Genomic DNA, 250,477 nt, shown 5'->3' on the forward strand with positions numbered 1-250,477 from the left:
ATTTTAAAATGTATTTAGAATGATTTTAGAGTAAATAAAGACGGTAAACTCTTTCCAAGGTTCCAAGCAACACTCTTACAAAAGAAAGAATAAAAAACATCAATTTGTATTTAAAATATTACATTTCAAACTTGAGATTTTGACGCTTGCATGCAACTATGCCGAAATTTGGCACACTTACCCTAGCAGCTTTTTGGTACAAAATAGACTGGTTTTATAAGTAATGTAATGAAATTTTAAACGGAATAAAAACTTTTGGACAGTAAATTAGCAGATTGATCGATAAAAAAACCAAATTAGTTGGTAAATACTTTAAAAAATTAATTAAAATATTTTATATTTTGAGATGGAAAAAACATTTAAAAAAATAAGTGATTAGAAATCTTTTAAACTCTTTCCGGACCGGAACATATCCAGCAAATATCTAATAACTGAAATATTTCTTAGTTCAGTTTTTAATCGGACTTCTGCAAAAATATCCTAAATTCGGACATTCTTATAGTTTTAATATAAATGAATTTATACCAATTCTAAATAGTCAAAAAATTGTTTTTTACTATCCGTATTTTTCCTTCGGGTGCCCAGAGTCTCAAATGATGCAGAAACAAATCAACCATGCCAAGATGTTTAATAAATTCTTAATTTTGCCTTTCCCAAAAATATTTCAAATTTTCTGAATTTTACAATTTATATTTTCCGTTTTAATTACTCTTTTCAATTTCCTTTTTCAATTTTTACCAAAATAATGTAATTTTGAACTAGGCCACAAGGGGCTGTATTTTACGCTGACTCAGGACAGGCAGGACAGGACTTAGCAAATGTCATTTATCGCAATAAATTTGTCGCAAATTCTGACAATTAGGGTAAGTGTGCCAAATTTCGGCATAGTTGCATGCAAGCGCCAAAGTCTCAAGTTTGAAATGTAATATCTTTAATAGAAATTGATTTTTTTTTATTCCTTTTACTTAAGTAGTGTTGCTTGGAACCTTGTAAAGAGTTTACCGTCTTTATTTACTCTAAAATCATTCTTATAATACATTTTAAAATGAATAAAAATATAGACATAGTTTTGGTGCCCTATTTCGGCCACCTTCACTCTCATAGTTCCTTGCCCTTTAGGAATTTTTCCAATGCCTTTTTCACGTCATCTCGTTTGTCGAAGCTAATTTTTTTTCTTATTCTTTTGCATTGTATAATCTCTAGAGTAAAAAATTAAAAATTCATGGAAATTCGAGGAACAAAAAAGGTGGCCGAAATTGCAAGCTGGCCGGAATTTGGCACACTTACCCTATATAATTTTTATTAATCAATCCTCTTTTTGAATGCTCAATTATTTCTCATTATATAAAATATTCCCAAAGTCCAAAAATCACACCCAAATTATTTTTCTTTTAATAAAGATGGTTCTAAAAATGCGTCATCCTCTCAAAGAAAGGCTAAGAAGTTCATAATTCACAAACCTAGTAGACAAAAAAACAACATTTCATTTTTTGTCCCTTTTAGGGACACAAAGTTACACTGAAGGAGTGTTTCATTGGGGAAAGACTTGAAGGGGCATGAAATGTGGAGGATTTCTTTTCCCCAGTAGTGTGCCCAAAACAAGAAAAGTCATCAGCCTCGAACTCTCAAATTTGGTTATCGACCATGCAAGTCTGGGAAACAGTCCCTCAGTGTTCCAGGGATATTATACGTATATATATATATATATATATATATATATATATATATATATATATATATATATTAAAATTCGACATTTTGATCTTTGTGTGAGCTGAAGGAGTTGTGCACTTTGGGGGAATGGTGTCTGGGGCTACATGGGAATCCTCCATTGTCCGCAGCGTTGTTTACACTCATCATCCAGACTCACGGTGATAACCATCGTAGGTCAGTATCCGCCATTGTGACGGTGTTCGCGTCTGCCATTGGCCACAAGATGTGGATCCCGGAATTCTCCACGATGACTGCTCTTGTGATGATGATGGTGATGACGCTTCTTTTCACCCTTTACACATACATCAGACACCACCATTTCAGAGCCATCGCGCAGACCGAGACTGTCTCGACCAAAGTCACGAGCTCGATCGAGATCTCGTGTCACACGCTCAAGATTATCCCGAGAACGACTGAGATTGTCTCGTGAACGACTTATATGTTGCTGATCGAGTGTCTCCTTCCGCCTCAGCGGACTGTGATTGCCATTCTTGGAGGCAGACTCATGCAGATTCTCCCAGGCTTGTCTGTAGTATCTGCAATAAGACCACCACAAGCCAATCAGGCCAAGATATTCAAAAAAAAACAAAACAGTTTTCTTGGTAAAGTCTTCGTCTTACAAAATTAGTGAAAAAGTGTGGATCATTTAGGGGACTTTACAAGATCCTTATCAAAGGAGTTTTGGGATTAAACAGCGGGGTAAAACCAGAGTAAATTTAAAAAAAAAATGCCCCACATTCGTCCATAGGATTCATTGATGTCCATTAGAAGGGAGGGGGAATCCCAAACAAAATTTATTCACATGTCTTAAGGGTCAAGAAACTATTCACAGTATCTGTGGAAAATATGCATGATATAATTAATTAAGAATTACCTGTTGAGGCCATTTCTCGATTCTGAACTGGAGGAGTCAAAGGAAGCGACTGTATTACAATCAGGTGATGCTCGATGCCTGTAATGCTGAGTGGTCCGATTTCTGTTGCAGAAAAAGGGGGAAATACAGGAAAAAAAGAACATTTTCTAACATCAACCGACAACTCACTCAAAAGGTTAATTAATTATTTACAACACATAAAAAAAAGATCAATTCTGCACTCATACAATTAACATTCTAAGCATAAGAAAATCATAACTATATTTTTCTTATTGAGTGAGAATAAAAACATTAAAGAGTAAGAAATTTCTGTGATTATGATAATAATGAAAAATGAATAAACATGAAGATGCTCTTGATTGGTAAAAATCACGATTTTTCTCTTCCCAGAGATCATTTTGATATTCCAGTGAACGTGGTATGAACACTACCGCCTTCCAACATTTCTCTGCAAATGAGTTGTTCTCTTTAAGGTAATTTCTAAGGTTCATAATTTAATTTAATTAGTTTGTGGTTTAAGTGAAATATTGCTTAACAGCTAGCAGCAACATTAAACAACCAATTAAAAATATTTGAAATTGCAATGCAATATTTTATTATTATTGTTATTTTATTATAAGTTAGTCATTAAATTATTGTTATTGGTCATTAAAATTTACTTAATCTGAGCGTTTGAAGAAGGTATCACTAAATTACATTTCTACAAATATCTCACGCCTTTTAGTAGGGTAAAGAGGTACAAGTTGGACAATCAATGGTACAATTGGACAGGGCTTTTTGTCTTGATAAATTTAGTACTTCATTTTTAGTTGTATATTTTTAACGCTTTAGTTTTATAATTTGGCTCCTTCTCCTTAAAAACAAGTTTTGTACTGTATTTATCAAGAAAAAAGCCATGTCCAACTTGTACCAGCGAATTGTCCAACTTGTAACACTATGTCCAACTTATATCACTTTACCCTATCAGAATAAAATTTTCTAATAAAATGCCAATTGATAGTGACTGGATAATGAATATTTGGATTTTATTGTAGCTATTCGTTCGACTATTTACTGCGGCATATTAATACTTTATAATAGAATTACAAGAAAATAGGTATGAAATTAAAAGGGGTGGCGAAGCGCCGTCCCAAAAAATACTTTTGCAGCATTTCCCATGTTCTTTATTGGTTCAATTCAAAAAGAACAGAGTGAGTTCAAGAATTTCGTAGACTTTCTCATACTGGATAATTCCTTCCCAAGTTAACCGGTTCACAACTGATTTAAATCACTCAAAACATGGCCAAAATGTCTTTGGAGAAAAATTTAATTTCGGATAACAAATAGTGATCGGTTTTGAACCGGTTCATATACGATTGGAATCAGTTCGGACTTGTCAGAAATTCCAAGACCTCTCCTAACGATCCCAAACATGGTACCATTCGATTAAGATATGCGGTTTCTAGAGCCTTTTTAACCCTTGACCTTGAAAAATATGTATTAGGAATAATTCAACGATATTTTCGTATATGGATGAAATGTCCGCCTAGGGCAACCTCTAAATAAAACATATCCAAATATGATGTATGTATGATAAATATATATATATGTTTATCCGCCCGACGTGCTAACGGCCGGACTAACAGCGTGACGAAATTTAAACACGAAACTTCAAATTTTCAAAATTTCACCAAAATACGACCACTTGTATTCACTACTTGTTGTATTGAAAATGTAAAGACAATTGTCAAATTTACCAAACAAGAAGGATTTTTTAAATCATAATGTAGGAAACGGAAAATTTCATTTCCAAAAATTAAGCTTATGATGTTGATTTCACGAATGTTCATGATTGTTTATTTTATATTTACCACATAACTCTAGTAATTATCTTACTTTTATCCACTGAGCCAATCAACCACCAGTAGTGGTTATAGGTTCTCTTAAGATCGTCTTCAGACTAGAGGTTTAGCCCAGTTCCGTGGATCTCAAAACCCTAAACAGTAACCGATTTTATTGATATTTCAAAATGTAATAGGTCATTTTCCCTTAATAAGACAATCCTAGGTCAAAATTTTTTTTAAAAAAATCTTGACTGATAAGATATTAGAGAAGTTAAGCCATATGGCTAAGTCTTAGGTCTGAAGCCCGTATTATACAAACTTAGCCATATGGCTCAACTGCTCTAGTTATTCAACAAACAAGATTTTTTGGAAATATTTACCTTAGGATTGAATTATTAAGGACAAATGACCTATTAAATTCTGAATTGGTTGCTATTAAGGGATAGTAGCGATAATAAATTTGTTAAATTTAACGAATTACGGTACTCTGAATTTGATTGAATTATTTATTGTATCCTTCCAAAAAATATGACTATTGATAAATATTTTTATTAGGTTTTGTAAAAAAAATATAATTATCATTTGAATTTTTCAGAATCGACAGTCAATTACTATCAAAAAAGTTAAAATGTAATGCCTATTAGAATTTATTAATCTTGATATAAAAAAGTCTGTATAACACGATCTTCAGACTAGTTTTTTAATCTCGAACTCGAATATGTCAAATTCCTAAACAACAATTATAGTTTGTAGTAATTTTTTAAAATCTAGTGTAACTATTGTCCTTAAAAACAATCTTATAATCAAAATTTTCGGAAATTATAAAAGAAGTTAAGCCAAATAGATAAACCCTAGGTCTAAAGCCCATTTATCTTTTCTTTGGGCATTAAGGCATTATTACTAAAATTCAGATAAATTATCTTGAAATTTTGTATAACGCTTAGTATACTGACTAGCATAGACTTTGTTATAATAACTATATCAGTGTTTTTTTGACATTTATTTAAATAGTCATAGAATAACCAACTGCATCTCAAATATGCAGGCTCTCCCCTACAGAAGCTGCATTGGCACTAGCCCTGATCAAGCGCCTGGCAAGTTGGCCTATATGGAGCTATTTGAAGCCAATTCCTAAATTGATCTCGGACTCAGCTCACAGTGCTCCAAGGAAAAAATTTATTTAAACAAAAATTTAGTATATTTATCCCTCTATACGGAAAGGTATCTTATAATATGGAAAAACTTCTCACTTTTTAAATATTTAGCATAACGATCACAAGTGCAGAAAAATTCCCATACGCATTTGTATGTGAAAGTAAGAAATTGGCTTCAACTTTGAAGGCCACTCGCCGGGGACTAGGCCCTGATGATTGCCTTAAGGATTAAAATCTTAGGATCTCATATTTAATTTAAATTCCTTATATACTTTATTGCTAAAGCCCACCTCTCCTTATAATAATTTTATATGAAAAATTATCAATATTTTTGTGAGAGTCATCTTGTCATCTACACTTTTATTCAAATAAATAATTAGCTGTACCCGGAAACACTATAAGTGTCTGTTAGACCAATGTCGTTAAATATCACGAGGAATCCGTGGAATACTTAATAAAGTTGACCTCTTGAAGTATTTGTTAAAATGATGAATAACTCATTTTTTGAGAGACGTTAATTTGGAGAAAAAAACTGTCAAAATATTATTGAATTTATTATTTGGAGAAGAAATTAATAAAAAAAAACACAATGAATGATTAAATCTTTACGAATCACAATGTTAAATTTTTCATGCAGACAAAAAGACCAAAAAAGACGTAATTTCATGTAATCAATCACAGACGACTGGAGTGAGTTATCACGTCACAGCTTTGGAATTTCATCAAAACGAAATAACTATTTTCTTCAATTAAAATGTTATTTTTACTAATCAAAGAGCACATCTCCATCTCAAGACAACCTTGCTTTTTCCGCTCTTTATGTGATCTAAACGCCAACTGATTGTGATGATGCAGAAGACAAACCCAATGACAATGATATTGCAATGCAATGATCTCTATTAGTGCACTATAGGGCTGATTGTTGATGATCTTGTGCTGATCTTGTGATTTTTTTTTGCAATAGAAAGAAATAAAAGATGCTTACACTGGAGCGAGGGACTCTGGTGAATTTAGTGATCAAGTGGGAGATCATTGTGCATATTTATGGCACGGTATTTTTTTTTGTACTTGATTAGCAAAACAATATTCACAAACAGAGAGAACATCAAATGGAGGGATTGCTAAAGAATCCAGCTCTCGATGTGTAAATTCCCCGGCCGAAGGTATTAATATCCCGCCTGCCAAGTCTCTGATCCGGAAATGGCAATGCTAACACTGTATACCACCGCGAGGGCATTTGATCACGGTGATGCTTTCCGCCTCGCGTTCGCCCCCAATTAGTGGATGAGGATGGCTGACCACTCAGTGGATCGGTGCTAGGGGGGTGGGATGAAGCTCAATTAATTCGATAGGAGCATTAAAATGCTATAGCGTGTCTTACTAAATTGTGATTCATTTGGCTTGTCTGCAGATGATGTGTTATGTTTGCGAATATCCATCGTGTCTGTATGGCTTTCTTGGACAAATAAATGTGAGGCTTTGATAATAATTTTGCAATGATCAGAGTTGGAAGAATAAAAGATAGAAAATTGGCGGTAACTAAAAATTGTAAAAATATTGAAATCACGCGTGTAAAGATTGGTTTTTGATTTATACAATGTAATTTTGAAAGATTTACATATATAGATAAAATTGTTACAATTATTGAGTTTGCATAAACCGGTATAATTTGTCCATGTTATCTGAATCTTTAATATATGATTCTGGATGATCTCCCTGCTAAATTCTTTAACCCTTTAAAGACGATTGGAACATCGGTGTCCCATAAAGAAAATAATTTTTCCTGACTACCTAAAGTTATTTTTTCTTATGTTTATACGTAATTGCAAAGTAGAAGGTTAAAAGAATCTAAGATATTTTTTGCAAGTCTCCAGCTATTTGTTATATATAGTAAATTTTAAAGCTAAAAAATGACGAATTTTTAAATTCTCATAATGAAAATTAATCTTAATTATTTTTTATACTTCCAATTTTTTTTATGCAAAACCGTTTTGGAAAAAGAAACTACAATACTCAAACATAATATTTTTCATTAAAGTGAAAATTATCATTCGTTGGTATTGTCAGAAAAATTACTTAAATTTTTGGGTTATTTTTGTTCCTATCACTCATAGATATAAAAAAATACACCGAATCAGGCTCTATTAGATTTTCTAAGGCTAGATGTAAGACCTTTAACTGATTTTGTAAATCGGTTTCATTTTTATTGCTGATTTTCGGTTCGCGAAAACTGTCTCGTCGTTAAAGAGTTAAAAACACACGAAAAAAATATTTCAAATGAATTAAAGATTTAAAAAAACTTATGGATCAATTTTATTTTTGTGAATAAACCAAAATAAAAAAATTATTGAGAATGAGACTACATATTCTATTCTATTTTTTGTTCTATTTTAAAATTTTAAAACCTAAACTTCAAGATGTTCAAGTTCGATATTATGCACAATACGTAAATAAAAATAAATAAATATATAAATAAAATAAATGAAAATATAGTATGTCAAATCAAATAATTAGCAAATTAAAATAAAAGGTAGAAAGTAAGTTTGTAAAAAATAACAACAATTTTTTTCTTCAAAAATGAAACCAAGAATAAGAAAAAAATTCAACATTTTCTATCTTAACCACATTACAATTGGTGAAATTAACCAGATCAAATTCTATGAGAACACCACACCTGCAGACTTTCGTTAGCTCCCGGAGAAATAGTTATTGTGAGGTATTAATGAGTATAATGCCCAACGCACAATCACTTTTGTTTTGTAAACATGTTTTTGACATTTCAGAGAGAATGAATGAAATCCAGATCTAGGCATCTCGCTCTCTCTGATAGAAAATTTTGAAAACATGTTTACAAACAAAAGTTATTGTGCGTTGGGCATAAATTAATAATGTCCAACGCACAATAACTTTTGTTTTGTAAATATGTTTTTGACATTTCAGTGAGAGTGAATGAAATCTAGATCTAGTCATCTCTTTCACTCTCATAGAAAATTTTGAAAACATGTTTACAAATAAAAGTTATTGTACGTTGGGCATAACGAACCCAATAAACAACAATAAAAAAATACGATTTGAACAAAATTTTGCTAACATCTCTTGTTTATTCTATCTTCATTAATTTTCCAACTCTGATTTCCACCCACTCTTCACATAGCACAAAATAAACTAAAAGAAATCAAAATGTGCTTCCACAAGCAAGCAAAAATGTTTTCCTGGGATATTTTTGCAAAGGACTTCTTAAAAGATACAAAGGACTTTATTTGGGGGGACTCTTTTGGAGGGAATGGAAAGTTCAAAAATTTTATCCTTTTCAGTGTTAAAAATTATGATAAATTCAACGAAACCTCTGTGCCCTCGCAGGTGATACTAAACCAAGAAAATCATATTGTATTTGTCTCTCAAAATACTTTTGCTGGTAATCTTGTTTTCAAACCAGAGATTTTTTTCTTTTTGGTTCAAGAGCAACTTTTATCCTTTTCGTAGTTGCTCGTTTTCTGTTATCGATAAATGGTAAAGTAGATAAACTTGCGTGCTTATGAAGTTAAGAAAAAAATAAATAAAGAATATTTGGCAGTTCTATTTATATATTGTGTAAGAAATGAAAAAAAAAACTAAAAGGAAATGTTATTACTGTGTTCCATGTTGTTCCTCAATCAATCAATCAAATATTCCACAAATTGTTTCTACGGATCATAAAATAAATATATTTACAGCTATGAAGTAACAATTATCTCTCTACAAAATAATATACAGAAGAATAAATAAATAGGTGAATTATTTCTAAAACACTACCCAAATTTTTCATGCTTGTTCTCGCTACTCTCATCCCATCAATCTTTGTATTTGTTGTTTTTATTATTATTTTTTTAAACAAATTCCTCATGCAGAAAAATCATGCAAATAAAAGGTGGCAATTGAGAAAAATGGTTCTAAAATTGTTGAAGTTTTGCCTGTGATCTATTACTACAGAGTTATTTATGGGAGAGAGTCGAGGATAGTGTATAAGAGTGTCTCAATTTCTCAGTTTAATGCGATGGACAAAGTTATCGTCTCTAATAAGATATGTCTGACGCCACTGAACGTACCTCCGTACAAGAATAACAATTGTCGTGATAACGGCCGCCAAGAAGACAAATCCACCAAAGGCTCCAAGTGCAACAATTGCTCCCAAATTTAACTTTGCACTATGTGTTTCTCTCTGATCATTCTCCACAGGTAGCGGCACATTTACGTTGGGTGATTGATCATTTCTGCAAAAAAAAAAGAAGACAAGCAAGAAGTTAGGGAAAAAAACCAGCCTAGCACAACAAACTAACACTCCCATTGAAGTTGCTCGCGACATTGATTCATCTGCACTCTTCATGATCAAATGGTGTCATTTAATTGTTATTTAATGACACGCGCTATTTAATTATAAGACGCAAGAAAAAGAAAGACTTTTTTCCTAATGGGAATTCCCATTAAATAGAGACACTTTTCAGTGACTCAACAGTTATGGGTAAATTATGTGAATTAATGAAGACACAATAGAGAAAGAAAATGCACTTAAATGTTGCCATCAGAAAAATTTGCAATAAAGAAAATTTACACAAAATGGGTAATCAAACGAAAAACTCATAAACTATCTTATTTGTGGATAAAATTGAACACTTTATTCGCAAATCTAATATTTTACACAAAAATTTGTGCTTGCTAAATTTCAAAGTATCAGTTTATCGTTGTTCTAAAAATTCGGGTTATTGGCATAAAACCAGCTTCTAAATACAAATTAAAGAAATTTTGTGATAGCGGCAAATATGTATGTCACATGAAACTTCGTCCATTAACCCTTAAAAACGTTAATACAAAGACTATAACCGTAGATCGCATCACTTGCTAAACCAAGAATTTTTGTTACTTTAAGATTATTTGATTTGAACTCGAGAATTCTATATGTATTAGCATTGTTTTTGTTACCGCAGAAGTTGGTATTGTAAGGTTAATATAATACAAAATAAATAGGAAAAGATGGAACAAATTTAAGCAATAAATTAAATATAAATGTCATCATCTAAAAATCTATATTTAAAATATGATATGTCACCTGAGTTTTGGCTATCCAAATTTTGAAAATAACAGCAAAATTGATAGATAATAAACAAATGAAGCAAGGTATAGTTATTTTAATATAAAGAATATTTCAAAAAGATTTATTCGCAAATTTGCTTTATTACTTTCTATTTTACTTTTATGATTAAATTCCGACTATACCGCCTAAATTGAACAATTTTCTATAAAGCGCGCAATTTCTGAAGAATTATCTTTTTTTTTTATTAAAGCAGCCAGCACCAATTTGCTGTTAATTCACGTCTTCCGAGTTCACCTCGCGTGTCAAGTGCCTGTGATAATCAGAAGCGGAAGATGGAAATGGAATTTCTTAAAAAATGAAGTATTGCACAAGACTTTCGACCTGTATTCAATGAGGAAAGCTTCCTCATAAACGCTGTAATATTTCTCACAGAAAAGGGCATTGGCTCAAACGGCTCATATGAAAAGAATACCAGAGATAGAAAACAACATTTCATATTTAAGCCACGAAATATGATCATAAAAGGGAAATAAATTTATCACAGAGAATCCAATTGATTTTTAATTTATGTCTTATAAGCCACTAATTTCACTAAATACTTTTAAAATGATTTTAACTGAAAGTCACACTTAATTAGGATTAAATACTGATAGGTTTTCAACTTTGCTTTTCAATCACGTCTAACCGTTGGATTTTGATCTTTTTTTTCTTGGGAAATAAATAATTCAGAAGGGTCATTAAAGATTCAACTGTAGATTGAATTACGTGATCTTTTAGAAAATTTAACTTGCGCTCAAACATTTGCAAGAAGCTATTAATGCGATATTTTTAAATTCCGCAAAGTACACTTGTGTATTTGTGTTATGAGGTTCATGGAAAGTTGCTCAATTTTATGATAAAGTTGAATGTCTCAAAGAATACCTTATGCCTTGCAAAATATTTAAATTCTATAAAGGTTTACAAATTATAGTATCTTCTTTGTAAACGAATTGTAATTATAACGCTTCGCGAAACCCGAGAAAATATTTTTGCAAACTCGAGAAACCCGGTTTTTGGGGTTTTTGCATCGCAAAACCCGAGGAACCCTGTTTTTGTATTGTGAAACCCGAGAACCCCATTTTTTACATCGCGACACATGAGAATCCAGAAACCCTTGTCAGACAAATAGGAATGAGTTGCTCCTTGATAAATTTAAAGAAAAGTAACACTGCAAATGTAAAATTCAAATGACCGATATTTTCGGGTTCCTTGGTGTCTCCTGAGCATATCTTCCAAAGAAACTTATGGTCCATCACGTCTAGTCTCTGAGCTAAGCTGAAGATCTTTAAGAAATGACTAGAAATAATTAATAATCTTTACAGACCATAGCCCTTTTGCCAAGGAGAATATTTTTGTATAGGATACACGTCCTTATGAGCAATCCTTTTCATATGTATGAAGGACGTTTGAGGATTTTAGTAGAAAATCTGGAAAATCGTAGGGAAAGTGAAGAGTTAGGAACATAGTTTGTTCTAAGAAAATTCCCCTTGAGTCCTGCTCTACAAATTGTTATTTTATACAAACATCCTAGGGTAAGTGTACCAAATTCCGACCAGCTTGCAATTCCGGCCACCTTTTTTTATTCCTCGGATTTCCATAAATTTTTAGTTTTTGCATACTCTAGAGATTATTCAATGCAAAAAATAACAAAATCTGTAGCTTCGAGAAACAAAAATATGTAAAAAAGATATTGAAAGAAACAAGAAACTATGAGAATGAAGGTGGCCGAAATAGGGCACTAAAGTTATGTCTATATTTTTATTCATTTTAAAATGCATTAAGAATGATTTTAGAGAAAATGAAGACGATAAACTGTCTACAAGGTTTCAAGCAACACTCCTTAAGAAGAAGGAGTAAAAAAAATTCACAAATTTGAGACTTTGGCGCTTGCATGCAACTATGCCGAAATTTGGCACACTTACCCTACAAGGTATCGTTTATTGAAATAACGTAAATTTTATAAAATACACGTTTTTCTTAACCCTTTAAGGACGATTGGAACACCGGTGTCTCATAAAGAAAATAATTTTTCCTGACTACCTAAAGTTATTTTTTTCTTATGTTACCTTGTGTGTAATTGCAAAGTAGAAGGTTGAAGGAATCTAGGGTATTATACTAGGCTATATAGTAGTAAATTTTTAAGCTAAAAAATGACGAATTTTTAAATTCTCATAATGAAAATTAATTTTAATTATTTTTTATGCTTTTAATTTTTTTATGCAAAACCGTTTTGGAAAAAGAAACTACAATACTCAAACATAATATTTTTCATTAAAGTGAAAATTATCATTCAATGGTATTGTTAGAAAATTTACTTAAATTTTTGGGCTATTCTTTATCCTATCGCTCATAGAGGTAAAAAATACACCGAATCAGACTCTGCTGGATTTTCTAAAGCTAAATGTAAAACCTGTTACTAATTTTGTTTTTCGGTTTCATTTGCTGATTTTCGGTTCGCGAAAACTGTCTCGTTGTTAAAGGGTTAAGGACTTTCATCTTAAACTAACTCAGAAACATAGACATAATGGACAATAAGCTTCTTCGGGAGATATGCTCAGCAGGAGATACCAAGAAACCCGAAAAATCGGTCATTTGAAATCACACAGAAAAAGTTTTAATTTTTTTTGCTTTTTACTAAATACAGCTATAAAATCTGCGAAATTTCGCAAAATCTTTCTATTAATAAATAATATACTATTAGGACTATACCACCAAAATACGTAAAAATCATCAAGCTTTAACCCTCTAACAGGTAAGACCGCCTCAGGGCGGTCATTCTATAAAACGCATTTACAGCGATAATATTACTTATTTGAACTTGAAATATCTACAGTGTCCTCAGTTATAGTCTTACTAACTTATTTTCTGAAGCTGAACTCAATTTGACCTTTCGTTTGCTTACCATCTTCAGTTTTGTGACAGGTCAGAGAAAAAACAACAAAATGTCGTACGCGACATTTTTCGTTTTCAAGTGCAAAAAAGATTGTTTTAATTTAAAGTAATCTAACTGTAGTAAGAGTGTTATTTTCTGAAAGATATGCTATTCTAGTTTGTATATTTCAATTCATAAGTGTGAAAAAACTAAAAGTATGAGTTTTAGAAGAAAAAAAGGAAGACCGCCTGTGGGCGGTCTTATCGGTTCAAGGGTAAAATTTTCAAAAATTACCGATTTTGTTATTTAATTGTTTTGGTTCTTCTAGTAAAATATATTATTATTTTGCAATATATTAATCATGGAAAACGATTGAGATTACACGACGACTGTCCAGAATGAGTAAAATGGTCGATTTCTGCGAATTAAGCGAAATTGATAAAGAAGCAGACTTCACAGTGATGATGAATTCCCTAACTCGTCATTTAATGCCCCAGATCGCGAAATAAAACCAGAAGATGACCAATGTATTTCAAAGGACATTAAAATTATACAAGAAGACGACGTTTTCATACCTAGCCTGCGATATATTAGTTTAAAATCAGTCTAATTGAAACGCCTTGAGCTTCATTAACGTCTATTTATAAAAATTATAAACGTTTTTTCCTAAAAATTATTATTTTTTAGATAATCATACAACATTTATCCATAAAAAACGTTTAAATTCATTTATTTTACTATTTGTTCACTATTTTTCAATAAAAATATTTCAGTCTTTTTATGCCTTAAAAAATTTCAAGCATCATAAAATATCAATAAATGTTTTTCATTTTGTTCGATAATATTATTACACAGCAAATCGAGAAAGGTATCCTCTAGAAATTTTTAGACAAATTTTTATCTTAAAATTTGTCTTGGAAAAAAAAGTTTCTTCTCAAAATTTGCACTTTTCGCTGTATTTTAATACTTAAAGTACTTTTTCCCAATTGCAAATTTTATAGTGACTTCATATTATTATGGATAGCTCTTCATAGTTTGAAAAAATGTACAATTTTGATGATTGTATGTTTTAAATTAAAAAAAAAAAATTATCAAGAAGCTTTTCTCACATTAAAAACTAAATAAACACAAAAAGCATTTATTAATCTTAAGTTTGAAGCTGTCATGACCTAAAATTTTTTTTGGCTTTATTATTTGACATAAAATATGTTGATTCACCATATTTTTGAAAAATTAGGAAACGCAAACACTTGAAAATTATTTGAATATTACAAACTTCACGTTCTCCAATTTCACATCCGTATTGTTTATCTCGAGAAAAGAGTGGTCGAAGGTTAAAATATGCAAAGAGGCAAAGATTCTCACCTGATATTTACACTGCCGGCAATTTGATTATCTTGTGGATGGGCCGCATTGATGATGAGTTGAGGATTCTTTGTCGTTGATATATCCAACGGGATAACTTTCGGTGGAGCTGGTGGGGTAGTTTCGGGAGCTGCATGGCCATTGTTTGGACGAATAGTTCGCCTGGGTATGGTTTCTTCCCTTACAGTTCCAGGCACTGCTATTTCATTGTCCTCTTCTTGTATGCGTTCCGTGATTATGGTGACAGCGGGTGTGGCTGTTGGAGGAGCCACAGTACTCGTAAAGCGTGACGAGGGTCGCGATGGTCGTCTTGAACTTGATGGTTGTCTCGTGCGATAATTTGTAGTTGGTGGCAATGTAGTTATAATTACCTCTTCGCGAACACAAGATGGCAATGGGTGACTCCATTGTCCATTGGACAGGCATGTTAGCTGTTTAACTCCTTCCACACGATATCCTCTTGGACAGACAACATCTGCCTTGGATCCATAGAAGGTACCATTGAGAGCGACGAACTTGGCATTTTGGTGAGTAGCTGGCAGAACATCACATTCAATGCGTTCACATCGCGGTGGAGGTCCATTCCAGCGTTCATCGATATCGCAAGTTAGGACAGATCTACCGACTAGCTCAAAGCCCTCAGCACATTGATACACAACTGTACTGAGGTATCCAACAGTGCCATTGATAAGCTCGTAAGCTCCATGAGCTATGGAAGCGGGCAGTCCACACTCAATATATTTACAAACTGGTGGAAATTCGTTGTAGAAGCCAGTTTCCAGGCATGTACGACTCGCTGGGCCCACGAGTAAATGTCCCTCATCACATGCATACTCAACAGTAGCCCCAACATCATAGCCTCTAACTGCCAGCATTGTAGAGTTGGGAGGCTGTTCTGGTCTACCACAAGCTTTAGGTTGATGCTGACAGATGAAATTAAGTGGTGTATTGCAATTTGTGTCGCTCCAAAGCCATCCCTTAGAGCCGTCGTATCTGGATAAATTATGGGATTATAAAATTGATATTTGTTTCTCAAATATCCTTTGAAAGAGCATCAAAGCTTTTTAATAATCCCATGTGAAATCTTATTGAAATACTTTAAGTGCCTATTTCTATGCGCGCTCTTGGAGTATGTTTTTAGATTATTTAATTTTTTTTTTATTGCAAATGTTTATTACTATATAAAATAATTTAACATCGATACTTTCTCTCCTTCATAATAATTATATAATTTTAGTTCACTTGACTAATTAATATTCACATCACATTTTTAAAATGCTTAAGAATTACCACAAATTAAAAGCCAAGTTAATTTTATTTTAAGTAATATTTTCAAAAAAAATAAAAACATAAAATTGTTATTATTTCTAAAAGATGATCGACAAATTTAAATATACTATTTTTTTGCAAGATACACTAAAAGAAAAAACCTAAAAAGTTAAAACAACTCTATGGCAGAGTTGAATTAACTCTACGAATATCGATGTAATTGTTACTCTTTTTCGTTGTAAATTTTAGTAAATAGAGTTGAAACAACTCTTCGTGCGAGTTGAATTAATTCGTCGGATATCGATGTGACTATTACTCTTTTTCGATGTAAAATTTCACCTCGACTGAAGTATATGCGTAAGCGTTTTCGTTTTAAGAATATACTTCAGTCAAGAAGATTTTCGTGTGACGAAATTCATAAGGAACATCAATTAGAAATATGCCAAAGAGTGAACTTGAGTCAAGAAAATATTAATAAAGAAAATGTTAAAATAAAATTAAAAAAAAAACATAAAATTGCAAAACATATTCATTTTGAGATTTGAAAGAGCTATTTTAATACTAAAAGCTCTTTTTAACTCTTGAAACGAGTTATTTTAACTCTTAAAACGAGTTATTTTCAGTCTTAAAGAGTTATTTACACTCTTTGGTCATGTAAATTTTAGGGAAAAAAAAGTTAAAACAACTCTTTCGAATATTACACCTAAATACAAGTAAAATCAACTCCAAAATATAGTTAATCGAAAATCACAACGAAAAAGAATTAATTCAACATCGATTCTAGTAAGTTTTACTCGATTATTTTTCTGAGTGTACACATATCCTGCCAATATTCGGATGAATATTTTACTTGAAAATTTAAAAATTTAATTTAAACTCAAAAGGCAACAATTTTAAATTTAATATTTTGTATTGAAAAGCCTCAATAGCGCGAATTAAAAGAAAAATGAAGAATCTAGTATTTGAAACTAACCTGGCACAGTCTTCGTCGCCACCTGGGAGATTCCAGAACGACACAGTGACTTCTTCTCCACCCAGCCACTTCCAAGTATTTCTGTCCTTAGCATCTCTAAGAGCACCCATCCAGTACTGTGAAGAAGCGTCACTCCGGTGCCGCCTCCACAATTCCCAACTGATAAAGCCCTGCAAAGCTGGATTGCTCTCATTGATGAGAGTACCTCCACGTGCTCGACAGAATGCCAGAGCTTCGCGGAAATTGAGTGGTTGACGATTGTAGAAGACATAGCATTTGCCATTGTAGGAAGCAGACGCTCCCGGTGGTTGGTCCCGAAATACAGGACACCTTTCAATGGGCAATGCCTGATCTGTGTAGACAAATGCTTCGCAGATGGACAGAGCACTGGGAGCACCAACTTCCAGATGCACTGACACAAAGGCGCCTGGCATTGGGGGATTGCAGGGCAAGAATAGAGGTTGACCCTCCTCCAAGACACCTGTGAAGCGATTGCAAATGGGATTTGTCCCAAGATCTGGGCGATTGTTTCCCACGCGAACCACAATTGTTGCGGGCTTGTTGTTACCTGTTAAGAGACCCAGAGAAAAAAAAAAGAAATGCTCATATGTAAAGTATTTTGGAGGTGCAACACCAATTTGCAAGAAATGCCATAAATTTAAACAATTAAAGTCCATCTTCGTTCATACTCATCTCACTGCACATTTATGCAAATTGGAAATTTATGTCTTGCAAGGAGAGGCTTCGGATGAAACACCCGTTAACTGTTCATGAAAGAAATTGCATCATGTCTGATGGCAAATTACTCAAATCGACGAGGTGCATGCTTGAAAAAGAAATTGCTCTCTTGTCTGTTGTTTTTTTTTGTCATGGTTTCACGTAAAATAACGCAATAAAACATATTCAGCAATTTTTCCTATCTCTTTGGAACTCCCCTTCGGAGACGCAATTTGAAAAAAAAAACGAACCAAATAAAATAAATGAAATTTACTGATTTTCTATGCATTACAAACCATTGCTGATTCTTAATATTTATTCTTTAACATTTCACAAATTTATTTTTGCAACTCTCCCAAATACACCACTAATGTGTCAAAAGTAAACAATAATGGAGCACTTTTTTTTAGTAAAGACTTTTTCGAGACACGAAAAACCAAATGTGGTAAATATATGTACAAAATTACACAACATCTCGGAGTAGAAAGTCATAAAAAAATTTCGTGAGAATTTATTTCTTTGCCTAATTGATATCATTGCGAGAAAGTAAGATAGAAATCACTATTTTAATAGTTATAGCAATGAAGTAATAACTTAAAAGGCTAGCACTTGGTACTGTAAAAATTAGTCATTTTGATCTTAAAAAAGTATTTCGCAAAGTTGAATGAAATATTCATGAGTTAAATAAGAAATTTGTATTAATTAATGTATAGGTATATGGGATATATGGATGTATGTTGATGTTTACTATATAAGATTAACTAGGCACGATAAGAATTGCCTCATTCATCTAGAAGTTCTGTTAAGTTTCAACATTTCAAAAATGTAGTCATGCAGATTGAAACAGTAACAGACATCATATCGCACAGTGGCGTTTTTAGCAACGTTTTGAGGATTTGGGTGGTTTGAAATAGAAGCCCTTAAACTTTAAATTATACCTTTTCATATATTAAGAAATATTTCAAGTCGAATTTTGTATTACTAACATATCGTCGGCTCCATTGCATATTATGCCAAGTCGTTTTAGACCTTCTGATCATATGGTCGTCGAAGAAAAATGTTCTTATCTCATCAAATACAGCACCGTGAGAATAGTTCCAAAAAAAAATTTTCCTTGTTGAAACACCCTACCCCACAGTTCAAAGTAGTCCCACCTCCCCCTACCGCCCGTGCATTTTTTTTTTTGATAATATCTCTCGGAACAATCCGAGAGATATAAATATGTTGAGATTGAGCTCTATATCTGGTGAAAATTTGGTAATCATAAAGACAATGACATCCAGGTGACGAGATATTCAATTTTTCAAAAAAAAAAAAAAAATGCACAGGCGGTAGGGGGAGGTGGGGCTACTTTGAACTGTGGGGTAGGGTGTTTCAACAAGGAAAAATTTTTTTTGGAACTATTCTCACGGTGCTGTATTTGATGAGATAAGAACATTTTTCTTCGACGACCATATGATCAGACACCATTTAGCGGTGGCTGATCGACCCCCTCTGTAGAACATTTTTCTGATTTTACACTACAGAGAGGGTCGTTCAGCCACCTCTAAACGGCGTCTGATAATATGGTCGTCGAAGAAAAACTCTCTTGTCTCATCAAATACAGCACCGTGAGAATAGTGCCAAAAAAGTTTTTCCTTGTTGAAACACCCTACTGTGGGGCTACATTGTTATACGATTTTCTTGCATATTTGTAATGGAAACTCGATTTTAACATGATTTAATTTGGATAAACAAAGTAATTGTGGATCTAAATAAAATTATTGTAAGGACCAGATTTATTTCGAAATCGGCGAAAAAGTCGCATAATAATGTAGCCCCACTGCTCAAAATAGCCCCACCTCCCCCTATAGGAATTCGCCAAATTCAAATGGCTCTTCTGATAAGTTGTCATTCTGAAATAACACATAAGGAAGACTGGGGCAAAACTTGTCAAACCGCATAATTAATTCTTTCACGAGCTCTGAGAAAACTTTAACGTTTTATAATGAGCATATTCTTATAGGAAATTTACTACTCTACAACATTGCAGAAGACTATTTTCTTCTATCTCGAAAGAAATATGATTTTCGAATCATTTTCTGAAAGTCGATTTTGTGGAGATTCCCAAAATTGCTGGGGCAAATTTTGTCAGTCTTCGGATAATTTGTGACGTTTTACGCTCGCAAAAGTTAAAAATATCAAATAGACATATTTTTATAGGAAATTTATTCCTCTACCTCTGCAACTTTGTCGAAGATAATTTTTCTCTATATTAACGAGAAATGTGCTTGAATTGAGCTAATCTGTATTGATATTTCCTGTAAGCTAAATATTCCAAAAATAGGACTCAAAATTTCATTATTTTTTATTTTACATAATCCTTCCTCGAATACCTTGAAACTTTGTAAGTTTAAGAAGGTTCATGAAGGCTATCTATGATAAAAATTTCAAGCCTCAATCTCTTTTATTTTAGAAAATAGTGAATATTTAGGAATATTGAAATTTTCATTTTGACAAATTTTGCTCCAGTCTCCCCTAGTATGGATTGGAACTATCGATATTATATTGGAATGACTTCAAAATGCAAAAAATATAATTTCAAAATTTTCATTAATATGGTTTAATTTTAGGAAAATGTTATTAAGAAAATGCTAATTACCAAACACATTTTCTGACTTTCTCCTCGAAGTTTTCATACAATATATAAATAATGTTCTCTACTACTAAACAAAACTAAAAATTATTTGTAGGGTATTAAGAAAAAAAATGAAAATTTCAATGAAGTACATGTTCTTTTAGCGCAATGCGTCATTATTATTTTTAGAATACACTACACTTAAAATTTCTGGAAATTTGATTCAGGTTTCACAAAAGTGGCATATTCCGTAGGTTAATTTGAAGAATATTTTTAATTTATTTATATTTATCATTATCTAAGTTGTATTCCTCAAGTATGTAAAATTAAAAATTATGGAAAATCCTTAGAAATATGTAACCTCTTGAGGTATAACCAAACTCGAAAAGTGCATAAAATTCTATATCTAATTAAGTAATAATCGAAAAATCGAAAAACTCAAAACAGCACTAATACCGGGGCTGTACGATATATAAAAATTTATATAGTGTTAATAAAACTTAAAATCCTAAACTAAATTGCGCTATACACCTCTGGGCTCTGAACATAATTTTTTTATTTTTGTTAATTCGAACTTATTTTAAACTCTCGTCAATTAATGTTTATTCATTGAATAAAATAAGTTTCGAATTACTACAGTAAATTGAGTACCGATGTTCCTTCTTTAATTATTATATTCCACACTTTCAAATCAAACAAAAATATACATCGATATCAGTACTTTTTGACAGTAGTGTGATCGGAGAATTGTACAAAAAATTATTATAATGAAATATATATGATATTTTAAAAAGGTTTAAAACTTCTCTAAGGATTTAGGAATACTTTTTTTTCATGAAAAATGATCAACTTTGGGAAAAGAATTATTTTTGAATGAATTCAAATTTTTTAAAACACGTAAATAACATCATGTACTACAAACAACTCATCTGGAAAAAGAAAAATTTAAAAAAGTTATTTTTTAAATTTTTCCACCTGGTGAACATATAGATACGACACCTGGGAGTTTTAAACAAATATTAACTTTCTAAGTATGTCTTCTTGTTCATATGTTTCTATTAGTCAATGTTTTATCTACTTGATTCCCTAGACATTACAAGCCTTCTTTCAATCCACAAAGAATCATTAAATTTATTCTTGAGCTCTTGTTTGGCCTCTAACCTTCGCCTTATAATAAATTTCTTAAAAAATCCGCCCTAAATCTGCAATTGATTGAAAATAAAGATGCACTTGGCTTGGTGTTATGTAAAATACAGAAGGGAAAAGGTGAAAATTATTAATTGCACCAGAGCGATACGCATTTCCGTTTCAAACGGCCAGCAATATATACTTACACAATTTTATAATAGAGTTTCAATTTACATACTTGTGGTGCACGATCGTGAAACATTTTTGCCTCTTTTGCAGCAAAGGAGGAAGAAAATTTTTGTTAATTTATGTTATTGCCAAGAAGAGGCTTAAGAGATACCAGGAGAGCTGAGAAGTGAAAAGTAATTTCCCAGGTATAAAATTTAATCTTGAAATTGTATTTAAACTTCCGAGGAATTCTCTATTTTGTTCACACTGGCGAGATTAAATGCTTGTTGTGTAGGAAATGGTCCAGAATTCGGGTGGATTGTTAGTATGTTTGTCTAATGCATTGCACTGGGTAAGATCTTCAAGTGCTCTCCAACTAAATTTCCCACGGTTCACAGACAATTCCGCAGATTCAGAGAGTGAATGAGAATTTTTTTCTTAATACACAAGGAAAAAACCATATAATATGTGTAAACAAAAATAAAATGGGAGTGTAATTAGAAGTTGAAGAGATATAAAGGGAAAGTTTAGAGACCAAAAGAGAATGATACTTTTGAGATTATACCTCAATTGGTGCCTTTATGCACACACAATCCAAAAGTGAAAGCGTCACATGGGTGTCCCAAGATAGGCAAGGATCATTTAACATATTTTGCATCAAATATATCTGTACACTAAATTTCTGCTGAAAGTTATCATTTTCTTCACGCGTAAAAATTCCATAGTTTTTCTTTCCTTCACCTCTCTTCATCACAAATATCACCTCCCAGGAAAGTGTCATGAATAATTAACTATATACGTAGGTAAGAGAGAAGACGAGAAAATTGTCGTAATTTGGAACTCAATTATGACAAGCAGTCACCTGAATAAAAAATAAAATTAGAAAGACAAAAAACTTTAAATTTGTTAAAGCAATTTCTGATCTCACATGCACAATGATATGACTGCCATACGGAATGATTCCCAAAAACTTTCTCATGTCTTATATGCTATCCATATGACATATTTAAATTTCACTTAAATCCAATTGCATTTTCCGTCATTTAATATTCTGCACAAGATATAGTTTAAAACAAGAAAACTCTGTAAATTTTTCCACGATGTGTTTATAACCATTCTTCATAATTACTTCCACTTCCACAAAACCTACCAATGAAAGTGCACAATAAAAATAAAATATCCAGGAAATTTATATTTGTTGCTCAATTTTAGTATATTTTCTGTGAGAAATTAAAATATCAAAACTATGTACTGCAATAACTTTGATTTAAAGCCCTCATCTTTGAGATTAATTATGTGTTACCGCATTTTATTTCCAAGTTATACAAAAATGCTTTTACGTGCTATAAATTTCAATTGGCGCTAAATAAATCAATCTTTCATATTGGAATAAATTTTTCCGGAGAAAAAATAGTTATATGAAATTGTACTCATTAGAATATGATGTTACTCCATCTCTAAAGTGTAAGAGAGAAAGACAGAGAACATCCAACATCTTATAAAATCTCAATACTCGTAGTGTTAAAATTATATCACATATTCCTATGACATGGAGAAATTTAATAATGAAGATTAATAAAAAAATTTCAATCATCTTCATTCATTCATAGATTTTGTACGGAAGGATTAAAACCTATCAAATGATTATAGATATACTTCAAGTTTCTTTTATTTTTATCACTTCGTATTAATTTTTGAAGTTTTTCATACTTCTCAAAAATAGGTCAATTTCTTTTTTATCTTGTGCTTTTATTGTACATATTTTATATTTTCTTCTCAAGTCTATGAGAAACATTAAGAACATTGAATTTATTGCTAATATCTTTGAATTTGACACAAGTATTCTTAATTGTATTTTAAAAGTTATATTGAAAGGGAAAGTTTCACAGTTTCTAATGAAACACCTTTCTTTTTAAAATACACAATATAAGGGAAGGTTTTCACGCTTTGCACACATTCTGGCTTCGGACACTTCATATTTTTCCCATACTTTTTTTTTAATGATTTGGCCTCTTTATGAAAAATATTTTTAATAACTAATCTTAAGTTACATATTTCCTGAAAAACTAGGTCAGATTCATTAAAAGAACATGAGTAATACATATGAGGAATAAAAGTGTTTAAAGCCAGAGTGTGTGCGAAGCTTGAAAGTCCTCCCCTATACATTATTATTTTTGCGTTTATACAATTTTTGTCATATAGTAATTCGAGGTGTGATGGGACAGTGGGACAGATGGACCACTTCTTCTCCTTCCCATATACGCTACGCACTATTGCTACCTTGTTTGGTCAATTTATACCCTTCAACATTCTAATGAAAACTTCTGTTACAATTTTGTACCTTTAAAATTGTGCTAGAAAATAGAAATTAAATTTTTTGGGTGTCCCAATGGCCAAAAATTTTGATTTCTCTATAAGGATACGTGAATTTAAAAGTTGGGGAAAGACGAGACACAATGGTTTTGGCAATACTTTCAGTGTGAATCTTGCTCAACGTTCGTCACAATTTTTTGAAGTTAATCTGCAGATATTATTTTCGTTAAAATTTTAGCTAAGACCGACTTTATACACTCAGCGGAGCTGCCAGCCATATAGATGAAGCACATTTTCCAAAAAATAAATCACTTATAATGAAAAAATAAGTCCAAGAAATTAAAAAAAAAATAGCGGTCTCGTTGTTTATTATACTAACAAAATAAAATAAAAATATTTTGTTAAAATTTGAGATGACCCATTTCTCTCTCACTGTTTTTGACTGTCCCAAAATGCAACATTTTTTTAAAACTAATTCTCTGAGGTGATTTTCTTCTGTAAAATTTTTCTAATGATGCTATTTTACATCTAGAGTGTTTTGATAAACTAGTGAGAACTGTTTCTATTTTCTGTTAAAAACACGCCAAAATTATTGAATATAATTCAGTCCATCTCTCCTCGAATGACTATATGAATTAACTTAGGGTTCTTATGTTTAAGATTTTTCAGCTTTTGATAATTTCTTAAAAGTATTCTATTTCGGAAAAGGGCATTCCTGAACAATCTATACCCATCTTTACCATATTCAAGAGTAGAGTGAAAGGAACACCTATTAACACTTTAAAAACTCGTGTTAGGACCTATTGAAATCCTACTCTATACCACTTGAAATACGAAAAAACGCCATACTACTTACATTTTATTAGGTACATTATATAAATTTTAACATTTTGACAGAAGTGTCAATAGCGGTTCCCTATCGAAGAGGCGTTCATTCGACCCTATAGTGACTTTTTTCTTTTTAATTTTCACCAGTTAGTTTCATCCCAAAAAAAACAGACCACAGCCTCAATAAGACTTGTAAAACTAAAATATTGTAACTTTTAAATAATAATTTCTGAATGTTTTGCATTTTCCAAATTTAGAATTTCAAAACGGAATCCAATCTTGTCGTATAGACTGTATGAAAAAATAGATTCTTTAAATGCGAATTAATTGTAAATATTGATCCTGAGAGCACGTGGTATCTCTTGATCTTTTGCTCTGGAAGACTTCTAAGATTCCTAAAAAATATATATAATAATTTATTTTTCTATCCATAAGATTTTTTGCACTAAGATTAACTGCGGTAAAAGATGTACTATTGCAGAATGATTTCTCAAGATAATTATAGATTTAGTCATACAAGTCAGAATATGCCTTATAAGATCCTTATAAGATTGACTTATAAGATTTAGTCATACAAGTCAGAACCAGTAAATTGATACGCAAAACCAGTCATTGATACGCTTTTCTTAATTCAAATTAAACTCAAAATAATTAATTTGCTGTAATTAGTACTAATAAATCAGTACTTTTTTTCTTTTTAATATTAATAAGTATGTGAAAATTGAAATGAAGTTTAATGTTTCAAAAGTGAGTTTTTCTCTACATTATCATTTACAATTCTCATCCGATAATATTATAAGTTTCAACGAAAAATTTCTAGTTTGAGCTTTCGAAACTGAAAGCAAAATTTATGGATACTTATAATTTGAAGTGTGATCACATATTATTATTATCTAGCTAGCATGAAAATCATCTCTGAAAATCACATTTTGCTAGTCATTGTTGAAAGTTGCATTAGGGATTTTCTTAAGAAATTTTTGAGGTCACATGGTATGTAAAATTGATTGTCAAGCTGATATATACGAAAAAGAGACGCTAATATGTTTCGTACTAATCTTTTTAATTGAAATTATTTTGTGGGCGTAAGTAGATTAAGATTGATGATATTTCAACTAGATCTTTAATAGCTTTTTTTATTACAGCCTGTTTTTCACGTAACAATTTCAAGCATGAAGAGTCCTATTAAGCAAATTGTCTTTTTCTTGCATCCATCCCACAAAAGTTAAATGTTTCGTCAAGGAAATAAGGTAATTGAGGAAAGAGTTATAGTAGTAGCAAAAAAAAGTTTGTGGGAAGCAAACCAAGAACAATCTGTGATTTTGAACTTCAGTACATATTTATAATCAATTTCATTTTCATGGTGTGTTTTGCTTGAAAGCAATTAGCGTATTTAAAGATTGGACTTGTGGTGCACAATTTGAAATGCTAAAAACGTCATAGACGTAAAAAGTTCCATGGAGAGAGAAAGGGAATCCAATTTCACCGCCTTGAGGCGTCTCTTTTATATGGGTATCAATCAGAAAATTTATATGATACATAAAGTTATATTGGACTCACCACAGCATGATTTGCCAAAGTCCAGACGCACCAGCTGAACCATATATGGCTCCAGGAGATTCACGTACCACCAGGGTAATCTTTCAGGCTTCGTGAGGGAACACGTGTCGGCCTGGAAGAATGCCGACGTGGAACCATCGATAGCCTTCTGTGGAATACCCGATCCATCTGTTGAAATTTGCATGGGGGCTTTGCCGGCTGCCACATTTAGAACTGTAAGATAAAATTGAAATAAGAAAAAAAACGAACAAATTATTAGGAAGAAAAATCATTTCACATCGAAATTATATAACTGTTGCCTCAGCATCTTCACACCTCTTTATATGATTTCTTCAGTATTTTCTCTCCTTTATGGAATTTTCATTTCTGTATACTTTTTTAAACGCAGAACGAAATGATCGATAAACCGCTAAGACACGAAAATTGCCTCTCCACATGCGCTCTAAAATGTTAAGCAATTGTCTGAGAGATGGAGAATTTCGCTTGTCAATCTTAGAGAGTGAAGCAGAAAGATCATATAAGAACATTATTTACGCATAATAACATAAACTGTCTCTTTTTATGGTCCAATTCTTATGGGCTCCTTAGTAGAAATGATCAAAAGTCAGTGGCGGAAGAGAAACATACCATACATACGACTTAGACCGTGTCACCGGAGCACAAATAGACTGCATCGGAATAGAATTGCATTATCTTTACAATTGCTAATGATGTGGTTTTTCACCCATAAGAACGTTCTCACATCATGAACAAATTTTCTTAACAATCTTACACATATAATACTTTGGTTCGTGCTATTGATGCAAATTCTCTTACACTTCCAATTGCAACTGTTTTTCTTCTTCTACAATTTTCAACCCAAATTGACTAACTGTTTGAAAACAAAATCAACTACAACTTTAAAGTTCTATATAACAATTTATAAAATATTTTTCTCTGACTCATTGAAACCATTGAAACGATTTATAGTTTGACGATTTTCCTACAAATTGTATTGCTTGTTTTCTGAAATCATTATATAAGAAACATAAAAATTTTGATTTACTATAACATACATTTTGTGCAATGTATGTCAAAGGGAGTTCACAGTCATGTGTTGTTAGGGGGAAACTCCAGGCTTTGTTTTAAATTAAATACATAATGAAGCATTAAACTAGCTTCAAATTGCAAAAAAATTTTAATGCCACTTAATATTTTGATTAGGCTTTAGAATTTTCGACCAAAAGTAAATTTGCCAGAAGGTAGAAAGTCCAAAAATAAGTCTTGTAATGATCACAACTAGGGTCCAAATTTGATCGTCGAGAAATGAAGGGGACTTGTGAAAAGCTTCGGGAAACTTAATTACTCCGTAAATGTGAAAAATTTAAAGGAGTGCTAAAATCGAAAAAAACGATAATCGAAATTTTTATATCAAATATTGTTCTAACGATACGTCATACTCCCGCTTATAAATCTAACCTGTCTCTGCTATGTAAATAGGCGAACGCAATTAAGCAACACACCTATAGTCATATATCGAACTTTGATGAACTTTTTTCTTCCATATTCAAAGTATTTAGACGAATCCATGACCAGACTAAGTTTCAAAGGTTCTAGAGAAAGTGTATTTCCTAACCGTTTTAGGAAAATTTGGGATCTCTGACAAGTCTGAACCCGTTCAACTCAATTAATCTTAAATTAAAATTAATTAATTAACAATTAAATTTAAATGTAATTTTCAATGAAGACTCCACTGAGTGATTGAATATAGTTTCAATCTCCTTAGAAAATTATATGAACCACCTTGTTACATAAATAATACTATTTTTTATCCTAAATTGAGTTGTATTACTTCTAATCTCTTTTCGGAAACTTTAAGGTGATCATTAATTAATGTCAACTGGCAATCGCAAAAAATGGTTCAATGGAAAAAAAATTGCGAAATACTTCTCCATAATTTGGACCTCTGAATGTCTAAAAAAAAATTAATGCGAAACTGCTTTTGCAGTTAAGCATCTAATCACCGATCTAAGTCAAGAATCCATTTTTAATATATTTCACGAGGTTTATAATGTTCCAATAGATTTTAAAAACACTATATAGTCTTTTTCTCTCGGAATTGGTAAATCAAATTTTCATTTCAAGGTAAATTATTATAAATTTAATAAATTTTGATGGACATTTTGGAATGTTTTGTAAATTTCTGAATAAAAAAAGCCAGAAACTTCTGTAACATATTTTTTGAGGGGTTTTCTTTCTATCCTTGGATTGAACTCTTTCTCTCCCCATCACAGATACAATGCGATGAAATGAAAACGGAGGCTTTCAGTCTCAACTTACAATTATGCACTCAAGTGCAACGTTTTGAAACCATCAACGAAAAAAGAGTGAGATGTGGAAGAGAAAGAGAATTAAAGACAATTTCCATTATTAATTCTTAATCAAATCTCTCCAATTTTGAATATTTACTTTTTGTCCGGATCTCCACTAAAAGCATCAAATGACTGTTTTAGAACTCATCGACAGATTCAAGTGTTTTTTCTGAGGTTCATAAAACTATGATGAATTATTGAAGCTGTGAAATATAAAGATCAAGACTTCGGAGTATTACTAGAATGGGGAGTGAAAAATGCTTTTTATTCTTTCTCTACCTTTTTAATATCTTTCTATTTCGTTAGGGAATTTTTCAGACCATGAAGACAGTTATGGAGTTGATGTCTTAGGAATTGAAGAAGGCAATTGAACGCAAATATTCTTAACGAGCATTAAAGATATTACCGAATAATTTCATAAAGGAACATTCGCGATAAGTTATACAAATTTATTTTTCTTTGCTCAGTGATTTTATTAGTCTTCTTTTTTTTTCCTTCACCAGCAAATAGAAGCAAAAGCATATTATTCTCACCGCGTGGCTTCCAAGATGATCATGAATCACGAGAAATTTCATTCCCATCGAGATCTTCAACAATGATTCTTGACTTTGATGCTCTTCTCTTCCCACCTTCTTTGCTGTCTTTCATATTATGTTCTACCCTAGCTTATTCATAATGTGTTTTGGTTTTACCACTCTTCATTGCAAAAGTCGCAAATTACAACAATATTAACATTGTTCTCGCGACTCACAATGATTTGTCGTTGGCAAAGTAGCTCACTGTGTCAAACAGTGGTGTGTGTAATAATTTTCGAGAAAGTACAATGTGCAGTTTTGAGTATGTGATGGAAACAAAATGCTTCTTAAGGAAAAAGTTGAGCAAAAGTTACAACCATCTTGCAACAAAATATTTCTAACTTCTAAACAATAAAGTTACTTGTTATGCACACATGAGACTCCATTAATAAATCTTCTCTTTCTACTAATTAATTTTACTACTTTTAATATAACGCTCTTTTCGCTGTTCAGTCCTCGTTGGAAGCCACATCAGTTTATTTTCATTCTAATGCTTCTCGTAGAAATGCATCCGAGATATAGTCAGAACTTATATATAAAGTATTCTCAAGGGTCCAAACATTCCTTACTGTAACTGAAAATTCCGAAAGAATTAACTAACGAAGTATTAAAGAAAGTGGTATACATTTCATCATAGACGTTGTTACAAAGTTAAAAATTATTATGCTTCACAAATTTTTTGAGAAGGTCATAAAATTTTATAGGTGTAGCATTATTATGAATGATCAACAGTTCTTTACTAATTAAAATTTAATTAAAGTAAGAAAAATTTCTCAAATGTAAGAAATATCAATAGATTTTTCAATACAATCACATCTACTGCGAACTTAGTTCTAATGGAGAGATCCTAATTTTTGAATTTTCAAAATTAAGGAAGATTTTTTATTGGTTTTAAAACTAAACAATTATATGTATATCCTTCTTTGGTTTTACCAAACCTTTTCTAACACGATATTACCTTCTTTTTTTATCAGTTAAATTAAAAAAAAAACTAACTTTTGTGTAGTTTAAGATAAAAGTTATAGACCGATTCAAGGGATAGATAACTGTCTGTAACGCTCACGGTTCATTCGAGTGCCGAACTATCGATCTCGTGCCGATCTTTCTCAAGTAAGTTTACAAAATTAGTGTTTCCAGTACAATACATTTTACAATGCAATTTTACCACAGGAATTGTCTGTAGAAAATTTATAATGTTACACGAGCTTAAACGAACGCTATACTTCGCTAAAATCGTGTCGATCTGCCGATTTTTGTGAATGAACATAGCATGTTCCACATGCCGTGCTGTCGAATTCTGACCACATTGTGTCAATCTTTTGATTTCTTAGGAAAATGATGCCAATTTGTCGGTTTTTACCTCCAGATCGGCAGAATTTTGCTGATTGCCGCTCACGGTTCTCTCTGAGAGCCACTTATTTACCCCTTGGACCGATTAAAATCACATAATAATTCCAAAAAATTCGAGTAGAGCTTTTGTCTCTTTTGTCTACTCGAGCACTCTAAGAATGTGCTTTACTATTCTTTTAATTGCACTCCGGAAGTGGCCAAACTTCTGGCAAAGTTTAGGACCGATCGGAAGACATGAGATTTTCTTAGGATTATAGTAAGTGAGATTGTTAGAATCTCACCTAATACTACAACAAAATTTTTATTACGTTATGGGTATATAGTTATTATTTAGTTTTATTCATTTTAGTTTAAAACTTAAGACTTTGCAGTTTTATCATTAAATTTTAATTAATTTTAATTTTTTATTAAAAAATACATACATATTACCGGTGTATTGTGGAAATTTTTTGAAAACAAATTATTATTGAGGAAGCATTTTTGGGCATTGTCTAGCATAAAGTAGAAAAATTAACGACTGAATCTTTTTGAATCATTGAGCTTTTTTTTACATACAATAATAAACAAAAAAGTGAAAATATGTTGGCACTTTTTAAAACCATGAGAATTTCGTTTTTTTTAAACGATTTTTGACAATTACTGATTAAAATTATTTATTTATCATATTTTCAAAAAAGTGTATATTTTATCTAACTAAAAACTTAATTCACATTTTTTTTGTTTTCTGTCCGATATAAATTACCCACCTAATTTTTTTTTAAATAACTGTATAAGTTAAGATAAAACGGTCTAAATTCAATAAACTATGTGTGATTGCATAGTGGATTCTAAAGTGCTTAATCTTAAAAGTTTGTAAATTTAATTAGTTGAGATTAATATAGGTACTAAACTTTTTTGCCTGCTCAATTTTCTTATTATTTACCTACTTTACATGAGTATTATATCTATATATATTTCTTCCCACATTTGAGACATTTGATAACTATATGTGAAATATCTACATCAAAATAGTATATAATGTTACACTAAATACTATTGAGTAAAAATTTGTAGCAGTTTCATTTGCAGAAGGAGAAAGATGAAGAATGAAAAATTCCATAAATTTTACAAATTCTTTTACTTTCTACCGACACATTATTGGACAACCAATTATTTCTCAACATTTACTTTTCCCTCAATTTATCGCCAAAGTGAAGTAATTGTGAGAGAGTAAAGAATTTGTCTGTCTAAGAAGAGGTGCGAGACTTTGCGAGAAAACATCGCGAGAAAAAGCAAACAAATTTTCAGTGGTATAGAAGAGCATTTTAAATATTAGAAACATACGAGGAAAAGTTTAAATATACCATTGTAAGGTGAAAAGTTTGGAAGAAAAAGAAAGAACACAATGGACGCGTCTGTTATATATGCTCCAGCAAGAAAGTGCAATCTTATGTTGTCCATCATCATCGTCAGAGACTGTGAAGTAAATAGTGAAATTTCTTCACCTACAATTTGACCTCTTTTTCCTGTCCATATATCCCATAAATATTATCAAAAAAACGTGACTTTTCGCATGATTCCACAAATAACGCTTCGCGGAGACTTCATAAAATTGCACATTTAGAAGAGGAAAAATTGTGCAACTATTATTTTTGCAATTCTCTGCACTTCTTTACGTTTTCTATTCCGAAGTGTTAGCTTTAGAGCAGTGACGACAATGAGTTGGAATTTTGTACATTTATATTTTGCAGAAAAGAAAATAAAGGAAGGGAGAAAAGTACTGTAAACGGACATTATGCCACTTCCGTAAAATTCTTTGAGTATGGTATTTTAGTAAAAATACATGCAAAAAAAAAAACTAGCAAACATGAATTTCGCATGACTTTAACTGCAAACTACTTTAGTCAATGAATTGTGGTTTATTTGTGGCACTCCATGTTTTAAGGAGGGGAGTAAAAGAAGGTGAAGAAAATCTGAAAACTGCATGTGGAAGTTGGGTTTTATATAGAGTTTCTTTCTGAGTTCCAAAGAAGCCCACATGAACTACTTGAAAAGTCGGCAGCACCAGTGTCCGTTCTCTTAGCGAGTATAGTTCGATTGCGCACGAGTTTAGCATTCCATCTTTTGCTGAATACCAATTACCGTTACCTTCTTGCAGGTTGGCGATCCTCATCGCTGAACTAACCATACACACACCCAACAATTTTCAATCGAAAACAATTAAATTAATTGCATAGCGCCACGCAATTGGCAATGCTTGAAGAAAAATCATCTTATTTATCCAATCCTTCAGGGTTCTTGGGCATCTTTTCTACGATAAGTGGGCAGAAGGTGTTGAAGAGAGTCTTCAGCAAAACATCAATAAGAAAATGCGATTAAAATCGCACTTATTTAGCTTTTCAAGCATTCAATTCACTTGAATAACTTTAATAGGATTATTGTGCATTGTATAATAAAATTCATTATTATGTTTTCCATATTTGAAGTGAGGACTTTTCTACACGCTTATTCAAATTAATGTTTTTATCACATAATGAACTAAATTATTTTTTATAAGTTGTCAAAATTACTAATAAAAATTCTGGATATTCTAATATTTTAAACGTGTAATAAATTTAATAACTTACATAAGTTAATATATATTTCAATGGATTAAATTGACGGTTTCATCCCATACTTATTTGTATTTTAAGCGACAACAATTTGGAAATTGATTAGGTACTACGTAATCTAATAAATTTTTCAAATGAATACAATTGTGAGGCAGTAATAATTAAGAAATTAGTATTGCTCTATTTGAATTAGTGTACTCAATCCTAATAAGTTGTTATATCTCTAATTTAATTATTATTTTTTAATTTTATTTTATTTCTTTAATTACAATATCCCTAATTCAATTATCGTCCCAGCTTTGCTGATTGTTCGTACTTGTGACTTAAAAAATCGCCCGAAATAGCTTAGGAGTAATAAAACTGATTTTCCGATAAAAATTACATATAGGTTTTGAATAGGTTTAGTACCGGTTCATAACCGTCTAGAACCGGTTCAGTCTGTCAGAAATTTTAGACCTATTTAAAAGCTCAAACATGACCATATTCGGTTGTTAAATGCGCTGACTACAGCCGTTTTTTTAACGTTTAACCTTAAAAAACTGTATATGGACAATTGTCTTTCTAGGTCTCTAATACATATCCAGAAATAAAAAAAATCTCACGACATGTTTTCGAACAATTTAAAAAAAAGGTTTTAGAAAAGAAGGGCAATAGTAGGGGGAAAATGAGAAGCATATTAATGGTCAAAGGGTTAACTTATGAGGGTGTCCTCCGAAGATCCCAAGTCTCTATCTCTAACCGTTTCGTCTCTAGATGTGATAAAGGCACGGACAGACTAACAAACACCGTCATATTATTTCTCAGAAATTGTCAGAATCGTGAAGATATGTTAAAAAAGGGCTTCTTGAAGGGTGGAAGATAGAAAATTTTGGGGGGTGAAGAAATCGAGGAATCATATACTGCCCTCTCTCTTTGTGGAGTAGAGTTTCAGCAGTAAAATACAGGCAAGATTTGATCAAAATTTATGAAGCTATAAAAGCCTAAAGTGACGAAAAGTATTATACTATGCCTTCTCGTTACTCGAATATCTCATGATCACGAATTTCGCTAGTTCAAGCTTTTGGAATAAAACCATACTTAGAATAATCGACTCAGAATAGTATGTAATTAAGTCATTGAAAAATATAATTCTTCTTGGAATTTGAACAACAAAATGACATTACTTTGATGACCACATAAAGCCACAAGATCCAAAATTTCTTGTATGAGTTGCTGTTTTATTAAATAAATTGGAAAATCAAATTTGATCAATTTGATTTGTTTCTATTTTATTCTATCAAATCTAAAAATGCACGAAAAGGTAATTTATAAAATTAAATGAAAATTTCAATCTAATAACAAAACCTTTTTTGCAAATTATCCTCTTATTAATTGATAACTTCTCCACTATCATTCTCCACTATCATATATGTTCCACAAGGTGTTTATGCACTTATCGCCAAATTTTGTAAAAATTACATATGCAACAATTTACTTTTAGGAAAGATCCATCGATTTGTTGCATTACGGTAAATAATGCTAATAGTGCTATAAAAGAAATAACAAAATCAGCATATCACAATTCCGGATTTAAAGCATTTTTGTCTCAAACGCAAACCTGAAAGGATCTTGACCAAAAATGAATAAATTTAAAAAAAAATACCATCGAGTGGAATTTAATCGTTTGTCGATGATCGAGTGCGGAAGTAGGTCACTGACTGTTTCATAAACAAGCACATATAATGAAAGAAGTTGAAAAGAGGTGAGAGAAGAAAAACACATATCTATAGAAAAGATATAAAATTATAGAATATAACGGATTTTGCTTGGGTGACGAGAAGACAATCTTCTTGAACAGGTTTTCTTGACGATGATGTCATGAGAGGAATTCTTGAGAACTAATGAACTGCAGTGGCAGTGTCGATGAGAAGAACTTGAGGAAAAAGGGTCAAGGCTACAATCATCTCCCTTCACATAAATTCTCAATACCCGCACCTTTAAATATTCTATATAATACTCATCCTCTCCTCAGATATAATGTTCACTCTCGACATAATAACAGATTGGAAATTCTTCCATGGAAATCGTAAGCAAGAAGAATTGGAAGCAAAAATAGGTCACGGAACTAGGCACTGTATTTTAAAGCTTGAAGAGGTGAAAACGATTTCGTGATATATTCGAATACAAGAAAAAAGAATCTCCCATAAAGATAAAAAAAAGCATAACAATTAAAGAGGTGTTTTGTGGTGAATGTTTCTCTTTCTCTCAATCTGCACACCTTTCTGCGGGTAAACTTTCATAATTACGACCGATTGGTAAAAACAACTGGAATGTCTGTACAACCAAGAATTGTCGAATAATAAAAGACTTCAACAACTTATGTGTATTTGGTAATGATGACATTGATCTTGATCGGATGCCTTTTGCCTTCACCTCGATTTCATGGCAACACAATAATAATAAAATGCACGAGGTGCTGCTGAGGTGCAACAAAAGACCTGACACATTGACTAATGAAGGAAACTCCAATCTCAATTGATGGATAATTACGAGAAAAAAGAAGTGACTGAAGATTCTCTGGATTTCTTAGATCTAATATAGAAAGAAATTTTCTGTTGTATAAGAAAAGGTGAATACAAGATTTCCCTTTATCTTCAATTGAAAGTAAATTTTCCATCAAACACAATATCGTGATCATCGGTTTCTGCGTGTAGCTACAATTGAGATGACTCCCTGAGTCACATCCCATAATCAATTTCACTCCCTCAAACATCCCACTCTGATTGATTCGTGATCAAGAGTTTCTTTTCTATAATGTTCTCAGATCAAAATGTGCATTGTACTTACCACAGAATGGAATGCCTTCAGGTACCCAATTTCCATTGTCGCAGACACGCCGTGCAGGTCCAAGAAGCTCAAAACCTCGCTCACACGAGTATGAGGCCACACAACCGTTCGACAGACTCTCATCTGAGAATGTGACGTGACTGTGAGCTGGTGATCCTGGAAAACTGCAGGATTGTCCTAAAAAAAATAATGTGTTGCATAAATTTAGTTTCTCGCTTAAAATTAAGAGTAAAGACTTTAAAAACACTTTCTTACATTAGATGCATTAGTGCATAAGATATCGCAAAAAATCTTTTTTACATAAAATTTATAATACATAATTTATAAAATAAAATTTAGCAGAAGGAATTAATTCGTTAAATTTTAGTATCTTTGGCATCAATACATAGAAAAAAAATCGTAAAATTGTTTGTAAATGTTTGTGAATTCCTACTGGGATCTTACAAAATGCTTTTAAATTGTATACCCCACTAAAAAGTTCGTAAAAGCTTGTACTTATTCTTAACCTTTTCACAAATATTGTTCATAACTTGAGCACTAGATGAGCATTTTTTTCTTTAACAAACATTAGTTCCTACATTTTTCTTTGTCTGACAAAACTTTACGAACAAATGGCAGACATTTTCAAAGAGTTTTTGTGTGTTGACGAACTTTTGTTGCAAAAAAACAAAAAAAATGCTCGTTAAGTACAGACAAAAAGTACACACTTTTACAAGCTTTTTTATCAGTTATACGATTTACGAGCATTTCATAAATAGTTCATAAATAGTAATTCACATATTCACAAACATTTACGAACAATTTTACAAAATATTTTTTCTGTGTAGGGCCTAAGTGGACTCACGCTGATCCTCAAGAATATTTAGCTTGTAAAATTTTGTTGTTAAAACTTATTCCATACTATCATACACTGGGGATTTGAGTAGAGCAATAGGCAAGTCCGTTGAGTCTTAGGCGGATGAGATCTCTGACTCGACTCTCACAGTTGTGAGTTCGAGTCCCGCCCGGTGCAAACAACTGAATGTTCGGAAAAAGACATTTTCACACGAAATAAAACGTAATAACAATGCACTGCCTCTTGCACAACAACTCCGGGAGCATGGAAGAAGCATTCAAACTACGGGTAAGGCGCTCCTGGGCGGTCTACAAACGGACTTAGCAGATTCTTCCAACACGGGATCAACAACGATACGATTAATAAATACAATAAAGACTTAAGATAATCGACTTAAGATATAGGAATATAGGACTATATTTTTGGAATAAATTGTTTTCAGAAAGATATTTTTTTTTTCATAAAGAGCTTGTACTTTGAGACATCCGTAAATTTACAACTTTAATATAATATTTGTATTTTCTGCAAAAATATGCTGAAAATTCTACTTTTTTCCGCAAACTAATGCTCCCTAGATATATTCAACTGAAATAAAAAAAAATAAAATATTTTCTTAGCCAATGAGTTTTGAAAAAAAAAAAGATTTTTTGTTTCATTGATCACAACTCAAACTTCAAAGTTCAAAAACTTCATTTTTTTTTATTATATTGAAAAAAAATTGAGAAAATATGCTATTTTTAGTCTTTGTGACCTATATAACCCCCTAAAGAAGATTTGTCTTAAAGATTGAATTACTTTTAGATTTCATGAGAAAAACTCAGACTGAAGTTTTTTGTACGACGGTATTTCAGAACTTTATTAAATGAAATGAAACATTAAATGTTATTAAATGAAAAATATTTATGACAAAAAGAAAATCAAGAAAAGTTACTAATCAACTTATAGTAAATTCATACCACTTTTAGGCTTTTTCTGACTGAAAAATTATAAATATTTATTGACTAATAGAATTATTTAGGATAAAAAGAATTCTATTAATCAAAACACTTAAATCATTAACTAAAAATATTAATTATAAGTAGGGTAAAGTGATACAAGTTGGACATAGTGTTACAAGTTAGACAATTCGCTGGTACAAGTTGGACAGGGATTTTTTCTTGATAAATACAGTACTAAATTTTTTTTTAAGAACAAGGAACCAAATTATAAAACTAAAGCATTAAAAATATATAAATAAAAATGAAGTACTAAATTTATCAAGAAAAAAAGCCCTGTCCAACTTGTACCATGGTCCAACTTCATTTTATTCTATAACATTATATTGAGGATTCATAAAATATTTTTAATGGACCACAATTTTAATTTGCATATAGAAGAAGTTATTTGAGTGTCTACTTACATAAAATCAAAGTTTTTCAAAATATATTCATAGAAGAGTTTTACGTTGCTTTTGTAGATAGAACTATTTCATAAAATTGAGAAACAAAAAAGTTTCTATAGAGAAATCATTACAAAACATTAATATGTAAATTTTCTATTATTTGAAATTAATTCAAATTGAGGAAACCATTTAATATGTGTTACACAAAAAAGTGAAGACATATCTTGCCAAGAGCATAATTGTTGGGAAGTGAATCTTAGAGCAACTACCCACGACAAAAAAAATCCATATGTAATTAAAATGTGCCGGTTTTAGCGCAATAAAAAGTATAATGTTTTTAATATTTCACAAGATTTTTGCCAAGAAAATTGACGAGCCGGTAAGCATAAGTTCTTTTAGTGATTCCACCTGCATAAAAGTAGATTTTGCAATTTATTCATGCACGTCAACTAGCACAGATCGCATATAGAGAATTCTTGAAATACTTTTCAAATTGATGTCAACCAATATAGCATATTCTTATCTAGAGGACATTCATGTTCCAGTCATCAATCATTGCGAGAACAAAAGAAAAGACCATCCATCGAAATCTTGTGGTATATACAATGTGGTGGACAGATAGGAATAAAGCACTATATGCTAAACACCTATGTCAAATGCAAAATTATTGTGAAATCTATAATTGTTGGCAATTTTCCCTCCAAAGCATGCAGCATTAATCAAAAAGCGCCTCTTTTGCAACAAATCTCTATCTCACATGTTATTCTATATCTATATTATTTTATACTTCTTATATGAACTATGTTATTGGTTAAGAGCAATTTATGGATTTTCTCACACGTGGAATCACGACAAATATTTCTATAATTTGACTTTAATTCACACTTCTCGCTTAGAAAGACGGCCTGTATGAATGTGGTTTTTGGAGCCAGATGTTGGATTCTTTTAAATTTATTTTCAATGTGTACCCACAATTGAAATTATCTTATTTATTAAATTAAATTACAAACTTGAAAATTCTCTCATTGCAGTTAATGTGGCATAAGGATCATTGTGTAGCATCTCAAAAGAGACACACACGAAGATAGCTTGAAAATTTCTTAGAGTTTACCTATTACAACGGAAAATGTAACGGAACAGGAACTGTTATAAATGTTTCAAGAGCAAGTTTTAGAATCATCAACAGTTCAGTGGTATTGATTTCCTACTTCAGTTTTGTATCTAGGTGCCACTAAATTGATTCTCATTGAAGATTGTGCTGTTTTATATAGAGAGAGGTCGCTTTGGGTAAAAGGTATCACCGGCAGTTTAACAATAGAGAAAAGATGATGAAACCTCTTCAGGTGAATTTCATTTTCAACGGAAACTCTATGCTTGTGCAACACCTTTTAAAAATCTCAATGGTAGATTTATTTGAAGAACTCGAATGGATTTTCCTCTATCTCTTTGGCATACATTCACTCCAAGATTGTCACTTAATGCACGGAATAGAAATTAGAGTTCGTCTTCTTTTGCCAACAACTTTTTAGAAAAAAAAGATTTCAAAGGTGTTGCCACTCAACTTCCGTGCTTGTGCCTTTCGCATTCATCGCCAAGAGATTGTGTGTAAAAATGATTTGAACATGAATGGCAACTTTCCATGGAAAATATGGTAAAGAGTGGAACTAATGATTCGTGCTTTCCTCACTAGTGCAGTCTGTATATAAGTTTTTTTTTTGCTATTCCCCTACCTTTTCTTTCACCAAACATATCGTCTGTATATTTACATTTCAATTACATGTTATTATTGCAAAAATCACAAATGTACAAGTGCATAAACCCAGAGACACAGAAAGAGAAAGATTGTTGGAAAAAGGAGAAACTGTGGAAGGAGATTCACTTTGTAAGATTGTAAAATTGATCCACAATCAGTTTTTCTCACCATCCAAGATTTTTCATCTTTTCCTCAAGACTCTCGGAAGAAAATATTTCATTTACACACAGTTTTGTGAAATTTCACTTTATGAGCTTCTTCCAGTAAAATGATCATTGAAGTTTTCTTTCTCCATGTAATTGTTCGAAGACAACAACTTTTTTCCTATATTAATATATTTTTTTTAATTGAAGTAGATAAAAATACTCTTTCAGTGAATATGACTTTCTTTTATTCTTCCCCAGACGTTTGAGAAAAATTTATAAGGGAAATATTGTCTTTATACAACGATATTAATTAAATTACTGCAAAAAATAACAACATCTTCAGTTCATTTGATTTTTTTTTTAATTCGCATTGAAATTTTTTTACTCTGCAGCTTTGCCAAAGATCGTTTATTATATCTGCAAAGACAATGTGTTTTTCTAAATATTTTTTGTAAGTTGTGAATGCTTATCCCCTGCGCGCTTGACAAGCCTATGATGATGATGATTTTGTAAAAATTGTTAAAAATTTCTGTTTCAAATTGATTTAAATATTTTAAATCTTGAAAAGACCTTTTGAAGCATTTTGTTTAGTTTATATTAAGGGGTTACGTTTATCAAAAAGACTGGAAAACACCATATTTTCTCTTATTTTTTTCAATATAACAATTTTTTTAATTTATGCATATAATGCATTTATGCATTTAATTTAAGCATATAAAAGTAAAACAATTAAACTATATTTTCTGAAATTCTCATTTAAAAATCATATAAATTTCGCTTTTGTGACCTGATTTTCGAAAACCTTTTTATACTAATTTTCCGTGGACAAGATTTCTCAGAGTATATTCATCTGAAGTCAACAACACTTAATATTTCCTCTTAGGTGATGAGTTAGACTCGTACTTGAACAGTACATACTTATTTTTTAATGAAATTTGGATTTTTGGCAGAATTTTATGCAAAAGAAATACAATTTTCGGCGTATTTTATACTACGTTTTGTCTTGTAATATAAGTTGAGATCAAGATAAAAAAAAATCTACCGTTTAAATATACGCGTTTTACTTGTCAGCTAACAGAAAATATTTATATTGACATCAGACAATTATATTCTGAGAAATCTTGTCCACCGGGAAGTTTTTTTTTAAAGAAACCTTCTCTAAAAAAACAAGTCCCAACGGCTGAAATTTTAAACTCTTGAATTGAAAATTTCGAAAAAATATACTTAAAATGTTATGCTTTCATATGTTTAAGAACTCGAATTAAATAAGTTTTTATTTTGTCGAAAAATAATGTCAAGGAAATATGATGTTATTTCTAATGTTCAAAAACCACGTAACTCCTTTTAAAAAAAACGGGCTTTGTCTTTATATAGTATCATATTATTAAAAGATAGGAATATGATATTTTATCTTATATTTATATCTTAAAATTCTATATTTTAAAATGAGAGTGGCCGAGTCTTCAAATTTTGAATAATGATAGCCTTCATTATAACGAACTGGTGCAAAGATTATTAAAAAAATAAATAAAAATTTTGAGCTCTATATTAAAATATCTCTCTTAAATTATATGCAGGTATTTGATTACAGATTTTGCAAATTTCCTGTAATAATGAGTGCTTCTAGAATAATTTGGATTTGCTAGTAGAGTAAACACGAATCTATTTTTTGTTTTTGAATTTTCTATAAAGTTTTCTATTCCATAATTTTTCTATCAAAAGTAGAGTAAAATATAAAATGTATTCTTCCCAAAAATGGATTTTAGAAAAAAGATCTCAAAAGCACCTATCCCTTGAAGACAGAAGAAATTACTAGTCTAGTTTTGGAAGCTTCCTACGAAAATATATTAATTGGCTTTTACTTAAAGAGTCTATATAAGAACTTGAATCAAAATGCCACATTACCCAGTGTCTTTTAATATTTGAGAATTCATACAAAACCGGTTTTATAGAAAATTACACGAAAAATACATTTCTTTTCGAGATAGAGGAGAATATGAGTTTCGGAAAATTGCAATGTGATATAATTTTTACAAGATAATTTTGATTAAAAATGCTTTGAATCTTCGCGAGACACACGTAAAAATGCCAGTGTTAAACCTAGATCAGCTTGAAGAGGTACAATTTTTTCATTGTAAATTTGGATTGCAACAAATTCAAAAGTTTTTTATAAATATAAAAATAATGCAAATCGGATTTCTTAATTATTAAACAGTAATAATAATGAACAGTTATAACCGTGGTCCGTGAAAATTCGCGACATGTTCCGTGGTCCGTGAAAAATTCAGGATATACCTTAAAACCATTTTTAAACTGGTTTAGAACCGATTGTTCAAGCAACTAATAGGATAGAAATCGTCGTACGCACCAGTAGATATGTTTAAGAAAAATTATGAAGATATCTATTTCCAAGGCAGACGTACAGACCTGAACATGAAGGACAGGTTGATCTGAGTAATTTAAGAAAATCGGTGCATCAAAATAGATGTGATTATGAAAGAATCACACCTAAATAAATTAGGGTGAAAGGAACGTCTATTGACACTTTAAGAACTCGTGTCAGCACCTATTGACACCCTGCTCTGTACCATTTGAAATATGAAATTTGAACATCTCTGTTTATAGTAAAAGGTATATTACAGAAAAAACGTTATATTACTTATATTTTACTAGATACATTAAATAATTTTCAACATTTTGACAAAAGTGTCAATAAGGGTTCCCTGTCGAACAGACGTTCCTCCGACCCTATATCCGTTTTGTCATATTTTGCCTCGGGTTCCTTACTATTTCTATATAATAAAAATTCTTTATTAGCAATCCATTTTGGGCCTTATACTACTATTTCTATACGACATTCTAAACTTTATAATGGTTCTATAAATAAAATTCTATATGAGAAAATTTGTATATTCTTATGGCTTTGAATACATGCTCAATTTTCGTGAACTCTTTCCATCAACCAAAATTCACAAGATATAAAGCCATGCTGATTGATGTAATACACACCAAAGTTTAAATAGCGTGTGTTACAGTTAAGTTATTTTTTAACATTAGTTTTGTGCTCTCCTTTACATTGGTAATTTTTCCCGCTTCTCCGTGAGCTTCACAATCTGGTTTTCTTATATGCTTCTTTCATCTCACCCAGCCACTTTGCTATTATTATTTATGTTTCATCTATGGCAATATCGTGAAATGGTAACTTGTACTTGATAGATACATTCTATGGCTAATTTTGAAGTTATATTTCAAACTTCTTCACTTTGCTTCAATAGGTTATTATTTTTCCATTTGGACTTACTGTAAAATCTGTCCACATTAGGAGATCTCTTATTTATATAAATTTTATATTATATACAAATCGAAATTCTATATCAACCACAGCTTTTTTTTATAATCCTTCTTTCTTTCCCCGAGAAAGGCACAGTTAAGTTTTCTGGTGACAAAAATTGGTAGAAATATGTAAATTTCTTGGACAAGCTGAGAAAAGACTATAGCGGTTCTTAGGCATCAAATCGATGTCCAAGAAGCACACCCATCTGCAATGGAAAAATAGCACGCGATTTGAGCAGTGATGGAAAACCTGCCGTGTGCTCAATTGATCGCAGAGGCACAGAGGATGAGTAAATAAAATTGTGTCATGCTTCTCTTGGCTCGTGTTGTACTCTCAATCCATTTTAATATAAACTTCTCATGCTTCAGTTTCGGTTACCTTGTTCTTTTTTTCGGGAAGACCATAATACTCGCAAGATTCACTCATTGTGACTACCAGTCAATGTTAAAAGACAAGAAAAGACCGGCAGGGAACCCAAATCGCACACCTGTTCACTTCCCTGTCCTCACAAAATAACATATATACATCATTTTTGTTTTAGGAAGTATTTACTCACCGTTGGCTAAATTTGGTAATACAAGGAGGGCAAAAAGTGAATATGTGATGAAGAATTTAAAATTCCTTCCGTTTGTTCCCATTGTCTCCTTCGGCTCTGTCTCACTTAATCTGTCTTGTGAAGCAATTTGTGAGAGTTTAAGCCACTTCTTAGCACTTGAAACACCACACAAATTAACGATTTTATCCAAAGTGGTTCGAGCAGTCCGAAATCTGTGTCACCTGCTAACCATTTTTTCACGTCATTTGCAAACTTCAAGTATTTTTTCTTTAAGAAATCACTTCACACAATCCCACAACTTTTTTTTTTTAATTTCCAGTAGAATATCCTGAGCACTTATTTTAGCAGAGATCACCTATAGTAAGAGAAATAGCACAAAACTGGTATCACTCTTTCGAGGATTACTGCTGGAGGAAATTTTCACGTCCACTCCGACAGAAATGCACCGAGCAACTGACTTTCTTTAACGGCTCGAGCTGGTGCTCAAGCTAAAGTCTTCTCGCACCTTTCTCAACTACTTTGGAGGTGCGCGATCGGCTGAATCGGCACTCAGAGCTCAGAGGCAATTTCATGGAAGAAATTTTCATGAAGCTCTCCCTCCTGACATGCACTTCCAAATGGCCAGGGAAGAATACCAGCAATTGTCTAAGAGGAGGGACAAATAGAGTGATTAATATGGCAAAGTGGTCAGGATGATGTCACTCACTCTTGTGTGGTATTCATATATAATGTCCCAATATTCGCCGTTAACGCAACTTTCTCCTCAGATATTTTATTTCTTCGGGGCTTATGGTGTAGGGCTATATTCTCAAAGCCGGATCCATGTACCCCTGAAAGAATTCCTCTCAATCCTTTCTCTCTCTCCAAATATTTACCTCCCGCGCACACAATTATTGTTTATCTTCTGTTTTTTTTTTTCAACATCTTCAGCTCTGCGTCAACATCCACAAAAATTGGGTTTTTGCCATTATACACAGAGACCTACCCACGGAGAAAAAAAAACTATTACGTGAGAAAAAATAATAGTGAATTACAGATAGAAATATATATTGCAATTTTTTTCCACTCTGCTATATTACTTTTTGCTGCACTGCCAATTAAAATTCACTGTGAGTGTCGGAACGGCCCTTCTTGGTGCGTTATGAAGTGCACAGTGCGTGAATTACAACTTCCGTTTTCACCTCCAACTTATATGCCTAGAGGCTACATAGTCATCTCTCGAGGTGTTCTTTCTCCTCGGAAAATATCATGAGAAGTTACACCAAGTCACTTTCATTGGTGATGACAAAAAAAATCCTAGAGTTGAACCTCAAGAGAGTTTGGCTCGTGTGACTCCGGAACTCAATAACCCACCGCTATATTTGGTGAAATGGTGTCTCTTTCGAAAGATAGTGATGATAATGAATGCGGAAAAAACAATCACAGTCACATTTATGCTAAAAGAATATTAATTAAAATGAAATAGGTATAGGTACTGTAATCAATAATTCAAAGATTTAACCATGATTTGAACTCTTCAAACGATAAGAAATTAATAGTACTTCACTAATTTCATAAATGATTGGTAAATAAGTAGATAGATAACTAGGGCTTATATGAAACTAATTAAATTTGAATAATACAGTGTTGACCAAAAATTTCTTGACAAATCTATGTTCAAGAAACGGTGGAAAATTAGAGAAAAAATAAGTTTTTAAAATTTTTCTTTTTGCAAATGACTTGCTTGTAATCCATAAATGATATTTATGTATTCCAAAAAAGGATTTTAAAAATTATTTCATATCAAAAATAGTTGTTTTCCAAAAGTTAATAATTTTCAATCGGCCAAAAGTTTCTTGACTCACTTGCAAAACTTACTCAAAATGATCAAATACGTGCAACTAAATTCTTTTAACTCAGTTATATTTTGAAGTTATGTTATTTGAGAGAAAAATGGCGAGTTTGCAATGGTTAATTTAATCATATTATAAAAGCGATGAAAAAACTAAAATAATAAATTTTTTGTTACTTTAGGTTAAAATGATGGTAAGTTATAAAAAGCTAAAAGAACGAAAATCGTCCAGATGTACTGCCAGAAGCAATCTGCGTTATCAATTTTTTAATTTTATGGAAAATCATTAGCCACATTGTAATTATTTCTGATAGTACTCAAGAGATCTTTGTTCGACAAATTGAGAGTAAGTTGGTTGCTAAAGAGACAAGTGGACGCTATCATTACAAAAATCAAGCTCAAACTGAGAAAAGTGGTAAGAATTATTGGATAATCTTTATGATTTCATTGGTAAGCAAGTCCAGTCTGGCTAAAATGCTGCATATTAACTTTTAACATGAGATCTTAAAGGTTATCCAAATCCAAATCTTTCTTACCATTTTTCACAATTTGAGCTTAATTTTTGCAAAAATATATAGGCAACCAACTTATGCCGAATTTTTGAAGATCACTATCAGAGATACTTACAGTGAAATTATCAACATTCTGAGTCGAAACCCTGGGTCTCCCAGCAGCGTTTTCCAAATGTACTTGTACCTCATTATCATAAATTTTAACGATTTTATGCATACTGTAGTGATTCTCGATAAAAAAAACTGACGACGCGGATTCATTCCGGCAGGCTCTCTGGACGATTTCAAGTTTTTCAATAATTTGTAACTTGCCATTTTAACCTAAATTATAAATTAACAAAAAATACAATATTTTACAAAACAATATTTTTTTGGCAAGAAACTTTTGGCCGACACTGTATTTAGTTTCATTAAAAAAAACACAATTGATTAAAAATATAAATTATCTAACTCATAAATATGATTTAATCTTTTATACATATTTCACTTTGTAAAAAGGAATTATTTATTTTCAGGACGTTTGTAGCGAAGTTTATTAAAATTCTCCTGTGCACAGTAATTTACACATTAAGCAATTAATACTTCGTTTTAGTAATAATTTAGTTTAACGAATATTTTAAATTTTAATTTATTGTATTTAATGTCATTGTTTTAAGATTATATTGGTATTTGAATTTATAGCAAAATTTTAACGTAAAAATTCATATGAACAGAATTCTCTATTTAGATCTTTTTTTTATAAGTTAAAATGTTTATTCAAAATTTGTTTTTCCTGAAGTTATAAGATAGGTATTCAAATCTTACAATTTTCAGAAACTAGATAATTCATCTCTTGAAAAGCAAAATGCTAAACAAAACTGTGATTTATCTACTTTAAAATTTTGTTTTGAAACTAATAAAAAACAAGATAAGCTAAATATTCTCAAAATATTTTATGATCATTTTAATTTTTATTGAAAATGCGGAGAATTAATTTAAAAATGAGAACTTTCTCTGACGAAATTTACATGAATGCGGACTTTAAATTCTTTGCATTTAGTTAGTGGGAACAGAAATGCCCAAAATCGTGCTATTTATATGCCAAATTATTCATTAGAAACATTGGATGAATTTTAAAGAAAACCTTGGTTCAGTTTCGCATTTCAAAGAATTCCCACACTCAAATATCTATGAAAGAACTTTTTTTTAATACCTTCATCAAGTAACATATTAACACTACCTATAAATATCCATAATAATCACATTATGTATTTCATTATTTACATCTCATCATTACGAACAGATTTATTTCAAAGCGATACATATCTGTTCAGTATAATGTACCATACTGAAATAAAGTTAAACTATTAAACGAAATTTATTACTATTTCAATATTATTAAAAAGAATGGCAAAGCATCTCAGCTTTGCGAAATGCTCGAACTCATTGCAATGTTGTTTAGTGATCCAACTCACGGAAAAAGAATAGTTTCTTTTCCATTTTCGTCAAATTTGGTGCTTGAAACCATTATATGACCTGTATAAGTTTGCAAACAAATAACCGTAACAAATAACAATTGTTTTATTAAATGCCGAGTTATAAAATATACCAAGATATATTTTCTTCATGGGTCTGTGCGGTATTGATTAGTAATTTCAAAAAGCTATGATTTTCATTGTAACTCTTGTTAGAGTTTGAAGTAATAAAATCTACCTGTTGAAGGAAAATTGAAAACAGAAAAATCAGAAGCGTACTTCTCAAAACGAATGCACCGAATGCACGTTATTAGCAATATATCGTCAACATTCCTTCAGTTGAACATCTTAATTGCCGACTGGAGGATTGTTCACATGAAACGGAGATGAAGACAATTGAGCAACCAAATCAACCAAATCCATGCGCCTTTCAAGGTGGTTTTCGAGATGAAGATAAAATCCTTTTGCGAAGAATATTCATGTCACATTGTTGTGCTCATACACGAAGTCAATTATTTCCATTCATGAGTTGTGTGTGAGACAAAGTGTGGGCGTGTGAATAAATTAATAATGAGAAGAAAATTCAAGGAGTAGCACGGTGAGCCAGCACTGCATTTGGGACGGTCAAACGAAAAAATTTGTGTAACTATCACAATTTACAGCTTCATAATCAAAGATGGTTGTATTGGCCAAAAAGAATGAGAGTGACAAAACAAGGAAGAGAAGTATTTAGCATTAAAAAAGGTGCTAATAGGCCAAATACCTATCATTTGCATTTTTCTTCACCATCGGCAGTTCTACATTAAAACACACCTCATGCCGTGATGCTTCAATATAGCGTAAAGGTATGTCTCATATGCGGAAATTTGAATTTGGTGATAGTAAAATACATCCCCAAAAGTGGATCGTCATGTGAATCGGTTTATTGGTATTTTTCATGAAGGAGGAAATTAAATAATTTTTTTTTCTTACTTCCAAGTAAGTTCCATGATGACAAAAAGCGCGAAATGGGCAAAGAGAAAGAAAAAATTCAATGGAAATAATTATGGAGAATGAGTCAGGGAAAAACTTTCACCGAATGAGACAAATTGCTTTTGATAGAAGATAAATCCGTGTTTACCCATCTCACAATGATTTCATTGTAAAATTTTCTTCTTAGCCACAAAATTCCGTCATTGATTCATCTCAATCGTGTGAGATCGACACAATCTTCCACACTTTTAAGCCTAGAGAACAAACCCAAAGTGGCTGTTTTATACAAAAGACTTCAATGATTTTAAGCGACGAACCCAAAGTCTATCGAAATTTCACATCGCACCTCTTCTCTTACCAAAAGTTGATGAGGAGAAGATGAAGGTGTTTCGACATGGATTCACTACACTTATTGTGTTGATTATCACCAAGAATGGTGAGGTCGAGCAATGGTAGAGAAATTTGCAGAAGATAATCCGAAAGTGAGCTTGAGAGATTTGTCACCATTTGTTACACGTCGATGACATTTTTATGGATAACACCTGCCGTACAAGATCGTTAAGCGATAACGTTTATATTTTCATGAAAGATTGTTTCAAATTTTTCCAAAAGAGATTTCCTACCACTTAATTTTACATTTAACGCAATATCTTTTTATTTCTTGAAATAATGTTAATGATTTAAGAATTCCCGTTCTAATAAAGTTTCAGGTCACATTAGTATAAGGCGCTAAGCAGAAAACATTTTGTTAATCGCATATGTTTTGTCCTAATATTTCTAGCGAAAGAGATTTTGTATAACTCATGATAGAATACAAATGATTGTAATTTTTTCATGATTTAGAGCAGTTATATTGACCGTCAAATCATGAAGATTGTTCCCCTAACAAATTTTGAGAATAATTTGTGACAAAAATGTGAGAAATTGAATATATTAAGATATTAGGATAATGCCATAATAAACGGTAAGTGAAATTTATATCTCTGATTGAATAAACTATTTTCTGTCACTATTTCTTTTATTTTCAAATAATTACTTCTATTTTTTATATATTTTTTTTAATATCCAAGAAACACAATGGTGAAGTGGTACATTTTCTATGATGGAAATTTTCTGAGATAGAATTCTTTTTAGGACACCAAAAATTTTTCTGATGTCATTAAAGATATTCGAATTGCATTTGCTGTGAACTTGCATGCAAATATGCAAAAAATAAGAATGCATGTCCAAAAATTCCACTTTGAGAAGGCCTGTGCCTCTATGGAATGTTGATTCAATATTTCTAATATTCCAACAAACTCTTATGTTATAAGTCAACTTATTTAAAATTGTCTGATAATATCAACAAGAATGAAATAATGAAATTATTTTATTGAATCAAATTAGTCCGTGGTGCAATTGGTAAGAGTGTTCGGCTCTTGGGCGGTGTGATCCCCGGCTCGACTGTCACAGTTGTGAGTTCGAGTCCCGCCCGGTGCAAATGATTGAAGCGTTTGAATAAACATTTTTCACGCAACATTGTAAACTGAATAATAAACTTGTAAACTGAACAATGTACAAAATGGCTATAAAAGCCCGGTACATCGAAACAAATAAAATAATAAAATATTTTATTGAGACTATCTGAGTTCTACTGTTCAGCTTAATTGAGTTGGGTTATAACTATGGTATACTGATACTGGACCAGGGTTTCTACTGACCAGAGAATGTCAAACTATCCGTCTGTTCATCCGTCTATCCGTACGTCTGTCCATCCATCCGTCCGTCTATCTCTCCGGCCATTACCATGCCCAGAGCCCAAACAGTTAAAGGTAGAGACTTGGGACCTTCGGGGAACCCCGTACTCCCATGAGTCAATCAAAACTATGTTGTTTTGAAAGTACTCGAAAACGCGTCGTGCGATTTTTTTTCATTTTTTGATATGTTTCAGGAATTACATTTGTCCCTATACGAAAAACCCTTTGAAAAATTCCTAATAACGGGTTTTCAAGGTCAAGGGTTAAAAAGTCTCTAGAGAGAGCGTATGTCTCAACCAATTGGTAGCGTGTTTGGGTTCATTGGAAAGGTCTTGGAATTCTTGATTAGCCTGAACCAATCGCAATCTGTTTTGTCCGAATAATTTTTTATAAATCGATTGCAATCGGTTGTGAACCGTTAATGAAGTGGTTATGAACCGATAAATAATTTTTGTCCGAAAATCAATTTTTTTTTTACTCTTATAACTACATATTTTGGGCAATCTTTTGTGTGATTTATGAATCGGTTCAATGTTCAAATTAGTTGAGTACCAGTAGGGGAGACCGGGGCAAAATTTGTCAAAACGAAAATTTCAATATTCACTATTTTCTAAAATAAAAGAGACTGTGGCTTCAAAGTTTTATTATAGATAGCCTTCATGAACCTTCTTAAACTTACAAAGTTTGAAGGGATTCGAGGAAGGATTATGTAAAATAAAAAATAATGAAATTTTGAGCCCTATTTTTGGAAAATTTGGCCTATAGAAAATATCAATACTGATTAGCTCAATTTAAGCACATTTCTCGTTAAGATAGACAAAAATTATCTTCGACAAATTGTAGAGGAATAAATTTCCTATATAAATATGTCTATTTGATATTTTTAACGTTTGCGAGAGTAAAACGTCACAAATTATCCGAAGGCTGACAAAATTTGCCCCAGCATTTTTGAGAATCTGCATAAAATCGACTTTTAGAAAATGATTCGAAAATCACATTTCTTTCGAGATAGAGGAAAATAGTCTTCTGCAATGTTGTAGAGCAGTAAATTTACTATAAGAATATGCTCATTATAAAACGTTTAAGTTTTCTCAGAGCTCGTGAAAGAATTAAATATGCATTTTGGCAAGCTTTGCCCCAGTCTCCCCTAAAAGGTAAATGATTTAAAAGTACTTTTGAGGTATAGGGGGAGATGGGGTTACTTTTACCTGGGGGACTAGATTGTTATACTACTTTTCCGCCTATTTCTAAATGAAGCTGGTCCTTACAATTGTTACAATTATTTTATTTAGATCCACAATTATTTTGTGTATACAAATTACATAGTTTCCACATTAGATATATGCGAAAAAATTGTATAACAATGTATCCCCACAACTCAAAGTAGCTCCACCTTCCCCTAACATTTAAGCCACAAGTTCAAGCATTTCGCAAAGTCTGCGACGCTTTGCCACCCTTTTATATTTTAGTTACTTTTTTTATATTTCGCAAAAAAATCATTATTTAGGATATTTCCACAATTTCACCATGATTTGGTAGTAAGATCTTTGAAATTTTCGCAAGTGTGTACAAGTTTAATAATCGCATATGAACCAGACTGGTTATTTTAAAAAGATTATGTATTGTAAAAAATATGACGATTTGGACTTTACTAAATGCTTGAATTATTGTTTTTAATCCTAAATATCTTGAGTTCTTTAAACACAATCACACGTACTCACATACAGCAAACTATCAAGACCTTATATCTTATCAGTTACTGCATTCTGTATAGTCATATTCAATTTTCCATTTCTTCACACCTCTGACTCTAAAAGAACTCCAACCAAAATAATAACAGTATTTTGAAAGAGTTCTCGAAAAATTAATTGAAATTTTTAAATCCTTGATTTTCACTAGGGGCTTTATCTTTATGCCGAGCAAATAAAAACTGTACTTAGCTAAACAGTTTTATATATCTTCTTATATTAGTGTAAATTTGGCAAGCCTTATCCCTTTGAATAAAAGTATTATTACCTTCAGAATTACAACCATGTACAACAAAAAGCCACATTAATTGTCAAATAAAACAAACTATTTACATACTTTAGCGTACCATATTTTATTGCACATTCAAGTCGAGGACTCATGTGGACGGCAATTTTTAGGGTCTCTATGTGCTCGTTTTCATGACTTGTTTTTCACTTGACATTTTATTGCAAAATCCATCCTAAAAGCCTAAAAAAAACTATTGTCGACACTCTTGCTTGGGCAAGTAAAAAGAGTCGTGGACAATTAAATTGTAGTGCGATTGATGGTAGAAGATTGAAGGAATTGAGTGAAGAGAATACCCAGAAAATGAAGTGCAAAAATGAAAGCGTTCCAATTTTTTTCGCGCATTCTCATGCACAAAAAGAAAATATGTGTTTTTTGTCTATTTATTCTTCTCACAGGTGCGCGCAAGGTGTCTGAAATACAAATAAAAAAGAGACTCAAAAAAATAATTAATTGCAAAGTGAAAAAAAACGTATTTATTGACATAGGAAGTGCGGGGAGATATATTAAAAGGTGACTGAATGACGATGAAGAATCAATTACTTACTTCGCACAGCATATTAACGAACCAATAACTGTGAATTGTCCCAGATTAGCCTCTATCTGTGGCAGCATATTTCTTCTGGTGCTTACTCACAAGTTCTGGATGTCTGAACCTCACTCAACACAATCCAACGAGAGCTTCTGGAGAAGATCGGTGGTGTAAAACGGACCACAATAAAGCAACTTAGATTCTAGCCACGCAAGACAAATTAAAACCATCGCTGACCAAAAAAAAATATGACTGGCGATTGAGATAAATTGAGATCGCACGTAAAATGTTGGCAAATTTTCGCTTGATGAATGTGAAATATCGTGAAATATTCTTTTGATTTATTTGTATCTTATTTCCATGGGATTTGCAGGTGTAATTTTCATAATTACACAAATTATCGTAACGATAACTGTTAACGACTTATCACGAAAGATATATTTATTTTTAAAAGCAGAATGTAGTTCTTATGATTATTTATATTTTGGATGTATTATACCAATTTATTATTGAAAGAAAATTATGTTGAAGAAAGATGTTCGAACAAGTTGCTTGACAAAAAAAAAATAGGACACGCCCCCTTTAGCTTTTACATTATAATCAATAAGAGTTAAGGTAAGAATATGTAAATAAGTAAATGAATATTGAACGAAACATATTAAAAATTTTAAACGCGGTAAGCAAAAAATAAGCCACACCTCTTAGACAATCTGAAATATAAAGTAATACAGTTCCTAAGCAATGCAATGCGTGTTATACATTAGTCTCTATACATCAGTGTTGACTATGTTGTTGAAAAGCAGTTGAAAGTTAAAACACAACATAAACGTGAGTTTTAGGAAGGTCTTTTAACCCAAAATTAATGATTTTGAACATTAGGGGACACCGGGGCAAATTAATCACGTATAGTATTATATAGTGGTATCTTATAGTTTCCCTGCGAAAGAATATTGAGGAAACCACTCTTTATTCTAAATATATACTTCTTTTTATATTAATTGAAATATTTATCAGCATCATACAAACATTTTTTGTATATAAATTATAATCAATGAAAAATTTCATTAGGTGGCTAATTCTACCCCGGTCTCCCCTACTGGACCAGTCAATGCACCATTCTTAAAAGAATGTGAATATAAATAAGAATTTCTATCACCCATAAAATGTGTAAATATTATTTAAAATTTTCAGAATCGACAGTCGATACTACCGAAAAGAAGTTATGATGTCAGCCTTAGAGATTAAATATTTATGGTAAATAGGGTAAAGTGTTCATATTTTGAACTATTTCCAGAAACCTGAACTTTGACCGACTTTGACTTAAGATTTAACACATCAAATTATAATTTTTCTTTTTGATAACATAATATTAATTTAGGGGAGACTGGGGCAAAACTTGTTAAAACGCATATTTAATTCTTTCACGAGCTCTGAGAAAACTTAAACGTTTTATAATTAGCATATTCTTATAAGAAATTTACTGCTCTATAACATTGCAGAAGACTATTTTCCTCTATCTCGAAAGAAATGTGGTTTTCGAATCATTTTCTAAAAGTCGATTTTGTGGAGATTCCCAAAATTGCTGGGGCAAATTTTGTCAGTCTTCGGATAATTTGTGACGTTTTACTCTCGCAAACGTTAAAAATATCAAATAGACATATTTTTATAGGAAATGTATGCCCCTACAACTTTATCGAAGATAATTTTTCTCTATTTTATCGAGAAATGTGCTTAAATTGGGCTAATCAGTATTGATATTCTTTTTTGTAAGCCAAATATTCCAAAAATAGGGCTCAACATTTTATTATTTTTTATTTTACATAATCCTTCCTCGAATGCCGTGAAACTTTGTAAGTTTAAGAAGGTTTTGCCCCAGTCTCCCCTAATTTCTTGATTCTCTGATATATAAGAGAGACCAGGAGGAGCACGAGAGGATGCTGTATATTCCTAATGAATATTTGTTCATTTAATTTAAATCATTTTAAGACAATATTTTAAGACAAACAGCGCACTATCTAGTTCTGGTTAATCTTCTCCGGGTCCCCCTATTAAGCTAATTATAAAAATAAGAAAATTTTACAACTCTTTAAAAGAAATGAAAGTGATTCAGATTAAGGCAAAACTGTGTGTTATACGAGATAATTGATATCATCTAGTTTTATGGCTAAATTTATAGTTTAAAGTTTAAACTAATAAATCACAATGAAATAAATAAATAAATATACAGTAAACATCAGTAATATTTTTATCTGCTTACACGGGTTGTGGTATATGGTATAGTGCTAATCTAAAGAAAAATTTAAAAAAAAAATGTAAGTCTGTTCTCATGTGCTTCTGCAATATCAACTTTTTTATATATTGGTTCCTATCACGACTTTTTGTTGGTTTTGGAACACGAATAGGACTGGAGAAAATTGGAGAGACTGAAACCAACACAAAGAAGATAAATGTTCAGGAGAAAAGTTTCCCCTTTTCATTTTTTATTAGAATAGCATCATAATGCTCAGAATTTGAGAAATTATCTATAGGCCAGGGCTAAATTAGTCAGGAATGGGATTAAACAGTTGGGTGTTTTAGTTTTCTCTAGAAAGAATATTGAGTAAACTACTATTAATTTAGCAGTCCAATTCAAACATGTTTTCCACAAATTGTTGACAAAAAATCATTTGACGGCTAATTCTACCTCGGTCCCCACTAAACATTCAAAGATTTTGTATTTTGTAAATTAAAAATTTTGCCTCTTTCTTACCTATGGAAGAATGAATTTCAGATATATAACTTTAATCATAGGAAGCAGAATTTAATAGAAGATTAACTAGAATTTCACACCATTAACCCATTCCTTACCATGGTATTATACTATTATATTATTTCCCGAATTGCTGTCGGGAACGAATGTTTAGTAACTTGTTTTCTTGCTTCGCGGAAGGTCATGCAAAATTTTTGCTCAAAATGGCGGACGGGAAATACAACATCCCGTCGAATTTGTTAAAATTGGTCTCTATCCTCTTCCCTGATTTGAATTCTAGTAGCCAATTTGTGTTCTTGGATAGTTATTCTTTCTAAATCAATAGAGTTTGTAATGAATTAAAATGCACAGAATTTAAATTCAGTGACCGTTAAGTCGTGTGTTCGACAGGGGCTCCCCGCGCCCCCATAATAGGTAAAAAAATTTCTTTTCAAAAAAAATCATCTATTAATCTGTAGGAACCTAATCCCAAAATATGAACATTCTGTCTTAAGTATTTCTGGTACATTGGCTGAATGAGTTAATAAAGCATTTTCACCAAAAAATTGCATTTACACACTGTAGTCAAATGATAATCAAATTCACAAGAATAATTGTACTATTCCAATGAAAAATGAACATGTTTTTACTTTTTTACTTCTTACTTTACTATACTCAAGTGCTTCTGCATTATCGACTTTTCTTGGTGTTGGTTTCTATCTCGACTGTTATCCCCAGTCTTCGTCATGTTCTAAAATTTACACCGATATCGGATCAATACTGCAAGGTAAAATTAACATTTCCGGAATGTTATTTTAACTTTTTCGCATTTCTCTCAGTGTAAGCATCGATGTTCCAAGTTTGAAGTGCGATATTTTCAATACTAATTGAGTTTTTTTATTATTCTGTTTTCAGAAGGGTTGTTTAGAAACGTAGCATGCTATTTATCGTCTTATTTTTATTAAAATTAGTTTTAATACGTTTAAAAATGAATTGATATGTAGAGGTGAATTTGGCTCTTATTTTGGACAACTTGGCTATTAATTTGGACAACTTACCTGTAAATTTGGACAGCTAATCCGCCTCAACAGGATGCCCATTGTTCTTCATTTCATGAACCAATCTTACCAAGTCCTCTTCCTGTTCATATAAGGGAAACGTAGAATGTCACAAGAAGCCCGGAAACTTTCCATATCATTCATTAAAGTGAGTTGACTTCGGTACTCCAAGTACTTGCGGATTAGCGAATTCCCTGGCTTTTCCGGGAGCCTTTGAAGGAATTTCTCGCTAAATCTCGTTCGTAGAGATGATGCTCCTTTGTTTCTCCAGGCATTTGTCCATCACAAAAGCTAAAACTTCACGAAATTTCGTGAGAAAAACACCTGTCCAAAATAACTACATAGATTTAAATAGATTTTTCACACGAAAAATCTAATTCACAAGGAAAATCTCACTTTAGATCAAATATACAAATCACCACTAACGTGAATCAACACAATTTTCAATAAATATTTAATAATATCACTCAAGAAAAGCGAAGAAATTGTTAGTATTTCACCACACTAAAAAAAACTGAAGTAAACACGAAGTTTTCTGTCATATTTCTCGTAAGCAAATTGCTCACACTGAATTTTCAACAAAGCAATTTCAACTCAAATCATATTCAAAATTTAACGTATTTAGTGTTAAAATCTTCCAAAAAAGTCCAAAAATAACAAATATTTAGATAGAATTCATTAATTCAACAAATATTAGAATAAAAATCCATCATTTTAATCAATTTATTTTTAGTGTCCAATTTTATCCGCAAAGTTTACAAAATAAGAAACTGGACAAAATTATGAGTCTATCCCCTATTCCAATAAAAAATGAACATACAGTAGAGTCTCGCTATAAGCCATCGCTCTATAGTCCACAATTTATCGACCGTTGATTTCAAAACACTGATTTTATGTTAGGTTATGTTTTTTAGTATGCGATATGCATAATTATTTGAATATTTTTGGCAAACTTTATTAAGTAGTTGTGATAATTCTGATCCATAATGAAGAGAGCGAGGACAAGTACCACAATCGCAAAGAAAGTGGAAGCCGTCGAGCAATTTCAATACTAAAAGTCGTTGATAATTTTAAAAAATTACATGGACAGTGCGACCCAAGTGTCAAATCGGAAACCAAATATGGACTATAACGAGACTCTACTGTATTAGCACTGTTCTCAAGCTCTTCTACATTATTGACTTTTCTTTGTTTGTTGCCTGTCATGACTGGTGATTTTAGAAGACGGCTAGGACTGCGGGAATCGGTCAAGACAGAAACTAATACAAAAAAAAGTCGATAATGCAGAAGCACTTGAGAACAGTAAAATGTTAAAAAAAAAACATGCTAATTTTTCATTGGAATAGCACCATTTAGTGTAAGGGCTTGGACAGACTTGAGGATTAGCCGAGAGACGGCTTAGCGTAATTATATTAGAAATAATTGTTAAACTACATATCCAGCATTTTCCACTAAGTCGCTTCTCGGCTTAAGTCGTAAGTGTGTCTAGGGCATAAGTTATCGTGTATAGACGCAATAAAAATATCTATAAATCTGTGTAATTTAATTTAATTGTAAAAATTAAACATGGAAAATACCTTTGTTTAATTAGATTAGATTCTAAAATCCTTTTTTATCATTCAATAAATATAATAAATAAATGGGTTTACTAAACTATTTTTTTAAAACGTTTTGTAATCTAAAAATTAATGGCAAATATCGGTTTGTTAATGTTAATGTTAAATATAGGTTTGATTAGATGAATATGTCTTCATGATATTTTTTGGCCAATTTTAATCCGATTTTTTTTACTATTGGAATTTTTATTTTTAATGTTACGAACGAATGAACAGAAGTAGAAATTTCAGAGAACCATAACCAAATTCTATTTAGTTCTAGAAGACAGAATATGTAGTGATAGTAGAATTATCAATAAAGTATTAAATAATTGATAACATTATAATTTTTCTTAAACTTTCTCAAAGAGCTTTTTTCCAATTTCCGCCTGCAATTCGAATAAATTTTATAGCATCTCTAGCTGATTATTTAAAATTAAGTAAAGCTGTCATAATCTGAGTTTTGTAAAAACTTCAGTTGAGTCATTGTATTTTCAGCCGCATTTTCACGTGAAATTTCTTTTGATATTTTCACAGAATTCACGACTTTTAGGCAGGATTTTGCATATTATTCAGTGTATTTATAGAGAAAATATTCTATTGCGATGGCTGCAGTGGCTTCCCCAGCAGATCTAGAGCTAAGAAAGGTAGAAATTTTGAAGCAGTCCCAAAATCAATACCAAAAACAATATTTACATCAATTTTAGGCATTTGCGGAGATGCAGATGAACAAAATAGAATCTACGAAGAAACTTAGGGTTTTGGACATTCAAATAGAATCATTAAAAAAGTCCAAACAGCGGCTCATAATCACTGAACACGAAGTAACAAATCTTCCTCCAGAAACAAAGTGAGAATTGAGCTTTCCCCGGAAGTTTGAGAATTGCACTGAAATTTTGATTTATTTTTGCAGAGTTTATGCCTCAATTGGAAGAATGTTTGCATTATCTTCTGTGCCAGAAATGACCTCTGAGCTTCAAGGGAAACAGACAAAGGTGGATTCAATGATCAGTCAGTGTGACAACAATAAGGGCTATCTTCTTAAGAATCTCAAGGAGATGGAAGATAACCTGAGGGAATTGGTTCAGCAGAAGAAACGCGATGCTGATACTGCTGCTAAGTAGTTTTTATTGCTTCCGGATGAAATGATCAAAATTAAAATTGGCAAATGACGCAAATTCATTACCCAAGTTTCTTTTGTGCTTCGGTTGAAAATTGCAAGGTGTCACTTGCAGAAATTTCTCTGCCCATTGACTTACAACCCTTCCAGAGCAAAGGACAATCTTTCCTCCCTGTTTAAGAGCACTTTGCAGGATGTCAGCTGTCTTGGAGATGCATTCTTCTGATAGAAAAGGTGGATCAGCTATTACCAGATCAAAGAAATTCAGGAAATCTTTCAAAGTTTCATTGGCTGTACCCTTTGTGTAATCGTAAAAAATGCAATTTTTGCTCTGACGAAGGAATCTCTCATCGTATTCAAAGAGATAGACTGGAAGTAAATAATAAGAAGCCTTGAGAAAACCTGGAAATATAAATTAAATGGCCGGTTTTCCTAACCATTTGGTAAAGCACGAGATATTTCTCCATATAGCGATGGACAGGAAAATAATCCAATTCTAAAATCTTTCCCTGAAGAAATCTCTTTGCAGGCATTGGCCAAAATAGAAATTGTCTCCTCATCATACCAAAATTGACTCAATTGCTGCAAAAAGAAATGGAGAGATCGGTTATGCTTCCTTCAAAATCTCTTGAAAGATTTCAAAACTCACCCAGTTCTCCTCTTGTGATTGTTCTAGGGAAGATTTCTCAGCTAGAAATTCTTGAAGAATTTTCAAAGTGTCGCTTGGTAGGCATATTTCCTCATCATCACTTGGAATTTCAAGATTTTTATCATCGTTCATTATTTATTTGTTGTGAAGAAAACATAACCAAAAAATGCATATGGGAAAACGGGGAAAACCTACGAAGCGACCTCTGGCAAGTCAACATGACACTTCCCGGCCGGCTATTCGTACTGACTTTACAGATCCTACTTGGTATATACAGCGTATTTATGTGAGGAAAGTACTAATTTCCATACTTTCTATGTATATACTATGTATTTACGTGAAAGGTATACAAATTTAAATATATAGTCAAGTAATACGTTGTATCTCTACGCAAAAAATACTATGTTGAAGAAGTGCCCGGAATATATCGAGTATAAACTTTGTATTTCTGGTTTAAAGTCCTTACAACTACACAACCTTGCTGTGTCGGTGTGCCCGTCGACCATTTTCTCTCTAGTTGACAAAGTTGTGACATGTCTGATGGTGAAAGATGTGCGTCGCTCAGTGAAAAAGGGTAAGTTTTCCTTAATTTATTAATTATATTCGGTTAATTCAATCAAAAGGAACCCCCCTCAAGTCCATTTCACAAAAACAATTTGGAGATAAGTGTGTGCGGTAGTTTTCTTGAACAAATTTGAGGAAAAACAAGGTACGTCATTTTCAGTGAAAAAAAAATGATCAAGCTTCTTGAGGTTCGTTCCGGAAACCACTAGAATCCAATGTACTTAGCTTTCGCGTTCAGCTGAGCATCTTGATGTGAGGGGTTAAGACGGAAAAGACATAGCATATTGTTGATAATCTCTGTTGAAAGATTGTTCTGTGAAGCAAGTGTAGGCTGTGGGTGTAGAAAATTCTGCGAGAAATTATAATGACGGTTTTTGAGAATCAAATCATAAACCACATATCGTTAGACTCCGGTATTTGATTAGAAGTGATATACACAGATATTATTTCAGAATCTGTTGAAAATTTCCCATTTTTCTCATCTTTTTGCGCATAGTAATTTTAAATTTGAGTTTTGAAAAATTGTACGTTATCGTCCTGTTTGTATACATTTTTTTCCAGAATATTAAAAGACCGAGATTCTTTGCTGAGGTGCATCACGTTCCTGTCAAATCCACCAGGCCTGTTACATTCCCGGAACTATCATCGTACGCACATCAGTTACCGGAAGTCGTCTATAATGGCCTCTACTAAGGATTACTCTCCTATCGATGCTTGGTAAAAATTTTCATGCCCATACTAGTGCAAACAAAACGAACAAAACTGCGTGCATGGATAATGCGATGTAATGCTCAGAAATTAAGTTCGGGATTTGCAGGACTTTCAGTCTCGAGAGTATCGTAAAGGAGGGATAGAACGTCTTTCAAATCTATGAGAGAAATATGCGCTAGGATATTCTCTAATACTTGTGACTGGAAAAGATGGATGATTTAGTTCTTTGCTCAAGCCCTTCTTTCTTTTTCAGAAATATCTTTTTTAAACATTAAGAACTAAACCATCGATTCTTTCAGACTCAAATATATTATAAAGATTATCATTGTGGATAATTCACCTATAGACCTCAAAGATATCCTATCCCTCCTCCCCGATACTCTACTAGAGACTGAAAGTCTCCCAAATCACGCAATACTGAACATCAAATCGCATTATTCCAAAGTTCGCTTTTAATCGCTTTGTTTGCACTGCTATGGGACACGAAATTTTTTTTCCAACTATCCATCCATAATAATATGTGCCTAGCCACATTGTATTTTAAAAAAAAGTTCCGAAAATAAATATTTATAGAAAATAAAAATATTGTTTTTACTTAGTATAAATAACCGAAAAATACTATGTATCGAGTCAGTACCAATACACGAAAAATACTTAGTATAAATAGTCGAAAAATACTCGGAAAATTTGATGAAAATTTATGAGGAAAATCAAGTAAATACAAAGTAAATGTACTCAGTATATACTCAGTATAAATGTCGACTCACGCACACTAATGATGAGTATTTGGGACATTTCATACAAAATCTACTATGTATTTTATATGGGTATACTAGTTTCGTACTAAGTATTATACTCAATACCCGGCCGGCTATCTACTATGTACAAACTTAGTATATACTGTGTATTATACTTAGTACGAAACTAGTATGCCCATATAAAATACATAGTAGATTTTGTATGAAATGTCCCAAATACTCATCATTAGTGTACGTGAGTCGACATTTATACTGAGTATATACTGAGTACATTTACTTTGTATTTACTTGATTTTCCTCATAAATTTTCATCAAATTTTCCGAGTATTTTTCGACTATTTATACTAAGTATTTTTCGTGTATTGGTACTGACTCGATACATAGTATTTTTCGGTTATTTATACTAAGTAAAAACAATATTTTTATTTTCTATAAATATTTATTTTCGGAACTTTTTTTTTAAAATACAATGTGGCTAGGCACATATTTGGTAAAAAAAATTGTGTCCCACAGCAGTGCAAGTGAATAAAAACGAACTCTGCAATAATACGATTTGACGTTTAGTAATTAAGTGCGTGATTTGAGAGACTTTCAATCTCTAGTAGAGTATCGAGGAGGAGGGATAGAGATCTACAGGTGAGATCTATAGATCCAACCTCTGCAGTCACAAGTATTGGAGAATATCCTAGCGGATATTTCTCTCATAGATTTGAAGAACGTCCTATTCGTCCTTCGCGATACTCTCAAGATTGAAAGTCCTGCAAATCCTGTACTTAATTTCTGAGCATCACATCGCATTATCCAGGCACTCAGTTTTATTCGCTTTGTTTGCATGGGCATGAAAATCTTTACCAACTATCCATAGTAGAGGCCAGTATAGAGGACTTTCGGTAACTGATCTGCGTGCGATGGTAGTTCCGGGAACGTAACAATCCTGGTGGATCTGGCTGCTCGATCTTTTAATAATCTGGAAAAAATATAAACAGGACGATAACATACAATTTTTCAAAACTCCAATTGAATATTACTATGCGCAAGAAGATGAGAAAAATGAAAATTTTCTACAGATTTTGAAATATCTCTGTGGACCACTTCCAATCAAATACCGGACTCTGTCTAACCATCATTATCATTTCTCGCAGAATTTTTTACACGCACGGCATACACTTGTTTCACAGAACCGTCTTTCAACAGAGATTATCAACAATCTGCTACGGGCCTCGACAGACCTAAGGATTAGCCGAGAGACGATTTAGCGTAATTATATCCGAAATAATGGTTAAATCGCATTTCTATCATTTTCCACTAAGCCGTCTCTCGGCTTGAGTCGTAAGTATGTCTAGGGCATAAGTGTTCTTTCTGTCTTAATCCCTCATATCAAGATGCTCAGCTGAACGCAAAAGCTAAGTATATTGAATGTGAGTGGTTTCCGGAACGAACCTCAAGAAGATTAAACCTTTTTTTCACTAAAAATGATGTACTTTGTTTTTCCTCAAATTTGTTCACGAAAACTTCCGCGCACACTTATCTCCAGATTGTTTTTTGTGAAAATGGACTTGAGTGGGTTCCTTTTGATTGAATTCATTTAAAATAATTAATAAAATTAAGGAAAACTTACCTTTTTCCACTGAGCGACGCACATTTTTATTCACCATCAGACATGTCACAACTTTGTCAAATAGAGAGAAAATGGTCGACGGGCACACCGACACAGTAAGGTTGTGTAGTTGTAGGGACTTTAAACCAGAAATACAAAGTTTATACTCGATATATTCCGGACACTTTTTCAACATAGTATTTTTTGCGTAGAGATACAACGTATTACTTGACTATATATTTAAATTTGTATATCTTTCACGTAAATACATAGTATATACATAGAAAGTATGGAAATTAGTACTTTCCTCACATAAATACGCTGTATATACTCAGTAGGATCTGTAAAGTCAGTACGAATAGCCGGCCGGGTATATACTGAGTTTGTACATAGTAGATAGCCGGCCGGGTTGTGTGGTGAAACTTTGCAAGGTTTCTACGCCGACTGTGTCTGTGTTGCATCAGCTGTGAATAAAACACAAACACGCGTCGTCGTGATTGGAGTGGAGCATTTACCGCGTAATGTCCAGCATGGATTGTAAAATTCTTGAATTGAGACCAGATAGAAAGTTGCTAAAGAGCAACTTTGATGGGTATAAGTTATCTTTGGAACCCGTGGCAATAATTAAGGAAGCCCTCCAGATGATGCCTGATCGAGTGCATCCAAGCGAAGCTCAATACAGTTTCCTGCACGCTCAATTATTCAGCCTCCAGAATCATTTGATTCATGATCCCTGGACCAACGACACTTGCTACTACATTGACACCAATTGGACAGTGAAGAGAATCCAGTATAATCTCCAAGAGGGGCGCTTCAAGCCAATTGCAAGTGTTTTTCATGTTAAGAGGACCTCAGAACGCCTTCCTGGCCACTTCAACTTGACGATGGTGTTTATATCTGAGAAATTTGCTGCAATTGCCGATGGTACAGCATGGATTGAGATTGTAGATACTGGAGACAGAACAAAGGGTCAGGAGTGGAAGCAAGTGCTACAGATGAGGGTATTGCCGGATGAAAAGAGTGGTTTTGTTCTGAAAGATGCTCGACTTGAAATTCAACAGGAAAGTCGATATATCCATTGTCTCCTGATGAGAGTGGAGCAAGCAGAGGGGGCATTTGAGAGTGTCCTAGAATGGATTGCAATTGATTTAACTGGGAAAGCTGTGAAGCTACGCCGGGAGATGCGTTCAAAGTCATCAATATCTTATTCAGCTTTCACGTCCAACTCTTCAGGAGTGATTGTGGCTGCAGGAAAGACGGTAAAATTTACATACGACTCTGAAAATCCAATTATCAAAGAAGACAATCAGGAAAATGGCCAAAAAACTGATTATACTTGGAAGCAAACTGAAGAGGATGTTGTTATCACGTTTCACGAGAGGGAAGGAGCTGAAAAGGCAAATTTCCACGTAAAATGCACAGCCCAAAATATTTGTGTGAAGTACAAAGATGAAATTCTTATAGATGGTGATATTTTTGGGCGAATTGATGTGGATTTAACAACGTGGAATCTGCAAAATAGAACCTTCCAAGTGACCCTGGTGAAGGCAGTGGAGGGAGAAAAGTGGCTTCATCTCATTCCCGAGGGACCCCTTGAAGATTTCCTGGGGAAAATGGATGAAATGGTTGAAGATTCAGCGGGAAATCAAACGGGAATCTCTTCCTTAGACACACAAATGGAAGATTGCGATCGTGGAGATGAAGATGCTGAGTATTTTGTGGCAAAATTCGATGGAGGAAGTCACAAAGTCACTCATAAGGCCAATCTTGGGAATTGTTCACCGCTGTTCGATGTCACCCTGAGGCCAGGACATCCAGCAGCTCTAGCTCTTCGTCAGGATGTCGACTGTTGCCTCTGGCTACCGTGTCAAATGCCAAGTGAGTGGCTTCTGAGGCACGAAGGAACTCTGGATGCATTTGCTTATGTTTTGGCATCGAAGCAGCAACGAAAGTATGTTTCTTGTTCTCCTGACATGGCCTATGCTGTGATTTGTGAGCCAGAAAGGCATGTCTTCATTTACAAGTCCAAATATGAGACAGCTGCAGGACTAAGGAAGCGGTCAGGAGGACCCCAGGTGACGCTGGGTCAGCAAAAAGTCGTATCGCTAGAAGATGCTGGAGGACAAGTGATTGGGATGAATGTATTGAATGAAGTGACTCTGCTGCTGACGGAAAAATTTATTCTCTGCCTGCAAATTAATACTGAACAATAAAAATATTTGATAGAAAATGTTTTTTTTTCTTTCCTACAAATTTTCTAATTGGAATCTGTATCAGAATCCTGTAGGAGTCTCTCTTCAATCATTTTCACATCATTCTGGAGATCCTCATTTCCAGGTGAGAGCTTCAAAGCAGCTTGAAGTTCATCCAAACCCTGACGCATGAAGCCAATCTTGCAGAGAGCAGCACCTCGTCGAGCTAAGCATTGGATTCGTGCTGGCAGATTTGAATCGACAGCTGGCGATAGTAATTCATAGGCCCTGGAGCAGTCCTCAATGCAGCGCTGGAAATTCCCAATAGCCAGATGACTAGCTGAACGTTCCAGGAAGAGGTCGTAGCAGTCAGGAGTGAGCTGAATGGCTGTTGTAAGTGCAGAAATGGCTCCCAGATAGTTTTTCTTGTAGAAGAAATCTGAAGCTTTATCTTTCAACCACTGCGGATTTTTTTCCTCTGGCCTGAGATCTTCTTCCACAAATCCTGCATGCGAAAGAAACCAAGGGGTAAATCATTTTGATGAATTCGAACCAATCTGGCCAGGGAACGTGGGAAACTCGTATATTTTTCAGGAAACCCATAATTAGATGTGATTCCTTCTAATCACACCTATTGTAATCCTCGGTTTTTCTCAAGGTGTTCCGATTGAGCTGAAATTCACAGGGTATATGTTTTAAGCATCCCTGATGCCGAAAATCATATGCCGGCAATTTCGGGTCCGGCTGCCGTCCCGCCGACCGTCCGGCCGTCCGTAGTACGCAATATCTCTGGTTTGGATAGAGATATCTTCATATTTTTTTTTTAAATATATCTACGCGCGCGTACGACGATTTCTGTGCTATTAGTTTTTTGAAAAACCGGTTCTAAACCGGTTAAAAACCACATTTTGTAGTTTATCTCAAAATCTAAGCATGCGATTTTGAATTTTTTATGTTTATCTTGTAGCCCAGAAAATTTAGACCAATTTAAAAAAAAAACTAGAACATTTTTCGAACGGTTCTCGAGATATTTCACTTTAAAGATTTCAGAAAATTTGCTATAAGCATCAGGCGGGAAAAAAGCGGGAGAAGCGGCGTCGGACAAGCTTTCCCCATGTTGCGTATTTTTTCGCGAATTTTCGCGGGCACGAATTTTTCCGATGATTTTCGCGGGGCGCGAATTTTTTCCCTGATTTTTGCGGGGCGCGAATTGTATCGCTGATTTTCACGGGGCGCGAATTGTATCGCTGATTTTCACGGGGCGCGAATTTTTTCGCGAATTTTTTCGCGAATTTTCGCGGGGCGCGATTGTCTCGGGTCGCTGACAGAGGTTCTCAATGAATGTAAAGTTGAGACTTCTATCTTTCATAGTTTAAGAGATAATCGACTTTAAGGATTTTTAGACACTTTTATGCATTTTCTCATCCAATTATTTTCATTGTCAAGTAAAATTTTGCACGTATCAAGCCTGAGAGAGGCTCTAAATGGACGTAAAGTTTGAGGCCTCTATCTCTCATAGTTTCCAAGATACAGTGCCCGCTTTGTAATCCGGATGATTGGGAGACAATATGACAGATGTCCGCTTCGTAATCCGGATGGATTTTTTGAATTTGTTCAACGTCTTGCAAATATAATACAAGTTTTTTTTGTAGAATAGAATAAAAGTTTTAAAGAAGATTAAAAAGACATAGTTAGAGAATTTTATGCTATTATACTTCATTTATTAAACAAAAACATCACAGGATAATTCATTTTCATTGATGAACACATATTTATACATAACCTTAAAATTATTTTAAATGTAACCGTCGATAACTCGTCCGGATTACGGCGATCCGGATTAGAAAGCGGGCACTGTAATCTACTTTAAAAATTTTCAGGTACAGTAGACTCTCTCAAATTCGGGCATATGGGACCGAAATGTCAGCCGAATTAGACAGAAATTCGGGCGATAAACTTTTTGAAATGCAACGATTTTTTATTTATGTGCATATAGGATATTGAGTTTGAACACTCATATATAACGTAAATTGCATGAAAATCCCTCAATAATGCAAAATCACATTAAAACTAAGACAAACCATGCCAAATTTGAGCATATTTGATTCATATGATAATAATAATCAAACTTGAAAAATGACAACAAACTTTTTTCAAATGTAACCGCTGCCCGAATTAAAAAGTAGACCGATCTTAAAAGAGCCGAATTTGCGAGAGTCTACTGTACAGTATACTCTCACTCAATCGGCTCTTTTTCAATCGGGCGTCAAATTTTGTTGACAATTTTCACGCTTAATTATGAAGCTAATTCGCTCAAATTCGCTGTAGTTCTTCCTATTTTATCGTGATTCTTTATAATTCAGCGCTTTTTGTGGAACTTACAAAGGCTTTGACGCCCAAATCTATCGATAAACCGGATGACATTTTGCCCCATATTCCCGATTGAGAGAGGAGTCTACTATACTTTTATACATTTCTCATCCAATTTTCCTTATTAATAACGATAATAAGTTACATAAAATTTAAACGAAATTTGCATTATTTATGTATAAATATAAATATCGTTCAAGTTTGCCACAATCCGAATTTGCAACGAAGGAATCACACCTCTATAAGCTAATCTAGGCTTATCACTGGCTTTTTATTCAGGGAACCCGGGAACCAATATTTTCATGAAATCCGGGGAACCCTTAAATATTTTAGAGGAACCGGGAATCAAGACACTCTAATTGCCTCTTTTAGAGTAACTTTGTGAAAAAAAATCTCTACTTACCAACAACTTTTCGTGCTTCATGTTGCTTTTTAAACCATTCCTGCTCCAGATGATCCTGAGATTCGCGTTTTGGCGTGGGAAATCGCCTTTCTGTGAAATTAACAACAATATTCCCTTGTTGACGGACTTCCGGGACGATATTAACTGGTGCCTTGGGTTTTTCTGGAAGTCTCTTAGCTGTAGGAGATGGAAGAACTCTCAATTTCTCAATTTTTGCATTTTCCTCCCTACAAATCTCCTTATTGATTTCCTCTATCTGTTTTCTCATATCTGACTCATGGGCAATCACCTTCTCTATATCCTTCCGCCTTATTACAGCTTTTTTCTCAATCTTTTCCTTCACTTCCGCTTCATGTTGCACATGGGAGTCCGTTACAAAGGATTCTTTCATTTGAATTTTCACAGTTTTTTCCATTTCTTTCTCAAGATTTTCCCAATTCTGTGGCTCCAGCTTTTTCAATGTAAATCTCATCTCATTGTCCAGGACGCGACACTTGCTCTGACCTTCATCAATTGGATGCATAAGAAATATTTCTCTATAAAAGGGCGGTGAATGGATTTTTACAAATTCTCTATGGGTGAAGATGTCTAATTTTTTGTGTTCCAATTTCCCGTGGAAAATAACACGGATAATAACACTATCCAGTGTCTGTGTCCATTCAATGTCTCTCAGAGTGATAACCATTTTTTCAGATTTAATATTTGATTTTTGAATAACAAAATCGAATTGGAATAAAGAAAATTAAAGTTTCCTGGGCAACCGCGAATATAAATTTCAAAAAAAAATTAAGTGTTGCCAGATTAAAATTTGGATTAGCAGCGCTTTTGTGGTTGATACGTGAAACTTTTTTGAATCGGTTAGGAAATTCTTGTAAATTTTGCAAATGGCCGCATTTCTCTGTTAATGTTCTTGTGATCTTGAACGACGTGGTGAAAATTTTCTGTTTTTCACAGTGATTCAGTGAGAGTTTCTGGGATATTTCGGTGGAAAAGCATCACCAAACTTGTATATTTTGTGTTGCACGTGAAAATTTACCAATTGCTGGAGCAATTGTTGGTGAAAAATGGCAAAACTTGTCTATGTGTATCGCTCTGAAGAGGATAGTGTCAGAAATATTGGGCGACGACAGCTCCCGCTTGTCGTTGGAGATAATTTAATGGTAAATATTGCACAAATGGATGCTTTTTTTGGGAATGAGATGATTGATTTCCAATGCAGTGGATTTTGTGGCATAGATTTGGTGTATTTTTGTGCATGGAGACAGGTCAATCACCTGGGAATTTCCACGTTTTCCCATCCACCATTCAAAGTTACCTCCCTCTTTGCTCAATGACCAACACATTTTCACTTTTTCGAGGAATTTTCTTTATTCTCTGACACTGTGAATGGGTTCCATTGTCTCTTTGGGGGTTTATCACCCTATGCATAATGGAGATTTTGGAAAATTTTCATTTTCCTGGAAGATTTAATGATGCATCTTGGAATTTGGGTGTTTCTCCTAAAAGTTCCGGGACAGAGTGATGGAGTGAAAAAAAAACATAGTAGGTAACCAAATTTTGTCACACTACCCTCAACAAAAATTTTCAGCTAAATTCCACGGTAGCTATAAATCACCATTGAGACAAGGCAAGAGTGAGATAATGAAGTCCAATGACGAGACAATATCACGAGATGCCTATGCCTCCAACTCCCGTTCAGAGGCAAACCCTCCCCCATTGCAGGAAAATTGCCGAAAGAGCGTGAGAAGAGTAGAATTATGTGTGGTATTTGGGTCAGTGTTGAAGATGAAGTGCTTCCGATGGGCATTCCAAAGTGGGTCTCCAGTAAGCTCCGAGACCTGTGAGAATGTCCGGATGTGGGTCACACAAGTCTCAGCTGTGATTGAATTTCAAGTACACATACATTGAGACTTCTGAGAGACTCCAATTGCAGGTGAATCTAACGGAAATGCATCATTGAATGTGGGGAGAGAGAGAGCGAGAGATTTTTACACATCCAATCTAATGGAATCTGTGTGGTGCGAAATGCTGAGGGAATTAGAAAGTGGCCAAGATGGGAGTCGCGTGTGAGTCACGAGGCTGCGATTTGTGCGTTTTATCCATACGTTCGGGGTATTGTGAGGCGAAGTGGCCAATGCTAGATTTTCCCAAAACAAAAAAAATCACTTATCTCTAAGGCCCTGGACTGGGCAATCGTAAAATACTTCGAATCGAAGGTCCAATTGGAGTGACTAGTCTGATATATTTCAGAGGTTTTCCTCTTGGTAGATAATAGGGTAAGGGCTCATAATTTTGGACAGTCTGCTTATAAGCATCGATGTTCCAAGTTTGAAGTGCGATATTTTCAATACTAATTGACTTTTCTTGTTACTCTCTTTTCAGAAAGGGTTGTTTAGAAACTTGTCAAGCTATTTATCGTCTTATTTTTGCTAAAATTAGTTTTAATACGTTTAAAAATGAATTGATATGTAGAGGTGAATTTGGATCTTATTTTGGACAACTTGTTTATTAATTTGGCCAACTTGGCTGTAAATTTGGACAACTAAGCCGCCTCAACAGGATGCTCATTGTTCTTCATTTCATGAACCAATCTTACCAAGTCCTCTTCCTGTTCATGCAAGGGAAACGTAGAATGTCAAAAGAAACCCGGAAACTTTCCATATAATTCATTAAAGTAAGTTGACTTCGGTACTCCAAGTACGTGCGGATTAGCGAATTCCTTGACCTTTCCGGGAGCCTTTCAAGGCTTTTCTCACTACATATCTTTCGTAGAGATGATGCTCCTTTGTTTCTCTAGGCATTTGTCCAACCTAGTCATCACAGAAGCTGAAACTTCACGAAATTTCGAGAGAAAAACACCTGTCCAAAATAAGGAGTATCACCTCACTGGTGAACCTCTTAGAAGATTGCCCATTTTTCACACGAAAAACGTAATTCACAAGGCAAATCTCACTTCAGGTCAAATTTACAAATCACCATTAATGTGAATCAACACAATATTCAATGAATATTTAATAATATCACTTAAAAATGGCGAAGAAACATTGTTAGTACTTCATCACAGCTAAATAATGACCAGTGCACAATAACTTTTGTTTGTAAACATGTTTTCCAAATATCCCAAGAGAATGAGCGAGATGACTAGATCTAGATCTCACTTACTCTCATTGAAATATCAAAAACATGTTTACAAAACAAAAGTTATTGTGCGTTGGGCATAAGACAGAAGTAAACACGAAGTTCTGTCATATTTCTCGTAAGCAATTACTCATACTGAATTTTCAACAAAGCAATTTCAACTCAAATCATATTCAAAGTTTAACGTATTTAGTGTTAAAATCTTCCAAAAAGAACAAATATTTACAAAAAGAATAAACGAATTCATTATTAATCAAATATTGGAATAAAAGTCCATGATTTTAATCAAATTATTTTTAGTGTCCAATTTTATCCTCAATGTGTCCAAAATAAGACACTGGACAAAATTATGAGCCTTTACCCTATACTTTATTAATAATATTCATTCCTACAAGATTAGTGTATTTCGTGGCTTTCATTTGATTCAGGCTTCGCACATACTTTTCCTTCATATTTTTCCCATATTTCTTTAATGAATCTGACCTAGTTTATTCAGGAAATATCCCGGCTGACATATAAAATATTTTTTAAGATTAAGATTTGTCTATGGGTCAGCTTAAACCTTTACCGGTTCCGCTGCATTCAGACCACTTATTTGGGCCCATTATGCACTCCCCATTACTTCGTTCTGTCTTAACCCTCAAGGGGGTCCTCCAGCTTTTCGGTTTCTGTGTGCCTGAGGTACGCACATAGTGGCGGCCAAGTTTCAAAAACCCGAGGCCTCACAGTCATAGAGACACTACTCTACCAACTGATCCACTCTGGCATCAAATACTTATTAAGTTTTTAATACATTCTTAATTCAATGACTTAATTTTAAGGAGCTGTAGAACACTATCTGCTTAAGAAATACATGAAAATCACTTAGTCTTAACACTGATTACTTAATTAGGGCCTTTGTAGAAGTCCTTAATTTAGTAGTTTGTATTAAGGATATGAAGCGTCTTTTCACTAAGCACTTAATTAAGAAGTTACAACTAAGCACTTTTTAAGTACTTGCCTTAATGCATATAAAATATTATAATTTTTCATTTTTTTAATATTTTTTTTTTATTTCTCAATGAAAAAAAAACAGTTTAGCCTAATTGGAAAGGTAAACACATTGCTATCAGCTCTGTTATGTTGTCCGGCCCTACATTTTTTCGCTGGTTACAACTGTTGCCTGAAGGAACTGTTGTTGCCCTCATATCCCTTGGAAGAAGTGTTTTAGATGCATTCTGGAACAAAAAAAAATAAATAGACGATGGGCTAAGAATTACATTTACGATATTGGTATTAGTACGATATGGAATTTGAGATTAGGATTGCAGAACATGTTTTTTGAAAAGTTTTTTTTTTTTAATTAACTTCTTTATTACCTTATTATCCAACGTCAATTGATACATTCTTTAGTATTTTCCGAATTATATTTGTCTTCGGAAAGCCTTTGTCTAATATTAATTTTTTACAGTTTAACATTTCTGCTTTCTCTGTCTAAGCTATCTTGCAAAAAATAACAAGGGACCATAGTAAAATTAATTAAAATACCAAAAAAATATTCCATACCTGCCAATATTTTCTACCGGAATTTTGAGAACATCCATGAAGTTAACTTTTAAGAAATAGCTCGAAAACGATAATTCACGTCGAAATGAAGGACCATAGTCTTATGGCCTCTACACAATAGAAAAATTTATGTCCGTAATGAAGCAAATTCCCTACGTTTGTGTAGGAGAAACTCTTCAATATGGACATACATTTCTGCAGTGTGTAGAGGTCATTAGGGATTATAAAGCATGTAGATTATAAATTTTCTCCAACGAATAATGGCTCACATATGTCAACCAAAGTATATATGAAAAAATGTATTTTCGGAAAGATAATTTTACTGGGATTTTTCTAGGATTTTGTTTTTTTTTTAGTCCAATGGTTTCTCGCTGAATTCTTGCACATTAACTCCCTTCATTAGAGACTTGGCAAACCCATCGGATTTTCAAGGTCAAAGATTAAAAAAAACTAAAAGGCATAATTACTCAACCGAATGGGTCATGTTTGGACTCGTTGGAAAGGTCTTGGTAATTCTGACAAGACTGAAACGGCTCCAATCGGTTTGAAACCAATTCTGAACCATTAGGCAAATTTTACCCGGAAATGAATTTTATTTCTCTTAAGCTATTTTTGGAGCATCTTTTGAGTGATTTGTAAATCAATTCAAATCAGTTAAGAACAAGTAAACGGTAGATCATGCGAGAGTGTTTTGGGGTATAGAATATACAGTGTCAACCAGATAAATAGCACAGTTTCGGACACTCTAATATTATGCTTTGTTTTTCGAAAAATTATGCTTTTAAATGATGAAAGTAATAATAATAAATTAACTTGTATATAAATACATTTTGAATATGAAGAAAAAACATGAAAGTTCTATCAAGAAATTTAGTACGATCAAAAAATTCTTAAAATGGCACATATTATGAGGACAATAGCACACCCTATAAGAAGTGATAGTTTTAGGCTTCAACGGCAATTAACAACTTACGAATTCTATTTGAAAATTAAATTTGGATTAATTAGTACTTAGTTAAGTAACTTTTCCAAAGAATGAACGCTTGAGAATGAAAGATCATTAAAGAAATCAGGATTTGATACTATTCTAATGTGATTATATTTCATGTAGTATGGATATCTACTTAAAACTATTCCAAATTAGTCACATTCGAGAGATTTATCTTGTGGTCAATCTTGTCTTTAAATTCATAAATGAGGTCCTTAGACCGTCCCGGCCATTCCAGAAGGTCAATTTTGTGCTGATTGAACCACTTTTTAAAACTCTTGGCAGTGTGTTTGGGATTATTAGCTTGGTTAAAACTTAAAAACCAAAAGCAAATTCTTTTCGATTTTGAGGTACATGTCTTGTTAAAAGATGTCCTTGTCAATAAATTGGTTTATATTGCCTGATATTCGATTTACAGACCATACGTCACTTCGTAAAATGTAACCCCATACTATAAAATTACCACCGCTAAGTTTTACGTTCTTAATTATGTATCAAGGACAAAATTCTTGACTTTTGGGACATCTAATATTTTGTTGTATCATATCATGTGATGTTAAACAGGAATACATCTGTTCAAAGAATATTATTCCGGAATTACAGGTCCTTCTGCATATGCTCTTTAACAAAAATCAAACAACAGGTACGGTTTCGTTTGGATACTAACTCTCTATGTCTGGTAACACTTCTAAACCGGGTATTTTTACATAATTGGCTTTCAGTAATTCTCACATCAATTACTTTTTCAACTTTTGTTCAATTTATTCCTTTATTTTCGGCACGACGGCAATTAAATTCAGTTTTACTATAAGAACAATAGCAGAATTTTCTCTAGAAATTGTAATTCTTTCTGGAAATTTTCGAGTTTTTGCGTGATTTGTAAGTTTGATCATAAAAAAAAATATTGATGGTTATCTTCCTTGAACAATATAATTTACAAAAAAAATCTTAGTTATCCTAAATTATTTTACGTGAAGCCTGGAAATGTGCACTAAAGGCTCTATTTATATGATTTTTCAGTTCTCATAACTTTATTTTACGAAAATTTGTGGCAGTAATGCCTATAAATGATCAAAAATACAGAAATATAATGAATTTTAAAATAAACGTAAATTTCAAGTAATATTTTTAGAGAAAATGAAAGTGTGCTATTTAAATTGGCCGCACGAATTATACCTAAATTCATAAAATGGCAAAAACACCTGGTTTTAACAGACACAAATATTAAATAATTATCATTTTTATTTATAATAGGTAGGGTAAGGGCTCATAATTTTGGACAGTCTGCTTATAAGCATCGATGTTCTCCAAGTTTGAAGTGCGATATTTTCAATACTAATTGACATTTCTTGTTACTCTCTTTTCAGAAGGTTTGTTTAGAAATTTAGCAAGCTATTTATCGTCTTGTTTTTATTAAAATTAGTTTTAATACGTTTAAAAATGAATTGATATGTAGAGGTGAATTTGGATCTTATTTTGGACAACTTGTTTATTAATTTGGCCAACTTGGCTGTAAATTTGGACAACTAAGCCGCCTCAACAGGATGCTCATTGTTCTTCATTTCATGAACCAATCTTACCAAGTCCTCTTCCTGTTCATGCAAGGGAAACGTAGAATGTCACAAGAAGCCCGGAAACTTTCCATATCATTCATTACAGTGAGTTGACTTTGGTACTCCAAGTACGTGCGGACTCGCTCATTCCCTGACCTTTCCGGGAGCCTTTCAAGGCATTTCTCGCTACATCTCTTTCGTAGAGATGATGCTCCTTTTTTTCTCCAGGCATTTGTCCAACGTAGTCATCACAAAAGCTAAAACTTCACGAAATTTCGTGAGAAAAACACCTGTCCAAAATAAGGAGTATCACATCACTACTGGTGAATGTCTTAAAAAATTTTCGATTTTTCACACGAAAAATCTAATTCACAAGGCAAATCTCACTTCAGGTCAAATGTACAAATCACCACTAACGTGAATCAACACAATTTTCAATAAATATTTAATAATATCACTCAAAAAAAACCGAAGAAACATTGTTAGTACTTCACCACAGCTAAATAAGACTGAAGTAAACACGAAGTTCTGTGATATTTCTCGTAAGCAATTGCTCACACTGAATTTTCAAAAGCAATTTCAACTTAAATCATATTCAAAATTTACCGTATTTAGTGTTAAAATCTTCCAAAAAGAACAAATATTTAGATAGAATTCATTATTCATCAAATAATGGAATAAAAATCCATCATTTTAATCAATTTATTTTTAGTGTTCAATGTTATCCTCAAAGTGTCCAAAATAAGAAATTGGACAAAATTATGAGCCTTTCCCCTATTGTATTTTCTAGATTGATATTGTATAACAAATACATCAAAATAGGAAAATCTCTTAAGGTGTGCTATTTATCTTGTCGCCACTGTATATCTTATTTAGGGCTGGTTCTCCTAATGCAACGTTAGAATAAATTGATAATAATAATAAAATAATTGATATTTGCATTGTATTTCACAAAAAGCGAGATAAGACTTCTTGCACAAGGGTGCAATTTGAGGTGCCGAAAATCCATGACAATCTTGACGTATTTTTTTTTATTAGTGTGGTGATCAATATAAATTGCCTCTTATCAGAGCGGACAATCAAAGACGAAGAGAATATAGGGGAGACTGGGGCAAAAAGTCACAAAACGGATATTTTATTTTTTTACAAGCTACCCTAGCGCCCCAAAAATTTATAATTAGTGCAGTCTTATAGGAATTTTACTGCTCTACAACTTTGTGAAAGTCATTTTCCTCTATTGTGTAAGGAAATACATTTATTGAGCTGTTTTCTAAAAGGTAATTTTGTGACCATTCTCAAAAATGCTTGGGCAAATAGTACCAGGTATGGAATATTATCATATTTTGATTTGATTTATTATGGGCTTTCGTAAATTAAAAAATAGCTAGGTGGACATATTTTTATACAAAAATTATTCCTTTACACCTTTTCAAAACACAGTTTTCTCTATCTGAACGAGGAAAGTGCTTTTCAAGCTATTTTAGAAAAAAAAAACACACACACAAGAGATTGCTAATCCTTTGACCAATGCAAACAAAAAGCGGTGAGACATGGAAATGACGGTTCTTCTCGCCGTGAGGCATCAGAAATTGCTTCGATCTTTGTTACTTTTTGCTCCATAGCTTTTGTTACTTTTTACCCCAAGTGGTCATTTTTAATAAAAGGATTTCTGGAGAAAAGAATCTTTGTGAAATTCTAAAATAGATAGCGGATTCGTGTTCAAAAAATCCAAATCATTTAGGAAATATTTATCAGTGCATCAATTTTGGAAAATAAGTAGGTAAAAATTGAAATCTTCTGCAAGGAAAACATTTTAAAAATAGGGCTAAAAATTTCAATATTTTTTTTTCTAAGTTCCTTGTCCGAATTCTAAGAAACTTACGATATTGAAGACGGTCTATGGAGGCCATCTATGGAAAAAAATCTAAGCCGCAATCTCTTTTGTATTGGAAGATATTGAATTTTCAAATTTTCATTTTGTGACTTTTTGCCCCAGTCTCCCCTACTGAAAATAACAACTTCTTGACTTTATATGGATGCGGGAGTTTTGGAAAGTCGTTTAAATGATCTTTTTTTTCTGTTTTCTCTGTTGCATTTTGAGGCATCAAGAAGTCTCGTCAAGTTTTAACACAAATTAGCATTTTGAAGAGTGCATGATAATGAATGTATGAGTGAAAGAGTAAGAGGGATGTGGTTTATTTTTGAGTGATGCAATTGTAAGAAAGACATTTTTCACTTTCATCTGATTTGATTGGTGAATTCTTGGCAGATGCTGATGGATTTGAATACGAAGGGACTTGTATTTGATCATCCGACTGTGAGAGGACGGGATTTGGAGGAATTCCTACGGAAGTATACAATTCTCACGCAGGAAGAGTTCAAGAAGTCTCTGCAGGTGTCATGTGAGGAGTTCACATCGGTGCTGAGCCAGAGTGTGCCGTGTGTTGGGTGTCGCCGGAATGTAGAGAGGCTGTTCATGCAGATGAGCCAATGTGTATTCCCAACGCTCGATCCTCTCGTGATTACGGCCAGTGGAGTACTCACTGTGTCAGATGAGAAGATAGCAACACCTGTGGCCATCTGCACCCTCCTTCACAATCACAATATTCTGCTCAATAATCTTCTGGATAATATGCCAAGGAGCAAGAAGAGCTCTCGCTGTGGACTCCATTCGCTCGATACATTCAGGTCTCGTCCGTTTTCGGAGTTGTGGCGAGATGTATGGAGTTGTATGAAGCAACGGTGTCGTGAGAAGGTGGTAATCATTGATTCACAAGAACTCCAATATACTCTCGATGAATATCTGAAGAAGCACAAATTCTGCCAAGATTGTCGAACTAAGGTATGTCTGAAAACACTTTTATTTTTCTGTTAGAAAAAAAAATTCAGTAACTTGCATCTCAAATTTTTTTCGTTCAATTGTTCAATCGTATTTTTAATTGCGATATAAACTCGGTATTAAACTGTAGTCAAGATGTTTTGTGGAGGAAAAAAGCAGGTCAAGATACTGTTAATTGGTAATTGACTCATTTTGATATGACTTGAATATATCTTTTTTTTTTCTTTTCTCTATCTCACATTGTCTTCACAAGAGAGAAGTAATATATATATCCATTTATTTTTAGACTCTATTCACAATTGATTAATTTCGAAAGATTTTGCTTTTCACATTTTTCCCCTGGTTAACCATTATCGTGGTTCTTACAAGCAAATTAAATTTATTCTAAGAATTATTAATCTGGGAATCGGCATTAATGCAATTTTATGACTATTTACACTTTTATCAAGGATAACTAGGCATCTCAGATATAATCGCGTTAGGTGAATGTTTAATATATTAAAATATGATATACTACAGGGTGGCTGAAAAAAAAAATGCAACAAACTAAAGCGCTATATTATCCTCATTTTTTGTTCAACTTTTTTGAAATAAAAGATAAAATGGTAGTAAATACATCAAAATTTTAGAATATTATCAGTTTTGTTCAATACGATCTTATTTTGACTTGACTATGGTCTTATGTTTGTCAGCAAATGCATCTTAGTTTGCACGAATGTGAGTTTTCTGAATGTCCTGCTATTCACGAGGAAGGGCTTCCTTTAGCTCATCGAAACTATGCTACTTTTTAGGCCTAACCATGACCAACAAAATGCCTCTTTTAGAGAAGTCAAAGAATTTTGCATCCAAGAATCGTGGAGGTCATTGTTTTCCTAAAATGAAGTGCGAAACGTTTTTCTTAATCAAATCTTGTTCAGCGCGTGATTTTTGCGAAGTTGTCGAGTCTTGTTCGAACTTCAATTACTTCTTACCAACATTTTTGTTTGTCTACGACTTCAACACTCCTTCCAGGACAATTTCCAGAAAAACATTGGCATTCATTTTGACGGTACAGCCTAACAACCCCAGTGGAAAGGGATAATTTGTCTTCAAGGAAGTCCAGACCTTAAAATAAGGTGGTCCTTGACTTCCGGTGGTCATTCTAACATCTAGATTATTATCGTATGATCTTTCCTTCAGATAGACACAATTATTTTGTTTGAACATCAATTGCTCAATTGAAAATTTTTCTTATCAGAAAAGATGACATTTCTGAAACTGACCATTAACGTGCAAGCGAATTTACTCCTTCGTCGATCGAGCATAACTTCTTTATGAGGATCGACGATGTCTCTTCCTTATCAGGATTTTTAAGGCTTCTTATAGAGGTCCTTTAACAATATTTATTTCATGGTTAATTGCGATCTATGCGTCTCAGAGATCGTTTGTTTTCAGATGTGACGCGGATTTTGTTCAATTTGCTTCTTCATTTTAAGAACGATAACTAGGGATGATGCATTTTTTTTAGACCTTCACCAAAGCATTTTAAAATGCTACTAGTATCCCTGTACCAAGTTATGTTTCGAAAAACGGAAAGTTTAATTACATTCAGGGTTTTGAAGAGCCCTAATAATAGCTGCTTCAGTATTTCCTGCAAAATATAGCGACATTAAATTGTCACGTTTGAGTTCCATTACGGTTTGAAAAACTTCTAAAAAATATTATCGAAAATTCTTTTGTAGACTTTTAGTCAATAAAATGAACCACCACTGTGCAAAATATGAAACCGCTGTCACCAGCGGTTTGACAGCTATACGCTCTGAAAGTTGTTGCATTTTTTTTTAGCCACCCTGTATTACATATCTGACTTGTTATATATGAAAAAAATTACAAAACTTAATGACAATGTTTGATAAATTTGCGGAAATATAAGAGTAATGGCCTCTATGATCTAGAGAAATTTATGTCCATATTGAAGCAAATTTCCTACGGTTGTGTAGGAAAAACTCTTCAATATGGACATAAATTTCTCTAGTGTGTACAGGCCACAAAGCAGCATAATATGGGAAGGTTTCAGGGCAGAGCATTCTCATACATTTTTCGCACAAAAATGTGGTATATTTTTTCTTAAGTGGCTTTTTAGTTTTGGTTTAAAACCAAATGCAATCATTTTAAAACTTTGACCAAATGAAAGAGTATCTAATGTTATGTTATTAGCACAAAATTTATAATGATTGCACGAGGATAATAGTTCCTAAAACCTTTATGAAAAATACGTAAAATTTGCTTTTTTTAAATTTTTCTGAAAAATTTTCTATCTGTAACACCATTAAAATTTTAAATTCAATAAAAATATATTCTCTGTATATGTGACTACCATATCGTGTTATATTTATTTTTGTGGTATCTAAAGCTTAAAAATTATAAAGAATTTAAGAAAAATATACCATTTGTGAATTAAGATGCTCCATCCGTTAGTTAATCATCCTAGGAAGGTTTACACTTTTTCACCAACTTTACAGGGTGAGTCAATTGAACTGCAACTTTTGAGAGTGCGGTTTTTTTTTATTTGAAAATTAAATTTATTTTAACGTAAACGATAAAAAGCCAAAATTTAAGAGTCTATTAAAAAAATTTGGATAAAACTATTTCTTGGGATAGATAATAGCCCTGGATAGATCAATGAAGGCATTATGCGCTGCCCAAAGCTGAGCCTCGGGAATGTGAGCCCATTTAAGACAAAGGGATACCATTGATCGACACTTTTATAGTTTTTAATCTTGACAATGGCCAACAAAATTCTCTTTTTGAAAAAGGCAAGAGAATTTGAATTTGATGACCGTTGAGGCCAACGTGTGCTCGAAATCAAAAATGAATCGTTCTTTTTAAGCAAATCTTGTTTAACATGTAATTTCTGTAGTGGTTCCAAGGCTTGATGGAGCATATACTATTTCTAACCAATTTTTTTTTTATGTACTCACGGCTTCAGAGCTCCTTTCAGGACAATTTATCGATAACCATTGGTATTAATTTTGACGCAACAGTCCAAGAATGTCAGAGGAATGCGATAATTTGCCATTACGGAAGGTCCATATAATTAATAATGAGGATTCTTGACTTCCGGTGGTCATTCAAATTTCCAAATTATCGTATGACCTTTCTCTCAGGTAGACACAACCATTTTACTTGTCCATAATTTGCACAATTGGAAATTTTGCCCATCAGAGAATCGGATCTTCTGCAACTCGCATCTAACGGCCAAGCGAAGCAACTCATTCACTTTTTCGAGCATAATTTTTTATTTGATCATCGATGTAATCTTGTCCTTTTCAGAATTTTTAAGGCTTTATATAGAGATCCTTTTCGGATATTTGTCTCATGGTTATTTACCATATGTGTCTCAAGATCCATAGGTGTGCAAATTGTTATATCATGGATTTCGTTCAATTCGTTTCTTCATTTTAAGGACGACCGTTGGCGATCATGTAATTTTTTTTCGACATCCACCATAGCGTTTTATAATGCTGGCAGTATTCCTGTATCGATTTATATTTCAAAATTCTAAAGGTGTAATCGCATTCTGGTTTTGAAAGGCTCTAAAGGTAGCTATTTGAACCCTTTCGGTCAAATGTAGACCAATCGCGCTATCATGTTTGAGTTCCAGTACGGAACAAAAATCACAAAAAAATGCTTTTGTTGACTTATAACCCTTGTAACCAATACACTCAGTCCTGGCATTATGCACCTCGGGATTATGCACATACAATTATGCAAATGTGCCTACTTTTGGGAGTCAATTTATGAAATCAATTTTGAAATACGCTTGAATGTACAGTGGCGACAAGATAAATAGCACACCTTCAGCGATTTTCCTATTTTAATGTTTTATGATACAATTATTAACCTTTATACCAGATTATGCTTTATTTTTTAGAAAATATAGTGCCCATTATAAATAAAAATGATAATTATTTAATATTTGTATTTGTTAAAACTATGTGTTTTTGTCATTTTACGAGTTTAGATATAATTCACGTGGGCAATTTAAATAGCACAATTTCGTTTTCTCTAAAAATATTACCTGAAATCTACTTTTATTTTAAATTTCATTATATTTCTGTATTTTTGATAATTTATAGGCATTATTGCCACAAATTTTCGTAAAATAAAGTTATGAGAACTGAAAAATCATGTAAATAGAGACTTTACAGGCTTTACGTAAAAAAGTTTATGATAACTAAGATTTTTTTTGTAAATTATATTGTTTAAGGAACGATCATCAGTGTTCCTCGGACCAGTGCATTGTCTCCCATATTATTGGCCAAACAAAAAATTAATTTTTAGAAATTATTCGCAACTTTTTACTAAATAACTACAGCAAGGATGCATTGCTTTAGTTCATATTTAATCTATAGAATTAACTACCCGTAAAACATCTGATAAAGCCCCTTCCGATCCGTATAAACACAGTGCATTTTTACTGTTGAACCTATCTTTATTCATTTCTGATAATAATAAGCATATAAAAAAACATTAAATAGTGTTTTGGAGCTTATATTTTTTCAAACTTAATATGGAGCATTGGTCTTAACATTTCGTTTTGTGAAACCCTTCAAGGCAAAAAGGACTATCAGTCTTTAGAGAATTAATGATATGCTTCTGAAAATTTCCAGTTTTGACATTTTTTTTTAACGAAAATTTACTTAAGACTAATAAACAGAATATTTTTTTTCAAATTTCTTTTCCAGCATAATAAAAAAATTAATTCAAGTTCTTAGGCATAAAAAGAACAAGATTTAAACTATACTTTCCGCATTTTAATTTAAAAAAAAATCTAAATTCAGCCATTGCGCTATGTTTTCTAATATTAAAAACGTTAATATTTTCTGTTAGGTGATGAATTAAGCTAGTCCTCGAATGAAGGATTTTATCATAACTTGATCATACCTTATTCTATAAAACGAAACATGGTGTAAAATACTTCAAAAATGGAATTAGTTCAAGGACGCAACTTTAATAGGGATATGCTGTTGAAAATGACAATGATGATGATGATCAAGGACTGCTTCGACTCATTAGCTAACAGGAATATTTGGTTTTTGGATTTCGGATGAATTTATTTCAAGAAATCTTGTCCATCGAAAAGTAATTCTTTTTTTTCAAAAAGGTCTCCGAATTCCTAAAATCACATCCCTACAGCAGAATTTTTAAAAGAGAATTTCAGAAAATATACTTTAAATGTTGTGCTTTTATGCCTAAGAACTTGAATTAAATAAACTTTCTATTATGTTGCAAAAATATTAGAGAAAAATATGCTTTTTTTAGTCAGTGTGACCTACGTAAGCCCTTAAGGGGTTGTTACATGGATCACGCAGCCTAATAACAGCATGTTTTCTTTCATTTTTGTCAACGTAATAAAATTATTTCAATTAAAGCCCTTAAGTATGTATAAATACAACATTTGAACTGCATTTTTTTTTAAATTTTTATTTAATCTTTACTCCTTGGAACTTGGCACCTAATTTTTGGAAACGTCTTTTTGAGAAAAACTTTCAAGTTAGTTTTTTCAATAAACGTTTCCGACAATCAGATCCTAACGACCGAATTTTAATTTTAATTTTTTTTTTAATGTAAAAAAAATAGTTTAAATGTTATGGTTTTATATGCCTATAAGAGCTTGAATTAAATAAAATTTTTATTATGTTGGGAAAAAAGGTTAGAAAATATGCTATTTTCAGCCTTTTTCACCCGCATGGCCCCTCAACAGATCAAAGTTCAAAGTCAATATACGACCTCAGTTTTAATTACATACATATTCTTAAATTTCACGTCTGACTGCTCCATTTGATGGCTTCAAATAAACTTTCGGAGTCCTTGGTGCTTTTTTTTTTAACATATCCCCCGAAGAAATTAGAGGTCCATCACGACGAGTTTTTAAGATGTCTTAAGGCCTCTACACATTGGGAGTAATTTTCAAAAAAAAAAAAGAAGGAAATTTTCTTAGAAATTTTTAGAAGGAAATTTTCTGCACTTCTCTAGGTGGAAACGTCACAATTCTGTCAAAAAAACAATTTTTGACGAAAATAGTTCCCAATATGTATAGGCCATTAAGAAGAAGAACATTATTAAAAATAATCAGTAGAATCATTTTAAGAAACTTCCTTTTTTCTTACTTATATGGTGAACTCAGGGGGGTGGCATTAGCTCTGAAAAATGCGACCAGTTTTAGTGTAAATTTTTCCCTGTTTTCGTACACATTTCACGAGATATCTCCGAAACTACGTAGGTTGCCAATTTGGGGCTTTCGGTTGCCAATTCCATATTAAATTGGCTTTTATTTTGTATTTGTATTTTTGGCTAATTCATTCCACGAAGACAGAAAATATCGAATAAACTCCAAAGTTTTTTCGGCACGCTAGAAACATATGGAGAACATAGGAAACGTCATGCCCCTGGGTGAACTCAAGGACGACTTTTCTATAACATATTCTAACACTATATTTTTACTTTCTCTGTGGATTTTTAGGCTTTCGTTATAAATTCTTAAACATCCTTTAAATATGTGAAAAAGATTACGTGACAACTACCTTCTTTTCAAAAAATATATTACTGAATAAATTTATTACTGAAATTACGTTAGAAAAAGAAAGCAAAAATAGTTAGGGGAAGTGCTCATAATTTTGGACAGTCTGCTTATAAGCATCGAAGTTCCAAGTTTGAAGTGCGATATTTTCTATACTAATTGACATTTCTTGTTACTCTCTTTTCAGAAGGGTTGTTTAGAAATTTAGCAAGCTATTTATCGTCTTATTTTTATTAAAATTAGTTTTAATACGTTTAAAAATGAATTGATAAGTAGAGGTGACCTTGGCTCTTATTTTGGACAACTTGTTTATTAATTTGTCCAACTTGACAGCTAATCCGCCTCAATAGGATGCCCATTGTTCTTCATTTGATGAACCAATCTTACCAAGTCCTCTTCCTGTTCATGTAAGGGAAACGTAGAATGTCACAAGAAGCCCGGAAACTTTCCATATCATTCATTAAAGTGAGTTGACTTCGATACTCCAAGTACGTGCGGATTCGCTCATTCCCTGACCTTTCCGGGAGCCTTTCAAGGCATTTCTCGCTACATCTCTTTCGTAGAGATGATGCTCCTTTGTTTCTCCAGGCATTTGTCCAACCTAGTCATCACAAAAGCTAAAACTTCACGAAATTTCGTGAGAAAAACACCTGTCCAAAATAAGAATCATCACCTCACTGGTGAATGTCTTAAAAAATTTCCCATTTTTCACACGAAAAATATAATTCACAAGGCAAATCTCACTTCAGGTCAAATGTACAAATCATCAGTAACGTGAATCAACACAATATTCAATGAATATTCAATAATATCACTAAAAACAAGGAACAAACTTTGTTAGTACTTCACCAAAACTAAATAAGACTGAAGTAAGCCACGAAGTTCTGTCATATTTCTCGTAAGCAATTGCTCACACTGAATTTTCAACAAAGAAATTTCAACTCAAATCATATTCAAAATTTAACGTATTTAGTGTTAAAATCTTCCAAAAAGAACAAATATTTAGATAGAATTCATTATTCATCAAATATTGGAATAAAAATCCATGATTTTAATCAATTTATTTTTAGTGTCCAATGTTATCCTCAAAGTGTCCAAAATAAGAAACTGGACAAAATTATGAGCATTTCCCCTACGAAATATTTGCCCATTTTTACACTTTTTTTTAATTCTTGAATGTAGTACAGTACGTACAAGAGCCTTGTCCTGCCCCCCCCCCCCCATTAGGCTTTTAATTTTAATAGTTTTTGAGTTTTTATAAGTTCATTTTTGTACAAAGCCTCTACAAATGAGCAGTTATAAAACATCAAATTTGAGAAGTTGTTAAAATTACAACTTTCAAAGCATAGAATTTTCATGAAAGTTTCGATCTTTTGGGATTGAAAAATTGGGCCCATTTTTGGAAAGATTTGGATTTTTTTTTACTGGTCAAACTAATTTTTTTGCTGTATAAATATATTTTTTTTTTACTTTTCACTTGTTTTTGAATTTTTTTGACGCTTCTAGGGGGGGGGCAGCTGCCCCCCCCCCGTGCCCCTAGCTGGGTACGCCCATGTGTCTAAATTTATTTTTTTGATTCTGTAAATTGCTGCAATTGAAATATTGTTTTCAGGTTGAAAAAGCTTATGCTTTTCTTGTGGGAGAAAACAGTCCGCCGAAAGAGAAGGGCTTTGTGGCGGCTCTGTATGCTGGCATAAAACGCTGCACAGATGAGAAGCACATCCACTTGCAAACAAAAGCAGACTATATTGATGGGCTGATTAAGCGAGCGGAACCGGAATTGAATGGGAATGGATCGAGGCACCGGGAGCGACATGCCAAGACAATGGAAATAGCCCAGGAGGAGGTATTAACGTGCATTGGGATGTGCATGTATGAGAGACTGCGTCGGATTCATATGGTGCTGAAGGAAGAGGAGAATGCATGTCAGGTGCTTGCGGCCGTTTCTGTACACTGTCTCTGCCGCAGTTTTGATATGGCAGTGGAAAAGAAGCGTGGTAAGAGCAATTTGGAGCTGCTGTATGAGGAAATTAGTCGGGCGGAGAGGGCTAAGGAGCAGCGTCGAGAGCAGAAGAAGCTAAAGAAGAAGCGAAAGAAGAATGAGAAGAAAGGTTTGGCTTCGTGTCGTGGCTGTAATTCGACTGGAGCCACGGAGGAAGATGAGGAGGAAGAATCCCATGTTGTTAGTAATCAAGCGGATGTTGATGATGATGATGATGATGATGAATTTGAGCCGGAAGAGGAGATGAAGCACCATTCCCAGGTTGAGAAATTCAAGTGTCAACTGGCGGATGAGGATGATGGTGAGGAGCAAGATGGGGATGATGAGGGTAGTCGGGGAGAAATGATGTGTGAACAGAAGGCGAAGAAAAAGAAGAAGGGTGCCAAGGAAGCTGCAGGAAAGAGGGAGAAAAAGACAATTGCAGTGAATAATAATAATAATAACAATTCCAAGGACAGAGGCAGAGGGTGTCTAGCGGGGAAGGGTGCAGAGGATATCAAGGATGAGATTTCCGTGACTTCTTGTCATTCCTGTGAAAACACCTGTACCCAGTCTATCGATGGGGGCTATGTGTCGGAGCCATCCAATCACGAGGGTGCATGCTCATCCATTCTCTCATCCACGGCTCACTCGGGCGTCTCTAGTCTGTCCAGTACACCAGAGGGCTCTGAAGTGGCGTGCTCCGACGGATTCTGCAATCATGATCCCCGAACGGACGACGGTAGGTGTCACCGCGGCGGATCACCTGAGCACAATTCCAAGAAGGATGGCAGACACTCAGCCAATGTTTGTGGTCAACCCCTCAGTCTTCAAGAGATGCTGGTGAGTTATATATTTATTTATTTTTTAATTTTAAAACTGAAAAATATTTATATTCTTCACATCAAAATCACCTTTTATCCAAGAAAAAAAAATACTGGCAGTCTTTGCAAATTCGAGATGGGTAGGAATTAGGTTCTCTATTATCACGAAAAATATAGGGTAAGTGTGCCAAATTCCGGCCAGCTTGCAATTTCGGCCACCTTTTTTATTCCTCGAATTTCCATGAACTTTTAGATTTTACGTACTCTGCAGATTATACAATGCAAAAGAATAACAAAAATGTAGCTTCGACAAACGAGATGACGTGAAAAAGATATTGTAAGAATTCCCGAAGGGCAAGGAACTATGAGAATGAAGGTGGCCGAAATAGGGCACCAAAACTATGTCTATATTTTTATTCATTTTAAAATGTATTAAGAATGATTTTCAGAGTAAATAAAGACGGTAAATTCTTTACACGGTTCCCAGCAACACTCTTTCAGGAGAAAGAATAAAAAAAATCAATTTGTATTTAAAATATTACATTTCAAACTTGAGATTTTGACGCTTGCATGCAACTATGCCGAAATTTGGCACACTTACCCTACCCTCTAATAAAAAATAATGATAATCTTTGATCAGCTTCTTGTGATTCATAGCGTAAGCCTATTTGAAATGCATGAAAATTCTATTTCAAGCTGAATTTGGGTTCCGTAATGCACTAATTTCGAGTCTATTTCTAAAATAAATGCAATTTTTGTGTATCTGATTTAGATGAATCAACAGAAGCGAAATATGGGTGAAATGCGTCCCGGTCAAAATACCGAGAGCCAAAATTTGTAAAGTTAGAATTCCGAATAGGTCGAAATCCTGAATAGCCAAAATCCCGAACGAATAGCTAAATTAATCAAAATCCCGAAAAACCAAAATCCCGAATTCTTAAAAATGTCAACTACTACCACGATTACCACGATTGCAGCCACGCGTGTTGGAGGCAAAGAGAAATTTATTTTGAGAAATTATTCTACATTACTATCCTCCGTAATTTCGTGCCTTTCAAAATTTTGATCACTCAAGATTTTGGCTTTCTGGATAATGACTCATCCGGGATTTTGATCTTCAAGATTTGGGCTTTTGGGACTTTTGCCCAGCACCAGGATGAAATGTAGACTAGAATATCAATAATTGACAAAAAAAAATAATTTAAAAAAAAAATCCGAACAAAATAATTCATTAACTCTTTCGTCTCTTTTGGGACTCTGAGTACCCAAAGCAGCATAAATGAATATTCGGTGAAAAAAAATTTTAATTATTCAGAACTGATAAAAATCCTATTCTTGTCTATAAATTAAAAACTATAAGGATGTATAAATGTAAGATATTTTTTGTAGGTCCTCAATTAATTCCTGCACTTAAATATTTTTGAACAAAAAATGGTGAAATTGGCTTGCAGCATATGCTGCGGTCCGGAAAGAGTTAACATTCAGATACTTTATCGATTCATTGCCGATTGAGTCGGGTACAATCAAGTTGAAAATTACAGAACCTTTCCAAAATATCTAAATTAAGCAAATCCGTTTGGGATAAGCCCGCTAGAGTGGTTTAAACTTTCACCATCGAAAATTTGATGTTTTGAAAATTTGGTGGCTGAAAAAATGCAACAAACTAGAACGTTATTTTACCGTTTAAGATTCAGAACTGTAAAAATTTAAAAAAGCTGATTATACTGCGCTCACTTTGAGGTCGAAAAGTAAAAAAAAAAAAAAAAATAGGGCAAAATGCAAAGTGTTAAATTAAAACCAGTAAAGCTTTTTTCCTCTTTTTCGTTTGATAAATATCACCTAGGGGAAATGCTTCTAATTTTGTCCAGTTTCTTATTTTGGACACTTTGAGGATAACATTGGACACTAAAAATAAATTGATTAAAATGATGGATTTTTATTCCAATATTTGATGAATAATGAATTCTATCTAAATATTTGTTCTTTTTGGAATATTTTAACACTAAATACGTTAAAATTTGAATATGATTTGAGTTGAAATTGCTTTGTTGAAAATTCAGTGTGAGCAATTGCTTACGAGAAATATGACAGAACTTCGTGGCTTACTTCAGTCTTATTTAGTTTTGGTGAAGTACTAACAAAGTTTGTTCGCTGTTTTTGAGTGATATTATTGAATATTCATTGAATATTGTGTTGATTCACATTACTGATGATTTGTACATTTGACCTGAAGTGAGATTTGCCTTGTGAATTATATTTTTCGTGTGAAAAATGGGAAATTTTTTAAGACATTCACCAGTGAGGTGATGATTCTTATTTTGGACAGGTGTTTTTCTCACGAAATTTCGTGAAGTTTTAGCTTTTGTGATGACTAGGTTGGACAAATGCCTGGAGAAATGAAGGAGCATCATCTCTACGAAAGAGATGCAGTGAGAAATGCCTTGAAAGGCTCCCGGAAAGGGCAGGGAATGAGCGAATCCGCACGTACTTGGAGTACCGAAGTCAACTCACTTTAATGAATGATATGGAAAGTTTCTGGGCTTCTTGTGACATTCCACGTTTCCCTTACATGAACAGGAAGAGGACTTGGTAAGATTGGTTCATAAAATGAAGAACAATGGGCATCCTGTTGAGGCGGATTATCTGTCCAAATTTACAGACAAGTTGTAAAAATTAATAACCAAGTTGTCCAAAATAAGAGTCAAATTCACCTCTACATATCAATTCATTTTTAAACGTATTAAAACTAATTTTAGTAAAAATATGATGATAAATAGCTTGCCAAGTTTCTAAACAATCCTTCTGAAAAGAGAGTAACAAGAAAAGTCAATTAGTATTGAAAATATGGCACTTCAAACTTAGGATATCGATGCTTATATGCAGACTGTCCAAAATTATAAGCACTTCCCCTATATAATATTCTAAAATTTTAGTCATATCCATGCCATACGGATGGAGATAATTAACTTAGAAAACTTAGAAAAATTTTCTTTTTAATAGTAACGCCCCTATAGCCCCTATAGTATAGTGATTTTACGTACTTCTGATATTAGAAATAATTTGGCATTTTTCGAAATCTTTGTAAACACCCTTAATGATCAAATTCAGAACTAAAGCCATCGAGAAAAAAAAAGAATGACTTTTTCTAGCTTGGGTCGGAGGGGGGGGGGGTAAGGGAGCCTTATATTTTTCAGTGGGGCTGATCTTTTGAGAAAACAAAAAGAAGTGGGATCTTTAACCTTTTAATGACGATTGGGTCACCAACTGGGACCCCTGGGAAAATTTTAATCTTGCAGGTCGGGTGAAAAGTTCTAAGACCGGACAGGAAAAAAGGAATACACAAGGTAAAGTTCCCTCACTCGAGCGGGTTCCTCGACTCGACCGGTGTGTTAATTTTTGAATGTTTGATGGGTTTGGTTTGATGGTTAATTTCTATGAAATTGTCAACAAATATAAATAAATTTGAGTAAATAACTCTGCCGGTCGAGACAAGGAACCGGTCGAGCGAGGGTACTTTACCTTAATTCCAAGATCTGTTTTTCTAGTCAATAATCTCCTACAACTTTGACGTACGTGACCTAATTACCCTCTAATAATTCTAAACCGTAGCATAAGCGTGTTTCTGGAACATCTGCAAAAGATGCTTCTACGGCTGTCTTCTTTATTCGGCTTAAAGCTTACGGAGAATTTTATTCACGTTTCTCGACAGATAGATGTCGATGGAGGTTAAATCTCTTAAATCTAGTCAATTAATACATCACAAATCATACGTACATCAAATATTCGAATTTCGGATCAGTAGTGTTGAAGCAAGTTTTTGTAAATTATTTACGTAACGTGACACCACTTTTCCTATCAGATTTTTCAAATACAAAATACATAATTGAATGAAATATTTCTTTTTAATATCAAATATTGACAATGATTGCCTCCTATATTATTGAAGAATTATATATTGAAGAAAATTGTCCAGTGTGTAGGCAAATATTGAAATATTTGTTTCAATATGGAACATTTTATTCAATATTTTATTTCATTATTTTGAATGGCTACAAACTAGGCCAAATTAAATATGTCAATAAAAAATTTCAAAATCACATTCAAATAAAATTTCAAAGAAATTCTAAATATCAAATTGATTTGATATTTCCTTCAATATTTTTTAATGGTCAGGAATCTTCTTCCTTCAGAACATCACAAAACTACCAGATTTTCCTTGTTCATGAATGAAAACACATCCAAGATCAAAATCCAAGTCAAGACACATCTCTCCTGCTTTCTCCAGAAAATCCCAGATTCTTGGAATTTGGTTATATATTTTGTTCAATCTCCTCAAGAACCCAACTTGGTCAGCACTAATCACCTGCTTCCTTCAGAAAATCTCAGAACTTTTGGGATTTTCTTGAATATTATGCTCAAAAGCACTTCAGATACATTCTGTAGTCAGAGGATTCCTGGAGCTTTCTCCAAGAAATCCCAGATCTTCTGGGATTTTCTTGTTCATTATGCCCAAAGCACATCATATATAAGTATAATTTTATGATACGAATTGGAATCCTACAGAGGGAACGAAGGCTTGTGATTGTGGCCATCAAGTCCTTTTGCTCGCGATGGTAAACTCTCCTACGGTATAATACGAAGCATGACCGTGAAAGTATGTGAGAATTCAAGTTATTAATTCTATTTGGCTTTTGTTTCTAATCTGAAGTGTTTTTGACATAATATACAAGAAAATCCCAGAAGATCTGGGATTTTCTGGAGGAAGCTCCAGGAATCCTCTGACCACAGAATGTATCTGAAGTGCTTTGGGCATAATGAACAAGAAAATCCCAGAAGATCTGGGATTTCCTGAAGGAAGCTGGAGAAATCTTCTGACCAACTTGGGTATTTTTGGGTGTTCTTGACAAAATATGGAAGAAAATCCCAGAAGATCTGTGAATCCCTGACTAGACTGGTGTTTTTAATATTGAAGTTTTAATATTGAAGTCAATTTGTTCAGTGTGTAGGCAATAATTATTGAAATGGTTTCAATATTCGCTTCAATATTGAAGTTTCTTTTCAAAGTCACTTGAAATGCTATTATTTCAATAATTTGTCTAATGTGTAGACAGCTTAAAATTAATTAAAATTTATAATTCTCCCAATTGTTTATAGGTGTTGGTCTCAGAACTTTTCACCCGACCATTAAGTTAAAAAAAAATTTTTTTCAACTAAAAATTGGTTTTGGGATGGATATATTGAAATTATAAAATATATTTTTTCGGTATATAAAAAATGTATTTTATTAATCAACATTATGTATTTGTTAATTTTTCAGGGGAATCAGTCGGAGACGGAGGAAGATGTTGGTGAAGATGTAAACTATATCCCGGTCGAGATGGTGCAGGAGTTTAAGCTGAGACATGCCAATTTGAAGCAGGCCCGTGAGGAGTTCCGGCAAAATCTACGCAGAAACTTCGCTCAATTGTGCATGAAGACGTCGGTGGCCAAGTAATGTAAGGGGCAGCGGCCAGGTGTGTAGGAGTGTAGGAGATGCAAAATGTGAGGAAATTGTTCGATGGCGATTAGTCAAGTTTTTGGTGGAAGCAGCTTCAGAGCATGGACATATTGTTCCAAAATAAATCCCATTATTCTTTATTGTTGTCTAGCGCGAGAATTCTGGTGAAGTTAGAGAAAAAAGAAAGTGGGGAGTTTTGAACTCTTGTAATTCTGTTATCGGAAGAGATGAGAGGATGGAAACAAAGAAGCGAGTAACCGAAGGAAAAATAAATATTGCAAAGCATACTTGTGTTTATTAATCCTTGAATTCAGCGATGCACAGCGAAGCATTCGTTCCGCCGAATCCAAAGGCATTTTTCACAGCCACACGACGTTTCCCATCTGGCCAGGATTGGCTGACTTTAGCAATGTAGTTGACACTCTTCATGTCTTCGGAAATAGAATTGAGGTTTACAGTTGGTGGGAATTGGCCATGACGACAAGCCAGAAGAGCAAAGAGTGCCTCGAGGTTACCAGCAGAACCCAGGAGATGTCCATGAGCTCCTTTTGTCGATGATACTGCCAATTTGGAAGCATGATCGCCGAAGAGTCGAGTGATTGCCCGGCTCTCAATGGCATCACCAATTGGAGTAGAAGTTGCATGAGCATTAATGTAGCCCACGTCTTCGGGTTTAAGCTGGGCATCCTCCAGAGCACGCTGCATGGCTAGAAAAGCCCCAAGTCCATCTTCCCTGGGAGATGTTAAGTGAGCAGCATCTCCAGAGCATCCATATCCGAGAATCTCTCCCAGAATTGGAGCATTTCTGCATTTGGCATGCTCCAATTCTTCCAGAACAAAAATTGCTGCTCCCTCACCCATCACAAAACCATCGCGTTTCTCATCAAATGGTCTAGAAGCACTCTGAGGATCATCATTGAATGATGTACTGAGTGCTCGTAGTCGACAAAATCCCGCGAATGATAGTGGGCTTATTGAAGCTTCACCAGCACCACAAACCATCACGTCAGCCTCATTTCTCTGAATAAAGCGAAATCCATCCCCAATGGCATGTGCTCCGGTGGCACATGCAGTTGAGACAGAATGATTGGGTCCCCGGAATCCATACTTTATGCTAATCTGTCCGGCTGCCATATTCGGCAGGATTCTCGGAACAAAAAATGGACTAACACGATTGTATCCTTTCTGCAGGGCATCGTAGGCTTCACAGATATCCACCAAATCTACCATACCAATACCAACAGCTACTCCTGTGCGATTCTGTTCTTTGATTTCCATTGGCAACCATTGCGATTGGGATAGTGCTTCCTTGGTAGCGATCAATGAATAAGCAATAGCAGGAGACATTGATTTTAATTCACTCTTCGTGAAGATTTTACTTATATCAAAATCATCTTTGGGAATTTGTGCTGCTACACGACACGGCAGTTTATCAAAGGCAGAATCTGTTAGCTTCACTACACCACAATGGCCAGAAAGTATGTTTTTCCAGGCTGTTTCTACAGACACTCCCACAGGAGATACACAACCGACTCCTGTCACAACTACACGGCGATTTTCTCTTTTAAATGCAGAAAAATGTCGGACAGGTGTTAAAGAATGTATAAGACGAGGAATTCTTTGGGACATTATTGGGAAATATGAAAATTTTAATAAGAAAAAATATGTGAAATCATACAAATATTTTGACACATAACCTCACTTTGAAGCGGGAACATCCGGTTTAGTACAGATATCAACCATTGGTTGATTTTTTGGCGCTGCTATAGGTCTCCAAATTTTCAAGTCGGCGAGGCAGGCGAGGCGAAATAAATTTTCTGTTTGGTTTTGTCTGTGCTGTGTTCTGTTCTAAAGAAAAACAGTGAAAAAGTGAAAATTGTGGAAAAAATACTAATTATTTGTGTAAATCTTACAGGAATATACAGAAAAGTAATACTCAGTAAGACTGAAGTGTTGTGAAAGTTGTTTTGTGCAAGAATTTGTTTAATAATTTCGTGAGACGCCGCATATTTAATTTTATTGGTAAGTTTTCTTTTTCCATATTTCTACTATATTTTTTGCATTTAGAAGGCTGAATAATACATTGCCTAGGTGTTTATAATGATACTGCATACTCTGCATCAATTTTAAGTGATTTATTTATGATTTTTCAATTTGAGGAAGAAAATTTAATTTTGTGTAGAGCTTTTGTCTGCCCGCCGACGCCATTTTTATAACATAACCTTAAAATTTGTTTACCGTGAAGCGCGTGTGTATAGAGATTTTTCTTTACAATTTTTTTTATTGGAAAATCCAAAGAATTTCTTGGTGTCAAGTGGTTAGAATCTATTCATGATGTCTCGCTTAATGTTGAGACTCAGAAGCATTGTGGAGAAAAGTGGGAAAATTGGTGTATCGCCTTATGCAACTTTCACACAGAAGGATTTTCTGTATGAGGATCATTCGCATTCCGGAACTCTTATAAATCGCTTCGCTAAGTCAATTGCCTACGAAAATAGTCGAGAAGCAAAAATTGTGAGGAACAGCATCAAGTACAGCAATTTCTATCCAGTTCACGATCAGCAGAAGTTCTTTCAGGAGCTACAGAAAGTAGAAACTGACCAATTGGCCAGGCTCCTGATGTTTACAGCAAACTATCGTGGGAATGCAGACATCGGCAAAATCTTCAAGGTTATTAATCAGCTGGACAATGAAGTAGACCGGAGAATTGGGGAGATGGAGTATCGAGATGTTCAGGAATTAATGTTCATGTTCTTGTATTTGTTGCCCAACAAAGTGACGCAATTGGACGCAATACGGAATGGGGTGCAGAAATTGTTAGATGGATTCCCTCAGAATGACACAAAGGAGAACTTTCTGCAAATTTGTTTCTACTTGGGATTATTCAAGAAGTCCCGGAAAGAGAGTGAACAGTTAAAGGCATTTCTGGGAATGCACCTGAGCAAGTTTATCCGTGATTTGGATACCTTGCAGATTGCTCTTGTGGCCAATTCTGCCTTTAAGGCTGCTGTTACGATTCCCGATAAGGAATTCCATCAGAGATTGACCACAGAAATCCTCGAAATGGATCAGGATATTGATATTCAACTCCTAGTGACATTTGTCAAGAGTTTGAGACACAATAGAGTAGATTGCGGGGATGTTCTGGATAAGGTGCAACATTTCCTGAGAAATAGAAGTATTCCAAATGCTGATCTACGAGGATATGCTCACCTATTGGCACTCTTTGTGGAAAATCGTAACCTCCCGACGGATCTTGGAAGCCATGTAGTAAAAGAATGCATGGTGATAATTCAAGAAGAACATGAGAGATCCATGATCCTCAGCAGAGATGACAAATACATGAATCCGAACTTTCGTCCCAAGGATCTGGCAACATTCCTCTGGTGCTGCACGAGTCTCCCGGATGGAATTTTCACTAGAGACGACATGAAAAATCTTACAAATGCAATCATCTGGAAATTGAGAAATTACGAATATAAATATTCCTATGATGAATTTGTGGATACACTTCTATCCTTTTTTATGTTGGGCGGAAAATCTGAGACTCTTTTCAAGGCATTTTTCACTGAAAAAAATTTTCTAGTACCTCCGAAAAATCTAAATCGTGCAAAATTGGATTCGAGGCAGCTACTTCTAATAACTTGTCTGGAAATTGAGTGCCCAGAAGTTGTGCCCAAGGATGTGGGTAGCAAAACTTCCAAAAGTCCATCCAATGTTCCAGACTATCTTCTAGACAAACGCCCACAATTTGTTTGCGTTGGACAGATACTAAAAGACTTGACTGAAGAATTGAAGATCACAAAAATTCAATCAAAAATTCCAGTAAGGAACATAAATATTCCGAGTTATTGGATTGAAATTAAGATGACTGATGGAAGAAAAGTCACATTCTGGTTGGATTTACTGGACAAAGAAGCAACTATGGCCGATTCTAAGACACCAACAGCAATTCTGAGGCTGAAAATGCGACTTCTCAGGAATATGGAGCAAGATTTTGTTCTTGTGAGTAAAGATTTTATATTTTACAAACATTATAAAATAAAACCGTATATTGCATTATAGGTAAACGTCGTTAATAAAGAAGGTGAAGAATTGAAGGAGATTTTGAGGAAGACAATTAAAGAGCATCTGGAGAGCCTAGATTCTGAATCCGAAGATGAAATTCAAGGTGTCATTAAATAGAATGTTCTTTCGATAAAAATACAAGTAGTAAAAAATTTAACCAAAAAATAAAAAAACGCGTTAAAATATTAAGAATATGACTATTAGTTAATGGCAAAGCTTGCACTACAAAATCAGTAAACTAAAAATTCATAAGCATTTGATATTGGGTGTATTTATGATTTTTCTGTGTGATTCTTATGCCCTAGCCACCCTTAAGACTTAAGCTGAACTAGCTCAGACGAAAAGCGGATTATAGTCAAAAACTGATGGAAATGTAATTATGTGATCATTATTTTGATTACGTTAAGCAATTTCTCGGCTTAAATCTTTAATGTGTCTATAAGGTATTACATAATCACACCTATTGTGATCCTACGATTTAATCGACTTTCTCCAATCAGTCTGATATTCCCAGGGTATAATTAGGGCCTATCTGATGCCCAAAAATTAGTAGCCGAATTTTCGGACTTGGAAAATTGGAAAAATATGATTTTTTGAGGCGTCGATTATGTCAGTAGACCTCGAAAATATTGAAGATCGGAAAACAGGTATCCGGGATAAGTTAAATTTAAAATAAAACTTTTTAAATTTTTTTTTCGAAATTTGCCCATGCGATTTTCATCATATCGCTCCTTGGAAATTAAAAGGGGCCAATTCACTTTTTTGCGATTTTGAGAGTTTAATGCACTTACAAAGAGAATTTAATCAATTTTCGTATAAGTCACTAAATTTTGTTATCAGAAAAGTTTTTCAAAATTTTACTCTTTCTGATTGCTTGCGCAATTTTGTTTGAAGTAAAGGAGCACAAAATAAATTAATCGTTCAATTTTTTTGTGAAACAAGGGACTAACTCAAGCAAGTTGATCCTTTATCGTTCTAATTTCAGCAAAATTTGTGCATCATTTAGAACGACAAGGAGCTAACTCGTAAAAATATATATTTTTAAAGCTGAAAATTAAAGTTAAATCTTTCATACTGGCTCCTGAAAAATTGCCGAAAATGAGTTGACCCCTTGTAATTTCCAAGGAGCGATATAATCTTTAACCCTTTAAGGACGATTGGAACACCGGTGTCTCATAATGAAAATAATTTTTCCTGACTATCTAAAGTTATTTTTTTCTTATATCTGTACGTAATTGCAAAGTAGAAGGTTGAGGGAATCTAGAATATTTTTTGAAAGTCTCTAGCTGTTTGCTATGTAGTAAATATTTAAGTTCAAAAATGGCGAATTTTTAAATTCTCAAATGCATAATTGATTTTATTTATTTTTTATACTTCAATTTTTTTTTAAGCAAATCTCTTGGCAATAAAAACTACAATACTCATACATAATATTTTTCATTAAAGCGAAAAAAATATTATTCATTGGAAGGTATTGTTGGAAATATGACTTAAAGTTTTGGGCTATTTTTGTCCCTATCATTCATAAGAAGCACAAAATATAGCGAATCAGACTCTGCTGGACTTTCCAAGGTTAGGTGTAAGACTTATCATTGATTCTGTTTCCCAGTTTGTTTTTTATTGTTGATTTTCCGTCCGTAAAAAGTGTCTCGTCATTAAAGGGTTAATGCTCAAGGTTATAGAACTAATCTAGTATACTTAATTGACAAAAAAATTCAATAACAACAATAATTTTCGACATAATGCTTTCATTACTAAATTGAATTATGAAAAAAAAATCCATGGTATAAGCTGAACATGGCCTGCCTTTTAATTGCCCACCAGCTTTTTGAATTTTTCTCTTTTATTTTATAAACGAAACCAAAAATTCCATTTTGTCAATAGATGTTATTGGAAAGTAGCTATTAGTATTATCTATAATTTATATAACTGAATTTTTGTTTTGAAAAATACGGGAAAAATTAAGATATTCAAAAACTGGCGCAAAAAGCTAGGACAATTTTCCTTACTGTTTTGTTGTTGTTTATTTTTTGAATTATATACTCCGCAATTCGGTGGCGGCCAAAATCCCGAAAGCCAAAATCTTGAAAGCAAAAATCCCGAACGCCAAAATCCCGAAAAGGCCAAAATCCCGAAAGCCAAAATCCCGAATTTTCAAAATCTTGAAAGGGATGAAATTATATGGAGGAAAATGTTTAGAATAATTTCCTAAGACACAGAAGATTTTCCTTTGCCTCCAGCAAGCGAGGATACAATCGTGGGAGTAGCTGTGACATTTTTAAGAATTCGGGATTTTGGCTTTCGGGATTTTGGCCAATTCGGGATTTTGGCTTTCAGGATTTTGGCCAATTCGGGATTTTGGCTTTCAGGATTTTGACCGGGACCCCCGCAATTATCCCTCCCTCCTTCCGAGTTTAATAATTCATAGACTAAGTAGATATCCATTTGTGGTTTTTGGCAAAGGTTATATATCGCGTGAAAATTGCAATTGAGTGAATTAACAATTTCAGCCTCAATTCCGCCATTTTGAAATATCCTTTTTTTTTGTTAAAAAAAACCTTAACCCTTTATGGACGATTGGAACACCGATGTCCCATAAAGAAAATAATTTTTCCTGACCACCTAAAGTTATTTTTTCCTTATGTTTGTATGTAATTGCAAAGTAGAAGGTTGAAGGCATCTAGGATATTTGTTGGAAGTCTTCAGCTATTTTCTGTATAGTAAATTTTTAAGCTCAAGAATGACGAGTTTTTACATTCTTAAAATGAAAAAAAAAATTTTAATATTTTTTTATACTTTCAATTTTTTTTAAGCAAAATTCTTTTGGGAAAAGAAACTACAATACTCAAACATAATATTTTTTCATTAAATTGAAAATTATCGCTCATTAGTATTGTCAGAAAAATTACTTAAATTTTTAGGCTATTTTTGTCCCTATATCGTTCATTGAGACAAAAAATACACCGGATCAGACTGTTGGTTTTTCGAAGGCCAGATATAGGACCTTTTATTGGTTTTGTTCATTGTTTTTTCATTTTTATTGGTGATTTTTGGTCCGCGAAAACTGTCTCGTCGTTAAAGGGTTAAGGCTTCCCGACCCGAGCTAGAAAGGGTCAAAATTTTTTATTAAAATAATCAATCCGATACTAATTGTCATTATTTTAATCAATGAAGGCGTTTGGAAAGCTTGTGAAATTCCACAACTCCTAATATCGGAAGTTCGTAAAACCACCGCTAGAGGCGCCTCTTATTATATCTGTATATTTCTATATCTATTTTAAGTGCCTCGAACACGATACGAGCTGTAAGGGGGTCAAAGTTGAAAAATTTATCGGCATATTGTAACGTGCGTTTTCGGAATTGGTCTATGTTTTCTACAATTCTGGAGATTGATCTCTTTTCCTCCCAATTAATTCATGAATTATCCTGTTTGATTGTGAATATGTGTGCAATTTTGTCGAGCTTTCGGTCCTTTCAACATCCGATCACTCAGTGATAAGTCCCCAGAAAGTGCACTTGTGCGTCTCTTCATGTTTTGTTAGATTGTGGTGGGTGACTGAGTATCCACGGGGAGCAGTGAAATGGGGCTTCCCCATTAAACATAAGAGGAGCTCTATAGTCAGAGATTCTATACTCTCAGCCTACAATATGCGGCTACATACACCAACACTTCTTTATTTGGGGCTGGAGTTTCATCACCGTGATGACACAGATGACAGACAGATGACACAGAACCTCCCGATCTTCCACCGATGGGCCCCAACGATGTCATCCACCGGGGGACACTTCTTCGCCGCCGAGAGAGGACTACTGCCCCTTAGGGGGATATCTTCGGAGGAGCACCGCGAAGGCGAACACCATCCACTGGTCTTCCCAAGAAAGAATGAGAGGGAAACGACTCATCCGGAGGAAGGGAGTATCAAGAAAGCCGTCCAAGAGGATTCCTAGATCCAAGCTGTACCAGGAAAGTTAAAGGCTTGGTCCACCCACACTGCACAGTGACCTCTGTTAATCCCATTATGTTTCATGTTCTATCCTGTTTAACGATTATAAATTTTCCGGAGTCCGTTCTTTAAGTTAAATTTAACGTAGCTTGATTACTTTTCCTTTCGAATACAATATTAAAATTCTCCTGGAACTGATTCTCTTGGAACGGCTCGACCCATCAAGGGCACCTGAAGGGCTTGGAGGGTGGTTTCTGAACTAGAAGGGATCGGGAGCAGGGCTACATCTACGGTACGGGGGAATGGTGAGATGAAGATCGGTCAGATCATTTGTCTGATTTATTTCTTAAAAAATTTTAATCTTTCGAACTCTTTTTCTTTTCTTCCGGATTTCTTTTGTCTGATTAAATGCTGAATTCTATGTGTTATACAGTAGACTCTTTTAAATTCGGGCATTTGGGACCGAAATATCAACCGAATTAGAGAGAAATTCGGGCAGCAAATTGATTGAAATGAAACGATTTTTTCTTCATCTGCATACTTAAATTGAGTTTAGATGCTCTTTGCTATTACGAATTTCATAAAAACCTCCAAATAATGCAAAATCACATCAAAGCTAAGATAAATCATGACAAATTTGAGCATATTTGCTTCATTTAATAATCATAATCGAACTTGAAAAATGTCAACAAACTTTTTTCGAATTTAACTGCCGCCCGAATTAAAAAGTAGCCCGATCTTAAAAGAGCCGAATTAGCGAGAGTATACTGTACGTTGTCCCATCACCCTGGTTCTTGAGAAAATTTACTATGAGTTTCAATTGATTTAATCTAGAAGTTTCTTTTTCGTTTTGGATATCGGATCTCTTTTTCTTTTGCCGGATTAACCCAACCCTGAGCTAGTCTTTATTTTTTTCCGTTTCGGTTCAAATATTCTAAACTTTTATCGGTATCACTTTATATTATGTTCCTTTACAATTGCTTCCGTTTTTTCTTTTCTAATTTTTCGATCATTCGGATACTGATCGAGAAGTGGCTTTCGAATCTATATACAACGGAAACTTTTTTTGGTGAGAAAATTTACAAATATTTTTTAAACTAAGCATGGTCCTTGAAGTGCCCTTTTTCATAGGCCATTAAGCGGCGGCTGTTGAGGATACCACTGCTCTGTCGGGGAGACGAGATTCATCGGTGTATGTTTCGGACAATAATTTTTCGGACTTACACTCGGCTCTTTTCGGTCTAAGAATATTTATTGCACGTGGGGTATTCATTCGGTTTACTGAAATCTAATCTAATCTAATGTCCCGTTTCTTTCTTTTGGCCGAGGTTGTGCATATTTCTGGTTTGGGATGGGTTTAATGGGCTCTATGCACTAAGACTTCTTTTCCCCAAATTATGATGTCATAAATTCCTTCTCTCTCCCTTCTCGCTATTCTTGTGAATAATTTCGATAATGTTAATTTTTCATAAATTTTTATTTTTTTTTACCATAATTTTCGGCTTTACAAACATTTAACTTCTTCCAAGCTGGTGATGGCAAATCACAGCGCTAGGATTAGTTACTTATGTAACTAATGCGCCTTCCCTTCCGGATTCTCTCTTATATGAGTGTTTGAGCTGCTTTAAATATAAAAAAACTATATGAGTTCGGAATGACTATCGCCATGTATTTATTTTATTGCCCGCCCCCTACTATCAGCTTGCCAACTTTATGCGTGCCCTTATGGTATACGCCACCGGACAGGTAGCCTGTCCAACTGTCATCATGGGTCACCAAGCAAGTCGATTATATATATATGCATTTATATTTTATATATTTATGTTTTAGATTTTCATTCCGATACTTTGTTCTATACATCGGCTTCAGAAGCTCCACTTGAATAGAGAGAATCCCTATTATTATTTTTTATTAAGGCCGACAATTATGTCTCGCCGATCCATAAACAAGTCTGGTTTAGAATTTTAATTTTTGGAGGAAAAGCTGATTAAGTACGAAAATGGTTTCGTCAATGCTCAGCAATAACTATCCTTGTTTTTCCTTATCCTACCTCCCTTATCCTAACAATATTCCATCCGGAATTATGGCCTCTCTTTTGGGATAAAGGGTGGTCTTTAAACTTTCGGCGATGTAATACTTCCACTATATTATTTTCTTTCTGATTTCTGAGAGCACTATCCTTTCTTTCGATCTGTATTTCTGCACGGTTTTCCAGATTATAAAATTCCCCACTGAAGGTATGGTCTGGGTGGACGACGGATTCGGTGAGTCAATATTGAGGGTTGGTGGTAAGATTGGGATGGAGGTTAACGGTAAGGATTGAGATGGGGGGAAGATCCTTGAAGTTCTGTTAATGTACAGCTATGGAATTATCCGTTGGTGTTCTTTTCCTCTATCGCCTTTCGTTGGCAATTATGTATGAATAAAAGTAAATACCCTGACCGATTTAACCTTGCAATTGTTGATCGGTTGATTTCATTCAAACTTGTAATAAATTTTCTTCCGTTTCTTTAAATTTCAAGTTTTTCTTTTAAACTTTGTGGCGCCCACATTAAATTTTTTTTTCGATACCACCTTGGTAGACTTTTTTTTTCTCAAGAATGGGGTGATGTAACGTGCGTTTTCGGAATTCATCTATGTTTTCTCCGACTCTCTGGAGACTGATCTCTTTCTCGGTCTTTTCAACAGCCGATCACTTAGTGATAAGTCCCCAGAAAGTACACTTGTGCGTCTCTTCATGTTTTGTTAGATTGTGGTGGGTGATTGAGTACACACGGGGAGCAGTGTTAAATGGGGCTTCCCCATTAAACATAAGAGGAGCTCTATAGTCAGGAAGACTTCTCAGCCTACAATATACGGCTACATACACCAACACTTCCTTATTTGAGGCTGGAGTTTCATCACCATGATGACACAGAAAGTCCGAGAGATTATCTTCCACCGATGGGCCCCAACGATGTCATCCACCGGGGGACACTTCTTCGCCACCGAGAGAGGACTACTGCCCCTTAGGGGTATATCTTCGGAGGAGCACCGCGAAGGCGAACACCATCCACTGGTCTTCCCAAGAACGAAGGATAGGGAAGCGAGTCATTCGGAGGAAGGGAGTATCAAGAAAGCCGTCCAAGAGGATTCCTAGATCCAAGCTGTACCAGGAAAGTTAAAGGCTTGGTCCACCCACACTGCACAGTGACCTCTGTTAATCCCATTATGTTTCATGTTTTATCCTTCCTAACGATTATAAATTTTCCGGAGTCCGTTCTTTTCTGTAAATTAAATTTAACGTAGCATGATTACTTCTCCTTTCGAATACAATATTAAAATTCTCTCTCAATATTAAAAGAACATTTTTTTCTAATAAAGATATTCGCCCTCCAGAAATTGTTAAAATAAATCTTTTTCTTTTAAATAAAATCATTATACTATATCTTTGGATCTAATTAACATATTGACTTGAATTTTTGTGTGTGGGTTTGTACCGGACGAGCATTTTCAGTAGTCTAAAAATTCGTATTCAATTTTCTAAAAAAAAAACACCATTAATGCCTTTTTCATCAAATTTTAGCTTATTGTAGCATCTAAAAGTGCTCATCGAGACGAAACCAAAAAGGTAAAATGTAGGTCAAAATGTCAAGTAGAACCGGAGATAGAGACCGGTCAATATTCGAACTTTGACCCCTTATTGCTCGGGTGAGGGATTATGGATCGACTTAAGAATTTTTTGTTTGATAGGTATTATCAGCGACTACAACATACTAAAATTTCAGCCCGATGCACAAAAGAATTTTTGAGTTATTTAACTTAGAAAATTGAAAAATCTTCTATTTAAAAATACCGTCCCTAGCTATGGTTTTATGAACTTGGGATGTTAGAAAAGGAAGTGGCATTTCACGAGAGCTTTCCAAAACGCCCTCACTTTTTAAATTCTAACAATTAGAACCAGAGTTATGGTCGTTTTAAGAAAGTTTTTTTTTTTTGATCCTTATAGCTCGGGTCAGGGGGGTCCGGGAACCTTAAGTTGATGGAAATCCCTAAGGCCCAGTGAAACATACTAAAATATGAGCCCCATCGATACCATAGGGGCGGAGGTAGTGAGATAACAAAAAATGGGGGGTATTCAAAATGGCGGAAGGAGTGGTGGAGGATGGGGAGTCAATGCACCAAGTTGCAATTTTCATACGATATATAATCTTTGCCGAAAACCGCAAGTCGATATGTCTTTTAGTTTAGGAGCTATTAAGCTCCAATGAGTGGCCGGCCGGCTAGAAACGTTACTTACCCACCCATATATTCGTGATCAGGAAATGACGAAACACATTTTGGCCAAATTTGAGCTCGATTGGACGACATGAAATTTTGTTAGGATTATAGTAAGTGAGATTATTAAGAATCTCACCTAATATGAGGCTTTCGCGAACTAAGCTAAACCTAAACCTCACGTCTGAAGCTGCCATTGTATATCTTCCATTTTCGTTTTAAGTTTTTTTTTTCAAACATAAATTGCAAAGCTTTGTGAAAATAACAAAACTTTATGTTTTTTATTCAAGCATCAAAAGTTTAAAAATTTTTTTTTTGTGGAAAAAGAAGATTTTTATTCAATATTTACATTCTTCTCAGGGATAAACTTCAGGAGCCATGTCATTAGAAAATTGTAGTATGACCAGAAATTGTGGGCACATTTGAGTAAATTATCTCGAAGGTAGTGTTCAGGATCATCACGTTTATTGAGTGTAGTGTAGAGATTAAAAAGTAGAAAACCTTTGTACATCTTAGCCACGTGTGGTTCGTCAAAGGGAAAATTCGAAATGGAATTGAGGCTAATCATGTGATAGAGTACAGCTTGAAATTCTGAAAATGCATGAAGAACAGTACTGGAGAATCCTGTGTAGGATTTTTTATGATGAACATTTCGGGAGAGAAATGGCAAAATTCGCTCCTGAATCAGTACACATTCATTCTTACTGATTTTCTTTCTCATTTGACGTCCTTTGGATTCTGTAAGTTCTACTGGATTATCGTCCAATGGGCATTTTTTAGACAATTCTACCTTTATCTTTGCAAGATTTTTCCCATTGACACGTTCAAAATTTTCTTGAGTGCGAATTTCTCCGCATTTTCGGTCAATAAAACTGAGGATCATCATAGACAAGATTAGGCTTCTAATATGTAACCATGTCCAGAGTTTCGACTTTTTGGTCCAATACACCATGGCGAGGAAGTAGATTTTCTGTCCATTGTCGAGAGCTGGCAATAAATTGAAAATCTCTTTGTGATTTTCAAAATTCCGGAAAATATAATGAAATAGTTTTTCATTCTTTTCGTCTGCTGGATCAAATGAGATGGTATCTGATTCTTCAAATGTCAGATACTTGTTGGCATAGGTAACCTGACCCGGAAGTCTTGTGAGATAGTTGAGCGTTGGAGTTTCAGGGGCATTGAGTATCCGGAAGAGAAGTAGAAGAATATCCAGGGCAACAAGATTGGCATCTGGGAGTTTGTAATTTTCAATTTGAGGATTATTTACATACATTTTGAGATGAATGAGATCAATGCAGTACCGTGGTAGTTCTGCTCGGAGGAATTTCTCTTTCAGCCAAAATGGGATGTTTTTGGATCTTTGAGGATTTTCTGCCAATTTTATTGTTTCTTCATCACAATCCTCCTCGTCCTCGTCATTTTCAACATTATTCTCATTGTTGTCTTCTTGAATTTGTACTGTGGTATCCTCTTCAGGAGGAATCTCTTCTACACTCTCCTGGTGATCTTGTTCGAATCCAAAAAAAGTGCAGGAGATAGTCTTTGTGGTGGTATATGGAGCAGATGCAGTTGCAATGTGATCAAGAATATTCTCTCTACTGGCTTTATCATAGCGTATTTCTAATTTTTCCAAAGCTGATGACAATGATTCATGCTGTAACCATTGAATAAGTCCATCAATTTGTCTCTGATACTTGGATTTATCCTTCTTCTTTCTTCTCATACTGACTCCACTGTAGAATTTTTTCAACTTGGACTGTTGGGTAAAATCATTTCCGACGATTGCACCAAAAAATGGTAGAAGTTCTTCTGTAAGTTTTGTGTATTTCAGAAGATTTTCCATTTGGTAGAGGCAACAGTCCAAATAGTAGTAGCATTCTTCAGTTGAATCATCTTCTGGTTCATTTTCATCTCCATCAATGTCCATTATAGGTACTCTGGCTTTTCGATTTCTCTTTCGTGCCTTCATGGAGCATCTTTCAGTTCGAATCATCTGGTTTCCATCTCTCTGGATGATTTTCTTGTAGACTTTGAAAGTCAGAGAAACAAAGGGGATGTAAAGTACATTGTAGATGTAGAAATCCGAATCATAACTCAGAACAGGACAATCGAGGCGTCTGGCCAGATTGGCTACTTCTTCATCAGCTTCAAAGAGACATCTCATTACTTTGATGCCCATGTCCTTCAGGGCTCTTACAAAGACCTCACGGATGAGTAGGGGAAAGTGAATGGTGTCTGGTCGGCTAGGATCTATGTGCTTAATACTGGCAATTTTTGATCTCAATCTTGTATGAACTGTCCGGAGGCGATATTCTTCGTAACCACCATCGAGGAGAACATAGGACTTTACATTGCACTTATCCAGGAGAATGAAGAAGCGACAGACTTGCATGTAGAACATGTCGTAGTCTCCACCAAAGGCACAATTGGTCGTACTGCAAATCTTCTTAAACAGCTGACAGGCTAAATTGTCTCCATCTATTACTAGATTGCAGTCATGGAGCTCATGGGGCACGAGGAATTTTTTTGCATTCTTTGCAATGTATGTTGTTAAACCCTTAACACCCATTTTAAATCAATTTTGACTGAATTGGATAGCAGAGAGCACAAATCACTGAAATCTTTGAAAGTCGGAGATGCTGAACACAGAAAGAACTTTGAGTCACTAAAGTAGGGTTATGTTTTTTTTTTTAAAGAGCTTTATGCATGGTATGCTTTTTTTCATGGAAAGCCAAAATATTTTTACTTCAATTTGTTGGAATTGGAAAAAAAAATGTTACATTCTAATTTACAACATAATAATGTTTTTTTGTAGGTATTCTGCTTGTGGTATGTACATGAAGGGCACGGGGGATATTTTGTTGTATATAATAATGTTATAGAAAAATTATAATATCAAACTATTTACAATTTTTTATGCGATTATTTCAAAATCTTCGTCTGACTGACGTACGTCCAGTTCTTCAAATTCCCCTAATGTTGGATCAGTCTCACTGTCGCCACGATTTCGTGATCTACGGTGACTTGGTGTAGATGTAGACGCCACGGACGGCCAGGGTTGCTGTCGTGTCTGGATCACTTCGAACAATGGATGTGATTCAGACAGTACATCCTGCAGGAGACGTGCATAGAGTTCATCGAACTCCAATTGAGTGCGACAGAGGAAGCACTGAAATACCAAAAAAAAAAAGATTGATAAAAGGTCAAAGCCTCTCAATGATTGGGAAAGGGAATTTTGAATTATAAATAAAATCTCACCACGGCTAGTGATGGATCCATTTGTCGAAATGGTATGCGACTGGCATATTTTTGATGAAATGTCTCATCCATTTCAATCTCTTCAATTGTTTGTTTATTACCGACACTTCCATTGCGTTGCGTTGTGTGCGGATCGAGGTAGAGTACTTCATCACCGACGTAACCAATAAAATAGAGAGCTTGATTGGGCTTCCCACCAATCATTCCCATATTACGATTTATCTCAAAGCATCTCTTAAGTCCATCGATGTAAATTGGATTTATCTCATTGATACCCAATCTTAGTGGAACTATCAAGAGCAAAGGTTTCCATGATTTGTCATCATCGTCACAACATAATTCTTTGATATCATCCAAGTAAATTACATTATCCAAAGCAACATGAATGGCTAAACTACTCCAGTCATCGTACTTTAAGAGTTTTCTGCAAAAGAAAATTTTTATTTTTGAATTTTAGAAAAATTAAGATGTTAGTAGGGGATGCATTATATACTTGAGAACTTGTGCAACGGTATTTGGTCCAAACCACTCGCCAACTTTCTTATCCTCTGAATTGCCCATTAAGGCAATTTGGTGTATGGAGAAAGGACTTTTTCGATTGTCTTCAAAGCGATTGACGATCTTTAGATAGGTTGGATCCCTAGAAATACATATATAACATGCTAGACTTTGGAAAAATTGAATAGATTTTAAGTAATTTTATATTAATTCTAATTGTACTTCTATGGAATATAAGTATTTTTGTTAACCCTTTAAAGACGAGGGGTCAACAGTCACTCAATCATTATCAAAGGGTTAAGTTTCTTATTTGGCAAAGAGATAATATTTCAATGACTTAAGTAATCATTACAAAAAGTAATGCCCTAGACATATTTACGACTTAACCCTTTAAGGACGATTAGAACACCGGTGTCCCATAACGAAAATATTTTTTCCTGACTACCCAAAGTTATTTTTTTCTTATATCTGTACCTAATTGCAAAGTAGAAGGTTGAAGGAATCTAGAATATTTTTTGCAAGTCTCTAGCTATTTGCCATTATAGTAAATATTTAAGCTCAAAAATGGCGAATTTTTAAATTCTCAAATTAATAATTGATTTTAATTATTTTTTATACTTCTAATTTTTTTAAGCAAAACCTTTTTAGCAATAAAAACTACAATACTCATACGTAATATTTTTCATTAAAGCGAAAAATATTATTCATTGGTATTGTCAGAAAAATTACATCAATTTTAGGGCTATTTTTGTCCCTATTGTTCATAGAAGCACAAAATACACCAAATCAGACTCTGTTGGACTTTCCAAAGTTAGATGTAAGACTTATCATTGATTATGTTTTTCAGTTTAATTTTTATTGTTGATTTTCAGTCCGCAAAAAGTGTCTCGTCGTTAAAGGGTTAAGTCGACAGACGGCTTAACCCATTCCTTACCATGGTATTATACATCATACGCAAATTGAGTGATTTTAGATGATTTATTCCTGGGCAACTTTTATCCGAATTGCTGTCGGGAATGGATTTTTAGTAATTTTAGTTCTTCAATTTCTTGAGAAAAATAGTCCGACAGAGATGGGAATACATTTTTTTATTGTTTTCTTGATTCGCGGAAGGTCATGCAAAATTTTAGCCCAAAATGGCGGACGGAAAATGCGACATTCTGTCGAATTTGTTAAAATTGGCCTCTTTCCTCTTTCCTTATTTGAATTCTAGTTGCCAATTTGTTTTCTTGGATAGTTACACTATCTAAAGCAATAGAGTTTGTAATGAATTAATGCACAGAATTTAAATTCAGTGACCGTCAAGACGTGTGTTTAACAGGGGCTCCCCGCGCCCCCATGAAAGGTAAAAGTTGTTTCTTTTCAAAAAATTCATCTATTTAGTCTGTAGGAAACTAATCCCAAAATAAGAACATTCTATCTCAAATATTTCTGGTACATTGACTGAATGGGTTAACGTAACTATAATCAAAATAATGATCAGATTACATTTCCATCAGTTTCTGACTAATCCGTATATTGGCTTAATTCGTAAGTGTATCATACTTCTCAAGAATTTATATTTCTTAAAATTTCAGAATTTCGAATTATTGTGGTACTTCAAGGACTAGCCGTATCCACAAATTTAAATTTGACGAGGCTATTGACAGTATATTTAATGTTTTCTGAAATGAAAATATTCCAAAAACAGGGCTCAAAATTTCAATGTTTTTCATTGTCGATATTGTTGGTCGAATCTTTTAAAACTCTGTACGTCTATGGAGGTTTATTGAAGACTGTCCATAATAAAAATTTGTAGCCTCGGTTCCTTTTATCTTGAAAGATATAAAAATATTGAAATTTTCACTTTGACAATTTTCTCCCCAGTATCTTCTACTGATTTACACTCTTTAGTACGTAGATTTATTGCACTATAAAAGAGATTGTAAAAAAATCTCACCTTAATGTTTATTCAACATATGAAAGATAGAGGCTTGGGAGAAAATATTACAAAATTGACTTTTATCTTATTACGGACTCTAAGAGATTAAGAATCAGCTTCAATTTATAGGAAATTTAACCTCCTTTCCATTCTGAGATAATCCTTAAAATATTAATAATTTAAATCGGTCTTTTAGGCTCGGCGTCTACACACTAGTAGAAAGTTTTTTAAAAAAAAATGTCTTTTTTTTTAAATTCTGACGTTTCTGCCTACAAGGATAGGGGAAATTTTCTTTAAAAAGGCATTTTTTAAAAAAATTTCTACTAATGTGTAGACGATTTTAAAGCATCGAATTTCTTTAGAAGCCCTAGGCACACATAAGGCAATTCCTAAGAGACGGCTTAATATAAATTTAAACAAAATAGTGATCGGATTATATTTCCATCAGTTTCTGACTAATTTGTCTCTCGGCTTATTCTGAAAATCGGCTTAGTTAGTGGGAAACTGATAGTACGAAACTGTCGCAAGTGTATCTGAGGCATAAGGTTTAACAATATTGCTTAACTCCTCTAAATTTTTTTTTTTTTCAGGAAAGTGTATTGGAAAACGTTTGTGTTAAGACTGGATAATAAATACGAATCATCCACTAGATTTTGAAAAAAAAAAACAATAAAAAAGCTTATCATTTGGGATTTCGAGCTATTTAAGAATTGGGCCTAAACCTCTAGATTGAAATCTCCAGTTTGAAACTAAATTGTAATGCCCTAGACACATCATTTACGATTTAAGCCGAAGGGTGGCTTAACGTAACTAAAATCAAAATAATAATCAGAATGTATTTTCATCAATATTTGACTAATCTGTATCTCGGCTTAATCCGAGAATTGGCTTAGTTGGTGGGAAAGTTATGGGAATTTAGTCAAATGATTATTTTGATTGTAATAACGTTAAGCCGTTTCTTTGTTTAAGTCGTAAGTGTGTCTAGGGCACTACACGATTAAGAAGCTGAAATGTAAATGTCGAATCTATGTTTCCTTTAATAATTTCGAGTCTAGTCATAAGTCCTTTAAAATTTTAGAATACAGAAAATTTTAAGGCTAGATTGCAAATAAGGAAGCACTAGCGGCCTTTAACGCAAAATTGAAAAATTTGAATTTTCACACTAAATCTATGACTTCAATCTTTAAATTGTCTTTATATCAGAACTGAGGAATTAGAAGAGGAAGTTAGTCCTACAAAAATAAATTAACGTTATTTACTTGATACTTCAATATTAAATTCACACAGAATAAAAAAAATCTGTCGCCAAGGTGGAGTGAGCTAAAATGATCTATAAATGGAGCGTATGCAAATTGCTTAACTCTTTCGTCTCTTTTGGGACTCTGAGTACGCAAACCTCAATTTGATGTCCAATTGTAAGATATTTTTTGTAGGACCTCAAATAATTCCTGAGCTTAGATATTTTTCATTAAAAAATTGTGAAATTGGCTTGCAGCATATGCTGCGGTCCGGAAAGAGTTAAGATTACTTAAGCAATGCAATGTTACCCGTCCTTTAAAAAAGAATTTTAACATATTTAAAAGTTCTTTATATTCATTACAATAACTCAATATCTCACCGAGTTTCTGGAGTCCAAAACCAATCACGTCCTAAATGCAGATCAAGAAGAGATTGTGCGAGAATCATTTGACCACATCGTAACATACAGCCCCATCCCTTATCACTTGTCAATTGGGGCGAACCGATTGGGACGAAGCCACGTCGATACGTACACCAGATTCGTGTTTGAATATCTCTCCGGATGAGTTCCAATTCTAATACATAAATATGTTTGAAAGGCAGGGATAGAAAAAAAATGAAGGGCATTTAAATAGAAGTTTTTAATATAATGGTATAATCATCATTGGCCTTCTTACTATATTGTGCATACCTTGAACGGGATTGTAACACTTTCCGAGTATCCAAACGGTATCTGTGCACCCTTTGGGAATGTCATCTGGCTCCTGGGCAGTGTCAACAGCACCCAAATACGATTCAATCATTGAGTCCATTGTCTCAACAACATTTGTAATTATTTGACGACAGCGATTTGGCAAAATTGCGAAAAGTCTATGGCGATATCTCAAGTAAAAATGAAACAAATAGTACACTATTGTGTACAAAACCATAAAGAGAGAGAGATGGTAAAAAAAAGAATAGCAAATAACAGAAAGTGAATTGACAAAACAAACTATATTTTTCACTGAGAAATTTTTGAGATACTAATTAAAGACACTATTTTAGGATGGTGAATAGCAAAACAAAGGAAATTCTCGATAAGATGAAAACACTACACTAAAATGTTTTAATTAATGAAAGAAAATTTGATCTCTGTGTGTGATTTTTCTGGTGGCTAAGTTTTTTTTTCATTGAATGACACTGAGAAAAAAGTGCAGTATGTGTAAAATTTTCTTTGTTTTGATGTGTGTGTGTGTTGTCAAAAAAAAAATTGACAGACGTCAGCTGAGTTTTGTGGAAGGTATTTTGTGTGTGGATTGGATAGAAAGTGTGTGGAAGTGTGAAAGGAAAACAAGTACGTGAGAGAATGCAGTTTCAATCAACTTCAGAGAAATAGTCCATATTTTCCGAAATGTAAAATTCCAAAAGATTTGTGTGTGTCTAAATTGGAAGATAAACGTCCAAGGAAGATGACATCAGAGGTGAAAGACTTAAAAAAGCCTGAGGAGCGTGTAAAAGAGGATGATAATGTGGAGGAAGATGTTTCAAAGGCAGAAACTCCATCGGATAATGTCACAGCTGTGACGGAGGAAGAAGTACTTATGGATAACAAACAGACATCTGAGAAGCCTGTTGATGATGACGTGATGTCGGAATCATCTCAAGAGGAAAAGATCATCAATGGAGAATACGGTGGGCAGGAAAGTATTTCGGGTTCAATTGTCAATGAAGCAGATTCAAAGTATTTGGAGGAGCAGGCTAATCTCAAGGTGACAATTGAAAATCTTCAGGCTCAGTGTCACTATTTACAGACAATGGTTAATCAACGTGAGGAAACCATATCTACATTTGATAAAACCAAGGTGCTCCTTGAAAAAGAAAATCAATTGATGCGGCGTGAGTTAGATTTGGCCGTCCGGGAAAAAGAGAATGCTGTGATTAAATACTGCACACTGGAAAAGAAGGTTATTGATGCCAATCAGCTCAAAGAAGGAGCTGAAAAGAAGAGCAGAGAGGCTCAGAAAGAGTGTGAGCTGCTCAATGGAAAGATCAAGATGTTGAATGGAGAGAAAAACAGGATATGTACAATGTTGGATCAGAAAGTAAGAAGAAATAATGCTACTTATAGGGTGTCTCAATTATCCCAAATTAAAGACTGAAGGGTTTCACTTAAGTTTATATATTAAACCTTATTATGGGAGAAAAACCTACTATTTAGCTCTTTAGCAGCTTCAGCTACCACGGACATACAAGGCCAAGCAAATTACACCTTTTCTAGACCAAGTGACTATATTAAATACATATCTTTAAGATAGTAAAAAATATAATTCATTGAAATTTTAAGATCACAAAAAATGAAAGAGGTAGAAATTTTAGACAAATCAACTCCCTCCATAAAAAAATAAATCCATAAATTACTAAATTCGGCCAACACTGAGAGAAATCCGATAAAGTTAAATTAACATTCCGAAAATGCTTATTTTACCCTGCAGTATTGATCCGAAATCGGTGTAAATATTATGCTTTTTAGGTGTATTAGGAGTTAAAGTTACACTTTCATGTTAATTTTACCCTTAAAAGGTGTGTAAAAATAACATTAAAAAATGTTGATATATTTTTACACCTAAAAAGTGTTAAAGTTATGAGGAAAAAAAATTAATCGCACCCCCGTTTTTTTTTCTGAGTGTAAAAAGTCTCAGATTTACGTCAATTAAACTTTTCAATGATTTCACATATAAACACCCGGATGCAACACCGGAAAATATTAAATATTTGTTACATAAACACACTTTTTTTTTGAATTTTCATTATAAAAATCAACATCCTTTTTTCAATCACCTCCACATTTCTGTATAGTAATTTGTATTATATTCTGTATTTTAAAACAAGAATCTTTATATAGTTCCTTAATTGTAAAATGCTTTGTTTTTCGAAAAAATGCCATAAGAAAATAGAATAACATAAGTCAGTGTAATTTTTAAATTCAATTTCAGTATGTGGGCAAACATGAAAAACCTATACACTGAGAGAAATCCGAAAAAGTTAAAATAACATTTCGGAAATGTTAATTTTACCCTGCAGTATTGATCCGAAAACGGTGTAAATATTACGCATTTTAGGTGTATTATGGGTTAAAGTTACCCTTCTTTCATGTTGATTTTACCCTTAAAAGTTGTAAAATTAACATTAAAAAATGTTGATATATTTTTACACCCAAAAAGTGTTAAAGTAATGACGAAAAAATGTTAATAACAGCCTCTTTTTTTCTCAGTGTACCTATAGGTTTTAGTATTAGGGTACTCAAAATCCGGGGATTTTTCCAAACACGGGATCTTGAGTGCTCCAGATCCACGTCGGGATCCTTGAAAAACTTGAAACCAGGGGTGACATAATGATTTATTTTCGATACTATCGATTCTGAAATATTTAAACGATAGCTGTACTTCCTTTGACTAATATAGATATTTATCAACAGCCACATTCTTTTAAGAACGCCACAATGAATGGCTCGATTATGCGCAAAAAGTCGACATTCACTTAATCTAACAGATATGTATAGATTTATCGATACTATCGATTCGCTTTTGTTGAAAAGTTATCATTCCATCCCAGATTTCCAAAATTCTACCCAAATACGACCCTCTGGGGTGTAAAGGAGCCGAAATTTATTTACACCTCAAAATCGGAGTATGTATATCTCTCTTTGGCAGTAAAAGTCGAACTTTAAATCGGATTTTTAAAAACTTATTATTTGGGTATAACTTATTTTTTTCATGTTTTTAAAATACATAGGGTAAAGGCTCATAATTTTGGACAGTCTGCTTATAAGCATCGATGTTCCAAGTTTGAATTGTGATATTTTCAATACTAATTGACTTTTTTTGTTACTCTCTTTTCAGAAAGGGTTGTTTAGAAACTTGGCAAGCTATCTATCGTCTTATTTTTACTAAAATTAGTTTTAATACGTTTAAAAATGAATTGATATGTAGAGGTGAATTTGACTCTTATTTTGGACAACTTGGTTATTAATTTGGACAACTTGGCTGTAAATTTGGACAGCTAATCCGCATCAACAGGATGCTCATTGTTCTTCATTTCATGAACCAATCTTACCAAGTCCTCTTCCTGTTCATGCAAGGGAAACATAGAATGTCACAAGAAGCCCGGAAACTTTCCATATCATTCATTAAAGTGAGTTGACTTCGGTACTCTAAGTACGTGAGGATTCGCTCATTCCCTGGCCTTTCCGGGAGCCCTTCAAGGCATTTCTCGCTACATCTCGTTCGTAGAGATGATGCTTCTTTGTTTCTCCAGGCATTTGTCCAACCTAGTCATCAGAAAAGCTAAAATTTCACGAAATTTCGTGAGAAAAACACCTATCCAAAATAAGGAGTATCACCTCACTGTAAATGTCTTAAAAATATTCCCATTTTTCACACGAAAAATCTAATTCACAAGGCAAATCTCACTTCAGATCATATGTACAAATCGCCACTAACGTGAATCAACACAATATTCAATGAATATTCAATAATATCACTCAAAAAAAAGCGAAGAAACATTGTTAGTACTTCACCACAGCTAAATAAGACTGAAGTAAACACGAAGTTCTTTCATATACAATTGGATAAAGAACTGGCGTGATGTGTATTGATAGGGGACTCTCCTTGTGGTGGCCAGTGGATTTGAAGTCACTTCACAAAGAAAAACACTTCTTCAATCTTTCTTCAATCCAGGACCGAAAGCTCTGGGAAAGATTGAAGAAGTGTTTTTCTTTGTGAAGTGACTTCAAATCCACTGGCCACCACCGGAGAGTCCCCTATCAATCAGTTCTTTCATATTTCTCGTAAGCAATTGCTCACACTGAATTTTCAACAAAGCAATTTCAACTCAAATTATATTCAAAATTTGAGGTATTTAGTGTTAAAATCTTCCAAAAAGAACAAGTATTTAGATGGAATTTATTATTAATCATGGAATAAAAATCCATCATTTTAATCAATTTATTTTTAGTGTCCAATTTTATCCTCAAAGTGTCCAAAATAAGAAACTGGACAAAATTATGAGCTTTTCCCCTATACGCTGTAAAAAAAAATAATTTTCTCAGCACCAAATCAAAATTGATCAGTTAAAGACTCTAAAACGCAATTTTTTATAAATATTTTTTTACTGCAATTCAAGGATTTTTCTTGAAAGAAGTCTTTATTTTGGGGATCTTTGCATACCACCCTATGATTTACAATTTCTTTTGCTGTTGTCCATTTATGAATTTAGATAACACGAAAAAAAAAAATCTTTTTAGTGCCATGAAATTCGTTCACATCAGAAAGAAATTGAACGATTGAAGGGGGAAAATTCCAATTTGGAGTCAAAAGCTAAATGGAGTGCTGGGAAGATAAAGCAGGAAACTGATGCTAAGCAGGTGGCTGAAAAGAGAGTGGAAGAGCTTACACTGGAAGTTGCACAATTAAAGTCCAATGAGGCGGCATGGGTGAAGAGCGAGGCTGATTCTGAGCGTGTTTCTCACATGGAAAAGCAGTGTATGGAGCAACAGGCATCACTGATCCTTCTAAAGCATGGCAATGAGGAAAAAGAGGTGAAAATTGATGCATTGGAGAAGAAATTGCAAGAAGTACAAATTGATTTAACAGATATGCGAACAAAGTATTCAGAAGTATTTCAAGAGAAAGAGAATTTTAGAGATGAAGTTGACAAATTGAAGGGTGAAATTAGTGAATTGCAGACAACGTTGGATCAGGAGGTGCTAAAAGTAGCTGACTTTCAGTCTAAACTTAGTGATTTAGAGGCCACAAAGGCACAATTGACAATGGAGAAGGAGAATAGTGCTAGACAGGGGCGTGAGTATGAAGTTCTTATGAAGAATTATGAGGATAATTTGGCTGAATTGGAAGAGATTCGCACCAAGGAATCAGAATTGTTGCAATTCAATAGGGATCTTACGGAAAGGAATGTAAAGTTGCAAAATGAGATAACTCTGTACAATTCCAAGGCAGTTGCACTATGTTTGGAGAATGAGGCCATTAAGAAGGAGAAAAAGACTTATGATGATCGAATAAGTGAATTGGAAAGGGATTTGGACAAGGAGCGAAATCAGAAGAATGACGAAAGGATACTTCTCACTAAGCACATCTCGGAAAAGACTAAATTATGCGAGGGGACACAGAAAAAACTGGATTCGGCTCTTGGGGATTTGGATGCTGTCAAAAGAAAGCACGCACAGACTGTTAAGGAGTTAAATCGGGAATTGGAGAAAATGCGCCGACGACAACAGGTGATGCATGTGACATCTGAGAATAGTTCAGAAAAGGAATCATCGCCCCAAGTTAGTGATACAGATTCACAAGGAAGTCACAGAGTAGGCAATTCAGATTGCAGTACACCTCCTCCAGTGACAACAGTAGTACCTGGTGGTCAAGAGCCATCACGGCAAGCTTTGATTGATCGAATTTTGCGATTGCAACAAGCAAGTGCAAGGCAGGCAGAAAAGATAGATTTTCTGGAGAATCATTCGGCTACATTGGTGTCAGAAGTACAGAAGAAGACCAAGGTGCTTCAGTATTACATGCTGCGGGATCAGTGTGGTGCTCTAGCTTCATCCAAAAGTGATAGGCACAAGGCTGAATTGGCCAAATATGGTGGTGGAATAATGGCTGCAATCTATGGTGGAGCTACATCGAGCAAAAATGCCGAAATGACCCTCGATTTATCCCTTGAAATCAATCGAAAACTTCAGGCACTGCTTGAGGATACCCTCCTCAAGAATATCACTCTCAAGGTAAGTTTGATAAAATTTAACCCACTTCACCTGTATATATATATATACCTATGTATGGAAAATTATCAACATGGGAAATGGGGAAAAGGGATAAATTTTTCATACTATTGAAGTCACTTGGCAATACAAGAGGGATTATTTATGAGAATCCGATGCTCTTGATTTTGAGGTCAACGGAAAATGAACTCTCTTTTCTTCTTTTGCTCTTATAATGCCCTCTAACTTTACAAAAAAAAAAAATGTTCTTGAACAGACGACCATTTCAACTTTTAACATGCCTTAAACTACATTATTCTCCCAATTCTGACAAAAGATCGATTGACATTCTAGCTTTATTCTTTAAGATACCCTTCTCTTCCTGTACCTTTTAATAATGGTGTATATTATGCGTGTGTGCTAGAGGAAATGTTATGTATATTTCAGTAGTTCAACAAAAGGAAGTTATTCCCTGAATATCATTCTCCACCACACTCTGGCATTTACGAGGAAATTCCCTCATACCACTTTGGATCTATTCGATACAAGATTGATTATGACTTTAACCTTCAGCATATAGTCCCCCCACCCCCATATACCTAGTTCCTGTCAGAGGTTGGAAATTCACGCAATCCTGACTTCCCTTTGCCTGTTTTGTGGGTCATCTCATAAATAATGCAACTGCCGTTTTTTGCTGCCAAACTAAAATGATGCTCTATTCCGGTGTCGGATAAAACATTTTTCAGATCAATCAAGATTCTCCTTTTAATCTTTAACATAACCCATCCATATATTGTGATTTAAAAAAAGAAAATTATTTAATAGGGTAAGTGTGCCAAATTCCGGCCGGCTTGCAATTTCGGCCATTTTTTTGTTCCTCGAATTTCGATGAATTTTAGTTTTAGCGTACTTCAGAGATCATACAATGCAAAAACATAACAAAAATGTCGTTTCGACACACGAGATAATGTGAAAAAGACACTGGAAAAATTCTAGGAAGGCAAGGAACTTTAAGAATGAAGGTGACCGAAATAGGCCACCAAAGCTGTGTCTACATTTTTATTTATTTTAAAATAGAATATGAATGATTTGAGTGAAAATGAAGGTGATAAACTGCGTATAAAGTCCCAAGCAACACTCCTTAAAAAGAAAGAATAAAAAAAAACAATTTGTATTAAAAATATTACATTTCAAACTTGAGGCTTTGGCGCTGGCACGCAACTATGCCGAAATTTGGCACAGTTACCCTATTTGTGAATATTTGACAGAAAATAATACATTTAGTTTCATAAAATTTTGTTTATTTGACAAAAGAAATTGTGAATGGTTTTAGGAGCAGTTTAAGTCAAGCATGCATGACTTATTAGAAGGGCAAAATTTTCCTTAGATTTTTTTTATGATAATGAAAATGACCAATCTTAATGAAATTTTTAGTATATATTTATTAATATTTAAAGTGCCTATAAACAAATTTTTCCAAAAGAAATTACAAAATGGCGGAGTAATGAGTAGGGGAGATTGGGGCAAAATTTGTCAAAATGGATATTTTATTTATTTTTTTTTTCACAAGCTCTCAGATAACCTGGATGATTTTTATTGAAGATGTACTTTTAGGAAATTTGCTGCAGTTCACTTTTCATTATCTTGAAAGTGAATGCGCTTTTCGAGCCGTGTTTCTAAAAGATTACGTCAAAATTCTCAAAACTTCGAGGGGCAAATTTTGCCAGGCATGGGGTATTTTTAATCGTTTTCTTTCGCACTTTCATGAGCTCTTTTTAATGAAAGAAATAACCAATTGACATATTTTGGTAAGAAAATTTTATTTCTTTATAATTTTTTGTAGGGGAAACGGAAGCATCACCAAACATGGGGTAGCACAAAATATTAATTTTTATTTCTAAACTACTTGGACAACCTTAACCCTCTAACGGGTAAGACCGCCTCCAGGCGGTCATTCTATAAATCGCATTTACTGCGATAATATTACTTATTTGAAGTTGAAATATCTACAGTGGCCTCAGTTATAGTCTTACTAACTTATTTTCTGAAGCTGAACTCATTTTGATCTCTCGTTTGCTTACCATCTTCAGTTTTGCAGGTCAGAGAAAAAAAATAAAATGTCGCGAGCGACATTTTTCGTTTTCAAATGCAAAAAAGATTATTTTAAAGTAATCTAACTGTAGTAAGAATCTCATTTTCTGAAGATATGTTCTTCTAGTTTGTATATTTCAATTGATAAGTGTGAAAAAACTAGAAGTAAGAGTTTTAGAAGAAAAAAAGGAAGACCGCCTGTGGGCGGTCTTATCGGTTCAAGGGCAAAATTTTCAAAAATTACTGAACTTTTTATTTAATTGTTTTGGTTGTTCTAGTAAAATATATTATTATTTTGCAATATATTAATCATGGAAAACAATTGAGATTACACGAAGACTGTCCAGAATGAGTAAAATATTCGATTTCTGTGAATTAAGCGAAATTTTGATAAAGAAGCAGACTTCAACAGTGATGATGAGTTCCCTAATTCGTCCTTTAATGCCACAGATCGTGAAATAAAACCAGAAGATGAGCAATGTATTTTAAAGGACCTTCAAATTATACAAGAAGGTGGCGTTTTCATAGCTGATCTGTGACCTATTCGGTAAAAATCAGACTTATTGAAACACATTGAGCTTCATTAACGTCTAATAATAAAAATTATAAACGTTTTTTTTCCTAAAAATTATCATTTCTTAGATAATCATACAACATTAAAAACGTTAAAAATTAATTTATTTTACTATTTGTTCACTATTTTTCAATAAAAATATTTCAGTCTTTTGATGCCTTAAACAGAAATGACCGCTTCCAGGCGGTCTTTACCTTTTCTCACCTGGCGCCCAAACGGAAAGAGATAATGAAGAATGGATGGTATTTTTGAGTTCAGCGGACCATTAATTACCCTAGATAAAATTATTTAACTACTTTTTTTTGGATATTAAAGAAAACACTGTTAGAGGGTTAACCATTTCTTCAGTGGACGGGCATCCCTATAATGCCTATAAATTTCTATAAGTCTTATCCTCTGTAGTTGAATATCCGATTAAAAAATCACATTGTTTGGTGCTATCCCGTGTTTGTTGGTGCCCCAGTTTACCCTAGATCATTTTTATTATCTAGGGGAAACTGGGGCACCATCGAACATGGGGTAGCACCGAACAGAGATTTCTAAAATAATTGGACTATAAAGAACACTTTTTTTCAATGGACCCCTATAGTAATCGTCCTCTGAAGTCTACTATTCATATATAATAAAAAAAATCTAAGTGTTTGGCGTTTTGAAGTCATTTGAAGTGGCAAGAATATTCTCTTCGCCGGCTTCGAAAAGGCAGAAGTGCAAAATAAGGCGAGATGAATTGAACAAGTTTACTGAATAAATGTCATATAGCAAAATAGAAGACAAAAATTCAAGGAGAGCATTATAAGAATCCGTAAAAAAAACACATTCGCAATGCGAGAAATTTTTCCAGAAATCCTTTAATCCCTTCCTGTTGGAATTATACTGCCTCAGAGATCGTTTGTAGTCTTATCAGAACTAGTTTGTAATGGACTAGTTTGTAATGGACATTTCTTTTCGTCGGGTGAAAAATCGGATTCCTTCGTTTTTTGTCAATTTTTACCCCATGCACTGTGACAAATTTTACCCCAAATGGTCATTGTTTATAAAGCTAATTCTGGAAGAGAATCATTTTGGAAAATGATTCGTGCCGAGGATATCCAAATTATTTAACAAACACACACTGATGCATAAATTTTGTAAAATAAGTCGATGAAAATTAATATGTCCTGAAGGGCAAATATTTTAAAAGCAGGGCTCAAAATTTCAATTTTTTTCCATATTTGCTTGAATACGTCCCAGTTTTGCAGAATGTTCGAACTCACGAGATAGAGCACTTCGTATTTTGGTGCTCACTGATATATTAGCGATTAAATTAATTCATAAGTAACAAAGGCATTTCAAAATCGAAAATTGGTAAAGAAATGATTATAAAGTCATTTACGGATACATAACCAATCCCTTACTGTTACAAATTTAACCAAATCTGTTGAAAAATAAGCCCTCTGAGGTAGTTAAACTTTGACCGTCAATAATTCAAGATTCCGATATTTTTTTGGTCTTTAGGTATGTCTGAACGAATTGTTCGCCTGGACCATCTCCAAAACATATCCAAAAATAAATGAAATCGTAAGAGCCGTTTTCGAAATAAAAACCAAAAAACACGGCTTTGGTGGGCATGGAGGAGACCGAAGACTGGAAGTTTGTATCTTTTACCTTTTCATTAAAAATAGGGTTATTTAAATAAGTTAAATGGTAAATTTAACTCACCCTTCACTACTTATTTTTTTTATATAAAAATTGCATAACACGTACAGAACTGAAAATTATTTTTAGTTATCTCAATATATATAATATTTTTTTTTTTTAATTTTCACCCAGGAAATTTAGTGAATTTTAATGCAGAATTTGAATATGCAAGAAATCCAATCAATATTAAAATATAGAGGTTAACTGAGAAGTTTGTGGACTGGCGTATTTAATTAAATGATTTAATATTAGTCGATTATTCAGTATCACTCTTGATATGAATCTATCAAATTTCATTTCCATTTGGCAAAGTATTTCTTGTCTTGTGATTTTTTTAATGTGGTGCATTTGACTTTCTAACATCTAACTTACGAAATTAGAGAGTCTGAATTTTTGGTTAATATTCTGTGGATATGGATATGGATATGGTTAATATTCTTGTGGAGTATTATATTCCCTGAAAAGTTGAACTCAAAATTTTGAGTTTATCTGGTATTTTTCCTTTTTTGAAAATGTTGTAAATATTTGAATATTTTTTTAAAAAAAATAAGCGCAAAAGTGGAAACTCACCTTTTCAGGGAATGTAGTACTCAATGTTACTGATCAACAGTAAAAAAATGAAAATTTTTGAGAATGGTGTTTTTGAGAAAAATTAATTTTTAATTTTTTTCAAAAAAACCGTTACAAAAAAACTCGAACAGATAATACGAAAACTCGTATATCGTTTTAAAGAGCATAAAATTATCTTTCAAATAAAAAAAAGAGTAAGAAGAAATCTCAACCCGTTCACGAGATAGAGCATTTTGAAAAATTTGCCAAAAATCTCATTTGATGAATAAAGAGCGAGACGCCATCTTTGGCGCCATGTATCTCCGGCCAGGAATTTTTTTTGGGCGAAAAAAAAATAGGGGTATATTATTTTATCCTGTATTTTAACATATGTAAAATTCAGAAACATCTGAGACCATGACCCCGCGATTTGCGATTTTTTCGGTCGTCTTGAGATGGATTGGCCCATTAGCTTTTTGTTGAACAACTAAGAGTTAAAAGCATAAAATTTAAATTTATGATCCTTTGAAAATAATTGAACAGTTTTTTTCTTTCAATTAGTATACGTTTAATTTATTAAAATTATACGTCGACACAGTTTAATAAAGAAATTACATATTTTAAAATTAAAATTTCAGATAAATTCAGATTTTAAAATAGTTCTCGAATTTCCATATAAATTTAATTGGCATAATCACTGAATTAAATGACCGAACGATTTATGTCTGTTAGTAACAAGAGCCTTCTATACGTTAATTACCGAACGTTCATCGAATATTCGATACAACACATATGTGTCAGTGTTGCCATATTTTTATGTACTGAGTATTACATACATATTTTATGTATCTTTCATGCAAATCCAATGTTCAAATATTGCAAAGAATTTCCATGTTATAATTGAGTCACTTCAATAATGTCTCTATATTACTAGTGAAAAAAGTTAATAGAGTTCTTTTAATAAACAGTCTTGTATATTGCAAAAAAATATATAAAAGAAAAAGTATGAAAACTCGTTCAAATATTACTAGAGTTATATCGTACTTTACCCTAACCTAATGTTTCTGCTATGTTTGCTCCACATAACGAAGAATCTAATATATCCGGTAGTGCATAAATTACGTGCTTCAAGCAAACATCCTTCTTTTCATGTTTTATTTTTCAATGTGAAATCCAATAAAATTTGACTAACCATATAAAATAAATCGTCAAAATTGTGAATGTTTAAAGAGGCTGTTTTGGGTATTTGTCTTCTCCCATTTTGCAGTCCATCAAAGCCAATCGATTTTCGTAAATACCAATTCAATATATGGTATTAACTTTTGAATTCTACGCTGCAATACAATTCATCTATCGGTTCTAAATACTAAAGGCTGATTTTACTTCTGCAACTCCACAGAAAGTACAGTATATATAACTCTCGACCCTCGATTTTTTCAATCCCAAAAATTTCCACCTTCCACCCCCCGGGACCACTTTTTTCAACATTTATTCGCATTTCAGACAATTTCTGAGAAATAGCTTTACGCTGTTTGTCCGCCAGTATGTCTGTCCGATCGTTACAACGCCTAGAGCTCAAACGATTAAAGGGACATTCGGGGGACCTCCACCATAAGTTGATCCTGGCACTATTAAAATCCCCTCATTAATTTCCCCTTTGAGGATTGTTCGAAAAAGTGTTGTGGATTTTTTAAAATCATTTTTGGATATGTTTCAGAGAGTAACAAGGCGGATATTCGTCCTTGTTCAAAAATACCAGAGAATAATTTTTAATAACTAAATATTTTCTGTTAGCTGATGAGTTAAACTTGAACGGTATATTTTTTTTAAACGAAATATGGATTTTCGGCGGAATTTTATACAAAAAATACAATTTTAACCTTTAACAAAGTTAAAGGTTAAAAAAAGCTCTGCGGGCGTATTTCTCAACCGAATGATATCAAGTTTGAGCTCGTTGGAAAGGTCTTCGAATTCTTGACAAGCCTACACAGGATACAATGGATTGGTAATGAACTGAGTGATTTATACTTTTTTTGTCTTTCTGTTGACAAAAAAAAATTTCAAGAAAATAAGAATATACAAAATCTCAAGAAGCTGAAAAGTGTTAGAGGTGATGTTTGTATATGTCAGCTGACAGTAGACGTTTCCCAGTTAATTAAAAAAAATTAAATTGACCCACTGAGGAAAACCCATACCAATGGTCGAAAGCTTTGGAGATAAATTTGAGTTTTAAATTGAGGAAAAGTAGTAGCCTCTGACGAACATCGGAAGATCTGAATCCATTTTTAACTATATTTTCTGATATTTTCATTTCAATATATTAAAAATTCAGTCGCATTTTTGAAGACGGTTTTTGAAAAAAAAACATCCTTTTTCGAAAAACTAAATATTTCCTGTTAGTTGATGAGTTGAACTCGTACTTGAACGGTAGAATTTTTATTATCTTAATCACAACTTATTTTACAAGACCAAACGTGGTGTAGGAATACTCCGAAAATTGTATTTTTTGTATAAAATTCCGCCGAAAATCCATATTTCGTTTAAAAAAAAATATACCGTTCAAGTACGTTGAACAGTTCAAGTTTAACTCATCAGCTAGCAGAAAATATTCAGTTTTTGACGTCAGATGAATTACACTGAGAAATCTTGTGAAAAAAAGTCTCCGAAAATCAAGTCCCAATTGCTGAATTTTTAAGATTCTTAAATGAAAATTTCAGAAAATATAGTATAAATGTAGTACTACTTATAAACTTAAAATAAAAATTTTATATGTTGAAATATAAAGAGAAAATATGATGTTTTCCAGTCTTTTTGACTCACGTAACCCCTCAATAAACGTATAATTTTCATACTTAGAGGCAATATATCGTACATTGAAAGAATGAAATAAGTTAGGAGTTTTATTTATTATTAAACTTTTAAGGCTTTGTTAATATTGCCTTTGGTTTTGTGTGCTTAATGAATTTTGTTCATTATTTTTTTAAAGATTCAGTGTGTAAGTACAGTTTTGATTGACTACACGAATAATGTGCATTATATTTGATTTTTTTATTTATTTTAATTATTCATTTCTTATTATTTTAATTTTTTGTGTGTTTAGTTTACATAATGGAGTGCGTAATTACAGACCGCCCTGTCAAGCCGTCCGGCGGTCGGAACGATCTGTAGTAGTTACGTTACGAATTTTTAATATGATTAATTTTTGGCTTTTTAAAGGGCAATAAACATTTTTAAGCATTAACATAAAATGTATATGATGCCAAGATGATTCATAACTGTACTGAGTGTTAAATTTTTTGAAATAGTCATTGATTGTTAAATTTGTTGCGAAAAATGCTAATTTAACTGACGTATTTCATTCATCAAAATTGTACCTATTATCCTTTCACTCGACTATAAGGTCTTTTGTCATAAGGTATATCTTTATGGCTTAACCGTTGTAATTTATTAACAGACACTATTATTGGGAAATTTTTACTTTGTATAGGAGACTAATTGGAATTAAATAGACTATATTATATTAAAAAAAATCCCAAAAAATTTATTGTTTGTTGTTTATAAATTAAATAGCTTTAAGTAAGACTTTAATAAATTTATAGACTTAGACATGTCATCATGATTTAATGATGAATATTTATGTGATTAATTACTATACAAAAAGTAAATTTGTCAGAATTGAAAAATGCTGATTCCATGTAAAGTCCTTAATTTAATATCGGAATTACTGAATTACGTTGCAGAAAATCTCGAACTCTGAAATGACTCATGAAAATTTTAATTCAATTAAACTTCTAAATTGGATATACTGCATATTTGTGATATTACTTAATCATTTCCAAAAAGTTTGTCGTTGAATATTTTTAATACTTTTTGTTGTGTTTGTAAGAAAGTTTGAAGAGAGTCTTGTACCCTAAGGGCGAAAATGAAAATTCTCAATATTCGAGATTCCAAACTAAACTTTTTCCTCTGCTTACATATTTGGCGTCTCTAATATTTCTTTTGCCAACACTGCATTTTCACAATTATAATATATTACGATACATTCATATAGCAGAAATCCTAACATACACCAAAGATTTCGGGTATAATTTTATTACATTTATTCATTATTATTATTGGATTCGTAGAAAATAAATCAAATTGATAAATTTCGTGAAATTGGGATATTTGACAGGAGAAAGGGATTAAAACAATTTATTTAATTGAATGGATTTTCTACGTATTTTTCAATAACGTTTTGATTGTCTCATAACTAGGTGAAATATTACATTTTGTGGCAAATCTATTTGTATAGAAGTACCTCCAACACGTTCAACAAAGCAATTACCAACTGTTTCCGACTTTGCCCCAAGTTTGAGATTGAAAAAGTTTCCAATACTGGGGAAGACGTGTCAAAAATCGCAATATTCAAAATTGGCCTCAAAAGTAAAACAACTTTCTTCTATTCAACTGTGTTAAAACTATAGTTAATATATACATATATATCATCCACACACAATGTCCTTACAAGTGGGAAGAAATTCTAATCGTGCTTATTGTGAGATGATTATATTTTCCAAAAGCAAAAAAAGGGGAAGAGATTTTTTTTCGAGAAAGCAAATTAAATTCATGCTTAAGGGTTTTTATCAACGATGAAAGAAAAACATTAAATGGGATTTAGCATTTCTATGGAAATAGAAAATTCTTTTTCGTTCTTTTTCTCATGCTTACTAAGCTCTTTCAACTTTTTTTTATTGTGAGCAATTTTTATTTAGATTTTTTGCGTATCACTTAACATGATGAAAATTTTCAAGTTAATAATACAAAGAAATAGTTTGGTACCTTTCAAACTGTTGTTTTTTTTTTTGAGTACTATGAAAAGACAATAAAAACTGAATGAATATTATTCATACAAATTTTTTCCTTTCATATTTGGATATTTTTATTATCGCTGTTTGAATAGCATAATTATTTCCTTCCATGCAATTAATTTACAAATTTCGTTGACGACGAAAAAATATTTATTGCAAGGGATATTGTTCATATTTTTTCCATATCCCTAAAATCATTAATTGATTATTCATAGAGGAGAAATGAAATTTAAATACATTAAAAAACTGTAATGAGTATCCTCGGTAAAGTGTGAGGGATTTTTCATGAAAATGATTATTGTGTAAATTTTATATCACAATTTAAAATTTATGTATAGATAAATGCCTTTTTTTAATCATGAAATATCCCGTAAATAATTTTTATTGATTATACATTTTTATATCTTTTATATGACGTTCACATAGAATAATGAGTTACTTTTTAGTTTGAAATAAAATTTAGTAATCATTTAAAAGTGGGTGACAAAGCGTCCCAGGCTTAGCGGAATGATCGAACTCGACTCGTGACATAATTGCTATACCTCAAAAATACTTTTACAGTAGGCTCTCTCTCATTCGGTCATATGGGGCAAAATGTCATCCAAATTATCGAGAGATTCCGGCGTCAAAGTCATTGTAAATTCTAGAAAAAAAAACATTCAATTATAAAGAATCACGATAAAACAAGAGGAATTATAGCGAATTCGAACAGATTTGCTTCAAAATAAAACATGAAAATTGACAACAAAATTCTTCGCCCGATTGAAAAAGAGCCGATTGAGCGAGAGTCTACTGTACATCTTTTACCGTTTAGCGGTTCTCAAATGATTTGCATCGATTCATAAATCACTCAAAAAATTCCACAGAAAAGTACAAGAGTACTAAAATTGGGTTTTGGCAAAAATTACTTATCGGTTTGTAACAGGTACATTACCAGCTCACAAGTCACAACCGATTTATAAATCACCCAAAACATTGTCCAAAATGCCTTAAGAGTAGTATTATAATAGAATTTCGGATAGAAATTAGTTATCGGTTATGTATCGGTTCATAACCGATTGAAATTAGCATAATTTTGTCAGGAATTCCAAGACCTTTCCCACGAGGTCAAAGTTGATATCATCTGGTTGAGAAATATACTCACTAGAGCCTTTTTAACTTTTGGCTTTGAAAAACCCGTTCTTAGGAATGATTCAGAGGTATTTTTGTATAGGGACTTAATGTCTGCTTGGGTAATTTCTAAAGCATATGCAAAAATGAAAAATATCGCACAACTCGTATTCGAGAACTTCTAATAAAACGTAGTTTGGTAGGGAGAAAAATAAGAGGCATTATAATGATTGATGACGTCAAATATCTCGAAACTTTAGATTTCCAAAATTCTACCAAATACGACTTCTTTGGGGGTAACGAGTCGAAATAGATATAGGGGGAGGTGGAGCTACTTTGAGCTGTGGGTCCTCATTGATATACGATATTTTCGCATATTTCTGAAGAAAGCTGGACCTTACTATAATTTAATTTAGATCCACAATTGTTTTGTCTATCTAAATTACATTACGTTAAAACCCAGTTTGCTCTATGCAAAAAAATTGTATATCAATGTAGCTTTATAGCTCAAAGTAGCCCCAATTCCCCTAACTCAAAATCGAGGTTTTATAAGCTGCTTTCTCTGTGCAATTCGAGTTGTAAAAAAAGCATATTTAATTATGTTTATGTAAAAAAATAGTTCTGCAATGTTTGAAATGCAAATTTTTCCTCAAAATTATTTTCCGAAATTCTTACAATGAATTTGCTTCTCTCATTTCATTCAATTTGTACTAGTTTATATTTGCGAAACTTTTATAAAATTGTTTATTTTTATGTATATTGCGTACAATATTTTTTTTTAATTAAAGTTATATTTGAGTTTTCACTCACATCTAATTGTATTAACTTCAAATATAATTAGGCAACATATTTATGGCAAAGCACTGTTGCGTTGAAACTTTCAAGATTTTTTTTTCTTCAACAAATACCCTTTTATTGACAAAACTGTATTCTGGGGATATTTCCAAAATGATTCAATTTATTTGTACCTTTTAAATGCGATTTAGAAGTTTTTTTCTGCGGCAGTAAATATCCCAAAAGCCATTCGCAAGCGAGAGAGTCGATTGTATTATTTAGTACCACTCATTTAGTTATGAGTTCATGTCAAGTTTTATTTCTATCTGGAAATTCTGTCTTGTTTTGCAAATTGATTAAAGTTGACGTGTGAGTGCATTTTTCATAATGAAATAATTGAATCTTCGTGCAGTGGTAAAGTTCTTCGATGAAATAAGTTTAAAAGCAATTGAAATCCATTCCAAAATGGTAAACGTACTAGGGACATCTCTTTCTTCGAAATCATATATTTGCAGTTGATGGAGTTGATCATTTAAAATTTTAATATAAAGGTGGTCTGGAAAGCTCAAAGATAAACCATGTAGTGGGAGTCCAAAATGTGCTCCAACCCAGAAATCGTGAAATTAATCCGTGTTTACTGTTATCTAATCCAAATGTTATTAGGCCTAAAATTGCACATATCATGGGTATCTCAAATAAATAGATACGACATACCTTGCAAAAAAGATAATTTATGTGAAAACTGTTGGAAAAATTCGTGCTGCGAACGTTAAAAATTTATCAAAAAGTTTTTCCAGTGCAAGTTTCTGAGCCACATTCGAACCATTTTAAGTAATGGATGATTGCGTAAGTTCATAGGTCACTTTCACAAATGTAATTAAAGTGTGTCCATTGCTTAACTTTTCAATTTTTGGTGGATGCAGTGTCTTGCTTCCATTTATTTTTATATAGGGTGAAAGAAACGTCTATTGACACTTTAAGAACTCGTGTCAGCACCTATTGACACCCCACTCTGTACCATTTGGGATATGAAATTTGAACATCTCTGTTTATAGTAAAGGTATATTACAGAAAAAACGTTATATTACTTATATTTTACTAGATACATTAAATAATTTTCAACATTTTGACAAAAGTGTCAATAGGGGTTCCCTGTCGAACAGACGTTCCTCCGACCCTAGTATGTCTCAAATAAGTCGATTTTTTTTGGATGCCACTTCCAAAATGAAGAGCAAAAAGATGACGTTAATTGTGAATTTTGGAAAGATGTGAGTGATAAACTTGCACAAAGATGCATTTTGGGTATTTATTTAGAAAAAAAATTTCGCGGATTTTCAGGTGCCGCACAATTTTTCGCGAATTTTCAGGGGCCTCCAAATTTTTCGCGGATTTTTGCGGGTTGCGAAATTTTTCGAGAATGTTCGCGGGCCGCCAAATTTTTCGCGGATTTTCGCGGATTTCGCGGGTCGCTAAATTTTTCGCGGATTTTCGCAGGTCGTTAAAATTTTCGCGGATTTTGCACTTCTTAAGCCTAAACGAAACTCAGTGTGATGTCAAGTTGGATGCCTTGATTCAATTCAATTCAATTCAATTTATTGACTCACAAAACTTAGGGTAGTTCCCTCTTACAAATTTGTGGCATAAAAGAAAAAATAAAAAAAAATAGTTAAAAAAAAGGAAAATGAAGCAAAGTGAAATAAAATATAGCTTATAAAACAAATCAAGAATTTAAAAGATGAAAAGAGAAATTAGCAAGGTCCATTCTGGAAGTGCTCCCTAATAGTGTCAGGCGATCTACGCTTCTGAGGAGCGAGAGAATTATGAATTGATCTGTCATAGTTTCTGAGAAAATCAATTTTAAAGTGTTTTAGACAATTTTATGCATTTTTCTTTTAATTTTTTTCATTTTCAAGTGAAATTTTGTACATATCAAGCCTGAAATAGGCTCTAAATGGATATAAAGTTTGAGGCCTCTATCTCTCATAGTTTCCGAGATAATCTACTTTAAAGATTTTCATACACTTTTATGCATTTCTCATCCAATTTTTTTTTCATACCTTTAAGAATTATTAAACGGAATTTGCATCATTTATTTATAAATATCGTTCGAGTTTGCCACAATCCAAATTTGCAATGAAGGAATCGCACCTCTATAAGCTGATTTAGGATTATCACTGGTTTTTTTTAAAAGACTCTTTAAAAAGTTAAATTATATTTGGGAACAATTATTAAGATTAATGGAGATTATATCCTTGATTACATAAACTATATTATTTCTATAAGTAAAATGATATGTTGAAATTTTTCTTTACTTGACCCATGAACTTCCGCAATCACCCAATATATTAAAACCGATTTCATGTATTCTGTTATAAATTTAAATAGATTTAGGATCTATTACCATAATCTTAAGTTTATACCGGAATTATTTCGATCTTAATTTCCACAATATTTGTTGATAAGGTAAAACAATTAGTTTTGGATAATATTGTGAAACTTTAAACAAATTGAACCCAAAAATTAATGAAAAAACAAGAATTTTGTCATGTTAAAAAACACATTTTCACTAAATCGAAAAATCTGCTTACAAAGGCGTTTCGACAATAATGTTGAAATTTGAAGATTTGAATTACAAATTTGACTTTTAAGGACTTCAGGGATTTCTATCTGTCCAGACCAGAAACGTGAAAAAGTCCTTCCGTAGCCAACGGTTTTAAATCGAATAAAGAAACAATGGAAAAGCCGTCGAAACATATTTGCAAAACATCCAGAAAAAGCCTTCCGCAATGCTTTAGAGAGAGGGTTACTTGAGGGGAATTGGGTCAAGTGCGTTACAGTTCTAGAACTAGAAAATCATTTTTAGTGGAAAAAATTAGTTTTGAAATTAGTTTTTAGTTTTGTAATTCATCTTCTATGTCGTTTATTCTAACTTTTCAGACAACCTGTACTCAAATAACTATGGAAAAAAATGATCATTGTACTACTGGAAAATGTCTTTAGGAACTTGTCAGGATGAGGATTATAAGAAAGTTTATTTAATTTGTTTCTTTAAAATAAAATTAATCTCAAGAACTTATATTTATACGATAACTAATTTCTTTTGATGTAGCTTACCTGTTTTTTTTCATGCTCATTTTTATGTTCCCAAAAAAAATACTGTTAAAACTGAAGACGTGAAAATGTTAGAATGTATATCATAATATAATTTTATATTTGAATAAAACACACGGATGAGTGAAAAAAAATATGAAAAAAGATTTCCCATGTTGATAATAATTCTTTGTAGGAAGAAGCGTGTACCACTGTTTCTCAGTTAGTTGTAGATGGCATACAAAAAAATGCTGAATGATGGTGTTGTAATTTTTTTTCTGCAGGAAAATTTGGACACCCTTGGTCTCGAAGTGGATAAATTAACCAGGAGATTAGCATCAAAATGACACGGAGTGGGTAGAAAGTAAAGAAAGAGTCTATAGTATATTTTCTTTTTTTTTTGTCATATCTTTAATGATCGTTATACAATTTTTGCCTGTTCAAAATTCAATTTTCATCGTAAATATGAGTTTTGTTTCGACTATATTGAACAAGATTAGCAAAGAAGTATTAACTATAACGCAAGATATAAGGGAGACATGAAAAAAATGAGATAAAAATGTACAGAATTGCGCGATAAAATTGACGTGTATATATAATATATATATATATATATAAAAAATCTTGGAAAAAAATGAAGATTGCGTGAGACTTAGACAAAATACGCCTGTCTCGTTGTCACTTCATCTGCCAGGATTGTGGTGTAGATGTGACTGCTGCTTCTCTTGGCAATGCCACTTGTAGATGTTGATGTGGAGTCCGAGGGGGCACATGTGAGGGTATTTCGCACCGTCAGTGATTTTTGTATGCCTTCACGTGGTGGCATGGCATACTTGAGCTTGTCCCAGAAACGCTTCTCACCCAGAAACAGTACTGTCGTATGCTTCACGAGTTTCATGAGATCTGGATCTGCGGTGAGAAGTTCCAAGGGTACAGCAATAATGAGAATGACACCGTGCCAGGTGTTGGGTGATGTGAGTATTGTGCGGAAATTGGTGCTCTTCCACTCGAGCTGGAGGAAAGTGCTGCTGACAATGACGATTAATTTGGTGGCAATGTCGAGGGCTACATGGAGGGTGTTTTGTGAAGGGGCGAGGTAGACAGAGAAGCCAATATGCTCCATTTGAGCCACCACAAATCTATCCACAAAATCAGCATCGCGACTTGAGCAGAAGACAAAGGCATCATAGAGTTTGGTGCAGTCGCGATCGCTAGATGGGTCACCCGTGTGGCACCTGATGCCGCACTTTGTGAAGAGAATCAGCAGGAGGTTGCGCCTGAAGATGAAGATTACGATGATGAGGACAACAATAGAGAGAGTTGACACGAGTGTTGCAGCCACAATAGAGAGATAGTCACCGCCAATCACATAATTCATGCGGTTGGGTGGCAAAAGAAAGATTGGAAGGTGGGCACAGACATCTGTGATGGGTTTTGTACCACCCTCTGCTGACTGACATACCATATCACGTGGGGGTGGTGTGACCATCTTGGCGAGAGTGGTACAATCGCAGCTGAAGATGTTGCCCACGTACACGTCCCTCAGGATGCGGCGGCTGATGAGGGGTGATAGGAGCTGCAGAAGTGCCATGGTCGTGATACCATTGTGGGCCAATGTGAGCTCCTTGAGGTGTGTCATGTGACTAAATGTGGCATTAGCAATGCTGCCGATGCGATTATTGTGCAAATAGAGACGTTGCAAATTCACCAAGGGATGAAATTCGTTACCATGTAGGGACTCTATCTGATTAAATTGGAGATGGAGGTGACGCAATTGGGTCAATCCACTGAATGTGGCATTGTGGATTGTGTGAATACTTGTCCCGTTGAGATAGAGTACCTCTAGGTGTTTCTTCCCGATGAAACCAAAACTTCCTACATCACTGACACTATTTCCGTCTAAGTAAATTGTTGTAGCACCCATAGGAATTCTATCTGGCATTTCTGTGAAATTCCCATGACCACAGTCAACGACATTTGAGCGTGTAGCACCGTCGGCGCGAACCTCAAAGAAACATTCACATCTTTCGGGGCAGTAATTGTTACAGTCACATGCCTCAAAGTCACAGCAATGGCAGAAATCATCACATTTTTCGCGATATTTGCAAATGAGATTTTTCTGCTGGAGGGAGTAAAGTGGGAAGCGCTGGGTACTTCTCTTGACTAGAGGATAGACACATGTTACAGCCTGTAGATCGTCAATCCAAAAGGGTAGATTGACAGTGGTGGTGGCTTGCAGGAGCCACTGAATGGAACAGTCACATGGGAAGGGATTCCCAGCTAGAGAAACAATCATCCTGGGTGGAAAGATTGATGAGTCGAGATAGTGAAGGTGATTGTGTGAGAGATCAATATGAGTTAGATGACTCTTGCCATGGAAGACATTCCTCTCGAGCTGCACAATTGAATTATTGCCAAGGTGGAGACTCTCAACACCATTTGGTATGACTTCCGGAAACATGGATGGTAATTTATTGCCGGCCAAATTAATGTGGCGAAGCGATAAGTGCAAATTGCTGCCAGAATTCTCCAAATAGTCCAAATTATTAATGGTGGCATCTAGCCATTCTAGTTGTGGTGGGAGAGCGGCAAAATTGAGCGTTGAGAGGTGGTTGGTGGACAAATTGAGCCACACAAGGGACTCCAATGGTAGAAGAAGTAGTGGCGGAATGTTGGAAATGTGATTGTTATCCAGCCTTATCACTCTCAAGTCTGTATTGGCCACAAAGGCATCTTCGGCAAGATAGTGAATTGCATTTGAGGCTAAGTTAATTACTCTGAGGCTGTGCAGGTGTCTAAATGAATCCCCATTGATATTCTCAATATGATTGTCCACGAGACGTAAACCTAGAAGTTGGGTCAAACCCACCAATTGACTTCCATTGATTATTCTAATGCGATTCCCACCGAGATCCAAGGATTTCAGTTCGTGGAGGGTATCAATGCCACGTGGCACGGAAGAAAAGTCATTTTCACTGAGATTGAGGTCAATGAGCTTGCGGCAGCAATCAGAGAAGACTTTGTCGGGCAGAGTGGTTAATCGATTGGACTCCATGTAGAGATGTTGAATGCTGTGCAGTGGGTGGAAGATTCTTGGTGGGAGTTGAGTGAGTTTATTTGATGCTAGTATGAGCATTCTCAGGTGTCCCAGTCCATTGAATGTGTCCTCAGACACCTGTACAATTGCATTCCCCTCCAGATCCAGCACTTCCAGATGCTGCAGGGTGGTAAAGTACCGCGTGAGAGTGGTAAGGCGATTGTGACTAAGGTGGAGTTCTCTGAGATTCTGAAGACCACCACCATTGAGGAAAGTGAGTGAGTCGAGATGATTGTGGGATAAATCGAGTGTATCGAGTACTTCCAACCATCCAAAGACTCCGACTGGGAGGCTTTCCAGGCGATTGGAATGCAAATTGATGCAGTGGAGTCGACGGGTCCACTTGAATGAATTCAGGGGAATGGTGATGAGTTGATTGTTGGACATATTTAGCACATTGAGCATCTTTAGATCCAACGATTCAGGTGGTAGAACTTCAATGGCATTATTGGATAAATCTAACAATTGGAGTGATATCAGGGTATTGAGAGGTTCTACATCTGCAATGTGATTTGCAGATGCATTGAGTATAGTGAGTGCTTCGAGATTCTTAGGAAGTTTCCAGTGGTGACAATTTTTCACCCTAATCTCCCTGATTTGTTGTGCATGAGTAGAAAAATCCCTAAAATCACTTATATTGTGCCATCGGCAGTTAATTTCGAGACTTCTAATTCCTATCCAAATCTCTGGGGATGATTTGGATGGTGGTGAGGTGTCGTCTTGGGTAATGTTGTGTGTGCGAATATCACAAATTAGTGTCTCATTGTTTTTCCAACGACACACATCGCTATTCCAACTGAATCCATTTGCATATCGATAGAGGTTGAGCATGAGTAAATAGTAGGAAATGAATAGGATAAATCCACCTTTTGATTCCATTTATTTAAACAGCTCACACACTTCTTTACCCCTAATACCTTCCACTTGCTTTCACTCTACTTATTTACGTATATATTATATATATATAATATGGTATAGTGAAAAATGCAATTTAATTGAAAATCTCTGATGAAATTTCCACATATTCCATTTTCAATATCATTGTCTTTCTCTCCTGGTAGTGTGCTTTGTTAGATGGGAAATCCCTTTCAAATGTTGATTCCCTGACGAATTATTTGAAGGAAAGAAAAAAATCTTCTACAATCCCTTTGGTATTGTATGTGTACACCTGGGTAGCTGCGGTGGTTGGTATTTTTCTTTGACTTCAGTACTACTTGATATGCTTTCACTGTTCCACGAAAAGCAGAAGAAAATCACACTGAGAGTGGAAAAACAGTGAAATTTTCATTATTAATGCACGAATAATTCCTTCGAGGAAGTTGCTTTCTTCACTTTTCTCTCACACTGTCATATTATAAAAGTGGAAATCCCATTGATTTCTGTTATTTCAATTCATTTATGCTTGTATAGAAACGATGGAATATTCACTTTTGTCCTGATTCTCCTATGAGATTCTCTTCCATTTCAGAGACTCTGGAGAGAGAGATTAAAATAAAAATAAAAAAGTGAATTGAAATAAATTTAATTGTTGTCACTTTGTATTTTTCACCACCACTTTGCACTCGGTGATGAAATGACACCGTGCAAAAAGTCCATGAGGGGGATACACGGGATGAGAAAAGGAAATTCACAGACGATTATGCTAAAAAGTTTATAATATTCCTCTCTTGCTGTGGGTGAGAAGAATCCATTGGGGGTGGTTTAAAATGGGAAAGGTATCGCGAACTCACTTCCTTCTCAGACCTACGCACTTTTCTTTCCACTCGCGCGCTTTCTTTTTTTTTTTGTTTGCCGGAGTGGCGAATGCTGGGTGGATCTTTGAGTGGAGTTCTTTGAGGGGATGAGGTGAAAAACAACACGGCAGAAAATTGTGGTCTCTGTATCGTCCTGCGGCAAACTTTTCCCTCCAAACGGGCGGCGGATGAGCCACAAACAGTATACACAAGTTTTTGGTGCTGCGGAGGAAAAAAGCCAGAACGAGTCACAAAAAGGGATGATGATTCACCATCCGGAAAGCCACAATTAATAATTTCGTTGTACACTGTGCCACCCCACTTTTGTGGGGTTTGGTTTTTACTTCTTCGACTCTTTTACCCTCTTATAGGAGTATTATCTCTGGGAGTTGTAGCTCAATTTGGTGTGGGGTTACATGTAAAAGGACTTATTTGAAAATAATTTTTGTCAGTTTCCTCCTTGAGGCACTTCTTTATAACTTCCAAAGAGATTTTTTCAAAAATGATTTCAATGCACTGTATATCCTGATGGTGTTATCTTCAGTTGTGATGTGTCCCCCTTGGCTGCTCCCTTCATTGGGGAAATTTTCGACTGAAGAATTTTTCTTGCTATTCCATGTATGTTGGAACAACAAACAAGAACAAGAAATTGTATTTTCTCCAATGTGCACCCCTCTTGTTCTTATTTCCGTTTTATAGTTCTTTACACAGTACCAAACTTGTAATATTGAATTCCAAGTTGCAAATTCTATTGATGATGCTATGTTTTTGCCACCATTCTCCCTTTATTCTTTTTCTCAACTATATGTGGTGTGCGTGCTGAGGAAGAAAACTATAGTGCATGAAAAGAGCCACTCACTTCCGCCTTGAGTTTTCTTTGGCCTCACCAGTGTTTTTGCGCTCCTTTTCCTTGCACTATACAAAGATTTTCCTCACGGTGGTAAATGTGGAAAATTCAATGATTTTCTCGTTCGTCTTCCACCACCCCTTCCAAGTTTTTCACACTTTCACTCTCTTGAGCCTCTGTTGTTGCTTATATATATAAAGTTTATCACAATTTATTTGTCTGTCATTGTAAAATAATTTACAGTTCAATTCTTCACTTATTGAATTTAATCTTTGCCAATAAATTTCACTCAAACTTCTCCCCCGAGGGCTTTTTCGCCCATCTGAGTGGAAGTGCTCTGGGGGAGGGGGGGGGGATGCGAGAAGGGGATATTCGCGCGGGAATATGGAGAATATTAAATAAATTTCTCTACCATCCTCCTTTTGTTACAGTTTTTTTTTTGTATTGGATGGTTGGAGGTGTACTGACTTTTTTTTCGGCGGTGAAACTTTTCCTTTTCCCCTCTCCTACAATGTCCTTTCACACTAAACTTTTACCCTCTATTTCTTGTCGTTTCACACTGTGCACTAAAGTCCTCATGTAGGAAAGTTATTATCATATTTTCTCACTGCTGTTTTTATCCTTATTCCTACTCCTCATGTGAGGGATTTTTTTTCTTCTACTTCGAACACAGCCTCTCCTTGTCAAGATACTGGCAAGGGGGATGTTGAAGAAAATTTCGGACCCCCAAGAGACAATCTAGCAAAAGGGCGCACAAAAAGCTACCAAACACAAACAACAAACTAAAGAGCCGGAAAAGTGTTTGATGAAAAGAAGCGCGTTCAAATGTGGTGCTGAAGAGATATGTGGGATGATTCACACTCTTCGGCTTAGATGGTCTACTAGAAAGATCCTCTTGATGTGACGATGTAAATTATTGTGATGTAAATGGTGAGATATGGATCAAAAAAACATCCGAAGTCGATGGCTTTCGCACTAGAACTGAAATTGCTGTGAACTCTGAACTCTGGATTTAATCTCACTCTCTCCAGTCTCTCTTTCACAGTTGTGCTCTCCAGAGAGAGGAAAATTTCTCTCATGACCGTTTACATAACAACCCTCGTGGTGGAAACAAAAGCGCACCAGAGTGAAACATTTTTCAACCCCTCGCATATGACTCTGTTTTATTCGGTGGTGATACTTTGTATGGGGACGAAACTTTCAGCTAGCGCTTAAGTTATAAAAGAGAATGGTCCGATTGTGTTTAAATTCTTATTAATCTTCTTTCCATTCAGTGTCTATATCAGGAATTGAAGTTAAAAAACAAAAAACTGGAACGATAGGAGGAATTTTATATATAATATAACGAGTGGATGTCCTAACACCGTTTTATGTCGCTTTGGACCTTGATAACAAAGCTTAAATTGGTTCTCTCCTCTCAGCAACTTTACTAACTCAGTTGCTCATTTTGGGAATATGCTTGGCCACAATACCTTTCAATTATCTATTTTAACCCTCATTATTTAGAGAGTGAGCAAAAGAGAGAACTTGGAAGTTAGGGGGTTGTCTAAGGTCAACCCGTCTTAATTTAATTTCTGAACGATTATAAGGACTACTTTAGGAAGTTTAACTTAACTCGGGTTACAAAACTTTCTACTGAATACAGATTCGACCCTATCTGCAATTATATAACGTAAAGAGCAAGAATTTACCACTTGCAATTGACTTGAAATTTACTGTTGTCATATACATCTTAATTTTTTCGAACTTTGTTTGACTTATGTGATATGGAACAAACACTTGATTGAAGTTTTGTTGCAAGAGTGTACAAACGAACTTTCAGGAGTTTGTTGCCTTGTTTGAAAGTCACGGATATGAAATGCTTGTAAATATCCTCAAATTGATTCATTTGACCAAGACCTGTACAAAATAATGAAAATACTTAGGTAGGGGAACGTACCCAGTTTTTAAAATATATTGCGAAGTCACATTTATTGAAAAACATAAGAAAAATTTAGTAATTACCAAGCTTGGTATCGTATAAAGCATGGGCATTTTTCCCTATTCGGATATGGTATCTTATTTTTACCCTGTGAAAAGATAATACTTTATCTTGTTTAGATAAATAGAATATACTAATATATCTAAATAAAATAAATTGATCAGAGATTTCCATGATTCCTTTGTAGAAAAAAATTGCGAATTCGATACTTTTGGTGCAATGTCTGAACTCTTTAACCTGAGCCGTAGTGAAAAATAAATTAAAATGATCATAATACTTTTAATTGTCAGTTATCGTCCAACAAATTAAAAAAAATCGTAAAATTCTACACCTACTTCAAATATCGTAAGCATTCTTAGGATATAAAATTAACACTTATACGGGCTTCAGACGTGAGACTTAGCCATATGGCTTAACTGCTCTAATTTTTCAACAATCAAGATTTTTGGAGTATTGGATTATTAAGGACAAATGATCCATTAAATTCTGAAAAAGCAATAAAATTAGTTGGTATTTAGGATTTTGAAACCTATGGGAACTGGGTTAAACCTCTAGTCTGAAGACCGCTTTATAGCGTTAGAGTCTAAAACTTATTGTTTTTTTTTTTCAATTTATTAAGTTTACTATAAACAATTCTTAATGCTTGAATTGAAATAATATCGTATTTTTTATGAATAATGAAAAATCTGTGAACGCCAAGGGAAAAAGGAGGAAGTCAACTTCGTAAAGATGTTTTTTTTCCAAAGTTTTCGGATTGTTTTTCAAGCCTTCGTCGTATTTAGAGTTCGTCCTTCCTTTTTCTAAAATTAATCTTAATAGGGGAGATCGGCGTACTTTTCGCCAGCAAATGAAGATTTTTTATGTTTCATAAGTAGCATTAGGCTATTGGCTGTATGAAGCAGTGTAGTTCAAAGCTCTAAAATTCTTGACTTTTTCTAGAGAGGATAATGAAAAAAGTATGACACATTGGCTACACTTGCCCCGACTTGGGTAGATATAGCTACTTTTGGGGTACTAATTGCCACTCCTATGCTAATTCCAGACGCAATTTTAAACTGGAGATACCAAATATTGTTTCACATGATACACTGAAGCCCAGTAATGCTAAATATGTAATTTAAACCTAAAGAAAAGGCTTTAGCCGACTTTTTTATGACACTCTTGTAATTGCGGCAAAATTGATGCAAACATCATGAAAAAATCTATTTCACAAATTGCTCATCCAAATAGCAATGTTGCTTGGAATATGAATAGTACTTTTTCATCTAACCATGTATTAACTAACCATGTATCCATGTACAGTAGAGTCTCTCAAATCTGAATCTCTCAAATTCGAACGCCGTTTGGATTCAAAACGTCAATTGTGAGGTTATGTTAGAAAGTTCGTATTCTTGGTGAATGAAAATCATATTTATGTGCTTCTTCCTGAATGTTTACATACATTATGGTCGTGTAAAATGAAAAGAAAGTATTTTACCACTAAGGCTTGCGAGAAAGTATGGGAATTTGATTCAAAGTGCAATTTAATCTCACACAAATTTCGTTAGTTTTGAAAAATCGTTCGAATTTGGGAGGTGAGAAATGTCAAAAATACCCCCCGGGCGTTCGAATTTAGGAAACTCTACTGTATTTTATAAAAATGCTTCTAAATTGAAGGATAACAGGATCAGATTTATAAATATTTCTGGTAATATGGGGATGTGCTCCTACTTTCATTAAAAAAAACTACCTTGCTCAATGTACATTTTAAGGCAAATAAGAAAAATCCACTGTCCAATTTCTACTCCTGGCTAATTGTACCCCGGTCTCCCCTACGTTTTAAAATGAATAAAAATGTAGACATGAATTCGACTGTAATTTTGGACACTTTGCTTGTAATTTTTAACAGTTTTCTTGTAATTCCGGACGGCTAATCGGCCTCAAAAGAACTCCCATTCTTGTTGCTTTCAAGACCCTAACTTACTAAGTCTTCTTCTTGTTTATGCGAAGGAACCGCCAGGATCTCCTAAGGAGCTCGAAAATTTTCCATATAATTCATTAATGTTGTTGACTTGGACTCTCCAAGTATGCCCGAATTCACGCATTCCTGTGCGTAATTTTAAACAATTTATGTGTAGTATCCAGCTTTACCCTCAAAGTACCCAAAATTACAAGCAGGTCTTCTGAATTTGTTAAATCGAAATATTGAAGGGCTTGCGGTATTGTTTTATTATTTGTATTACATGGCATTTTCTTTCCAGTATTTCGATGGTTCCACTCTATACTATTCTATCTTAGACTCATTACAATTCAGAAGAGCAATTTGATGTTGGGAAATGTGGGAAAATATCTCGTTACACGAACACCTGATGGTTATACAGCTCAATTTCTGAAATAACATTCATTTTGATTTAAAATTATTTCAAGTCGATTTAGAATAATATAGAATGATGGTATCGATGTATTAACGATTCAGAAAGACTTTGAATTTTCATAAATTATTCTACATACTTATTTCAAAGAAACTTTGATAAAATATGAGTGCATCAAATATAAATGTGACAAATAATATATGCATTTAATTTAAAAGCAATAAACTTCGCACATCTTTCACAGATCGGAAAACTTTTTAGTTTGAGCACAGAAAAGAACATTTCTTACCTTTGCACTGCAAATGACGTACCTTTGAGGAAACTTTTTACAAGACATTTCCTTCCTGGATATCTTGTGAAGTTCTTATTCAGCAAATTAAGTTCAACCCCACAAAAAAAGGATGAGAAAATTACATTATTCAGTAGTGGTTAACATCAGAATCCCAGTCGCCTGAGGCCATGCTCGGCTCTCGATAGGATTTTGTATATTAGGAAGACAATATGGTATGTATATCGTCTCTTCGTCGTGGGTGCTGAAGGAAAAGGGTGGTTGGGTGGGTTTTGATTCTTGCACAAGGGTTGCGTAAAGAAGAATGAGAGAGATTTGCAAAATGGTCTAAAATGTCTCATTCGCGTCGAAAATGACAATAAATGGGGTGATATGGGGTGGTTGATAAAAAAAAAATACTGCCATAGGCAAAATACCCTGTTGCCTCTTGCACACCAAAATAGGGAAAAATAAGCAGCAGTGAACATGTTTCGGATTTCCCCATTTTTCTTGCTCCTTTATACAAAACATCTCTCTCATTTTCCCGGCCTCCGAAAAAAAGAGGCATGAAAATCTCTCAGTCTCTTCGGGACCTCCATCTCTCATGAGCAAGTCGAATGGAAATTTTCCCTTTGTTGTCATTTACCCACTTTGCTATATAGAATTTAAATTATGCATGCCTCCGACGTTTGGGGGGTCGGTGAGTAAAAGTGATTTGATTTACACCCATCCTGCAGGAATGTATACTATGGGGTAGCTTTTTATCGTGTGATATTTTGCAAACATGTTGTGAATTTAAATCCGCAGGTACTTTCTGCCCTAACTCCAAAATCAAATTCTAACAAGTTTGCTTTTTCATTTGTAATTTCAATCAATGAGAGTATTTTTTACATGTTTAACATGCTTTCTTCCATCATGTTTTCTATACTCTTATGTGTGTAACATCAAAGGACTTTTACGAGGGCTAAAATGATTTGAGATGGGTTCTTTCATTTTCAATCCTGTGGACGGTAAAACAAAGTAATATTACATGCCCTCTCTTGTGGCAAAAACAACACAAAAGAATAGAAAAAAAATGGTTAACTCATACTCGACACTTTGATTGAGCCACCAGTAGAAAAGCAACAGGTAAATAGAAATATTTATGAAGGAGGAAGAACTTCAACATACATTGAATTCATTGAATTAAATTATTAAAATTAATACTGAAAAAGAAATGGTTTTGGTAGGGGTGGCTTAATGGGAAAATATTTACTCACTGCGTGTGGTATTAATTAAATGTTATTTTCCTAGTTTTACCCTCGCATTAGAAGAAAAAGTGTAATTAGCACTTTCTCACATAATTTGTACTCTTTGGGATTTTTGTCACCACCCTTAGAGTGAAATGTAACACTTTTTTTGGATAAAATCTCATACAGAGTGTATAATAAATATGTGCTTAGTTGCATACTTTAATTGGGGTTTTTTTACATTATTATTTCATTTTATGAACGTTGAACTATGTTGTTTTTTTTGTACAAAAAGTATCATTTTATTTCTTTAACTTTTTATAACCATATAACGATATCTGTGAGAATGTATAACCGAAAGTTATAAACTTTGTTAAGTGTAATAAATTAACCGACTTAAAACGATGCAGCCAGGTCGGAAATTTCAAAATCTTTCCAGAAAATCTTAAGGACATTGGTTGAAAAATGTGCATTCCAAAGTGATTGAATTTTGACCTTAATAATTCAAAATGGTGAATTTTCCGGTCATAAGTATATATGGACGCAATGTTCAGCTGGATTGTCTCTAAAATATATCCAAAAATAATTGAAATAAGTTGGGTCAGTTTTGAGAAAACCCGAAAAAAGTGAGGAGATAAGGTAAAGTACCCTTACTCGACCGGGTTCCTCTATTCGACCGGTGGGTCAATTTTTGAATATTTGATGGTGAATTTCATCAATTTCTATGAATTTGTCACTGATTCGTATTATTTAAAGAATAATTGACCTATTAATGTTAGATCATACACAAAATATTATAGCAAATATAATTAAATTGAATAAATAAATCTACCGGTCGAATAAAGGGTACTTTACCTTAATGTCTTCATTGTAGGAACCCAAAGACCGAAAATTGACATCTTTTACCGTTTAAGCTCCAGGACGATGACAAGTTAAAGTTGAGTTCAATCATTAAAAATTCATTATTTTTTTTGTTAACTGCAGTACTACATATGGAAATGGTTAAGTGAATAACATTTTTTAGATTTATGTAATTTAATTAATTTTAATTTAATAAAATTTCCAAACTTTGATTGAAACGCATAATCTAATAATATTATGAAGAAAAATAAGAAACAAAAGAATTTTGCATGAATTTTAAGTACTAAACGGTAACTAGGGTCGAAGGAACACCTCTTCGACAGGGAACCTCTATTGACACTTTTGTCAAAATGTTGAAATTTATTTGTTGCATCCAATAAAATCTAAGTAGTATAACGTTTTTTAATTAATCTGCGTTTTTCGATAAGGGTAAATGTTTGAATTTCGCATTCCAAATGGTACAAAGTAGAGTGTCAATAACTCTTGACACAAGTTTTGAAAGTGTCAATAGGTCTTCCATCATCATCATCATCATCATCATTTTCAACCGTTTATCCCTATTCGAGTCGCGGGCCCATGACATCCAATTTAGCAGCCCACGCTTGTCGATCCTCCGCCACTTCAGGATGATGTTCAGGTTTAATCCCACGGCGCTTCAGGGCAAGATTCTGAATTTCATTCAGCCATCTTGTTCTAGGTCTGCCTCGAGGTTGACGCCTCTTCACAATGTAGGTGTTCCTTTTACCCTATTCTCCAGCCTGCAATTTATTATATTTAAGATCTAGCCTATATCCACAACCTATGGGAAGTTTAAAAACTAGTCTTAAGTCACACATTTCCTGAAAGAATATGTCTGATTTGTTAAGGGAATATGGGAGAAATATGAAGTGATCGAAGCCATAGTGTGTGCAAATCCTGAAAGTCTCCCTGAAATCCATTATCATAATAGAAAACATAATTAAATCTTTGTTTATAAATAAACAATAATTTATTGAATTATCGTTAAATTATTATTTATCTTAAATTAAACTTTAAATCAAATTATTTATTAAATTATTAAATAAACAAAAATAAAGATTTAAAATTTATCTTCATTAGGAACTCTTCTCATTGTTCACAGCATCTAAATTCAGAGTGAATAGACAAAAATGTCAATTAAAAATAAACTTTTCTTTACACAAGTTTAGGCTTTTTATACTTATACAAAAAAAAATATTTAGGAGGTACCCTATAGCATCCTTATTAAGTGGCATTTATTAGCACATACATCGCCAACATTAAAAGTTATGCAAGTTTAGTGAAACGTGATAGAATAAAAGTCACGAGGATATTAAGCGGTTGCATAATTTTCCGTGAAATACAATTTTTCATTTGTAATTTCACGTTTAATTGCCTAATGAAATTTTCCTGGGAAATTCCCTGACATACAATTAATTTATCATATGATTGTCAGTATAAATGCAAAATTTAATTTCAGAGATGAATGCTTTCATGTTCTATGTTTTCATTTTGAGAATTTTTTGCATTTCTATAACTCTATTTCGGTAAGAATTATAATATTATAGATTTGAAAAAAAAATCACAAATCCATTGATTGAAAAATGTCTTGAAGGAGTTTTCGAGATATTCGAAATGAACATGATATTGTAAAGACGAACGGAGTTAAGAAAAAGATCTCTAGGGACTATCAACTTATGGGAAAGTGTCATCAAATAGCACAAGGCCCACAAGGAGATATCCTTAAAGGTTTGCTATATAATGCCTTAGACACACTTACGACTTAAGCCGAGAAACGACTTAGTGGAAAATGACGGAAATATAGTTTGTCCATTATTTCTATTATAATTATGCTAAGCCGTCTCTCGGCTAATCCTCAGGTCTGTCAAGGCCCTAACAGACAAATACTTTAGGGGTCAAATTCATGAGTGTAATCAAACAAAATTTGTGATGATCTGAGAATTTTATTAAGCCAATTTTGCTTCTATGTTTAAAACATGAAAAGATGTCTCGGATTAAGGCAAAATGGTATATTGTACTAGATAATTGGCGTGTTCCATAACTAAATTCCTGGTAATAAAAATAAATACAAAAGTGAACAGACAATAGCCAATAGGGTGGAATCATCACTTACGGGTGTTATACATTTATGGACAGCGTGTGAAAATCTTAAGTTCCTTCCTAAAACAATTTTAAAAAATCACAAAATTATTAGTTTATGATGAAAATAACAATTTTATAATTTTTGTAATCTGTTTTAGGTAAGAACTTAACGTTTTTGCACGCTGTCCATAAGTGTATATGTATAACGTCTATAAGTGATGACTCCACCCATACATAATTTTGTTTTCTCCAATCACTAATACTCTCAAGAATCTTATAATCTATGTATTTTCGCTATGATTATATCATAAAAATGACATGCTGGTACAAGCGATGATAATTCAACTTTTGGTGGATATTTTGTATTCTCTTATAGTTCGAGGAATTAATCAGAAAGTTAAAATATCAAAACTCTTAATCTGTTATAAAAATTTGTAATTCTCAATCAAATGTGATAATTATAAGTTACTTTTAGTTACTCCACTAAGTGGTAATGTAGAGTTATTGCAAGCAATTTTCAAATAAACCACATGAGAAATGAATCCTTAACAAATTATAACATCTAAAAGAAGTCATAAATATCATTTGATGTGTATGAACATGAACTCGAGAGAAATTTCTTGAATCTCAAGTATGCAAGGAAATGTCTGCACTTTCATCAAATTTTCTACGAAGTGGTGTAAGTTATAAGTTCAGGAAACTTGAGATTCCATGTTGAGCACTAAGTAAGTTTTTCTAAAGAAAATTTGTAGTGTGTCTTCTTTGATTTTGGCACATAAATTTATGGCGGAACCTCAAACGTATTGAATGTCACATAAACATAAAAATTTAATTATTGTCAATTTATATAGTAAATATTTCATAGAGTAATATTTTATGTGTTTAACCCTCGATTTAAAGTTAATATTCACTGAATTTAATCTGTTCCCATTAATTGTAAGGTATACAGAGGCATTGTAGGTATTAAACGACGGTAATATATACATAGATTTATATAGAACTGAGCCTAAAATGATACGATATAGTATTCAAGCCGAGAGAGTAGAGAGGGTGTTGTGTAGTAACACTAAAATCTCCCTCAGTAGTAATGAAAATTTCAATTATTAAATCCTTCGTATTCCATCAATTTGTATATTAATATTTTATGGTGGTTCGATTTTCTAATTAAATCTGTTTTCAATCATGTAAATTAGATCGAACTTGTATTGTAATTCTTAAAGATTTTTTGTTTAGCCCTTTGAGGACAAGAAGGCAACTGTTGTCCTAAAAAGCAAAAACGATTTTTTCTGACTAGAAGACAAAATTTCTATAGACAACAATTTTTTTGGGACACCGGTCTATAATCTATATTGTCTTGTTATAATGTCATAATGTTATGTTCTATAATTCTTGAAGGTAATATAGAACAAAAATAAAATAAAGATAGATTTATCGTTTGAGATTTCTCAAAGAAGAACTTTACACGATATCTTCCGGATAAGTTCATTAGCACCCAAGAGGCTTAAGAATTCGTAGAAAAATAAAAAAAAAGGAATGTGAAAAATCTCAGTTAAAAACAGAAAACTTTGATATTTAAATTCTTTCAAAGTTCTTGTTCTCTTTTTCTGAATTTTGTAGAAAAATACTGTGAATATTTGCGAATTAAGAATATGAGATTATGTAAAGAAAGGGAATATTTCCGTGTTGTCTGGATGATTGAACTTTATTCAATATACATAATTACATATTAACGAAGTAGTTAAAAAATAATGTAAGGAGATGTAATGTAATATGGTAAAAGTTTATAATACTGTTCAACTCTCGTTCAGTTTTTCATGGTTCTGGGTTGTTGCGAAACTTTTCCACCAATGAAAAGTTAAGAATTTGTTGGAAAGGGGTATAAAATGTATATAAATAAAGTATCAAAGCTCTTTCTCTACCCTTTTCTTATATTTGATGAGTAAAAACACAGAAATTTGGTGAGGGTTGGTAATACAGAGTGAAAGACCATGTAGAATTCTTCAATTATTCACAATGTTATTTGCAATTGCATCCCAAAATCCTTCACTAAAATTTTCAAGTCCCAACACGAACAGCATGTTGATCATTGGGAACTGCTCATACTCTCTCTGGAGGAGACACATTTGTACACAAAATCCTGTACATTTTGGGGTGAACAGCATCCAAACTTCCCCAGAGGGTAGCCCATTTAATTGCTAAAATGCCTCCAAGGCAAATTATTTCTACTGAAAGTGGGATATTTGATGTGCTTTCAAGTGGTGGAAAGCAGAATAAACGGATAGACACAATTTCCTGGCTAATGATTGTGGTAAGAATTATCGGGGCAGTTGAATCTCCACTCATTCTCTCTCTTTGAAACATGCAACAACTGCTCAGGAGTTTTCCTTGTTTATTTTACTTTTCTGTTTTCCACTTCTTTTCACACAGTCTAAATTATTTTCAGTCTCCACGCTAATGGAATTTTAGCGATGGTAGAGATCACGGTTGGTGTTTGGGTAAAGTGCAAAACTTTTCATGTTCTCACGTCTTGCAGAATTTTCTTATCGGGAATTTCTGCCTCCCTAATGCTTTTAAAATTTCATGTGAAGAGCCTATGTTAGTAATATATTTGCCCATAGTGCACCATTTTCTATAATATTACTCGCGAATTACTTTAAAACTTTCCTTTCCAATGCACGCAACTTCCAAGATACTATACGGCTCTTATTTAAAGTTGAGACAACATTATGAATATGAGCAGTTACCCCTCTATCAGATAAGACCGTCTCAAGACGGTCCTCACGAAAATCACATTTACTCAGATTAAAAATTCTTCATTCATTTAAAATTATTTTAGTGAATTTAGTTATAGTTTTATTGATATTTCTTCTGAGGATCAGGGGAAAGTGGGACACTTTTCAATTAGGGTAGCTTTGTAATTAGAGTTTTTTCTCCTATTTTATTAAATGGAACTGAACTTTATTATGAAATAATTTAGGTCAGCAAACCAATTGTGAAGCTAAATTATATCATGATAAGGCTGAATTTCAGGAAATTAATTGAGGAATTAATTGAGGTCCTACAAAATATATCTTACATTTGGACATCCTTATAGTTTTTAGTCATCCACAAGAATAGGATTTTTATCAGTTCTGCATAATTAAAAAAACATTGTTTTTCACAGAACATTCATATGCTGCTTTAGGTACTCAGAGTCCCAAAAGAGACGAAAGAGTTAAGGTGATCACCGCCGGACAGACAGACGAATTAGACGACAAACAAACAAATAACATAACATTGTCTGAGACATCTCCTGATTTGTGAAGATACATGATGTTTCCGGGGCGGAAGGTGAAAATTTTGTGAGTGAAAATATTAAAACTAACAAATTAAATCAATTGGGGTGGAGTCATTACTTATGGACACACTTATACTGGCTTCAGACTTAAGACAAAAGGCGATAAAATTGCTCGGTATTTAAGATTTTGAGATTTTTTTAAGTGTATATACCGTTCATAAATAATGACTCCACCACAAGCAACCAACTTACACTGAATTTTTGGAACATAGGTATATGATGAGGTCACTATCAGAGATAATTAATACGATTATCAGCCTTCTTAGTTGTTGAAACCCTAGGTCTGCTAGTAGCGTTTTTCAGATCTACTCGTGCATCATTTCTATAAATTTTGACGATTTTATGTATATCCTGTCGTGGTTTTCCATAAAATTAAACAATTTACTACGCAGATTCGTTCTGGCGATAGTTCTGGACAATTTCTCTTCTTATAAGTTCTTGTAACTCGCTATTTTAACCTAAATTATACATTAAAAGATTGTTAAAACTGCTTTCTCCTTGGAGTTCGAGCAGTTAAAATACATTAGTTTACTATTATTATTCATCATCGTTTTTATGTGCTTAAATTGAGCTGTGTGCAAACTATAGAAATGTGCAATCCCACCATTTGATTCTCAAATAACATAACTTCAATATTATCATTGGAGTAAAGGAGGTTAGTTGCCTGTATCTGATAATTTTAAGTAAGTTTTACAAATGTGTGTCAAGAAACTTTTAGCCCATGAAAAATGAAAAAAATTTTGGAAAACATTTATTTTTGATATGAAATATTTTTTTTTTAAATACATAAGTAACATCTATGGATTACAAGCAACTCATTTGCAAAAAGAAAATTTTTAAAAAGTTAATTATACTAGGGTAAGTGTGCCAAATTTCGGCATAGTTGCATGCAAGCGCCAAAGTTCTCAAATTTGAAACGTAATGTTTTTAATACAAATTGATTTTTTATTCCTTTTTCTTAAGCAGTGTTGCTTGGAAACTTGTTAACAATTTATCGTCTTTATTTTCTCTAAAATCATTCTTAGAATATTTTAAAATTATTAAAAATATAAACATGGGTTTGATCCCCTATTTCGGCCACCTTTATTCTCATAGTTCCTTGGTCTTCGGGACTTCTTTCAATGTCTCTTTCACGTCATCTCCTTTGTCGAAATTACATTTTCTGTTTTTCTTTTGCATTGTATAATCTCTAAAGTATATAAAAACTAAAATTTCATTGAAATTCGAGAAATAAAAAAGGTGGCCGGAATTGCAAGCTGGCCGGAATTTGGCACACTTACCCTATATTTTTTTTTACCTGCGGTTTCTCGAACATAGATTTTTAAAGAAACTTTTGGCCCACACAGTTTTTATCTTTACTATAGAGAAGATTAGAATTAGAAAAAATTGATAGGAAAAGAAGAGATATACTCACTCATAATAAATTTTAATTTTAGAATACTAACTTATGATGTTGGTTGTCTATCTGGAGAGGAAATCCGACATTTGCACAAAAATGACAAGTCTAGGGAACAGTTTTTAAAATTAGCTAACATGTAAGCCTTTTTCCCAGAATATTCCTCTAATGGAATGACAAAAACGTTAGTTAGTCTCGGGTGGTTTATGGGGTATGTTTAAGGGGGTGAAAATGTTCAAATCAAGGGAAGTAAATGTGTGTGATTTTGCATTTAAGGGATGATGGAAAATTTAATAGTAGGATGAGGGTGAATAGAGGAACCGTATGAGTGAATAGGATGCATAAATTCATGTCATCATATTGTTGACACGTTCGCATATATTCTTCCAGTATGTAACATTTCACTCACCGGTGAAAAAAAGCGTATATTTTGTGGCGATATATGACATAATGTCTTATCATGTGGCGCTAATGTGTCTCTTCCATCCAGCTTCTTTTCATCATCATGTTAGCATTTTCCCCGAGCTTCTCATCTACATAATTTTGGGTGTCTTCTTTCGAAGTCTCTTTCATTGTAACTTTAACACGAAGGCGGATGGCGTTTGGGAATATTCACATACGCCCTCATCCTCGTTTGCTTGTTTTTCCCACCCATATAGTGAGAAAGTGTGTTGAAGGAGATTATCCAGTTACTCGTAGTTTTGTATTCCTGCCACTAAAGTAGCTTTACAAGCCATCATTTCACACCCATCGCCCCCAAAAAACACTTTACAATATGCAAAATTCACTATGTGCAACTACTCAACTTTCCGCATGGCACATTAAAATCTAAAGCTTATGGCATTTTGGAATGGAATAACCATGGAATATGATATGAAAATACGTTCATTCTCTCATATATAGCATATATACTAACTTGTATTTTAAATGTATATATACTCTTGATATATACATATAAGCAAAAGCACGATTTGGTGACCATGATGTTACATTACACAAGATAATCTCGGGCGGATTTCACTGTCATCAAGAGTGAATCCTTGGCTCAAGTTTCCATTTCCTTCTTTCATGAATTATAAATTATTATTAATTAGGCACTTCTTTACCCTGTACTCTCCGCCAATGTTGTAATGTGCTTGTGGAAAGAAGGAATATGAGATGAAATATCTTTTTCGTTGTCATCATTAATTGCTCCTCGGACTGGCATTCTTTCCATCAAGGGATACTTTACCCAGTGAAAATAGGGAACTGAACATTGTGCGAATGAGGAAAGAAGTAATACCGTTTATATTATTTTTATATTTTTCTGTTGATATTTTTCTTCTAATTCCCTAACTTCAAATGATGCGTGGCGAATGGAGGAAAAGACATTAAGTAGAAATATCTCTTGAAGCTCTTTTCTCTATTACATTTTCTGTGCATATTTCCGAATCAAATCACATATTTCGTGCTATTTTATTACTTTGTATATTACATGAGTATTTTTATTAGTTTGAAAGGTCTAAAAATTATAACTTTGTTTTAATAATTTTATTTTACAATTTCAGAAGCAGAAGAAATGGTGTAAACGTCAGTGTAAATGGTAAAAGCAAATATGTAAGTTATTAATTGTACTTTTATGAATCGAATAATAACAATTCTGAAACTTCACATTCCGAAACGTAAGAAGTATACATCTTTGACAGACCTTGAAAAATATGCACTTTCTTTTAAAGCTTTTGGAGGTGCAATTTGTACTCCTGAAAAAAAGGAAATGAAACATTTTGCAGTAAAAGTTATAAATGGCTTAAATTTATTCCAACTGACTAGAATAATCCATTTCGAATTTGTAAATTTAAATTGAATTTGCATATCGACCACTCAGAATATAATCCGACTAACTCGCGAATGGCCAACTTTACAGGAGAGCGATTTAAAGCTGAGATTTGCATTTGCTAATAAATCAATTAATTTAACTTCACTTTCCTAATATTGTACATCAAACGGAAGGATTCGATAATAGCTATCTTAATTCCATAAAACTTTCACAAAATAATGTGTATTTTAATAACTATTACAATATTTTCCGAGTTGTAACATATTTTTCCTGAGCTGTCATATCAAAAGCTCAGGATAAGACCCGAACAACTCGAGTTTCCCACGCTGCCAAGCGACCCGGCTGGTCACGCATCACTTGTCAAAATTGTTTCGATATCATTCCCCATACGCATCACTGTCTATGTATTCTAATTTTGATAAGTAATTTTTTCAAGACATTTTAAAACTTTAAAACCCGAGCCAAAAAAATTACGTAAAACACCAAACTGGCATAAAATGCCAGTGCAATTATTCTCCACAAAAAAGCAATTTTTCAATATTTTTCTTTCCGTAAAACTTCTACAGCAGTTCTAGGACTCATAAATTATTTTTTCAATAAATATTTTCCCATTTTTCTAGTCATTTTTATATAAATTTTGTGAAAATTGACAACAAATGCTAAAGTGAATTTTTACAGATTTTCGTAGCAAAAAGGCAACTTCTATTGAATTTCCTTATACTATTTGTTTACATATTGAATTTTCTTTTTTCTAACAATTTGGCAAGAATCTTAGAACTCATATCTATATATTATCCTGTAAATTTTTAAAATTCTCATATATAGTTTAATAAGAAAAGAAAAAATAAAACAAAGCGAAAAGTGAATATTCACCTTTTTTTACATTACCATTCTACATCAATTCTTGGTCTTATATTACTTAATTTTTAATATTTATTTTATTATTTTCACGTATTTTTCGAATCGTGACAAAACTCAAAAATATTAACATTTTTTAGGTTATATAGTATAAGCCATTCAAATGTCCATTTCGGATGCCAACTACGTATAAAAAGGTAGCATTTTACGCCAATTTGGTATTTTACGCCCATTTTTTAGTTTTTTTTCAATTTTTAACATAATAAAAAAGTTATCAACTATTTTTTTCTACTAAACGAAAGCTAATTAAATTCTCTATACATTAGTGTTATCACTTGAAATTAAAGTAAAATGCCAATTTGGGTTTTAAAGTGTGAAAAAATCAATTAATTGCATTTTCGAATCGAACAAATGTGATATGAGAACAAAAGTTCGATTGGCATTGACAGGTTTCAAACGCAAGCGTGAAAATTCCACGACAATTACAGAATTTACCCTGTGGGAACTATAGTGATGGGAAAATGTCGATCAGTTGGTGTGTGTCTAGGATGGGGAACTGGAAGAGGAAGAAGTAGAAGAAGTGAAGTTTGGAATGGCGGCTAATTATCCGAAAGAAAATGTAGAAAACTTTCATGTGAAAATTGATTAATAAAAAGATATAATTATCGAACCAAGAGGTAGTGTTTCAGTGAAGTAGGATTCCCAGGACGGATAACCACACCACCTGTAGGTCTTATATTATTTAGTTTTTATTATTTTCACTTTTTCACATATTTCTTATTATTATTTCTAACCAATTTTCAAGCAACAAAATTTCTTAAAAGGTAATAGGTTATGAGCTCTCGCGCCAAGGAGAAGTTTGATGCATAATAAATTAGCATTTTATTGCTTTTATCCAGGTTTGCAATACTTGCAATACTAGAGAACCTCAAAAAAATATCAAGATATCAGTAATATTTCATAAATAATTGCAATATTCGCAAAATTTATATTCTGGATTAAATCGTGAAATTTTCTTTGGTCTTTATAATATATAAGCCATTCAAATGTCCATTACAGCTGTCAAACTCCATATAAAAATACTAGCATTTTACGCCTATTTCGTATTCAATATCCAATTTTTAGTTTTTGATCCATTTTTTTTAATTTTATAGAAGAGTTATTAATTATTATTAACAATATTAGTTATTGATTAGTTATTACCAAATTGAAGACTATACATATTTGCAGCCAAATAATAGCTTATCTATTGTCGTGAAATCAGCCGGGATACTTTTGACAAGCAAAATGATGACGTCACACGGTCGAGTTATGCGGCTCTTATCCTTACTGAATTGAAAAATGAGTGAGATTTTGCTTTTTTAGAAAAAGCGCTATAACTTTGGAAATAATTTATATTCAGGTATAATATTCACAGGGAAGGTAGAGGGTGTCACGGAGTATCCGAAAAGCGAAAAAAACGAATTTTGCAAAAAATCGAGTTAGTCGCATTATATTCTGAGTGGTCGATATAATAGAATGGTCTTTCTAAAGCTTTATTAGAAAAGTATTTTAATAAAAATTAACCTCTTATAATATGAGAACTTAATATAAAATACTCGAGAGCTACATAAGGACGTGGTCGCCATTTTGATTTAGCGCTTTTGACCGCCATTTTGAATAACTGTCAAAGTCAAATGCTCAACCGATTGAGCTGAAATTTTAGTATCCAGAGGTGTGCAAAATCCGTTGAAACCGAATTAACGTCAAAATAAGCTTGTTATAGTAGCGTTTTGACCATTGATTGACGTACATGTTTTATTTGACGTTTATTCGATTTCAACGGAGTCTTGCACGCCTCTGCTTTAAGCTGATGTCAAGGCCTTTTTAGAACATAAATATAATCCGACCTGAGCCACAAAATTGCATGCTTTGCTTACTTTATTGAAACCATTACAAACGAACAAGATAAAGCTTAAAAAATACAGTGCTATCATTAGGTGATGATGTCTAAAAAACAAAGAAAACGAAAAGTCATATTTTTGCTTATAACAGCATAGTATTTGAAGATCTAAAATTGTTGTTACAAAAGATACAAAATAAAATTAAATCTTCGTTTATTTATTTATTTTGATTTTGTTAGAGTGAATGAATATATAAAATAAAAGCCTGAAGTATTTTTAGTAATTATTAAGTGATTTCATTAAATCTCCAGATATTTAAAATTAAATAATAAATGCCACGAAAATATGAATAACTATGTACTTTTAAAGAAAAAAATTGAAAAATAGCGAAAAAAAGTGCAAAGTCACCCGCAATGACGGTATTTTCGATTTGATTTAAAGACAAGTTTAAAGAAATATTTGAATTTTTTACTGTTTAAATGGAATTTTTACTGACGATTATGAATTTTATGCCCCCGTCACATCTTTTATATCAAATCAATAAAGTTTCACAAAATTCAAATTTGCATCTCTTTCTTTTTTCAAAAAATTTGCATTAGTCTATCCCACTTTTTCGGACTCAAAATTGGATTGAACTAAATTTAATTTATGAGGCTGTATAAAGGAAAAAGAATAGTGCGAAAAAGTAGGATAGACTATGCAAAATTTTTAAGAAAGAAAGAATTTCGACTTTATGAAATTTTCCTGGTCTAAAAGGTGTGCCAAAGTCATTACTGAAAAATTTGATTTTTACAGATCGAACTCTTAAATTAATATATTATTATTATTATTATTCGTATCGAGATATAGTATTAAAAGGTCAATCATTTTTTACAATGTTAATATCCCGTATTGGAAACTGTTAGAGTCGAGTTAGAGATCTCATTCTCTCAAGACTTAACGGTCTTGCCTCTTTTGACACTGACTGAGATCCCCGCCGTTAATTAATTAATTATAAGAAGTTCATATTTATGTATTTTTAAAATTATTTATCACTGAAGAGTTGTATTATTTTACACTTTTATAACTTAATATACATGACGTTTCTTGTAAATTATTATCAATGATAATTTCTTGACCTCACCAATGTTGGCAATATGACAGGAATGATGAGTGGGCACAAGAGGGTGCAATTCTATATCTTTAATCTCCTCATAAGGCGGAAAAGGGTTCACGAACAGTGGTAGATGTTAGGGAGTGAAGAAAAACTTTTCCATTTGTATATCCTGAAGCGGGGGATACGGGAAAAATGTGTGTGCTGTGTGTAAAGGCGCAAAGTTATAAAGAACACAAGAGGAAGTTGCCAAGAATTGAAATATGTAGCAAAAGAGACTTAATATTAATTGAGTAAATAGTTTGGGAAAAGTTATTTTTCTACCAAAAGACTTTTTCTTTTACTTCCTAGTTGGTTCTTTTTTTTATAATTTTCCTATAGTGCCTTCCATTAGTGCTTCCGTCTATCTATTTTGGAATGCGCTTCTTCTAGGAAGGAAAACCACTACGAAAGTAGATTCACACCAAATAAAATTAATTGAATGTTTCTGACTATCCCTCTTATCCCGAATGAACGCTTTGCTTTTGGGACGTAAAGTTCTGTACCACAGAAGGGTGGCAAATATTTAGAAATTCCTTGAGAAATTTATTTCTCACCATCACCACCATTCTTAGCGTTAACTTCTTATGCATAAGTAGTGGGGTGCTTTTTTATCTCTCCTGTTTTTCTATTCACCTTATTCTTATTCAGCAAGTCTCAGCTCAGTCTTACCAGAGCTTTAATTTGTTCAGAAGAGCAAATGATAATTTAAATTGAATTTACCAAAAAAGGGGTAGTGTTGTTTTTTTTGCTCCTATTTCTTACTAGCAACCATTGTCTCGCATGATGGCAATTTGCATATAAGAGACGCTGTGGGAAGCAAGAAAAAAGGACAAATCCTCTCACAGCATCCTTTTGACCCAATTTTATCATTATTTCTTGTATGGTGCGTTGATGCTTCTCTAGAAGATCTTCTCTATATGTTTCACAGTATCCTTCTACATACATAGATATAGGATATAAAATCCCAAATTGCAAACCTTCCACTAGAATACTGAAAAGAAAGTGTGGGGATAGAATGGCTCAAGGAGAGGAAGAAAACAGTGGTTAGGAAGTTTTACTTGGAATGTTGCCAGTTTCTTCACTTTTGCCTCCCTTTTTTTCATTATATTTTTCTTTGCCCCTCACTTCAAGAAAACCACTCTCTGAAATTTCTCTTATGAATTGAAGAATTCTCCCGTTTTTACTCATCCTTAATAATTCTATTTACTTTGATTTTTTTTTGTTCTTGAATCACTTGTGTGGAAACAAAAAAAAATAACAGCTTCCGAATTCGAAGTTGATAGATTCTTTTCCTCTCACATTTCTTGTATGATAAATTTTCCTACTGGCGAAAACAATATAACTTTTTCATCTCATCTTGCTATTGAAGCAATGTATTTAAAAGTATTTTTGGCAAAATTCTTGCTTTTCTTCCGTAATTAATCTCTTCCGCGAAATGGTTTAAATAGTTGTTGACTCATGTTTCAGTTTTGCTTTTACGTATAAGAAGAAGCTTGTATAGAATTTCTTCTTTTATGCCTCATGCTGTTGGGAAGGAGTAGACTTATCTAATACAATTTCACAAACAACAGTCGTTGGTCTTTGACAACTTTAGAAATTCTTGTGTAATCTTTGAAGTATTGGAATGTGAAAATAATGATACAAGTACACTAATAATCCTTCAGTATATTTTGCTATATGTCTTTTAGCGCTTTAAGGATTAGAGAGAATCTGGAGATCTAAATGGAAGAAAAAGCACTATTTTTTCTGTTATTCAAAATAAAGGGATAAGAGAGTTTTTTAAAACTATTTCTCGTTTTAGAATCCAGAATATTTACGATATACGCACCTTTCTCCCCTTAGAAAAGTATTCATAATATTCGTAATTTGGAATTTTCAAGTTCTAAAATTTTTTTTTTATAATACCATTTAGAATCCTTGACAAAATACTTGTTTTTAATTACTTTGGTTAAGGAATCCGTTCATAGAAATTGAAAGAACAATTTAATTGTATATCGAAAAACGATTTTTTCATATTGTGTATTTTTCTTGAAACTCGATTTTAGTCTCGTGGTGAAAGCGTCATTACACCCCGGGGACTGTACAGGAGCACCGATTTTGTACCGAATAAAGCTCTAAAAAAAAAACGTGGCGGCCATGGATGTTTCTTCCTTGCACTCTTTCTTATGATTATGATATCCCTTTCTTACGACTTATATAATATCATACATATTCATTGTTACTTGGGTTTTGAAATTTCAAAAAACCTTTATTTGGATAGCCCTTAGCTCATATTTTTAAGTCAATTTGAATAAAATTCTAGGAAATAATGATTTAAAAATCTCTGACATCAGGGGTGACATCATAACTTATTTTCGATACTATTGATGATTCTGAAAAATTTAAATGATAGCTGCACTTCTTCTAACTAATATAGATGTTTATCAACAGTCTCATTCTTTCAAAAATGTCGCTATGAATGGTCCTACAATCCGTAAAAAGTCGACATTCACTTATATAGATATAGAGTTATCGATACTATCGATTCGATAGTATCGAAAAGTTTTAAAAACTTCTTTTAGAAAGAATTGCATAACAGGAAGATTTTTGTTTTCTTTTATCTTAACTTATTGTAGTAAAAAAAACATGACTTATTTTACTGAAAAGTGTACTTTTTTTGTTAAGCTGCGAAACATTCGAGTTCCAATTTTCTTTAGTTCCTTGTATACGCCCGAACTATATGGTAATTCTTCTATTCTTAATTCTTTTGCTTTGCGAAAAGAAATGATTACTTTTTTTGTAAATCATTCAAAAGATTGCCCAAAATATTAAATAATATTACTCATTGGGTTATTACCTGTTCACAATCAAATGAATGGAAACGTTTTGGAATAATTCCATTTGATTTTCGTGGTCAACACGTTCTGTCCATCGTATAATCACTTTTGGAGAGAGAACATAGTGAGATATCGACAATTGATTGTCGGCAACGGTTAAATGTCAGTGGGCAGCTAGAAGCTGGTAATACCAGATAACCCAGATAACCCCCATCCCACCTCCTTTTCGTTATTATGAAACACTCCCACAATTTATTTTTTTCAATTGGATCGAACTCAAAATTTAATATCTTATAGCTGGACCTTAAAGCTTTCGATTTAAAAAAAATAGTTAAGTTTCCTTCCCTGAATTCCGTGACCCGAGCTATAATTTATCAAATATTTAATTTTGAAACAGCCTCCGGTTCTAATGGCCAAAATTTGAAAAGAAAGTTTGGTGATTCGGAGAACTCTCGTTATATACTACAACTCTTGTGGCATCCCTACTTTACCTGATTTAATCGATGGTTGGATCAATCGAAAAATCGATTTTGGAAAATTAAGAGTAAAGTCTCTTCCCTAATACTCCGATGCTAAGTGAGGGAAAACTAAATGATATATTAAATAAGCTTTGGAAATTCCAAAAGGATAACAAAGCTCCGGAGATGTGAACTACCGGAGATAATCACTAATGGCAATCTGGAATTGCTACAGATGAAGAATTACTGGACTATTGGGACCCCAAGTGTTAACAATGCATAAAAAACAGCAGATGAAAAATCTTTGGCTTTTATTCATTAAAAAAAGGTAGTGAGAAGAGGGAATGAAATTCAGAAAATTCATGACTGAATTATTTTTGTGGGAGTGTATTGAGGGCAGGAAAAAATTCAGCATAATTGAAATTGACACTTAAAAAAGGAGATGGGGAACATATTTTGCTTGTCAATTTCCACGTGAAATTTGATACCTATCAATTTCTCTTTTTCCACTTTATTTTTTCTCCCTCTTTCTTGTAGTAAAGCCCCATTCATGTTATCTCCGATGGGTAAAAAAATTAATAAATTTCTATTAAGATTGAAGAAATTTGTGTATGTTCGGTGAAGAGAGGAGTGAGTCAAAATCACAGTGTGGAAAATTCTGTGGCATTTCTCCATTGATGATGTGTTCTTTGAACAAAAAAGACCATTCATGTTGAGGAAATGGAATGAAATTTGTCCGATAAATCTCACACAAAATCAATATCCACCAGGCGTCTCCACATCATCGATTTCTGCCACATTTTAGTATTCTAAGCGTTGAAGTGAAACACTCTGGATGGAAAATGAATTTCACCCTCCTCTGCTGGTACAAAAACTAACGATGAGGGGTATCAATGTATATTTGGGGGACTGATGGTGGGATGTGAGTACTGGAATGAGGAAGAAATTCATCCCCCATGGCACAATCACAAATGGATCAGAAAGCTTTCTCTTTTTCATATCCCCTCGTTCATTTGCTCCATTTGGGGAGTCGCGCTTATGTAGTCCTGGTGCCACCGCAGAATGTTTAAACTCGTATGCGCATGGGGATGATGATGATGTTGTATGGGGGCGCCTGGTGGATGCTGCGGAATATGTTATGAAGGTAAATATGAGTGGGCCTGAAGGAGGGAGACATAGTGTTGCACAGTAGAGGGAAACGCCTTGTAAAATAAACAATGAGGTTGAGGTAGATCGTAATTTTCTGTGACACTCGGAACGTGTTTTCCAAAAGAGCCTTTTTCCCTTATTGTCGCGCTTTTTCCCTATTATCCATACTAGAGCCCGGCGCGCGCCGGCTGTTAGCCGTTTTTAGCGCGCCGCCAGACTTTTTTCTTAGCCGCCGCCGCCTAAAAATTTTTGAGGCGCGCCGCCAAGAATAATTCGGCGCGCCGCCAGTAGGCGTCACAGTGAAACTTTATTTTTTTACATAAAGTTTTTTTTTTGTTTATGCATTTTATGCAAACCCGAGAGATATGTAATTAGAAAATTCTTATAGAAAATTTAATGCTATAGAATTTTGCTGAAGATTATTTTCTCTATCTAAAAAATGTTATTTTCGAGCAATTTTCTATAAGATGATTTTGTGGAGTTTCTAAAAGCTGCTGGGGTAAATAGTATCAAAGCATGGCATAAGTTGTTACATTTTGCTCACGAAAATGAAAAAATTATCTAGTTGATATTATTTCGATAGGAAATTTACTTTTCTACCTACTACTTTATCGAAGATCTTTTTTTCTATTTCTTAACGACAAATATATTTTAATTTAGTCAATATTGATGTTCATTGTAAGGAAAATATTCCAAAAAGGGTCCATAATTTCAATTTTTTTTTTAATTTTCCATATAAGGTAAAGTGCCCTATGTCGACCACTTAAAGATAGACCTTGTGAAAAACTTATGAAAAACCGTTATAATTTGTGTTCTTTGATAGGGTTTTTTACCTAAAAGAAAAGAATAAATCCTTATCTAACTAATTGTGAACTTCATTTAGTCACAATATAATTTTAAATTATAAAAAAAATCTTTCAAAAATGCGAAGTGTTCCTCTACTCGACCACTTCAATATCAGTGTTCTTATACTCTACCGCCTGGGGTACCTCTACTCGACCACATATTTTTTCTTAAAATAAAAAAAAAAAATAAAAAAAACTATAAAGTCATGAATTTAACTTTGGCTTGTTCAACACATCACGAATAGCACTTAAAATTTAGTTAATCGTTAAAATAAATAGGGAAACTTATTTTTATGAATTCATTCAGAAGTAAAATAACATTGAATCGAAAAAAGCTTCACTTGCTATGATTCGTCGACTGGTCGAATTGAGGAACATCATATTTGAAATGCACTTTCAATTTTAATACGTAAAATTAATCTTTAACTTAGTCATGGAACTAAAATTTTTGCACAGAAATAAAGACAAAGTCGTCAACATGCTTAGGCTCAAAATTTGAATTCTCAAGTAATCTGTTAGGGTAATAATTGAAATAATTCCTTAAGAAAAAAGTAAAAAAAATATCAAAAAGTATGCCATAATTTCGTCAGTTAAATCAGCATTTGTCGTAACTTGCTTTTAATAACATTTCAGGAGACGTAATTTTCAGTTCATCATTATTTTTCTTAAAAATGAGCCCCGAATGCGATACTTTTGAGTCAAAATAATAAAAGTGGCATACTGTAAGTTAACTCGATAAAATCTTTATAAAATGATTTAAAAGCTGAAATATTGAGATATATATTAGAAGAAACACAATAATATTTTATCGTAACTTCCTTCGTTTATAAAGCCGTAACTTCCAATGTATGGAGATTCTGGAAGTTACGACAATCTTCTAAGATGCATTATATCAATTTGAATTACTCTAGTGATAATAAGCGCCTTTATTTGACTAAATTAGTCAATTAAACTGTTATCCCTGTCACTAAAAGCTTTTATTTCGTAACTTTTATTGAATAAATTTTGTGCGCCACGTCGCTTGTTTTGTTTTGAATTAATGACAGATGGGTTGGGGTTTTTTTCACTTTTTTTCTCGCAAATATTGAATTAAAATGATTTAATGTTGCATTATTCGCACTGGCTTTGGATATTTGGAAGAGTTTGTGAACATTTTAATGAGAAATATTACATTTTTGCTGCAAATTGCAAGCCACGCAAACGAGCAAAAGAAGTTACGGTAAATGCTGATTACTGTAGTTTTTGTATGAAAATTTGCCGTAACTTCTCCAAAAATGGAAGTTACGACAAATTCTGATAAATTTTTATTAATTAAGGGCACTTACGATAATTTTTGTTTAAAATAATTTTTATTGGACTTATAAAAGTTTCTTTTCTCAGTTGCATTCAATAAACAAAATTACGCTGACTCCAAATATGTATATATTGGATGAGATCATATATTCTGTCAGTAGAAGAGGTTGAAAGTTTGGAGTGCTATATCTCAGCTCCTGATGAACATAATTGGATGAGTGAACTATTGTTGGAAAGCTTGGTTCATAAACTTTTAGAATCTGGTATACTTAATCTGCTATGGATAAACCATGGTCATCCAGAACCATTTATGTCGAGGAAGACACATTTTGCAACGTCTTTTTTGGCCATCTACTTCTGGGACCAGGAGTAACCCACTTTTCTCGCACATGGACTGTTCGTTAGAGGAACTCAAATGGTATAATTTGTGGAAGAAACTTATTTCTTGGACATCTTACTTTTTTTTATTCATCCACTTTTGCAAGAATTTTAACATTTTACACGCATAGAAAAAAATGACAGAAATCCTTCTATCTCATTTTCTGGACAAACTAATGAAGATATCGACTTGGAATGTTCTAAGTACTCCCCCAATAAGTTGATCCAAGGAATCCAAATATCACATCAATTTCATCCCCACGTCTATCCTTCCCCTCCAGAAACCACTCTTTTAGGATTTCTGTAATTTTTTCCTTGCGTTTAACACTTCAAAATTCTTGCAAAAGTCGATGAATAAAAAAAAGTAAGATGTCCAAAAAAAAGTTTCTTCCACAAATTGTACCATTTGAGTTCCTCTAACGAACAGTCCATGTGCGAGAAAAGTGGGTGACTCCTGGTCCCAGAAGTAGATGGCCAAAAAGGACGTGGCAAAATGTGTTTTTTTTTCGACATAAATGGTTCTGGATGACCATGGTTTATCCATAGCAGATTAAGTATACCAGATTCTAAAAGTTTATGAACCAAGCTTTCCAACAATAGTTCACTCATCCAATTATGTTCATCAGGAGCTGAGATATAGCACTCCAAACTTTCAACCTCTTCTACTGACAGAATATATGATCTCATCTAATATCTCAAAATCGCAAAAATGAAGTTACGATAAATGCTGATTTAACTGACGATTTGATGAAAAATTGTGATTTTTTAAAGAAATATTTTAACGCTCCGTCTTTATATGATTTTTTGGGGTTTTATGGTCAATCTCTATGATATTTCCTTTGATTTGAATTATTTAAGAAATAATTGACCCTATGATTGAAAACCATTTGCTAAATATTATTGTATATGTAAATAAATTGAATAAATATTTCCACCGGTCGACTTGAGGAATCCAGAGTGGTCGAGTCGATGATTCTTTACCTTAGCTTGCTCAAATCCTATAAAACTTTCCACGTTTAAGAAAATTCATGAAAGCTATCTATGATAAACATTTGAAGCCTCAATCTCATTCAGCTTGGAAGTATTAAACTTTCAAATTTTCGTTTTGTGATTTTTTCCCCAGTCTCATCTATCATTATGAAAAAAATACGGCAAATAGTTTTTTCTTTCACAAAAATATATTTCACTTAGGGTAAGTGTGCCAAATTTCGGCATAGTTGCATGCAAACGTCAAAGTCTTAAGTTTGAAATGTAATATTTTAAATTCAAAATGTTTTTTTTTATTCTTTCTTCTGAAAGAGTGTTGCTTAGAACTTTGTAAAGAGTTTACCGTCTTTATTTACTCTAAAATCCTTCTTAAAACATTTTAAAATGAATAAAAATATAGGCATAGCTTTGGTGCCCTATTTCGGCCACCTTCATTCTCATAGTTCCTTGCCCTTCGGGAATTCTTCCAATATCCTTTTCATGTTATCTCGTTTGTCAAAGCTACATTTTTTGTTATTCTTTTGCATTGTATAATCTCTAGAGTACGTAAAATCTAAAAGTTCATGGAAATTCGAGGAACAAAAAAGGTGGCCGAAATTGCAAGCTGGCCGGAATTTGGTACACTTACCCTATACAAATAAAGTTTCATAATTATCCTGAAATACCTGACATGTCACTTAATTTTTATCCGAACGATTTTTTTAATATAAATAGTATTGGCGTATATAAGTTTTGTTCCATTTGTTTCTTGGAACATGTCACAAACTTTTAACTTCTTATTAAAAATTATAATGTAATTCAGTTCTGCAGATTAAATTAAAATTTCGATAGTAAACTTTAGTATTCCAACATACACAAAAATGCCAGAAATATTTTATACCTTACATTTTAAACAAATTATTTAGTATTTCTCTTAACCCTTTAATACTTTATCCTTATTATATACTTCGAGAAAAAAAACGGAAGATACCTCGTTTACTTTATCTCTTTAATTTAAAAGTTCAGCGATATGAATGTTTTTAGTTACTCATATATCAGTTATTAGGGGAGGCTGGAGCAAAAAGTCACAAATCGAAAAATTCAAAATTCAATATCTTCCAAGATAAAAAAGATAGCGGGTCGAAATTTTTTCTATAGATAGCCTCCACAGACCTTCTTCAATGTCGTAAGTTTCTTAAAATTCGAACAAGAAATTTAGAAAATAAAAAATATTGAAATTTTTAGGCCTGTTTTTGAAATATTTTCCTTACAAGAGATATCAATTATTACCTACTTATTTTCCAAAATTGATGCACTTGGGAATATTTCCTAAATGATTTGGATTCCCTGAGTACGAATCCACTATCCGTTTTAGCATTTTCCAAATATTCTTCTCTCCAGAAATCCTTTTATTAAAAATGGCCACTTGGGGTAAAAAGTAGCAAAAGGTATAAGAGCAAAAAGTAACAAGAAGCGAAGCAATTTCTGATGTCTCACGGCGAAAAGAAACGTCATTATCATGTCTCGCCGTTTGTTGTTTGCATTGGTCAAACGATTTGTAGTCTTTTGTGTATTTTTTCTAAAACAGCTTGAAAAACGGTTTTCTCGTTCAGATAGAGAAAACGGTGTTTTACAAAGGTCCAAATGAATAAATTTTCTATGAAAATATGTCCTCTAGGTATTTTTTCAAATTTACGAAAACCCATAATGAATCGAATCAAAATGTGATAATATCTCATGCCTGATACTATTTGCCCCAGCATTTTTGAGAATGGTCACAAAATCACCTTTTAGAAATCGGCTCAATAAACGTATTTCTTTATAAAAAAGAGGAAAATTACTTTCACAAAGTTGTAGAGCGGTAAATTTCCTATAAAACTGCGCTAATTAGAAATTTCTGAAGCGCTCGAGTAGCTTGTAAAAAAATAAAATATCCGTTTTGTAACTTTTTGCCCCAGTCTCCCCTAAGGTATCGCGGGATATAATTTAAGAGAGTTTGAGCCTTATCTAAGAACGCGAATTATTATAAGAATTAAAGATTAAAATTGTGAATTAGTTAAGAATTTGACGTATATTTTGTTAATAAAATGAAGAAAAAAATCGGCGCGCTTGGCGCGCCGCCGCCAACCGCATCGGCTGGCGCGCCGGCGCGCCAGCCGCCGCTAAACAATTTTAAAACTTGTGGCGCCGCCGCCGAAACCCTCTGTGCGCCGGGGTCTAATCCATACCTGTGTCGTCCATACGTTCCAGTTCTTTTGATGAACACACCATTGCTGCAATATGATATTCCCACAAGTTGTTATACAAAATACAATAGACTACCAGAATTCCCTACAGGGAGCTTATGGTTATTTTAAAATTAGAATGAAAAGATGAATTGTTCAAAAATTTGAATTTGAACTTTAAATTATACAGAAAGTACACTCTCATACGACACGATAGTGTAAGACTTTTCAAGTAACACACAAAATCTTTACATGTAAGGTTGTCTAAATATTTTCATTCTTTCAGACTCATACTTTAGCCTAATTATACAAACTTGAAACTTTTCGTCAAAAATTGCTCCTAATGTGTAGAGGCCATTAGTTATAATCCTAACAAAATATCCTTTATTCCGATTGCACTCAATCGAACTTTGTCAAAGTGTATTTTGCCTGTTTCGCCGATTTCGTCAATTATTATACTGCTTGTTACAAATTATTACAAAAAAGAGGTGGCAAAACGTCCCCTGCTTTGCGGAATGTTCGACCTTGTAACTTAAATATTTCAAAAGGAATATTTCAAAAGTATTTTCGTATATGATGAAATGTCCGGGTAATCTCTGAAACATTTCCAAGAATTAAACAAAAAATCGCACTACGCGTTTTCGTGCTAAATGAAAAAACAAGGTTTTGGAAGAGGAGAGCTGGAAGGAAATGAGGAGCATATTAATGATTTCAGGTTCGACTTATGGGAGGGTTCCCTGAAAGTTCCCGAAAAGTAGTCTCTATGTCTAACCTTTTCGCCTCTACAGCTGGCAACTGCCGGGCGGATCAGATAGAAAAACAGCCCGACGTAAATATACTCGAAACTTCAAATTTCCAAAATTCACCCAAAATATGACCCCTTAGGGGATAACGAGTCGAAATGAGCAGATAATCCTAACCGGCTTATGTAGGTGAGATTCTTAACGTGAGCTAACTCGGAATGCATGAAAATTTGATTTAGAGCTGAAGTTGGGGGACACCATTCAGTTATATTATATCAAATTCGTGAAATTATACAATTTTGTATTTTAACCCAAAATATCAAAGATTTAGATGGAGTGGCAGAAAAGTGATATATGGGTGAAATGTAGACTAGAATGTTCTCTATAATTTTGCCGTAGAACTTGATCTCATCGATTAATCAGAAGCCGAGATAATCGACATTGTTTGTTTCTGAACTCGTTTTTCGTTCAGAGCGCCCCAAGTGTTCATTTGATGAACTGCAACTATATCAAAGAATTGTATTTTGTGAGACTTCCCATTTACAACCCCATTTAAAGTGTCTTGGTCGAGTAGAAGAAGTCAAATTGGAATCTTATTGCTTTCAAAGCGTTATTATGGGAAAAGTCAATTTATTCACACTTAAACGACAAAATCGGACAGATCGCATTGTCAGATCAAAAAAATGATGTATGGACGAAATATACACATAAATATCCTCTACAATTATGTTGAAGTAATCATCAAGATCGGTTAAGCACGTGTCGAGACAATTGAGGTTATGTGATATTGAAGTTGTTTTTTCGACTCTGGCGCCCTTGGTGTTGGTCCCACGAAGTTCAAATGTTCTAGAAACTTGTAGCATTTGGTGAAATCTTTCGTTTAAGCCCTCACTCATCAAAATCGGTCAAACAGAACCGGAGATATGATTTTTTGAATTTCGTGAAGTTTGACCCCTCATATCTCCGGTTCTATTATAACCACAGCGAACCCACGCCACTTCTTGGAAACTTCATATCCTAGATTACAACACTCTAAAATTTGATTATCTTCCACAAAGAGGTTTTTGAGAAAAATGAGTATGAATTTTGATGAATTTTGACGCTATCGCAGCGCCACCCGTGGTGACTTTTTGAACGTCCATCTGAAAGTGCTCATCGAGACGAAACCAAAAACCCAAAATTTATCTCAAAATGTTAATTAGAACCGGAGATAGAGGTCAGTCAATTTCCGGGGCGGGGGGGGGGTCAGGCAACCTTAAGTTTAGTACTGATCGAAAGCTCTAAGGCCCAGCTATAATATACTAAAATTTGAGCCCAATTGATGCCATAGGGGCGGAGATATTGAGAAAATAAAATAGGGGGATATTCAAAATGGCGGGTGGAAGGGTGGGGGGTCAATGCACCAAATTGCAATTTTTAAACGATATATAACCTTTGCCGAAAACGGCAAGTCGATGTCTTTCTTAGTTTGGGAGCTATTAATCTCCAAAGAGCGGCCGGACGGACGGACGAACGGGACGGTTTTTAGCCATCCATATATTCCTGATCAGGAAGTGGCCAAACACATTCTGGCAAAGTTTGAGGCCGATCGGAGGACATGAAATTTTGTTAGGATTATAGTAGGTGAGATTATTAAGAATCTCACCTAATAGTATTAGGACAATTTTCTAAAGCGTGTCCCGAATTTAAATCCGAAGAAGACAAATGACTCTCATTAAAAAAACTATAGTAGGGGAAAGTGACCATGCTTGATACGATCCAAGCTTGATAATAACTATTTTTTTCTTGTGTTAATCAATAGTTGTGACTCTTGGCAATATATTTTAATAGCTGGTCCTAAGTCTCACACTTCCTGAAAAAATTAGGAACCCAGCTCTTTTTTCCTAGTTTCAGGAAGCAAAAATCAAAAATAGGTCCAAAACTGTAACTTCAATACATGATATTTCATAAGTTTTTTTCTTAATTAATGTCGCTGTTCAGGAAAACTGCTATCATAGGCACATAGAGGGTTCATCAGTATTAATATTTATGTAAAAATAATTTTACTTGGGAACACTGTTTTTGTGGGTGGTGACAAATTCATAAATTCTACCTGTGTCCATCCTATATTTTAAAAAGGGTCCATGAATGATAATTTAAAAGTGGTAACTCTATCATTAGATGTGATTCTTTCATAATTACACCTTTTGTAATCCTCCAATTTTATCGACAATTGACATAACCTTCAACCCTGTTGCCTGAATTTTAAGGTTGCAAAGTGACATTTTCTTGGACTTAAAGTGAAAAAATGGTTTTCGCTAGTGCCCTAATGTCATAAAAACATGGCTTAGAAAAAATTACATAAAAGTGATTTTAAAACTAAAAACCAGTCGTACAAACGATTTAAGCAGATATATTAGAGTTCCGTCTAAATATTGATGTGCAATTTTTTGTATCCGGTGAAATTTCTACAGTGAAAATGGGCCTCCGAATTGTCGAATCAATTATTATACAAGAAGGCCCCGGACCCAACTTGTATAAAAATCGCCACTGAATTTCCATTTTCTTTTTGAGGAAAATCTAAGGTTTTTCAGGAACTATTTGAGGTGGGATTATGAACCTAATAAGTGAGACATTTTTTTATCATAGTGGAAGAATCGCTTCGGTTTGTGTGGTAATCAGAAAATAATCACAAACCTTGGAAATCATTTTACAGTATAAAGCATGGTCACTTTCCCCTACATATAAAAATACTATTTATATTTCTTGAAAGGGTATTTCATTGTGATTCAAATCCACTTTATGGTTTTTTATTCAAGCGGTTTCTCCGCGAAATCTTCGCACCATCTTCATTACTCCCCTCATAAGGCTCTGGACAAGGTCGTCCCCACGATCTCTGACGACTTTCTTCCACTTTTGTGCGAAGTCCTGCAAATCTTTAACAGGATTAGCCTTCTTCTTCAAGTCTCCTTTCAAAATTCCCCGGTATTTCTCAATGGGGCGCACTTCTGGAGTGCAGGGCGGCTTGACCTTCTTATCTACATATTTGACACTGTTGTTGGCAAACCATTCCAGGTGGCTTTCGCGTAATGACATGATGCCAAATCACGCTAAAATAGAGGAGGGATGTCATGACTTTGATACAGTGGCAAAAGTCGTTATTGGAGGTACTCTTTAAGGTAGATATCCGCGTTCATCGTCCCTGTCATAAAAAATTCTTCGTTGCGATGTCCACAATAGCAGATTGCCATCCAATCCAAACCACATATTTATTCGGGAACTTGTCGTACTCTTTAAACCTGTACTTGCTAGCTACACCCGTACGAGTCTTCGCCGTGTACAACTGTTGGCCGGGCAACTGAGTAAATTCACCTTTTACGACAGTTTCGTCGTCCATCAAAATGCATCCTTGAAAGCCTTTCAAAACTCGATCACTCAGATGTCTCGACCTCGTTTTGGAACTTTGCTTCTGCTTGTCTGTGCGATGGGGAACAGCTTGAGCTTTGTACGTTATCAATCCGTTATTCTCTTTGATTCTCTGTACTAAACTATTGGAGATACCCAGCTTTTTGCCCACATCTCTGACTGAAAGGCAAGGTTGCTTCTGGAAAAGCGCCAACACTCTTCTCCATCCTCTTGTCTACAGCTCCAGGTTTTCTGCCACATCCTGTCTTTTGAACAACAGTTTTGAGTTCCTTGAAGCGTAATATAACCCTTCGCACCGTGGATGGACACTTTCCGGTGATCCTTCCGATTTCAGAATAGCTCGTTTTTGGATTCTTTAGGTACATGTCCACGATCAATTTGCACAGGTTCTCTATTTTTATCACTTTTCTCAGCCAAAACACAACCTTTTTCAATATTTTTTTCAGAAATGAAAAGCTGACGAAATTCTCTTGAAAAGTAAAAAAAAAAATCAAAGCAAAACTCAATTCCTATTGTGACTATCATCATGTTGAAAACTTGGCATTTAAATCCCGGACACGCTTTATACTTCACTTTATATTAAACTTAACTCACAGATGGGTCTTGATCAATGGGAATGCAGATTAATTCTCATTTCCATTGATCATTGATGATTGGGGAGGGTCATACAGGTGCTTTAAAATAGTGTAAGTCAAAAAGTAGCCCCAGTTGAGTTTTGGCACTTCCAGGACGATAATTAAGTTCCCGTAAAATAAGTTGCTAAAAGACTAATACACTGACACTGAGGGTTATGTAAAAGTAACAAAGAGATGCTGAACTGTTGTGAGGTGGGGATGTCGAAATCTGTAATATATAATATTTTAAATTTTAACTATAAAGAAGTTATTTTAAATTTTAACTATAAAGAATTGGAGCATTCAGCAAAAAGTGCTTCCTTTAAAGTTTTTCTTAGAATCTTGTATGGAAAGTCAGAGAAAATGGAGCGAAAGAAACTTATGCTGTCTAAAACTTTCTCTCTTTTTCCATATAATTTTTCTTCTACCACATTGCATTTTCCTTGGTTGAGCATTTTTCCATTATTCACACTCAATTATGTTACATTAAGAGATAGTATATATGAAATTCATGGTTACTTTTTCAGAATGAATGGAAGGTAAATTTTAAGTGAATATTTCTCTCTCCTGTTGATTCTTTTGACATTTCATATGAAAACATCAAACAACAAAAGGTTTGCCTTCCAAATTTATATCTTTTCTCTGAGTCTTTCTAAGTACAAATGCTTCAGTAAAAGTATCATTATAAATGTTGAAATCGCTTGGGATATCATTAGCATAAGTCCTGAGAGATCATTTTATCTTTTGTATCATTGAAGTTCCCAAGACAGAAAGCATACACCATCAATACTGGTAGAATATGTATATATATATATATTTCTGTAAAATACTAAATTATTAATATTTGGAGTGGAATAACATTGTATAAGTGATGAGAATGAAATATTAATTCACAAAACTTCGATATTTCTCTTTTGGTCGTCATGGGAAATATGTATCTTGGGAAAATTCAACTGAGGAATGGAATATTGATAAAGAATAGATGTTAGACAATTTTTATAAGGTTAATATTGCTGTAGTATGTAGAGGAAAGCGCCCATACTTTGCACGGCCTGAAGCTTCATAATGACAAAATTTTTCCTACGTTTTTCATTAAATGTGTCTCATCGCACCCATATTTAACAAAAAAAAAAAAAACTACGGAAAAATGTCCTGTTTTTGAAATATATTGCGGAGTCACATTTATTCAGAAACGCAGGAAAAATTTTAGTCATTATCAAGTTTGGGACCGTGCAAAGTTGGGCACTTTTTCCCCTATACTGTATAAGAAAATTGTCGTTCTCTCATTTGTATTAGAAATTAAATTTTATGACATATTATAGATATGAAAACTTTTATAAATCGTCAGTTGCAGCTACCTCTGTCGTATCTGCATTTCTTTTGTGTCAGCATTTCACAAATGCAGATACGACAGAGGTAGCCGCAACCGACGAAATTTGTATTAGTTTGACTAACAAAAACTACGCAATTAACTTATAATCTTTCATTTACTAGATTTGCATATACATAAATTTCATAAATCTATTATTACCAGTGGAAACCTTATTTGGATAACAAAATGAATTTCTATTTTGCTGCTGCTGGTCTTGTTTCAATATGAATATCAAATGATATGATAAATTTTTTTTTGCATTTTTAATTCACTCTTCCTATTCTCGACATTCGTCTAATCAAGAAATGTCTTAAGTAATTCAAATAATTTCTAAATTTTACTGTACCTTAAATCTACTCAAGGTCTACAGAAAGGTGAAAAAATGGAGGAAAAATTACATTCCTCCTCATGCTTAAGAATTTCCTTTGGATTTTTCAACTCAACAATTTATGACATCTCTCAAGCCCTCGAAATAGCCCTAAAACCTGTTGAAATATTAAATGTACAGAGGCAATAGAGGGGGTGGAAAAGCCAGCAGAGAAGAATAAAAAAACAACCAGATGAACTATTAGCTTTCTAAATTTCTCAAGGGATTGCAGAATTCTTTATGTGATGCGGGATGTTGTTTTGCACCATCCGCAAGTTCATTCTATCTTCATACTTAAAGTGTGCAGAAAAAAAAGAAGAAGAAGAGAATAAATATTTGCCAAGTGGAAGAGCGAGTATAAAGATAGTACCTTTATGCGATGTGAAAAACTTTTCCATTTTCAGGGGTGAAATTTAAATCCCTTTTCTTGCATTTTCTCATGCAATTATGTCTTATCATAACAATATTTCCAAGCTCATTTGGAATTTATATATCACGGTGAGCCACCCTCTTTATCCTGAATTGTATTTTTCCTGTTGAATGCAATAAAAAGTAAGAAAGCCTGACTTGAGGATTGAACACAAATATTGTCATGTGTATCCTTTTATTGTTGATTTTTTTGCGTGTTTAACAAAACAATGAGATTATAAAATATACATTTTCACTTAGAGGAGAAGAATGAGAGCAAAAATTGAGTGCAAATTGTGAAATATGATTTAAGATAAATTCAAATTACTAAGTAGATTAATTTAAGACACATTTTTATCCCCTTTGGATTTTCTTCTGTTCCAAATTTACACCCTTTTTGTCATGTGTCAAGGATTTATTTGTTATTGTAAAGGGAAATTATTAAATTTATTCCAGTTCGGGTTTGAATTTCAGTATTGAAGTATTTACCTATATACTGCGAATTTGAATGGCATTATGTTTTATGAATAATGTTTCCATACATATAGTATGTAAGGGAGTATACTTTGTAATTCGATAGATTTCATGGAATTTTTATACACTGTTGGTACTTTATATGTTCATTGAAACCCGTTAAAATAAATGAAAGAAAATTCTCCAATTACTGAAACAGTCTTATTTGTCTGAAAAGTGTAGAATTGCTTTTTTACGCTTATTGTTTATCTGTTTTAATTGGAAGGTATAATTTCTCTTTTTTGTTTTATAAATTCTTACTTCCAAAATACTTACAGTCTATTTTTCGCACTTTTTCCATCTTGTAATCCATATAAAATTCAACGGTAAGAGAAATTGACTTCCGCTCTTCGATGATCTTAGTAATATTACATAATCTTGAAACCAATCTCTTATTATTCATTTGCTATCATTTGTGAAAAATGAGGTTTTTCTAACTTCTCTCAAAATTGACCCAAGCGTTTTCAATGATTTTCGCATATGTTTTTGTAATTAGTTCACCTGAATATTCGTTCATAGACACGATTCACTGGTTTAATCGCCATCTTGAATTATTTAAGGTCGAAAGGCTAAATTTTCACCCGATTTGGTAAAATAATGAATTAGGATATTCATGTTATTTTTAATAACCTCTTGAAAAATTTTCAACTTCAATATGGTTTTATGATAACAGACAAATTTAAATCGGCATTAATCTAAAATGCATCCAAAAAACAGCTAAAAATTTGTGAAAAGAAAAGGTTTCGGGAGTTCGAACAGCTCGGACGCTTTGTCATCTCATTCTCTTTGGGGAAGGAAAAGGAAAAAATGCAAAATGTTTGGTGTCTGGCTATGGGTACCTTATCAGTTTAAACGTATTCTGATAAATTTCGTATTATTTACTGAACCTAATGAAATATTTTTTAACTGTTCGAACTCCAAGAGAGAGCAGTTTTAACAATTTATTTGTGCATTTATTAGAAATATGAGAATATTGCAATAACTCTTTACTGAATTATAAAGATTCTTTGTATTTCACAAATTTTATCCAGCCTCTACTACTACTAATTCTACCATTATTAAATTATAAAGAGTTATATATTTTCATCCACCGTGTTTGTGTGCCTCTGCTTTTTTATATGAGCATTTTTTTCATTTTAATCCTCTGCTATGAATTTCATCGAAAAACACATTTGTTGTTAACAAGTGATTTACATGTTGAATTAAATTGAAGAATTTGGAGAAGAGAGAATGTGCTGTGGTGTTGGTTAATTTATGAATTTTTCAGACGAATTCAGAGATTAAACGGCACTGAAATAACAATGAATTTGGAAAAAGTTGTAATTCTGTTTCCGGATGGTTAATAATTAAAATGTTAGACATAATGTTATTATGAATTATTATGAATCAAAATTTTACCGTGGATGGAAACGTTGGAGAAAGATTTCACATAATTTTATCCTATTGACAAAGCAGCATATCTTGACATCTTTTTTCGTTCGGTATTCCGCATAAACATTTATGAATATTACAATAGTTATAAAGCTAACTTAGCACTTGAAGGTTACCTAAATAATGCATACCATAAGCTTACCAGAGCCCTTTATTTAATTTGTTTTGTATCGAATCGATTTAATATAATATTATATGAATATATATGAATTATTTTATACTTCAATCGACAAAATAATTTAGAAATTCTATAATAACAATTTCCAAATGGTGGGAAACTTTTGCTGCAAGCATTTATTGGTTTTACTGTGCTGTGGTCGGATTGAGCTGAAAAATATTTTTGAATGGGTAAATAAATTGTATAATATTTTTACATGGGCACCAAAACATGATCTAATTTACATTTTCGCCTGAAGGAATTTTATTTTACGCTTGATTTATTTTTTAATCTATCTCTCTCACTGTTAATTTTAATATTATTGCAATTAAATGCAACCACTAAAATGTAATTTAATCTCACAACGTTTTACACTGAATAATTCTGTGTTACTCTTATATGGAACATTTTGGAATGTAAACTTTGTAAGGGTTTGGGGCGGAATGTAGTCAAAACCGTGAAAATGAGTTTACATTATTCGCATAAGGGATGATCAAGAGAAAAACATTTTGCCGAATGCTCAGACTCGTGTGATCGATATTGTAGCTTGAAAAATTTGTTTAACAAACTTTGTAACTATTACTGCAAACGGTGCAAACGTTAAAATTAACTTAAATTGATTAAAAGTAACACCATTTACAACAGTATTAAGTTTCTTTTATACTATTGGAGTTCAAGTAAAAGAAACACAATGAGAGTCGCACGGTTCCGTAAAGCAATCTAGTACATGAGCCAGAACTATATAGTGTTTGCATAGAATCACTGCAATTTTTTTCTTTTTTTGGTAAATCCTGCCTCAATTTTTCCTCCTGTTCTGCGAAATGGTCAGAAGATTATGTACTGTGAAATATCCAAGACAATTCTGAAACCATTCCGTGAGGTCTTCAGCAGTAACAGTAGCTCTTTCCAATGAGAAGGATTTTGGTTTGCGCTTGCTGACTTCTGGATGACGCTGAAGAAAATTCCTGAAGCAAACGTCTCCGGGTCTTCCATCTCTAAAATGGTTTAGAATTTTGTAGATCTCACAGATGAGTTTGACGCTGTCCAGAACTTGTTCCTTCCCGATGGGATGCCAGCCATCCGCACATCCTAGGATCCATTTGACAAGTTCTTTTTCCTGTTCTTTTGATAGCGTTGTTAGCCTGCCATTGGGGCACTCCTCCGGGTATTTGCCGGTCAATTTATTGTGCAGTGTTGTTCTTGGGACATTAAATGTTTCGGATGCATATGCTATGATAGAACCATCTCGTACACACTGCAAGGCATTCCTAAGACCTTCCTTATTGTAGGGCTTGTCCTCATGGGTCTTTTCTTTTGTGACAATCGATCAGTAACAATATACTGACTGGTCAGCAGTTCTCGAACAAAAAGTGCTCCAAATATATGGTAATGGCATTTCCTCGAGAAGCAAAATTCAGCTGAAAGTTTTCAACTGAATTGAAATCGATTAGCATTTAGTGATCATTGTGATCTATCAGAAATATGTTTATAAAATTGAACCGTAAATTATCTGTAAAAAGACGAAAATTTATATTACCGATCCTAAAATCGAAGTAAGGTTACCCTATGTACCTAAGTTAAGTATACGAATGGGTAAATAAATATTTGTGCCATTTTCAAAAATCATTTTATTTACAAATTTACGAGAAGTAAATCCCTCTGGATGAGTATTAAAAACTTTAATTTTCCTAAAAGCATATACTGCTCTCTCTGTATAGTTCGAGCAATAAAAGATTTTTTTAACTGTGTGATGAGTTCTGTTTTAAATTTAAATGAAACCTTCCAACAACTAATTAATTTTTTTTATTTGGTCCGATAAATGTGTTTTTAAAACATATAAATGAACTTGATTGAAATGGTGCGATAAAGATAAATACTTAATAGTCAAGATAGTATTAATTGAGTGATTTAAAATTATTTATGTAGATATTTTCATGAATTTTGTTTTGAATGTAGTTTTTTATGCTATATTATAGATTTGATTTTCGCCTAATATTTCGACATATTCCGGTTTAATGTGAAAACAGAAAGAAAGCGATAAGTGTTCGAGAAGAAGGATCAAAAAGCTCCCCAGTTGATGGTGTTCAATGAATTCATTTACCATTCTTTTATATCCTTCATCTCATTCAGTATATGGAGAGAAAGCTACTCTATTTGATCAAAATGACGACGATGTCCGTGTTTATGGAAGTGGAAGAATCACATGAACACAAATTCCCTTCACTGAGATTCTTTCTCCTCTATTAAACATGCCAGAGAGCCACATACACCCTCCTCTCTAGTATGTTCAATTTTCAACTCCCTCGAACATTTTAAATGCAAAATGAATTGCATTTAAAACATATACATGTGTGGGACATATGTGCCTTCACATAGCGTGAACTTAAACATTTTCACCCTCATTAAAAGTTAACGAGTGACTCTCAAAGTTGAACCTCTCCCATGGGGTAAAAGGGCTACCCATCACCCATCCCATGAAAATGTAGAAGAGATGGATGCGGAAAGTGAAGGAGAATATCCAGTGAATTGCATCATTTAGCATACCGACATGTCCATGTCCAGAGGTGGATATTTTAGGTGGCTTCTAATTGTTTTCACCTGGTCAAATTGATGATGACACTCACTCCCGAAGTCTCTCATTAGCATTCCAGTTGTCATACATTTTCCCTGGCTATCCCGTTTGGGGAAATTTGTGTGAAACATCACAATGAGACAGTGAGAGTGCAAATTTCATCAAATGGGGTTGATTTTTGGGCGGATGGTAAAAGATGAAAGCATGTGTTGAAGTGGTACGTTCCGGGGATTAAATCGGATGGGGTTGAATAAAAGATACCACCGAAGGGAATAATATTTGTACAACAAATGCACAAAAGATTTCTCATACCCAAAAAATCATTACTTTAACATGATCTCAGTTGTGGTTACTCTTTATTAGGAGGGGTGAATTTGAATTTTCATGAGATTCATAAATACACCTAACAGATGTTTTATTCCACATTCGAGGCGGGAAATCTTTCGTGAAATTTATGAAAGAATCTCGTATAAATTATACTGAGAGGACGTGAGTGCAATTTTTCACGACATATTTTGGTATTTCGCCCCTTCATCCATTCATGTACTTTATTCTTCATGATCTCTCTTCGGGGTTCATTTTGTTACGGCTCTCTCGAATGTTATAAGAGAAATTGCAGTGATGATATCCTTTTGAGTGAAAAAAAAAGCTTTACTACACCTATCCGTTGTATGTTGTATGCATAATACCTTCCTTGAAATTCAATATGTCTTCAAGAATTTTACAGTCTCCCTACAATAATAAAGATGATTGGAGAATTTTAATGAATCCTATGCAAATTTTGTCACCATATTGCTGCACAATTTCAACTAAATGCTTAAACTCTCATGTGAAAAACATTAAATGCAAAATGTGTTATTAAAACAATATGGTTATTTTCTTTAAAAAAAAAAAAAAAACTACAAACAGTATAATGAATTTATAAAAATATTGCCATGAATATATTTCTTGGAAATAATACAAATATATATATATATTTAATTTTTGAGAGATATGTATATTGCGATAGTAAAACGGAAGTATTTTAGTGAAAATAATTTCTGAACGGGCTAAAACCCATAAGTATAGTAATCCTCTTACAATTTTATCTCAATTGAGATAAAGATGTTCAACAGAGTAGTGTAAGTGGGTCAAATTGCATTTAATTAACATGCAATAGAGAAGCACTTGCATGAAATACAGTTCAACTGTAATATTTGTCTCTATTCAACAATGTAATGAAGTATAATAATTTTGTTATAAATGTTTTAGAATTTAAATTTCAACATTAGTTATAATATTATCATGCACTTTTGAACTTTATTATTAAAATATAACGCTATTTGCATAGTGAAAGTTTGCTAACTGCAACGAATGTACATACATATATAGCTATTATATTCTCATTAGATAAATTCAAATTTATATAAGTTTATAGATTAATAAGTTCTCATTTCATATCCGCTTATTTTCGAGCCATCAAACTTTCAAAACATAATCTCTTAAAACTATGAAAATTAAATGAGATTTTAGCTATGGAAGCGATAATAGACTCTTTTTTTAACGTTTTCAAATATTATAAATTATTATTATTCAAGCTCAAAATGTTCACTTATTTTGCCATTTCGCGACTTCATTACCAGCAAATATAGAGCGGAATAATTCGCCACTTTTAGGATAAAATTAACTTTGTTTTAATTGTTGTTTACAAACCCGTTCTATGTCATGACTTAAATTTTAATAAGAGCCTTTTGTTTATGGATGAGTCAAATCAATATCCCTGCAATCAACATTGCCTTAGCTAAAAAAAATTTCTTATTATCGATACAACAATTGCTATTATTCGATAAGCTGTGTAATCACTATCTTCCAAATAGAAAATAAATTCATATTATACAGATATGTACAGATATGAATTAGTTGACAGAAAAAAAAACATTGTTGTCATTACATTTTAGTTTATCATGTTCAGACTTTTGCACAATTTCGAGTTATCTTCTTAAGAATCTGTAAAACTTTTTTTTAAAAAAAGGTTGGCCTATTTCTTTTGTATGGACTTTTTTTTTTAACTATTATTGAAATAAGACAGTTCCTCGTGGTGATTACCCAGTTCACTATCTTGATCTCATTCTTCTTCTAAGAACTTAGTGAAATCAGTGCTCGTAAAAACCTTACTCTTATGCTTTATCTCGTAAAATTATTTCTGGAATATTGTTCTAAACTTTGGAAGACTTTTATAGAAAGCTCATTGATATGTAGGAGTTGGATATATTGATGTTCCCTTTCTTTCTTGTGCCAAATTTAACTTAATCACTTAAAGAATTCTACGAGATTTTAGTTAAAAAATCTGCAATAGCAGTATAATTTTTCACACAATTACGGAATTTTCAAATTGTTTTTTTTTTTAAATCTGCTAACGAATCACTTATATAATAATAGTTTGTTAAAAAAAAGAAAGAAAATAATAAGTGAAAGTAATTCTGGTTATACGAAAAATTTCTTCCAAAGAACAAATAATTTTTATACTCACTTATAATAAAGTAAAATATTTTTGGTAAATAAATTAGTAAATTTTATAAGTAAATTAGTAAATTTGGTAAGTAATATATTAAAATTTGTAAATAAATATTTGTAGTAAAAAATAGAAAAAAATAACTGAATAAACACAAACTTTATTTACACACAAAGTAATTTTATTTACAATAAGCTTTTCTTTTTTTGACCAAAAATACAAATTTCAGTATTGGATGAGAAATTCAGAGCTCATTGTAAGGGGAGGTAGGACTACTGTGAGCTGTGGGGCTACATTGATACACTGAGAGAAATCCAAAAAAGTTAAAATAACATTCCGGAAATGTTAATTTTACCCTGCATTATTGATCCGAAATCGGTGTAAATATTACCCTTTTTGGGTGTATTAGGGGTTAAAGTTACCCTTTTTCATGTCGATTTTACCCTTAATAAGGTGTAAAATTAACATTAAAAAATGTTGATATATTTTTACACCTAAAAAGTGTTAAATTTATGAGGAAAAAATGTTAATCGCATCATCTTTTTTTTCTCAGTGTATACAAATTTTTCACATACTTCTAAAGAAAATTTAATTTAAACATAATGTAATTTACATAGAACGAACACATATGAATCTAAATTAAATTATGGCACGGCTCAGCTTTCTTTATAGAAATATGCAAAAAACCGTATTTCAGATGTAGTCCTACAGCTCAAAGTAGCCCCACTTCCCCTTCTTGTATTAAAATATAAATATTACCTCTTCAAGAAGTTAAAAATTTGAAACCTGTGCGAAAAGGTGTCAACCTTTAAAATAAGATTGGGGACTGTCCTAGTAAACTGAATTGTAAACAAATAAACTTCTAATAAATTAATAAACTGAAAAAGAATTCCACCCAGAGATTATACAATACAAAAAATAACAAAAAATATCGCTTCGACAAGCAAGATGATTTGAAAAGGGCATTAAAAGAATTCCGGAAGGGCAAGGAACTATGAGAAAAAAGGTGTCTGGAATAGGTCACCAATGCTATGTCTACATTTTTATTTACTTTAAAATGTATTAAGAATTATTTTAGAGAAAATAAAGACGATAAACTGTCTACAAGGTTCCAAGCAACACTTCTTATAATAAAATAACAAAAAAATCAATTTGTATTAAAAATATTACATTTCAAACTTGAGGTTTTTGCGCTTGCATGCAAATATGCCGAAATTTGGCACACTTACCTTACCTACTGCTTGGAATTGCTTTTTGTTTTTATCAAATCATACAAATCGAGAAATATGAAATTTTCTCAACATTTCTTACACACAATTTTATGGAGCCAAGGGCGATTCAAACAATTTCTCTGATATAGCAACGAATTTATGAATTTGACCAAAATGTAAGCTCCGTCCTTTTATTAAAATAATGTATTATATTATATTAAAGTCCTTGGTTTGCTTATCTCGTCTGGAACTACGACATTTTTCAATTTATTCAGGACTTTACCGAAAGTTCATACTTTCTTTTTCTAGGTTGTGAAAAATGATGCAAATCTGTCTATGCCGATGTTTAGAAGAGTTCCGTAATAGTAAGCAACATCCCTTTGTGGTGACTTCCTCTTTTATATTACAAAAGAGGCATTTAGGGTATTTTGCCTGCAGTAAATTTAGGGGATGTTGAGTGAATTTCTCGTTAAAAGCCAAGAGACAATGCAGAATAATTTGTTTGGCTTATTTATTGAATGCAATTGTACGCAAATACCACGGCAAAATCTTTCGGAAAAAACGTGCCATATGAGAAGGATATCGAGTGACTCTTGGTATATGCACAATCATAAATTTATGTCTAGTCACACAGTATTTTATTTATAAAATATAAACAAGTGTTCTTCACCCTGACATTACCACACTCCATCCCTTCTGTGACTTTTTTTTGTCTCTGAATCCTCGTTCACTGTGTCATTTGACGATGGATTATGTTGCGCTTTGCTGGTGCCATACGGAGGGCGATCACCAATAGCAGGGAATTGCGTTAACGAGAGGCAATTGTTTGTGTGTTTCATTGAATCACATGCAATTTGTTCTGCATTCTAATTGCCAAGAAGGGGTGTTGAATGAACCATACACACTGTCCACCATAATCCAATTTCAGGACTACATCATCTTCAATTGGCAACGTGTTAAAAATAAATTAATTTCTCTGTCTTATCAATGTTACAAATTTCTCATAATACTAGTGAGGATAATAGTTAAAGAATAAATTTTAACTATTGATTAAAAAAAAATTGAAAAAATATGAGGGTATCAAATATTATTTAATGAATTAATTGAAAGTTCTTCAAAGTGTAACGGTTGACACTTTTCAAATATAGCCTTTCGATGAAAATGTATCTTAGCCAAGATACAAACCTATTATTTGAACGTTGATATGTCTCTTAAAATGCACTGTTAGAAATGGTTATAAGTGCATATACTTAACTTTCACGAAAATATAGCAAAATTTGAGATAGCAGCCCTCAAACAATTAATTACAGTTTTTCATAACACTGTGCAACAATTTTAATTTTTTTTTGTCCCGGGTTCTCATGCTATTTTTTCTATTGCTAGGGTCAAATGATTTACACTACTGTTCAAAACATTAAATACACCCTTCGTAAGTTTAAATACACCTGATTTGGACAGGGAAAACGCTGTAATATCCAGTTCTATTGACTAAAATAGTTTCATATATAAACCTAAGAACAGTTTTAAACAAAATTTGAGAAAATACATGAGCTAAAAAAATTATAATTTGAAGTTCATTCAAAAATTAGCTTTCTAGACAAAAATGCAAAAGTAGCCTCTCAATCTAAAACTGATCTAATCTTTTAATAATCATTTAATATAAGCTCAATACTATTAGTAAATATTATTAAGAGTCATAAAAACTGAAAATTATGCAGAGGGAAAATTTTTGGTACGGATTGTGGGCGGTTTCCGGTGTGATCTGTTCTGAAAGGGGTTTCTTCTTTGAATATCAAAATTTCCAGCCCAAATTCTACTTTTTCAAATATTTTTTATTATTTTTCAAATTACTTTTTATTATTGTTGCAATTTCATTTCTTTTACTTCATTATTTTATTTAAGAAACATGAATAAAATCATCAAATTCAGTTCTCCTCGAAGAATCCTCCTTTAGTTTTGATAAGCGCCTCACAAATTCGGGGCATCCTGTTGATCAATTTCTCCAAAATGTCAGAAGGAACTCTGCCCACATATCCTGAAGTGTTTCCACCAAGATTGGGACTGATGTCGGCGCCTTCTCTCGAACCATCTGGTCGATTAAAAAAAAACATTTTTCCAATACCATTTAGGGGAAGTGCTCATAATTTGGGACAGTCTGCTTATAAGCATCGAAGTTCCAAGTTTGAAGTGCGATATTTTCTAAACTAATTGACATTTCTTGTTACTCTCTTTTCAGAAGGGTTGTTTAGAAACTTAGCAAGGTATTTATCGTCTTATTTTTATTAAAATTAGTTTTAATACGTTTAAAAATGAATTGATAAGTAGAGGTGACCTTGGCTCTTATTTTGGACAACTTGTTTATTAATTTGTCCAACTTGGTTGTAAATTTGGACAGCTAATCCGCCTCAATAGGATGCCCATTGTTCTTCATTTGATGAACCAATCTTACCAAGTCCTCTTCCTGTTCATGTAAGGGAAACGTAGAATGTCACAAGAAGCTCGGAAACTTTCCATATCATTCATTAAAGTGAGTTGACTTCGGTGCTCCAAGTACGTGCGGATTCGCTCATTCCCTGCCCTTTCCGGGAGCCTTTCAAGGCATTTCTCGCTGCATCTCTTTCGTAGAGATGATGCTCCTTTGTTTCTCCAGGCATTTGTCCAACCTAGTCATCACAAAAGCTAAAACTTCACAAAATTTCGTGAGAAAAACACCTGTCCAAAATAAGAATCATCACCTCACTGGTGAATGTCTTAAAAAATTTCCCATTTTTCACACGAAAAATATAATTCACAAGGCAAATCTCACTTCAGGTCAAATGTACAAATCATCAGTAACGTGAATCAACACAATATTCAATGAATATTCAATAATATCACTCAAAAACAGCGAACAAACTTTGTTAGTACTTCACCAAAACTAAATAAGACTGAAGTAAGCCACGAAGTTCTGTCATATTTCTTGTAAGAAATTGCTCACACTGAATTTTCAACAAAGCAATTTCAACTCAAATTATATTCAAATTTTAACGTATTTAGTGTTAAAATCTTCCAAAAAGAACAAATATTTAGATAGAATTCATTATTCATCAAATATTGGAATAAAAATCCATCATTTTAATCAATTTATTTTTAGTGTCCAATGTTATCCTCAAAGTGTCCAAAATAAGAAACTGGACAAAATTATGAGCATTTCCCCTAGGTTTAACTAGAAGAGAATTTAATTCTGCACAAAGCCATTTAAATCGGTAAAGAATCGCGTCGAGCCAATTTCATCTATTTCGACTGCCGAGAACAGTTTACTCGACGCGATTCTTTACCCCCAAAATTCAACTCACAATCGAATTTTCACGCATTCCGAGTTGCACGCATTTCGAGGTCACCTGTAAAGAATCTCAGCTACCATAAGCTTATCTGGGCTTATCACAGGTTTTTTTTATTAGATAGCACACTTCAGAGGACAAGACCTGTATAAATTCGTACACTGAGAATAAAACGGGGGTGCGATTAACTTATTTTTCTCATAACTTTAACATTTTTAGGTGTAAAAATATATCAACATTTTTTAATGTTAATTTTACACCTTATTAAGGGTAAAATTAACATGAAAAACGGTAACTTAGATCCCTAATATACCTAAATACCATAGTATTTACACCGATTTCGGATCAATACTGCAGGGTAAAATAAACATTTCCGGAATGCTATTTTAACTTTTTCGGATTTCTCTCAGTGTAGATATGATTATTATAATTGTTTGTCATACACTGAGAGAAAAAAAAAACTTTAAAAAAAATATTTATTTTAAAAATTAAAGAATTATTACTTTTGAAGAATTTGTATTCAATGGATAAAATGTAAATTTTCGGATTTTAAATTCGCTTAACGTGAAGAATAAGAACTGTATGAACGAATTTTCCCACAAAGAAAAGCCCCCCTGCAATAAATTTATAAAATCAATCAAAATATCCATAGAGAGCATTTTATTCATGCTTTATTATTACATTTTTTCTGAATTTATTATGGATTTAAATTTTAAATATTTTTTTCTCCATTTTATCCACTACACGTAAAATTGTCTTGAGTGTGAGTTTTCAAATACATTTCACGTTTATTTTCTCATCCATATTACTACGATGACTAATGATTCTTTTCATATATTTTTTTTAATGATTTATCAACAAGAGAAGGAGTAATGAATGCACTAAAGATTGTTTCTATTTCCATTATTTTTTTTTGTCAAAATATTGATCGATCTACGGGTACATGAATTTTATAATTTTATTTTTCTTTTGAGAGAAAAAAAATTATATGACATTTTTATAATATAATGAAAAGAGTCTCTATATTCAATTTGAATGTATCCATATAAATAAATTGGTAGTTGTTTGATCATCCTGTTTAAAGTTTTCATAAAGTCAAAATGCACATTGACATAAATGGAAATAAAGCAAAGCTTTAATAGAAAAAATTTTAATATAAATTGTTTGTTCAAAAAATTGGTATTCTATATTTCAAAATTTTTATGCATCGTAATATCCTTAAAGAGAGACATCTATTCACAAAAATGACACAATGAACACATTTTAGCTTCTTCTCTTTTATTTATTTATTATTATTATTAGTCATTTGAAAATGTTCAAAATTTCCATTTTTTTTGGTTCGCCTATTATAAAAATATTCCTTTTATATAACTTTTGAATTGTAATTCCTCATTTCTTTTAATATCTTTCAGCTTTACATTAAAGAGTGTTATTAAATACAAAGATTTTTAGCAAAATCAAAAATTTCATACAAAAAGATTTCAAAAGAAAATATTGTAAAATTCCTAAAAAATGTTTTTTTTTATTTGCTTTCCATAGTTTTTTTTTTCATTTATGTATAAGGTTAATATTGAAAATCCTTAAGGTACAAAACAAAAAATATAAACTAAATAAAATTGATGTGTTGCGTAGCTTAATTAAAAAAAAAACGTGTTATATGTATAATAATTATGTCAAGTCAAAGAGGTCAATTCATTCTCAATTATTTTACTTTTTAATTATGCATTTTTAAACTTCATTTTAAATATATTATACTTATTCAATATACACACTTATGAGAAATACACTTTACATTTCTTTTAGTTTATTTCTCTCTTTTACATGAAGCATAAAAATATAATTCTTAGTTCAACAATTTTAATTCATCTTCTCTTGTCACATAGTTCCTCTCTTGTGTATGAATTTCAACTCATTTCTCTCTATTCTTGACATTCTTTTCCTTGTCAAAAATATATATAAATTTACTTTCAAATTTGTATTATCTCTCTGCTTTTTGTGAATTTAATAATCAGCTTAAGGAGTGACATTTATTTTTTTTTTCATGTTCAAGTAACGATATCTTCTAATTCAATAACATTAAGTTATAAATATATATTATTCATCATTATATTTTTTCTGCAACCACATTTACTTCTTTGTCATACACTTTTCGAGAGATTCTAATCATTTCAATTATCTCACATTTCTTTACTTACATAACTTCAATTTCTTCTCCATTTTTTTTTCAACCTATTTCGCTTTTTTGATGTAATTTTTTGAGCGCATTGTTGTTTCGTATTATTTTATTATTATTTTTTGACAAAATAAAAAAAAAAACTGCAAAAATAATCAAATAGTTGTGCCTTAGGAAGAAATTCTTTTTTCTCTTTTGTGTCTTTTTGGCACTCAGTGTTTTTTTCTTATTTTCTTTTTTTTTCTTATACTTCATTATTCGGTATATTCCACAGCGAATTTTATGTCATAATTTAAAATTTGTTCCTTCTTAATTTCAAGTATATCTTTCTTTTATTTTCTTTTTTTTTAACTTTAAAAATTATTTTCATTTTTTGCGATTACGCTTGTACGTTGCATATTGAACTGCCAGTTGTAAAGCAAAAACAGGGTACAAATTAAAATAAATTGCAATTATTTTGGTAACTTACAGAGTTGTTCATTGTAGTTAGAAAGAATTACGTTGTTGGTAGATCCAAATTAGTAGGAAACAGGAGTGTTTTTTTCATATTCTAAAAATGGACTTGTAATTTTCATGAGAATTGAAATTAGGATAATTTTGTGTAGATCTTTGATTTCAATATTAAAATAAAATTTTTCAGAGTATTCAACTGGAGATTGAAAAAAAATCATATAAATAATTCAATGACCTAGTTGTTGAGGAGCGTAAATGGAACCTCGTAAGAAATATTGTGGAAAATGCTTAAAAATATTCGAAGAAAATGTTTGTGAGTGTAGTAAAATTAGCCTTTGTAATGATCATTGCGTTTTATCGCACAACACAATACAATTGAGAAAATTAATCCCAGCACTTCGACAGCGATGATACCAACAAATACAGCAATTACAATCGGCATATTCTTCTCTAACTCCTCAACTAATCTGTCCATGCAACCCTGTAAAATGAAGTAAAAATAAGTTTAAAGTCATTCCTGAAAGATCATTGGCTTGTTTTCTTAGCTAAAATAGTGCTCACTTCAGTATTAACAACAGGATTGATGTAGGTTGAAAGACCGCCTTGAATAGATGCTTCACAAAGTTTCCTGTCTGCATCCTTTTTGCAGCAAGATTCAGGAATTGTATAAACTGGATTCAAACTCGACAACTTCAAGTCCATGAATTGTGCACCATCCTTCGTTTTCGTATTGAGACGACTTGATGCCCAATCGTGAGCCCCATTTGCTCCACAACATTCGAACTATACAAATAAATCGATTATAAATTTTAATATTTAAATTATTTTCATCTATCTATGCATTCAATGGTTGATTTCAACCTTCAGGATAAAACGAGCATAATAAATTTAATAATAATATTAAATACAATAACTTGTTGCACCTTGTTGTATATGTATGACGGAATCATAAAGGATAAAATAAGACAAAACGTGGTGTAACTCGTTAAGGACGATTGGAACACCGGTGTCCCATAAAGAAAATAATTTTTCCTGACTACCCAAAGTTATTTTTTTCTTATGTCTGTTATATAATTGTAAAGTAGAAGGTTGAAGGAATCTACAATATGCAAGTCTCTAGCTATTTGATATGTAATAAATATTTTAGCTCCAAAATGGCAAATTTTTAAATTCTCAAATTCATAATTGTTTTTATTAATTTTTTCACCAAGAAAAAAAAAGACGGTGCGATTAACTTTAATATTTTTAGGTGTAAAAATATATCAACATTTTTTCATGTTAATTTTACACCTTATTAAGGGTAAAATTAACATGAAAAAGGGTACCTTTAACCCCTAATACACCTAAAAAGGGTAATACTTACACCGATTTTGGATTAATATTGCAGAGTAAAATTAACATTTCCGGAATGTTATTTTAACTTTTTCGGATTTCTCTCAGTGTTATACTTTTAATATTTTTTAAGCAAAACCCTTTTGGCATTAAAAACTACAATACTCATACGTAATATATTTCATTAAAGCGAAAAATATTAATCATTGGTATTGTCAGAAAAATTATTTAAATTTTTGGGCTATTTTTGTCCCTATCGTTCATAGAAGCACAAAATACACCGAAAAAGTCTTTGTTGGACTTTCCAAGGTTAGATGTAAGACTTATCATTGATTATGTTTTCCAGTTTAATTTTTATTGTTGATTTTCAGTCCGTAAAAAGTGTATCGTCGTTAAAAGGGTAAAATCCCAGAAAATTTTTGTATAAAATTCCGTTAAGAATTAAAATTTCTTTAAAAAAAAAAGTACCGTTCAAGTACTTGTTAACTCCACTTTAATACTTTCCACTGTCGCAATTTTTCTAAAATTAGTACAAAGATGTCAATGTACAATATTTAAAAATTTTATGCATATATTAAATGAAGAAATATAATCTGAATTAAATTGGAAATAGTAGGATGGCGCTTCCCATCCCAATCAACAGTTTTTATTATAAATTAACTTATATAGGGTGCATTGAAAAGCGGAACGTGTACCTTAATCGATTAAGACGTATAGAACACTTAAAAAAACATTCAAATAAACCTAGTCTATGTAAATTCGGTATAAAAATGAAACTCGGGTGAAGAGAACCCCAAGTGTTTAAAGTAAGCCCTTTTTAGCTCAATTTTACCAACTTTTAGCAATAACAGTTAACAAACTTAGAAATAAGTGGTGGCAACTTGCCATTGCTGGCAAGTAAAGTATCGAAAAATCAAGTGCTTTAAAATAACTTGAAATAAAATATAACAAGTGGATATTTAAAAACTCTATATCCTTCAAGATGAAGGAGACCGAGTCTAAAAATTTTAACCAAAGTTATAGTTTTTATAAAGAGTATGGAAAATCCTAGTCAAATTCGAGGAAAATTCAAGTAAATAATACGGAAAATAAAAAAAAATATATATATATATATATTTAAATTTTGTTCTGAATTATCAGAATACTTTTCTTACAGGAGGTATCAATTTTGACCGATTTATATTACAAAATGTTGACAAATAATCACCTTTTTGTACGACGTTTTTTGGTAAAAACAGATTTTGAAAAATGACTTGAAAATCACATAAGGGTAAACCTCAGCAGTAAATAGTCAGAGGTAGAATTAAATAGTGAGTGGGGTGTTATATATAGTTTTACTTAGAAAGAATATTAAACAAACTACAATTTGTTTAGCTCAGGTCTCCTATATTCATTTAGATAGAAAAATTATCAAAGGATGTTAAGGATCCTATTTATTATAAAATTATAACAAGAGTGAATATTCCTTTCCTTTACAAGAGTCGCTAATAACGAAAATCAAATAGTTACAAATTACCCCATGCCTGGCAATTGCTCTAGAATTTTTGAAAAGTTCGACAAAATAAACTTTAAAAAAATATCCTAAAAATAATATTTCTATTCGAAATAGAGTAAGGACTCTGACAGAGAATGTTATGATTAGAAATAATTCAAGTACAGTAGACTCTCGCTTATCCGTGAGAGCGGGACCAAATGTCATACGGATTTTGAGAGTGATACTCATCAAATTGTTTGAAATCCAACGATTTTTTTGTTTACATTGAAAATTTATGGAGTGAATCCTGACCTGACTGAATCCGACAGTCTCTCTAAACATGCGTACTGTCCAAAAAAGTTACAGTGAGTAAGAATTACAGTAGATAGAGCACATTTGCTTAACAAAAAAACCCAAAACAGGAACAATGTGTCATCAAAATTTTGAAAATTCAACTGTCCACGGATTTTTTTTATGTCACCCGGAAAAAGAGTCCACGGATAAGCGAGAGTCTACTGTATTTTGAGGAAATGTGAAAATCGATATTTCCGATTTTGTTCCAAGTTCCCATTGACAATTTTCGCCATTAATGCTAATAGGTTAAAGAGTTTTCTTACGTGTCTTTGAATGGCGTCAAAAGCAATAGTCCTGCTGTCAATAACTCCATATTCCTCCTTAACGGTGTGCTTCACTGAAGCCTGCACCATCTTATTGAGTTCATCCTTGTTCTGGAAAGCCCAAACTCCTGCTGCAATTTCAGCTACCAGAATGATCAGCAAGCAACAGAAGAACTATTTTGACGGTAAAAAGAAAAAAAAATAAGTCTCAGAAAGTTTTCGGAAAAACATACTTTTCTTAACTTTTCTACTTAATTATATAAGGGAACGGCACCACGTATCGAAATGTTAAGAATTTATATCTAGCAGAACGCCTAAAATTAATGTCTTTTGTGAATTTTTTGTTATTTTGCTAATGAAGCAATCAATATGAAATTTTTGGGAGTTTACACATGTCTTGAGGAGTACAAAAATATTATTTATTTTAATTTTGAATACAAAATGGCGGCGCAGCAGTGCGCGGACTGAGGGTCGATTTTTTAGGCTCTCTTGATTGACTTGAAATTTTTAGGGTAGCTCCTTAAATAGATTCTCTAGAGAAGTACCTAGGATTTTTACGGTAAACCATTACATTTATTATAAATAATTAAAGTAATTTTTGAGACAAAAAAAAAACATGATTTTTTTCAAGTTGCTACTAAAATTGCAAAAATAAATATTTCTCAATTATCCCATGTATTTCAATAAAACAATACTATTTGATAAATTCATTTTATTTTGGAGCAAATATATGGGGATAACTAACGGTCAGAGGAACACTACCGATCGTTGATGCCCTTCTGTTATGCTTATGTTTCAAGGAACAGAAAAAAAAATGCAGGTAGAAAGTATTTCGACTATAAAATGAACTTCCTTTTGGTTATTTGAATTAGAATTTTTCCAATACTTCAAATTGTGATCTTTACGGGTTATTTTTTTTAGTATCAAATTTGCCTAATTCGATACCTGTTGAAAAGGACTAGCAATTTTATAGAGAAACTAAAGACAAAAAAGATCAAGAAAGGTTGATGTTTCTATCCAGTTATTGTGCCCATCACACCAAAATCCTTGAAATGAAGTAAGTTACTTGGCTTGGGCTAAAAACAGCTAAGCACGCTTCAACTCACCGACACGAGCATGCATTGGGATTCCTTGAATGCACCACAGCATCCCAAGAATGCTACAATGAGCATAAGTGCGCCGATTGCCAGGAAAATGTACAATCCGATGTAGTAGTGATGCTCATCCTGTGTCATGGAAATCAGGAAGGTCGGATCTGTGAGCATCCATATCGCCAGAACTACGGTGGCCAATCCAACAAGCTGAAAAAAAAACGGAATCATTATTACATAAAGTATCTTCGGCAAAGACATCAAATTTCAGTGTGTAAAGAGAGCTATTTTAAGAATCTCGTCTCGTTTTTCCACCAGTGACTTCTACTCTTTTCTAACTTTAGACCGCATTGACACCGTGTCAGTTGAAACGGTGGAAGTGTACGTGAAAAGCGAGTGATGGAAGAATAGAATGAAAACATTCTCCCCTTGTGGGAAGGGGTAAAAATGACATAATAATCATTCACGACGTCATATGAGCCATCAGCAAGTCATTCAACCTAACACCAAAGAATCAGGAAAAGGGGTAAAACTTGCAAATAATACTCGTTGAAAAATATCCAAGTGGGAAAAATGTGATGCTATCGAATAAATTGATGGGCGATTCTTTATCCATCTGTGCCACAAATGGGAAAATGTTCATTCATCTCACATTATTTACCTCATTAATGTTTGTGGCATAAAGGGAAATCGATAGCCTACAAAGTTTGCGGAATTGAGTCACCACGAGAAAATCGTCATTTAATGATGACGACAATTTCATGTGGTTAAATGCAATTTTCATGACAATAACCATCACAAGTGCTCTTCTCTTTTATATGAATTTTCAATCAATTTTCCTGAATTACAATTTTGCCCCATCATGATTTACGAATAATGGCCAATTAAACGCGTCAAGCGATGTTTGAGATGATCTTCTAATACCGTCCAACTTTGTAAGTCGCTTAATTCTATATACACTTATATTGTTACTTTGAAACATTGATGCTAATAATAAGAAATAAATAAATCATAAGTTTATTTTTTAAAAATTAATTGAAAAAGGTGCGTGCTGGATTGTTACGTATCAGTAAAACTTTCAAAGGTGATAATTTTCTCTGTCAATTCCCAAATTTTCTAGAGAGAAACTAATTAAGACATCTGTCTTCCAGTATATGTTTCATCAACTTTGAAGATGCTACAATACCATCCAAACAAACCACTACTATCAATTTAATCTTACTCTTGGTTAAACAACACTGAAAAGTAGATTATGGTGAATTAAGAATAGTTGAAGTCACAGTTACGAAAGTTGCTGCATTTTTAGGGGAAAATTAAAATTAAACTTTAAAGTTCGGGCTTAGAAGGGTTTGCGCAAAGAATTATAAAAAGTATATTAATTTTTTTAGAAATATTTTTAAATCTATTATAAAGCAAAAATAAAAAAGTTTCGGATTGTCGTAAGTGTTCCCTTTTGTAAATGAACATGAGTCACATTGAAAAGATTACATTTAAAAATTGTATATTTTCTGTTTATAAATTTGTAAATTTTCTATGCAAGTTCGAACTGCTTCTAAAATTTTACTCATAAAGCTGGATTTTTTTTTGAAATAAAAACAAAATAATTTTTGACCATAAAAAGGCCAAAACTAAATAGTATATTTTAAAAAATATATATATTTTGCGAAAATAATTGTTAATTTCTGAGTACGCTTTATTTTGAATACAGATTTTGGATCCTGCCTCTTAGAAGTAATAGAAAGAACCGAAAGAATAATATATTTATTAGTAATGATATTTGTTTTTTTCTAATGCTTAATTAAAAGGATTATGAAGCACAGATAAAACACCCATAAGTTGAGACTAAATTTTTCAGTGTTTACTAGCTAACTTATTTTTTTAACATAATTTCTTTACTTTTCGTATGTGATATTTATTTTTTTAACATATGACCCTTTAATTTTCACTTTACTCTTTCCCTAAAGTCAATTTAATACACAGAAAAGACAAAAGTCTGAGAAATTGAACGACATCGAAGAGAAAGTTTATTTTAACAATAGAAGAGACATATTTTTTACCGTCTTCATCTCGCTGTACTTTCTTTACACACAAATTGCAGGTGTCAGACATTTACTAGTTTCACCCACATTGATGTCAGAGTAGTTCTTCGCTGACCGTCATATAATTTTTTTTTAAGAGATGCCAGCAAGATTAAACATCTCAACAGTAAACTTTCCCTCCTTGTTGATATTGTTCTTTTTGCTCCAAGTGAGACAAGTTAAAGTTAAGGTATTTTTTTTTATTGCTATTGCAAGTGCAATAAGCAGTTGTAACTTATAATCTGCGGATATAAACTTTGTGTATATGTACATTATGTATAAAATGTCTGCCGAAAAGGCAAACCTTTCACTTGAAATTCGCTTATAGGCGTAAAATAATGCTTATTCTATATATCGCCGGGTCAAAATTCTATATGAAATTTAAAGAGTTTTATTTTCAAATTTATTACCGCTTCAAGTCTACATAGAGAACAGTACAATCATACGCCTTTTAGCAATATTAGAAAGGTCTTAAAAATCCTGAAAAGACCGCACCGATTCCAATCGGTTATGAACAGGTAGGTAATTTTTGTTCGAAAATCAATTGTTTTAATCTTAAGCTATTTTGGGAGATCTTATGATTGGTTTCATAATTCATTCAAATCTGTTGTAAAACGATAAACCAGTAAATGGTGCTAAAATACTTTTAAGGTCTACCTCTAGCATCTATGTCACGATATCGAGCATTTCGCAAAGTATGGGACACTTTGCCACCCCTTAATATAATCCAAAAACAATGATTTTTACAAAAAAAGAAAGTTTATTTTATATTATGCCTTGGGCTAAAGTCCTGAATCATTTAATGTTGTAAAAGCATTGTATTAGAAAGTTTTTGCTGGGCGTAGTTGTAACAAATGATGAGAGATTAATGCAAGACCTTAAACTTCACTATTTCTCTTTCCCTATCTTGCACTTATTCTTGAGTAACCCAATTGACTTTTGAGGGTCAGATGATTTATACAATAAAATTTACAAGTCAAATTCTTTCATCTTCTAATTTAATTAAATTTCCCATGTCATTTTTCTCAGTTACACTGTCATGTTCTTCATCAGAAATGACGCCAGTAAAAAAAAGAGGAAACATCTCATCATTCTTTTCACTCATGAGTCATGACCCCGGGACTTAATCACTTTATCTCACATTTTGTCTACAAATAATCAAAGATTTCCACATAAACCATACTGCTATGGAAGCAAAAAGTGAATTTTGTTATATAAAGCAAAAAATAGCTGATACTACATCTTTAATTTACAACTAGTACCGATAGACTTCTAAAGTGCCTCAAGTTAAATAATAATGGTGAAAGAGGAAAATGAAACGCCTAGAGTTTCACTCTCAAGCTCATATTATTTCCACTTTTACACTTCTTGAGCATGCACGAGTTAAATGGAAAGATCAAGCAAGAAATTTACATCTTCACACTTTGTGAGCTTCACGGAAATTATCCATATAATCTATTTTTTTTGCACTTTTTATTGACAGATTTTTCTTTAAAAACGAAAATCCATTAATATTTTGCAAAGTAACACAAATATTCCAATCATTTCACCTATACCACTTGGGATATGCAACAAAAGGCGGCAAAATTTCAAGAAGATCAAAAAGTTCGCGATCGTAAATTGACTTAAGTAGTTTTTACTTAAAATGTCTCGAGTTCTGTTCACTTGTAGTGTGTATGCTAAAGCATTGACCAATTGCATTGAATGATAATGTTTAGCGGACTGTCTGTGTGATTAAAAGAAACACCCACAGTACTTTCTTCAATTGAAACTAATTCATTTCGGAGAATTTTAATTTTTTGTTACCACCGATAATGAAAGTGTACACTAAAAAAAATTGTATCACTATGAAATACTTGTAAAAGTATTACCGAATTGATTCTTTTATTATTGGAATAGAAAAAGTTATCTTTAAGTAAGATGTATGACAATGTCCTGAAATTCTTTTTAATGATATAATTAAAGAAAAGTTAAAGGTCAAACAACACTAAAGATTCTATTTCTTGATCTATTGGGACAAGTTTGGATTACTTGGAAAAGTTGGAAATGTCTTTGAAACTCTGGACAATTTAATACCGTTTCTAAAAGATTATATAACTGATAATGAGCCGATTATGAATTTGGTGTTCAAATTTAAATTTTATCAGTTATATACCTATTTTTGAGATTTTTTTTAATGTATCGGCTGAAGCTGATTTATTTCGCGAGATATTAAAAAAAGAAAAAAAAATTTTAATATATATTTTAAAATGAAATATGATCATAAATGTAATTAGGTTAAAAATTTCAAGACATGGTTCATAACTTCTTCATTTTCCCTTTGCAAAATTTGTAATTTGTAATTTCTTTTTGTATTATTAGTAATCAAATTTTATTTTCATTGATCAATTTCACCAAAACACTATTCTTCAATTTGTTGCAACCTTAAAAACAATAACAGAGAAAAACTTTGCTAAATGCGTTATGAAGCACTTAAAAACTCTCTTAATTTAGGCAAGTAGGGGAAACTGGGGCACCATCGAACACTGTGATTTTTTAATTAGATATAATACTTCAGAGGACGAGACCTTTGATACTATAGAGATGCTTATCCACTGAAGATATGTTCGTCATAGTCCAAGTAGTTTAGAAATAAAAATAACTGTTCGGTGCTACCCCATGTTCAGTGGTGCCTGAGTTTCCCCTAATGAAAAAAACCCATATTTGGAGTGCAGTAGCCAAGCAACGAGTTCAATCATTCCGATAATCCGGGACACTACTGTAGGGGAGACTGGGGCACATGTAACCATTTTCGATACATGCGAATTTGAGGTGATTTTCCAAGGACACCGTGATTTTTTGGAAAATATTTCTTAGCTCATGCTTTACCCTTGGGTATAGGCAATTCGTCGAGGGTAATGCGGATGCTGGAAAACAATTGAGTTTTCCATAAAAATAAAATTTGTGTCCCTGTGCATTTTTCTCTTTTCACAAAATACCTGGGGTAGAAGTAACCACTTTCTGGGGAGGAAGTAAACACCTTTTTTCCCACCCTTGAAATTAACTTTGCACCACTTTCGATTATTTTAATTACTTAAGAGATATATAAAGACTGTATATTTTTCAAAAAATCACGACACTTTTTACAAAGAATAATTAAAATAGCAAAAAAACTAAAAGCATGCATATCAAAGACATTTTTCAATGGATTTTCCCCATATTTTGACACCATGTGACTTTTTATTGAACACAGTGCCACCATTTTTTTCGTAATCTATGAATTATAGATATTTCGCATGAAGGTCAATTTCCCGCTCTTTTACCTACTCATTTTGTCAAATTGAAATTGCCTGGTTACATCTACCCCAAATGCTGTTTTCTGACCAATTATTAATTCTTTTGAAATAATGAGAATCTCAATTTCTCTAGTAAATGCATTAATATAATCCTAAAAGATGTAGGAAAGAACTGGTATTGCTACATTTCGATTATTTTACACAATTTTTAATTTCCAGGTGGAAATCCAAATGATCAAAATAATCGAAATATCAACATTTTCAGGAAAATGATTTTTATTTTTAAAGTATATTAGGATTTTATTGACCAATTTATCTGTGGACATACATCCCCATGGTATCTATGAATGCTTATGGGTTTTATCCTCTGGAGTCTTAAAATTAATGAAAAAAATCACAGTGGTTACAACTACCCCAGATTACTACTGCCCCAGTTCCCCCTACTAGATCCAGATTTCTACATACAGAATTTTTTTGCCTTAAATACTCTGGTTCGAAACTCCCAGTGGAATTGCTAGAGCTGTGAATCCTTACAACGCATTATACAAAATGAAAGATATATTTCTCACTTCCAACTAGAAAAATTAAGATTTTTGCTACAGTTTGATGAACTTTAGCATTTTGGAGAAAACATGCTGGTAGTGTTTATTTAACAATTGAACATTTTACTCCACCTTCAATATTTATTTACTCAGACTTGCGAAATTTATTCGAAAATCAGTAAATCAACTGAAATTGAAATTTATATTGCTAAATATGAGAGTGAAAGATTTGGAGAGGCAAATGAACTTTCACCATAGGAAAATTTCAAACATTCCCAAACAAAATTGAATTTAAGTGCCAAATTATCGTACTAATTTATTAAACAAGTGAATATTTAATGCTATTTTGTAATTCGATTAAAGAGGAACAATGTTCTTGTACTATGAAATTAACAAAACATAAGACCTTGGTTGATGCAAGAAAATTTCTTTTATTCTCTTGAGTGGTCATATGAGAAAGGGAAGAAGAAAAAACGCATTAAAGCAAATACACTGGGAGAAGACAAATAAAATAAAATAGGTTCAAGAGAAAAAATGACGAAGTTAAAGGAAAAACAGACAAACAATCACAAGAGGTTTTCATTCCGTGAAGACCGTCTTTTTTTCTTGAGTTTTTGGTAAATAACAGTAATTTTTTAGCATTAAAGCACACAATTATGCAATAAAATTTCACGAAATCATGTCTTAAAGACACAGTGGCGTGGGCAAAACAGCAAACAGTTAAAAATGCAATACAGTGCAATTTTCTAAATTACTCTCTACGGTGTTTCAAGAGAAGACTCTCGCCAAAAATGAGGTAACACACAAATAATAAATAAATTGAAAAGAGTCTTCTTCCATTCATTCTTTTCTCTCTCTCCATTGCAGGTATGTTGAAATATAAATTGCCTGCAGATATATTGCAGCTTACGTTGCCCTGCCGAATATATCGTTTTTTAGACTCTAATAGATTGAATAAAAAAAAATGCCTGAGAGTTTTATCAAAAAACTTATGGAGTTCACTGACACCAAAATATTATCACTTGATCAATTTCCTGTCTTTTTGATGCCTTGCACAGAATTTATTCATCACGAAAGATGTTTGAATCACAATGACTTTCGACAGAACAAATTGGTGGTGACATTGGACTTAATTTAATTTATTCTCCAGACATTTTTTCCCGATTGTCTCCCCTTATTTGAAATGGATGTAGACTAACAAATCAATCTCACTGTGAGAAAATGAAGTTAAGCGTTCAGTGGCCTGGAAAAGTGCACTGTCCTAAGAAACATGCTAAAAAGAACTGGAAGCTATAGAAGTATATTTAAATAAAAATATTAATTTTAGAAAAGTGTATGTATGAAAAAAAATAGTTTGATCACAAAGGTGAAGAAGACTCAACAGTTTGCATTATTAGAAAAAAGGGGTGACAATAACAAAAGCGTCCTTTTTTTGGGAAACGCTCGTACTTGTGACTATAATATATCCCAAAGTTACTTCAGCATTATTTATTAATATTAACGAATAGTAATCTAAATTTAAAGATGTTAAATGGCCCATAATACGTGTACCAAATTTCGGCCAGCTCTCAATTTCGTCCACTTATTTTTTTCCTCAAATTTCCATGAATTTTTAGTTTTTTTCATACTCTAGCTATAATAAATAAAAATAAATCTCATGTTAACTACTGCCTTAGTTCCCCTACATCTAACAGAATACTAAGAAGAATGGCAATAAGTTATATCCTAGATTAATTTTACTATGAATTTTCTTCTTATCTACAGTTTTTTCTCAAAATCTTCCTTACTTGCCACTATTAAGGAATTTTTGTTAGTTGAAATGCGAGAAATATGTGAAAGGCAGAAAAGGGCTCGCATTTTTTCATGATTTTCATTGGCGTAGAATTTGAGGAAAAGAGTAAAAAGTCAAAGGACGGAAGGCGCCCGAAAGTCGCCATTCACTCTTTATTTTGCATTTTACCCCTCGGAAAACCTATAATTTTGCCTCTATATACTTTTCCAACGCACAGGCAAAATAAGGAATATCGTTATAGAATTATAATTGAAAATTGTCCAGTCCATTTGAAAAGGACAAAGTGAGTTTTCTGTCGGATTTGTGAATTAATAATTCACATTTGAATAATACAACATGATCATATAAAAAACGCGAAAAGACGGAAAAAACCGTGGTCAGAAATAATATTAAATTTGTTTCACGAAAACACTATCTTTCTATGGGGAAATTGCTTATTATATCATATCCAAATAAAATTTAGAAATACATAATTTATAAAGGTAAATTCCACACGAAAAAAAAACATGTCATTAATCTTTTAATAACAAATCCACTCACTTTATATAATTAGCGAAAAAGTTGGCAAATTTCATACATGCTAAAAAAATCTTGGTGATTGAGATGAATATGTAATACATTTGTAACTTTCAGTTTTAAGTTTATTCACACAGAAATAATATTCCACATGTGGATGTAGTGCATTGAGAAATAAACTTAATTGACAGTTTAAAGAAGACAACAGTACAAAAAGTTCCTAAACGTAATTATCAATTTTGTTATCAAGTAAGAGTGGTGGCCAAAAAAAATTTTAGCATGAAACCTTGGGATGTGTCGAAAGATATTCATCATATTCGTATTCTGACATTCAAAAGGTCTCCTCTACATTCTACATATATACACATAAATTTTAATTGCTATCCACCCAGAACGTTTCCCTCAAATAAAGACATCTTCCGGTGCAAGAGTATGTATATTTTTGAATGGAAAAACACAGAGTTGGGCCAAAATATCATTTTACGCTAAAAATTCATCTTATGGGTTTTTTTTAAAGAAAAATTCAGAGAATTACTTTATAATTAACTGATATGAATATAAATATAAAGAAGAAGGAAGTAATTACAAATTTTTTAAAATTTCCAGTTATTAAAAAAATATAATGTGACTATTGTTAAAAATATAATATATACTTTCAAAATCCTAGTATGACACACTTCGTTTTGATTTTATTTCTTTAGAAGAAATGTTTTCTCCGATAAGTGAAAAGTTCTATGGATATTTTAAGAAGTTGTCCTCAGTTTATCCCATTCACATTTATCGCATAATATTAATCAGAAATTAGGCGATTTGAAATCCGACCTCGTCAGATCGGATTCAAATCCATCCATCCATCTGTTGCATAACCACTTCCGAACATCGACAAGTGGTTTTCGGCAAAGGTTAAATGTCTATGACAGATCCAATGTCAGATCCAACACCCTTCTGCTATTTTGGAACACCCTTAAACTTTGCTTTCTCATTAACTCAGCCCCTATGGCAGAGATCAATCTCAAATTTTAGTATAGTACAGCATGACCTAGGAGCTTTTAATTAATCCCTGAACTTACTTAGCTTAAAAAGAGTAAAAAATGCTTTTGAAACGCCCATATCTCCGGTTATAATTGTCGGAATTTGATCATCATAATTGATTTGGAAAGCTATCTTTAAATGCTAAACAGCACTTTTAAACACCCTACAGTTCAGTCGAATGTCCGAATAACCGAAAAATTGATTTTCTAAAATTCGATGTCGATTATTTCGAAAACTAGACGATGCTTTTCCTTTCAGGAGCTGTGAGATTAAACACAGATGGTCATAATCCATAAGAAACTTTGGCAAAATCAAAACTGGGCTCTACAACGCAGAGGTCTGCGGTTTAATTTCCGATCGAATCACATCAAATAAAAATTGAAGAACAGTTTTGACCTGTTATAAAAGCTAAAAAAAACTAAAGCACAAGTCATTTTAAGCAAAGTAAAGAAAAATAACAAAAAGACAGGAAATTGAAAAGCAATTACGTGAAGATTCTTAAAATATTAGTGGAAAAAGATATCAAGAATTATATTCTAAACGCACCAAAAATTTTGTTTTCTTAAGGTCAATTACCTATAAATGCAAATCTGTATTTTTATTAATAATGTGCTGTTCCTATTATATAATGATACTTCTACAATTTTGTAAATAATGGGAATAAGACTTCATATTGTGTAAGCACATTATTAAGGCGAATTATGACGTTTCGTCACCTGCCAAAGGTTATCTTTAGACAATGGAAATCAATAATGCGAAAAGACAACGAAAGGAGTCAAATAGGAAAGAAATGTGTGACTTAGAAGTATTAAATATGTGTCTCTCTCTCATTTTCCAACTCTTTATGACAGAAATATGTAATTTTCCTAATCACATCGCAGATTTATTTACTGAAATTATACGATGAGTAAATACATTAACAATGAGCGATAAAAATTAATTCTCAATGTATTATAATCATGGAACATTCTTACTGCATTAATTGAGATTCCTCAGCAGATCTTCTTGTCTTTTTAATATTCTGTCTTGTTTCATTGTAAATTTTATTTTTCAGTTCTTCAGTTCTCTACACGCATTGTTCTCTCTTAAAAAGACATTTTGAAAGCAAAACGTAATTATATTTTCAGTTAGATAGATCCATAAAAGAGAATGTTGTCATTGTCGACAGATAGATTTTTCAGGACACGGTTAACATATAGAAAAGTGTGTCGTCACTGCGACTGTGGCGGCAGAATGACGACAAAATATTCGTTCTCTAGTAGCATCCTCGCATAAAAAGCAGAGAGAAATGAGAAATCTCATGTAAAATGTGGAAAATCCTCTCAACAAGTCTCCTTCCTAAATATACTGAATGCCCCTTTTCATGGGATGAAAATTCCAAGAGAGAGAAAAATCGATAAACAGGATTCTGGAGCATTGAGCATGAACTTTTCATTTCGCAAAGTCTCGTTATAACACTCATACAGTGGCACTCCTCCCGAAAAAGGTGTGTGCAAAAGCTATTAAATTGGTGTTAGTGTCCTTGTCCTACAAATTTAACTGAATCACAGTCCCATTTCCGGTCTCCACATCACTTTTCTATCAATATTTTTTTGCTTCACTTTTTCGCACCCTTTTCCCGCTGTCGTGTCCTCTCCTTCACAATTCTCTAATTAAATTTCCTCTTATCGAGGAATTAGAGGACTATCCATTGAGGATGGAATAGAAATAGGGTAAATTTCAAGAGAAATTTCACAATAAAATTTTATGCCCGAAGAAAATGATAAATATAAATCACTAGAAACTTTTAGCCTGAACCCACTAGCATAGGAACAACTTATGATTAACGTGGGATTTAAAATTCAAATTAAAAGCCTCCTCATTCTAATATATCTATAGAAGAAGTCTTTAAACTGTTCCACAGACACAACTCTCAAAAGAATACAGATGAAAATCCATTTATACTAAAAAAAAAAGTAACAATTTTATTGCACTGAAATTGATACTTTGCATTTTATGATTAAGAAAAACATCCAACTCAAATATTGTCTAAGCTCAATGTAACACATTTCACTAATTTTCAGTGTCATTTATGAATGAGCAGTAAAGAATTAAATTATGTCAACATTGTTTGCTGTAGGGTAAGTGTGCCAAATTTCGGCATAGTTGCATGCAAGCGCCAAAGTCTCAGGTTTGAAATGTAATATATTTAATAGAAATTGATTTTTTTCATTTCTTCTGTTGCTTAGAACCTTGTAGACAGTTTATCGTCTTTATTTACTTTAAAATCATTCTTAATACATTTTAAAATTAATAAAAATGAAGACATAGCTTTGGTGCCCTATTTCGGCCACCTTCATTCTCATAGTTCCTTGCCCTTCGGGAATTCTTCAAATGTCTTTGTCACGTTATCTAGTTTGTCGAAGCTACGTTTTTTGTTATTCTTTTGCATTGTATAATCTCTAGAGTATGTAAAAACTAAAAATTCATGAAAATTCGAGGAACAAAAAAGGTGGCCGAAATTGCAAGCTGGCCGGAATTTTGCACACTTACCCTATAATCATATAATGTATAATAATTTGGGCTGTATAATCATTTTAGAACCCTATAAAGACTAACTATCGTGCAAGTTTTGGAAAAGGAAAATAAAGCGTTTTGCATCTTATTTCAAAACATCTTAGATTAGATGTTATAATATAATTACAGTAGACTCTCGCTTATCCGTGGACTCTTTTTCCGGGTGACAAAAAAAAAATCCGTGAGACAGTTGAATTTTAAAAATTTTGTTGACATATTTTCCCCGTTTTGGGTTTTTTTGTTAAAGCAAATGTGCTCTATCTACTGTTAATTCTTTCTCATTGTAACTTTTTTGGACAGTACGCATGTTTAGAGAGAATGTCGATTCAGTCAGATCAGAATTCACTCCATAAATTTGCAATGTAAACGAAAAAATCGTTAGATTTCCAACAATTTGATGTGTATCACTCTCAAAATCTGTGTGACATTTCGGTCCCGTTCCACGGATAAGCGAGAGTCTACTGTATATAAATTGACCCCTCATTCTGAGATAAAAAGAGTTTGATGATAGTTAAACATAAATATTGTATAGTGTCAAAATTAAAGATTTACGATTCCGAGTTAAAGATTAATGCTCTTTTTCTTTGAAATTTTCTGCGTTTAAAGGGTTATCCCAACCAGTTTTAAAATTAAAGAAATTCTAAAAGAGATTGACGTTTCAATTTTAGTTGCATTACAACGTTGTTACATTTTATTTTACAGGTTTATAGGGGAATGTTGACATGGTTCACACAGAGTGAACCTTCAAACAACGCAAATTTTCTCTTTGTTTGCAAAGAGCTAGTTCGTCATTTCTTAGCCATAAGATAGATAATTATTATTAAGCTCATGAGACGAGATGAGAAATGATAGGTCAGCTCTTTGCAAACAAAGATAAAACTCGCATTGTTTGAAGGTTCACTCTGTGCGAACCATGCCTACATTTCCCTAATAAAAAAAAAAAAAATCGCACTTGTTTACAACTATTCCATGTTTACTACTGCCCAAGATTCCCCTAATTCCCTAATTTATGTATAACTTGATAAGTAAATACAGTAAAAACAAGTACAGTTTCATGCTCAGTGGAATTATATACATTTAATATTGCTGATTGAACTTGAAACTATATTTACCGCCACAAAAATTTATAAATTATAAAAAATGGATCTCTGGGGATGAAGGGACCCTTGCGAAAGTAAATCACCGAATTGATTCTTTTTTTATTGTTGGAACAGGTGATCCTGAAAAAAGATTACTCTTCAACTTAATGTGGAGGGAGTTTGAAACTTTTGTATTTATTGTCATCTAAAAAATGCAACATTTGCAAATTCCATTTTTAACATAAATTATGATACATCACTATAAATTATGAGAACTATTGCGAAATAATCCTATCGTTAGTTTATATAACAACTCTAACTGCAATATTTAAGCCGCATTTTGTTAATATGGGTCAATCAATAGAACGTATGAAGTTCTGTGCAATCGCATCAATTATAAATAATGTCATATGAGGACATTCACACAATTGTGATAGAAAATAAACAACTTCTCCAGTATTTTGTGCATTTGACGAAGTTATATGTTATCTATGAAATTATGTTTTTCCATGAAATATCATTTGAGCATGTAAGGCATATTGATGTATTTGTTACACCAAATGTCGCTGCTTAAAGTCTTTTGAAATTTAAAACTTGAGTTAAACTGAGAATGAAAATTTATGACTATTGAGAATTTCTTTAAATGTATTTGTGTCTGAGTTATTTTTTTTTAGTTTCTCTCCCACAAATTTTACACTATTTCATGCTCACAGAACTATTTATCATTTATGATGACTTTTACACCATATTTAAGATAGAGATTGCCTGAGAAACTTTTTGATTTCTGATAAAAACTTTAGAGTGAGAATAAAATTATGCTATATTTTCCTAGCACTTAATTACGAGGATGCGTTGTGATTCTATATGGTATGTTCGTTTCATACTTTTCTTTAGTAAGATTATTATAAAATTATGTAAATTATAATGGAATTATGCAATTTTTTGTATTAATAGCAATTCTTTTGTCTTCTCCAACTGCTTCTTCCTCTTATCAATTGCTGCCACTTGATATTCAAGTCAGTCTTTTGCATTCAGTATCACATATGAATCGCATTCCATGGGGGCAATAAAGGGGGGAAACCTTGGTTTGGTTCACAATGTGGTTTTCTCAGTGTGTCTGTGGTAAAATTAGAATATTAAGTATTCAATTTGGTGGTACAAGTGTTTTTCTTAGCAATTTTCTACGACTTTTCAAAAGAACTGACCTCATTAAAAGAGTTTTATCTCTACCTTAATTTAATATCTATCATGTTATTGCTAGAACTTCATAAAAGTGGCACTGCAGCTGTATAATCACCAACTATGCTAACTGACTACTTTTCAGGAGACCCGCTTTAATGCATTTTTCACGAAAAATTAACCCTGATTGTAATGTTTCGAATTGTAAATACCACGGGAATTAGCATTGTTAGATAGTAGGGGAGACTGGGGCAAAAAGTTACAAATCGAAAATTCAAAATTCAATATATTCCAAGGTAAAAAATATAGTGGCTCAAATTTTTTTCTATAGATAGCCTCCATAGACCTTCTTCAATGTCGTAAGTTTCTTAGAATTCGAACAAGGGATTTAGAAAATAAAAAAATATCGAGATTTTTAGCCCTATTTTTGAAATATTTTCCTTGCACAAGATAATAATTATTACCTACTTATTTTCCTAAATTGATGAACTGGTGAATATTTTCTAAATAATTTGGATTTTTTGAATACGAATCCGCTATCTATTTTAGAATTTCACAAAAGTTCTTTTCTTCAGAAATCCTTTTATTAAAAATGGCCACTTGGGGTAAAAAGTAACAAAAGGTATAGCACAAAAAGTAACAAAAAAGCAAAGCAATTTCTGATGTCTGAAGTTCTGATGTCGGCGAAAAGAAACGTCATTATCATGTCTCGCCGCTTGTTGTTTGCATTGGTCAAACGATTTGCAGTCTTTTGTGTGTGTTTTTCTAAAATAGCTTGAAAAGCGCTTTTCTCGTTTTCTCACTTTTCTCGAAGAGAAAACGGTGTTTTACAAAGGTGTAGATGAATAAATTTTTTATGAAAATATGTCCTCTAGGTATTTTTTCAAATTTACGAAAGCCTGCAATGAAGCGAATCAAAATATCGCTCCTTGGAAATTACAAGGGGCCAACACAATCTGAGCCATTTTTCAGGAGACAGCATGAAAGATTCAACTTTGTATAAATAATTATATCAATTAAGTATGTTAATAAAAACAATTTAATTTTTTTCTATTTATATGAGCATTATTATAAAAATCGAAAAATACATATTTTTACCTTTCAAAATATGTTTTTTTATGAGTTAGCTCTTTGTCATTCTAAATGATGCGCAAATTTTCATGAAATTAGAATGACACGGGATCAACTTGCTTGAGTTAGTCCCTTGTTTCACAAAAATTTGAACAATAAATGTATTTTGTTCCCCTTGACTTCAAACAAAACTGTGCAAGCAATCATAAAGAGTAAAATTTTGAAAAACTTTTCTAAGAGCGAAATTTATTGACTCATATCATCTGAAATTTTAATAAATTCTCTGTCTGAGTGCATTAAAACCTCAAAATCGCCAAAAAGTGAGTTGGCCCCTTGTAATTTCCAAGGACCGATATGATAATACCCAATGTCTGGTACTATTTGCTCCAGCATTTTTGTGAATAGTCACAAAATTACCTTTTAGAAATTGGCTCGATAAACGTATTTTCTTACAAAATAGAGGAAAATTACATTCACAAAGTTGTAGAGCGGTAAATTTCCTATAAAACTGCGCTAATTGGAAATTTTTGAAGCGCTCGAGTAGCTTGTAAAAAAATAAAATATCCATTTTGTGACTTTTTGCCCCAGTCTCCCCTACAGTGCCCGTTTTGTAATCCGGATAGATTTTTTGAATTTGTTCAACGTCTCGAAAATATAATACAAGACTTTTTTTTGTAGAATTAGTATAAAAGTTTTAAAGAAGATTAAAAAGACATAATTAATGAATTCTATGCTATTATACCTCTTTTATTAAACAAAAACATCACAAGATAATTCATTTGCATTGCTGAACATACATGCATACATGACCTCAAAATGATTTTGAATGTAACCGTCGATAACTCGTCCGGATTACGGCGATCCGGATTAGAAAGCGGGCACTGTATTTTAGAATTTTTCCAGGTAAGCATGTCGTCCTTATACGAAAATACCGTTGAATCAATCCTAAAAACGGCTTTTCAAGATCAAAGGTTAAAAAGGCTCTAGAAAGCATGTTTGTCATCCGAATGGTATCAGGTTTGGGCTCGTTGGAAAGGTCGTGGAATTTCCTATAAAACTGAACTGGTTCCACTATTGATGTTAAGTAATATTAGCTATTATTAAGAACATTATAGTATATTTGAACATTAAGAAAATAATAAGTAAAATAATAAGTAAAACAAAGCCACACGGTATATGAAAAATTCAATAGATCAATGATTTTTAAATTGATCTTCTGCATAGCTTCATTGTTAGCTTCCAAGAACTTTTTGCTTATATAGAAAATTGAACAAAATTACCCAAGAATAGAATTACAATTTCTTAAAATAAATATTGAGCAAAATTCTACTAATTTAGAGTAAATATCACCATCTCTATTTATTGAAATATTTCAAGATATTTTCTTATTTATTGAAAAAAATCATTTTCTGGCTAATCTGCCCCGGTCTCTCCTGTTCTTTCAGAATATAATATTTTTGTATATCCGTATATTCCTTTCAACAAAAAAAAAAATGATATAGTAAAATTAATAATGGTTGAGCGGCTTAAGCAATTGAGTTTTCAAATAAATTTGTTCTCTATAAACAGTTTCTAATCACGCAAATGCACTTTGTCGAGCAATAATTATTATGACTGAATGAGAAACATACTTTTCTTCGTTTTTTTTGCTTACACAGGCAAACATTTTTTGTGTTTTTCATTTCAGTGTTTCTTCGACAGAAAAATGTGTTCGCATACACAAACCATACATAATTCATAGAGCCATGCATTTCCGGAATAATAAATGATTTACCAGAGAATTTTTTCGCTCCCCTAGAATTTTCACTCCCTCAAATTTTCTATTATTGGACATAAAATGCAGTCGTTTGTCTTTTTCACCCTATTTTTGCTGAGAGAAAGAACAAGAAATACTCATGAGCTTTTCAAGGGTAATAAATTCATCGAAATGAAATTGGAAAGAGCTAGGGAGGCACCATATGAGACAAAACATGGAAAATAAAAGAAGTTCACTAAACCTGAGAGAAAATAATGCTAGAATTTCCTTCAAGTCATAAGATTAATCCACCAGGATGAGTCATGAGACACTGTCGCTAAGGAATCCACAATCATTTGAAATTTTTTTCCCAGTCTTCTTTTTCCTTTTACTATGACTTCTTGAACTCCCATCACATACGAGAAATTGTAAAGATGAAAACACACATTTGTAATATCTGTGAAACATTCAATTGGTGGGATTTTTCTAAAAATAGTTACGTAGTCAGAAAACACTGTATATTATGTTTTCTGAAGTGAAATGCAGAGAATGAAAATTCTAACATTTCAGACAAGAGGTAAACCTGAGCCAATATTTCCTGCTCTGAAATTTCATTTTCATTTAACATGCTTTTTCTCTTTCACCAAAAATGTCTGAAGGGTGTGTTTAATGAAATCCAACTGACTTTCACGAAAATCACTTTGTCATAAATCAGAGAAAATTAATTACATTATAATTTCTCAATTTTACAACCGCTATCGGTGCGTATTGAGACATGTTTCTCACTCTCCCTCTGAATACCACAAATTAGACAACCCTCAAAACTTAATTAAAAATCCTTTGATATGGTCGAAAATTCAATTAATCCTAAACAGTTTGGTTTGTACTAAAATTTCTTGCTACATGTGTGTATCGTTTTGCGAATATTTGGCGCATAATTTAAAACTAAATGGATTAACAACAGCGAAAGAGGAGTAAATCGCCTATATATCGCACTATTTATTCAATTCCCTTTGGCTGTTTTGGGTGGGTTTTTTTTAACATGCTTTCTCTTAATATCAAAAGGGTGTTGGTCAATTATTTTATTTTCAGTCACCAAATGATAAACACCCTGCTGAGGCTCTCAAGGGTGTGAAAATTCGACATTAATAATTAGGTTTCTTTCGTCATTTTATAGATTTTATTTATTTTTTTTTCTTTTAGAATTTTTGGTTTAATTAGTGCTGAAATACAATGACAAAAGCTGGCGGTATAAAGATATTTAATTAAACGTACTACTAATAGTAAGTCCTTTAAAATTAAAACTGAAAAGATATACTACTATAAACCTATGTGTTATCCGTATTAAATCATTTTAAATTTTTCTTTCTTTTACATTTAAATTGGAACTTTTATTTATATTTTCATTTAGTCATTAAAAGTTCTTAATTTTAATTAAAAATGAAGCAAAAGTAGCTTACAAGTCACTCTTTATATAGATTTGATCTTGAAAAAGAGGAGATTTGGCAATTTTATGGAATTTAATAGAAAGGGTATAATCGGTATAATCCCATCGTTTTGTGAAGATGATTTTTAAAGACTTATTTTGAATCATTATTCAAATTGAAACGAAATAAAATTTTCATAAAGTTCAGAGATACATATATTTTTCGATTTTTTTTAAATGCATATTTTGTATTTTTTTTTTTACATTTTACATAGATGTTCTTTAGTTTAAGATAAGATAGTATTTAAATCTTTAAGGACGATTATGTTATGCCGGCTTCAGACTGGAGGTTTAGTCCAGTTCTCAAAGGTCTCAAAAATCTAAATAACAAGCAATTTTATTGATTTTTCAAAATTTAATGAATCATTTGCTCTTATAAACCAATCATAAACAACAATTTTCAAAAAAATCAAGCCGATTAGGAATTAGGGGAGTTAAGCCAAATGGCTAAGTCTCAGGTCTGAAGCTGGCATTACCCTAAAATTTCTACTAACTACGGTTTAGGAAAAATAAAATAAGCAAATTTATTTCATTTTTTTCTTGTACTACATTTGGAGAAACTGAGGTAATAGTACACATGGGATATAGGTATTCTTGGATATATTTATTTGTAAACAGTGTGATTTGTTTTTAAAAATTAGATATTAGACTTCAGAAGACGAGACCTGTACTAATCCATAGATTACTATATAGACTTCAGAAGACGAGATCTGTACAAATTCATAGATTACTATAGGGATTTTAGGGATCCTTGTCAACTGAAGAAACCATCAACATAAGACAAGGTTGTGTGTACTTAAAAATCATTGTTTACAACTATCGCAGGTTTATTACTGCTCCAATTTCTCCTAAATTCTTTTAAATTTGAATCGTAACTAGGGGGAAGTGGGGAACTTTTGAAAGTGGGGCACCTTTGAAATTGGGATTTTTCACATATTTTTAAATAAAATTGAGCCTTATCGTGATATAATTTAGCTTCTCAATCTAGTTTGTCCAGCTAAATGATATCACGATAAGGCTCAATTTTATTTAGAAAGAGGTGAAAAGTCGCAATTTCAAAGGTGCCCCACTTCCCCCTAAAGGTCTCTATAGACTACTATTTGGTAGGCAATAATTCGCATAATTCCGATATGCATAATCCCAGGACCTCCTGTATCGGGAGACTGTACCAAATTTCGGCCATTATTCCTTAAATTTCCATGAATTTTTAATTTTTGTATGCTCTACCTACAGATTTGCAGAACAAAATCGCTTTGACGAACAAAATAATGTACAAAAGAAACATGAAAATCAAGATGGCCGAAATATTACTCAAAGCTATATGTATATTTTTTGTTAATTTTAAAATGTATTACGATTTTAGAAAAAGCAAAGACGATAAACTATTTTCAAGGTTTCACGCAACATTCTTTAAAAAGAAGTAACAAAAAATTCAATTTGTATTAAAAATATTATATTTCAATCTTAAGACTTTGCTGCTTTATGCAACTATGCCGAAATTTGATACACTTACCCTATCATCACCTCTTATTTTTTGGCTTTCATCAAAATATATTTTATAAGGCTTTCAGGTTTCGCACACACTCTGTTTTCGAATATTTCTTATTTTTTCAGATTCCTTTTAAGAATTTGACCTATCTAAGGCATATTTAAATAACTATACTTTTATTGCATCACCCACGGACCCCCTTTATGTAAATATATTAGAGTTAAAAAAAATATTAAGACTTATAAAGGTCTTTGGAGCTGAACTTAAGACTTTTCTTGATATTTCTACCTTATCTTGTAAGATAAAACTGATTTACATCAAATTTCTGATGAGTATCTAAAACTTCTTATGTTTTTATTTGGAATTTAATTGTATAATATATTCCATTGTCGCATCTGACTTTGTAACAAGAGTGTTATCAGCCTAATCTTGCATATACAAAGTGAATTTGTTTATGTGTAAGGAAACTGAGTTGACAATAACTAATTTATTTTAAATATCAAAATATAGAGTCTCGACAGAAGCTTCTGCATTGACGAAAAAAGCATAATAAACATCATTGACACTCTTGCACAGGTCAGCACGAATCATACGATAAATTTAGCTGTGACATTAGAAATTCTGCGAGTTTGGAATATTATGGAGTTTTTGTTATTGAGATTGAATTCTCTGTGGATTCTCTTAATTTTGTGGTATTGGGACAAATTGGTGATGAGTGTAAAATAAAAATAAATTGTGTAGGTGTGGCAAGTGTGACGTCATTAATTTTTACTTTACAGGGCGATTGAAGAGGGGAAAATGGGGGCTATTTATGAGAAAAAAAAAAGAAATACAGAATCTGATGGTTAGAGCAGGGTGAATAATTTACTCGTGAGGATGGGGATGTAGAATTCTGCCAGGAAGTGAATACTTCTAATTTTAGTTGCTCTCTTTGCTTTGCTCTTTCACTGATTTTTCAGAGACTCATGAGTTGGTCTATCCTTTTTTGTGTCACACTGTGTTTAGGTTTTCAATTTGCTGGAAAATCATGAGATTTTCTTCTCACAGTCGCATGCGCTAAAGAGATTTCTCTCTCTTGCGTGGTCCAGGCAGAGGATTTGAGAGCTTTCGAGGACATTTTCATAAAGATTCTAACTGCTGTTTTATTCATAAAACATTTTTTTTCATGCGAAAATTTTTTGAGCAATACAAAGGATTAATTTGACTATTTTGAGGAATAGTCGAGACTTTTGGTGAATTTGGGTGATTTTGGCGGGAATTTTGAGAGTTCCATGTGTAGAAAAAAAAGTCTCATTCTGAACTCTCACTTTTATTTGCGTGTTGCTCTCTCACAGTTGGAGAATGTTCTTTTTGAATGTATTGGCCTGGGTGTGTGTGCTAGGTCTTTTATTTCTTGTTATACCTTCAATAGTTGAGGCCACGAATACATTGCTAAAGAGACCACTCTGGAAGATGAATAAAAGGCGGAATAGCAATGAGAAGATGAAATTGGTGAAAGAGAGAGGGCAAAGATGAAAAAAAAATTGGTAGTAAATGCAAGTTTTTCGTGAATGTGTCTGTGTATTAGGGGGAAAGGAAATGTGAGGAGAGAATTATTATTAAACTGGTTCTATATCTGCTGACTTTTGCACAATTTTTTCCCATCCAACCAATTAATTCCATCTCTGTCTCACAATTTACACCAGAACAATTTCTCAGTGGGAAAATTCTTTACTTTTTTCCACCATTTCCTTTTCTATCGTCTGTCTTTCTTTTTTTTTTATTCTGTCTTTAGTAATATTTTTTCCTCTTTTTTTCTGCAAAATGGCAAATAGACAGAAAACGCATAAAGAGAGTGATTACTATCGCACTGACGATTTGCAGAAATATTTCCTATGAGCACAAGCAGCTGCTCACTAAAGTAGAAATTTATTTTTAGGGTTTAAAAATTGTCATCATCGCTGTATGTCATCATGTGAGCATCATCTGCATCACAGAATCATCCATAAGATTAATCACCAAGAATACGCAAGATGTTAGATGTTGGACAAAATGATCTTAAAATAATTGGTATATTATCTTACCCAGAACAGTAGATTGACTAGTACCACAAGGTACTTTATAACACCGCAACATCCATTTAATCCCATTTTGATTCCCTCAGAAAGGTCCTTTTTAGCTTTGAGATGAGAATAACAAAAGGGTGACGCACTATTTCAGATTTACACTCTCCTGATGCTCCAAAAAACCACTCTCACAAAGAATCGCACTCAACACTTCAATAATGCACAATACCCTCTTCACTTTGTGAGACTACTTATCGTAATTTGCTTCTTCTTTTAATTAAAGAAATTTAAAAGATCTTTCACAGAACTCGATGTAACCAAATACACTTCTGTACGCTACGATAACTGAAATGTACTGAAAATATTCTGCAAAACATCGTATTGCCTGATGTTCAACACACACAAGAAATTTGGAGGGAGAAGTTGGATGCCATGAACAACTTCACAATTTGTGTGTGCTAACTTCAAGTCAAAACGTACAAAATATAACGATTTATAAACGCATCAGACCGAACAGACCATATCATGCTGAACGTTTAACTTCAATTTCTTCAGAACAAGGAATCTAGTGTGAAATTAACCAAATCGCACTTCCACTATTTTAATGGCATTTTGAGGATTTTTCGATTTATTACAAAATTAGAGAGTTGTGCACTTTCAGGATCTGGTTTTGTCACAAAAAGTTTGTAGGGAAGACCGGGGCAAAGCCAGCAAATGAATTTTTTTATTGTGTATAATTTGTAAGAAAAATGTTTGTTAACATGTTGATAAATATTTCAATGAATAGAAAGGGATATGGTTTTTTCGAATAAGTAGTGGTTTTTTCAATATTCCTTCTAAGGTAGGCTATTATATCCCACATTGTCTAATACTATGCGTGGATAATTCTGCCCCGGTTTCCTTTATTATTGAAGTTTTTTTTTATTATTTCAAATTTTCCAAAAGTTTATGTGTTAAAGATTTTCTTGAAAATGTAAGTAAAAGAATTTTTACATAGTAAGCATAAATAAACGTTCTTTTTTTTAAATAACAATTCATTTAAAAATATTATTAAATTAATCTGGGCATCTAGTGCCAAGAGTTTTTGCTTAAAAAAAATAGGAATATAAAAAGAAATAAAAATCATTCATCAATGCGGTAATTTGACAATTTCTTTATATTTGATCTTAAATATTTACTATGTACATAGTAAATAGTTGGAGACTTTGCAAAAATTATTATAGATTTCTACAACCTTTTTTACGATTACGTACAATCATTATAAAGAAATAACTTTAGGTAGTCAGGAAAAATTATTTTCTCTATAGCGGTCTTCATACTAGAGGTTTAGCCCAGTTCCCGACGGTCTCAAAATCCTAAATAGTAGGGTAAGTGTGCCAAATTCCGGCCAGCTTACAATTCCGGCCACCTTTTATGTTCCTCGAATTTCCATGAATTTTTAATTTTTACAGACTATAGAGATTATACAATGCTAAAGAATAACAAAAAATGTAGCTTCGACAAACGAGATGACGTGAAAAAGATATTGGAAGAATTCCTAAAGGGCGAGGAACTATGAGAATGAAGGTGGCCGAAATAGGACACCAAAGCTATGTCTACATTTTTAATCATTTTAATATGTATGAAGAACGATTTTAGAGTAAGTAAAGACGATATACTGTCTACAAGGTTCCAAGCAACACACTCCTTAAGAAGAAGGAATAAAAAAACCAATTTGTATTAACTATATTACATTTAAAATTTGAGACTGGCGCATGCATGCAACTACGCCGAAATTTGGCACACTTACCCTAACATTTTTTTTATTGCTATTTCAGAATTTAATAGGTCATTTGTCATTGATAATCCAATCCCAAGTCAAATTTTTCCAAAAAATCTTGATTGTTGAAAAATTAAAGCAGTTAAGCCATATGGCTAAGTCTCAGGTCTCAAGCACGTAGGGGAGACTGGGGCAAAACTTGTCAAAACGCATATTTAATTCTTTCACGAGCTCTGAGAAAACTTAAACGTTTTATAATGAGCATATTCTTATAGGTAATTTACTGCTCTACAACATTGCAGAAGACTATTTTCCTCTATCTCGAAAGAAATGTGATTTTCGAATCATTTTCTAAAAGTCGATTTTGTGGAGATTCTCAAAATTGCTGGAGCAAATTTTGTCAGTCTTCGGATAATTTGTGACGTTTTACTCTCGCAAACGTTAAAAATATCAAATAGACATATTTTTATAGCAAATTTATGCCCCTACAACTTTGTCGAAGATAATTTTTCTCTATCTTAACGAGAAATGTACTTAAATTGAGCTAATCAGTATTGATATTTTCTGTAAGCCAAGTATTCCAAAAATAGGGCTCAAAATTTCATTTTTTTATTTTACATAATCCTTCTTTGAATCCCTTGAAACTTTGTAAGTTTAAGAAGGTTCATGAAGGCTATCATAATAAAAATTTCAAGCCTCAGACTCTTTTATTTTAGAAAATAGTGAATATTGAAGTTTTCGTTTTCACAAATTTTGCCCCAGTCTCCCCTACATAGGTCATGGGTAATCCAATCGTCCTTAAGTTGTTAAGTATTTTAGTTAGGGCTGACTCAAGTATTCATAAAAAAAAACATTTACTATATTAATATTGGACCGAAGATAAGAGTGACACATAAGAAATGAAAGCGAAAAAATAAATATTTTTAAGTTTTTTTTTATTTGAGTATTTAAAGCTCGCTAAAACATTTTACTAGTAAAAATTTGACTATAAAAGCATTATTAATCAGTATTGTAAGAAAAACTATTTATTCCTTATCTTCTCCTATCTCAAAACACTAAAATTCTCAAAATGCCACTAAAATCACCGAAGTGCGATTTATTTTTTTTTATCTTTATCAGTCATATCACTAGTCAGAGAGAAAATCTGATGAGAGAATTAGAGCCCAAATAGACTTATGTTGATCCTCGAGAATGTTTAGCCTCTTAAATTTGGTACTAAAAGAAATTTATGCAAAGGACCCTTAATCGATGATCTTAAGCCCTAAATGTATGACAATTACTGTTAAATTTACAAGCTAGTAGCGTGAATTAACCTGAGTCTATTTGGACCCTTTGGTCATAGAAGAGAAGCCACTTGAAACTGACCTATTTCAGTTCATTTTCATCTCATTTAGTCCTTTTTACTCCTCTCTCCATGTGTCTATCACCGTCTTAGCGTTAATTCCAGCCTCCAGGACTAATCGTTGGAAATGTCCCGTTTCGTAGGGTTTAATTTTAAAAGCATTACAAATTTCAGTACACTCAGTCCCCGGATTATGCACATTTTCGGGACCGAAAACAAACGCGCGAAATGGCATTAATGCATCGAGAAAATTTGCATACCCGCAGGGGCTATCTTTTGAATAACTCGGCCGTAGAACGAATTTCGCTCGGAGTAAAAGTAATTCAAACAAAAAGATTCAATTGTTTAATAGAAATGCATTAACAAACAGTACTTTTTGGCCAGAGTTCTTCAATAAATGGTTAGAATATTTAAAAAAAAATCTTAATAAAAGAAATTAAGGTTTTTTTTCAAATTTCCCGCATCGCAAAATAGTATACATTCAGGCGTATTTCTAAAACGAGTTCATAAATTGACTCCCAATGGTAAGGCAAACTTGCATAAATTGTATGTGCATAATTCCGTCAGGTGCATAATCCCGAAGGACTTAATGCCGGGACTGAGTGTATGATGATAGATTATCAAAGATTTGTTAAGTATCATCGCAATTCTCAACAGATCATCGTGCTAATTTGAATTAGTTTATTAAATTCCAGAATTGTCCATGGAATGCAGAAAATCCTGTCCCGGTCAAAAGCCAAAATCCCGAACGCCAAAATCCCCAATTGGCCAAAATCCCGAATTCTTAAGTGTCATAGCTACTCCCACGATTGCACCCGGCTTGCTGGAGGCAAAGGGAAATTTTCTGTGCCTTAGGAAATTATTCTACATATTATCCTTCATATAATGTTATCCCTCTAGCAGGATTTTGAACATTCGGGATTTTTACTTTCGGGATTTTGGCCCTTTCGGGATCCGCTGAAAACCACCTTTAAACAAAAAATCCAAAACAACTCTAATAAATTGACTATAATATATTTTTTGAGTTATGATATAATTTAAAACTGATAATTAATTAGACTAATTAACAAATTGCGCATTTACTTATTTGCATTGGAATGCATGTTACTGTAGAAGCTCCCCTATATAGTCACAATAAACAGAAAAATGTAGACGAAGAAGAGATAAATCACAAATGAATAAGAAAGAGATAACCACCGTAATACATTTTTCCTAGCCGAGAAAATCCATGATTTCTTGTGTACTCAACTGATTTGTTGGCTGCTTTTGACTCTGACTCTGACCCTGACTCATTAGCAATGGTTGATTTGTTGGTATTTGATTCAGACTCATTTTGCCCGAACTCTTATTCTGTGGCAGTAGAGAGTCCAGTGCTGACCAATTTGCCGGAGTGGCTTTATTGTTATTCCACTGTTGCTGACCACTGGCGGACGTTGGACTCCACACTGCAGAATTCCATGTTGTCGGTTGTTGCGTTGTTGATGGAGTCCAGCTCAATGACGAATTGTTATTAATGGCATTACCACGGGTATTCGGTGTTCGTATTTGACTGAGATTGGCCTCAATGAGGCTAGATGTGAGATCTTTGGGCTTAACAGGTGCCGGTGTTGAAGCCGTTGGAGCTGGAGCTAATGTTGGTTGCCGCTGCAAACGCTGAACCTGTTCCTGCTGCTTCACCATTCTCTGTTTATCCTCCAATGTCAGAGAAGAACTACTTTTCATTTCCACAACAGGGACGGAATTTGAGGCAGCTGGAACTTCCTGACTTGGTGATTTCATAAGATACGAGTCAAGACCCAAATTCGAGAACATTTTGTCCATTTCGGAGTTATTGCTTGAGGGTACAGACGGTACCAGAGGACCTGTCACATTAGCATAGTTAAGATCGAGTGCCTTCGATTCTTGCTGAATAGAATTCAATTGTTCAAGTTTCGTCCGATGTTCTTGTTCAACTCGATCAATCATATCCTTCACAAGGGATATAAGAGCATTGAATTGACTGAGGGACAGGCCATTTTCAATACAAAGTGGCACAAGAAATGGTATCACTTTAGTAGCCATTACATCCTTTGTGATGCCCAATTTGTTGTGTGTCAGTGCTAATTTGTAGATGCCTGAAAAAAAATTTCAATTATAATAACATCAAAACTCAATCATAGATTACCCTGTAATGTAATACATAACAGAGCTGTCCGTCGACCGTTACCACGCCTAGAGTCCAAACGGTTTGAGACTGAGGATCTTGGGACCATGGGACCATTAACATACCCCTCATTTCCCCAACCCCTCCCCTCCAAAACCATTCGTTTTTGTGATTGCTCAAAAATGCGTCGTACGAGTTTTTTTCGTCTTTATACGAAAATATAATTGATTTTTATCTAATAACTATTTTTCAAGGTCATCATCATTACTACCCCTGAGGCATTTTGGGCAATACTTTAAAAGTGATTTATAAATCAGTTCAAATCGGTTCTGAACCGGTTCTGATAAGTAATTTTTGCCCGAATATTAATTCTGTTACTCTTACAACTATTTTGAGGGATCTTTATGAATCGCCTTAAATCAGTTGAGAATCGAGAAACGGTAAATGATGCGAAAGTACTTTTGAGGTATAGTCATTCGACGAGATATGGAATACCTTTTTTATATTCAATATTGCGGATATGTTTTGAATGCGAGATAAAGACGAATCTCACTGGTTTATCACTTGAAGACTCTAAATGTAAGATATCAATATTAGAAAAGCCTAGATGAAAATAGTGACTTCGAAAAATAGGATTTAAAAAAAAGTTGCATTCTGAGGTACTCAAAAAAAAAGTGAGATGGAACACTCCTAATTTTAGCAAAATATTTATAGTTTATTTTATTAATTTAGAATAGGTGGGAAGTGATTTTAGACATGAACACTATTTCATTGAATTTATTGGAATTTATTTTATTTTTTCAGTATAAATGATTTATTTTGTGGAATATGTGGCTTATATACTTCGATGGCAATTTCGGTGAGTGTATCAAGTCAGTCTTACCAGAAATTTAGGGAAAATAATTTCTAAGATTTGCTTGAAAAGATTTTGAAGAACATTGACCAAAATTCACACCGGAAGTGTTGCCAAAACTATTAAGTTCCATCTCTCCTCAACCCCCAAAATACACGTATTCTTATGGCGAAATAAAATTTTTTGGCCATTTTTCAGACATCCAAAAAATTTAATTTCAATTCTCTCGTACAAAGGGTAGAAAGCTGTAACTTGGGGGTTTTCATTAGAATGTTGAATAGAATTAGAATGGTGCATATAGGGTGTAGGCAGGAGGCGAAGTGGTCCATCTCTCCCACTGTTCCAACTCTCCTCGAATGACTATATAGGATCTAAGTCACGAGTTCGAGCACCTCGCAAAGGCTGGGACGCTTTGCCACCCCTATTTATTTATAATGTGAAATAAAGAAATCTAAAAAAAAAACAGGATAAAAAAAACATCCCAGCTTTGTAAAATGCTCAAACCGTCTTAATATTTGATTACGTGTTTATTGTTGAGATGATAGAACTAATTTAGCGAAAACATAAACAGAATAATATGTATGTGGGTAATATAATTGATTTTTGAATAGAAAATAGTTAAAAGTTAAAATTTAAACAGTGAAAAATATTTTGCATATTTTAAGAAATACATAGAATCTGATAGTAACATTGTACCGTTTTTAAAATATGTGTTAATTTTAAACCGATCAATTTGAATCAGGTCTTGGTGGGTTTAGTATTAATACATTTTAAATTAATCCGTATTTAATCCATAAAAAATCCCGAACGTTTAAAGGTACACTTTCTCTAGCTGTTTAAGTTTTCCCCTTAACACCCTTACCTTGCCTTTCCGTATATTCACTAACACCCAAAACAAATGGAAACAAATTGCCTACGCATGTGTAGGGAAAACTCGTTAACCCTTTAACGACGAGACACTTTACGGACTGAAAATCAACAATAAAAATTAAACTGGAAAACATAATCAATGATAAGCCTTACATCTAACCTTGGAAAGTCCAACAGAGTCTGATTCGGTGTATTTTGTGCTTCTATGAACAATAGGGACAAAAATAGCCCAAAAATTTAAGTAATTTTTCTGACAATACCAATGAATAATATTTTTCGCTTTAATGAAAAAGGGACAGATAATCCTAACCGGCTTATGTAGGTGAGATTCTTAACGTGAGCTAACTCGGAGTGCATGCAAATTCGATTTAGAGCTGAAGTTGGGAGACGCCATTCAGTTATCTTGAATCAAATTCGTGAAATTATACAAATTTTGTATTTAAACCAAAATATCAAGGATTTGGATGAACTGATAGAATAGTGATATATGGATGAAATGTAGACCAGAATGTTCTCTATAATTTTCCCATAGAACATGATCTCATCGATTACTCAGAAGCCAAGATAAGCGAGGTTTTTTGTTTCTTAACTCGTTTTTTCATCCAGAGTGCCCCAAGTAGTCATTTGTTGAGCTTCAACTATTTCAAAGAATTGTTGTATTTTGTGGGACTTTCCATTTAAACCCCTATTTTAAGTGTCTTGGTGGAGTAGAGGCAGTCAAATTGGCATCTGAGTGATTTCAAAGCGTTTTTATGGGAAAAATCATTTTTTTCACACTTAAACGGCAAAATCGGAGTGATAGCGTAGTCTGAGCGGAAAATGATGTATGGACGAAATGTAGAGACAAATGTGTTCTACAATTGTGTCGAAGTAATCATCAAAATCGGTTTAGCGACAGTCGAGATAATTGAGGTTATGTGATATTGAAATTGGTTTTTCGACTGTGGCGCCCCTGGTGTTGGTCCCACGAAGTTCAAATATTCTAGAAAGTTGTAGCATTTGGTGAGATCTTTCGTTTAAGCCCTCACTCATCAAAATCGGTCACATAGAACCGGAGATATGATTTTTTGAATTTCGTGAACTTTGACCCCTCATATCTCCGGTTCTGTTTTAACCACAGCGCGCATACGCACCATTTTGGAAACGTCCTAGACTGGACTACAACATACTAAAATTTCATTAACTTGCACAATGCCGTTTTTGAGAAAAGTGACTTTGAATTTCGATGAATTTTGACGCTATCACAGCGCCACCTGTGGTGACTTTTTGAACTTCCATCTGAAAGTGCTCATCGAGACGAAACCAAAAAGGTAAAATTTAGGTCGCTATGTTAATTAGAACCGGAGATAGAGGCCGGTCAATGTTCGAACTTTGACCCCTTATAGCTCGGGTCAGGGGTTATGGATCGACTTAAGGTTTTTTTTGTTTGATAGGTATAATCAACGGCTACAACATACTATATTTTCAGCCCGATGCACAATGGAATTTTTGAGTTATTTAACTTTTAAGATTTAAAAATTTTCTTTTTAAAAAAAGCGCCCCTAGCGGTGGTTTTATGAACTTGCGATGTTAGAAGGGGAAGTGGCATTTCACGAGAGCTTTCCAAAAAGCCCTCACTTTTTAAATTCTGACAATTTGAACCGGAGTAATGGCCATTTTAAGAAAATTTTTTTGGACCCTTATAGCTCGGGTCAGGGGGGTCGGGGGACCTTAAGTTTGGTATTGATGGAAAGCTCTAAGGCCCAGCTATAACATACTAAAATTTGAGTCCGCTGAATACCATAGGGGCGGAGCTATTGAGAAAACAAAAAAGGGGGGTCTTCAAAATGGCGGAAGGACGGGTGGGGGGTGGGGGGTCTATGCACCAAGTTGCAATTTTCACCCGATATATAACCTTTGCCGAAAACCGCAAGTCGATATCTTTTTTAGTTTAGGAGCTATTAAGCTCCAAAGAGCGGCCGGCCGGCCGGCCGGGAACGTAACTTAGCCACATATATATTCGGAATCAGGAAGTGGCGAAACACATTTTGGCCAAATTTGAGGTCGATCGGACGACATGAAATTTTGTTAGGATTATAGTAGGTGAGATTTTGTTAAGAATCTCACCTAATATTATGTATGAGTATTGCAGTTTTTTTTTGCCAAAAGGGTTTTGCTTAAAAAATATTAAAAGTATAAAAAATAAATAAAATCAATTATGAATTTGAGAATTTAAAAATTCGCCATTTTGGAGCTAAAATATTTACTACATATCAAATAGCTAGAGACTTGCATATTGTAGATTCCTTCAACCTTCTACTTTACAATTATATACAGACATAAGAAAAAAATAACTTTAGGTAGTCAGGAAAAATTATTTTCTTTATGGGAATCCGATGTTCCAATCGTCCTTAAAGGGTTAATATGCACATACATTCCTCTTAGTGTGTGTAGATGCCGTTAGACAACCTTTAAAATACAGTAAGCGAAATTCAAATATAGGTATTTTCTGAAAAGGGGGTGGTGTGGGTGGTCGGTCCGCGAGAAGTATTAAGGTTTCTGGATATTTGACTATTTTGTTGACTTTACTTTTCTTTTGATTTAATTTTTTTCACATGGAAATTTTAATATGTGTTTTAAAAGCACCTGGCAAGTTGACCTTTTTATATGGAGTCATTTGAAGCCAATTTCCTAAATTGATCTCGGAATCTGCTCACAGTGCTCCGAGGAAAAAATGTATTTAAACAAAAATTTAGTATATTTACCCCTCCATACGGTAAGGTATCTTATAATACGGAAAACTTCTCACTTTTTAGATATTTAGCGTAACGGTCGCGAGTACAAAAAAAATCCCATATAAACTTAAGTGGGAGTATGAGAAAGAGGCTTCAAATTTCAGGAAACTTGAGGGGCTAGGTTTTAAACCATACTTAACAAGAAATTTATCAATCATTCGTATTGCTGCTACAAGATTTAAACTAAATTGTTGAAACGACGCTCTACTTTTATATTTTTATAAAATCGGTATATCAAATTCAATATAAATAATATTTCTATTGTAAGTCATTTTAAATTACCGAGTTCTGATTTTTTCCAAATTATAGTATTATATTGTATGTAATGCAAAAAGTAGAGGTATACTAATTGCAGTAAAATTTTTATAGCTTAATATTGTATCTCAAACTTTAAACCTCTCTCCTGAAAAGTTGCATTTTAGACTTACAATAGTCTTCTTCGGAACCGACGATATCCAAATGGACTTATCTTTTAATAGATAAAAAGTCTCAAATCAAGTTCAAATCAAACCTAATCAACCTTTGGGATATATGTATTAAAAATAATTTACCAAGTTTTTAAAGTGAAAAAAACCAACCTTTATGGATTTTTTCACTTGTGCAATGATGAAACTACAAAAAAAATATGCTCAAAAAATTTCAGGTTTTTAGAATTTCACTTGTCCGTATACCCCGTTCTAATTAATATTCTAATACATTTTTTTATTTGTCCTTCTCGATGCGCATTTTTAGATGCCTAATCTTTGAGCTAAACTTTTTTTCGAGAATAATTTCCCAAACAATTACAAATCTTAATCTTAAACTAACTATTTAATATTTATTTATTTATTTATTGGTTTCTCTTGGGTATGGGCTATCTAAAAATACACAGCACAAATCGTAGACAATTGTGCATTGTCCCACATTATGTGTATTTTCGAAAGTAATGCATGCGTGAAACTATCCCTCCATCTCCTACTGGTATATTGTAAAAATTAAAAAAATAATTTTTACTTAGGGGAGACCGGGGAGGTTTGAGACACTTTTTCATGTTTTGACTTTGAGAGAGTATTCCAAAAAATCACGATAGTGCATTACAATTTTATGCGGTCTGTAGGATAAGATAAGATAAGATTTTGCCAGGGGTCAGTTCTCCATTTCGGATATTCCGATGCATCCAGGCCACCAATTGGGCCCCTTATGCTTCCCCACTCCTATTCTATCTTATCCCCCGATACGGGTAGCCGCTCTATATCACAGCTCTGTGAGCTGTCAGTGCCGTTACTATGTCACAGCATCCCTTCTCGGTGTGTGTTTGGGATCAGTGACAGCGAATATTTGTATCGATTGAAGTACAGTAGACTCTCTCTCAATCGTGAATATGGGGCAAAATGTCATCCGGTTTAGCGATGGAATTTAGCGTCAAAGCCTTTGTAAATTCCATAAAAAGTGCTCAATTATAAAGAATCACGATAAAATAGGAAGAACTACAGCGAATTTGAGCAAATTAGCTTCATAATTAAGCGTGAAAACTGTCAACAAAATTTGACGCCCGATTGAGAAAGAGCCGATTGAGTGAGAGTCTACTGTACCACTTTCACATCGAAACTCGTTCTCGTACCAGCCTCTATTGTTTAGGCGGTTCACTTTTTTGTCAATATGCACCATTGACATTACTATTCATTCATTCACTGGACGAATTCAAAGCCGATATGGCATGAGAAATCTTTTTCTGCTGCTACTCAGCTTTGAACCCCAGACCTCGTAGTCATAGAGCTACTACTCTATCCACTGACCCACTCGAGGCCCCGGTCTGTAGGATATATGGGTATTGACTTTATAAAAAGTACTCGATAGAACTTCGAAAGCAACTGAATTTCTTGGAGAAGATAAAACATTTAACTTGACGCTTTGTCCCAAACCGCCTCCCCGATTTGGGGCAGTATGGGACGCATTTTTTCTCGCATAATTTGCATTATTGGAGCATGTTAATTAATTTTAAGTACTAGATAAAAAATAATTCTAATAGAAATAAAAATATTTATTCTTTTTTTTCATACTTAGAAATTAATATCAATTTAATTTGTACGGTAGTCATTTATTGTCAATCAATTATTTAAAGTATTTTCTTTTTTATTTTCTATCTACCTTTCTTTGTTTTTTTATTGTATTAGAACCGTCTGGGAATCTGTAAGGGCGGAGACCTCAATGCAATCGCGTGGATGAGCGCCTTGGCCGCCAGAGATTTCTCCAGAACCCTCAGCGTTCCTCCTAACGGTCTATACCCTACGACTATCCAACATGAACTAACTCTCACAATACTAATCCTCTCTACGATACCACTCCCGTAGGGATAACTCACAGGCTAACACTAGGAACACTCTTAGGAGAAATTGGCGCCGCTCCGAGAGACATCTATGATGTCAAATTCAAATACCAACGGGGGGTTTAACCGTTGGGGAGAAACTAGTGCTAACAATTGTAAGTATTGCAATCATGATCATCAAATTCCTCAGGCGAGTAGATTATCTTGCAACTTTAAGTTTTGAACTCATTAATGGATTCCTGTTTGATTTTACGACAACTGCATGTTACCTATTTTATCTCATTTCTCTGAAAAAGCTCTCGTCTTGCCCTTTCTGGAGAATTTGTGAGAATTGTAGAGGATATTGCTCGAGAAATTTTCGAGAAAATGGTTTTTAACGGGATTGAGCAAAGGTCGAATATCCTCTGGAGAGTAAATTATTTATTCCCAAGACATTGATGGCTTAATTGTCCCTGTAGACAACTGCTCAACTGGTAAAATTTGCACAAGATGAAGATTTCCAGTAGAAACTGGGCATTACTCTCCATTTTGACAGTAAAAAATTGCACGCCACCTACAATCTTGTCGAAAATCAACGTCCCATTCATCTCCTTTCAGGTGTCCCAAACATCCCCGAGGGTAGTTTTGGTATTTAAAACCTTTAAGGAAAGAACAAGAGCGTATAATCTCTAAAACTTTTATAAAAATATGTTCCCAGATTATACTCCTAGCTAATGAGATAAAAAAGTTTTGATTAGGGTAAGTATGCCAAATTTCGGCATAGTTGCATGCAAGCGTCAAAGTCTCAAGTTTGAAAAGTAATATTTTAAATAGAAATTGATTTTTTTTAATTCTTTCTTCTGAAAGAATGTTGCTTGGAACCTTGTAAAGAGTTTACCGTCTTTATTTACTCTATAATCATTCTTTATACATTTTAAAATGAATAAAAATATAGACATAGCTTTGGTGCTTTATTTCGGCCACCGTCATTCTCATAGTTCCTTGCCCTTCCGGAATTCTTCCAGTATATTTTTCACGTCATCTCGTTTGTCGAATCCACATTTTTTGTTATTCTTTTGCATTGTATAATCTCTAGAGTACGTAAAATCTAAAAGTTCATGGAAATTTGAGGAACAAAAAAGGTGGCCGGATTTGCAAGCTGGCCGGAATTTGGCACACTTACCCTATATATCGCTGATATAAAATACAAAGAGCAAAACTGAGAAATCAAAGAATACAATTTTTATAAATTTTTAAGAAAGTGTTTATAGAATTAAAACAATAAAACTGAGGATATCACTATTCCTTTAGTCAGGATACATCTTAATATTTTTTACGATTGAGTAATGGTTGAATCCCATTTATTTCAAAAAATTAGTGAAAAAATCGCCTTGTCCCACACTACCCCTGTCCCAAATCTCCCCGGTCTCCCCTATTATTTAATTACTTATTTATTGACCTTTTTAATTACTTTTTGCGAATTTTAAAGATTTTAGTTTGGGTTAAGACATCTGGAAAAAGATATTTCAGGTTTCGTGTATAGAACTAGAAATATAAGAAGAAGTCGAAGTTCACGAAATTCACCGTGTTTTATCTCTCGCTAGACTTCTAGAAATTAGGTGAGAGTGGGGTAGTTCAGACATGAATGATTTAAAAAAAAAAATGGGATTATGAATTAATACGCATGGAAAATATGCTGTAATAATTTCAAATAAACAATACTTAGGGTAAAGTGGTACAAGTTGGACAATAATGGTACAATTTGGACAGGGCTTTTTGTCTTGATAAATTTAGTACCGTCGTTGCGGGTGACTTTGCACGTTTTTACGCTATTTTTCAACTTTACCCTCTAAAAGTGGATAGTTAAAGTGAAACGAGGAGGGTGAATGGGTAAAATTATTTGTATTCAGTTGTTAATGAATGGATTTTGCACCACTAACATTAATTTTATAAAATTTTATTATGTTAAAAAAAAATCAAGAAAAAAGGCTTGCACTTGAGATACGGTGCGGCTGACTTTGCACTTTTTAATAAATACTAAAAAATCAACAATTTCTAATAATAAAAGACAATAAAGATCTTCAGATTTAAGGGTAAGATGCACGAGATCTACAAGATGACGTGGTCGCCATCTTGATTTGACAATTCTGTGAGCCATTTTGAATAACTGTCAAACCCTAAAACTTGTCCGATAAGGTTGAAATTTTAGTATGTTGTAGCTGATGTCAAGACCTTTCAGAACGTATCTATGTTCCAGTCTACGTCAGCACTTACCTAGATACAAGGGCTCAAAGTTTAATATTTTAATACTCATATTTTGGCGGTCTTTATTTTTTAATCTTCAATATTTGAAACCTAAACGAAATGCCTCAGTAACCATTAAAAATGGTTGAGACTTTTATTTTATATAATTATTTACTGTAACATAATTAAAAAAAAATAAACGAGAAGTTCATTTATTTAATTTTTTTTTTATTTTTCATCTTTGCGAAAACAGTTTTTCAGATTCTCAAATAATGCCTAGCGCACAATAACTTTTGTATGAAAATATGTTTTCAAAGTTTCCTATGAAAGTGAGCGAGATGACAAGATTTATATCTCAATCACTCTCATTGAAATGTCAAAAACATGTTAACAAAACAAAAAGTATTGTGCGTTTGGCATATAATACGCTGTTATAAACAAAAACATTACTTTTCTTTTTGTTTGTTTGTTTGTTAGATCTCATCGCCTAACGATAGCGCTGTCTTTTTTGTGATGTTTTTTTTTTGATAAAAGAAGCTCCCTGTAGTTCTGTATTCATGAAAATGTCAAAATTTTGAACTTGGTGCCCCTATATCAAAACAATCGCTTGATCTAGGTCGGATTTTATATATGTTCTGAAAAGGCCTTGACATCAGCTGCAACATACTAAAATTTCAGCTCAATCGGATGAGATATTGAAACGTCAAATCAAGATGGCGATCATACCATCTTGTAGATCTCGGTCATTTTATCTTAAATTCCCGATAAACTTGATAATTTTTAGCCAAATACTTCTATAATAAAGCTTTAGAAAGACCATTATATGCAATTTTATAACATAAATCATGCATTCTTAGGAAGATAATAGTGATAAAAACTATTTTAATAAAAATAATCAACAAAATCGAAGTGGACTATTCTAGCCAGATAAATTCAGAATAGATTTTGGCAATTTACTACTCTGAAATCGATTTTGTAATTGCACCTTCAGATAACTTTTTCACGGAGTCGTTTTTTGACGAAATACCTATACTAGCATTTCATTGATTATTACTGAAACTACAAGAATCCTTTTGAGGATCATTCTACCTTACTTGGTACATAAGACCATCAATAAGTGCTAGAATTTATGAAAGTCTTACGGACAGCAGAGTGCAAAGTCACCCGCAACGACGGTACTTCATTTTTATTTGTATATTTTTAATGCTTTAAGTTTTATAATTTGGTTCCTTGTGCTTAAAAACAAATTTTCTACTGTATTTATCAAGAAAAAAGCCATGTCCAACTTGTACCGGCGAATTGTCCAACTTGTAACACTAATTCCAAATTATATCACTTTACCCTAGGTGGACTTATTTAGCTTGAAAACATTAGCTTCCTCACTGCCCTATCCTCCCCTAGCTCATACACTTGTGTCAAATTTATATTACCGAAAAATATTTGAATGAATTGAATGAGGTGTAATTCTCTCGCGTTCTTTGGGACTCTTCTTGTTCTGGGAATTTTTTTTTTTGGGAAAACTTGCGAATTTCGATTTTTGTAAATGATTGGAAATTAGGTATAAAGGATGCTCAAATCAAGGATATTAATTGGTATACAAGTTGAAATAAATTACACATAACTCACCCAGAATTCCCATAAGAACAGCTGGTTCCCTGGAGGGAATTTGCGCGAGGAAAGGAATAATCTCATCCAATACCAGCCACTTGTCCAAGTGCTCCAGTAGTCTGCCAATGCAGAGAAGAGAATTCACCCTCACGGACATGTAAGGAGTGCCAATGCACAGTTTCTTGATTCTCGGTAGAAGGGCATTCTTCATGGCGGGATAGTCAACGAGAGAGGCAAAAGTGGGTAGTACTGAGAGACAGAGTTCTTGAATCTGCTGGGCATCTGACTCAAGGGCACGATAGAGCATGGGCAGAACATCGGTTTTTACATCCTCAGATGGAGTAAGTTTCAGCAAAAGGTCCATTTTTTGCAGAAAAATCAATAGGATCTGGATGGGTTCTTGAATCTTCATGACAGCTTTAAGAGGTGGCAATATGTGCCTCTTATACTCCTTTTCTGTACAATTTTCAGCAATTAACAGGACATTTGGCAGGACAAAGGGTACCATTGGAGCATTGATGAATTCTTTGATGAGACACGGAAGGATTCTCTGCATATTAATGCGATGAGGCAATTTGGAGATTATCTGTGGGAGACCTTTGTAGAATTTGGATTTTTGTAGATTATCCCATTGGAATAGGGCATCCAAGTAGCTCAGTGTTTTAACACCGACATCATCAAAGTAGGCTACTTTGCTCATATCGTGAATTTCCGGACGCATTTCGGGAGTGGCATTCAGCATCAAACGCACATACTCGACAAAGGCGTCTGGAATGTGGGATAAACTTGGATACCTTCCCTGTTTAAGTTCTCCAGCGAATCGCTTAAATGCTCCCCAGTCTTTTCCAAATGTCCTCATAGGTTTTCCACTGACAGAGTGAATTGTGTATATGAGCATGCCCAGCGAAAAGATATCACTGGCTGAAGAATGGGCAGATATCAGTGCATTCTCTGGAGCCATATACTCCAACATTGGCTGTGTCAGAACGTGCCAGGTGGAGTTGTACTCTTGATATGGCCAAAAGGGTTTTGCCTCATGGGGCGTTTGATTGAGGATACAAAAGTCAAAACCGAAAATCTTCCAAGCTCCCTGCTGATTGACAATTATGGATTCTGGGCAGATATTTCGATGAAGTAGTTTTACATCAGAATGCAGAAATGCCAGACCCTCAGCTAATTGCATGATTCCGTATTTTATTTCAACGTCAAAAAGCTTGAACCCGGCCAGAGCAACTGGAAGTGGTTGGGGAACATTATGAGTTTGTCCCAGGACATTGGCCAAGGATGCAAATACAGGTTCTGTGGCAAAGGCTAAACTGTCTCGGCTTTCCTCGAGTGGGTGCTGTACTGTGAGCACCTGAGGATGCCGAATCTTGGTCAATTGGCTAATTCCTCTTTTCAGAGTCTCCATCATCACTTCTCGATCGTCCTTTTGCCATCGTTCCAGCTGTCGCTTTTCCAATTCAAAAATTGCCACTTCCTGTCGTGTAGATTTCTTGTAGCCCCGATAGATCTTCCACAGAAGGCCTGAAAAGGGTTTTTTTTTTATACAGATTTTTATCAAAGAATTGACTAATCAATGATTTGCGTGGGGAATTGTTCACCTGGCCCAGCACTAGCGATATGTTCCACCACTTCAAATTCTCTTGTGACGGGATTTCCCGGTAAAACACCTTGTAATTGTGACACTGTACTACTAACTGAAGTGTAGAGCTTATTAAATACGTCCATTTTTGAATGGAATTTACAGAAAATTCATGAATTTCTCAACAAAAACAATTTTTTAATTTTTAGTAGGCTTGTCAGACAGGTGAAAATTTGACATTATCACGAGTACTGAAAAATTTATCCAAGGATTGGAAGTACGTTTTGTATCCGTTGGCGCTGATATCAGGAAGAATCTTTGTACTCTAACCTAAAAATTTCTTTTCTGTGGAAAAACATAAACAAACGCAGCAAACGTGTATTGTGAAATAAAAACTATTATCTCAAAAAGAAAAAAACATGGATTTGGACGAAGATGATGGAATTCATCGGCTGGAAGGTTCAAGCTCCAGTGTTGGTGGTTTGGTAATCAAGAAAGAACAGAAGGAGCCGACATTTAAGGTGCCAAAACCATCACTTCTGGGATTGGACAAATTAGCTGCTGCACGTCGTAAAGAACGCGAGAAAGAAGCTAGTCGTCTGATCTCTTTTAAGGACAGTGAATTCGATGATACAGAAACCAATTCATCTGGCAAGGGAGCCTTCAAAACGCCTGACATCAGCAAGTCTCATGTTCTGAGCAGAAAGTATCGCGATGGAGGTGATGAGACTCCGTCGTACACGGGCGGTGTTACAGATACAGCTCGTCATCGGATGCTTGAAAGGATGGCAAGCAGCAATGTGGCTCATCGAAGTGGAGAGAAAGGGGTCTATGCATCAACAAAAGACCTTAAGAAGAGGGATAAGGATAGGGATCGTGACAGGGAAAGAGGTAGCAGCCGAAAAAGAGATCGGGATTATGATCGAGGAAGAAGCAGTAGAGACGATCGACATCATCGTGAGGGAAGCTCTTCGCGTTCTAGGGATGCAACACCACGTACACCTCGTGATTCCGGAAGGTATTCCGTGTCTGGCTCTGCCTGGGATGACGATGATGAGAGAATACCACTGAAAAAGTCATCGTGGGATTTCCCAACGCCCAAATCAATCGCGGATGAGCGAAGTGAATGGTCAGAGAGAAGCAATCGAAGACCCTGGTCATCTCGTCAAAAACCAGAAGATGAAACTCCTCGTGCGACTCCGGCCCATAAATTCAACAGTTGGGCAAATGATCGGAGGCGATCAGGAGCAACTCCACGGAGTTCTCGTGAAACTTCCACATCCCACCATCAGCCATGGAGTACAGATGAGGACAAGAAATTGTGGGAGGAAGAGCAGAAACGTCTGGATCGAGAATGGTATAACATCGACGAAGGCTACGATGATGAGAATAATCCCTTTGGTGGCACGAATTCTGAGTACTTTCGACGGCGTGAGGAGCAACTGGAGCAGAAACGCACTAAGCGAATGTCTGCACAGCAGCGTCAAATCAACAAGGACAATGAGCTGTGGGAACGGAATCGGATGCTGACCTCGGGTGTAGTAATGTCCATCAATGTTTCTGAGGATTACGATGAGGAAGCAATTGAGAGAGTTCATCTTCTGGTGCACCACATTGTACCACCTTTCTTGGATGGACGCATAGTTTTTACCAAGCAGCCAGAACCAGTTATTCCTGTCAAAGATCCAACAAGTGATATGGCCCTCATTGCTCGCAAGGGTAGTGCTCTGGTGCGAGTATTCCGGGAGCAAAAGGAACGTCGGAAGGCGCAGAAGAAGCACTGGGAATTAGGTGGAACGAAGATCGGCAACATTATGGGAATCCAAAAGAGAGCTGATGAAGAAGATGAGAAATTCAATGAGGACACAGACACGGCAGATTACAGGAAAGATCAGAAATTCGCAGAGCACATGATGGAGACGGATAATAAGAAAAGTGAATTTTCGCGCAAGAAGACTATTCATGAGCAACGGAATTATTTGCCGGTATTTGCTGTGCGTCAGGAACTCCTCAACGTCATCCGGGAAAATTCAGTGGTAATCATTGTGGGTGAAACGGGCAGTGGCAAGACCACTCAACTCACTCAATATCTCCATGAGGATGGGTACAGCAAATTCGGCATGATTGGATGCACTCAGCCCCGGAGAGTAGCTGCAATGTCTGTAGCCAAACGAGTCTCCGACGAAATGGGCACCAAACTAGGTGAGTTATTTTTGAAATTAAATAGCCAGATTGCTACGCCTCGCCAAGTTACGTCTAAAGCAACATCCTTTCGTGCAGTTTACCATTCGTTTTTATACTCCTCTTTTCATCACTTCCACTTGTCTTAAATAATTTCTCTGAAGGAAATTGAAATTGTGATCTAGCAGATCCATCAACTTCTAATTAAATTACATTTTCTGCAAAATTTCTTAAAGGCAAAAGGCATGAAGGGCTTTGACATGGATTCAATATGAACTTTGAAGTCTCTCGCCAACGATCTTTGATCCTTTTTGCTTAATATTACCACTTGAATTTATTTTATATAATTTTTCTGAAGGAAATTGAAATTGTGATCTAGCAGATCCATCAACTTCTAATTAAATTACATTTTCTGCAAAATTTCTTAAAGGCAAAAGGCATGAAGGGCTTTGACATGGATTCAATATGAACTTTGAAGTCTCTCGCCAACGATCTTTGATCCTTTTGCTTAATATTACCATTTGAATTTATTTTAAATAATTTCTCTGAAGGAAATTGAAATTGTGATCTAGCAGATCCATCAACTTCTAATTAAATTACATTTTCTGCAACATTTCTTAAAGGCAAAAGGCATGAAGGGCTTTGCCATGGATTCAATATGAACTTTGAAGTCTCTCGCCAACGATCTTTGATCCTTTTGCTTAATATTACCACTTTAATTTATTTTAAATAATTTCTCTGAAGGAAATTGAAATTGTGATCTAGCAGATCCATCAACTTCTAATTAAATTACATTTTCTGCAACATTTCTTAAAGGCAAAAGGCATGAAGGGCTTTGCCATGGATTCAATATGAACTTTGAAGTCTCTCGCCAACGATCTTTGATCCTTTTGCTTAATATTACCATTTGAATTTATTTTAAATAATTTCTCTGAAGGAAATTGAAATTGTGATCTAGCAGATCCATCAACTTCTAATTAAATTACATTTTCTGCAAAATTTCTTAAAGGCAAAAGGCATGAAGGGCTTTGCCATGGATTCAATATGAACTTTGAAGTCTCTCGCCAACGATCTTTGATCCTTTTGCTTAATATTACCATTTGAATTTATTTTAAATAATTTCTCTGAAGGAAATTGAAATTGTGATCTAGCAGATCCATCAACTTCTAATTAAATTACATTTTCTGCAACATTTCTTAAATTTGCAAGGGAAAAGACATGAAGAGCTTTGCCATGGACTCAAAATGAACTTTGAAGTCTCTCGCCAACGACCATACCATGCTGAATACACCGGTTCTCGTCCGATCACCGAAGTTAAGCAGCATCGGGCGCGGTTAGTACTTGGATGGGGGACCGCTTGGGAACACCGCGTGCCGTTGGCATCCCTTTTTGTTGATCCTTTTTGCTTAATATTACCACTTTAATTTATTTTAAATAATTTCTCTGAAGGAAATTGAAATAGTGATCTAGCAGATCCACCAACTTCTAATTAAATTACATTTTCTGCAAAATTTCTTAAAGGCAAAAGGCATGAAGGGCTTTGCCATGGATTCAATATGAACTTTGAAGTCTCTCGCCAACGATCTTTGATCCTTTTTGCTTAATATTACCACTTGAATTTATTTTAAATAATTTCTCTGAAGGAAATTGAAATAGTGGTTTAGCAGATCCACCAACTTCTAATTAAATTACATTTTCTGCAAAATTTCTTAAAGGCAAAAGGCATGAAGGGCTTTGCCATGGATTCAATATGAACTTTGAAGTCTCTCGCCAACGATCTTTGATCCTTTTTGCTTAATATTACCACTTGAATTTATTTTAAATAATTTCTCTGAAGGAAATTGAAATAGTGAACTAGCAGATCCACCAACTTCTAATTAAATTACATTTTCTGCAACATTTCTTAAATTTGCAAGGGAAAAGACATGAAGAGCTTTGCCATGGACTCAAAATGAACTTTGAAGTCTCTCGCCAACGACCATACCATGCTGAATACACCGGTTCTCGTCCGTTCACCGAAGTTAAGCAGCATCGGGCGCGGTTAGTACTTGGATGGGGGACCGCTTGGGAACACCGCGTGCCGTTGGCATCCCTTTTTGTTGATCCTTTTTGCTTAATATTACCACTTGAATTTATTTTAAATAATTTCTCTGAAGGAAATTGAAATTGTGATCTAGCAGATCCACCAACTTCTAATTAAATTACATTTTCTGCAAAATTTCTTAAAGGCAAAAGGCATGAAGGGCTTTGCCATGGATTCAATATGAACTTTGAAGTCTCTCGCCAACGATCTTTGATCCTTTTTGCTTAATATTACCACTTGAATTTATTTTAAATAATTTCTCTGAAGGAAATTGAAATTGTGATCTAGCAGATCCATCAACTTCTAATTAAATTACATTTTCTGCAACATTTCTTAAATTTGCAAGGGAAAAGACATGAAGAGCTTTGCCATGGACTCAAAATGAACTTTGAAGTCTCTCGCCAACGACCATACCATGCTGAATACACCGGTTCTCGTCCGATCACCGAAGTTAAGCAGCATCGGGCGCGGTTAGTACTTGGATGGGGGACCGCTTGGGAACACCGCGTGCCGTTGGCATCCCTTTTTGTTGATCCTTTTTGCTTAATATTACCACTTGAATTTATTTTAAATAATTTCTCTGAAGGAAATTGAAATAGTGGTTTAGCAGATCCACCAACTTCTAATTAAATTACATTTTCTGCAACATTTCTTAAATTTGCAAGGGAAAAGACATGAAGAGCTTTGCCATGGACTCAAAATGAACTTTGAAGTCTCTCGCCAACGACCATACCATGCTGAATACACCGGTTCTCGTCCGATCACCGAAGTTAAGCAGCATCGGGCGCGGTTAGTACTTGGATGGGGGACCGCTTGGGAACACCGCGTGCCGTTGGCATCCCTTTTTGTTGATCCTTTTTGCTTAATATTACCACTTTAATTTATTTTAAATAATTTCTCTGAAGGAAATTGAAATAGTGATCTAGCAGATCCACCAACTTCTAATTAAATTACATTTTCTGCAAAATTTCTTAAAGGCAAAAGGCATGAAGGGCTTTGCCATGGATTCAATATGAACTTTGAAGTCTCTCGCCAACGATCTTTGATCCTTTTTGCTTAATATTACCACTTGAATTTATTTTAAATAATTTCTCTGAAGGAAATTGAAATAGTGGTTTAGCAGATCCACCAACTTCTAATTAAATTACATTTTCTGCAACATTTCTTAAATTTGCAAGGGAAAAGACATGAAGAGCTTTGCCATGGACTCAAAATGAACTTTGAAGTCTCTCGCCAACGACCATACCATGCTGAATACACCGGTTCTCGTCCGTTCACCGAAGTTAAGCAGCATCGGGCGCGGTTAGTACTTGGATGGGGGACCGCTTGGGAACACCGCGTGCCGTTGGCATCCCTTTTTGTTGATCCTTTTTGCTTAATATTACCACTTGAATTTATTTTAAATAATTTCTCTGAAGGAAATTGAAATAGTGAACTAGCAGATCCACCAACTTCTGATTAAATTACATTTTCTGCAACATTTCTTAAATTTGCAAGGGAAATGGCATGAAGAGCTTTGCCATGGACTCAAAATGAACTTTGAAGTCTCTCGCCAACGGTCTTTGATCATTTTTGCTTAATATTACCACTTTAATTTATTTTAAATAATTTCTCTGAAGGAAATTGAAATTGTGAACTAGCAGATCCACCAACTTCTGATTAAATTACATTTTCTGCAACATTTCTTAAATTTGCAAGGGAAATGGCATGAAGAGCTTTGCCATGGACTCAAAATGAACTTTGAAGTCTCTCGCCAACGACCATACCATGCTGAATACACCGGTTCTCGTCCGATCACCGAAGTTAAGCAGCATCGGGCGCGGTTAGTACTTGGATGGGGGACCGCTTGGGAACACCGCGTGCCGTTGGCATCCCTTTTTGTTGATCCTTTTTGCTTAATATTACCACTTGAATTTATTTTAAATAATTTCTCTGAAGGAAATTGAAATTGTGATCTAGCAGATCCACCAACTTCTAATTAAATTACATTTTCTGCAAAATTTCTTAAAGGCAAAAGGCATGAAGGGCTTTGCCATGGATTCAATATGAACTTTGAAGTCTCTCGCCAACGATCTTTGATCCTTTTTGCTTAATATTACCACTTGAATTTATTTTAAATAATTTCTCTGAAGGAAATTGAAATAGTGAACTAGCAGATCCACCAACTTCTAATTAAATTACATTTTCTGCAACATTTCTTAAATTTGCAAGGGAAAAGACATGAAGAGCTTTGCCATGGACTCAAAATGAACTTTGAAGTCTCTCGCCAACGACCATACCATGCTGAATACACCGGTTCTCGTCCGATCACCGAAGTTAAGCAGCATCGGGCGCGGTTAGTACTTGGATGGGGGACCGCTTGGGAACACCGCGTGCCGTTGGCATCCCTTTTTGTTGATCCTTTTTGCTTAATATTACCACTTGAATTTATTTTAAATAATTTCTCTGAAGGAAATTGAAATAGTGAACTAGCAGATCCACCAACTTCTGATTAAATTACATTTTCTGCAACATTTCTTAAAGGCAAAAGGCATGAAGGGCTTTGCCATGGATTCAATATGAACTTTGAAGTCTCTCGCCAACGATCTTTGATCCTTTTTGCTTAATATTACCACTTGAATTTATTTTAAATAATTTCTCTGAAGGAAATTGAAATAGTGGTTTAGCAGATCCACCAACTTCTAATTAAATTACATTTTCTGCAACATTTCTTAAATTTGCAAGGGAAAAGACATGAAGAGCTTTGCCATGGACTCAAAATGAACTTTGAAGTCTCTCGCCAACGACCATACCATGCTGAATACACCGGTTCTCGTCCGATCACCGAAGTTAAGCAGCATCGGGCGCGGTTAGTACTTGGATGGGGGACCGCTTGGGAACACCGCGTGCCGTTGGCATCCCTTTTTGTTGATCCTTTTTGCTTAATATTACCACTTGAATTTATTTTAAATAATTTCTCTGAAGGAAATTGAAATTGTGATCTAGCAGATCCACCAACTTCTGATTAAATTACATTTTCTGCAACATTTCTTAAATTTGCAAGGGAAATGGCATGAAGAGCTTTGCCATGGACTCAAAATGAACTTTGAAGTCTCTCGCCAACGACCATACCATGCTGAATACACCGGTTCTCGTCCGATCACCGAAGTTAAGCAGCATCGGGCGCGGTTAGTACTTGGATGGGGGACCGCTTGGGAACACCGCGTGCCGTTGGCATCCCTTTTTGTTGATCCTTTTTGCTTAATATTACCACTTGAATTTATTTTAAATAATTTCTCTGAAGGAAATTGAAATAGTGAACTAGCAGATCCACCAACTTCTGATTAAATTACATTTTCTGCAACATTTCTTAAATTTGCAAGGGAAAAGACATGAAGAGCTTTGCCATGGACTCAAAATGAACTTTGAAGTCTCTCGCCAACGACCATACCATGCTGAATACACCGGTTCTCGTCCGATCACCGAAGTTAAGCAGCATCGGGCGCGGTTAGTACTTGGATGGGGGACCGCTTGGGAACACCGCGTGCCGTTGGCATCCCTTTTTGTTGATCCTTTTTGCTTAATATTACCACTTGAATTTATTTTAAATAATTTCTCTGAAGGAAATTGAAATAGTGAACTAGCAGATCCACCAACTTCTGATTAAATTACATTTTCTGCAACATTTCTTAAATTTGCAAGGGAAAAGACATGAAGAGCTTTGCCATGGACTCAAAATGAACTTTGAAGTCTCTCGCCAACGACCATACCATGCTGAATACACCGGTTCTCGTCCGATCACCGAAGTTAAGCAGCATCGGGCGCGGTTAGTACTTGGATGGGGGACCGCTTGGGAACACCGCGTGCCGTTGGCATCCCTTTTTGTTGATCCTTTTTGCTTAATATTACCACTTGAATTTATTTTAAATAATTTCTCTGAAGGAAATTGAAATTGTGATCTAGCAGATCCATCAACTTCTAATTAAATTACATTTTCTGCAAAATTTCTTAAAGGCAAAAGGCATGAAGGGCTTTGCCATGGATTCAATATGAACTTTGAAGTCTCTCGCCAACGATCTTTGATCCTTTTTGCTTAATATTACCACTTTAATTTATTTTAAATAATTTCTCTGAAGGAAATTGAAATTGTGAACTAGCAGATCCACCAACTTCTGATTAAATTACATTTTCTGCAACATTTCTTAAATTTGCAAGGGAAATGGCATGAAGAGCTTTGCCATGGACTCAAAATGAACTTTGAAGTCTCTCGCCAACGACCATACCATGCTGAATACACCGGTTCTCGTCCGATCACCGAAGTTAAGCAGCATCGGGCGCGGTTAGTACTTGGATGGGGGACCGCTTGGGAACACCGCGTGCCGTTGGCATCCCTTTTTGTTGATCCTTTTTGCTTAATATTACCACTTGAATTTATTTTAAATAATTTCTCTGAAGGAAATTGAAATAGTGAACTAGCAGATCCACCAACTTCTGATTAAATTACATTTTCTGCAACATTTCTTAAATTTGCAAGGGAAAAGACATGAAGAGCTTTGCCATGGACTCAAAATGAACTTTGAAGTCTCTCGCCAACGACCATACCATGCTGAATACACCGGTTCTCGTCCGATCACCGAAGTTAAGCAGCATCGGGCGCGGTTAGTACTTGGATGGGGGACCGCTTGGGAACACCGCGTGCCGTTGGCATCCCTTTTTGTTGATCCTTTTTGCTTAATATTACCACTTGAATTTATTTTAAATAATTTCTCTGAAGGAAATTGAAATAGTGAACTAGCAGATCCACCAACTTCTGATTAAATTACATTTTCTGCAACATTTCTTAAATTTGCAAGGGAAAAGACATGAAGAGCTTTGCCATGGACTCAAAATGAACTTTGAAGTCTCTCGCCAACGACCATACCATGCTGAATACACCGGTTCTCGTCCGATCACCGAAGTTAAGCAGCATCGGGCGCGGTTAGTACTTGGATGGGGGACCGCTTGGGAACACCGCGTGCCGTTGGCATCCCTTTTTGTTGATCCTTTTTGCTTAATATTACCACTTGAATTTATTTTAAATAATTTCTCTGAAGGAAATTGAAATTGTGATCTAGCAGATCCACCAACTTCTAATTAAATTACATTTTCTGCAAAATTTCTTAAAGGCAAAAGGCATGAAGGGCTTTGCCATGGATTCAATATGAACTTTGAAGTCTCTCGCCAACGATCTTTGATCCTTTTTGCTTAATATTACCACTTGAATTTATTTTAAATAATTTCTCTGAAGGAAATTGAAATAGTGGTTTAGCAGATCCACCAACTTCTAATTAAATTACATTTTCTGCAACATTTCTTAAATTTGCAAGGGAAAAGACATGAAGAGCTTTGCCATGGACTCAAAATGAACTTTGAAGTCTCTCGCCAACGACCATACCATGCTGAATACACCGGTTCTCGTCCGTTCACCGAAGTTAAGCAGCATCGGGCGCGGTTAGTACTTGGATGGGGGACCGCTTGGGAACACCGCGTGCCGTTGGCATCCCTTTTTGTTGATCCTTTTTGCTTAATATTACCACTTGAATTTATTTTAAATAATTTCTCTGAAGGAAATTGAAATTGTGATCTAGCAGATCCACCAACTTCTAATTAAATTACATTTTCTGCAAAATTTCTTAAAGGCAAAAGGCATGAAGGGCTTTGCCATGGATTCAATATGAACTTTGAAGTCTCTCGCCAACGATCTTTGATCCTTTTTGCTTAATATTACCACTTGAATTTATTTTAAATAATTTCTCTGAAGGAAATTGAAATAGTGGTTTAGCAGATCCACCAACTTCTAATTAAATTACATTTTCTGCAACATTTCTTAAATTTGCAAGGGAAAAGACATGAAGAGCTTTGCCATGGACTCAAAATGAACTTTGAAGTCTCTCGCCAACGATCATACCATGCTGAATACACCGGTTCTCGTCCGTTCACCGAAGTTAAGCAGCATCGGGCGCGGTTAGTACTTGGATGGGGGACCGCTTGGGAACACCGCGTGCCGTTGGCATCCCTTTTTGTTGATCCTTTTTGCTTAATATTACCACTTGAATTTATTTTAAATAATTTCTCTGAAGGAAATTGAAATAGTGAACTAGCAGATCCACCAACTTCTGATTAAATTACATTTTCTGCAACATTTCTTAAATTTGCAAGGGAAATGGCATGAAGAGCTTTGCCATGGACTCAAAATGAACTTTGAAGTCTCTCGCCAACGATCTTTGATCCTTTTTGCTTAATATTACCACTTTAATTTATTTTAAATAATTTCTCTGAAGGAAATTGAAATTGTGAACTAGCAGATCCACCAACTTCTGATTAAATTACATTTTCTGCAACATTTCTTAAATTTGCAAGGGAAATGGCATGAAGAGCTTTGCCATGGACTCAAAATGAACTTTGAAGTCTCTCGCCAACGACCATACCATGCTGAATACACCGGTTCTCGTCCGATCACCGAAGTTAAGCAGCATCGGGCGCGGTTAGTACTTGGATGGGGGACCGCTTGGGAACACCGCGTGCCGTTGGCATCCCTTTTTGTTGATCCTTTTTGCTTAATATTACCACTTGAATTTATTTTAAATAATTTCTCTGAAGGAAATTGAAATTGTGATCTAGCAGATCCACCAACTTCTAATTAAATTACATTTTCTGCAAAATTTCTTAAAGGCAAAAGGCATGAAGGGCTTTGCCATGGATTCAATATGAACTTTGAAGTCTCTCGCCAACGATCTTTGATCCTTTTTGCTTAATATTACCACTTGAATTTATTTTAAATAATTTCTCTGAAGGAAATTGAAATAGTGAACTAGCAGATCCACCAACTTCTAATTAAATTACATTTTCTGCAACATTTCTTAAATTTGCAAGGGAAAAGACATGAAGAGCTTTGCCATGGACTCAAAATGAACTTTGAAGTCTCTCGCCAACGACCATACCATGCTGAATACACCGGTTCTCGTCCGATCACCGAAGTTAAGCAGCATCGGGCGCGGTTAGTACTTGGATGGGGGACCGCTTGGGAACACCGCGTGCCGTTGGCATCCCTTTTTGTTGATCCTTTTTGCTTAATATTACCACTTGAATTTATTTTAAATAATTTCTCTGAAGGAAATTGAAATAGTGAACTAGCAGATCCACCAACTTCTGATTAAATTACATTTTCTGCAACATTTCTTAAAGGCAAAAGGCATGAAGGGCTTTGCCATGGATTCAATATGAACTTTGAAGTCTCTCGCCAACGATCTTTGATCCTTTTTGCTTAATATTACCACTTGAATTTATTTTAAATAATTTCTCTGAAGGAAATTGAAATAGTGGTTTAGCAGATCCACCAACTTCTAATTAAATTACATTTTCTGCAACATTTCTTAAATTTGCAAGGGAAAAGACATGAAGAGCTTTGCCATGGACTCAAAATGAACTTTGAAGTCTCTCGCCAACGACCATACCATGCTGAATACACCGGTTCTCGTCCGATCACCGAAGTTAAGCAGCATCGGGCGCGGTTAGTACTTGGATGGGGGACCGCTTGGGAACACCGCGTGCCGTTGGCATCCCTTTTTGTTGATCCTTTTTGCTTAATATTACCACTTGAATTTATTTTAAATAATTTCTCTGAAGGAAATTGAAATTGTGATCTAGCAGATCCATCAACTTCTAATTAAATTACATTTTCTGCAAAATTTCTTAAAGGCAAAAGGTATGAAGGGCTTTGCCATGGATTCAATATGAACTTTGAAGTCTCTCGCCAACGATCTTTGATCCTTTTTGCTTAATATTACCACTTGAATTTATTTTAAATAATTTCTCTGAAGGAAATTGAAATTGTGATCTAGCAGATCCACCAACTTCTAATTAAATTACATTTTCTGCAAAATTTCTTAAAGGCAAAAGGCATGAAGGGCTTTGCCATGGATTCAATATGAACTTTGAAGTCTCTCGCCAACGATCTTTGATCCTTTTTGCTTAATATTACCACTTGAATTTATTTTAAATAATTTCTCTGAAGGAAATTGAAATAGTGAACTAGCAGATCCACCAACTTCTAATTAAATTACATTTTCTGCAACATTTCTTAAATTTGCAAGGGAAAAGACATGAAGAGCTTTGCCATGGACTCAAAATGAACTTTGAAGTCTCTCGCCAACGACCATACCATGCTGAATACACCGGTTCTCGTCCGATCACCGAAGTTAAGCAGCATCGGGCGCGGTTAGTACTTGGATGGGGGACCGCTTGGGAACACCGCGTGCCGTTGGCATCCCTTTTTGTTGATCCTTTTTGCTTAATATTACCACTTGAATTTATTTTAAATAATTTCTCTGAAGGAAATTGAAATTGTGATCTAGCAGATCCACCAACTTCTAATTAAATTACATTTTCTGCAAAATTTCTTAAAGGCAAAAGGCATGAAGGGCTTTGCCATGGATTCAATATGAACTTTGAAGTCTCTCGCCAACGATCTTTGATCCTTTTTGCTTAATATTACCACTTGAATTTATTTTAAATAATTTCTCTGAAGGAAATTGAAATTGTGATCTAGCAGATCCACCAACTTCTAATTAAATTACATTTTCTGCAAAATTTCTTAAAGGCAAAAGGCATGAAGGGCTTTGCCATGGATTCAATATGAACTTTGAAGTCTCTCGCCAACGATCTTTGATCCTTTTTGCTTAATATTACCACTTGAATTTATTTTAAATAATTTCTCTGAAGGAAATTGAAATAGTGAACTAGCAGATCCACCAACTTCTAATTAAATTACATTTTCTGCAACATTTCTTAAATTTGCAAGGGAAAAGACATGAAGAGCTTTGCCATGGACTCAAAATGAACTTTGAAGTCTCTCGCCAACGACCATACCATGCTGAATACACCGGTTCTCGTCCGATCACCGAAGTTAAGCAGCATCGTGCGCGGTTAGTACTTGGATGGGGGACCGCTTGGGAACACCGCGTGCCGTTGGCATCCCTTTTTGTTGATCCTTTTTGCTTAATATTACCACTTGAATTTATTTTAAATAATTTCTCTGAAGGAAATTGAAATAGTGAACTAGCAGATCCACCAACTTCTGATTAAATTACATTTTCTGCAACATTTCTTAAATTTGCAAGGGAAATGGCATGAAGAACTTTGCCATGGACTCAAAATGAACTTTGAAGTCTCTCGCCAACGATCTTTGATCCTTTTTGCTTAATATTACCACTTGAATTTATTTTAAATAATTTCTCTGAAGGAAATTGAAATAGTGGTTTAGCAGATCCACCAACTTCTGATTAAATTACATTTTCTGCAACATTTCTTAAATTTGCAAGGGAAATGGCATGAAGAGCTTTGCCATGGACTCAAAATGAACTTTGAAGTCTCTCGCCAACGACCATACCATGCTGAATACACCGGTTCTCGTCCGATCACCGAAGTTAAGCAGCATCGGGCGCGGTTAGTACTTGGATGGGGGACCGCTTGGGAACACCGCGTGCCGTTGGCATCCCTTTTTGTTGATCCTTTTTGCTTAATATTACCACTTGAATTTATTTTAAATAATTTCTCTGAAGGAAATTGAAATTGTGATCTAGCAGATCCATCAACTTCTAATTAAATTACATTTTCTGCAAAATTTCTTAAAGGCAAAAGGTATGAAGGGCTTTGCCATGGATTCAATATGAACTTTGAAGTCTCTCGCCAACGATCTTTGATCCTTTTTGCTTAATATTACCACTTGAATTTATTTTAAATAATTTCTCTGAAGGAAATTGAAATAGTGAACTAGCAGATCCACCAACTTCTAATTAAATTACATTTTCTGCAACATTTCTTAAATTTGCAAGGGAAAAGACATGAAGAGCTTTGCCATGGACTCAAAATGAACTTTGAAGTCTCTCGCCAACGACCATACCATGCTGAATACACCGGTTCTCGTCCGATCACCGAAGTTAAGCAGCATCGGGCGCGGTTAGTACTTGGATGGGGGACCGCTTGGGAACACCGCGTGCCGTTGGCATCCCTTTTTGTTGATCCTTTTTGCTTAATATTACCACTTGAATTTATTTTAAATAATTTCTCTGAAGGAAATTGAAATTGTGATCTAGCAGATCCACCAACTTCTAATTAAATTACATTTTCTGCAAAATTTCTTAAAGGCAAAAGGCATGAAGGGCTTTGCCATGGATTCAATATGAACTTTGAAGTCTCTCGCCAACGATCTTTGATCCTTTTTGCTTAATATTACCACTTGAATTTATTTTAAATAATTTCTCTGAAGGAAATTGAAATAGTGAACTAGCAGATCCACCAACTTCTGATTAAATTACATTTTCTGCAACATTTCTTAAATTTGCAAGGGAAATGGCATGAAGAACTTTGCCATGGACTCAAAATGAACTTTGAAGTCTCTCGCCAACGATCTTTGATCCTTTTTGCTTAATATTACCACTTGAATTTATTTTAAATAATTTCTCTGAAGGAAATTGAAATAGTGGTTTAGCAGATCCACCAACTTCTGATTAAATTACATTTTCTGCAACATTTCTTAAATTTGCAAGGGAAATGGCATGAAGAGCTTTGCCATGGACTCAAAATGAACTTTGAAGTCTCTCGCCAACGACCATACCATGCTGAATACACCGGTTCTCGTCCGATCACCGAAGTTAAGCAGCATCGGGCGCGGTTAGTACTTGGATGGGGGACCGCTTGGGAACACCGCGTGCCGTTGGCATCCCTTTTTGTTGATCCTTTTTGCTTAATATTACCACTTGAATTTATTTTAAATAATTTCTCTGAAGGAAATTGAAATTGTGATCTAGCAGATCCATCAACTTCTAATTAAATTACATTTTCTGCAAAATTTCTTAAAGGCAAAAGGTATGAAGGGCTTTGCCATGGATTCAATATGAACTTTGAAGTCTCTCGCCAACGATCTTTGATCCTTTTTGCTTAATATTACCACTTGAATTTATTTTAAATAATTTCTCTGAAGGAAATTGAAATAGTGAACTAGCAGATCCACCAACTTCTAATTAAATTACATTTTCTGCAACATTTCTTAAATTTGCAAGGGAAAAGACATGAAGAGCTTTGCCATGGACTCAAAATGAACTTTGAAGTCTCTCGCCAACGACCATACCATGCTGAATACACCGGTTCTCGTCCGATCACCGAAGTTAAGCAGCATCGGGCGCGGTTAGTACTTGGATGGGGGACCGCTTGGGAACACCGCGTGCCGTTGGCATCCCTTTTTGTTGATCCTTTTTGCTTAATATTACCACTTGAATTTATTTTAAATAATTTCTCTGAAGGAAATTGAAATTGTGATCTAGCAGATCCACCAACTTCTAATTAAATTACATTTTCTGCAAAATTTCTTAAAGGCAAAAGGCATGAAGGGCTTTGCCATGGATTCAATATGAACTTTGAAGTCTCTCGCCAACGATCTTTGATCCTTTTTGCTTAATATTACCACTTGAATTTATTTTAAATAATTTCTCTGAAGGAAATTGAAATTGTGATCTAGCAGATCC

General features: G+C 33.5%; 15 protein-coding genes, 2 long non-coding RNA genes and 25 other non-coding genes across 44 annotated transcripts in view; 32 read left to right on the forward strand and 10 right to left on the reverse strand.

Annotated features, from left to right (window-relative positions):
• Positions 1 to 1,727: 1,727 nt before the first annotated feature.
• LOC129807475 (uncharacterized) lies at positions 1,728 to 45,601 on the reverse strand. The gene is made up of 11 exons (XM_055856767.1): positions 45,256 to 45,601; positions 44,883 to 45,157; positions 44,635 to 44,821; positions 44,177 to 44,531; positions 36,172 to 36,348; positions 26,479 to 26,691; positions 17,151 to 17,718; positions 14,909 to 15,901; positions 9,650 to 9,814; positions 2,588 to 2,689; positions 1,728 to 2,249 (listed from the first exon to the last, which is right to left on the reverse strand). The coding sequence occupies exons 4-11, from the start codon at positions 44,256 to 44,258 to the stop codon at positions 1,889 to 1,891; spliced, it is 2,661 nt and encodes an 886-aa protein (XP_055712742.1). The 5' UTR covers positions 44,259 to 44,531; positions 44,635 to 44,821; positions 44,883 to 45,157; positions 45,256 to 45,601; the 3' UTR covers positions 1,728 to 1,888.
• A 13,480-nt stretch (positions 45,602 to 59,081) lies between these two features.
• LOC129807485 (prefoldin subunit 1) lies at positions 59,082 to 59,810 on the forward strand. The gene is made up of 3 exons (XM_055856781.1): positions 59,082 to 59,275; positions 59,336 to 59,478; positions 59,542 to 59,810. The coding sequence occupies exons 1-3, from the start codon at positions 59,234 to 59,236 to the stop codon at positions 59,750 to 59,752; spliced, it is 396 nt and encodes a 131-aa protein (XP_055712756.1). The 5' UTR covers positions 59,082 to 59,233; the 3' UTR covers positions 59,753 to 59,810.
• On the reverse strand, positions 59,737 to 60,587 carry LOC129807484 (protein-lysine N-methyltransferase CG9154). Its single transcript, XM_055856780.1, has 3 exons — positions 60,398 to 60,587; positions 60,186 to 60,330; positions 59,737 to 60,117 (listed from the first exon to the last, which is right to left on the reverse strand). Exons 1-3 carry the CDS (start codon positions 60,527 to 60,529, stop codon positions 59,756 to 59,758), a joined length of 639 nt encoding a protein of 212 aa, XP_055712755.1. The 5' UTR covers positions 60,530 to 60,587; the 3' UTR covers positions 59,737 to 59,755.
• A 2,262-nt stretch (positions 60,588 to 62,849) lies between these two features.
• LOC129807486 (uncharacterized) lies at positions 62,850 to 64,388 on the reverse strand. Its single transcript, XR_008752287.1, has 2 exons — positions 64,049 to 64,388; positions 62,850 to 63,397 (listed from the first exon to the last, which is right to left on the reverse strand). It is a non-coding gene; the product is annotated as an uncharacterized LOC129807486 (long non-coding RNA).
• Positions 64,389 to 64,435: 47 nt separating this feature from the next.
• Positions 64,436 to 66,257, forward strand: LOC129807487 (nudC domain-containing protein 1). Its single transcript, XM_055856783.1, has one exon. It carries the CDS (start codon positions 64,549 to 64,551, stop codon positions 66,238 to 66,240), a length of 1,692 nt encoding a protein of 563 aa, XP_055712758.1. The 5' UTR covers positions 64,436 to 64,548; the 3' UTR covers positions 66,241 to 66,257.
• Positions 66,197 to 69,739, reverse strand: LOC129807488 (dynein axonemal assembly factor 4). Its single transcript, XM_055856784.1, has 2 exons — positions 68,993 to 69,739; positions 66,197 to 66,724 (listed from the first exon to the last, which is right to left on the reverse strand). The coding sequence occupies exons 1-2, from the start codon at positions 69,675 to 69,677 to the stop codon at positions 66,285 to 66,287; spliced, it is 1,125 nt and encodes a 374-aa protein (XP_055712759.1). The 5' UTR covers positions 69,678 to 69,739; the 3' UTR covers positions 66,197 to 66,284.
• Positions 69,740 to 69,848: 109 nt separating this feature from the next.
• LOC129807489 (gametogenetin-binding protein 2-like) lies at positions 69,849 to 94,204 on the forward strand. Its single transcript, XM_055856785.1, has 4 exons — positions 69,849 to 70,152; positions 78,486 to 79,058; positions 87,230 to 88,441; positions 93,740 to 94,204. The coding sequence occupies exons 1-4, from the start codon at positions 70,057 to 70,059 to the stop codon at positions 93,914 to 93,916; spliced, it is 2,058 nt and encodes a 685-aa protein (XP_055712760.1). The 5' UTR covers positions 69,849 to 70,056; the 3' UTR covers positions 93,917 to 94,204.
• On the reverse strand, positions 93,678 to 95,647 carry LOC129807490 (3-oxoacyl-[acyl-carrier-protein] synthase, mitochondrial). Its single transcript, XM_055856786.1, has 2 exons — positions 94,208 to 95,647; positions 93,678 to 94,080 (listed from the first exon to the last, which is right to left on the reverse strand). The coding sequence occupies exon 1, from the start codon at positions 95,546 to 95,548 to the stop codon at positions 94,217 to 94,219; it is 1,332 nt and encodes a 443-aa protein (XP_055712761.1). The 5' UTR covers positions 95,549 to 95,647; the 3' UTR covers positions 93,678 to 94,080; positions 94,208 to 94,216.
• Positions 95,648 to 95,727: 80 nt separating this feature from the next.
• Positions 95,728 to 208,388, forward strand: LOC129807500 (uncharacterized). Of its 2 annotated transcripts, XR_008752289.1 has the most exons (4): positions 95,728 to 95,941; positions 152,201 to 152,378; positions 155,318 to 155,366; positions 208,342 to 208,388. It is a non-coding gene; the product is annotated as an uncharacterized LOC129807500 (long non-coding RNA). The 2 variants fall into 2 exon arrangements; XR_008752288.1 differs by lacking the exon at positions 152,201 to 152,378.
• Positions 96,137 to 98,176, forward strand: LOC129807495 (uncharacterized). Its single transcript, XM_055856793.1, has 2 exons — positions 96,137 to 97,924; positions 97,985 to 98,176. Exons 1-2 carry the CDS (start codon positions 96,251 to 96,253, stop codon positions 98,102 to 98,104), a joined length of 1,794 nt encoding a protein of 597 aa, XP_055712768.1. The 5' UTR covers positions 96,137 to 96,250; the 3' UTR covers positions 98,105 to 98,176.
• Positions 106,496 to 108,757, reverse strand: LOC129807494 (protein asteroid). Its single transcript, XM_055856792.1, has one exon. The coding sequence runs from the start codon at positions 108,755 to 108,757 to the stop codon at positions 106,523 to 106,525; it is 2,235 nt and encodes a 744-aa protein (XP_055712767.1). The 3' UTR covers positions 106,496 to 106,522.
• LOC129807496 (cysteine protease ATG4A) lies at positions 106,496 to 114,033 on the reverse strand. The gene is made up of 5 exons (XM_055856794.1): positions 113,796 to 114,033; positions 113,484 to 113,679; positions 109,940 to 110,086; positions 109,447 to 109,870; positions 106,496 to 109,357 (listed from the first exon to the last, which is right to left on the reverse strand). Exons 1-5 carry the CDS (start codon positions 114,031 to 114,033, stop codon positions 109,103 to 109,105), a joined length of 1,260 nt encoding a protein of 419 aa, XP_055712769.1. The 3' UTR covers positions 106,496 to 109,102.
• On the forward strand, positions 114,376 to 135,179 carry LOC129807493 (coiled-coil domain-containing protein 186). Of its 2 annotated transcripts, XM_055856791.1 has the most exons (3): positions 114,376 to 115,185; positions 118,386 to 119,879; positions 134,855 to 135,179. In XM_055856791.1, exons 1-3 carry the CDS (start codon positions 114,553 to 114,555, stop codon positions 134,915 to 134,917), a joined length of 2,190 nt encoding a protein of 729 aa, XP_055712766.1. In that variant the 5' UTR covers positions 114,376 to 114,552; the 3' UTR covers positions 134,918 to 135,179. The 2 variants fall into 2 exon arrangements, with proteins under 2 accessions (XP_055712766.1, XP_055712765.1); XM_055856790.1 differs by lacking the exon at positions 134,855 to 135,179 and having other exon boundaries at positions 118,386 to 120,120.
• On the reverse strand, positions 134,951 to 140,590 carry LOC129807491 (toll-like receptor 7). The gene has a single exon (XM_055856787.1). It carries the CDS (start codon positions 138,544 to 138,546, stop codon positions 135,223 to 135,225), a length of 3,324 nt encoding a protein of 1,107 aa, XP_055712762.1. The 5' UTR covers positions 138,547 to 140,590; the 3' UTR covers positions 134,951 to 135,222.
• LOC129807497 (CD9 antigen) lies at positions 188,840 to 217,605 on the reverse strand. The gene is made up of 5 exons (XM_055856795.1): positions 217,230 to 217,605; positions 195,352 to 195,546; positions 194,246 to 194,419; positions 191,384 to 191,605; positions 188,840 to 191,303 (listed from the first exon to the last, which is right to left on the reverse strand). The coding sequence occupies exons 1-5, from the start codon at positions 217,293 to 217,295 to the stop codon at positions 191,151 to 191,153; spliced, it is 810 nt and encodes a 269-aa protein (XP_055712770.1). The 5' UTR covers positions 217,296 to 217,605; the 3' UTR covers positions 188,840 to 191,150.
• A 3,705-nt stretch (positions 217,606 to 221,310) lies between these two features.
• On the reverse strand, positions 221,311 to 234,928 carry LOC129807492 (SCY1-like protein 2). Its single transcript, XM_055856788.1, has 3 exons — positions 234,693 to 234,928; positions 233,107 to 234,615; positions 221,311 to 222,426 (listed from the first exon to the last, which is right to left on the reverse strand). Exons 1-3 carry the CDS (start codon positions 234,817 to 234,819, stop codon positions 221,525 to 221,527), a joined length of 2,538 nt encoding a protein of 845 aa, XP_055712763.1. The 5' UTR covers positions 234,820 to 234,928; the 3' UTR covers positions 221,311 to 221,524.
• The window catches only part of LOC129805233 (pre-mRNA-splicing factor ATP-dependent RNA helicase PRP16-like), a 37,948-nt gene continuing 22,375 nt past the window's right edge, over positions 234,905 to 250,477 (forward strand). Inside the window, exons 1-2 of the mRNA XM_055853008.1 lie at positions 234,905 to 236,875; positions 237,478 to 237,536. Coding sequence (XP_055708983.1) covers positions 235,093 to 236,875; positions 237,478 to 237,536 — 1,842 coding nt within the window. The 5' untranslated portion in view covers positions 234,905 to 235,092. The remainder of the gene's footprint in view (positions 236,876 to 237,477; positions 237,537 to 250,477) is intronic.
• LOC129808335 (5S ribosomal RNA) lies at positions 238,118 to 238,236 on the forward strand. Its single transcript, XR_008752365.1, has one exon. It is a non-coding gene; the product is annotated as a 5S ribosomal RNA (ribosomal RNA).
• LOC129808354 (5S ribosomal RNA) lies at positions 238,825 to 238,943 on the forward strand. The gene has a single exon (XR_008752384.1). It is a non-coding gene; the product is annotated as a 5S ribosomal RNA (ribosomal RNA).
• Positions 239,338 to 239,456, forward strand: LOC129808346 (5S ribosomal RNA). The gene has a single exon (XR_008752376.1). It is a non-coding gene; the product is annotated as a 5S ribosomal RNA (ribosomal RNA).
• On the forward strand, positions 239,657 to 239,775 carry LOC129808357 (5S ribosomal RNA). The gene has a single exon (XR_008752387.1). It is a non-coding gene; the product is annotated as a 5S ribosomal RNA (ribosomal RNA).
• Positions 240,170 to 240,288, forward strand: LOC129808355 (5S ribosomal RNA). Its single transcript, XR_008752385.1, has one exon. It is a non-coding gene; the product is annotated as a 5S ribosomal RNA (ribosomal RNA).
• Positions 240,690 to 240,808, forward strand: LOC129808368 (5S ribosomal RNA). The gene has a single exon (XR_008752398.1). It is a non-coding gene; the product is annotated as a 5S ribosomal RNA (ribosomal RNA).
• Positions 241,203 to 241,321, forward strand: LOC129808377 (5S ribosomal RNA). Its single transcript, XR_008752406.1, has one exon. It is a non-coding gene; the product is annotated as a 5S ribosomal RNA (ribosomal RNA).
• Positions 241,716 to 241,834, forward strand: LOC129808336 (5S ribosomal RNA). The gene has a single exon (XR_008752366.1). It is a non-coding gene; the product is annotated as a 5S ribosomal RNA (ribosomal RNA).
• On the forward strand, positions 242,035 to 242,153 carry LOC129808337 (5S ribosomal RNA). Its single transcript, XR_008752367.1, has one exon. It is a non-coding gene; the product is annotated as a 5S ribosomal RNA (ribosomal RNA).
• LOC129808338 (5S ribosomal RNA) lies at positions 242,354 to 242,472 on the forward strand. Its single transcript, XR_008752368.1, has one exon. It is a non-coding gene; the product is annotated as a 5S ribosomal RNA (ribosomal RNA).
• On the forward strand, positions 242,673 to 242,791 carry LOC129808339 (5S ribosomal RNA). Its single transcript, XR_008752369.1, has one exon. It is a non-coding gene; the product is annotated as a 5S ribosomal RNA (ribosomal RNA).
• On the forward strand, positions 243,186 to 243,304 carry LOC129808340 (5S ribosomal RNA). The gene has a single exon (XR_008752370.1). It is a non-coding gene; the product is annotated as a 5S ribosomal RNA (ribosomal RNA).
• On the forward strand, positions 243,505 to 243,623 carry LOC129808341 (5S ribosomal RNA). The gene has a single exon (XR_008752371.1). It is a non-coding gene; the product is annotated as a 5S ribosomal RNA (ribosomal RNA).
• LOC129808342 (5S ribosomal RNA) lies at positions 243,824 to 243,942 on the forward strand. The gene has a single exon (XR_008752372.1). It is a non-coding gene; the product is annotated as a 5S ribosomal RNA (ribosomal RNA).
• LOC129808356 (5S ribosomal RNA) lies at positions 244,337 to 244,455 on the forward strand. Its single transcript, XR_008752386.1, has one exon. It is a non-coding gene; the product is annotated as a 5S ribosomal RNA (ribosomal RNA).
• On the forward strand, positions 244,850 to 244,968 carry LOC129808360 (5S ribosomal RNA). The gene has a single exon (XR_008752390.1). It is a non-coding gene; the product is annotated as a 5S ribosomal RNA (ribosomal RNA).
• Positions 245,370 to 245,488, forward strand: LOC129808343 (5S ribosomal RNA). Its single transcript, XR_008752373.1, has one exon. It is a non-coding gene; the product is annotated as a 5S ribosomal RNA (ribosomal RNA).
• Positions 245,883 to 246,001, forward strand: LOC129808344 (5S ribosomal RNA). Its single transcript, XR_008752374.1, has one exon. It is a non-coding gene; the product is annotated as a 5S ribosomal RNA (ribosomal RNA).
• LOC129808345 (5S ribosomal RNA) lies at positions 246,396 to 246,514 on the forward strand. Its single transcript, XR_008752375.1, has one exon. It is a non-coding gene; the product is annotated as a 5S ribosomal RNA (ribosomal RNA).
• On the forward strand, positions 247,103 to 247,221 carry LOC129808347 (5S ribosomal RNA). Its single transcript, XR_008752377.1, has one exon. It is a non-coding gene; the product is annotated as a 5S ribosomal RNA (ribosomal RNA).
• Positions 247,810 to 247,928, forward strand: LOC129808361 (5S ribosomal RNA). Its single transcript, XR_008752391.1, has one exon. It is a non-coding gene; the product is annotated as a 5S ribosomal RNA (ribosomal RNA).
• On the forward strand, positions 248,330 to 248,448 carry LOC129808348 (5S ribosomal RNA). Its single transcript, XR_008752378.1, has one exon. It is a non-coding gene; the product is annotated as a 5S ribosomal RNA (ribosomal RNA).
• On the forward strand, positions 248,843 to 248,961 carry LOC129808349 (5S ribosomal RNA). Its single transcript, XR_008752379.1, has one exon. It is a non-coding gene; the product is annotated as a 5S ribosomal RNA (ribosomal RNA).
• LOC129808350 (5S ribosomal RNA) lies at positions 249,557 to 249,675 on the forward strand. Its single transcript, XR_008752380.1, has one exon. It is a non-coding gene; the product is annotated as a 5S ribosomal RNA (ribosomal RNA).
• LOC129808351 (5S ribosomal RNA) lies at positions 250,070 to 250,188 on the forward strand. Its single transcript, XR_008752381.1, has one exon. It is a non-coding gene; the product is annotated as a 5S ribosomal RNA (ribosomal RNA).

The sequence above is a fragment of the Phlebotomus papatasi genome, chromosome 3 (genome assembly GCF_024763615.1).
Source record: "Phlebotomus papatasi isolate M1 chromosome 3, Ppap_2.1, whole genome shotgun sequence".
NCBI classification, from domain to species: Eukaryota; Metazoa; Arthropoda; class Insecta; order Diptera; family Psychodidae; genus Phlebotomus; species Phlebotomus papatasi.

Coding starts and splice junctions, on each gene's coding strand:
- LOC129807475 (XM_055856767.1), bottom strand. CDS start 44,258: ATGGGAACAAACGGAAGGAATTTTAAATTCTTCATCACATATTCACTT. Junction 26,692..36,171: donor TGAAGGCATTCCATTCTGTG/GTAAGTACAATG, acceptor TTTATCTTACAG/TTCTAAATGTGGCAGCCGGC. Junction 2,250..2,587: donor TCGAGAAATGGCCTCAACAG/GTAATTCTTAAT, acceptor GTCTTATTGCAG/ATACTACAGACAAGCCTGGG.
- LOC129807485 (XM_055856781.1), top strand. CDS start 59,234: ATGGCTGCAGTGGCTTCCCCAGCAGATCTAGAGCTAAGAAAG. Junction 59,276..59,335: donor CAGATCTAGAGCTAAGAAAG/GTAGAAATTTTG, acceptor CATCAATTTTAG/GCATTTGCGGAGATGCAGAT. Junction 59,479..59,541: donor AATCTTCCTCCAGAAACAAA/GTGAGAATTGAG, acceptor TTATTTTTGCAG/AGTTTATGCCTCAATTGGAA.
- LOC129807484 (XM_055856780.1), bottom strand. CDS start 60,529: ATGAACGATGATAAAAATCTTGAAATTCCAAGTGATGATGAGGAAATA. Junction 60,331..60,397: donor AATCACAAGAGGAGAACTGG/GTGAGTTTTGAA, acceptor TTCTTTTTGCAG/CAATTGAGTCAATTTTGGTA. Junction 60,118..60,185: donor ATCTCGTGCTTTACCAAATG/GTTAGGAAAACC, acceptor ATTTACTTCCAG/TCTATCTCTTTGAATACGAT.
- LOC129807487 (XM_055856783.1), top strand. CDS start 64,549: ATGTCCAGCATGGATTGTAAAATTCTTGAATTGAGACCAGATAGAAAG.
- LOC129807488 (XM_055856784.1), bottom strand. CDS start 69,677: ATGGTTATCACTCTGAGAGACATTGAATGGACACAGACACTGGATAGT. Junction 66,725..68,992: donor TGAAGCACGAAAAGTTGTTG/GTAAGTAGAGAT, acceptor TTTCGCATGCAG/GATTTGTGGAAGAAGATCTC.
- LOC129807489 (XM_055856785.1), top strand. CDS start 70,057: ATGGCAAAACTTGTCTATGTGTATCGCTCTGAAGAGGATAGTGTCAGA. Junction 70,153..78,485: donor TCGTTGGAGATAATTTAATG/GTAAATATTGCA, acceptor AATTCTTGGCAG/ATGCTGATGGATTTGAATAC. Junction 88,442..93,739: donor TCAGTCTTCAAGAGATGCTG/GTGAGTTATATA, acceptor TTAATTTTTCAG/GGGAATCAGTCGGAGACGGA.
- LOC129807490 (XM_055856786.1), bottom strand. CDS start 95,548: ATGTCCCAAAGAATTCCTCGTCTTATACATTCTTTAACACCTGTCCGA.
- LOC129807495 (XM_055856793.1), top strand. CDS start 96,251: ATGATGTCTCGCTTAATGTTGAGACTCAGAAGCATTGTGGAGAAAAGT. Junction 97,925..97,984: donor TGGAGCAAGATTTTGTTCTT/GTGAGTAAAGAT, acceptor ATTGCATTATAG/GTAAACGTCGTTAATAAAGA.
- LOC129807494 (XM_055856792.1), bottom strand. CDS start 108,757: ATGGGTGTTAAGGGTTTAACAACATACATTGCAAAGAATGCAAAAAAA.
- LOC129807496 (XM_055856794.1), bottom strand. CDS start 114,033: ATGGTTTTGTACACAATAGTGTACTATTTGTTTCATTTTTACTTGAGA. Junction 113,680..113,795: donor GTGTTACAATCCCGTTCAAG/GTATGCACAATA, acceptor TTTATGTATTAG/AATTGGAACTCATCCGGAGA. Junction 109,871..109,939: donor ACCGTTGCACAAGTTCTCAA/GTATATAATGCA, acceptor TTTCTTTTGCAG/AAAACTCTTAAAGTACGATG.
- LOC129807493 (XM_055856790.1), top strand. CDS start 114,553: ATGACATCAGAGGTGAAAGACTTAAAAAAGCCTGAGGAGCGTGTAAAA. Junction 115,186..118,385: donor GTACAATGTTGGATCAGAAA/GTAAGAAGAAAT, acceptor AAATCTTTTTAG/TGCCATGAAATTCGTTCACA.
- LOC129807491 (XM_055856787.1), bottom strand. CDS start 138,546: ATGGAATCAAAAGGTGGATTTATCCTATTCATTTCCTACTATTTACTC.
- LOC129807497 (XM_055856795.1), bottom strand. CDS start 217,295: ATGGGATTAAATGGATGTTGCGGTGTTATAAAGTACCTTGTGGTACTA. Junction 195,547..217,229: donor TAGTCAATCTACTGTTCTGG/GTAAGATAATAT, acceptor TTTTTTTTTCAG/CTTGTTGGATTGGCCACCGT. Junction 191,304..191,383: donor ATCCTGTTGTTAATACTGAA/GTGAGCACTATT, acceptor TTCATTTTACAG/GGTTGCATGGACAGATTAGT.
- LOC129807492 (XM_055856788.1), bottom strand. CDS start 234,819: ATGGACGTATTTAATAAGCTCTACACTTCAGTTAGTAGTACAGTGTCA. Junction 234,616..234,692: donor TATCGCTAGTGCTGGGCCAG/GTGAACAATTCC, acceptor AACCCTTTTCAG/GCCTTCTGTGGAAGATCTAT. Junction 222,427..233,106: donor TGTTCTTATGGGAATTCTGG/GTGAGTTATGTG, acceptor ATTTTTTTTCAG/GCATCTACAAATTAGCACTG.